At 40.4% G+C, this 288358-nt stretch overlaps 3 protein-coding genes across 4 annotated transcripts; 1 reads left to right on the forward strand and 2 right to left on the reverse strand.

Annotated features, from left to right (window-relative positions):
• Positions 1-12549: 12549 nt before the first annotated feature.
• LOC139470225 (corticotropin-releasing factor receptor 1-like) lies at positions 12550-189252 on the reverse strand. 2 transcript variants are annotated; one of them, XM_071252545.1, is made up of 13 exons: positions 189192-189252; positions 185770-186306; positions 80865-80972; positions 78119-78249; positions 62275-62372; positions 59416-59545; positions 47453-47609; positions 38462-38592; positions 36766-36851; positions 28461-28599; positions 27716-27757; positions 26667-26780; positions 12550-12915 (listed from the first exon to the last, which is right to left on the reverse strand). In XM_071252545.1, the coding sequence occupies exons 2-13, from the start codon at positions 185876-185878 to the stop codon at positions 12832-12834; spliced, it is 1329 nt and encodes a 442-aa protein (XP_071108646.1). In that variant the 5' UTR covers positions 185879-186306; positions 189192-189252; the 3' UTR covers positions 12550-12831. The 2 variants fall into 2 exon arrangements, with proteins under 2 accessions (XP_071108646.1, XP_071108645.1); XM_071252544.1 differs by having other exon boundaries at positions 26627-26780.
• Positions 189253-200249: 10997 nt separating this feature from the next.
• On the forward strand, positions 200250-201417 carry LOC139470286 (integrase/recombinase xerD homolog). Its single transcript, XM_071252646.1, has one exon. The coding sequence runs from the start codon at positions 200336-200338 to the stop codon at positions 201113-201115; it is 780 nt and encodes a 259-aa protein (XP_071108747.1). The 5' UTR covers positions 200250-200335; the 3' UTR covers positions 201116-201417.
• A 33583-nt stretch (positions 201418-235000) lies between these two features.
• Positions 235001-238366, reverse strand: LOC139470473 (centrosome-associated protein ALMS1-like). Its single transcript, XM_071252882.1, has one exon. It carries the CDS (start codon positions 238364-238366, stop codon positions 235001-235003), a length of 3366 nt encoding a protein of 1121 aa, XP_071108983.1.
• Between the last annotated feature and the right edge of the window lie 49992 nt (positions 238367-288358).

Raw genomic sequence — 288358 nt, forward strand, 5'->3', positions numbered from 1 at the left:
GCAAGTTGACATTCGTTAATAGTCAGTCTAGACTTAGAAGGTTACCATTAGTTTGTGGTATCTCATTACTGACGGTACAGTTGAATGTTTTAGAAAACCATATTGCAACACCTCTACATTTCCTTCTGTACCAAATGAAGAGGCAGTGCTTACTTCACCATTCTTCTCGAATGCCATTTCACAAGTAAAATGTACTTCAAGAGGACAGTAAATCATGGCTCGTTTTTTCTTTAAAAATGTAAAAAATTTCCCTGCGTTTTGTTTTGTCATTGACGCCCCTACAATTTTAAGATATTACTTTACTCGTATTACCCATAACTTAAGGACGTTTACGGAACTTGGTTTTGTTAGGTTGATGTAGACGCGAACGGCTAATGTTGCAACAGACCGAAAATGTTTTTGTGTTTTTTCATTAAACCAGATAAATGCAGAATAGTTTCTATGACAATGTAAGATTTATGTCACAGTTTAGGTAAGAGCTGTTTGATAGAACTCACCTCCCCATGGTTTTAACTATGACAGCGAGTGAGTGAGTATGGTTTTACACCGCGTTAAACAATATTCCAGCAATATCACGGCGGGGGACTAGAAATGGGCTTCACACAATGTACCCATGTCGGAAATCGAACCCGGGTCTTCGGCGTGACGAGCGAACGCTTTAACCACTAGGCTACCTGTCCGCCCTATACTATGACAAGTTAACCCAGACACATACATTAAATTGTACACACAAATAATCAGCTAAAGTAACTAAAATATATTCATTTTCAATAATATACAATATGAATAACTTAAACAAATTCGGCAATGGCCATAACCTGAAATCTGGTGTCTTTCTCTGACAGCTCTCGTCAAGCAAAATTTTCTCATTTTCATTATATTACAATTCCTATCACTGCTGACCGTACGATATATAAATTCCAGTAGTTTTTCCTTTTGGGGAATTTCACTGATAAATAGCTAGTTTAGTACCAAAACCGCCGATAACCTCAACATAATTGCAATCTATGTGATTTGAATTAAAAGATCGCCACCTGCAAGGTCAGTAAGGAAGAGGGCTGTCTTCTTCTGACAGTTCTTTTCTTTTGGAAAACTTGCTAATTTTGAGTCATTTATTAAGGTGACGCTGACCAACCGATAATACATTTTCTTTTGGGAAAAGCGTGACTGACAAGACCGAAATCGCCAATTACTTCTAAATAATGTGCTTCGAATTGAAAGATCGAATCCGTCTTCATGTTGTGTTTAAAAAGGGCTGAACAGGGAATCAATGTCCCTTTTCTACAATTTACTCGTTGGTGTCAACGGTGGATCAGTTTCATTTAAATGATTGTGTACACCACGGGGATTTACACAAACGGTGCACATTGGATTTCACGTTTGAACGAACTCAACATATCGAAGTCAATTCTTATAAAGGTTAAAATCCCAATGTGCCTACATTCCATTGTGCCTACATCCGAATTTGCCTACCGAAATTAATGTAGGATAATTTGGAACTCAGTTTTATCCTTATTTATGTAAAATGGATTAAAACATTATTGTTTGACTTATTTGTTTTTTTAAAATCTGTTGATCAATCAAGTCAGGCTTATACTGTTGCAGATTTCTGTATAAATTGTCAGTAACTAAAACTCCCTATCATTTATTATTTTTAAACAGCAACAACAAAATAACATAATACCAATCACATTATTATTCTTATTATTTCTACTCAAAGTTAACGTACCGTTTCAGTTTCAGTAAAATCAGTTACTATTTGTTACCAGATGCAGAAACTCGAAACGAAAATGGCAGATGGTAACTGATATGAATATACAATGGCAGTACACTCGCAAACAGGAATGAAAGATGGCCAGTATTAAACATCGCGTCCCAGACTTAACGATCCAACAAAACAGCTACTGCATACATGGAGATAACAAGGCACATTCGCGAAATTGGACAAAGATATGTCGGGCAAAGATATGTTTTTGAAAAGTTTCACTTTTTTGACACCAACTGCCCTAGCAGAGGACAGTAAATATTGGAAGAAGAACGTTGTTTGCCCGTTTTACCCTTCTCTAACACAATGTGAAAGCGAAATCGATATTTCAATTCAAATAACACAGATTGCAATGATTTAGAGGTAATCGGCGATTTTCAGACTAACCTATTCATCAATGAAATACCCCAATGGAAGATTTATTAGATGTCTTGATCAGTGGGTCATCGTTTCAGTAATAGAAGTTTAAAGAATGGCTTGGAAATAATGAAAATGAGCAACGTGTCTGTTATGAACGTGCTGTCAGATGAAGGCATTCCCGGGTCTTTTGTGTAAAAACCGCAGCCTGTTTGTAGAAAGTAAAGACCACACACTGTTCTGTTAGATTCTGTTCGATAAGATGAGGGAATGGGAAAGATGGCAAATGATTTTGTAATTGCTTTTTGGTTTACTGTTCTCAGGAGCTAAACGCAATGCATGAAAGCAATTGACTTTTCCACATGGAAATGAAGACTCGCAGACAAATATTTCACAGCCAGAATAATGGCACAGCACAGTTATCCCATTAGGCGAATTGTGACATTATCTGTGATAGAGATGTCAAGATTGGATTCGCATTAAGCTATTCCAGGCTCGCTTTCTGAGATATATGTCCTATGGATGTACGTACAATGGGTGAGATGCTTAGATGTTATTTAATAATATCAGATAAGGTTACCGAGGCAAAGCCATGTCATTCATGAGAACGCGTGACCCAAGTGAAATTTACCGTGGAAGCCATTGAGAACCTCCATCCAGGGACACTTCTTATTTACATTTTACACATGACTGATGTTTATCCTTTCAACTCCGTGACAAATTTGACAATCCTACTCGTTCACCCCCCATCAATCGTACCAGATACATGCACGATGTCAGATTAAAGTGTCTCTGTTATTACTGCAAGATGCCACGTATGACAATATATCATGAAACAACGCCACATAAATACTCTCATTCCCATTCAAGCACGCGATTATCAGCCAACACATTTTACCACTACCCCTAATGAGAGATCATTGACGACATTTGACGTGTATATTGGTAAGTGGTGATTTCCAGTCAAATGGATTCTGTTGGACAAACTAATATGCTTAACCTTCATAGGATTCCTATCTGATATTTGTTTCTTATCAAAGACAATAGAATTATACTTATTAGATCTTGCCTTTAAGGCTATGTCTGATATATTTATAGACAGACAATGGCTACAGGCAACGGTCGACGAGCGAGGGCAGTTTTATTGTCACAGTGAGGCAGAAGGGAGATTTGGTTTCTAGTACATTGTGTCTTTGATATTCCTCTGGAAGATTTGTGAAGAAGAGCAGGGATCATTCTTATGTTTTATTGCTGTAGGTGACAGGAATGATTTGGTTGGTTGGTTTATTGTTTAACGCCGCACCCAGCAATATTCCACCTATATGACGGCGGTCTGTAAATAATCGAGTCTGGACCAGACAATCCAGTGACTAATATCATGAGCATCGATCCACGAAATTTGGATCGATGACATGTATCAATCAAGTCAGAGAGCCTGACCACCCGACCCCGTTAGTCGCCTTTTACGACAAGCATGGGTTGCTGAAGACTTATTCTATCCCGGAATCTTCACGGGTCGTGACATGCTGATTGATGTTGTTAGTTAGACAGCTTCAGTTAGTTCATCAAATGTTATTCAAATTGTAAATGGCGAACCTGGCAGAAATGTAACATGATTCAGTGTAGTGTCTGTTATCACCAACATCAATGACCACAACACAAGATGCCTGGTACATTGTTGGAGGTAATCCCCGTGTGACTTTCCTGCAGTTCCTGTTTCATTTCCTCTCCTGAAGAAGGGTTAGCCTACATAGTCATCTTAAACTTGCAGCTGAAATGTGGTGTCATTATTGTCTCTTTCCATGAAGGAGTAATAGATTTCAGTTATGAAAGACAACTATCATTCTGTCTAGGAATCTTGTTCACATAAACTGTACCGTGTCTAGAGAAGGCGATCTCTCTAGAGTGTGAACCGCTTGTAAACCAGATCTGAGGATACCTGTTCATGGTGCATGTAAGAAGCCTACCATTAAAAGCGACAGGCTTGCATTTTTTTGCATCACCATGGGGCCACGGTCATCGTCATTTTTGTGATTTGTTTGGTTTTAGCCACAAAAAGATCAGGGCGATCATATTGTGCACCTGCAGAAAGAATAATGTTGAGACAACACCCGGGTAAATCTTTGATTGTTGTAATTCAATAAGTTTCACTGAGAGTTAGATTTTAATTAATATGTCAGTTCATGGATAATCAGTTAACTCAATGGGTTGGCAAAACTGTAGAAGTGTCATGCTGAAAACATACTTGGACAGAAGCGCATGACAAGAATTGAATTTTGATTGCAATTTTACTTGATGCCGCGATAGAAAAAAACATCCTAACCCGAACAATCTTTCCTTGTGGATAGGTGACACTAGATCCCCAAAAATGGCCTTTATTCTGATCGCGGAAGGTTCAGTCAGTATTTGATAGGTAATATCCATGAACTGACATATTAATTAAAATCTATCAAATACTGACTGAACCTTCCGCGATCAGAATAAAGGCCATTTTTGGGGATCTAGTGTCACCTATCCACAAGGAAAGATTGTTCGGGTTAGGATGTTTTTTTCTATCGCGGCATCAAGTAAAATTGCAATCAAAATTCAATTCTTGTCATGCGCTTCTGTCCAAGTATGTTTTCAGCATGACACTTCTACAGTTTTGCCAACCCATTGAGTTAACTGATTATCACTGTCTGAGTTCAAGTGGGGTATTTTCATGTTCTGGGAGGCTATATCAGTTCCCTTTGTTTGGACCCCGATCCAGACAGATCCTAAGATTACCTGACTTCTTGTGAACGATTGAAATTTGACAAACCGATGGAGGTTGTCACTCCCACATTCTGCCTACAATCAAACTCTGCTTTCAGGTTCGACAGACAATTAAGCATTTTGCAGGTAAACAGATTCATCGATGCTCACGAGTCCAATGTTACACTTTAACTCATTCTTTGGCGAATTGGGGCGGTCGGGTAGCCTAGTGGATAAAGCGTTCGCTCGTCACGCCGAAGACCCGGGTTCGATTCCCGACATGGGTACAATGTGTGAAGCCCATTTCTGGTGTCCCCCGCCGTGATATTACTGGAATATTGTTAAAAGCGGCGTTAAATCAAACTCACTCACTCACTTTGGCGAATAATGGAAGTCTGATCTGAGTGCTATTCCTTTCCCGACAAGATATGCAATTGAAGATGCAAAGGTATTTGCTGGATTTTACACTGAACAATGCACAATTCCAATATGGTGGAATCTGTTTTATCAAGTTTGTAGTCAACAATTCTGAAAAAAATGATCAAACTTGATGCAATTATAATGAGATCAATGATAAAATCACATTGATGCTCTCAATCCTTCGGCATTTCACTGTTTGTCTGACTTCTTGTGGACTTTTTTCCCAAAGCAGAATATTTCTTCTCTCATGTTCTGTAACTGATCTTTGTATTTTGTAACCGTCGAATGTTATTCCATGTGACCTTGGTGTCCTCATACGTCTGCGCTTACTCCGCTTGGGTGTCTTCAGCCATTCAAGGACAGTCCTTGGCTGAGCTGTAGGAGGTTTCAGCTGTATCACAAATGTCAACACGCCGTTGTGAGATAACAGCACGCTCTGTAATGTGGACTGTTGTGCAGTATAGTCTCCGAGGTACAGCACCAGTCTATCTTTATTGACAGATGAATTGCTTTTGACACAGTGATTGAATGTTCAAACCAAAAATGGAATTGATCCATAAACGCCTCAAAGGATTCTCCATCGTTCTGCGTGTGTTTGTTAAATACAATTCTGTCGTAGTTACATTAACCCCCAACAACTGCAAATGACTAATTTGTGTCCCTATTACTTCTTCATTTGTCCTTTTCCCAACTGGATTAGCTGGACTTGAAGTGGAATAGGAGGGCACATGTGAAGTGGATGACATCTGCCATGCAGTAAAGCCCAAACACAAGGACAGTCATGGATGCTGTATTATGTCAAGGAATCACTATTGTTTAAATTCATAGAACACCTGTATTCTCTATTAAGTATAAAAACGTTAAAGTTTAATCACAGCTTTGTTTATATATCGTTTCACCCTTAACTGATGTACATCTGTGTAAACACGTCGGCGTCACTACAGAGAAAGCAATAAATCATGATCACCAACTTGACCACCTTGTGTGTATGTATCGGGCACAGCCGGCCCCATTGTCTAGCGTGCTGTAAATGGCGCTGTATCATTGGGTCCCTGAGATCCAATGAGTGGCATTGAATTCACACTAATTATGATGCTTGCTTTGTCAGCACCCGAACCGTGATTCATGGGTATCATACAAATTGTAAATGCCTTGGAAATGCTTCACTTTTCTCCCACATTCACCTGACCCGCCATGACATTGTTGAACCCACCTCATTCATGTGTGGAGACTCCCACTAGATGTGTAGCTGTCTCAGTTAATGCATAAAACTTGGACTGGTACTGAGAGGCTTCCCCTCTTTGCTAGCACCTGTCGTCATCACATGTCTTCGGTGACCATTCATGCGATTTCCATCGTTATTTTGCCTATTGTGCCCAATAGGGTTTTGAGGATCGAGAGTGGCTGGTCTCCAGCGTTGGCATTTTCTATTCACAAGACCCAAGCTTACTGTACCGAAAAGGAACACTTTCAATGTGATGACTCAGCATAATCCTATGGGCATTGAGGGCTCTATGTACATGTATGGCTGTGAGAAATTCCACAGTCTATCCATATGCTCTCTGACACATGTAAGACCCACGGTAGCAACCTTTACCCAATACAATTGTCAGTGAGAGGCTTTTAATCTCAACTTAAAGAATAATGAGCCTATTTGAACATAAGAGTTTTACCACTTTTTGTGGTTCTGTACCCGTGTTGTCTGGCACTGGGGGCGGGGCACGTTCCTGAGTAGTTTGAGTAGTTCCTGGAGATTAGAAGCAGTAACAAAGCTCTGATAAGATGGTGTTATGGTGTGTCATAAAGTGTTCACCTGTTCCAGTCACGTAAGTAATACGTAAGTAATAGGCTAAACATAATTTTCATCCCAAATTTTCATCCCACAGAAGATATCGCTTGGGTGAGATCATATTGTAGATATCGCTGCAATGAAATTGCATCACAATGCTTTGTAGACCATTGTGACGTCATTGGTTACCATAATCTGAACGTTTACCTGAACGTCTGGACGACTCGGAATTCACGTATCCTTCTTTACGGGACGTAGAGTGAGTGAATCGTTGGGTAGGTAGGTATACATGTACGTAGTTAAGTGGTGGATTGAGGACACCAGGTATGTATTTCACACAGTTTACCCATTTGGGGAATCCAACCTGAGCGATCTGTGTGTGTGTGTGTGTGTGTGTGTGCGTGCGTGCGTGCGTGCGCGCGTGTGTGTGTGTGATTCTCCTGCTCCTGACTAATGCTGGTTTTACAACCGCACTTAGATATCATGTGGCAGTCGACCAGACCTTGTTTTTTACTTTTCAGCCTTATTCGTACCGTCAGCCAAGATAACACCAAATACCATCTTCAAACATCTTATGATATGCGGCGGGGATGGAACCACTGACCTTCCAATGTCAGCAGGCGCTCTATCCACTAGACACATGACGGTGCAAATGCACACAAAACACTAAATAGACTACAGGCATCTTTGACAGAAGGGAGATAACCCGTAACAAGAGGTAAGCTTTATTGAAGTAATACCACTACACCACAGCAACAATATCGCTTACAGATCAATACCAAATATACATATTCGTGAAACCAGTATGTACAATATATACAGACACATCTAGTCTGCTGCGGCGTTAAACAACAAACAAAGAAACAAACAAAACATCTAACAATATCATAATCATCATCACTTTCAGTCTCCTGTGATTTCGCCATGATAACAACACATGTATAACAAAGAAGACCAATGGGCCAGCAGTGACCATGTATATCAACAGAACAAGGTACGTTTACAAACAAAGAAGACATACCGATATTTAGCCGCACAGCTTTCAACATTAGTTTTATAAAGTATTAATACGTCTCAAAAATGCAACTCAGTTTTAGATTTTGTATTTTTCACATCTCCATCCAATTTCATTTTTTCTGAGTGGGATAAGAGATAAACTACAAAAACACACTCAAACTGTAAATGGATATGAAAGGGGGAGAATGCTCTTGGCGTATCATTTAATAAGTTACACTTCATTAGAGCAGCTTATACCTTCGGTTCTAATGACTTTTAAGAAATCACTTGCAGCGATTTTTAATTGTTATGTAATAGTTTTGTCTCTTTTGTAAAACATTTTTTTTATTATTTAATTTCGTTTTTCAAACACCGATCGTAATAAAGGGCATATTATTCACATGCACAGATCTGATGGATTATGAAGTAGCGTTCCTTTGATGGTTACGAGGGTTGATATGAAAGATCTCTTTTCCCGTGTCAACGGGCATCTTATTATCAGCTATTTGAAAGAAAGTGGTCTGTATAATAAATTTTAGATATGTATGTGAATAAATAAATGCTTGTTTTTAAATTTGGTTTGATGCTCTTAGTTACTGAGTTTATTGAAGGCTCTGTCCAGGGGATTAAAGTATCGTATAATTATTGCCCCCTGTGTGACACGTAATCCTATCATAATCGATGTAACTATCATCAGCAAATGTTTTTGTGCACAACCTACAGTGGCTAAAGTGATGACGTAATGTGTTTCACAACTTGTTTTTAAGTAAACATTTGCATTAATAACTTAATTGTAAACATATTAAGTTGGTCTTGTCGCTGTATGGCTGAAATAATGTCAATGGGACGTTAAATTTTAACACACTCACTCACTCTAAGCCTCACAGGGAATTCCGTAACAGTAAAATCATGTGTTGTACAAACATGTCCTAGGGGTATATCCACAAAATCAACCCTGGTATGTCCATCAGGCGAAGAATGACCTCAATTATCATACGTAATACTAATGCCACGGTCATCTAATTAATTCATTTATGAACCGTTATCCGACACGGGATTTAAAGTCAATATTTTGAGAAGTTTGAAATGTAATCTAGGTCTATTTAGAAATCGTGTTGGTTTGCCAGAACAATCTTACCTTGAAAAGGCCCGGAGCCATCGAAATTCGATTCATCCGAAACTGGTTATTCACATAAATATGAACTATTAGTACTATTTCAGAATTTGTTCAGATATTTCCGGACTGCATTTCGTACCTGGGACATTTTTGTTCGACACGATATTCGTTCATCTTTCTACTGTGAAGGATATCACTGAGGTTTGTGTGAGTGGAAGGACAACTGGGTAATAACATTGTTACCACACACGACATTTACTCACGATATGAAATTCAACAAGATGCTACGTTTGTTTCACACCAACATCGTAAAGGTCACTCAAATAGTTACCAATTTATATATAAGGCTGATGCACCTAAACAATGTATTCCTCGATAATATATATATATATATATATATATATATATATATATATATATATATATATATATATATATTCCTTGAAGAACTACCATTTGTTACTCTAAGACACACATATGTACTGCTTGAAAGAATACATAGGTGTATGTATTCATTAAAGGACACGTATATGCATTTTCGAAACACACGTGTGTTGCGCGAAGGTTCACATATGTATTTCTAGAAGGACACGCCTATTTTCGAAAGACACACATGTGTATTTCCCTGAACGTCACACACAATACATCTTTGAAGGATACACATATGCATTCTTGGAACACACATATTTATTCATCGAAGTTGCATATAATTAATCCTCGATTGACACACGTGTATTTCTCGTGGACTCACATACCTATTTAGCATCATACAGCATATATAGATAGGGATACTTTTATTATCTCCTGCACCTTGTCAAGCAGACAACATTTTTTTACAGAGTTATTTGAGCGGGGTGTGTGCGTTCGTGTTGCATACATGTCTCTTGTGTTCTAATAAGTGTGAAAAGTGACGATGTCATGTCGACTAAACAAGATACGTGTCTGTTGGCTCATGATCTTAAGAAGACGTGGATACGTACTAACGAAACATATTAACTTTACCAAAACATAAGGATAGTATTTAGTTTTGTGAATTAAACAAAAGTACATTTAATGTATTTGCAAACGTATATGTACATATTAACGGTTGGCACAGATCAAGTCACATTGTTCAATGTGTACCTACAAATTAAACCCTATAGAAAGATGTAGACCAACATTTAGTGTCAACCCGTTCTCTATAACAGTGAGTGAGTACGGTTCTAGGCCGGGGACATAATAAATAGGGGAATCGAACCCAGGCCTTCGAGACGAGCGAACGCTTTAACAACTAGCCCCTCCTTCCATCCCACTCTCTAAATAACGTAGATTTAAACCATAGGTTTTAGGCACGGCTTTAGTTTACGAATATAAATATTGAATAGAGATTGACGCTCGGGGATATGGACATTCAAATGCAGTTGAAACTCCATAACATTGCAAAGTGAAATTCATTAACCTTATAGTAGTGTGAATAACACTGAAAAGGGCGTTGTCGTGTGATTTACCAACACCTACCTTTCTGTTTACCTAGATGTACTCTACCCCAAATCAGAATACAACAATACACTCTATACCATAATTGGCGTTGTATGCTGTATGCACGAGTGGGCGAGTCCATTCCACAACCAGAGGACGCTTGATAATAAAAGCGACACAACCCCTTCCATAACCATACGGAAAAAGTCCAGTGTTCGATTCTGACTAGATCATAAGCATGGGTTCATGAATCACTATCAAATAGTGATGACACCTGATGTCCCCAAAGGGTGAGCATATCCTGCCCCACCGATGGCACCCTTCACAAACACATGCAAAGGTAAGTCAATTAATTGCCCTTCCAGCTGCATCTGTCACAAACACATACAAAATCAACTGTTCGCCTACAAAAACACGGGATTATATGGTACAAGACAAAATAAGGAAATCAGAAATAATGATTGTGACTGATGCGTGCAATTTGGAAATGTCCTCCTCATGTCCACCATTAAACATTTCGAAAGTTTCACAAGGGCTTTGAATGGTGTAACCCTGATACAACACCTTTAGAACAAGAGTCGTATGGCGCTCTTTGAAGTCTTGGTAGAAAGAGCAAAAGTTGTGAAATGTAAAGACCAAAGGCTGGAGCTGCTGGAATAATGTTCTTCATGAAGGGAAAGTTGACTATTGGAAAGTTGAAGTCAACCCCCTTGTATTGCAGCCTTGTGGAGAGTGTTTCGTCACTCTGAATCTTTATGTTTCGCAAGAATTGTATGACGATCTTTGAATTCTTCAAGGCTCCAAAGAGCACCTTTGGGGCTTTGCAGAATAAAACTGGCCCTGGCCCCAGCAGGGAAGGAAGGTACACTCGTGTAGTGTAGTTTTAGTATTTTACTGAGGTAACGTTTCACTAAACAGGGTCCATGGGCAACATCTGCATCCGATTCGTTTTATGGACCCTTTACGTTTTATTAACACGCCAGTGGCTCCGCGAAGTCGGTACTGTGTGTACTTCTGTCACAAGTATATACGTGCAACCTCACGAGAACAATGGCAGTCGGAAAGATATGTTTCATCATACCATCAATGATATGCATCCTGAATAGGTTAACGGTTTTGTCGCTTTTATTAGAATGTGTTAAATTATTTTTCATTTACCTAAAGCACTTCGAGTTTATAAAAATGACAAATTATGGAAACGTACATGTAAATATCAACTTGATAAAAAAGCTTTCAATCCAAAACTTTTCAGACTATGCGAAGCTTGAATAACGTTATTTCCAAGGAAACATGACGTCACTCCAAATGAAGTCACTGATAGTCGTTTAGAAGTTGGAAGAGCATGAATACATGTCACTTTTTTATGGACAACTTCTTTATTCTTTGTAAACAATGTTACTGGGCTACTTCTACTCACTTCATCAGTATTCACCTGATGAAGGAGCAAGTAGTATCTCTCAAATGTCGTTTACAAAGAATAAAGAAGTTGTTACCCATAAAAAAGGTAAAGTGTCTTCAAGTCTCTCCAAATGTTTCCGAATTCCAGAAAAGGCATTTCCAAAGTATTTGGCATCACATGGGCAGTTTGGAATGAGTTCTTCTTCAATGATTTTACCAAGCATGGAACGAGAGCTGTTTCTTTCAGTGAGTGAGTTGGGTTTAACGCCGCTGTTAACAGTATTCCAGTTATATCACGGCGTGTCAGCTTAATGTGGGAGGAAAGCCCAAAGTGATGCAGGTCTCAGACGTTAACGACTTTGGTAAAACCCACGAGCACGGGTATGGTGCTGACAAACCTAGAACCATAATCGGAGCGATCCGGGATTCGAACCCACAATATGAAGGTCAAAGGGACGCAACTCTGCACAGCGAATCGCGGCACCCACACGACTGGGACACCCCGTGCCCCCTCTTTCTTTCAGGGTTATATCATGCAATTGGCCTTCAAATCAAAGTGCTGTCACCGGTGATTGCCGCTGTATGCAGTGAAGAATCTTTAGTTCCATGAAACTGCATCTATAGCTCCTTTACCATATTCCATCGACGAATTACACATCCCATGAACATATCACAGACGGAGATCTTGCAAACGTCTGTCTTTGACACTACAGTACACACTTCCACCTTGGCGAAACAGCTTGTGATCTGAGAATTGTCGTGATGACCTTAGTCGACCGTGGTGTGAGGGAGGTAATTCTAACAGTTACTGATAGACGTCAGAGGTTTGGCTGTTCTGTATCTGTGTATCTGGAGGTGCTTGTTTGTTGGGGTGGACTGGCTCTGAAACAAACAGTAAACCGCTGAGGGACTGATAATAATAATAATCATAATCATAATATAAAGCGCAGGACCAGTCCCTTCCCACTCGAAACCGTCTATGTGTGATTTTGCATCAAAATGTAAAATATGAAATGTAGATTATGCAATGAATTTAATGAGGCTGTCCAACACATTGTCAGTGGATGCCCAGCTTTGGCACAAACACAGTACCTTAAGCAACATGATGGAATGGCTCGATCATTTTATTACCGCCTTCGCCATGCTTGTGGTTTTGACACAGAGGTCCACCCATGGTACGACCCGGAATATGTATAGGGCGTCATGGAGAATTATAAATACAAAATCCTTTGGAATTGGCTCGTTTACAGCCACAGACGTATCAAGGCCAACAAACCTGATCTTGTCCTTTTTGATAAATCCAATGAAATCATTTATATTGTTGAAGTCTCTGTCCCTTTTGACACTTATCTGATTGACAATATTCAAGAAAAACAAATATGCGGACCTCGCTTTCGAAATGTCACGCTTGCATCCCAAGTAGCAAGTAGTCCGACTCCCCATTGTTCTCGGTGCCTTAGGTTTGGTACCTCCCAATCTGTTGACTGACATTGGGAGACTACCCGGGTTTGCTGCCAGGAATACAGCCCTTCTGACAATCTGGGTAATGCAGAAGGCTGCAGTGTTGGGGAGTCTTCACATTCTCCAAAAGGTTCTGAGTGGGTTCGACTTGTCAGAGCTTGGGGGGAGAAGTCCCATTCGCCGTGTGTGCTGCGTGTAGAGGGGGGTGGGGGGTGGGGGGTGGGCTGAGCTTATGATGAGCCTTACCAGTCTGACTGCCAGGATCACCCAGACCCTCTTTGCTGCATCTTTTAAAGCTGTATAAACTACTACTACTACTACTACTACTACTACTACTACTACTACTACTACTTATCCTTCTTATATGGTAATTAGTGGTTAAAGCGCGCGCTCATCATGCCGAAGACCTGGGTTTGATTCCCCACATGGGCACAATGAGTTAAGCCCCTTTCTGATGGAATATCGCTAAAGGCGGCGTAAAACCATAATAGTACCATCTGCGAAATTGACCTATTAGAACCGATAATTGACTATGTTAGCGATATGTGGAGACTCTCAGCAGATTGTCTATTGGCATGGTGCACGTGATGCCTTTACACATGTCTATATATTTGATGTCAAACGGCACGATCTATTAACGAATATCTCCAAATCATTTTAAACGTTTACAGTAAAAATCCACTTGATTTGGGGACCATCTCCCCATATACACATGTGTGAAATCTTTATGAAATCACTTTGCTTGAAACCAACAAGTCGATTGAGATGCCTTTCTTTCGTACAGACTGTGAATGGATCAAGATTTGCATCAATTACCAAACACCACCAGTGGGAAGGAAAGTGACGTTTAGTCATAACATCACGACTGGGACCCTACCGCATGTTTTAGCGTTCCTGTGTTATAACGTCATACTTACTAAAATTTCGAAATGACGTGACAACTAGGACCCTACCGCATGTTTTAGCTTTCCTGAGTTATAACGTCACAATTACTAAACTTTCGAAATGACGTGACAACTGGGACTCTACCGCATGTTTCAGCTTTCCTATGTTCTTACGTCACAATTACTAAACTTTCGAAATGACGAGACAACTGGGACCCTACCGCATGTTTCAGCTTTCCTATGTTCTTACGTCACAATTACTAAACTTTCGAAATGACGAGACAACTGGGACCCTACTGCATGTTTTAGCGTTCCTGTGTTATAACGTCACAATTACTAAAATTTCGAAATGACGTGACAACTGGGACCCTACCGCATGTTTTAGCGTTCCTGTGTTATAACGTCACAATTACTAAACTTTCGAAATGACGTGACAACTGGGACCCTACCGCATGTTTCAGCGTTCCTGTGTTATAACGTCATACTTACTAACATTTCGAAATGACGTGACCACTGAGACCCTACTGCATGTTTCAGCGTTCCTGTGTTATAACGTCATACTTACTAACATTTCGAAATGACGTGACAACTGAGACCCTACTGCATGTTTTAGCTTTCCTGTGTTATAACGTCACAATTACTAACATTTCGAAATGACGTGACAACTGGGACCCTACTGCATGTTTTAGCTTTCCTGTGTTATAACGTCACAATTACTAAGCTTTCGAAATGACGTGACAACTGGGACCCTACTGCATGTTTTAGCTTTCCTGTGTTATAACGTCACACTTACTAACATTTCGAAATGACGAGACAACTGGGACCCTACTGCATGTTTTAGCTTTCCTGTGTTATAACGTCACAATTACTAACATTTCGAAATGACGTGACAACTGGGACCCTACTGCATGTTTTAGCTTTCCTGTGTTATAACGTCATACTTACTAACATTTCGAAATGACGAGACAACTGGGACCCTACTGCATGTTTTAGCTTTCCTGTGTTATAACGTCACAATTACTAACATTTCGAAATGACGTGACAACTGGGACCCTACTGCATGTTTTAGCTTTCCTGTGTTATAACGTCATACTTACTAACATTTCGAAATGACGAGACAACTGGGACCCTACTGCATGTTTTAGCTTTCCTGTGTTATAACGTCACAATTACTAAACTTTCGAAATGACGTGACAACTGAGACCCTACTGCATGTTTTAGCTTTCCTGTGTTATAACGTCACAATTACTAACATTTCGAAATGACGTGACAACTGGGACCCTACTGCATGTTTTAGCTTTCCTGTGTTATAACGTCACAATTACTAACATTTCGAAATGACGTGACAACTGGGACCCTACTGCATGTTTTAGCTTTCCTGTGTTATAACGTCACAATTACTAAGCTTTCGAAATGACGTGACAACTGGGACCCTACTGCATGTTTTAGCTTTCCTGTGTTATAACGTCACAATTACTAAGCTTTCGAAATGACGAGACAACTGGGACCCTACTGCATGTTTTAGCTTTCCTGTGTTATAACGTCATACTTACTAACATTTCGAAATGACGAGACAACTGGGACCCTACTGCATGTTTTAGCTTTCCTGTGTTATAACGTCACAATTACTAACATTTCGAAATGACGTGACAACTGGGACCCTACTGCATGTTTTAGCTTTCCTGTGTTATAACGTCACAATTACTAAACTTTCGAAATGACGTGACAACTAGGACCCTACTGCATGTTTTAGCTTTCCTGTGTTATAACGTCACAATTACTAACATTTCGAAATGACGAGACAACTGGGACCCTACTGCATGTTTTAGCTTTCCTGTGTTATAACGTCACAATTACTAACATTTCGAAATGACGTGACAACTGGGACCCTACTGCATGTTTTAGCTTTCCTGTGTTATAACGTCATACTTACTAACATTTCGAAATGACGTGACAACTGGGACCCTACTGCATGTTTTAGCTTTCCTGTGTTATAACGTCATACTTACTAACATTTCGAAATGACGAGACAACTGGGACCCTACTGCATGTTTTAGCTTTCCTGTGTTATAACGTCATACTTACTAACATTTCGAAATGACGAGACAACTGGGACCCTACTGCATGTTTTAGCTTTCCTGTGTTGTAACGTCATGCTTACTAAAAATTTCGAAATAACGTCACAACTTCGACCAAACGCATGTTTTAGCGTTCTTATGTTATAACGTCACACTTAATAAAATTCAACAGCCAAAGAGTTAAACATTTTGACGGTTACTTCGCAACAGTTGTATAGAAAAACATATGATAATATGTTTTTTTTAAAGTAAAAGGTAGTCCTTCAAGCTGAAGGGATACATTTGAACGTGTATAACTAATGCAAACGCTGAATGTGACAGATTCCTTGGACCCGACAATCAGATTCCCTGGACAGGACAGTCAGAGCCAATAAAATGTCTCACTGTCAGAGATGTTCTGTGCTAAGACCGTGATAGGAGAGATTGACATGGAAAAGTGACCTCCGAAACGAAGCTGTGGTATTTATCCTTAAAGAATGAAAACATACCATAGTGGATAATCAAGGATGTTCTAGAGCGGGATGAAAAAGTGGCGGGAGATTTTTGTTATATTTAAGCAGGACATAAATGACAAGCAGGCTAAAAATGTCAAAGGCTTTTTTATCTGGTATGTATTTATGAAAGTATTGGTAATGGACACTCGCGTGTCTGTTCCAACGGTTAATGATATTGCCTGGTCATCGATATATAGCAATCGTCATAGATAATTGCCATGCATAGATAAATCGATCAATTTGTTCCACCCAATTTGTTGATAATATAAGTGAGTGAGTAAGAGAGTTGTGTTATTTCGGACAGTATTCCAGCTATAGCACGGCAAACCAGCTTGATGTTGGGGGAAAGCCTGAAGTGATGCAGGTCTTAGACGTTTACCACTTCGGTGAAACCCACGAGCACGGGTATGGTGCTTAAACGGGATTCGAACCCACGATCAAAGGTTGCTGGTGTGCCTGGGTGAGAGTGGTTTTACAATTTTTTGCAATATTCCAGCAATATCACCTCCGGGGACACCAGAAATGGGCTTATCACTTCTGTCAATGTGGTGAATCGACCCCGGGTCTTCAGCGTGACGAGCGAACGCTTTAACCACTAGGCTATCCCACCGCCCCGCGGCGCCTTAGAGGACTGTGCCACGTGTACACTCAGGTAACACAAGAAAGGGCCTCTTTGGCAGGTACTCAATACTCAACAGATTGGTCAAACTAATATAGTTCGAAACAATATAAATTGCATCTACTACTCGTAAGTCCATCAGGATGAAACAGATTTGCCACGAAAGAATAGTAATAAATAACAAAAGGAAGGCTTCAGACTGATGAATGAGAATAACGTTAAAACAGAACCAGGGGGATCTTTCGTAGGACGATGCATCACCAGGAACCATTATTGCATTTATGAAGAATTTGGGGGTCTGGCAATGCAATTCGATTATCCACGCTTCTGTGGGTATAAGACAAGGAGCTGTCCTGGTCCTCCATTATAAAGTGAGTTATATATAATTATTACGATGTGGAATTATGACAGAGAATAACTACTTTAATAGCAACGTTTTTAAGTATATACATTTATCTGACATTTGGAAACAATTTTTATACTTTTTAAAAATAGTTTATCGTTTGTGGATGTTTTGCTAACTAATGTGTTTCGTTAGGTCGAAATTGAATTTTAATTCGGTTTACAAATTGATTGCCGATTTTACTAGGAAACGTGTGTTTATTCTGCCAGTGCAGGATGCTTATTATATTTACAGTGACATGAATAGAATACTCGTGTTGGAAAAGGCTCCGTTTAGTGTTTGCAGAAGCCAAAGATAACATATGATGCATTTAATCAATTATTACGTAAAAGGTTTAGGAATACATGTAAATGATTGTAAAAGTTTTAGATTTATCTGTTGTTTTAATCAATTCTCAATAAAGCGGTCGGAAAAATGAAGTTAAAACCCAACTAAATGAATATTTATTTTAATTTTTTGATTGTGTTTTTTTTCATGAACTTTCGGGAAAAAGGGGATTCCGTCCAGACGTCAATGGCTATTTTTTACATCGCCTGTCACAACCCTTATCTTTGAGTACAATAAGATAGCGATATAAGAATGTTTACGAAGCACGTTTTGTCTAAGTTCGATGCATTTTATGGACTTGTGTATTTACACTTCTTTAACTCTCAAATTAATTATTAAACCCAAACAGGCGACCGAGGTTGGTATTTGCAATCGAGATTAGATATTTATTAAGCTACAGCCACGAAATCATGGCGCTAGGGTGATCGTAAGTCCCATACCTTTGTTGAAGCGCTGGGGTTGTTTCGCGGAAAAAGGGTCCAGCAATGTATTGCTTGCCATGAGGGCGACTGAGGGACCATTTGATATTCTGGGTGGTGGGGTTCGGGGTGGGGTTGGGTGGTGGTTGGATTTCGTATCGAGATAAGACTTTTTCAGCTACAGCTACAAAACCAGATATTTTATTATTTAAAACTATGATCCTGATTTTTTCTATATGAAACACACCTTGCAGCAATGTCTTTTTTGACAGGCGATTTTGTTCAACAGTCTTTCAAGAGCATAAATATATTTTTTTAAAGAATGTTCGGGGGCAATTTCCCCCCGATTATACTGATCGGAAATGGTACGCTTCTTCATGTTGAGTCGATGCCGAATCTGTATCCATGTTTTTAGAAACGTTGGACATCAATTTCAGAGTTTGTTTTCAAACGTTTTGGCCAAAGTATCTTCTTTCGACTTCGCCAATCCAAACAGAAATTCTGATTCATATTCCTAAAGAAATAGATCAGCAAGACGGCGTGGTGCCAATGAGGATGGCTACTTCTTGCCTAAATGTCTTACTCCCAGATATTACATAAATGTTATCTATAAGGAAGTCCAGCATTTTATATATTGTTTTTTTCAGTTAACTTCAGATGGTATTTGCTTTCATTTTTGACAAATTGAACTGAACCTCTGAAGCTTTCATGGACGATGTTCCCGAGTACTGTCACCCTTGGCCATGTTTGACTAAAATGATTTTGTTTTTCCTTGTCTGTTCTAAAATATTTTTACTTATAACAATCATTATGGGTATGCGGTTCTTGAATCCCAAACTGCCTCCCAAAGGAGAAATTGCATCACTGCTTTGGAGGGCATTGTGGCGTTATTGTGACGTCATCAGTGACTATGACATTTGATTGTGACGTCATAGTCACTGATGACGTCACAATGACGTCACAATCAAATGTCATCACTCACCTCTCTGCCACTGAAGCTAGTTAGTTAGCTGTACTTTTTACACTCAAGACACAAATTATTACTTGTCTGTACGAAGAACAATTTTGGATGACATTTGGAACCATAGCCGAGTGTCGTTTGATATCAGTATATATAAGATAGGTACGCAATAAATCGCAAAGAACAATGGAGAACGAAGCGTGGTTTAATTCACGATAAAAGCATGCTTCTATCGTGACGTCATTTATGGAGTTTCGAATATACGCTTGCAACCTGATGACGTCACATATTGGACGACGGTTTTTTTGGAGAGGGAAGTGTCTTGTAAGTGGTTCTCCATAGCTTGGGTACGCAGATATACGCAGTGGCCGTACGGTCGCATCGTATTTGAATACGGGTAAATATTTTTAAAGCTGGTACATTTAATCAACATCATCATCAAGAGGCAGTACGTCATGTTGATATCTTATATAAGAAATAAACGACGAGTTGGAGTCGTTTATCGTTCAATAAAACACTGCAGGGAAAATAAAACACTCGCCCCTCATGGTTTATTCTCCCTGAATATTTTGTTTGTACGATAAACAACTCCCACTCGTCGTTTAATTCATCTGTCAATACTTGTCGATTGATGTTTAAAACTCCTCGGCAAGTCATATTTCATATAAAACTAACGGAAAAACTAACGGAACTATCCGTATATCCATCTGATGGATGATATGTGACGCACATATAATATGCCATAACTGAATATCGTTATGAACACCGCCTCTCCTATTTGTGTTTTTTGTTGTTGATTGTTTGTTTAACGCTACATTCAATATTTCAACTATATGAAGCGGCTTGTAAATAATTGAGTCCGCTCCAGACAACCCAGTGATCGATATTATTATCAACGACACGCCATCGACCTATCCACCGAGCCCGACCACCACTAAAGTCGTCTCTTAAGACCAACGGGGCACGTGTGGCCAAGTCGTCTAAGGCGCCGCTATTCTCTGTGCAGAGTTGCGTCCCTTAGGCACGCCAGAAACCTATGATTGTGGGTTCGAATCCCGGTACGCCCCGATTATGTTTCTAGGTTTGTCAGCACCATACCCGTGCTCGTGGGTTTCACCGAAGTGGTAAACGTCTGAGACCTGCATCACTTCGGGCTTTCCTCCCACGTTAAGCTGACACGCCGCGTTATAACTGGAATACTGTTAAAAGCGGCGTTAAACCCAACTCACTCACACACTCTTAAGACCAACATAGGTTGCTGATGACCATTGGTACTGTCTGTCCAATTGAAACTGCTGTAATACTTCATCTCAACATAACATCTCGCAACTACATACCAACGTCGAGACATGCTTTGTATGCAACAACAACATCATCATTAGCAAGTTCTGCCAGTGCAATAACCACGGTGGGATTACAAGGAGCACACAGTCAGTTAATGAAGGCGTATTTCACACAACGACAAACGTGTTACCGCTCGTCCAAACTTGGTTTTAATCAGATGGATGTGCCGATTGGGACCTGGGAAGGGGAAATTGGGCTTGGGCTGGGGACCAATTATGTGGTCAAGAATTCAAGAGTCCAGACAGATTGTTCGACCATGTGGTAGTGACGTTGTTTCTTATTCATGGAACTATGGAATGGAAAATTGACCTTCAGAGTTACAGTGACACACATCACAGTTGATGACAAGGACTGAAAGGTGGATTTGCTTTAGACGGATCTCAGACAGCAGTGATGTTATATTCATGTAGCCTATGCCTAAAATTTGGTACTCTTCCAGAGTGTGAAACCGTAAGTTATGCATCTTTCGCATCCGAGTCAATCAGAGTGTTATCACTGGATGAATACTATCAACCTGTAAATTCAGCGAGGAACTCTTTGGAACTCTTCAGATAACGGAACTTTAGATGAATAAAAGAATTGCAGTTATAGCACGGCGTGAGTGAGTGAGTGAGTGAGTGAGTGAGTGAGTGAGTGAGTGAGTGAGTGAGTGAGTGGGTGAGTGTTTGTGGTCCGGGGTAATGGCGATTTTATAGTGCTAGCCCACTGAAGTGAGGTTGAGGTGAAATTTGGTTTAACGTCGCGTCGAGTGTGTCCGTGTGTGAGACTGTGTGTGTGTGAGACTGTGTGTGTGTGTGTGTGTGTGCGTGTGTGCGTGTGTGGTGCTATCCCACTGAAATACCAGAGATATCTAATGAATATGAAAAGAGTTTTTATTTATTGAAAAGCACACTTTGCAAATTTTGTCATCACCTTAAGTTACATTCCTTATCGGTGGAATGGCTTAGCTCTTTTTATAAGTATTAGCACACATGCAGTTATCTTCGTTAATTAATCATCGATATTTCCTGGTTCTGTTTTAAGTGGCGAGGACCATACAAACAATTTGTTAATTTCAAATAAATGTTCTCTATCGTAATATGGTACATCATACATCCACAGTAAACGCTTCTATTTATGGTTATTTGTTTGTGGCTGTTAAATAATCGAGTCTGGGCCAGACAATCCAGTGATTGACATCATGAGCATCGATCTACGCCATTGGGATACGGTGATCCCGTTAGTTGCCTCTTACGACAAACATTGGTTGCCGGAAAGCAATTCTAGTCCGGAATCTTCGTGATGAAATCAAGTGCTGCTGGTGCGAGCGATCGTCCTTGGTTCATATAGACGTTCAAATCATTTTCACACTTGAACCATTAACAGGAGCATGCACGTATAAATCTATCTCCGGTCCCTGTGAATAAACTAATGTTTTATAGCACTTAAACGGCGGCAATAACGTCTTTAGTCTGTGAATACGCAGCTGTACTCAACGAGACATGGGCATTGGCGTAAACCCCATTAGCAGGACCTGTCATTAACGACTTATCTGTCTGTCGCCCCTATCCCCGTGTATTTAACTGGTATGTAGGGTATTTAGTTTTGGCCTTGGTCTGCGAAGAAAACAGCATGATGTATTCTATTTCTAAACGTATTCATTCACATGTCGGTGTCATGGGGTGAGGGCTAATAAAGAGTGTCTGCCAGACATTGTTAACAGTGGCGAAAACAGATCCTATCAAATGTCAATAGGTATGCTCGTACTGAGATATCGCCTGTATTGTCTACACGCAAACACAGGTTATGTGACAGATGGTGGCTGCAGGAGCAAGTGACCGTGTCCGAAGTTGGCCTCAGTTCATTCAGCAGCGAATGGGTACCCGGTAGTATGAGAAGAAACCTTAGGCTAAATAGGTATGTGTATACTCCCCAGTGAGTTGAGAACGTAGAATTGATGGGGATAATAATTGTAAGTGTTATGAGCAAGCACAGATGTTGTTTGTTGGTTTGTTTTGTTTGTTTGTTGTTTAACGCCGCACTCAGCAATATTCCAGCTATATGAAGGCGGTCTGTAAATAATCGAGTTTGGACCAGACAATCCAGGGATTGACATCATGAGCATCGATCCACGAAATTGGGATCGATGACATGCATCAACCAAGTCAGCGAGCCTGACCACCCGATCCCGTTAGTCGCCTTTAACGTCAAGCATAGTTGCCTTTTACGAGAAGCATGGGTTGCTGAAGACCTATTCTACCCTACGGTCCTGTTTGTGGATGTTGTGTCCCTGGGTGCACGGTTCTCTCACAAAGATGGTAGGTGTGCCCTTTGGAATGTTAGTGTGCTAACAAGGAACACATATATTATCCAACCCGGTGAATGTAAAAAATACGTAATAATCATTTGTTATTCAGAAGGTCACCACCACATTCCTTGTCATTCAGTTTGATGACATCCAATTCAGTTTCAGAATCCCAAGGTTAAATTCTTCATTCATACCATCCATGAGAGTCAGTGAGTGAGTATGGTTTTACGTCGCGTTTAGCACTATTCCAGGAATATCACGGCGGGGGACACCAGAAATGGGCACCCACGAGACGTGTTAGCCTGTTTCGTGTGTGGTTGCCCGGTTTATTTGATTGACAGACATTAATAACTAAATGATATAATACACAAATTATAATGTGTTCCCTTAAGGCTCCGGAACGTCCTGAGCTGTGCTATTATAATTATTACCGATCTATTGGCACTCTGATACAAGAACCCTGAACTGTAAATCACGAAGCTACTCTCAAAATAACACTCCATACCACTTTATCGGAATAACGATATTATCGATTTTATACCGGTTTGGTGTTACCTACTTTACAAGAAAACACAAAATACCGGAGACATTGGATCGTTCATTAGCCCCAAAGCTGTATCCTGTCTTGGTGATAGCTCTATGATGCTTGTTGTCACACATAACTGATAACGACCTTCCTCTTAGCTATGAAGTCAAGCTTTTCTTTACACACTGTTAAACTGACATTAACCCATTATCATGGCCTACTCCTTCCTCCCTCACCTCGTTAAGTGCCATAGAGCCTTAGTCGTGGGGAAACAGTACAAGAGACTTGTCCACACAGGCGCTTATGTTCTAATGGTTTCATCTCTGGTGTTCTTTTGAACCACTAATCTGTGTGTCCCAGCATGCCATACCTACTGGTCTTTGCCCTTTCAAAATCAAGTCTCTACTTGGCATCAGCTTTCAAAAGTAGTTCGTGATGTCAAAGTCTGTGAGAACCTGGTCACGGCTCGCACCGAGTGTGAGGAGGGTGGGGCAATATAAGTACCCTTCATGATTACTTATGTCATAATTTTATCTGAATGTTTGAGTCATCAAACACCTTCTTCTCTCTGTCACAACTTTAAATGTTGAAAGTTGAAAGTTTTGATATCACAATAATTTAGCGCCTCTTGGAACAGTATTCCAGTTATACCACGTAGTGCCAGCTTAATGTGGAGGGAAAACCCAATGCGATTCAGGTCTCAGACGTTTACAACTTTAGTGAAACCCACGAGCACGGGTTTAACCCTGACAAACCTACAAACGTAATCGTGTTGATTTAATTATATTTACAATCTGTTAGAATATGAAGATAGGAAACTTAAAAGATGATCTATTTTTGCTACATCACCTTCTAAGTCAGATGATGAAGAGACAAACAGAAGCCAGGACACGTCGATCAAACGTTAACCATAACTGAGTGAGTGAGTGAGTGAGTAAGTTAGTTTTAACATCGTTTTGAACACTATATTTCACACGCCCTCTCTCAAAGTTTATCACTTTGGTAAAACTACGAGCACAGCAATGTTGTTGACAGATAATAATGATGCAGTTATCAAGTATTCATCATGTCCTAAGCGCCAAAATATATAACGTCGAAGTGAACCCGCAAACCCTTCGCTCTGTATATCGATAAGTTGAGGTATAGCAATTGGAAAACTTATATATACATATACACTGACACCTCAGTACTAGGAGTTTTGAATTATAGTCTATATCGACATTAGAGTCTTAAACGGGATTACACGATATATTTTCGATGGACTTATTAATGGGTCTGTCTGTACATATGTTTGTAAGTATAAAAAAACGAAAATAACCGATCTCCATCATCAACTAAAATATAATCAATAAATTATTGCGAAAGAAGCAAAACAGTGGTTAAGATATATATAAATGGATAGTTGAAAATCAGTTCAACATTAATTCTATTTTTAGTTGGAAATAACATACTTTTTTAACATACCGTGCGTTTATTTACATCTGTACTTATCAACATTTATATCGCTAAATACCACCGAACGTATGATACCCACAATGTTGTGTGAGTAATATGACAACATCAAACGATACCCTTAAGTGACAAATGTTTTTTCATCATCTCACCCGTTAGGATCACTAGCATCAGAACCAAGATGAGAGAGAGCACTTGAGGGTTAGAGTATTTACGTAATCAGCAATAACACAGACTTGAAGGAAGTATGATGGAGTCATTTCTCAAACAGATCAAAGCATGAAACAAACCATAGATGTTGAGCAACAAAGGCTACATACGTCTTGTGTACTTCAAGCAACTCAGACAACCAAGACATAAGGAAATACACTTAGAACAAATCGCACAAAAGATAACATCTGTGTTTGCTTCGGAACTTCTTAAATAATAGTGCATTAAGTCGATCGTAAAAAACGTGAAGAATCAATACAAGACAAATCTGAATCCACACAATCGAAAAAGACCACATATGATGCATTTGGGTATTGAAAAAGGTTATCCACGTTGTAAAAAAAATAATACAAATTGTTGATGTCATTAATGTTGACAAAAAGCTCAGAAGCAATTCACCTCAAAACAAAGACCAGTGACGTTCATGTGCAATATTTGCACAGTGAGCCCGCTATCTCGAAATTAATGGAACCAAATTGGGAACTTCGAGATATCCACACTTAAAAAAGAGGAAAATATAAACTTCGTTGACTTCGAAAATCCAAAAATTGAAAATAAAAAATAACATAAACATGGCCATCAGTTGGTATATGTCGAGGTAGAATACGTTTCGAAATAGAAAAATGCCATTACCGGGAGAAGATACAAGTGTATTTCGAGATAAACAATGTTTCGAGATGACGGTCGCTTGTAACTTAACGCCTACAAAAGCCATGCAAAGCAGGGCCTCTACACTGCCCATGCAGCGAAAGCTAGAGACCCAAACTGGTTCTGACATTGCTGTACGCACTCACCATGGTTACCGCCTACGAAGCAGGAGAGGGTACTGCGCAGGTCCGGAACTACTTTAACAACAGATGAACAAAAGGCTCTTCTCCTTTGATATGCACTTCAAAGGCAACAAGGGCACCTGCTGCCACGATCCTGGCTTTGTGAAAATAAAAAACATAAACTCTACAAAAAAATGATTGTCCCACATGCACCAGCCTTTACTTTAATTTTGTTAATCAAAATTGGGGTTCCCTGAGCATCCCTGACAGTCCTTGTCATCGCATAAACACGTGCATTGCATGCTGTTGTCAATTTCAGGAATTGTGTAATCACAGGGACGAGGGCGTGACCGCTTACTCCAGACTTTTTTCTTCCGAAACGAAACCATGAAGACTACCTCGCTTTGGGACAAGAAGAAGGATGACGTCCTTGAACTTCGCCGCCTCGTTCTCGAATTCATAGCCCTGTTGATCCGAAACCGGTTCCACTTCTTCCTTATGACACTCTGAACCTGGAACAGGTTATAATATAAAACGTCAAGGCCAGAGCATAACCAGTCTCGATTATCCACGGAAAGAGATTCTATTTGGCGTGAAAAGCCAAATAGCGCGACAATTATATGAATGGATCACTGATAAAAGAAACATCGATCCCATAACTGTTTTAAACCGGTAAAGCATTTTAAAGATTTATTTTAACAATATATACATAAATATCTATGTTTTTTGTTGTCAACCTGGGTCAATGATTATTAATTATTATCTGATTGCGTAAACCTTTACGCCACTTTAGGCAAAATATTCAGTTTTACAACAGATATGAAATCAAAAGTTTAAATCTGTGAAATATCTGTTCTTCCATACTTCTGGTATAAACATGCAAGGTGGAGTGTTAAATGAGCCAAGAAAAAAACATCCTTACAAAAAGTGCATTGTTTTAAATATGTTAAGTTTAATATTGAGGTGATACAATATGATACTCAGACGTCTTTAATTTATTGTAATCGTTGCACATAACCAGAATTATGGAAGATCAGAAGAAGTATTGTAGAAAGCCTGTAGGCCTATGAGGGTATGTGAAATGGTGTTTAAAAGTGTGTATACACGTGTGTGTGGCTGCGTGTACTCGTCAGGACGTATTCCCTTTTTTAAGTGCTAGCCCTTTGAGATACCATGCCGCAGTTTAACATGGAAACCGCACTCAAACACAGTATACTGACTCCGAGCCGACCAGTCCCTGTTTTAGTCCCTTAATGCCGAGCACAGGCAGGGTGACAACAAGTATAATATTTTAACGTCCTTATATGGGATGCTCCCAGTGAACGAACCACGTCATTCATACACGAATTAAAAAAAAGAATGGAGCATAAAGGATATTATTTCAAATACTAGTTCAATTTCGGGGTACTTAAATATATGTTTTTTTTATGAAGTAGCATATTCTTACCTCCGTATTCATAAAGCAGTATAAAACCGTCACAAAGATTCCCTGCAAAATACAATATCTATGTGTTAAATACAAATCATGTTATCAGTTACTCATCAATAAAACGTATTATCGTTACATATTGTTCTAAGCATGAGCATAAAAAAAAACATCTGTGAATTGTCTGCTCAACTTCATTGCACTCTCAGGATATGACCAAGTACCTCGAGCGACATTATATCATATCATATCATATCACATTGTATAAATCAAATAGCTCGTCGCGATATCGCTGAAATATTGCAGATGTGGCGTTAAATTTTAACTCACTCGCTTTAATCAAATAGGTCTCGCTACTTATGCTACACAGAAAGGGAGATAATCATGTATCACAAGTCCAAAATGGCTGACGTTTGAGCAGGCATGATCAGTGGTTTACGTAAACGTCAAAAGACCTGAAACACTTAGGGTTTTCACCCCAGAGTATATTCAGACGCTGATATAACTGAAATACTGTTCAACGCGTGAAACCCAACTCACAGCAGTCACTGTGTAAATCCGATCCAATCTCAGCGTTACGACGTAAAGCGGCGTTCAAATGTAATCTTAGCGAAGGGCTATGGTCGCTTGCTTTGTGGGACAAAGGCCGTCACATAAGCGATCTTAGTGTCACGACTACATCTAAGATCGCTTCGTGGACACAGCCCAGACATTTAATATATCATTAAAACAGATATTAGTTCAAATCCAAATCTTTATCACTAACCTGACATGCTGGTAGAATGGCGTTGGTTACCCGATATACCGCCATCAGCACACTCTTGTCATCTGATGGTTTCGCGAGAAACAAACAGTTGGTTATCCCTAACAGTGGGAACAGCACAACTGTTGCTTTGATGGCTTTTCTGAAAGAAAATATACATCTTGTTAGAATTTAGTTTTTTCAAGATCAATAATAAAGTGGACAAACAGCTGCCATACATCTGGGTTTATTCTGCGGCCATCGCTTCCTGTTCAAAGGCTGGCTGATCAAGGTTACACCATTCAAGGCCCCAGTAAAGCTTTCAAAACGTTTTATGGTAGACATGTGGAGGACATTTCCACATTTGACGCATCAGTAACAAAAATGTTGTCCGATGCAATTGCCTATTTTGACTTGTACCATATATTCACGTGTTTTTTTCAGGTGAACAATTGACTTGCCTTTGCGTGTATTTGTGAAGAATGCCACAGGCAGGGCAGGATACACTCATCTTTTCATGGTATCATCACTATCTGATAATGATTCATGAAGACTTGCTCATGATAGAGTCGGAATTGTACAATGGACTCTGCTCTTGGTAGATATTTCTTATTGATATGAAAAAGGTTTGTCTTTTATATGTATTGATGTATTTGGCCTGAAATATTTATTTACTCATTAAATGAGTTTATTGTATTAGAGTGAATTATGCATTCATGCGTTAATTGATGTTATAATCGCATAAATAGACAGACATGTGGACATTTTGTGGAAATTGAAAAACGTTGTGTTGAATCTATATTTAATGGGTTTGTTTTGGGGAGGGTCGGGGGTGGGTGTTTGGAGTGTGTGTGTGTGTTAATATTATTTGCTAGATAAATGTCTCGTATCGCTGATGAGATTAAGTCCGCAAAAGTAGAAAGTGATTAAGACTAAATTAGTTCTTCACACACAGGCGTTGGTGCAATCCGTTTCGATTTGCATTTTCCCGATTCTATAAACCACCTTGATGGCTTCTTCAGCTTCCTTTCATGAATAAAGAAATTGGGTTTTATCTTAGATTACTCTCAAAGGAAGTGTGCACATTCGTAAACCCATGGGGGTTAGTATTGTTGGTCCTTAGCTTGTCTAAAAAGACGATGAAAGAAATCGGGTGGTGACGTCTCGTTGACTTGGCCGACGATGTGGATTGCTCCTCATCATATCAATCACTGGACACACGAATGCTCGCACCACACACACACACACATGCTCGCACCACACGCACACACACACTCACGCACGCACGCATTCACACACGCACTCACACCACACACACTTGGACACACAAACACACAACAGACTCTCTCACGGCTTGGTGTATACACCTGGTATATAAATGTTAAGCGTCCCCTGTTATTTTGTGCGTCGCTCTTTAAGTGCAAGATTGCGTGTGAGACTTCATAAACGTAGAAAAACAACAAGCGCCCCCTGCTAATTTGACCATGAGTATTGCGTGTGAACATGTGCTCTGGTCCCAAATCAATGGCACAAAGAACTGAACTGGTGTTATTGGTCGTCTGCTGAAGGAACCTGACAAGAATGGTGTGGTCTCGAATTTTCTTCCACGAAGACGGGTTTGGTGGAGGGTGGTAAACAAAATGTGTACAACGATCGGATCCGACGCCTGTTCCTGTCCCCGATTGGCCTGTTTGCCGTGTTTCTGTCTGCTAGACCCGCATACTCCCGTCTGTGATACACAACTAGCACCAACTTCCACCAACGTCCACCATGCCAAAACGGCCTCGACCCGTGAAGATATCGGTGTAGAATAGGTCTTCAGCAACCCATGCTTGCCGTAAAAGGCGACTATGCTTGTCGTAAGAGGCGACTAACAGGATCGGGTGGTCAGTCTCGCTGAGTTGGTTGATACATGTCATCGATCCCAAATGCGTGGATCGATGCTCATGATATTAATCACTGGATTGTCTGATCGTTACTCGATTATTTACAGACCGCCGTCATATAGCTGGAATATTGCTGAGTGCGGCGTTAAACAACCAATCAACCAAAACGGTCCCTGCGATGACGAACTCACAAGATAGGACACTTCATCACCCACCTTGATCTCCATATGATTTGGGGGCACGGGTGGCCCAGTCGTCTAAGGCGCCGCGATTCGCTGTGCAGAGTTGCGTCCCTTGGGCATGCCAGAAACCTATGATTGTGGGTTCGAATCCCGATTCGCCCTGATTATGTTTCAAGGTTTGTCAGCACCATACCCGTGCTCGTGGGTTTCACCGAAGTGGTAAACGTCTAAGACCTGCATCACTTCGGGCTTTCCTCCCACATTAAGCTGACACGCCGTGATATAACTGGAATAGTGTTAAAAGCGGCGTAAAACCTAACTCACTCACTCACTCACTCCAACTGATTTCAGTCGATTTCTCAATGTCTGTGATGACAGTTGTATGTTGCACACCCAGTTCGCCTTCAGACAGGTGTTTGTGGCAAATGGTTGTCGACTAACCAAGCGGACATGTCGCAATCTTTGCCTGCTGACGAAACCCGAGGCCATCCAGGCCTCGGACAGTCCTAGGACTATGCATGTTTCTATGACAATTTGCTTATAGCCAAATGGTTACCGAGCTGACGACCAACAGTTTTGAAGGACATTCCTGCATCAATCATGCCTGTTATTCACCACCATTAGCCGTCAGATCTCCTACGAATAATATTTAACAAGAAATATGACTACAGTTCAAAATAACTCCAATTTGTGCAAGGATTTAGCGTCGACTGATAGTGCACTTTTAACATGTCCAAGTGGCTTGCTGAACGTGCACGTGCTTTGATCAGAACCGCCAGCAAACATTCACATCTTAACTAATAGTATGCATATCGGCATTGGGTATGGACAAAGCCTATATGCATGGTTATGAAGTTCCCGGCAAGCTGAACGTGACCACACAGAAGGAATCGAATTTCATCAAAAAGGGAAAACCGAAAATCAATAAATTAAAAAATACAAGTATGAAAAACGTATTGTTTTTTCTTTGTAGATCGGGCTTTTGAAGCCAAGTGAGTTGAGTGCTTGAAAAGATTTGTTGGCAATCTTCATCTACATTTATGCCCTTCTGTGTGAAAATGGCCATGTATTCATATTGGGGCATTCATTGGCATCCATAGCTGTACAAGTATGTTAATGCAGTTCGGTTCCTTCTGTATTGGATCCGTGAAGATCCGGGGTAGAGAAGGTCTTCAGCAACCCATGCTTGCCGTAAAAGGCGACTGCTTGTCGTAAGAGGCGACAGACGGGATCGTCAGGCTCGCTGACTTTGTTGATGCATGTCATCGTATCCCAATTGCGTGGAACGATGCTCATGATATCAACCACTGGAATATCTGGTCCAGACTCTATTATTTACAGACCGTCGTCATATAGCTGGAATATTGCTGAGTGTGGTGTTAAACAACAAACAGTCAAACAGTGTTATCATACTGTTGTCTCCTCGCCAGGGATTCCTGCCATTATAACCATCACATGGGCTGTGGTAACTCATTACTTCAATGGAGACAAATGCTGGAACGCATCCTCGAATTCTCCCTTCATCTTCATCATATTTGCTCCAATACTTCTGGCTCTTGTGGTGAGTAAACTCGATTTTTGATAGCTGGAATATTGCTGAGTGCCGCGTTAAATAACAAACCAAACCAAACCCAAAACCTTCTGTATTGTTAAGTGTGGACCACTGACCTATCCAAATTTGTCCCGCACTTCCTGAAAGCATACAACGTACCTACACAATTTGGGTTCGAATTCCGGATCACCCAGATTATGTTTTTAGGTTGGTCAGCACCACACCAGTACTTGTGGGTTTCACCAAAGTGGTTAACGTCTGAGACCTGCTTTCCTCTCACATTAAGCTGACACGACACAATATAAAGGAATAATCATTACTGTTCAAAGCTCACTCACTCACAACTCACAGCTCATTAGCTCCAGTTCCAAGCACTGCCTCCCAACGTAGTCATCAAACGCTCATTTCAAGCATTGCTTCATCTCACAGCGAGACTCACATGTTCATGCTGTCGTACATAAAACTTCCAATGGGTAGTTATAACAGTTTTGTGTGCAGAAAAGTAATTCCATAGTGACGTTTTTAGGCCACGTGTTACTTCAGTTACTCAGACTATGGGTATCGTTCGATGCCTTCCTTTAAAAGGTGCATTCGTACGTTTCGTCTGTGTATCTGAAAGGTTGTATATTTGACTTAAGAACAAATAAGGTATACCATTATGTTGGGACTAGTTATTAATTCAACCCAACAACTACAATCCTTTCTGATTACCTTGAGGGGGCACGGGTGGCCCAGTCGTCTAAAGCGCCACGATTCGCTGTGCAGAGTTGCGTCCCTTGGACAAGTCAGAAACCTCTGATTGGGGTTTCGAATCCCGGTTCGCCCCGATTATGTTTCTAGGTTTGTCAGCACCATACCCGTGCTCGTGGGTTTCACCGAAGTGGTAAACGTCTGGGACCTGCATCAGTTTGGGCTTTCATCCCACATTAAGCTGACACGCCGCGATATGACTGGAATACTGTTAAAAGCAACGTTAAACCCAACTCATTCACTCACTTTGATTACATTGAATTGCACTTCTTGACGGTGCCAACGGTGGGGCAAGATACTACACATCTGGTATCAACACTATTCCCAAGATATTGTCGGAATAGTGCAATCAAGTATGTTTTTAGCAGCGATTATATCGTTTCTATTTACACACATATAATTAAGATAATTAACACGTCAGTAAACACAAAGGAAAGATCTTGACATAAGTGGTTCCCATTTCCTACACAGCTTTCTTATGGAACTTTGCGACGCGTTTCTGACACTCAGCAGCAAAACGATCTGCGCAGGCTCACTTCGAAGTGCAGAATACATTTATTTTAAATAAACCTACAACATCCATTTGTAATATAAAATCCTAAAAAATATTTCCAATCATTTCTTTTTTCGTTCATGACGCAACATAAAAATGCGAGTTTTCACCCTGTTGATGTGATCATTGACTTTTAAAGCCATCATTAACCATGCATACACCTGGCTTCCAATGAATCTCTTAATGAATTTATAAAAAGAATGAAAATAGCTATCATGCAGCAGCATGGCCCTTTCACACACTCTGATACTCTTATGACAGATTAGGAAACATCACATCGCAAGTTGCATTAAGATGGTTTTACATCTTACATTCGCAACCTCGTAGCAGGGCCCGTTCAATTAAGAAGACTTGTGAAAACATCCTTATTTGACAACAGAGTGCTTTCCTCTGTTGTAGAAGGATTTCCTCCCTCTTCTGATAAACAGACCATTGGCTGCTATCGATTTGATGCTGGTTTTGTCAATGTATTTCTGTAATCAATGATCCTACCGGATACCAGTCAATGCTCTGTTTCTAAAGATCAAACATGCTTTGAGTGACTGGCAGGCACTTATTTCACTCATTCGTGTCAATCGAATTTCACTGGGATTTAGTTCATTCACTTGAGACGGATTGTTATAAATGATGAAATATCAAGATTGTATTACTAATACGTGACCTATAGTTTGTTGTATTGATCTATTTGGCGCAATTTTGTCGTTTATATCAAGTAACAGATGACATTTATGGAGGTATTGACCGACGTCGTTTCTGAATATCAATTCAACTTTTTCAACCTCTTGCTGGGAGCAACGTAGCAAAAATAACCTTTTATATTGGTCGCCTCGTTATCTTGTTAACTTTGTATTATTGATATTAATCTTGCCCTGTGCAAGCACATCAGCCTGTCTAAATATACTGAACAACAAAAGTTCCTGTGATTATGTTTTGACGACGCAAAAACAGTAGAACAACAGGGCCGATGATCTCGTCGCGGTAACGCTGTCCATTGAGATTTCCCTCTACCACTATCAAACGGGACCTCTGTAATCCCACCGCTTACCATAACGCTGCTGCCCCCGAACCGATCTTCTTCCATGACACAATGATTGACGTAACGTTCACCTCGACGTCGGCACACACGAATCCGTCCATCGCTTTGGCTGAGGTGAAAACGAGACTCGTCAGTGAAAAGAACTTGTCCCCACTGCATGGCCGTCCAGCGTAGACGCTGTCTGCACCACTGTAGACGTGCATGACGGTGGTTTCCTGTCAAAATGGGACGTCTTGCTTGTCTTCTGGGGACAATCCCTGCACATCTGAGGCGACAACGTACATTTTATGAAGATATTCGTCGAAGGCCAGGGATGCTTCTTGCAGTCACTGTTGCTGGCTGGAATCGATTTCGTAGGTGTGTTGTTCGAATCCAATTGTTTTGTCGATTATTGGTTACGCGTGGCCCGCCACTCCGAGGATGGTCTCTAACTGCATTCGTCTGTTGCCAACGTTGCCATAAACACCAAATTGTGTTTCTCTGGACGTTAAATTGTCTAGCAACATCACGTTGACTCGATCCTGCTTCAAGCATACCAATGGCTCGCAGACGCTCATTTTCGGACAGGCGTGGCATTTCGTAATGTTGAATAATTGCGAAATTTGTTTTGTATTTCTCAGTGGTTCTTGTCAGCACGATGCTAAACAATGCATATGGAATCCCGTTAACGCACATGTTTTTTATACCCATTCCTGGGTAGTGAAATGCATGGGGCTTGCATAAAAGTCAACGTTTGCATGGAATTCATGCTTTTCTGTAGCAGTTCGTTTTTATGACTTGATTCCATACATATACTACAATATTGAAAACCAAACTTTACCTGTTTAAAAAATACACTAAAATATTGGTGTCACGGGAACTTTTGTTGTTGGGTATATTATCATCCAAAACTGGCTTCCATAGGTAATATCGCTTCGGCGATATCAAGGGATATGCTAGTTATATGTGACCAACCGTGGGATCTTATGTGTGAAATAACACATTTTGACTTTTCATTATTTTTTAAACTGCAGCATCTTCGGATGACAGAAATGCAATTCACAAGGTTCAATTCATATTATTACAAAGGTATGGATATTACTACACGAGTGTCTGTCAGATTCCAATTGTCTTTCAACGAGTAACATTAGTTACATTTGACCACTTTCTAAATGGCATTGTGTATTCATAGCTTTCGGCCATGGGAGCCATGCCAATTTACACTTATCAGGGGGGTACTCAAAGTACGTGATCTAGACTTAGTCTACCAGGTGTCGGACTTTCATTTTTTGTGGAAACCTCGGTGGCTGAGTGGGTTAGATCGCTGACTTTGTGTGCTGGCGATTAGGTGCCTCACCCTGGCAGGTGCAGGTTCGAATCCCGGACGGGATTCAACCCAAAAAAGTACTAGAATCTGTACTTTACTAAGAAAGTGTAATCCCAAATATAACAATAGTTACTCTCAACGAGTTGTTTCAAAATGTATCTAACGAGCGAAAGCGAGTTACGAAAAACGCTTTGAAACAACGAGTTGCAAGATAAATGGTATCAGACAGACACGAGTGCAATAATCTGTTTCTGACACAGCCGGTCATCACCATGGAGTAGCCAATCGCGGGCTTGGAAATCGATCTCATACATATGTTTGATACAAGTTATCTCAAATGGGTTTCTCACTCACAGATGTGTAAGAAACATCAAACATGGCGCTCTTCACTGACGTAAGTTGACGTCAAACGTCATTATGACGTAATAGCACAGTTGTATCCTGGCATCGCGCTTATGAAATCGCAGAACAATATTTTGCAAACCACTTTGACGTCATCGGTACCATGACGTCACAATCAAATGACATCACTCATCCCTGCCACGGAAACCGTAGCGGTGCAGTTCTATGTACACTTAAGACTCTGGGCCCCGTTCCACAAAACGATCTTAGCGCTGAGACGATCGTAACTCCCATACTTTGACATAGACTTACGGTAGTCTTAGCGTCAAGATCGCTTTGTGGAACAGGGACCTGGTTATTACTGTTTCCAAATGGAAGAATGATTTTGATGATAAATAGGATCTCGCCCTCGTGTTTTCCAAGCCCAAATATATCAAAACGCGAGGATAAAAGTAAATAATTTGTAATTGTGCAGATCAACTCGCGTTTGCCCTAACAACATTCGCTTGTTGTAAACGGCAATTCATGGATAGGGTGGACAAACTTTGTGACTTGGTTGATTGCGTGTGAACGTTGCCCAAAGGCGTTAGTGGCTGCTCATGATAGCAACCTCTGGTTAGTCTAGAGCAGTCTCGAGGATTTAAACTGTCACAACAAACAAACAAACAAACAAACAAACAAACAAACAAACAAACAAACAAACAAACATCATGATGACTAACCTTATCCGTCTGGATTCTATAGTGTTGTGCGCCCGTAACTTTGTTATCAATACTCGAATAATGTTGATCAAGAAAGCAAGATTGATCTGAAACGAAAAACCGACCGGCATTTTAGATTGTACAGATTCGTCAACAGATTGATTTCCTTTCAGCCTGTTACAACGATAAAAGAACAGAATAATCTGTCTCAAGTGTTTTCCTAAAACGTTTGATGAAAAAGTTAAAATTTAATTAGCCTCTCCGAGGTTTAAGACATTTTCGAAAACTTCAGAATTTATACAGATTAAGGTCATCTTGAGGCTGAAAAAACAAACAATATAATTTATAGTCATTTGTTTCTGAGACCTGAATCACATCTGTATTTTCTCCCACATTAATCTGTCACGCCGTTACATAATGGGGATACTATTCAAAGCGGCGTTAAACCACAGATACTCATTCTGAACGCTTCAGCGACACGAAGTACTATAAATAAGTGTGTTTTTTCTAAACTAGAGCAAATAGTTATGTGTACTTGTTGATGTAATTCCGTGCTGCCGTTGATAAGCTATCTGGAACCTAATCGACGCCAATTTACTTCACCGCAAAACGTAGCAAACACACGATCGGATTTGCTTGTAATATTGAAGTTTCGCTAGTTGCTAATGACGAAGCAGTAATTTCCTCCTACTGAGTATTTGTTAGAAGATTAAAAAATGTCAAATTGAAAACATAAATGGTTTTGATAATGTTTGGATAGTGTAGGAATAATTGACGGTTAAATAACGCTATATTATTTCACAATCATGGCATGTTCTGCCTCAATATTTTGTTGTTAATTCGGGAAAAAATCGAGTTCTTGGCACGATAGCAAATTACAGAACCGAGTCGATGAACACAACCATAATTGATGGTATTTGAAGTTACGGCACTCGGTCCTAAACCTTTAATATTATGATAGCTAACAGCAATATGCAGAAAAATATGATCGTGTAGCGGTGCGGGTAGTGGTCAATGAGAAGATTGATTGATAATTCGAACGAACGAACGAACGCACGCACGCACGCACGCACGCACGCACGCACGCACGCACGCACGCACGCACGCACGCAAGCAGGCACGCACGCATGCATGCACGCACGAACGAACGATTTATTTGTTGGTTGGTTGATTGATCGATCATATGATAGACTTGTTGGTTAATCTATACATTGGTTGATTTATTGGTTGAGCAGTTGAAGGCGAACTTGAGATATCGTTGAAGGGCTTTCCTTAGGATTAATGCATTCTGTCATTCGGATCCACTCGGCTTATTCCGTTACCTTCAGAATACCTCGACAAGCCCCGGAGTAGTGATACTTCATGATTTCCCTTTAAAAACACATACCGACCGATCCCTCCGCAAATAGTTCGACGACATGACGGTCAATTTTGAGGAAAACATTTGTTTTATATGGTTAATGAATGTAAGATATCAGTTATAGCATTCATATTTGGTTAACGACTGTCGCCATATTGTGTTGTGTAATGTAATGGTCACTTGAACGAGAAAAACTTGTAAATCTAATTCCAATATGGATTCTTCCTAATTCTGGCCGAGATAACAATGTATTGAGATGAATCATGTACGGAAAAGCAAATGTGACAAATAAGTTTATCACTAACAGACATCGCAAAGAAGGATAAACATAGAAAATCAATAATCGAGTTTACTCACCACAAGAGCCAGAAGTATTGGAGCAAATATGATGAAGATGAAGGGAGAATTCGAGGATGCGTTCCAGCATTTGTCTCCATTGAAGTAATGAGTTACCACAGCCCATGTGATGGTTATTATGGCAGGAATCCCTGGCGAGGAGACAACAGTATGATAACACTGTTTGACTGTTTGTTGTTTAACACCGTACTCAGGAATATTCCAGTTATATGACAGCGGTCTGTAAATAATCGAGTCTGGACCAGACGATCCCATGATTGACATCATGAGCATCGATCCACGTAATTGGGATACGATGACATGCATCAACCAAGTCAGCGAGCCTGGCCACCCAATCCCGTTAGTCGCCTCATACGACAAGCATGGGTTGCTGAAGGCATATTCTACCCCGGATCTGCACGGGTCACATGATAAAACACATCAGTAAGAAAACTATGAAAAGCATAATATGGCTTCAGATTCACGTCATCAATTTTGTTATTGTCATTTTCGCATTTTACAATTTCTGCATGGTCATTATATATCTTCCAAAACTACGAATCACTAACACCTAAAGACATGGCATATTCTACCCCGGATTTGCACGGGTCGCATGATAAAACACATCAGTAAGAAAACTATGAAAAGCATAATATGGCTTCAGATTCACGTCATCAATTTTGTTATTGTCATTTTCGCATTTTACAATTTCTGCATGGTCATTATATATCTTCCAAAACTACGAATCACTAACACCTAAAGACATGTCCATTCTTCTTATGTACTGGATTACAAAGCTCCAAATGCTCGAAGAGAGATGCATTAGGGGTACAGCTAATGTACCAGCACATGCCATGTTTTAACGATTATCCATAATTCTCAATACAACCAAGGAAGAACTTTCTTTATATTCAACTAGTTGAGACACATGGTATAAACACCATGTTGATTCTCAAAGCGCAAAGGATTTGCCTGTTGTTTTTTGCAATCTCAGAAACGAACCAACTTCAAATATGACAAAACATTTGATTTTTCATCATTTTACATCACAAGGCCACGCGACGTTAAAGGAAAACTTCATTCCTTTGATCCACGCGGTGTGAATATGATCAGGACAGTCAGAAAATGAAAGTAGAATCGTTAATCAAAGTAAAAATTATCTGAAGTTTCTTGATGAAAACAATTGGGGATAGAACGTTCAGTGAAGAAGTCGGTATCGCCATGGGCACTAGTTGTACTCCCTCCTTGCTGATCTGTTTCTTGATTCATACGAGTCAAAATTTCTGTGCGGATTGGCAAGTTCAAAACAAGGGAATATAGCCAAACAGCTTAACTTAAGCTTTTAGGTCAATCGATTATTTGATATCGTTCAATAAAGGACAAAGAGCCAATTCCCTTCCACTGATATATATAACCAGTGAAAGCGCCTCATCTCGTTTATATTTAGATCTATGTATGAGTGAGTGAGTGAGTATGGTTTTACGCCGCTTTAAGCAATATTCCAGCAATATCACGGCAGGGGACACCGGAAATGGGCTTCACACATTGTACCCATGTCGGGACATGAACCTGGGTCTTCAGCGTGACGAGCGAACGCTTTAACCACTAGGCTACCCGACCGCCCCGATCTATGTATGAAGATTCAGAGTGACAAAACAGTATGACAAGGGGGATGACTTCAACTTTCCAAGTGTCAACTTTCACTTTATGTCGATCAATATTCCAGCTTCAGCCTTTGTTGTTTACATTTCACAACTATTGAGATACAATCGAGCACCCTCTTTCTTTCTTTGGTATACGACTCTTGCTCAAAAGTTTTTGGATCAGGGTTACAACATTCAAGGCCTTAGTGAGGCTTTTTTAAAAAGTTTTATGGTAGACATGTGGAGGCCATTTCTTCATTTCTATGATTCTTCAGATGAACAATTGAATTGCCTTTGCATGTGTTTGTGACGGGTGCAACTGGTGGGGCAGGATATGCTCACCTTTTCGCGAACACCTGGTATCATCACTGTTTTACACATCCATGGAGACATGCTCTCACATGGTCGGAATCGTACAAAGACTCTGTCTACTTTCAGCGGGAATTTCTTATGATTATGGAAAAAGCTTTGTCGCTTGTATTAACCTGTGATGCTGCAACTCTCACCGCCTCCCTGGTCTGTGGAGAGTGCGCCCGCCCGGATAGCGGATGGTCGGTTCGACTGCGTCATACCAAAATACGTTAAAAGATGGAACTTGTGACTACCTGGCCTTGCTACCCTGCCTTGCGCTCGTCATTAACGGGAGTAAACGAGGACTGGTCGGATCGGAATCAATATAATGAGATGTTAAGAATGGTACTTGTTGTTACCCTGGCGCTCTGCATTAGGGGGCTAAAAGAAGGACCGGTGCGGTCTACTTTTACTGCCTGGTAAGGGTAAAACAAGGACTGGCCGGGTCGGAGTCAGTTTGCTGTGGAGTATCCATGTCAAATAGCGGGATGGTATCTCAGTGGGCTAGCACCATAAAATACCTGTGCAAGCAGAAACATACACGCACACATGCCCGCACGCCCGCACCTACACGACATGGTTTGTATAAAATATACCAAAATCGTTTATGTTTTAAGGCCTGCATACAACAGTACTATTATATTTAACTATTTAACCGCTATGTAACTATAATACTACTGTCTGCAGCGTGCACTGTGTGCCACCTTGGTGTATAAATCTGGTCAAAAAGTAAAGCGTCCCCTGCTATTTTGGCCACGAGGTTTCAAAACTTGCGCTTCACTATATAAGTCCAGTAATCTTGAAGTCAAAGCCAGAAGACCAGCAATGTAGCATAATTAATCAAACTATGCATGCACTCGTCCCTTTCATCGCATCGCTGTCTGCACCGTGTTCCGCTTGTAGTAATGCCGCTTAATGTACTAAACAAATCAACTCGAAAAGACGGGTCTGAAAATTGGATATCCGTTTCCAAAGGTCGCTGAATCTTCACTAAATAGACGAGACACAGCCAGAAAGCGTAAGTAGCCTCTTCAGCGCACGTAGCCATAACAGGTTAAACTAGCGGGGCGATAACTCCAGGTTATTGTCGCGATCAACACTCTAACAAATTATTTTCACGCATCAGTTGGAAAATCATTACACACTATCAATCAATTACTGCAATAAGTTTGAATTAGCCAGTAAGAAGAACCATTACAGAGACAAGATCGATAATCGACATATCGGAGTGTTAAAAAGAGGATAATGGCCGATACTTCGTCACCTGTTTTATTCGACGTGTGTTGGAAACATTGTCGAAAGTAGACTGGATACATTATAACCGTTTTTCTCAAGATGCTTCGACAGCCTTGTTTAGGGCTTATAGCTTATAGAATATACGTTTTTAGAATGGTACTTCAGGTTACAGGAAGACTTCGTACTGCTAACGGAACATGTATCTGTAAGATCTCTGCTCGAAATAGCCGATTCGCTATCCAGATTAAATAGCAGTTGAATCAAATGCTTACACGTTAAACTTTCTATATACAGTTTTAAGATACCCGTCACCTCTTAGACAAGCAGGGGGCACGGGTGGCCCAGTCGTCTAAGGCGCCGCGATTCGCTGTGCAGAGTTGCGTCCCTTGGGCATGCCAGAAACCTATGAATGTGGGTTCGAATCCCGGTTCGCCCCGATTATGTTTCTAGGTTTGTCAGCACCATACCCGTGCTCGTGGGTTTCACCGAAGTGGTAAACGTCTGAGACCTGCATCACTTGGGGCTTTCCTCCCACATTAAGCTGACACGCCGTTATATAACTGGAAAACTGTTAAAAGCGGCGTTAAACCAAACTCACTCACTCACTCTTAGACAAACTTGCCTTGTATAAAGTCTGATTATTTCTTCTAAAAGTTATATATTTTTCAGTATTTACTTTAGGTGTTTATGAGGTCTTAAGAATTCAAGGTGTAAATCATCTTGAGGAAGCGGCAGGGTAGGCTAGAGGATTACGTGCTGGCTATTCAATCCGGGTTTGATTCTTCACATGGGTACACTGTATGACGCATATGTAGTGTCCTCTAGCCGTCATAAAGCAGGTCTAGTGGCAGAGCGTCCGCCGGGAGAGCGGAAGGTCCGGGGTTCGATCCAGGGCCGCGCCATACCAAAAACGTTAAAAGATGGTACTTGTTGTTATCCTGTCTGGCGCTCGGCATTAAGGGGCTAAAACAAGGACTGGTCGACTCGGAGTCAGTATACTGTGTCTGAGTGGGGTATTCATGTTAAACTACGGCATGAGATCTCAGTGTGCTAGCACTATAAATCGGCATCAGTCCGGACTAGTACAAACAGCCACCCCCACACACACACGTGCATCACGTCGCTATATAAGTGCAATAATCTTGGACGCGACGTTAAACCCCATTTCACCTCACCTCACCTTACCCCATAAAGCAGAAGATTGTTAAAGCGGCGTAAAACACAATTCACTCATCCTAAAAGTTTTAAGGAAATACGATGATTACAGCAAATGCACCGTTCTGACAAAGTACTGAATCCTATTTAGTTTAACATTGCGCCTCTGTCGTCCTCAAATGAATTAATAAAGGTACTTATGTGACTAAGTCGTTAATGTCCTAAGTCTGTATTTATCGAGTTCTGAGAGACGTGGCACACAGCAGAGTGTGCAGAGTCTAGGGAAAAGGAAATCGAGGATTACAAACCGGAGTTCAATCACATTTCCCTTAATGAAAACCATATCTCATATGAAAGGTTCTTTAGCCCCGTCGCCCCGTGTGGACATCTTACAGCTACTGCCGCGCGAGATGTATAAAATGTATTACATCCAACATAGTTGAGGGAAATTACACGTAAATGCCACCAGCATGTGGAATCTATGTCATGAGACGTGCTTAGTTGAATGAGATTACACAGGGCCGAATAATTCAATGAATCTTACTTCCCATTCGACCCAATTTGATTACATGGTATGTTGCAAGTCGCATACTTAAAAGAGTATTAAGGGTAAGACGAAACTGCTTCATCTCGTCAAAAAGCTATTTCACACAAGCTTGTGGTTGCCATTTGACATACTTGTACGTCTTGGGATGACATGGTGGACACACTGAAAGCGGATGTACTGCTGGTTGGGTAGAACCACAATTTAAAATCTCTGTAAGAGGAAAGTAGATCAGGATATTAGAGTGTTGTGTAGTGAGTTACCGGTGATGTGACATGGGACGTTTCGGTAATGATAAGGGGAAGTGCATTCAGAGAGGGAACACAAAATCAATGGTAGATTCTTAGAAGTAGAGTCGGTTTCAGCTTCAAGAACAAATGATGGAACAGTGTGGTGTCTGTGACAGACATGTGTCATCCAAGACTTGGTGGTCGTGTCACTGTGTCAGTGTTGAAGTGAAGCATACAGATATGACTGCAATCTATCCAGTGGTCAAGGTCTCAAATATAGAGAAGGATGGAGTGGTTTGTACTTTAGGATAAGGGACTTGTATGTCAGACGAAAACGGCACTACTGGACCCATCAAAGCAACTACTAAAAATTAAGCCAATAAATTGGAATAAAATATTTTTTAATAATTGTAACACTGAAATAATTGTCATTTGTGAGTAAGAGTACATTCTTTTGCTTTGATACAATATATATATGTGGGGGTGCTGCTGTATATTTTTATTGTGTCTACTTTGATTTTTGTATTGTATTAACGCTTATTTTATTAATTGATAGACTTTGATATATTTTGATTTTGATTTAGTTTTTTTTTTTCGTTTTTTTGTTTTTTTGTTTGTTTGATATTTTTTTATTTTTTTTATTTATCTAATTATTTATTTATTTATTTATTTATTTATTTATTTATTTATTTATTTATTTATTTATTTATTTATTTATTTATTTATTTATTTATTTTATTTATTTATTTATTTATTTATTTTATTATTATTTTTATTTTTTTTGGGGGGGGGTTGTTGTTGTTGTTTTGGTTGTTGTCCATGTTGTTTAACAACTGTTGCCGAATCGACAATAAGAAATTATAATTACGACAAAACGTCAACGCATTATACATCACATTTTCAAGGAAGCCTCACGCTTGTCCACATGCTTACCACAATTCTTTTTGAAAGTTTTACCAAGGCCTTGATGGTTGTAGTGGTGTGATTCTCTTTAAACCTTTGTATAAAGGTTATGCTCGTTTGTACTTCAAGAGTTGTGAAATGTAGACACCAAAAGCCGAGAGCTGCTGTAATATTGCCTGTCATAATGGGAAAGTTGAAGTCATCCCTCTTGCATACAGACGTGTGGGTACTGTTTAATCACTCTGAAGCTTGATAGATCTAAGTATGCAACAGATGAGGCGGTTTGAAGACAACATAAATGTATTGAACTGCTACTTGTGAAAAGGTACCTCCCTGCAGGCAGGTTTTGGTAATTAGTTATTAAAAACTCTGAATATCATGGTAACAACTCTGAGCTTGTAGAGACGATGTTTGAGGACAAATGATCCCTGCAACCTTGTCGCAAGATCGATGTCACAGAACAATATTTCGCGTGGGTTTGCTGCATCTTTTGTTTTCAAATTACACCATAGTGTCTTGTGACATAGGTGTAGCATTGTGCCGCTTAAGAAGACCGACCGTGTGTTTAGAATCGCTAGCATGCTTTGGCACAGTAGTCTTCGGATTTAAATTGCCATCCATGACTGGAAAATGCATCTGCAACATTCAAATTGAGTTTTGATTCCTTTGAAATTCTATCAGAAAATGCTTCGTTATGTTTCTATTTAATATTCGCGAAAATAAAACGATAGTTGTTCGTCAATACGAACATGGGGGTGAGGGTGGCCCAGTCGTCTAAGGCGCCGCGATTCGCTGTGCAGAGTTGCGTCCCTTGGGCACGCCAGAAACCTATGATTGTGGGTTGGAATCCCGGTTCGCCCCAATTATGTTTCTAGGTATGTCAGCACCATACCCGTGCTCGTTGGTTTCACCGAAGTGGTAAACGTCTGAGACCTGCATCACTTCGGGCTTTCCTCCCACATTAAGCTGACACGCCGTGATATAACTGGAATACTATTAAAAGCGGCGTAAAACCCAACTCACTGACTCACTCACTCACGAACATGAACGTCCTATAACCACGTAACCAGAAACCACGGATTGTTTGTCTAATCCTCATGTCCTTCTAATTTAAATATAAGAGACAAAACCTTTCGATATTCAGAAGAAATCTGTCGATGTCAAAAGCAGTCGATTGTACGACTTTTGAGCAAAAGTCGTATGATGCTCTTTTCAATCTTCGAAGAAAGAGCATGCTCGATTGTACCTCAAAAGTTGTGAAACGAAGACACCAAACGTTGGCGCTGCTGGAATATTGATCGGCATAAACGGAAAGTTGTGTATTGGAAAGTTGAAGTCATCTCTCTTCTCATACAGTCTTGTGGAGAGTGTTGTGACACTCTGAATCTTTATGCTTAAATCTGAGGCAGTCTCACTGGTCTCCTTTATTTCTAGTTCAGGTGGGTAAATCAGTGGAAGGGAATTGGCCATTTGATGGTTATTGAACGACAACAGATCATCAATATACCTGAAGCTTAAGTCTGTACTCGTTGAACATTGGAAACTGTTTTCAAACTGTAACTTCATTGTAAGTTAGATGTTATGATCATCCACCAATTCAATTGATTTTTCACGCCCTATATTATATAACTCCCGTGACAACCACTTCGTGTTTTAAAAACAACCATATTCCATTTTAAAGAAGGATGTTATGAACACCCGGAACCATCTTAAAACAATATGGCCAATGTTTTGTATCAGATGAGGTTTGCATGAAGATTCTCCACACATGTTCGGCGGGCATTTCGAGATTTTGAACATAAAATATCTACATTGTTGGAGACAAGGGGTACTTGTAGCACATATAACGGGAATACGCTGTAGGTAAGGTCAGTGCTAAGTGCCGGACAAGGGACGAAGGCCAAAGACAACGAGAACGATGACCGTACTAGAAAGCGTTTGACCTAAACTTTCACTATTCTGCACGAGGGGCATTGGGGATAATCCAGTGTTCTAAAACGTCAGTAGTTGCTTAGCATAGTTGCGTCGATTAGCCGTTCCAGGATCCGCGGATCGTGAGTTCGAATCTCAGATTCGCCACAATTATGAGGCTTGGTCTGTCAGCACTATATCCATGCTCACCAAACTTAAGTTAATCCTGAGCCTGCATCAACATAGGCATTCCTCTCTTAGTCAGCTGTCTATAACTGTGATATAACTTGAATACTGTTCAAATCGGCGTTGAACCTAACATATTCACTGTTAAGGTACCCGTTTAATGAATGAACGTGTTGGGCCTTGAAAAATTGGAGAAATATATATATATATATATGTTATTTTCTCATTATTGTGTCGGGGGGAAGAAGGGACGAACTTACAACTTTGCTGACACCTAATACCATATTCATTTTGAACTGGGCTTGTGGAGATTCGGGGTAGAATAGGTCTTCAGCAACCCATGCTTGCCGTAAAAGGAAACTATGCCTGTCATAAGAGGCGACCCAACGGGATCGGGTGGTCAGACTCGCTGACTTTGTTGATGCATGACATCGTATCTCATTTGCGTTGATTGATTCTCATGATGTCAATCACTGGATTGTCTGGCCCAGACTCGATTGTTTAAGACCCCGTCACATAGGTGGAATATTGCTGAGTGCCGTGTAAACAACAAACGAACAAGTGAAAACATTCTGTATTGGGCGGTTCTTAGGCGAGGCTCTCATCCCTAACCACTCGCTAACTCTAGCCAAAAAAGGTGATTAGACATGGAAATGATAAATAATAAATCGGAGCAATCGGGATTATTTCGCAGAATTTACGAGAGCCATTTCTTGCACAGTCGCAATTCCCGATTACGTCGAGATACCTCCGTCATATTGCTGGAATATCGCTGCGTTAAACAACAAGCAAACAAACAAACTTCGAGATATTTACCTCAATTGTATGAGAGACGAGTTTGAAAATGGCTTACCCCATCCGATGAAGTAGAACAGTTTGAATGGAGCATCCGATCTGAAGACGTATACGACAAGTCGGTTGTGTAGAAATATGCCTTCAACCAACATCCAGGAGAACGTTGCCAGAACAGAGTACCACTGTAGTGCCATAAGCACGTTACAGAGCCAGCGCTGCAACCGAAAACAACAGACACATTCAAACACTTTTACATTTTTGTTAGATCGCGGACGCTGCGCGAGGTGTTCGCGCCCGGATCACGATGGTGGGGTGTTTTGTTATTGAATTGATTTTTGTCATTTTTTGTACTTGCTAAAGCAAATGTCCCTACAATCGCAACCCTATACATATACTCTATTGCTCGGAAGGAACCTCCCTATATCACGACCGTTCGACATATTCGGGCCGATCGTAATCGGGATCGCGGGCCGTTTGCTTTTACCTTACTCTTCAAAATAAACGTTCCTCAACTGAAGTGTCCATATATGAAAATTTAAAATTGTGTTGTGACTTAATTTGATAAGGTTGTCGGTTTGTATATTTTAGAAGTATCATTTGTGTTTCAGATGTACAGCAGTGTTCCGAAGATCAACAACAAACTATTATTCTTGGGAAATACCAACGTTTCCTTAAATTAAATAAATGAAAAATGCTTACGCTAATTTTCACACCACATTAAACACTGTTCAAATGGCGCCGTTAAGTTTTAAATTATTTTCAGTTTTTAAAACTTTGAATATTTCAATTGAGTATATGTCCACATTTTCAAAATCGTAAATTGGTATTGATTACTTCAATAACGAAAAGTTCCGTTATTATTTTCCGATGTGATAACGCATGATTAAACAGCAAGGACTATTAAAAGGAAACAAAGTTTTGGTGAATTATTACACACACACACACACACACACACACACACACACACACACACACACACACACACACACACACACACACACACACACACACACACACACAACAAACAAAAACAAATGTCTGACATTAACGAAACAATTTTTTTGGTTAGGAACATAAAAAAATATGTCTTTGATAACGTATGTACCTTACCATTTACATATTGACAAGATGGATGATACTCATTATCAATATAATATAATATGTTTTAGTATTTTCAGAATTGAACAGTGTGCTTATTTTGATCCATATTGTTACAGGACATCATGCTTTGTAAACATTCTGTTTTGATCAATATTTCAATATCAGTGTGTTTCACCCCTTATGAAGTGACTGATAAAGATTATGCAGTAAACAACGTTTATAACGAACACGCTTCTTACGAACTGACGGATATAACGAACTTACTTTTTTGTCTCGACAATTTGCTGTTTTAATGCTCTTTATATGCTTATAACGAACTGCGGTATAAAGAAATAAAATTTGTGGTCCCTTTGAGTTCGTTATAGCCGTAGTTTACTGTACTTTCAGTTTAGATTGTAAAAATGACATATCAAACTGATCAACTCCTTTAGCGTATTGTATAACTTGCTAACTTGGTTGATGTATGACATCGATCCCAATTGTGTGGATCGATGCTCATGCTGTCAATAACTGGATTGTCTGGTCCACACTCGAGTATTTACAGACCGCCGTCATATAGCTGGAATATTGCTGAGTGCGGCGTTAAACAACAAAACAAATTGTATAAAACATCACCTTGTACCCACTCCCATATAACAGCTGGCAAGTCCAGCAGTTCCTGCTTAATGTTGTCATAAGTGGTTTCACAGATATGCACTGAACTGTAACTGGCTACATTTGTATATGTGTAATATGTCATGTTCCCCACCAGGTTATTCAGCTTTAAGGGGGCAGCAAGTAGCTTTGTTACTATGTGTATATATCATAAAGAAGTTATTACCCGTAATAACAATACCAATAAAAATATAAGATATACTATCATGCAAACGAATGTCACGAGCTAGATATTTGGGAGTATATACTAGTATATATATAAATAATGCAAAAAGAACCTTAACATCTGAATTACCAACAAAAAATCATGGAGAAAACTGTCACCAATCTATTCACAACTACAACAACACATATTCACATTTCCTTCCCTCTAATCACATGGAGGGGGCACGGGTGGTCCAGTCGTCTTAGACGCCGCGATTCGCTGTGCAGAGTTGCTTCCCTTGGGCACACCAGAAATCTCTGATTGTGGGTTCGAATCCCGGTTCGCCCGATTATGTTTCTAGGTTTGTCAGCACCATACCCTTGCTCGTGGGTTTCACCAAAGTGGTAAACGTCTGAGACCTGCATCACTTCGGGTTTCCTCCAGCATTAATCTGACACGCCGCGATATAAAACTCACCCCATATTATAGTCACACCATATTATGTAATTCCGGATGTTGTGACCTGTGAAGATCCGGGTTAGAATAGGTCTTCAGCAACCCATGCTTGTCGTAAGAGGCGACTTACGGGATCGGATGGTCAGGCACGCTGATTTGGTTGAAGCATGTCATCGATCGATGCTCATGATATATCACTGGATTGTCTGGTCCAGACTCGATTATTTACAGACCCCCATCATATAGCTGGAATATCGCTGAGTGCAGCATTAAACAACAAACCAAGCAACCAACTAACCAAACAACCCGATGTTGTAACGTATGAATGAGATGCTCGTAACGTATCGCGCCCAGCCATCTCTACAGCTTCCTTGTCTCCCTGCTGTAACTTGAAGAATTTCCCTTACTTGCCCGTAGGCAGCAAACGCCCTATCTTGCAAATGATGTCAATTGTATGCACACCTTATCAGTCGTAACGTAAATGTGTCGTTAACGTATGTATTGTTAGTGGTGACGATGTCCTAAAATGGCGTTACAATAAACAAATTAAGAGATGATTGATACCAGTTCATTTACAAGCCATGAAATTTATAATTCACATTAATCACTGGGCAACATATGTGTCTGGTATGTTACAATTCTAATACACGTACAATAAACTACGTTTATAACGAACAGGCGGATATAACGAACTGTTTTTGTCCCGGCCATTTGCTCAATGAACTGATTAAAGGCATGTGTTAAAGGCTGTATATAGAGGTATATAGTGGCCCCTTCGAATTCGTTATAACCGTAGTTTACTGTACACGAATAGATTCACAAAATATTCAACAAAAGAATCGTACAGCCGAAGTCATCACAAAGTCCAAAACTTGTATCATTGACAGGGAAATTACGACACATTAAACCCGCCTGTCAAAGATAACGTTTTATCCAAACGACGATGCATGTTTACTACGGTGGTCATGAGCACAGCACAATCAGGTGAAGTTCAACAAAGTCTGTGGCGGAGAGTCCTTGGATGGGTGTACCCGTGAAGATTCGGGGTAGAATAGGTCTTCAGCAACCCATGCTTGCCGTAAAAGGCGACTCTACTTGTCGTAAGAGGCGACTAACAGGATCGGGTGTTCAGGCTCGCTGACATGGTTGATGCGTCATCGATCCCAATTGCGTGGCTCGATGCTCATGCTATCAATCACTTGATTGTCTGGTCCAGTCGTATTTACAGACCGCCGTCATATAGCTGGAATATTGCTGAGTGCGGCGTAAAACAACAAACCGATCAACCAAACAGTCTTGGATGGGTGACCGCTTTTCGACAGCTTGGCACATGAGAATTTCTTGTGCTTTGGTCCTGCCCCACATAGAAGCCCATGTAACACATGTGGCGTCTCCTAGGGCAAGTGACTTTGTTCGAAATGTGACCCTGTTCACCCAGCAATGAATGGGTACCCGGTAGGATGGTTGTTAACCTTCTACCGCCTAACAGGCAGCTTGGGTTGTATACTCCCCAGGGAGCTTAGAATGAACCCTTAGTGCACGACGATCCAGTAACAGGGGTAATAATAGGGCTTTGAGCATTCCCCTGTGTGGAAGGAAATATGCGCAATATAAATGGCACCATTATTACTATGGTAACGTATGATTCCAGACATTTGTGACAGTATTTCTTGGCGAAGTGCCATTAATACTTACATATCAGAACAGAATTCAAGACATCAGACATATATTATGAAGCAGTGAAGTATAATGTTTAAGTGAAAAATATTTCCGTATGAACCTTTTAATAACAGGCCAAGTGTATTAAAGGAGAATTTAGTTTGATGTTGGATCAGAAATAAAATTGAAATGAAACATAAACTTCAACTTACATGTACATGATATTTTCAAATTACAAATGGCATTTGTAGTGGACTTACTGTGAGATGACACCATTGGATTGGGTGATTTTTAAATATACTGAATATATAAAGGACATCAGGACCCGATCCACCCGTTCGAAGCGTTACGATAGTCTTGAAACAGTGTTGAACTATAGACCTATAACAACCGTAACATAGACTAAACGACAGTGGTAGTACTAACCCCCATAGTTTAACATAGACTAAACGACAGTGGTATTGCTAACTCCTATAGTTTAACATAGACTAAACGACAGTGGTATTGCTAACTCCCATAGTTTAACACAGACTAAACGACAGTGGTATTGCTAACTCCCATAGTTTAACACAGACTAAACGACAGTGGTAGTGCTAACTCCCATAGTTTAACATAGACTAAACGACAGTGGTAGTGCTAACTCCGATAGTTTAACATACACTAAACGACAGTGTTAGTGCTAACTCCCATAGTTTAACATAGACTAAACGACAGTGGTATCGCTAACTCCCATAGTTTAACATAGACTAAACGACAGTGGTATTGCTAACTCCCATAGTTTAACATAGACTTAACGACAGTGGTATCGCTAACTCCCATAGTTTAACAACTTAAACGACAGCGGAAGTGCTAACTCCCATAAAATAGAGTCAATCGTATGGCAATTACGCAGTCGAAAATTAACCATTAACATTAACGTCGATATGCATCATTTGATTTTAGATTCGCGGGTGTTAATATGGAACTCCGGGCATCAAATACAAACAAATACTCGAAACATGAAACGCGTATAAATGAACCTGCAAATTTGTTTTGGGTGATTATTTTAAAAAACAGTAAGAAGCAAGTATCTCAAGATAGAAACGATAGGAAAATGCAGAATTTCTTTCCTTCATTGTCACAATATTTTTATATCTCTCCCTAAAAAGTATACTTTGCATTTAAATAATTTTCAAACTCATGAAAACATTTTGATGACAAGGGCATATGAAAGGTGAACACTGAACGAACCAATTCATGTTTCTTCCTTGTTTCCATATAGTTTCATTTATCAATTTCGACTTTCATCAGAGGAAAATCATTAAAATTAACACCGCAAATAAACCTCATTTCGGAATTTTCTTCTTTAAAAAGGAATAATCATTCCGAAACCTTTGATAAAAACGTCTCTCTCTTCAAATGAATAATATTATTATGACCATTTTATTTATGAATAGTATGAGTTCAATCTGAAGTTGTCTGGCCTACTTTCAATCAGAACAGTTTGCCGTCATATTAGATATGATTAAGGACACTTCGTCCCAGAGTGAAACGGTAAGACCGCAGCCTTTATTTAATTGATCTGTCATTACGATGACATAACCACATTAGCTTTCAATTGAAGACCAAATCACATTGCAGCCAAGTAAAAAAAGATCAGAAAGAAAAAATAGTAATGTACTTTACATCAGCAGTTGAAACTTCTTAAAAGTTATGAATGATAATTATATAGCTATTACGAGAGTTCACTTCTGACGAGAAAATTGATAGACACTGCCAGTTGTGATCTCCGTTGAAACAAAGATATGTAAGATGGTAGTTATTTTGCAATCCAAAACAATAAGACCTCCATAGCCTAGTAGATAGAGATAGATAGATATCAAAAGATGTTGAAAATGCAACTTGTTGTTACCCTGGCGCTAGGCATTAAGGGCACAAAACAAGGACTGTCCAGCTCGGAGTCTGTATACTGTGTATGAGTGGGGTATTCATGTTAAACTGTGGCATGGTATCTCAGGGGGCAAGCACGAAAAAGCTGTCAATAATCCGGACCAGTACATACACGTTCAGCCACACACACACGTGAATGAACGTCGCTATAATTTTGAACGCGACCTTGAACCCCATTTCACCTCGTTTAAAAAAACAGAGTCCAGGACTAGTGACACCATGCTAGTAAAGACTTAAGACTCGATTTTCCCCCTCCATTGCGCCGAACAATTTGTTGGAACGGAAAGCAACAGCTTTGATTTGAAATAGTTAACGACAACCAACAACTAGTCTTGCATATTACTAGCATTCAGTTTTAACGAAGACATGTTTTTGCATTTTACACCCATTGGCATCTGTTTCGGAGAATAATTTCGAGAATTCGAGTCTATTCCCTGGCGTTTGAAATTAACGTTTATTTTAACGCAGTCTTGGCGTTCTGATATGAATCTAGAAACTGTTCTGCCCAATGCATCACACGTACGGTTCTTATGTTCATCCCAGCAAGAACGCATTTAGATCTAACAATCTTTAAAACGATTAATTACATAGTTTTAGGACATCATCACCATTGATGGCATATATTAAGGTCGAAAGAGATGAAGTTTTAAATAATAAAACGCAAGTCTTTTATGCGTAATTGATGACATTTTAAAACTAACCTTTCCATCGGGTACAACAATTTGAAGATATTTATGATTTTTTTTATCACTTGATTTGCAAATACGGCGCTCTTAACTCACATTTGTGGACTAAAATACTCTTTGGCTTGTGATTGAGAAAATCAACTAAATCGGACACTTTTGAGTGTTTAGAGATTAGAGATTGTTATTTCATTCTTTCGAGCAAACAACATACAGTTACAATGGCTCTACAAACTTTTAATAAATGGTCCCAATATCATATATAATATTTGTAATTTTTTTATATCCTTGCTATATCCCTGTAGACCAATTAACAAAAACGGTATTTGGATTGTTGACTTTGTCAAAACGGACGCATCACTGATCAAAATAGTCCGATGCAAATGCCTCTTTGGATTGGTACCATATGTTCCCGTGTCTTACCCTGTATTTGCAAGTGTCTGTGACGGGTGCCACCGTCGAGGGTGGATACCCTCAACTTTTGGCGAACACCTGGTGTCATCACTATTGATTCTGGTTTGGTTTCTTGTTTTACGCCGCACTCAACAATATTCCAGCTATATGACGGCGGTCTGTAAATAATCGAATCTGGACCAGACAATCCAGTGATTGACATCATTGGCATCGATCCACGCAATTGGGATCGATGACATGCTTCAACCAATTCAGCGAGCCTGACCACCCGATCCCGTTAGTCGCCTCTTACGACAAGCATAGCAACCTTTTACGGCAAGCATGGGTTGCTGAAGACCTGTTCTACCCCGGATCTTCATTATCTTCATTATCTTACTAATAGGATTCAGGCAAACTCCGTCATCACTAGATGACTCGTCCGTTTCGCTATACAAATTTATCCTGAGTATGACTATTGATAATTCATAATTCATAACACAAGCAGTTGGAATCGTGCAATTTAGCTGTAGATTTCTTATAAATATGGAAAGAGTTTTGTAGCTTATGTTGACACAGAATAAAGATACAATATAGACGCCAATCTTCCTTGTTTGTGAATAAGATGTTACATTGCTAAATAATATTGATATATAACGTTCTCGTATCCGTCAAAATTATTTCACCTTGACGATCTGGCTTTTCTCCTGACAACAACAGGGTACAGCGTAATATTAATTATTAGAATACATAATTAAGTCAAGAATAACTTCACACGCTGATTATTTAATTATTTACACTAAAAACTGTAGGCTACAGTACAAAAACAGTGACATCAATCAGCGCAATAATCTAACACTAACCCCGCCCCGTCTATTATCAGCCAATCAGGAAAAAGTATTCCGTTAGTGGCCATGATCTAACTCATTTTATGTTTATGGAACCAGCAATGAAAAACAGATTGCTTAGCTAGTATGAAGGGGCCAAGGAATCACTTGGAATTGATTTATTTATTTCTGATCGTTTCCGTTGTCGCATGTTCTGGGGCAAGGGTGACCCAGTCGTCTGCGGTACCACTGTTCGCTGAGCAGAGTTGCGGCCCTTGGGCACGCCAGAAACCTATGATCGTGGGTTCGAATCACGGTTATTCCCGATTTGTTCTAGGTTTCTCAGCACCATACCCGTGCTCGTGGGTCTCACGAAAGTGGTAAACTTCTGAGACATACATCACTTCTGGATTTTTCCCCACATTAAGCTGACACGCTGTGATACAAATGGAATGCTATTCAAAGGGGCGTTATACCAAACTCATCCACCCACTATCGCATGTTCTGTTGAGCTTTCAGCATTCGATTTGCTCGTCGTGTAAATGGAGCAGGTCGACTAGAAATAGTTCGAATAGGGTCGTGGCCTACAGTTTGCGATTCTCAGGGTTTCGAAGCAAACAGTGTTTCCTCGCTAGTCACATTCGTCACCACTCGCCCCTTTCCGTAACCTGCAAGAAGACTCGTCCCCCTATCGATGAATGTTATGTGCGAAAATACGACAAACCAATCAGAATGCGCGTATGATTTCAAGTTGTTCATCAAAGAATCCCTCAGTAATAATTTTTGATTTTACATATGTCTTACATCTAAAAATATATCCAAGACATAGTTGAATGTGTTCAATCATACTGTATAATTCCGCATGTCCAGAGGTGCTTTAAATTGCATCTGAAATATATGTAATATATGTGAACCATTATGCACGAATTGACAATTGTTTTAGGTATGCCCGTTTGCGCTAAGACGGAACCCGGTCGCAAAAATGGCCATGAGAGGGGCACGAGTCGCTATTCGGCTTGTCCCGGAATAACACGAGTTGGTCACGAATGCGCTAGCCAATCTCATTGCTGCACCTGACACAAACAGTGGTCTCTATTTATACATCAAATTGCATGATTCCGTGAACAAACACTTTGAAATGAAAGAAGAATTCAATACTACAACTTCTGATAAAAGGTACGGAAAAAGAAAAACATAACATGAACTTTAAGGACAAATAAACGCTGTTGGATGGTCTTTCGGTCTTTGCTCTGGGCCCATGTCAGTTGAGACTGAAGCTCATCACAGCGGAGATATATGCAGAGTATGCATTCTGTTTACGAAGGTGGGAACTAATTTACAAAGGTGTAAATCTACCGTGTGTCTACCCTTTTCCAAACGTCCTGTTCTCATATTGGACAATTCGATCAATACTTGTCTGGAATCTTCTCAGAATCCATTCCACCTACGACGGTTTTGTCTTATATCCATTCCGTTGTTAGGCAATAAATATAGACACTGGGACATATGTTGACAATTCATACAAGTCAGATGAAAGAGGAGACGGCGACATGGACTACAATACCCTTGCACGGCCTGACACTGAAGAGGAGATTTTCTTAATTGACATTTTGTTTGATTGATCAAGGTCACAGATCGAATATCAATTAGACCTCAAGTCTTTGATGCACGATATAGCAGGAATGAAATCGGGTGACTTGTGGAGATTTATTGACGCTTGTAGACAGTCTTTATAACATAAAATGACCTATGATATCGAAGGATTAACCATCAGAGGATCTCACTGAACTGATTGCTGAACTTGAGGGAAGCCGTATTAGCTAGTATTGTGATTTACAACAGCGTGAACACAATGAATGCCAAAGGTGAAACGAGGTGCTCACTTGAAAAGAAAGTTTATAGAGTTTGTAAAGTTAATAATTTCATAAAAACTGCCAACAAGAATTATAATCACGGATTCGAACCCTCCAACATCGATTCTGGCACGCCAACTCTGAACGGAGAACAACGGCTCCTTAAAGGACTGCTGGGCCAACCGTATCCCCTTTAACCGAGAGGCAACTAGGTTTGTTATATGTCCTCGTTTTCATATTAAAAAGGTTAGATAAATATTTTTCATTTACACTAGCTCATATGAACAATGTCGTGTATTACATCTACTTTTGATGGGTGTATTCCTAGAACTCAATGTCTCTTAAACTCTATTACTTATTACAGACCCGTGAAGATCCGGAGTAGAAAAGGTCTTCAGCAACCCATGATTGCTGTAAAAGGCGACAATGCTTGTCGTAAGAGGCGACTATCGGGTGGTCAGAGTCGCTGACTTGGTTGATGCATGTCATAGATCCCAATTGCGTGGATTGATGCTGATGCTGTCAAACACTGGATTGTCCGGTTGAGACTAATTTATTTACATACCGCCGTCATATAACTGGAATATCGCTGAGTGCGGCGTTAAACAACAAACAAACAGACATATTTATTACAATTGCTGTGACAGATCTTTTGAAATGGATTATGTAATTTGTGAACACAAGTTAATAAAAGCTTGAAATAAATAATGGAGAAATCATCAGAATCTGTTGATCCTAGAAAAAGAATCAATGAGACCCGTGGCGAGTTGTTTCTTCTTCGGGAAGTAACAGATTCGAGTGATTTCACCAACATAGAACATTTTATTGTTGATCTATAATATCACCGTAATCTTGCACATAAACCTGTCGTTGTGTCAGTTTTATTTGTCTAAAAACACATTCAAAATAGCCAGTGCATTACTGGCCCTGACTCAACCGCAAGAGTGAGTGAGTGAGTGAGTTTGGTTTTACGCCGCTTTTAGCAATATTCCAGCAATATCACGGCGGGGGACACCACAAATGGGCTTCACACATTGTACCCATGTCGGGATTCGAACCCGGGTCTTCGGCGTGACGATCGAACGCTTTAACCACTAGGCTACCCGACCGCCCCTCAACCGCAAGAACAGCACTGTTACCAAAATGGTTTAAATGCAAGCAAACTGCGCCACAATGTGCTCTGAAGAGCCGTATTAGTTTGGTCTTGGCAGCATATCAACAAATACGTTAGTGGACTGAAAGTACACGTGATCAAATAAAAACACACATAAACTCACATAAATTGTCAGAATGCTTAAAAAAGGTGTTTCTGTGTGCATGTGTGTGTGTTTTTGCGTGTGTATGTGTGTGTGTATGTGTATGTGTGTGTGTGTGTGTGTGTGTGTGTTTGCGTGTGTATGTGTGTGTGTTTTTGCGTGTGTATATGTGTGTGTGTATATATGTGTGTGTGTGTTTGTGTGTGTGTGTGTGTGTGTGAGAGAGAGAGAGAGTGTGTGTGTGTTTTTGCGTGTGTATGTGTGTGTGTTTTTGCGTGTGTGTGTGTTTTTGCGTGTGTGTGTGTTTTTGCGTGTGTGTGTGTGTGTGTGTGTGTGTGTGTGTGTGTGTGTGTGTGTGTGTGTGTCCCACCCAGCCTCCTTGGTCTACGTTCCGCGAAAGGTAGTTGAAGTACAATGGTTAAGATACCTTAGTATATTAGTATCCCTATAAATAGATGTCTACTATACGTGAAGCGACCACACGTATAGTTCATATACACGTCTGAGGATGTTGACATTATCACAGCATAAACATGCTGACAATACGATACTGCCATCTACATGTAGTAGATGACCTCTCAACAAACCCAGCATCCCCCTTCACACCCACCACACTCACGCGTTCAAGCATGAAGACATGCACGAACTCATGGACGCACACGCAAATGTATACATACCGAGAATCACCTTTGTAGAGTTCCACGTATTTTATTTGTTTGTTTGGTTGTTTTTTTGTTTAACGCCGAACTCAGCAATATTCCAGCTATGTAAAGGCGGTCTGTAAATAATCGACCAGACAATCCAGTGATTGACATCATGAGCATCGATCCACGCAATTGGGATCGATAACATGCATCAACCAAGTCAGTAAACCTGACCACCCGATCCTGTTAGTCACCTCTTACGACAAGCATAGTCGCCTTTCACGGCATCTATGGGTTGCTGGAGACCTATTCTAACCCAGATCTTCACGGGTCTGATGTAGTGACAAGAGCGGGCGTTACAAATACGGTGGTCAGATATGTACCTTGTCTGGTCCACACACATGGCAGCACAACTGTGACCTACCACGTCTCTGTAAGTCGGGTAATTCCTGTCTGACACATAGGGCACGAGCAGGATGAGAATGAGCGTGAAGCGGAAGATGAATGACACCACGAGGTTCTTATGGATGGAGATACGGCTGCACTGTAGCGACCTGAAACACATAAACAGAAAGATGAGGAGTCAAGTTGGTGCAGACGGTTGAAACAGTATTTCCCTAATGTCACGGAAGCTTAGTGTAAGGAGGGCAATGATGACCCAGTCTTCCTGTAAAAGCAGCGTGATGCGAGTGTGTGAGTATGGTTTTACGCCGCTTTTAGCAACATCCCAGCAATAATACGGCGGGGGACACCAGAAATTGGCTTCACACATTGTACCCATGTCGGGAGTGGGACCCGGGTCTTCGGTGTGACGAGCGAACGCTTCAACCACTAGGCTACCCCACCGCCCCCAGCGTGATTCGAAAGGCAGAGTTGCGTACCTTTGTCGTGTCAGGATCTGATGAGAGTTCCTTTCTCACAAGATGTTAAAAATGGTATTTGTTGTTTACCCTGGCGCTCGGCATTAGGGGGCTTAAAGAAGAACCGGTCGACTAGGAGTCAGTATACTGTGTCTGAGTGGGGTATTCATGTTAAACAGCGGCATGGTATCTCAGTGGGCTAGCACTATAAATCTGCATCAGTCCGGACTAGTACAAGCAGCCACACACACATACACGTGCATGCACGTCGCTTTACAGTGCAATAATCTTGGACGCGACGTAAAACCCCATTTCACTTCACCTCTATCAAATCAAGAACTGCAATAGTAGAGAATCTAAAATTCGACCAACGACAATAGTACCCCGACAGCGAAGAGAGACTACATAGTCTGTTTATTCTATTGATGACGAGCGCCATGAAGAACCATTATTTTACCTCTTTTGGCATGACGCTGTCAGGGGATCGAACCACCGACCTTCCTATAGCCGACAGAATCACAATCACAGAGGCAGTTACACTACAATGAACAATAACGTCAAAACAAACTTTCTGTATGGAAGTGAAAAAGACGATACTTTGAAGATGATATGCTCTTAGAACGCGAAATTTTTAATGGTTCATGACAGACATTACAAGGCACCCATATGTATTACGGGCGGCAGCTTTTACACCCCCCCCCCCCCCCCCCAAACCCACCCCACCCCACCATCCCTCCTTCCCTATATATACTATACTATATGTACATATACTTTAATCCTGAATTCCGTTTGGTAGTTACATTCAGTATGATGCGCACGACTGTATCAGTTCGTACTTTGTAAAGCCTCTCTATATTTTAGCCTCAGCCAACTCATTAGCAATTTGAAAAGCGACTGCTTGTTGTAAAAGGCGACTAACGGGATCGGGATGTCAGGCCCGCTGACTTGGTTGATGCATGTCATCGTATCCCAATTGCGTGGATCGATGCTCAATCACTGTATTGTCTGGTCCAGACTCGATTATTTACAGACCGCCGCCATATAGCTAGAATATTGCATACAACACACAAACAAACAAACATTAGCAATTAAGTACTTAGTCGTATAATAACCATAGGGAGGGTCATCTCGGCTGGAGTTCTGGTAAAAGGCATTGAGTACATTAAAAGCAGGAACTCGTACAAGAGTTACTGTATCAGGTACTTCTAATGCTTCCGGACAAGGGCGTGTGTGATATAGAATTACCCGTGTCTTGAAATGTATACGGCAACTTAACAGACAAGGAAGGTCAGATCGGATTCCAGACTGCGATTTTATTCGTTATTACTCTCATTAATTACCAAACGGATACATTCAACAAGGTTGTTGGACAGAAAAGTAGACTTAATTACACAAGGCCGTTTCTGTTACTCTGTGTTTTAATAATTCTATAATGATATCGTGCACGTATGGGACAATATACAGTTGACATAAAATGATACAACACAAGTAATGATATTTAAGGTTGACACGAAGGCTAGTTTCCTTTCGAAAAAAAACGCCTCCGTGGTCTAGTGGTAGAGCGTCCGCCCGGAGACCGGAAGGTCCGTGGCTCGATCCCCGGCCGCGTCATACCAAAAGATGGTACTTGTTGTTACCCTGTCTGGCACTCGGCATTAAGGGGCTAAAACAAGGACTGGTCGTCTCGGAGTCAGTATACTGTGTCTGAGTGGGGTATTCATTTTAAACTGCGGCATGGTATCTCAGTGAGCTAGCACTATAAATCGGCATCAGTCCGGACTAGTACGAACAGCCACACACACACGTGCATGCACGTCGCTATATAAGTGCAATAATCTTGGACGCGACGTTAAACCCTTTTTCACCTCACCTCACCTTTCGCAAATGGTTTGAGCAGTTTCTGAGAGAGTGATTTTTGGTGACAGTTTTACGACTCAGCAGATCAAACTCTTCATTGCCCTGGTAGTATTTATAGTCCTGAAGTCAACCCAAACAGGAGCGACGAACACGGAAATAACTATAAAATTTCCTTGATGACACCAGGTGTTCGCGTAAGAGAATAGGCATGTCCGTCTTATAAGTAGCATGTCGCGACCGGGTGTTAAATGTAACCATTAGTTTGTTTCCCTTTGAACAATGAACTTCAGTTTCTGTTTACTCATGGTGTAAGTAAGTGGATCATAATCAAAGCATTTCCCACGAACAGCGGATCCTGACACAATGAAGTGACGCAACTCTGTACGGTAAGTCGTGACAACGTACGTACACCACTGGGCTACCATTGCTTCAAAGTTAGTTTTGAGTGACACGTAAAACAAATGTGTCGTCCAAAACATGCAATGTCATGAGTTTTGCGAAACAAGCAAATTTCAATAATTGATTTTCAAATATATTGCATCATATTATATTTAATGGATTGTTACCTGAAGTAGCAGAAGATGAAGAGGGTGATGATAAGGAAGGTGAGGGAGATGATACTGCCGGCGTAGTAGACATCAGTCAACACATTAGCCAGTTCCACCTGAAACAAACATATCTACATCAGGCCCTCATTGTGGCGTGTTAAGTATAAGGTCAACACCGCCTGAAACATATCTAACTGTTCTGGGCAACCAAAAGACCATTTTTTATATTTTCGTTTCACGGGCCCACCTGAAAAGCAGCTGGAAAGGAAATACTTGTATATATACTTGCCAGCCACACTCTGTAAATCACTTGTTTGATAACGGTGTTAGAACCTACACCGAAACGTCGCTCTTAATTGTAATAAAGAAGTTGTTCATCCATAAATTCCTATCCTTACTTAGTACTCCAACTTCTAAATGCCTATCAAAGAAGATAAACATATTTATTCTTATTATGTCACCCGCTCGTAAAATTGACCCCTTTATCATACTCTCGACACTACCTGAAAACATGCACATCTATACCAGGCAACCATCGGGGCCTAGTTCAGTATACTCTCAACACCACCTGAAACATGCACATCTACACCAGGCAACCATCAGGTCGTGTTCAGTATACTCTCAACGCCACCTAAGACATGCACATCTACACCAGTCAACCATCAGGTCGTGTTCAGTATACCCTCAACGCCACCTAAAACATGCACATCTACACCAGGCAACCATCGGGGCTTAGTACAGTATACTCTCAACACCACCTAAAAAATGCACATCTACACCAGTCAACCATCAGGTCGTGTTCAGTATACCCTCAACGCCACCTAAAACATGCACATCTCACTGCAAACACGAAAACGTCGTGTTTTTCTGTATATGGTCATTGGACGGAAAAACGACGTTATTTGGACCTTTTCAAACCATCGTTTTTCCGTCCAAATAACGTCGTTATTTGACATCGGAATTTACTGGGAGAGAACGATAGCGTTAAGCTCCTCCCTTTCTTGATTGACAATGTCAATCAAGCAACAGCGTCTACCGGTATTTCTACTTCTCAGATTTCATTGGTCAGTCCCCGCGTGTTAGATTACAGGCCCGCGTTTGACGCTGCACTCGAAGCGCTTAGCGGAAGTACTGAAATCAATCGTTCTGCGCATGCGGATTACTTAATGCCTTGACCAAATTTTCCGTTCTGTGCATGCGCGATTTCGCGTTTCCTAGATTTAATGTCACCACTATTTGACAATGGTTCATAAACACAGACACGTGAAGGTTCGGAATCGTAACGAGTAACTCCATTTAAATTGAAGAAGATCCCCAGTGATATGGGAGATTCCAAGATGAGTTGTTGAAGAACTTTACATTGTATTCCGGCCGATTGTTCTTGCATTTACTTATAAGTCAGGAAAATGGACTTAAAAGGGGAGTTGTTGAATGTAATTATTTTAATTATTAAATGTTGCCTAAACACTAATCTGGACGAACTTCTCATTGTTCTGTTTATGTCATCCTATATACTATTAGTATGTTACCGTTCTAAAGTCAACCGCTCACATAACATTATATTGTTCATAGTATCAAAGTTTAATCAACACTATCAAGAGCAGCGATTTAAACCACTGAAACACCCAAACACAAGGCTGTTATCAAGCGCTAGTACAGACGTGATGCATTGTAAAAACTGTATCGTGATGTCTTCAGAAATACAATTATACTACGAGATAGTACGGCTAACGCTGACTCACCGGTGGAACAAAGACAATATCGCTAATACAGATATAACGTATTTGAATGTTAATACTAAAGACAAACAATCATTATTTTTGCAGTGACGATATAACACGTATACACGTTTATTGTTAACTTTCATCAGTTTTGCTCTTTATTTTAATAACTTTGTTTTCACATAAATATGTAGCAATACCCGACAAGCATGTAATACATAATTATGGGGCAGTTTTCAATCTTGTACTGACTTACTCTGGTGTTAATGAGCGAAGTTTATTGGCTTGTGTGTAAAACCCCGTTTTTCTGGTAATCCTATTATCACTTAGTTTATTTCTATCTAATGACACCCTGTACTCTGGATCATGGCTCCGTGACTATCCATAACAATTAAGGTGAACATTCAGTTCAAGTAAATGAATGAGTTTGTTTTGACGCTACAGTCAGTCAAAAAACCAATGCTGTGAGGTTTGATAACACACTTCTACCAGGTCCAACATCGTGGATCCTCATTTTCTGCCTAAAGAGAATCATAGTTCATATGCTAATCCATCTGCGAATACCCTCCATTCAAGATGACCTTACTTGTTGCTAAATCTATCATCTATCCCCCCAATCTCACCCCCACGCCCCCCCCCCCCACGCCCCCACCCCCACATGCACGCACGCACGCAAACACGCACACACGCACGCACGCACGCACGCACGCACGCACGCACGCACGCACACACACACACACACAAACAAACAAACACACAAACAACTGACCTAAATAACCTGGACAGGAAATACTGCTGATAGCCTCTGGTCAACTCAGCCGCGCCACCGCAGAATGTTCGTTCAACTCTGCAGGGGGCATTCTCAGTGGCTTCAAACGCGCTGAAATGTTTTCGCCTTGCATCCAGAGATGGTGGACAAGTGAAATCGTATGAAATTTGGCTATTTTAGGTCCTATCTCTTTTTTGATTACCCAATAAAGTCAATTCATAGTTACACGGTTGTGAAGAAGCTTACAACTTTATAAGACTTATTCATCTCATTCCAAAAAAGCTACTCGCGCTCACATAAAGTTGTAGTTATTATGTCACTGTTTTATTTCTTTAAAAATACATTACATGTTCAACAATAACAATTAAGATGAACATTCAATTTCCGATATAAGTAAATGAATAAGTGTGTTTTACGCCACAATCAGTCAAAGACCAACGTTGTCCGGTCTGATGACACACAATCTACCAGGTAGCACATTGTGTACACCCTATCCCCATTGAAGTCTCCACTGTGGGTATTCCTGGGGACGAAAAGGCCCAATGTACCTAGGAATTTCATCAATACATTCATGCGCGGCATTCTCTGCCTAAAGAAGATCACATAGTTAACATGCTAATCCAACTCGAACTACCATCCCGCTCAAGATGAATGTTTTATGTAACACCCAACAGGCCCACATTTACGCACGCACGCACGCACGCAAGCACATATTTGGATTTACCAATCCCTGAATTGAGAAGACGTGCGTTACGAAGCTCCTCCAAGTCATCATCAATATCCGTATATGTCTGTGATATCATTACCCATCCAAAGCCGAATATACATTTATTGTGTTTTCTTGACAACAAATGTTATAATTGGGATAACACTTTCTGAGTTAAGTACAGATTCTCGTACTTTATGGGTTGAGTCCCGTCCGGGATTTGAACCCACACTGTGAGAGGCACCCAATCGCCAGAACACAAAGTTGGCGATCTAACCCAGCCACCGAACCAAAAATGTTAGTCCAGATGACGTATACTTTGTGTACGTCTGACAAGAGAAAAATGGCACGGCTTCTATGACCGAAAGCTTTGAACCAACAATGCCTTTAAGAAAGTGGTCAACAGTAACACACATTATATTTGGATACCACTTTCTCAGTAAACTACATATTTTAGGGTGGAGATAATGGACGTTGATGGTTCATTATCAATGAACAAATTAAAGCCAAAACTTAACTTATGAATGATTGGTAATGGGAAATGGACAATGGGCAAACGGGAGGCGGGGTAATCAGCGCCATGCCAGTTATCTGTTGGCTTCCCTTGTTGCGTTCCCTTCTTTGCTATCTTTTTACTTTTGTTGTTCTTACAGGTACAAATATATGTTCTCTGCCTCATAGCATTTAATAATATGCACCTGATGAAGGAGAAAGTATATATTCCGAAACGCAGTGTTCCTCCGTTGACATCCATAAATATTTTTCCTTGTGTGTATCAGTTCTTAATGCCCTTCAAAGACTCAATCTAGCTTTGTTTTTAAATGTGGTGATATTTGCGTAGAATATAATATGGTCATGCCTATATACATTTTGGTCTTTGTCTACATAAGCATTTAGACATACAATTTAGAGCTAAGGGCATTGCTATTTCTGCAGGCATGAAGTACACGTCATAGCAAGCTGTGATCTTTATTCATACTTTAGATATTCGTAATGGAGATCTGTAACTGAAGTTTACCGTAATCTTCCGCAACTCTCACCTCCTGACCAGTTGAACGTCTAGTGCATTCAGATGCCATTGTAAAATTCCAGGCTGCCCCTCTTTCTGTGATGTTTTGACGGCTGAAATCTATTGCGTTATAATAATCTCTGTTTGCTGATATATAATATGTACATGTTGTAAAATATTTACGATATTTTAAACGTGTAATTCGATGCATATGCAATGCAATGTGAACATAAGTGCGGATGCACGAAGGCGGTTATAGTCATAGTTATACTGCGATGGATGTAGGGGAATGGTAGGGGTGTGTATGTATGTATGAAAGCACGAATACCGATACATGAGGGCGGATATAGTTATAGATCGATGGATGTTGGGGAATGGTGGGAGGATGGATTATGTATGAAAGCATGCGCATGGATCCATGATGGCTGACGTAGACATAATGGTGGGGAAAGAAAGATGTGATGTGTGTGTGTGTGTGTGTGTGTGTGTGTGTGTGTGTGTGTGTGTGTGTGTGTGTGTGTGTGTCTGTGTGTGTGCGTGCGTGCGTGCATGCGTGCATGCGTTGTGATACGAGGGTTGGGGAACATGTTGTCAGATGATTGTGTGAGTAAGTTAAGTGGTTGAGGATGTGGCAGGTATGAGTATTGATACATGCAGACTTGGGGTTTGGGGACTGGGTGTGCCTGTACTGAGGTCTTTTGTTTCACTCACTTGTAGTGTTTTCTTTCACTCAAATACTGTTTTACGCATTTTAATGACTGAAACTGTAGTGACTCAAAGGTCACACTGGCCGGGCATTCAACATATCTACCCCAAATACATACGTAGCCATTTTTATGATGTACAATTATTCTTCTACCTCACACACACACACACACACACACGCACGCACGCACGCACGCACGCACGCACGCACGCACGCACGCACGCACGCACACACACACATTAATTGTTTTATTAAATGTATCTTCGAGAGTCAGTAAGAAACTAGAAATAACTGCCTTTGTTCTGTAAACCTCACCAAGTTTCAGCTTTCACCTCTTCCTTTGTGGACTGAGGTTTCACATTTGTAAAATGATCTCTCTTATCTGTCTGTACCATCAACTTAACTGCCCTCACCCCCTGCAGTTTTCCCGTCCCATATTGCCAAGCAGGTGACCCACAAGGAGGAATACCGCCCTCCCTCAGTCCAGTGATACTGTGCCTAGCACAATATGTTGGGGATACGTAGCCTTGCTGTGGGCAAACATTTTGTAACAATTTGGCAAACTTTGATATGTAAACAGCAAATATTATTCAGTTTTATTTCAACAAAAACGGAAAAAATCGGATCCTACTTATTTTGTGGATACCATAACAATAAATCAAGCCAATAGATCGTTTGAGCTGGCATGAATATAAAAAATAATTAGCAAGTCGATAGTCATAATTCCCTCTGTTGGTCCCACGTGAAATGTTCTTCATGAATAGAATAGATGGCTGATAGACGTTCGACCGAATAATATCATTTGCTTACTTCAACTGTTCATCTAATTTCCATGAATGTATGTTACATAGTTCATATGTTCATGGGCTTCTTCACTGAATGTATAGTGTGGAGGACTACTTCACTTGAGGATAAGTAACATAATGATGATAATTATGATAGTATTGCCATTATTATTCCTTCAGATTATTAAAAAAAAGTTATTTGTTTCATAGAGAGAAAGAGGTATGGAGATTGTGAGATTATTTTTAGCATCGGAATTTTTAACATAATTCTTAAAGATATTATGTTTTGTTTGTTTGTTGTTAAATGCTGCACTCAGCAACGTAAGGATATTAAAACATTACATTTAGGTTCAGTTGTATTTTTATATTTGTATCATTTTGCAAATGTTACAGAGACCTGATAAGGGATATATAATAATGTATAGTCGCTATTCTTAAAGTAAGAATATGGTAGATTTATCAACCAGAAATATTGCACACAAGAGGATAATCATATTTCATGACACAATTCAACGTCGAAGTCAACGATATGTGTGTATGTTATTGCTACATGACACGGATACGTCATGATAAAGCAATTAGAAATTGGCATTTCATGATATAAGATAGCTACGCGATAAATCACAAAGAACAAAGAAGGAAGCGATATTTATTTCAAGATAAAACATTGTTCTATCATGACGTCATTTATTGAGATTCGAACATGCACTCGCAACTTGAAAAGTAATATTTGTAAATTTGACCTTATGTTTGAGAGGTATGTGTTTAGTGAGTTGTTCCCAATAAATGTTGCTGGAGAATCCGAAAGTGAGAGTGATATGACAATCGGTATTGGGGGAAAAGGTACAGATGATTGACGAGAAAATTGTGAGAATATGCGGGACCATGGATTTATCTAGCATGGCCTCTGTCGGATTCTATTAAAGGAATCATCATTATTTAAGTACGGGTAAATATTGTTAAGCGTGTATATTTTCCTAATTTAACACCCTAAAAGAGGCTCTACGTAATGTTGATATCGCATATAGAAATAAACGAGTCTCGGTCGTTGTTTATCGTACAATAAACAACTCCCACTCGTCGTTTGTTTCTTAATTACATGACCATATACACTAACATTATATCTTTTCATGTTTATCGGTCAACAAAAGCGACATAAGCATTTCCATTATCATGAGAAACCCTTGCCAAAAGTAGCGCCAACTGCACCATTGCGACAACATCAGGAGCATCTTTCATGATTCATCATAATAAATGATGACATTGGATGCTCGCAAAAACGCGAGCTCATTCCGATCCACTAGTGGCACCCGCCACAAACACAACCAAAGGCAAGCCAATTTTTCACCCGAAAAGGCAAAGAATTGCATCTGACATCATTTTTGTCATTGATACGTCAAACCTGGAAATGCCGTCTACACGTCCAACACAAAGCCCAAGCCAGGACCCAAATCCTTCAAACCCGGCCAAAGTTCTGTTTATTACATACATTTCCCCCTAACCTTAAATAATCTATACTAGTTCTGAAGTAAATCGTATTTACCCGTATGAATCGTTTTATGTTATCTATTGCCGATAAACAGAATATGCACACTTTCTGAAAGTACTGTGTGATAAGTCACGCACCAAACCTATACTCTCGATATACATGCTGCTCTTACTTAAAAAAGAATATTGGGTTAACAAGATACGTATATTAAAGTACCATGCTTTCCTGATGTTCTCTCATTCTAATTTGAAATAATGGCATAAATAGTTACCACTCATCTTTCAATATTTTTCAAGGTTGGGTTAATCACGAACATATTTGAATATGTACAACATCTATACTTACTTATCTTTATACTTAAAGGCATCAGGTTTGTCTGTCATAAGACCCCGAAACAAATATGTCCAACACATCCCAATATTTGGCTCTTGGCTCCTTGTTCTTATATTTTATAAGTATTGTTTAAACAACTGTATTTTTCTGTAAAATATGTTCATTTCAGAAATTAGATGTTATTCTAGCATCAGGTCTGTGGTACGTTTACTGCATCAGCATTACATTAAAACGATATTACATTATATAAATCCATACAGAGGAAATGCTTAACATTTATCTTTTAAGGAAGAGTGCAGGACGACTTGCTTTATACATATAAATGTGGACATATATGTATGGACATTTGGATGATACAGATATACCTCCTTAAAGCTAGTGTTCGTAGATGACTGTAGAAAATGGAATAATAATGTGAGTAATCGGGTTAATACCACGTTCAGCAAAATTTAGCCATATTGCGATATTGGTTTCCAACATACAAGACGCGGACCATGAAATTATGACTTGAATTTGGACCTGGCTTTCTGGTGTGATGTAACACCCCAGAATCTCCGGTAGAAAAAGGCTCAAAGCACGAATTAAGATCACGAGATGATACTGATGTATGCATCTGGACATATATTTGCGTAGTATTACTACCTTAATTCATCAGTAAATATGTATTTTGCATAAAAGGATATTATAGGATCGACGCTGACATGCGCATATAACCTATTCACCAGTGCTGTAATATTTCATTTCTTCTGACACATATCGACACGAGAAATTATATTTAAATTTAAAAGGAGCCCAAGTGGAATAGAAATTTGAGTCTGAACCTGTTGAACAAGGCTTGTTTCATTTTGGGCTATAGCATTGCCGCAAGGCCTGGGCGGAAGGGAACACCTGTTTGCACCCATCAGATACCAATCACAACTTCTCTCTCCAAACGAAAACAAAATACGAAAAATGTCGGAAGTGTATCCTCCTAATTTTCTATTTAGATACATGTTTTAACTTTAAAGTAATTATATGTATCTCATGTATTATTGGTATCTGTGATGCTGGTACCGTTTTGTTGCCATTGTGTAGCTTTTGTGAAGTTATTATGAATATCAAATACATGCCTTGAAATATGGACTTGTGAAAGAACTCATCATTGAATCATTTGCATTTAAATTAATGCATATACCATTTACTTGGCGTGTATGGACATATTATCCATCTACTTATACACACTTATTATGGACATATACAGAATTTCATTGTACCTTATTATTTAAAAAAATACCCGTGAAGATCCGGGTTAGAATAGGCATTCAACAACCCATGCTTGTACGAAGGCGACTTGGCTCGCTGACTTGGTTGATGCATGTCATCGTATCCCAAATGCGTAGATCGGTGCTCTTGATGATAATGACTAAATTGTTTGGTCCAGACTGGATTATTTACGAACTACCGTCATATAGCTGGTATATTGCTGAGCGCGGCGTTAAACAACAAACAATCAAACAAAATCTATATAATTATTAAACACCTTCCAACAATGAGAAATTAAACTTATATTTTCTAAATATTCTGTTATATTTATAACATAATTTGATTCATAATTTAATTATTGCGTTGCTTTCTTCCCTGTCATTCAATGTGCATGTTCAAACCCCTAAACTTTTAATATTTCATTTTTCATAAATGGCTACGTTAGTGCGTTGCCTAGATCTCTCGTTATCTATTCACAAGAATAGATTAAAATAATTTGTTTTACTATCATATTTCTGTTTATCTAATTCATAATACGAAATTGATAATTCATTTATAATAGTATAGATCATATTCGTGTATATCACTATCTGATGCTAAGGTTTTATTTCAGAAAATATAATTAATTCAAAATGTAGAAAGATACACAATTTGCCATTATTTGACTTTTAAACTGTACAAAGTATGATATAATGATCAGAATGCCTGTAACGGGTAGTATTTAAGAAAGAAATATTTGTCGAGGAGTCCCATTTTTCAGATATGCCCTTCAGTAGTATTATCTCATATCTCCAGAGAGAGGTTTACATTGTAGTTCTCATTATTTGTGGATAATTCAAAAAGCAACATAGAAAATATATATGCTACCATGACGAAAGAATACAGAGTATACATAACTCGCAATTCTATATATTCAGCACACAGCCCAAAACCGAAATTCCACAACATATCCGATTACACTGATTAAGGCTGTCCCAGTTCTCCATGCGATACTGACGCCCGTTCGTCTCCCAGACCATACAGAATAAATTTAAAAGGAATCCAGCTCAAGTCTAGAACGATTTGGCAAGCCTAGATTGCCTTAATTCTATCCATGAAAGTAAGCATTAATAAAAAAATATTGTTCTTGTCTGCTTCAGATTATTTTAACTAGGAAAATTGTACTGACACCGGCGCTGTCCCTATTGAAGCTATCCATAAGAATTTCGAATTGCCGTCCATTGTTCGATGTCAATACATCGATGACAAGTGAGGATATCATAAAGTAATCGTTGATGCCGCGCTACACTTTGATAACAATTATAATCAAGTTGACTGGTGTGTACATTACTACAGTGAACATATACATGATCATGCCCTAATAATCAAATGCCGTAATGTCAAATACTAATTTATTATTGTGTGATGAATTTAACTGGATCAGTGGTAACATGTGATATTAATATTCAATCAATTTATTTCCTGGTTGGTCCATCCATGTCTACAAAATCAAAATAATACAATTAAAATGGAGCATAGAACAATTCTTAATTTCAGGCTAGAGCTGTGGAAATCTAGACTTTCCCAATCATTATAGACTTGAGTTGGTCTCATGTTTTACATTATTCTCTTGGGTCAACGTCACAGCTCATACCATACACTAACAAGACCAGCTTGCCCTCCGCCGGAGCTCCCGGATTTTGGTTATATCATCTAACATGGCCAACTCTGCTCTTAAGTAAACAAGAACCTAATCAGCGAGGGGTCCTTTATCATCCCTATGTGGCTGCTTATAAAAATCTGATATCTATTCCCAAAGACCTGGTTAATAATATATTTTCTGCTGAATATTCGAAACAAATAGAGTGAGTTGGTACTACATGTACATATGTATACGGTTCTATTTTAAATGACTGCAGCGCTCCATTATGAAAACAATTTGTTTTAACGCCGCTCTCAGCAGTATTCCAGTGATATATGACGGCGGTCTGTTGTATATGAAATATATGCAATTGAATCTTGAATCTTGAAAGTTGTAACATTTCCGCAAATAAGTATCGCATGCAGTATACAGTATATCAACTGCAATATACTGTATACATCAGTATACAGTGTGTCGCGAGCTCTGTGCTGGGCTGGAGCACACATTTCCTACACCTCTCCCTTCGGCAAACACATCACGAGGGTTGCAACGAGGTCACAGGTCAGGCGTGCACTCGTCAGTTGTCTAATACGGTCAAGAGTAAGATCTTCCGGAGGAACACTGGAACTGGGAGTTGAACACTAAGCACTTTTAGAGAAGAGCTCACAATAAAACGTTATGGTCTCGCGGACGGACTTGTGTTTTCATTTCAAAACGTACATTTATCAGGTTGAACTTCCTAACTGTAACAATAACTGAACTTTACGCCTTTTATGCACATTTGTGATGGGGCGACAATGCGACAACGAGACATATTTTGACCTTGAAAATGTCGCGTTACGGCATCGTCGCCCTTTTGTTAAATAAAGAAAAGGATTATCAAAGAGCGACAATGCGAACACGCGACAATGCGACAAATGGCCAATTGTCGCGCTTTTGTTAATTTTGACACGTTTTGCTTGTTTTTATCAAGGCGTCAAGGCGACAATGCGACAACGAGACAATGTCCCTTCCATAGTAATCCGTGCAAATAAAACTGAGTAATGAAATAGAAGTCTGACATGCCAGTTAAAAGATATAGTGTTGCAGCTTCTGATTTAATAGATCTTCAAGAAGGGTTATCAATAATGGGATGGGTGATGAGTTCAACTGCATACGCTGTGATTAACAATAATGCTCCGAGCCAATACATTTTGTCAAATGTATGACATGTATTACGTGAATGAACATATTGTTTATACTCGTCCATGTTTTTGACGGACAAAATAATTTACATGCTCGGTAAAACTGAGGACGGGCATCATTGTGTGTTTCCGTGCTTTGTTCAGGTGAACAATTGACTTGTCCTTGCATGTGTTTGTGACGGGTGCCACTTGTGTGGCAGGATACGCTCACCTTTTCCCGAACACCCATTGGATGACCTGAACCACTTCGGATTTTTATCCCACATCAGTCTGATACACCATGATATAACTGAAATACTGAAATACTGTACAGTTGAAAATGATGTTTAATGCGATTACCGTAGTGTGTTACTGCAACTGTTCATATTTTGTGCAGTGATGTTATGTAATATGTAAAAGAAAGCATATTCAATTATACAATTGATTTGAATAGAATATACTTGCCTCAGTGTATTTTATTAACGCCCCAAATCGTAATTTAAACACATAAAATAACAGATCACGCATGGTGCCTTGACTTACTACTAGATTTAATGGGCCACCCCGGAATAAAATAGTTCCCCCCAAAGCGAGGAACATATGTTTTAGTATGTTTACAAGGAATATATTCCAAACAATATCCTCATTAGATGAGAAGATCTTTTACAGAATTACCTCAGAAAGTCAATTACAATGAGAGGGCGTCGTAATACATTTACATCAAGTACAATACGTCAAAATGGCCGACACGATAAACGTGACGGGAGATATTTTCGAAGTTGTTAATTAACCTGTGGCTATTTCAAGCCTTTGGCATCACTGATCAATTGGCCGATCATTGAAAGGTGATTGTGAAGATGTGTCAAATAGATACTAAGGTAAATTCATAGATTTCTGTAAATTGTCACTGCGACAGTTTGGATTTTTTTTCGTGGTTTTTCTCTCTGGGATGGGTTGTAGCGAGGGTATCCTTAAATGGGCTTGCAACCACGCTTCTGTATGAATTCGTACCACGGAATTCCAAGGGTTTTCCCCAGGAATGTGGAAGCAGTCAGTGTTTACGCCTTTTCAAGAATACAGTCACGTGAAGAACGTCATGTGACCGACCTCGCGTCCAAGTCGTATATCTTGTAAATTTCACATTAAAAAATTAGTTATTGTTATAACCAAATGAAACACAACCCATTATCCGATAGGGGTAACTGTACATAGCCGTTACCACAATAAACTTAGTAACATTGTTTGGTTTGACTTCTTGGCGCGTGTCTGAATTCCATTAACATGTAACATATCCTAAAACTAGCTTATCAGCAAATCTCGCTGCACTGCGCGCGACAGATACTAGAGCAAGGCATGCCAGAAATACGAAACCTAAAGCTTCCGAAAGGAAGCCTTGGACATCACGTGCGCCGGGGGACCAGCGCCATCTGATTGGCCGTTAACAGTTGTACAAGGCGGAGCAAAAAGCATCGTTTTTCCGTCCATTTTACGCTTGAAAAACTCGACCCTTTTCTGGACACTTTCTAGACGCTGACCAATTAATCAATTTTAATGAATTTTTAGTCGTTTTTCCGTCCAATGACCATATACGGAAAAAAACGACGTTTTCGTGTTTGCAGTGTCTACACCAGGCAACCATCAGGTCGTAGTCAGTATACTCTTAACGCCACCTGAAACATGCACCAGGCAACCATCAGGTCGTGTTCAGTGTACCCTCAACGCCACCTAAAACATGCACATCTACACCAGGCAACCATCAGGTCGTAGTCAGTAAAATCTCAACACAACCTTAAACATGCACATCTACACCAGGCAACCATCAGGTCGTAGTCAGTAAAATCTCAACACCACCTAAGACATGCACATCTACACCAGGCAACCATCAGGTCGTAGTCAGTATACTCTCAACACCAGCTAAGACATGCACATCTACACCAGGCAACCATCAGGTCGTAGTCAGTATACTCTCAACACCACCTAAAACATGCACATCTGCACCAGGCAACCATCAGGTCGTAGTCAGTAAAATCTCAACACCATCTAAAACATGCACATCTACACCAGGCAACCATCAGGTCGTGTTCAGTATACTCTCAACACCACCTAAAACATGCACATCTACACCAGGCAACCATCAGGTCGTAGTCAGTAATACTATACAGCCTCCTACACACTGACACGAAAATAACTGCCCTTGTCAGCAATGACTGCTCGAGGATTGTTAGTGCTATGTTACAGTCGATAAGTCGTCTCTCCGAGTTGGTTAACTTCGGACTGAGGGTAGGTAGAATCTGTCTCCGGCGGTAATTGCTTTGTATAATATATCTTATTAAGGTAAAGAAAAAAGTTAACGAAGGGTTAATAACATGAGAGTCGTTGTTACCTTTCTACATTATTAAACTCCAAACTTTATGAACAATTTTCAGGGCTGTCTAAAAAAGGTAGTAACTTAATTACCAGCTCCATTGAGTCACTCACAAGACTTGGAGTGTTAATTTGTTTTCCAAATGGCCAAACTCTTAAACATCGGAAGCCGGTTTCGATTCCCGACCTGAACATAATGTGTAAAGCCCATTTCTGGTGCCCCCCCCCCCCCCCCCCGTGATATTGCTGGAATGTTGCTGAAAGCGACGAAAAACCAAACTGACTCACTCACTCAACACTTCCTGAAACATGCATATCTACAAACCCTTCGGATGTAGCCACAATCACAAGACACGATGTCTTATAAATATTAGACCGATTGTGTGGTTGAGTGGGTAGAGCGTCTGCCCGGAGAGCGGAAGGTCAGGGGTTCGATCCCCGTACCCGCCATACCAAAAGAGGTTAAACTATGGTACTTGTTGTTTTCCTGCCTGGCTCTCGGCTTTAGGAGGATGAAACAAGGACTGGTCGGCTCGAAGTCAGTATTCTGTGTCTGAGTTGGGTATTCCTGTTAAACTGCGACATGGTATCTCAGTGGGCTAATACTAACAGCCACTAGTCCGGACAAGTACAAGCAGCTATTCACATATGTGAATGACACATGTACAGACACAGGCAGTTTATTCAGTAATTTAGGCATCAAGGCCCATAGTACAATGCAGGTTGGGTATTAACATTTGTCACGTGATGTAGATGATTAAGTTTTAAATCAAGTTACACATTCCTCATTATAAAGAGGAATGAATGATGTCGCTATAAAAGCGCCATAACCTTGAACTCGACGTTAAACCTCATTTCACCTCACCCAAAAAGGACATATTGTCAGACGCCGCGGATAACTAAAAAAGTACCTAAAAGACTCAAAAAGACTAATAAAAAACAACAATAAAAAAACAACACACATACGTGCATAAAAATGCAATAATCCTGAATGCGGCGTTACACCCCATTTTACCTCACTTCACCTCATACACATTTATGACCCACGATATAATCGCCCAAATCGTAATATGTCCGGTAATACGACACAGTGACGAGGTTTTACTGTGTGCGGCCGATGATCGCTACAGGACTTATGCACTATCGGATGACAGAATTGATAACTGACAACCGACTGGCCTGATGTTAAATCAAGCATCAATCCTTTACCTCATCATTGGAAAACAGACGCCCGCAAACTCCAAATATACATGGTGTCAACAACGTTGCTGTTGTTGATGTTGGGTCCTGGAATTCTGACAAATTTACCCCGTTATTTTCAGAACGAGGAGATGAGAAAGGTAATCACATACTTGTAACCGCTTACAGGTGTGTGTTAAATGAAAGGAGAGCATCGGCTCCTATGATCTCTAACAGTGTGAGGTGAAATGAGGTTTAACGTTAGGTACAAGACTATTGCGCTTATATAGCGACGTGCATGCACGTGTGTGTGTATGAGGCTGCTTGTACTAGTCCGGGCCGATGTCGAGTTATAGTGCTAGCTCACTGAGATACCATGTCGCAGTTTAACATGAATACCCCACTCAGATACAGTATACTGACCCCGGGCCGACCAGTCCTCGTTTTAGCCCCTAAATGCCGAGTGCTAGACAGGGTAACAACAAGTACCATCTTTTAACGTCTTTTTGTCTGACGCGCCGGGAATCGAGCCCCGGACCTTCCGGTCTCCGGGCGGACGCATTACTACTAAAACCCGGAGGCGGTTCTTTTGGAATGCCGAGCGCTCAGACAGGGAAACAACAAGTTTCATCTTTTTTTTTTACGGCTTTTGGCATGACGCGGCCGGGGATCGAACCACCGGCCTTCCGCTCTCCGGAAGACGCTCTGACCACGGTCTCTCTCGATTTCGAGTTTTTCAATTCATAGTACTACAGTAATTCCGGCCAGCACCTACCTGCACTCCATCATTACCGAAAGGTAAAAGGTCATCAGGCTTGCGCACATAATCCCCACAGGCCGTATAGTTCGTCCAGCTTCCATTCTCCCACTTCCCATTGGCTGAACATTTGCGATGAGCGAGTAAAACTGAAAAAAAAACAACCGAAGGACTGTCTTCATACTTTTCAAACATTGGGCCCTTTCAGGTGTAAGAACACCCCCTACAACAACAACAACAACAACAACAACATCAACAACAACAACAACAACAACTTCTTTCTTTCTTTCTTCTTCTTCTTCTTATTGTTGTTGTTGTTATTTTTATTTATTCATTTTTATTAATAGTTTTGTATATTATTAACAACAACAACAACGATAACAACAACAACGTTAAAAAAATAATAATATAGTTGTTAATAATATAAAAAATATCAATAAAAATGAATAAATAAAAACAAAAACAACAACAACAACAATAATAATAATAATAAAAAGAAAGAAAGAAGAAGTCATAATTAAGTTGATGAGCTCGATGTCGGATAGAAGTATTAATTCCTTAAAAAAAACCGCGTGTCTGTGTTTGTGTGTGTGTGTGTGTGTGTGTGTGTGTGTGTGTGATAGAGCGCAGATACCCTTCCTCCTAATCACATGCTACATGCCTGAGTAATGAGACAGAGATACCCTTGCCGTTAGTTTTATTGTCTGTCACGACGTAACGGCTGCTGTGTTTCAACTCCACCATCTGAAGCAATGTTTCTGACATCTTCATCTCTACTTTACGTTATCTAAGGAGAATCTGTTGTGGGAGGAAGGGGCACGGTAAGCCATTTCACTTAAAATGCCATGTTATGGAGTCACTGAAATCTTGGAAATATTACGAAAATCATCAGACATGTTAGAATCAGTCTCACAGCTATCCTTTTTCTTTACTTCAGTTACATTTTTTAAACTTATGACAAAATCATACTTTAAAAAATATTTCTATATGATTATGCTGATGTTTCGAACGTTAAAGGAACTTGAAGTAAGACACGCCCGCGATCTTATAGGATTGTTTTACCAAATGGTTGTACCCAGTTCTCTACTTCTCCTAAAAAAATCAGCTGGGTTAAATTCGTATTCAAATATTACCAAAAAACTTCCTGAAAATCCTAAATAATATTCTTTTCTTAGCATATTTTAGCTTTACATGTAAAACTGTGCTGATCATTAATAAACTATGAAGGTCATGTGAGCCAAAAGGGCCCCTCTCAAAAGTCTGGCCTTTGTCATTTGTTTGTTTTTGTTTAAAGCTACACTCAGCGATATGACGGCGGTCTGTAAATAATCAAGAGCAGACAATCTAGGGATTGCCACCATGAGTATCGATCTACGCAGTGGGGTTACGATGACATGCATCAACCAAGTCAGTAAGCCTTACCACCCGATCCCGTCAGTCGCCAGTTACGACATTGCCAAGCATATTCGCCTTTTACGGCAAGCATGGGTGGCTGAAGACCTATTCTGCCCCGGATCTTTCCCCAGTAACATGTGTTTGTCCTACGAGGTGACTTAATGGGTCGGTGGTCACGCTCGGTGATTTGGTTCTTTGTGCGCATCTTACCCGACGGTGGGCATAGGTGGCCCAGTCGTCTAAGGAGCCGCGATTCGCTGAACAGAGTTGCGTCCCTTCGGCACGCCAGGAACCTATGATCGTGGCTTCGAATCCCGGTTCGCCCTAATTATGTTTCTAGGTTTGTCAGCACCATACCCGTGCTCGTGGGTTTCACCGAAGTGGTAAACGTCTGAGACCTGCATCACTTGGGGCTTTCCTCCAACATTAAGCTGACACGCCGTGATATAACTGAAATACTATTTAAAGCGGCGTTAAACCCAACTCACTCACTCACTCTTACCCGACGACGTGGGTCTTTGATCAGAATATCAATCAATGGTGTGTCCATTTCAGTATCGATTATTTACATATGCTTATGATGTCAATCACTGGATCGTCTGGTCCATATTTGATTATTTACAGACCATCGTTGAGTGCGTAGTTTAACAGCAAACAAACAAAACCTTGACTGTCAGGCATGTAGGCGTTCTGTAGTTTCAGGACGAGTCTGGTTCCATCCGTTTCAGGAATACAAGAAATGTAATATGCTCTTTGATCGTGAGCTGACAGTGTGTGAAATGACACATACATGTACATTCAGCACGCTTCAATCAGCATTGCCGAATTGAGAAAGTAGTTTAATCCAGTAGAGCTCATGTAACATGGAAATAAGAATCATCGTTGTGTGTAACTAGTTCCATCTAAGACATTTACGAAGCACGTTTGATATTTTTTTATCTCGTTTGTGATTCGTGTATAATAACAGTTTCTAAAAAATATTTGCGTTGCATATTGCCACTTTTTTATACAAACTTTTACAAACAATCAATCAATCAATCAATCAATCAATCGCGCTTTTCTTCTATATTTCTAACACTTACCAGGATCCGCTAGTCGAGGGTTCGAATTCCAGATTCGCTCCGATTAAGAACCATCGTTTGTCAGGATCATAGATTTCACCGAACATCTTATGCACTCATCACTTCTGTTTTAATTTCCATCCATTTTATGATGGATATAACTTAAAACACTGTCCAAGAGCGGCATTGACACCCCCGCCGCCCCCTAACCAAAAAACAACAAAAAAGACACAACAAAAAAACCCAGAAAAAACGAAAACAAACAAAAAACAACAAATCAAAACAAACTCATTCTACATAATACCTACGTGAATCGTTGAAGCCGTAGATCGTCGGACAAGGTCCATACACCGTGGTGTTAGCCGGAGTGGCTGGCCAGCACTTGTAGTTGTCCCATTCCGGGGCGCAGTGGACCCCTGCAACAAACATCATCATCATAAATAGTCAGACCCGTCAAAATCTGGGGTAGTGTAAGTCTTCAGATACCTATTATTGCCGTAAAAGGCGACTATGTTTGTCGTAAGAGGCGAATAACGGGATCGGGTGGTCAGGCTTACTGACTTGGTTGATGCATGTCATCGTATCCCAATTGTGCTCATGATGTCAATCAATGGCTTGATTTGTCCAGACTCGATTATTTATAGATCGTCAATTCGCTGGAATATTGTCGTGTGCGGCGTTGAACAACGCAGAAGGAAACTAATAGACATAAATAACCTTAATAACATGTTTCGTCTCTGGTTCATTTTTACAATGTCTCCCTCTAAAATTAGTTACCCGCCTCTTTCGCGTTAACAATTCTATAAATATTGTCGATTCTTGAGATCACATTCCAGCATGTAAACCGCACCTGAAATTGCACTTTGGCCCTTTTTGCATATTATTGCACAAATAACATCTATGAGTTCTTGTCTACTTGTAGAATAATTATTGTATGTTTTCAATATATATTTCAATTTTGAAATATAGCTATTTAAAATTCTGTAAAAAGGGCCAAAGTGAAGTTCATTATGGGCCTACGTGACTTTCCTAGATTTTGGCCCTTTTAGCTCTCATTTCCGTGTGTGGTTGAAACTGGTTGTTCAAGAGATGTTGAAAGTTTGGAAACGTTATTATTATGTTTGAACTATTTCAACAAAGTAGGCACTAGTTTAAATCATTTAAGAGCTTCAACAGTATGTGTTTACACTTTCAGTAGTAGGTTATCAATCTCACATGTTAAATCCCATGCAAATGCCTGAGGGTGAAAAGGGCCAAAATACAGACATTGGCCCTTTCCGCCCTTACACAAATTGAAAATGTTTTGTTCCTTTTTTGAAAGTTTTTTATAGCAACATTTATATGTCTGCTGTCAGAATGTGTTAAAGTTTAGGTATTTATCAGTGAATAAAAAAACTTCATTACCAGGTATAAAATTATTGTTTTCATTACTTTTCTCGAAACGGACTCCACATGACATTGGCCCTTATAAATATTGGCCCAATTATAATTTCATGTTAGTTAAATAACACTTTGAGAAGTGAGCGAGAGAATACGGTTTGACGCCTGCTTTTATCAATATTCCAGCAATATCTCGGCGGTGAACAACGGAAATTTGCACCACACATTGTATTTGTGTAGGAATCAAACCCGGACCATTGGCGGGACAACCGAAATCTTTAACCACATGGCTACCCCACCGCCCCAACTTTGAGTAGGAGATATTGATTACTTCAGAAGTTTTCATGAAGACCAGAAATGACGTTTAAACTGATTGTTGTCCAATGTCCAGAATATACTAAATGTGAAAGTCAACATACAGTAGGAGACCTAAAGCAAGAAAGTAACACGATTGCAGGATAGCGGTACCTGGGAACAGATGTGACGTAAGCGATGACGCGACAAGCACAACGAGGACATCACACAGCTTTAAGGCAGGTGGCCAAGGCGATGGAGCGAGTGAGTGAGTTGGGTTTAACCTCGCTTTTAACAGAAGCCAAGTTATATCGCGGCGTGTCAGCTTAATGTGGAAGGAAAGCCCGAAGTGATGCAGGTCTTAGACGTTTACCACTTCGGCGAAACCAACGAGCACGGGTATATATGGTGCTGACAAACCTAGAAACATAATCAGGGCGAACCGGGATTCGAACCAATCAAAGGTTTCTGGCGTGCCAAAGGGACGCATCTCAGCAATATTCCAGCTATAAGACGGCTGTGAAAAACCAAGTCTGGACCAGACAATCCAGTGATCGATATCATCAGCATCAATCAAGGCAGTTGGGATACGATGACATGCATCAACCAAATCAGCGAGCGTGACCACCTGATCCGTTCGTCGCCTTTTACGACAAGCGTGGTTTGCTGAAGACCAATTCTAACCTTGATCTTCACGGGCACGACCTCCATGTACATCAGAGGGCACGTCCCTTTTCAAGAACAAAATCTTTTGTTAGACTCCCAAATTATCTCTGATTCTGTTTAAAAGTCTGTCTGCACCATCACTTATTCGTGGGATTTAACAAAATGATAAACGTCTGCACGTCAATGATATAACGGAAATACTGTGGCGGATTTAAATCAAAGTCAGACATCTTCCCAATTAAGCTGCTACGCGGTGACATAACTGTGATTCATTCCAAGACTGACACCGACTGATAATGGCCTTGCGACTGTATTGAAACAGTTTGCTCAAATATCACAAAATGTCTTGTTGTTATACCAATCTCCAAATGACATTCACGTTAAAATTCCAGCTCTGATAAGGTATTAAATTCTTAATACAAAACGTGTGTGCCATCGACTGGTGAAGTGTTCAAGATGCCGTTAGGTCTTAAGAGGTACAACACCCCGCGGTTTGTAGGCTTTGTTCCATTAATGCGTCTCTCATTGAAATAAATCACCTCGGGACATAATATAGTTGTAACATTGGTATTAAAAATAAGGAAAAAGATATGTTAAGACGGGTAATCTGTGACATAGTCTTTCTCTTGTGTTATCCTCTCACGCTATCGTTGACGTTGAAATGCAAACGGTTACTCGAGTTCTGCGTCCGAGCTGACAGAGCAGCAACACCATGGAGTGGCTCTGGACATGGCTGTCAATGAGAAAATACTCGGTTCAGAGGCATAAGTCGTTTGGTGGGGATGAGGCACATTTGCAGCCATCGAACCTGACAAGGCGCTAATAGGGTTGGGAATTATCACTTGTCTGAGACTGGTATTGATCTCGCAATGAACCCATGGAACATGATTGTTAGGCACATATGGTAGAGGGCTTTCATTAGCTTTGAGAGAGAATAAAGTATTTGGTCACATTGTTGTAGGCTGTCAGGTGATGATACTTTTAGTCACGCGGAAGATGAAGCACTTATTAATGAAGTGAAGACGTTACAAAAGTAAGCATACGTGAGCTGACAATTGTCTCCGTGGAGTTGTTAGGGTCTGTGGGTAAGTGGTTCATCGCCGTTCTGAACAGTATTTCAGTTATATCACGGCATCAGCTAATTGTTGAGTTCATCCCAAAGCCGAACATGTCGTTAATGATTAATACCTTGTTGAATTCAGACTATGGTAGATCAAACAAAGCTTTGTGTTTTTGTGTCTTAAATAACAATCCCCTAATAATAATAATAAAATGATAATAAAAAATAGAGCTAACAAACAAAGAGAAACAACAACCGTACTGGTAAACTACAATGTTGTTCACTGAGTCCCATGAAGATCCGGGGTAGAATAGGTCTTAAGCAACCCATGCTTGCCGTAAAAGGAGACTATGCTTGACGTAAAAGGCGACTAACGGGATCGGACGGTCAGGCTCGCTGACTTGGTTAATGCATGTCATCGTATCCCAATTGCGTGGATCGATGCTCATGCTGTCAATCTCTAGATTCTCTGGTCCAGACTCGATTATTTACAACCAAGCGTCATAGAGCTGGAATATTGCTAAGTGCGGCGTTAAGCAACAAACAAACAAACAATACGTAAGAATCGACAGTCAGGTGGCTGCGAGCGGTTATATTAAGCAATGATCTTGGTCAATTGCGCTTTAAATACCACATTCGCCCGTGTTTTTCTTGCGGATCTGTTTCTTTATGCGTTAAATCGGCATTTCTGTTCGGATTGGCAAAGTCAAAACAAGGTTATTTAGCCAAGATGTTTAACTTGAGCTATATATCGATGATCTGGTATATTTCAATAGCAATCAAATAGCCAATTCCGGGGATCCCGCCCACTGATTTACCCAACTGAACTTGAAATAAAGGATACCAGTGTTTCATAATTAGATCTATGCATAAAGATTTAGAGTGACCGAACACTCTCCACAAGACTGGATGACTTCAACTTTCCAATAGTCAACTGTCTCTTCATGTGGAGCAATGTTCCAGCAGCCACATTTGAGGTATTATCGAGCATGCTCTTTCTTGCGAGATCGTACGGCTCTTGCAGAGACGTTGTTTGATCAAGGTTACAACACTCAAGTCCCCAGTAAAGCTTTCAAAACATTTTATGGTATGTGGAGGACATTTCCAAATTTGACGCATCGGTGAAAAAAATGCTGCCCGATGCAATGTCCTCTTTTGACCGTATGGTTTCATGTTTTTTTTCAGGTGAACAATTGACTTGCCTTTGCATGGGTTTGTGACGGGTGCCACCGGTGGGGCAGGGCACGCATACCTTTTCACTCACTCACTCACTCACTCAACACTACCTGAAACATGCATACCTACACCAGCCTACCATCGGAACCTGCTCAATCCAAACCCTTCGGATGAAGCCACAATCACAAGACACCATGTCTTATAAATATTAGACCGATTCACTCACTCACTCACTCACTCACTCACTCACTCACTCACTCACCCAAACACCCACTCACTCACTCACTCACTCACTCACTCACTCACTCACTCACTCACTCACTCACTCACACACCCACCCACCCACCCACCCACCCACTCACTCACTCACTCACCCACTCAACACTACCTGAAACATGCATTCCTACACCAGCCTACCATCGGAACCTGCTTAATCCAAACCCTTCGGATGAAGCCACAATCACAAGACACCATGTCTTATAAATATTAGACCGATTCACTCACTCACTCACTCACTCACTCACTCACTCACTCACTCTATACCTATTCATCTGAGAAGAGTTAGAGCACTCTCAGATGTGTCAGTTTTAAACTGGTTACAGGTACAGGTGGATATTCCATACTGCTTCTTATATGGACTGAACTACTTGGAGATTAACTACATAATTATCCTACTTGATTGCAATAAATATAGGGATGTTCTTACCAATGATATTGATAAATGTGTAAAATCTACTTTTTTCATGTACATAAATGAATAAATACATAAATATGATTACACAACAAAATTATGTTGTTTTGCACAATAAGCAGCATTTATCTGTATAGAATTCACCAAATGCGGTACTCCAAACGCATATTTACCAAAATGCCTATATTCATATATGTGTTTAAGCTGCACATTGATTGCGCAGGTCTTTCCTGTCCAAACACTCAGATGTATGTGTTCTGGAACAAACGTCGTTCACTGAGTACATGTACATTGTATATCTGTCTGACTTAATACACCTGATTCCTTCCCCGAACGATAGGAAGTCTATAGAACGCATCTTTCTTTTAGTAATACGACGTATTTGAAAAGGAAGTTTTAAACTTGTAGACTGACTTCTGAAAACACATCAATTGAAACTTTAAAGGATATTGTATTGACATAATACAATTGTGCGTGGTGTGACGCCAACATTATCTTTTAACAGTGGGTATTATGTACATTAAGACAGCTAATTTGTCATGCATATACACATATAAATAGAAGTAAGGACATATAGCATTTTTGGAGCACTATTTGGCACTAACGGTAGAACATAAAAGCCATTTAACCATCACCTTAATGTTATGGTACGACACTTCATCATAGCGATGGGTTGTCTTCGGTTGCCTGTAAGTTCATCAGTCATCATGTTATGGTTCTACAGAACATCAACTGGTGGATGGAAAACCATCGTATGTAATCTTAATGTTCTGTAGTGTTGTTGCTGATCGATCGCCGCAGTTGCATTTGCAGCCTGTCGACGTCAATACTTCACGGCTTGTATATACTACGTTTCCCCACACCATGTGAATACATCGTCAATACATCCCGGCTGTTATACACTACGTTTCCCCACCGCCGTGAATACATCGTCAATACATCACGAGTTTGTACACACTAAGGTTCCGCCATCACCGTGAATACATCTTCAATACATCACGAGCTTGTATACGCTACGTGTCCCCATCACCCGTGAATACATCGTCAATACATCACGGCTGTTATAGACTACGATTTTCCATCACCGTGAATACATCGTCAATAAATCACGGATTTAATAGATTACGTTTCCCCATCACCGTGAATACATCGTCAATACATCACGGCTTATATAGACTACGTGTCCCCATCACCAGTGAATACATCGTCAATACATCACGGCTTTAATATACTACATGTCCCCATGACCTGTGAATACATCGTCAATACATCACGAGCTTGTATACACAATGTTTTCCCCATCACCGTGAATACATCGTCAATACATCACGAGCTTGTATACACAATGTTTCCCCCATCACCGTGAATACATCGTCAATACATCACGAGCTTGTACACACAATGTTTTCCCCATCACCGTGAATACATCGTCAATACATCACGAGCTTGTATACACTATGTTTCCCCATCACCGGGAATACATCGTCAATACATCACGAGCTTGTATACACAATGTTTCCCCCATCACCGTGAATACATCGTCAATACATCACGAGCTTGTATACAAAATGTTTCCCCCATCACCGTGAATACATCGTCAATACATCACGAGCTTGTATACACAATGTTTCCCCCATCACCGTGAATACATCGTCAATACATCACGAGCTTGTATACACAATGTTTCACCATCACCGTGAATACATCGTCAATACATCACGAGCTTGTATACACAATGTTTCCCCCATCACCGTGAATACATCGTCAATACATCACGAGCTTGTATACACAATGTTTCCCCCATCACCGTGAATACATCGTCAATACATCACGAGCTTGTATACACAATGTTTCCCCATCACCGTGAATACATTTTCAGTACTGAGAAACCAGTGTCCTCAGGCAAAGAAATAATGCAACACAACCTGCCCATTCCATTGCCGGACAATCAGAAAACAGTAGTCCGCAAGTACGAGTACCCTAATTTTTAGTTCATGGTTCAAAAATATGCTTGGTTAGTCAATGAAATACCGGCGTGGAATCTCTTGCAATTGTTTATTATATGATAGCATTTGTTTGTCTTTCGAGGTGAAGAAATGAATCAAGTTGTCGGGTTTGGTGACTTGGTTGACAAGGCATGGCTCGTTGCTCAGAAGATTAATCAGTAGTCTCTCTGGTCTAGTCTCGATTATTTACAGACCGCCCTGACGATGCTGGGGTAACCAACAAACAGACAGAACAAACAAACAATCATTTGAACTTCCGAATATTCCCCCCCCCCCCCGCCCCCCCCCCGCCCCCCAAAAAACAAAAAACAAAAAAAACCACAAAAAAACCACAATAACAAAAAAAAACAAAAAACCGACAACAAACAAACACCAAAAAACTTGATTAATAACAAAAGCAGGTCTAGCTACTTGCATAAAAAATATACAGAGAAATGTATCATGTGATAAAGGATTTCATGGACTGTATACATTAGTCGAAGCAAGGTCCTTAAAAGACAGCTAGTCTGGGGTATCGTGACCAAAACAAGCCCGATTCAATTCAAATTGCATGATGTATTTCACAGGCCCAATAGCTGAACACTTGGAACATTGTTTAGTCTTACAATGTGTACCAGACGATGGAAACCATCCTTAAACCAAATAAATCACCATCCGCGCGACAACCGAAAAAGGCCCAAGGAGACAGTATTTCGAATAGAGTGGTTGTTTTATTGCCCGCCAATGGGGATCAATAAACCACTGCTACAGTAACCTTGACCCCCAACACGCGGTTCCTGACACCTTTGCCATGTATTTCAGATAAACGCATCCATGCCACAAAAATATTATTGCCCGACACTGAATCAATTATTGATCCTACGTTGTATTCTGTGTAAACAAACATTGTAAATACATAGCCAGTTCAAATATAACACGGGGCGGTCGGGTAGCCTAGTGGTTAAAGCGTTCGCTCTTCACGCCGAAGACCCGGGTTCTATTCCCGACATAGGTACAATGTGTGAAGCCCATTTCTGGTGTCCCCTGCCGTCATATCGCTGGAATATTGCTAAGAGCGGCGTAAAACCATACTCACTCACTCATTACACGTAGTACAGAAGCTATTGTCGTACCAAAGAGAAACAAGTGAAGCCTATTTTCTACCTTATCGTCAGTACCAGCTGAAACCAATCCTTGGTTAAGAAGTTCTTTGTTTAGCAAGTTATGGATGGGATGAGAACGCCACAATGCGATATATTGTTATCAAAAGGTTTGCCCGAGATGTCGGTACATTTATGAAGAACAAGAAGTGAGAGAAATAGGTTCAACTTGCCATTGGGTTTATTTTACGACATATTTAATATAATCACTTTTAAGCAGGTGAGCTCTATGACGGTAGTACGCTTATGCGCTATTGAACATGTTACCTGAAAGAATCATGTAAAGAGTTGTGTCCCTTTGCTATGCCGGGATATCCGATCCTTTGTCAGAAAACTGAAATATTAGCAAACTCGAAAAGGTATTAAACCCATCTCACTCACTCATTGATTTAGGGACGTAATTAAAGAAAAGAGTTTGTTTCCATAGTTTTTTTCTTAATTTCCTATCTTAACTTAAACGCTGATTTTTCTTAATTTCCTATCTTAACTTATGGATGTCAGCTACTGATGTTGTAACTTCAGTAAACAATTGTTGGTTGTATCGAAAGTTCAACCAGTCGCTACAGCTGTGTTTTAGCACCATCTCGTGAGTCCAACATTGACAGGCAAAAGCGTAAAAAACCCGATACAATTAGCAGTTCCAGCGTAATCATCAACAGATAATTGTTTATTTTATTTTTTAAGTTCAACTAGTTCGCGCATGTATTAAACAAATCGAAACAGCAAAAATATTTAATTTAATTTAATTTAAAGGCAAAATGTCAAGGTCGAATCTGAAAATAAAAATTCATGTTTCCCTTTTCATTATAACACGGTTACCATGGGTGCTGCAGTCACTGATACCCCGAACTTCAGTCGAGCAAATATTACCATAGGACAATCTCCCAACAGTACAAACATTGCCTAGAAGCAGACACACATGCACATACGAAGATAACACTACATGAAAGAAGGGGGATCTAAATGGGATTCCTTGTTATTGACAATTATAATTAGAGACCAAGATTAAACAACGCACGATATATGCAATACGTCATGTGACGTTAACGTGACGTAAATAAGATCTTTAAATCATGAAGCAATTCAGTTTAGATATCAATGTGGGTGAGTGAGTTTTGTTTAACGCTGCTTTGAACAGTATTTTAGTTATATCACGGCGTGTCAGCTTGATGTTGGGCCTGAAGGGTTTCAGGCGTATACCGTTTTGATGAAACCCACGAGCACGGTAATGGTGCTGACAAACCTAGAATTGAGTGAGTGAGTTGGGTTTAACACCGCTTTTAACAGTATTCCAGTTATATCGCGGCGTGTCAGCTTAATGTGGGAGGAAAGCCTGAAGTGATGCAGGTTTCAGACGTTTACAACTTCGGTGAAACCCACGAGCACGGTTATGGTGCTGACAAACCTAGAAACATAATCGGGGCGAACCGGGATTCGAACCCACAATCATAGGTTTCTGGCGTGTCCAAGGGACGCAACTCTGCACAGCGAATCGCGGCGCCTTAGACGACTGGGCCACCCGTGCCCCCGACAAACCTAGAAACATAATCAGGGCGAATCTTAGAGGTTACGTGAACAGCAGGAAGATGGCTACATGCGGGTCTGCAAGCGTGTATAAGTAACATGACGTGCAATAATATTTAGATTAATTGATGCTCTTTGTGAAATGACCCCGCTTGATTCATTTTATCTTCGAATTTGTGAAGATCAAAGTCTGAATACTGTCAACATACACGAACCTGGTTTAAAAGGCTGTAAGTTACTCTCAGCTTGCCAAATCACGTACGGAATTGTTGAAAGAATACTGACAGATGTTAATCGTTGTCTGTATACATAATTAAGCACGACTGATTTTTCAAAGCTAACATTCCTGCTCTGACAGATGTCTCACAAGTGATGGTTTACTAGACAGTTTACAAGTCTGTAAACCAGAAATCCCAAAACATTCGCTTCGCAAAACAATGGGCATCGTCGTTGAAGTCTTTGACGAGATGCGAAAAACATTTGACATGGTCTTAAAACACAAGGTAAGATGAAAAAAATGTATCGCGTTGTTAACGATTCCTCGCGATCCTTCATTTTCAACAATCTGCGATGCAGCTTCTGTTGAAGAAAAATGCGCGGATTTCAATCAAGATGCTTGTTTGTTCACCCTGAAGGTCTAGTTTCACTGGGTTGGTTGTCTGGAGGCAGTGTTCTTCAAAGCCGCTGTTTGGCGTACTGGCATGCGTTAAAGCTGTGAGAGTGCGGTGTATTGGATGAAGAAATTTCAATAATAATGCAAAAGTGTTTACAGGAGAAAACCCTTGGATGGGCGATATGTGGAGGTTTGGTGAAGCAATGACATTTGTGTTCAAGACAAATTATGTCTCAGTCATGATCTGCATGGACGTGAAAGGTGTTTGTTGTCTAACGCCGCAATCAGCAATATTCCAGCTGTATGGCGGCGGTCTGTAAATAATCGAGTCCTGACCTGACAATCCAATGATTGACATCATGAGCATCGATCCACGCAATTGTTCGTTTGTTTGTTGTTTAACGCTGCACTCAGCAATATTCCAGCTATATGGCGGCAGTCTGAAAATAATCGAGTCTGGACCAGACAATCCAGTGATTGACATCATGAGCATCGATCCACGCAATTGTTCGTTTGTTTGTTGTTTAACGCTGCACTCAGCAATATTCCAGCTATATGGCGGCGGTCTGTAAATAATCGAGTCTGGACCAGACAATGCCGTGATTGACATCATGAGCATCGATCCACGCAATTGTTTGTTAATTGTTTAACGCTGCACTCAGCAATATTCCAGCTATATGGTGGCGGTCTGTAAATAATCGAGTCTGGACCAGACAATCCAGTGATTGACATCATGAGCATCGATCCACGCAATTGGGATACGATGACATGCATCAACCAAGTCAGCGAGCCTGGCCGTCCGATCCCGTTAGTCGCCTTTTACGTCAAGCATAGTCTCCTTTTACGGCAAGCATGGGTTGCCTAAGACCTATTCTACCCGGATCTTCACGGGACTCAGTGAACATCTATTCTTATTCTTATTCTTATTTTATTATTATTTTATAGGGGATTGTTATTTAAGACACAAAGCTTTGTTTGATCTACCATAGTCTGAATTCAACAAGGTATTAATCATTAACGACATGTTCGGCTTTGAAATGAACTCAACAATTAGCTGACGCCGTGATATAACTGAAATACTATTCAGAACGGCGATGAACCACTCACCCACTGACCCTAACAACTCCACGGAGACAATGGTCAGCACACGTATGCTTACTTGTATGACATGACATGCATCAACCAAGTGAGAACCTGACCATCCGATCTCGTTAGTCGCCTCGAACGACAAGCCTAGTCGCCTTTTACGGCAAGCATGGGTTGCTGAAGACCTATTCCACCCAGGATCTTCACATGTCGGATGGACGTGAAAGAGGGAATAACTTCAGATTGATGACGAAGAATAAGATGAGTCTAAAATTGTGTAGTCGGTTATTATGGAGCAAGTACGTCCAACATCTAGGTGAAATTGGGTTTAACGTCGCGTCCAAGATTATTGCACTTATAGAGACGTGCATGCAACTGAGAGTGTGTGTGGCTGCTTGTACTAGTCCGGACTGATGCCGATTTATAGTGCTAGCCCACTGAGATACCATGCCGCAGTTTAACATGAATACCCCACTCAGACACAGCACATTGACTCCAAACCGACCAGTCCTTGTTTTAGCCCCTTAATGCCGAGCGCCAGACAGGGTAACATCAGGTACCATCTTTTAACGTCTTTTGGTATGACGCGGCCGGGAATCGAGCCCAAGACCTTCTGCTCTACCACCAGACCACGGAGGGGTATCCAATACCTACAGAGATAAATCAGCAGTGGATGTTATCAAGTCAAGTCCAGTATGCAGAGGTATCCTACTCGCGGCTGGACACAATGGTGCTGTCAGAATACAAGACTGACACCACTGACATAAACATATGTATAGAAGGGCAAAAAAAAGTATACGCTTGAAATTGGCGTCTCTCCCAGGATGAGGAACATATTTCAGTGATTGCCGCAACTCTGGGCTATAATGTCACGTTAACTAATTAATTGCTATGGTGGGCAAAGAAACAGCGGATTGCAATTACACATAGATTACGGTAAGAGAATTAATCTAGATTACTTTACCGATATGCAAGTCAACACTGTAAAGAAGCAAAGTCATTCTGAAATTATAATTCGCTGGAATCAGATAATTATCAAAGATCTGATACCACGAGCTGAGATACCTAGGAAACATAACAGGGTTGCAATTAATTTTTTTAAAATCATTTGAGCAATGGGCTTGTGGCCTTGGAGTATTGAAATATATTTTTCATTATTTTCATTACAAAAGCCACCAAGCTGTGTCATTGTCAAGAATACAAACATGGTTGAAGGCCAAATCAAACATTCAGTTGCCTGAAGAAAACCCATCAGCCGTCAGGGAAAACATTCTATACATGTAATTTGTATTAATTTAATGTGTGTGTTTCTTAGCTAATCTGCAGTTGCATCCTTGAGGCCTCGTTTAAAAAAGTTGTTCTCAAACTCAAGGGACACTGATGTCAACATGGGAGAAGGATAATGAGGAACATCTCACTGGGTGGTGAAGGGGCGCAAAGGTGAACAGCATCTAGGTGACTGGTAAAAGAAGATATTTTGAGTTTTTATACGGAATTATCGAGTTATCCGCGGTATGTCACAATTAGGCCTTTGTGGGGTGAGGTAAAATTGGGGTATAATGTCGCGTTCAAGATTTTGACACTTCTGTAGCGACGTCATTCACATGACGTGTGTGTGTGTGTGTGTGTGTGTGTGTGTGTGTGTGTGTGTGTGTGTGTGTGTGTGTGTGTGTGTGTGTGTGTGTGTGTGGCTGCTTGTATTAGTCAGGACTGATGCTGATTTTATAGTGCTTGCCCACTGAGATACCATGTTGCGGCTTAATATGGATAGCCCATTTAGACATACTGTAATGGCTCCGAGCCCACATGCCTTGTTTTATTCCCTTAAATGCCCAGCACAAAATGAAGCATCTCACACGTTCTACATACCATTGATTGGTGAAATATGTCTGTGGGCACTCTATTCAGGGAGTCATCATTATTAAAATTTGGGTAATTAAATAAATATTTATAAAGCTTGTACATTTTATCAACACCCTTAAAGAGCCTGCACAGGCTGTTGACATCTCATATAAGAAATAAACAAATCGTGGTCGTTGTTTATCGTGCAATAAATCTCTGCAGGGAGAATAAAATACTCGGGTCTGCGCCGTTCATGGTTTATTCTCCCTGCAGTGTTTTATCGTACGACAAACAACGACCACGAGTCGTATATTTCTTAATTAAAAGACAGTGTTAGCTTCATTGTTTAAGAGTCATGATAGAAACATTAATTTTTTAACAGGAATGTCTGTGGTTATTTTATACCAACAGGCATCGAAGTAACGAGTTTCAACTGTAGTTCAATGGAGCATGACATCGCCAAAATTAATTATAAGTTACCTTTTGTTTAATTTTACATCATATGCCACTTCTTAAAATGTACAGCACATGTTCGCACGCAACAAATACATACTCGTATCTAAATTATAATCAATTGTAGTATAGTGACCCGTGAAGATCCGGGGTAGAATAGGTCTTCTGCAAACCATGCTTGTCATAAAAGGCTACTATGCTTGTCGTAAGAGGCGACAAACGGGATTGGGTGGTCAGGCTTGATGCATGTCATCGTATCCCAATTGCATGGATCGATGCTCATGATGTCAATCACTGGGTTGTCTGGTCCAGACTCGGTTATTTACAGACCGCCATATTGCTTAGTGCGACGTTAAACAAAAAAATCACTCAAATAGTTGGTCAGTCCGGGAATAGACTAAACCGACAGCAGAATATATGTTTCACTACTGACAGTGCCATGGCTAAAGATGATAAACTTCTTTTTTAATTGCCCATAAAAGTAGTACTGATATACATTTTAGTGAATAATACCTACTTCAAAATTATGAAAATCGTAGGCAATCACTTAGTCCGGTGATAATGTAATGAGAAGAATGGATTTTATGGGCGCAACCTACCGCAAATGCCACCATATGCGTTTAATCTTACTCCCCTAAGGGACGTAAGCAGCCATCTTGTAGTACCTCAAAGCTACAAAGGACTATCTCCAAGATATATAACGTCACTTAATGCGTCTCGTGCTTTCTAAGAGGCTCATAAAACGGATCCCAAGTTGTTCATTCACGTTACAAATTGTAGGCGAGGTTTCTTCTAAATTCTTATAGCTAATCCTTCTTCTTCATCACTGATGGGTCTTGGACCATTTAGACCACCTATAGATGGCCAGAAATTGTACTGGGGGTCAAACCTCGTACAACAACCTGTAGAACTAACAGTAATGGACGAATACTTCTTAATGCATATTTTCGTCATTTCCCATTATCACGAGTGAGGGTGATACCTTAATAGACAGTTTCATGATTATGCACTTTCCTGCATTGTCACTTCAGCGTAGTATAATGCATGACAGGGCTCACTAATGTGTAAATGTCGCAAAGTACTTTAAGACTTCGGTAGATGAAACCACTCTTGGCAAGAAACAGACAAGTGTCATCAGATGCGGTCAAACTTTGTTTGATACAAATCAAACTTTGCCAGACGTTGTCATACTCTGCTAGACAAGTCAAACTTTGCGAGTTACTGTCAAACTTTGCACGATACACGTAGAGCCAAACTTTGCAAAAAGTCAAACTTTCCAAGACACAGTCAAAATGAGCAACAACAATCAAACATATATTCTGTCAAACACAATACACAATATTCAGTCAAACGTCGCAAGAAGAGGTAAACCTTTGCTTGAGACACCCACTCCGTTAGATACAGCGACGTCACACTTCTCCAGATATGGTCACACTTCGCTGATATGAACAACTCAAGATTTATTCATATTTGATTTTGTAAAGAAGTGCGAAAACAGCTTGTAAATTTAAGGTATGTTAACGATTGATAACACTCAATCAAACATTCAAAATAACATAAATGTGAAAAAAACACGATTCTCAGTCGACCACACATACCTGGGGTATCTCCTAAATATGTAAAAGATTAATGGAACGACTTGTCTAATAGCTGCCTGAAGACCTTTGACATGGACTACAATACCCTCAACTATTTATCGCAACTTTCAGTCATTCAAGCATTTGTCTGTTCAGAGATAGGCAATCTAGACAACTACTTGCTGAAAAAGTCGAAATTGAATGCATGACATGGCGTCAGTTGAGATTCTCGGAGAAAGAGATTTGTATTAGGTCTCATTTTTTTCATACATACTTATGTAAAAGATTCTTTCACGAAGATTAATTTGCTGTAGAAAAAATCCCTGAGGCAGACGTTACAGGATCAATGTCGATGTAATGTGTTTCCAATCGTCTTTAAACCGATTTGAAAATATTTCATCTTGACACAGAACAAGATTATTGTCTCATAGATATTGAGTGATACCGCGCAATTATTCCAAGATACAACGTTTCTATTATGTACATGTAATTTGAAAGAGAATCCTTTTAATCTTCGTTATGCGGTTTGCATTACTACTGCATAATTATTGCTTAACTAAAATAGGCCCGTGAAGATCCGGTGTAGAATGGGTCTTGTTGATCTTAAACCAACCAAATAAATGCTCCCTTAGTGCCGTGAAATTTACCGCAATGCACCACACATAGGACTATCAGTTGCCCTAAGACCCGTGAAGATCCGGAGTAGAATCGGTCTTCAGCAACCCATGCTTGCCGTAAAAGGCGACTATGCTTGTCGTAAAAGGCGACTAACGGGATCGCGTGGTCAGCCTCGCTGACTTGGTTGATGCATAAAATCGATCTCAATTGCTTGGATCGATGCTCATGATGTCATTCAGTGGATTGTCTGGTCCAGACTTGATTATTTACAGACCGCCGTCATATAGCTGGAATATTGCTGAGTGCGGCGTTTAACAACAAACAAACAAAAACAAGCTTAACTGTTATAATACAGTGTCAAGACGACACATCTTCTGTTGTGTTCGTAACGGAAAGGTATAGCTGATCCGATACACCTTTCACTACATCAAGTATTAATGTGCTGTTGACAACAATGTATCTCTCGTCATAGAGTGAGTGAGTGAGTATGGTTTTACGCCGCATTTAGCAATATTCCAGCAATATCACAGCGGGGGACACCAGAAATGGGCTTCACAAATTGTACCCATGTCAGGAATCGAACCTGGGTCTTCGGCGTGACGAGCGAACGCTTTAACCACTAGGCTACCCAACCGCCCCTCGCGTCATAGAGCTTCTTCTAAATGTACATACTCAATTTATAAGGATCTCCCGTAATTCATATGCTGTACATCATGAAAGTATTGTGTAAAAGTAAATTACTGAATTATAGAGTTCAAATTCGGCACTACGGTACAATATATCGGAATTATATAGTTCAATATCAATATCACGGTACAATGTCTCGGATTTATATAGTTCAATATCGGCATTTCGGTACAATATATCGGAATTCTATAATTCAATATCGGCACTACGGTACAATATATCGGAATTCTATAATTCAATATCGGCACTACGGTACAATATATCGGAATTCTATAATTCAATATCGGCACTACAGTAGAATATATTGGAATTACAAAGTTCAATATCGACACTACGGTACAATATACCGGAATTCAATAATTCAGTATCGGCATTTCTGTATAATATATCGGAATTATATAGCTCAATATCGGCTCTATGGTTCAATATCTGCGATGTGGCCCAATATCGTCACTATGATACAACATCTACACTACGGTACAATGATCCAATATCGACACCTATTGCATTTTGGAATATCGCGATGTATCCATAGATATATAATGTCATTTCAAAGCAGCCTGTTTGATATTCAACTGTTTGTACATACCTAAGTTTTCCATTTTAGAAATAGTGACCAAATTGCTTAACTAATGTTTTTCTCAACAAACCAAAAACAATAAGCTTTTTGAAGTTGAACTTATCTTCCATTTTGTTTGAAATAATTCCGCATTATTTGGAATAACTACCTCTCCAATCCGAAGTGTGTGTGTGTGTGTGTGTGTGTGTGTGTGTGTGTGTGTGTGTGTGTGTTTGCGTGTGTGTCTGCGTGTACTAGTCCGGACTGATGGCGATTTATAGTGCTAGCACACTGAGATACCATGCCGCAGTTTAACATGAATGCCCCACTCAGACACAGTACACTGACTCCGAGCCGACCAGTCCTTGTTTTAGTCCCTTAGCTCCGAGCGCCAGACAGGGTAACAGCAAGTACCATCTTTTAACGTCTTTTGGCATGACGCGGCCGGGGACCAATCACCAGACCTTCCCCACTGCGGACAGAAGCTCTCTCCTCAAGACCACGGATGTGGTATGTTTGGTAGGACATATGGTGAGATTGATTTAAACAGTAGGACATATGGTGAGATTGATTTAAACAGTAGGACATATGGTGAGATTGATTTAAACAGTAGGACATATGGTGAGATTGATTTAAACATGATTCTCAGGAAACAGCCGAAATAGAGACACTTATATCAAATAACGTTACACAGCAAATACAGACGGAAGCAATGGAATGAAATCCAAACAGACATTGGTTGACGGGACGAGGCAGGCCACTTGATCTTGTCAAAAGAGAATAGAATCTGCCAATTTCTATCACACGGTGCCTGTTTTGATGGCCTCATCCACTTGGCCTCGCAGAGGATCTGTCTTTTACAATCCGCGATGCTGAATGTCACTCTGATCAGACGAAGAAAGCATTTTGTGGCGTCCCGAAAATCTATTGCTATGTAATTATGTGGGACGTTACACAAACATTCTGTGCATGTCCCTTCGTGTATCGATAGGTTTGATAGATCGACGCGATACGCTAGAAAATTCAGTTTCAAAGTGTAAGGAAATGAGGACAACGAGAATTTTTACTTTTTCTAACATTATTTCCCGAAATGAGTAAGATGGTTTTAAACGACTCGATATTTCATATATGCTGACGGGCGAAAGAAAGTATACACCTATGTTTGATGGTGATATACTAGTATTTGATACCGGTATCAAAGGCGATATAACGTCAGTGAGAGACTCACAAAGGACTGTTTTAAGGACATTAAGTTTGCGGTGTTTTTGGTGACTGTTTTCAGCCCAGTAACGTTGTGATAACATTTGTAATATTTAAGTCATATCAAGATTAAAAATGTTTATTTTCGTTTCCTCGGCATTTTATGGTGATGTAGCAGATGTATGTTTGGGCAGAGCCTCAGAGATGAGTTTCGTAAATGTTTACCAGTCTCGTTAGACTAAGTGTTTACCAATCTCGTTAGAGACCCGTGAAGATTCCGAGGTAGATTAGGTCTTCAGCAACCGTAAAAGTACAGTGCTTGCCGTAAAAGGCGACTATGCTTGTCGTAAAAGGCGACCTACGGGATCCGGTGGTCAGGCTCGCTGACTTGGTTGATGCACATTGATCCCAATTGCGTGGGGTGAGGGTCCTGGATTATGTATCGAGAATAGAGATTTTCCAGTCACAGCTACAAAACCAGTTATTATATTAATATTTAAAACCATCAGCCTGAATATTGTTAAGAAAACACTTTGCAACAATGATATTTGTGTGTCAGGCAATTTCTTTTCCTAACAGCCTATTTCAAGAATTTTCGGGGACGATTTATTTTTTCCGATATATATATATATATATATATGTAGAAAATTATATGTATATATTTTTATATTCACCCCATCTCAGACAGCTGGAGGTGACGTAGGGTATAACGTCGAGTTTAAGATAATTCATTCATTTGTGAAGGGACGTGCCATCCGGCAGTTTAACATGGATATCACTGAGACACATTCTGATTCCGAGCCGGACTGTCCTTGTTGTATCATCTTAATGTCGAGCGTCAGGCAGGGTCACATTCAATATACGGTGAACTACGTTTATAACGAACACGCTTATAGCGAACTGATGGATATAACGAACTAAGTTTTTTGTCCCGGACATTTGCTGTTTATATTCTTAAAACAAACTCTGATAATAATGAAAATGCTTGTAGCGAACTGACGGATATAACGAACTTAGTCTTTTTGTCCCGGACATTTGCTGTTTATATTCTTAAAATAAACTATGACAATAATGAACACGCTTGTAGCGAACTGGCGGATATAACGAACTTAGTTTTTTGTCCCGGACATTTGTTGTTTACATTCATAAAACAAACTACGATTATAACGAACACGCTTATAGCGAACTGACTGATAAAACGAACTGAGTTTTTTTGTCCCGGACTGTTTATATTCCTAAAACAAACTACGATTATAACGAACTAAAATTAGTTGTCCCTTGAAGTTCGTTATAACCGTAGTAATCTCTTAACATCTTTTGGTATTACGCGGCCAGGTTGTCGACTATCTCACACAACTTCCAGAGATTTAAGTCATATCAAATCAAAACTATCACAATGCCTATCTCTACCTGATTGAAGAACAGCTTTACTACAAGATACATATAAAGTAAACTACGGTTATAACGAACTCAAAGGGACCACTAATTTTGGTTCGTTATAACCGTAGTTCGTTGTAAGCATATATACAACAAATGGACGGGACTAAAAAAATAGTTCGTTATATCGGTCAGTTCGTTATAAGCGTGTTCGTTATAACCGTAGTTTACTGTATGTGTACATGGGAAACACACGCAAAATGATAAAGACATCAAATGGCTATTTTAAGACATCATCCAAATACACTACTGCCTAGAAGTTCATTCCCCTTACACGCATGGGCAACGCGTTACGCAACCAGTGTGCATCGGGTTGGTCACGCGTGTGATACCCGTGTGCAACGCGTTGCACACGGGTGTGCACCCCGTCCGCCACTCGTGTGCAACGCGTGACACACTCATTAGAGGGGGAACAAACTTTTGACCAAAGGAGGACCCGTCTTAAGCTGAACCTGGAGGTGGTAACAAGGAGAGAAAATTTTGTTATCCTGACGAAAAAAGATAATGCACATGTATTTCCTAATGTCTCCTTTCTTTATGTGATTTTGTGGGAATAACATGAATACTGTTGTGATCAAATAGATGTGTTTTGTTTTATACGACCATTGCTTCTAAATCCGATGGTGTTAAGAGAATACATGGTCCTGGAACATGTTATTGCAATTGAAATGCTTTTATTGTGATTTGACATTATTCGTCTGTAGTATGACTTTCAGTGATAATATGTATGGGGTTTGGCGGCGCATTGTTTTTATTGGACCCTAATTACTTTATGATGACTTGGACTCTTTATCACAGCTCCATAGCCGTGAGGCTGGAAAAGAGCAGCATGTAATTAATGAGGGTGGGTTATATCATTGAGGATACACTTGAGGGAGAGAATACTAATTACCGTACTACAGGAAGAGACCTGTAGACGTAAGCGCGGGGTTGTGTTTTAGCTGGCCGTTCGATAATGGCCGCCAGGAGAAGTGAGCTTTGACTGCGTCATCTAAAATAAATAATAAGGTACAGCAGTTTTATTTTCACGGTCTGTTGAATAAACTCCCAGTGCAACGGTCAATGTATCTTCTACTTGATCCTTGATACATCATTTTGGCATTCACAATATATAGTATTTCAACGTACAAAAGAGCACTGATCTAAAGCAATTCCGCGGGAGTAGTTGTTACCTGTGCATTACTGTATTTTCTCAGTGAGTACCCGGATGATATAGCAGAAATCTAGACTTGTTCGCGACCTGTGCTCGCCATTCGTAAGCGCATTTTTATTGAAAGTAGAAGGACATATGGTCACACTGATCAACAAAAATGAAATACAGTTTTTGCAATGTAGGTATATTTGTGGGAAGCATCGGTAATGGTGATGCAGTTTTGATAAGTCACTTGCTTGGTAATTGTGCGATCTTCGTGTACACTATTTTGACTTGCAACACATTGCTTATTTTACCGTGTGTATATGTTTACATTCAAAATGTAAACAGATTTCACTAAGGAAATGTATTAAACGCCTAAATATTCAGTTTATTTTACAAATTAACTGAAAAATATGTCCATCTTTATTATTATGATAACGAATTCCAAATATTTGTTTATGTTTAATATCATCACCAAGTACAGTTCTGTATTGTTTGGCTTCTTTTCTTAGCATAATTAATATATTGTGATGTGTTTAAGCTCTTTTGGTCGTCTTTATCATTTTTAGTCAGTCGGTTAAATAAATGAATGGATTATTCAGTCAATTTGTAAAATGACTGAAATATTTAGATATTTAATAAATTGCCTGAGTGAATCATATTTTACACATTGACTGTAACATATACACGCTTACAAAAGAAAATACTTGTGAAAACAACGTCTATCGCGCATCGAAAAACTTCCCAACCAAACGGAAAGGAACAAGAATGATTCTGTTCAAAGCTGCAGCGAATGAATGAAAACAAAATGCAAATATCATTATTACAACCTACCAAAGTTATAATGTATCCGGGAATATCAACATAAAGGAACAATATCCATTGCGTCTGCAGCTGTACAAAAATACTTATTCGATGTCAAATGCCTATGTGAGAATCAAATACTTTAATAATAATTATTTGGAAACAATATTTGGAATATATATGAAATATATTAAAATATTTAAATATATCGTTTTTAAACGTTATTTAAATGTATCGAATATTATAACCCGTGTCTGTTTCTTAACTGATCACTTAGTTTGTTTCAATTGTTTCCCATAGGTGCCAAGTTAGCTGAGAAAGCCCACGTGACAACTATTTTTATAATGTCCACGGTTCTTAAAAACATACATTGAGTTAGATAACAATGAACAACCAGTCAATGTATTATCGGTTACCCTTTGAACAAAGTATGTTGTTTTTACATCTGTACTTCACGCCATGATATGAGTGTATTCCCTAGGTTTAGTAACCTTACCTTCACATGTAAACACTTACTTTTGACATATCCACTGTGCAAGATAACAGTAATTAATCAATCAACGTATTTCCTGTTGATCCTTTGATGTCTGGGAATGATCAGTTGATTTACAAAAAAAGTAAATCAACTGATCATACATCTCTTGCGGGGCTGCCACGTGCATAATTCACATTCCACCTCACTTCAAACCTGGATTTAGATTAAATAATTACCCCAGGTACAAGAAAGACCAAATTTGAACCTTTATCCGGTAATCTGAGTGGTGCTACAACTGAGTATACATAATATAAATTCATTAACTGAGCAGCATGTGAATTACTACAAATACAGAAGTGTAGGGTTATACCAGAAAATGTGGATGACAACAAGGGAGTAGTAATTGTATCATCCACGCAATCCGAAATCCGCAAATGCTTTCACTCAGCGATACTTTTTTTATTATCAAACTGTAACAATCAGGGGTATTTCCAAATAACGACATCCGATGAGCTTTCGCCGTTATTTGTCTGTTTGTTTAGGCTGAAGAAATTAATTACCATGCGCCCTTTGTTGAAATCTTCATAGATCACGGGTAACCAATCAGTTTTCAAAATGCGTAAGTTTATTTAGCTGTCCTTGCAGACTGGTAGCCCAGTCTCTTGTCACGCTCGGTTGCGTTAACGAGCAAATTGACTCACGGCAGCTAGTAAGCCCAAGCGGAAATCCAAAGGTCGTATTACCTGAAGAATCAACCTTCATTTGCGAAATATCTACTGCTCTTAAAATCAATATTTCTCCAAATACTAAAATTCAGAACTTTCTAACCAAGGATTACCAGTTGAAACTGGTCGATGGCTGAACATTCCCAGGGAAGACAGCCAGTGTCCACTCTGTGATTTTATCGCTGTGGGAGATGAATTGCATTATTCATTCCGATGTGAAGCTTTACACCAACGGCGATATGAACTCTTAAATAAGCAATATCTTAAGTTTCCAAACATTTAAGAAAATTATGACCACTAACAGTGTAAGAAATCTAAAAGGCCTATCTAAATTCCTTAACAATGTGTACAATACAATTGGTAAATTGTATTAGTATCCACGTATCCTATTTTTATTATTTTTGTTAAATTGTACATAATAAAAATTGTAGATAATTGTATGTCATGTTATTCTAAGAATAAATGAGTTTGAGTTTGAGTTCGACACCCGAGAAGAAGCCAGAGATTAGTGCTCCTTTTTGAATAGTTTACAATCATGTGTTTTAGGGTTAGCTGTGTTGGCTTAAACGTATTTTTATTTCAAAAGAAATCTGGATCGGTAAACAAGCAAAACTTGCTTATGTAATACCTCTCCAGGTAACAACTTAACAACAGCTGGATATATATATATATATAAGAGAGTGATGAACATAAACATACAAAATGCACAAATGAAATACACGAAGCCAGTACACTGAAGCAAGTGGTGTCTGTGAAATAAGGTAATGCAGTTTTCCTTTACTACATGCATAAAATTAAGCTACTCAAACCTTTTGCTTTTGACAATGATATCATGAACTGATTTAAGAAGAGTCATGTTTCTAGAACTGCTTAACTACTGCCATGTAATATCATGTTTAGACCATACCCATGTGTGTAGAAATACACAGTGTTTCTGATATTATCGTATTTTTTAACAGTTATAGAAAAAGTGAATTGCATCTTCAAGGTGATATCCACAAGTGCAGTCTGGTATGTCTGATACATGTCGTCTAAACTTATCAGCGTTTAAGTCACTGCAGCCGAGCCTTAGGCGACAGTGGACAATTTGGCATGATCTATGAAAATATTTGAAGTCAAAATTATTAATAATTGCATCAGAACGATTAATTGAGGATTTGATTTCTTTTAATGAGCAAGCATTAGTTACTTCATCGGATAGAGGGTTCCGCAGGTTGATCATATCCAGAAGAAATGATAATAAGCATAGGTCTGTGTTCTACATTTGATTGTTTTTATGTTGAATCTTTTTCTAAGGTTATATTTGCTGTTATCAGAGAATTGAATATACACTTTTCAAATATTTTGGCTAAGCAACTTGTGAGTGCTACAGGTCTATGATTTGGGCATTCATGTTCATCGCTGACACTGACACCGCATCAGCCCGGCAGTGGACTTGACACAGTTATTTGCGCACTGATTATATAACTCCTACAGACAGGTGGGGTGGTTGTTCAAAGCGAAACGGACGACCCCGTCTGTTATCTAATAAATGCTGTGCGGCGCCTTTGATCTTGCCTCCAACCATACACCTTATAGTAGTAAACGACGATCAGGATGGCCTGGAAATAAACACAATTCTGTCTGCCCAGTGTATCCACAATTAACTAGAATGCTTCATATCTACAAATATATATATAGAAAATTGCATCAGTGTGGTTTATCATGTACAATGCTTTCTTACGCTTGGTGAGGCAGACTGAAATTGAAAATTAGGATAACGGCAGCAGGGATAAAAGAGGTCATACCAAAGAACTCAAGGATCTCAAGGTTGACCAGATCAACACCCCAAAGGAATATCTCTACGCCAAACAAGGAGTCCCTTTCGTCATGGTGCACAAGAAGGGGGGACAGGACATCGAGTAAGACATCACCAACTACACAGACTTGTACCACTTCTTCCAGAGTAGTGGCGTACCGACCTCAAACCACTTTGTCGCCAATACCGCCGGCCTCCTTGCCAAGAGTCTCTACCAGAATCCCGACCCCCAGGATGAGAAGCTGACCAAGAGACTACTACAAGGACTAAACTTAATTTTTTTTTAGGGGGGGTGGGGGGTGTTTGCACTTCTTTATTTAATCATTACGCTTTTTTACCCTAATAGTATAAGTGCTTCCCCGTGTGCGAGATAGGCTAAAGTCGGAAAGCGCACGTTAAATCTCCGAGGTACCTATCTACCAGAACTTTATTTGCTGTTCTGGTCATACATAAATATATGTAAGTTACGTACATGGGGAGGCTACATTATTTACAGCTTACAGCAATATAGTGCAAATATTATGTTCAATAAAAGAAAACGTTGATAGATCTATAACACACTTCTTGTACTTTTAAACAAACTGTGGACTTTTAAGACATTTTCGCTTATTGTAATAACATCTAGCTAACCAATCATGTCTATCTATGAAATCTACGAGCATAGTTGCTGTCAAACCTAAAAAACATATACAGGGAGGTAAGTTTTGACTTGCCAAGCACCTTAAGGTGAGTTTACTTTTAAACTGTCAAAAGCTATTGTCCCTTCAATACTAGTATAAGTCTGGAAGCTGTCTCTCGGACTGTTATGAGTTATGATGTATTTTATGATATAACTGGGGAATGTTCAAATTAGTTACTGTCATTTAATCCAACGTTCTAACTGTCAACTGTCTCAACAGGATCATAGGTTTGGTTATATATCTCCTCCCTGTCTGTATGTCTTAAGTTGGTAATCGGTAACTGCGGTCCAAATGTATCAACTTATTCATCTATTGTTGCAAACTTGACTGATTTAAACATATCTTATTGATCATGAACTACTCAGTCAGTCAAGCACCTGTATCAGAAATGTAAAACCAGCCATGTTTCATGTAGTCCCAATATCACTGAAAAATGCCGATGTAACGTGACATATAAATTTACTCACAGACAATATATTTTTCGTGAGAGTGAAGCACAATTTTATTAAAGTTTTATTAACAATTTCATAAACTATAATAATATTAATATTAAAATTCATCATCACTTACCAAGTTTATGAAAATGTCCCCATTTGGGAGATGTCACATATAAACAAGGATTCGAACTAAATTTGATCGTCTTTGACACTGAGGTTTATCCCCACTTTGCCAGCAAACTGCAGAAGATTAACAGTGAGTGAGTGAGCATCGTTTCTATGTTTATACAAGAAAAGATGTCATGCCAAAAACGCTCACAGTAGTTAGTGAGTAAACTCCCGACCTGTCATGACCTGGTTGAGTGACTTCCTCCAATCAACATGAAAGGATTACCCACAGAGAAAGAAAGGATTAAAGTCAACCATAAATCTTCTCCTAACGTAGTACTCCAACTTCTAAATGCCTCTCAAAGAAGGATTAAAATCCTAAAGATATCCTATCTACGTGGTATAGGTACTCACAACCTCTAATAATAAACTGTTACGTTTGGTATCCCCAGCAATACTCACCATGGTCATTGGGCAAATGTAAAAATCACAAACCCTAACGAGATTCTGTCAACATGGTCACACCCGGTGATTGTGAAGATCTCAAATTCTATCAACTGTCAGACAGCATGGCTGTTCATATTCATTTACAACATATTCTTATAATTAGTATAAAAGTGTCCCACACAAAACCTTCTTTTATTTATTCTTTCAAAATACAACACAGAAAGTGGGGTGTGGGGAAATGGGACATATTCCTACGTGAAATAATGAGACATTAGTAGTGGTGACGGCTATATCATAATTGTACTGTCTAAAGCATAAATTTGGCGAACGAAAAACGTTATATTTGCAATCAAATGGAATGACTCGTGTGGGCAAATGAATATGTTCGCAATCCACAAACAATCATTTTATTAATGGCGAACATTTACCAACCCGCGACAATCGTGTCAACACGGGGGTTCCCCTAGCAATAAACTCGCATCTAAATTCACTACTGTTCTACTGTCGGCTAGCCACAATGGCTAGACCGGACCCTAGTGGAATGGTTCATGCCATAAAAGTCTACACTAATTAAGATGGGCCGACCTTGTATTTACGGTCTGGTGAGCACAGCTCAATGGCCGCTCATTAACTCAAATTTCACATCTCACTGTTTTGTTTTATCTCACTATTCATTTGATAAATTTGTCAACTTCAACTGGAACCCGGTCCCGTGTTACACGCGTGGCACACGCGTGTGCAACGGGTTGCACACGCGACGCACACCCGTTGCACACCCGTGTCCAACGGGTGCTCACCCCGTGTGCAACCCGTTGAGCACCCGTGTCACATGCGTGTTACACGCGTTCTCAACGCGTGTTAGGGGAATGAACTTTTAGGCAGTAGTGTACTCCAAGCCTTAGTGTTGTTTTACTTTAATTAACTCGATACTATTTTGACAGAACAGCAATAGTATTGTGTTTAGGTTTGCAACAAGAACTCCGAGCGACGCCGCTTCATCAGAAATGATGGATTGAAACTATGCCAATTGGCCTACCAGCCGGAGCTCCTCACACCACTAGGTCAACAGTGCGATTTGTTCTAAAGATTTACGGATATAGCATAACACGCGCGACTGACATTAGCCCCTGAACTTGCACCAGCCAAGGTAGCACCTGTGGCGAGATTGGTAGCGATACCACGCCCTTTCCATACACGAAAAGCCGCTCTCAGAAACCAAAGCCTGGGTTCCGGTCTATAGATACATGTAGTTGACGTGCGGTAGCGTATGACAACACCATAGCCAATTAGGAGGTGATTTGCTTATCGCCCCTTGCTAACTACTACATTTGAAATTTTTAGATATGAGATTGTTTTATTATTGTCGTGTCAGCAAACATAATAATGTTTTCGAAAGAAGGTTGGGCTGCGGGGGAGTCAAGTGGTTAAAGCGTTCGCTCGTCACGCCGTAGACCTAGGTTCGATTCCCCACATGGGTACAATGTGTGAAGCCCATTTTCCGGTGTCCCCCGTCGTGATATTGCTTTGATATTGCTAAAAACGGCGTAAAACCTTACTCACTCACTCACTCACTCGAAACAAAGTGAGGTGAATGGGATTAACGCTCTTATATTGCGACGTACATGCATGTGTGTTTGTATGGTTGTTAGTACTAGTCCGTACACATGGCGATTTTGTAGTGCCAGCCCACTGAGATACCATGCCGCAGTTTAACATGAACACCCACTCACACACAGTATACTGACCCCTCAATGGCAACAGCAAGTACCATCTTTTAACGTTTTTTGGTAGGACGCACCAGGGGGTCGGACCCCGAACCTTTCCTTTTTCGGGCATAGGCTCTATCCAATAGTCCACGGAGGCGGTCGTCATGGAAACAAACTCTGGATGGTGATTCACGGCAGCAAACAATTTTTAAGGTTAACCTTGAGGACAAATTTAATTTTTCCATTCTTTTCTGAAAAAAAATATTTATTTTTTAATTCCCAGTTTGTCATTTCGAAGAGCCTAATCTCCACATGGGTACAGTGTGTAAAGCCTGTTTCTGATGTCCCCCGCCGTGATATTGGTGGAATAGCGGCGTAAAACAACACTCACTCACTCCATTAAATACACCGGACGCAGGCAAAAACACATAAGGTTGATCCCCCCGTCGTCCAGGGGCACATTTTGACTTAGAATTTGTAATGGTCTCAAATCATCAAAACATTCTTTCATGAAGAGCCTCCACATTAATCAAACCACGCCCTCCCAATATAATTGGAAAATATAAGCGATTGAGGGAAGAGTAAGTGAGTGAGTTTGATTATACGCCGCTTTTAGCAATATTCCAGCAATATCACGACGGGGGACATCAGAAATGGGCTTCACACATTGTACCCATGTAGGGAATCGAACCCGGGTCTTCGGTGGGACGCGTGAACGCTTTAACCACTAGGTTACTCGACCGCGACGATTGAGGGAAGAGCGAGGGTGGTGGGGTCTATTGTCCGACATGATTCTTCGTGTGAGGGTGTCAACACACTGAATTTCTTGTCTCAAAACCACAAGCATGGCGAAGACGGTAATAAAATGATCGAGCCACGCCATCATGTCGCTTAAGATACTGTGTCTGTGCCAAAGCTGGGCATCCACTCACAATGTGTTGGACAGCCTCATTAAATTCATTGAATAATCTACATTTCATATTTACATTTTGATGCAAAATCACACATTGACGGTTTCGAGTGTGAAGTGACTGGTCCTGAGCAACAAACAGAAAGCCTTCTGTTTCACTTTTCAGGCCAGACGACTTCATCCAAGCGAAGGACTCTGCGGGGTTGCTGATCTTCTCAACACACTGCTCCTTGATAAACTGAATCTGGGCAGACTTGATATGGCACTTCGCTTGGTTGATGGTTGACACTCACTTCTGTACCGCCCCGCAGTACAGAACCATGAACATAATCAACACTGCAAAATGCCTTGACAAGCTTCACTAGAGATCATCAGACAAATAAATGTCAGCAAAGGTGCACAAAACAATTCTATCATGAAGAGCCTCCACATTAATAAAACCACGCTCTCCCATCATGATTGGTAAATATAAGCGATTGAGGGATGAGCGAGGGTGGTGGGATCTATTGTCTGCCATGATTCTTCGTGTGAGGGTGTCAATATCGTGAGACCTGTGAAGATTCCGGGATAGAATAGGTCTTCAGCAACCCATGCTTGCCGTAAAAGGTGACTATGCCTGTCGCAAAAGGCGATTAAAGGGATCGGGTGGTCAGGCTCGCTGACTTAGTTGAAGCATGTCATTGATCTCAATTGCGTGGATATTAATCATTGGATTGTCTGGCCCAGACTCGATTATTTACAGACCGCCGTCATATAGCTGGAATATTGTTGAGTGCGGCGTAAAACAACCAACCAAACAACCAATCAATACCGTGAATTTCTTGTTTCGTCCAATCAACAACCCCAAGAGACTATATTATTATTATGATGATGATGATGTTTTTATTGTTATTATTAATATTTGACTTGAACAACGCTCAAAGCGCCGTTTACCCAATTTCTATCACTCATTGTGTAAAAGACATGTAGTCTTCCATGCAAGCATCGCACTTTGACAAATCAAAGGCGTTTTCCACCAACCAATTCCAAGCTCCCAGGTTCCCAATTAATCAGACATGTGAAATAAGACATGTAAAATAATCGAAGTGTGAAAGACTGGCGTGCAATTCCTTCATCGCGACGGCAGCAACACAGAAATACTTCAATCACTGGAACGTACAACCCCTTCTCATAGAAATCATGACGAAAGCCAAGAAGCTAATTTAGCCCCAGCTTGGCAAATCATTTACACGATTTTCTCTATTGAAACACCTCCGGTCCTCCCGCACTAGGAGCGGTCAGGCCTTTGAATGAAAACGAAAAGAGAGGTCTTGTCATTCAAATGAAATTCTCCGCCTGTGAACAAATCAACGTGCAGGAAAATTGGCTACAAGTCAAGTCGACAAGCACTTGTTGTTTCCACGTAGACTGAGAATTACGCTGCTTTGCTGTCCAATATTTCGTGATTCGTTTCGAAAATTAGGGATTTGGATTTTTTTTGTCTAGCTTGATTTGCGCATCAGTATTGTCATCCAAAACGCGAAATGCCAGTTCATCCGCTGTGGTGTCGGCATAAACATGGTGACTGCTGGTAGTCTCACACAGGCCGGAAATAAGCGTCTTCATTCAACACCATCGAAATAAATATCAAGGTTTGAGAAAACACCATGTTTCCTTCGCCTCTGATATTACTTGTAAATCATCGTTTGTGATTCATTGAATTTTCAACGTGTGATTTCTTGATTAAATGAATGCTTTGCAAAAATAAGATTATTGATATATCATCTTAATAATTATTTCTACAAATTTGTTATTACAGATTATTGTTTTGAGAAAAAAGTCAAATTGTCTTGATATATTGTCAACAGTTTGGTTCAAATGCTAATGTACATTTCCAAATGTCAAATTGTTGCTCAATCAATCTAGATGGACACTAGATGTACGTCATGGGAAAAACTTTTTTATTTGTTGTTTAACGCCGCACTCAGAAATATTCCAGCTATATGACGGCGGTCTGTATATAATTAAGCCTGGACCAAACGAGCCAGCGATTGACATCATTAGCATCTACGTAATTGAGATCGATTTCATGCATTAAACCAAGTCAGCGAGCCTGACCACCTGATCCCGTTAGTCGCCTCTTACGACAGGCATAGTCGCCTTTTACGGCAAGCATGGGTTGCTGAAGAAGACCTATTCTATCCCGGATCTTCACGGGTCTTAGGGCAACTGATAGTCCCATTTGTTGTGCATTGAGGTACATTTCACAGCATTTAGGAAGCATTTATTTGGTTGGTTTAAGATCAACATTTTTTATATGTTTAGGCGCTCATAATTATGTTTTCCAATATGAAAGGTGCTCAATTGTATAAAATAATTCTAAAGAAATACAAATAACGGACACTGCCATATAGTCTGTAAGAAATGGTCACCTTATATTGTTCCTACAATAAGAGGCATATGTAATTGTATTTCACTGAAACAAGCACTTGATTTTTTTCAAAAATACCCCACCCCCTCCTTAAAAAACAAAATGGTTGCTCCTAGAATTAACATTTGGGCTTTCTGTTCCAAATTCAGTTAAGTCCTGTCAAAGATACAGGTAGTAACTAGTATGCATGACACATGCAGAAGCACTAGCAACACAGAAAATGTCCATTTCAGGATGGTATCATTTTGTTACATGTGTAAAATGTAAAAACGAAAACTGACCTGATGCCATTACTCAAAGTCACAACACTCAGAAAATCAATATGAATTTGAATATGATCAAAACAATATCTACAATGCCGGCAAATTATTCTCATATTCATCTTTTTCGTGATAACGTGATTATCACCCCACTGCTTGAAACCGTTCTCCGGCCCTCCGCCTGGTGCTTGCAGTGCTGAGAGGACCGTGACAAAAGTCTATGAATACTAACTGTTCAAGAACGGCTCTTCTGGTTCCTGAACAGCTCCAGGTGATGGGGTTAAGTAGGAAGAGTGCCAATCAAACCCTCCTCGGCTTGAATTTGTTTTATGTAACACAATTATCCTGCCATATGGAAGCCACTGTGCAGGAATAACAATCACATTGGTCAGGTCATCCTTTTGGCTCAAAATTAGAGAATAAAGCTAGAAAACGAATTTTAATTGATTATGAGACAGGAGTTTTTTAAAGATGTATTCCAAGTTCTAAATCTGTTTCACTTGTGTGAACTGGAGAGACGAATTGGATATTAGATGGGAATATAGGGCAATCAGGAAGTTGGAACACGACAAAGTACGACTTTTTATTACAAAAGTATTTCCGATGAAAATAGTTGTTTTGACTTCTACAATATTTTCTGGTGTATTTATCCTTGCCGCTTCGTGTGTTTGTGACGGCTGTCACCGGTGGGGCAGGATTCGTTCATGAACATCGAACATCTAATGTCATTATTATTTTATAGTGATTCATAAAGTAAAAGCGACAAAACTCTTACCATATTCAAAAGAAAAAAATCGATTTTACAATTCCGACCACATCATACGTCCATGAATCACCATTAATAATAAGATGTCTGAGGGTTTGAATAAGTAATGTTTGATCTATGTCTTAAACTACACGCATTTACAATCCCGGAACTAGTGCCTAACATCCCAGTTCTACTCTCGTGTTCCCTAGAGAATAAATCAGTTTCTATGTTACTGATTCCATGGGGAGTAAACGGTAAAATGTGACCCACAATGAAATAAGGGATCTATAGTGAAAAATGACAGTTTGACTTCTCATAATATTTCATAAGTACAGTATTTTAGGAACATAAAAATACAATTCACAAGCAACAATTAATATGTTTTGAAGAGAGACATGGCATGAACGTTTTGACAAATGTTCGGCAAAATCCAATTTTCAGTCTTGACATATTAACTGTTGTAATAATTGAGATAAAGTGACTGATTATTCGAAAGCAGACATTTTTATTTATTACATTGCGAAATAACAAGAGAAAAATAAGATTTTTTTGTACAGGCCTCACACATAGCGATTTTTTAGGAAGTAAGTTGACGTCAAGCATCCTTCTTTGTGACATCAGAGAACAATTGCATTCTAACACCCATAAGGTCCCTATTGTCCTGCCGGGTTACAAATAATGATGAAAATGTGGAAACCAATGGTAACACCAGGTGTCCGGGTTAACAGATTTCCATATAAGCGAATCATTGTCATGACTGTTCATTTAACCATACAGACTTCCCAATAACTGCCCACAATACAGGGGTTCCGAACTCACGAGGTTTGACTGTACGTGAAATTATATATATTACAAAGTAACACTATTCTAATGAACTGAAAGTGGACTCCAGGCACTTCATGGTGCTTACAATGGGTTAATCGATATGTAACGCTGTGTTTCTTGTTCTTAGAATATGGAGATCGGATGCTGTCATTGGATACTGTCGATACCCTTAGGCAAAACCTTGTTTTTCGTTTCCTGTATGGATCCAAACACTGATGTTTTATCAACGTTAATGGGTCTTAAAATCACCATCTTTATGTCGGTAAAATGCCCTCCAACGTCCGAACTTTTGAAGACAATGCTGCTTATCTAATCGATCGGTATTCTTAATGACAATTTTCATGTTATCCTAAAACGTAAACAAAGCAAATGTAAATCAAGCCGCTGCATCGAGTGGCCTGCTTAAAGAGAGCCTAAATGTTGCTGTATGTCTAAGGTAAAAGCAAAACCTAGTTCTTTTCCAGCCATGGTATTGAAACAATAAACCTATTGCTCGGTTTTAAGAGGGGGAGACAGAGCCTTGGAACATAGATTTTATTACCGACGTGATGCTATATACCAGAGTAAACGAGCGTTCTGTTATCTGACAACACCTCTGTGATTCTAAATAATGCTTTCTTTGAAAAAGCTTCTTCTGAAAACACTAGAATTACTAAAATAGACGTGGCGTCGATGACTGTACACCCGTCTTCCAGCGAAGCATGCGTCATTGTATGTTCTTTACTGGTGTTTCGGATTGGATAGTTAATCGGAAGTCATATTTCTTTATAGTGAGTGGGTTGGGTTTAACGCCGCTTTTAACAGTATTCCAGTTATATCACGGCGAGTCAGCTTTATGTGGGAGGAAAGCCCGCAGTGATGCAGGTCTTAGACGTTTACCACTTCGGTGAAACCCACGAGCCCGGGTATGGTGCTGACAAACCTAGAAATATAATCAGGGCGAACCGAGATTCGAACCCACAATCATAGGTTTCTAGCGTGCCCAAGGGACGCAACTCTGCACATTAATTCGCGGCGCCTTAGTTCTTATTTGATGTTCGAAAAACGCAAAACCTCGATGTCTGGCGTGACTGTCAAGGTAGGGATAAGAACCATCAGTTTTATAATTTGTAAATACAGTAAACTACGGTTATAACGTTCTGAAAGGGGCCACTAATTTTAGTTCGTTATAACCATAGTTCGTTATAAGCATATGTATAACTTATATTCAGCAGTGGCCGAGACCAAAAGATAAGTTTGTCATATCTGTCAGTTCATTATAAACGTGTTCGTTAAACTGTATGGATAAAAATATATTTTTGAACTGTGAATGCATTTTGTTTGATCTTAAAGTAAAGTGATCGAAACACAAATTTATAATACAGTAAACTACGGTTATAACGAACTCAAAGGGACTATTATATTTAGTTCGTTATAACCGTAGTTCGTTATAATCATATATACAGCATAATTACAGCAAATAATCGGGACTAAAAAGTGAGTTTGTTATATCCGTCAGTTCGCTATAAGCGTGTTCGTCATAACCGTAGTTTACTGTATATAATTTCACGTACAGTCAAACCTCGTGAGTTCGGAACCCCTGTATTGTGGGCAATTATTGGTGTTACCATTGGTTTCCATATTTTCATCATTATTTGTAAACCGGGAGGACAAAGGCGACCTTATGGGTGCTTATACGTTCGTTATATCCGTCAGTTCGTTTCAAGCGTGTTCGTTACAAGCGTGTTCGTTATAACCGTAGTTTACTGTACATACAACATTGCTGTTGAACTCTCAGAAACCGTATCTTTTGAAAAAGGCATATAGTAAACGAATTGTAAATCGGCAATGTTTTTTTTAGTCTATTATATTTTTGTTGTGCTTGGATAATCAGGACACTTGCTAGCATCTTGACTTAATGGAATAATGCACATTTTCTAAAGCCAACACAAAGAAAACGCAAAGACATCAAACTCACGATATCAATTCCTTCAAACAAGAAGGTTAACAAAGTTTAAAATGTTGTTTGTTAAAAAGTCGTCCATCATGTGAACATCTCACGTACGACAGAAATCAACTGAGACATTATGACACATCGTAAAAGCCGGAAAAAAAGCGAAAATGTAACTGACAATTAAAAAAACAAGCACACTGACAGGAACACTTCAAGCACCCTTTGTCAGGTCTCATATTTCACCATCCCCCATAACCCCGCTTGACATGTTCAAAAGTAGGAACAGACATTATCTGGAGTATTACAAGCCATCAATACGGCTGAAGTCCCCCGACAAGCCGTCCCTGAGCCAGCTTAAAGTGATGTGTCTCCAACGCCGGTCCAGGAGCCAACGAACACATTGAAGTTCCCACTGAGCTCCTAATCAGCCTGAACGACCCACTAACGACTCTGACCAGGGGAATATCATTTTTCAAAACATCGTTAAAAAGGAAAGGAGATTTAAAAAGCTTTTGGTCCGGAATCGTTCGAAACTAACTACGCAGCCAGATCGAAGCTGGAGATGAGATGAGATTTGATCAACGGGACAAGTTCGGGATATGAAATAAACGGGGTTAAAAAGTCTAAAGACTATAAATAGCTTTGTAAGTATTCAGAGTTATGACCGGTTAAGTGAGTGAACTGATTTGGACGCCGTTTTGAACAGATTTTAGTATAGGTCAGTGTATGATGTCAGGGAAGCCGAAATGACGCGAGATCAAAAAGGTTTGTCACTTTGGTGAAGTTTTCACGAACGGATCCCGAGGATCAGAGTTATGCGATTCTTGAACATTATTCTGAAAACAGAATTACAGTGCTTCAGCTTAATGGACTGAAACAATTAACTACACGACAGCTTCATATTTAGGATCATATTATTTAATATCAATTTACAAGAACCATCTCATGATCATGCATCAGCTCTAACCAATTTGAAATCAGTATAAGTATCTTATGCCCTTTAATAATTACACATTATAAGTCAAACGAGAACGTTAAAATGATACAAAATAACTTCCACTGAAAGTATATTAATTTCAGATTACTGTAAGCTCAGCTGTTCTTTCAGTATAAGATAACGATTAAACTGTCTCTGAACATTGATAGCACGATGCGGAAAATTGAGCTTGGTTGTAAATATGCTCATGATTCAAAAGCGACGCACATAATGTCCTATCCTAACCACATTAAGCCATATATCTTTTAAGTAAGCGTCTGCTTGTGTTTAATGGCTCTGTTGACTCGGGGAAGACAGGGGGACTCGTATATAAACGGATCGGGATTTCCATTAAATATTCTTGCACGTATACGACTGAAACTGAGGCCATTTGGAGGCGATCCCTAACTAATTCCACCGTCAGTACTTGACCAGTCTCATTAAAATCAGATCTTTACTTTGATCAGTTATCTTTCTGCGTGAAGGTCTGGCAACACCGCCATCATAGGCGGCGTCACGTGATCTTTGTAATCAGCCAATCAGCGACTATGGTTCTGACTTCACGTTAGAGTGCACCAATCATTCAAAGCAGGATAATAGTATCTGATTTCTGTATGTCGAAAAACAAATTTAAACGACCAAACGTCTCACACCTTCGTTTCTGAGTGCCATGACATCTACATAAAAAGGAATCAATGTATTTGTTTTCTGTTAGGTTCTGAATTGTTTCAGATTCCAAACAACCTCTGACCTCTGACATAACCCTAGAGGGTATAAAATCCAAAATTAATTATCAGTTGTACAACCTAGACGATATGCCCCAAAAGAGTAATGAAAATACATTTTATTCTGTCATCAACGTGGATCCACTAACAGTAGATCAGCGGAGGAGGGGCGGTCGGGTAGTCTTGTGGTTATAGCGTTTGCTCGTCACGCCGAAGACCCGGGTTCGATTCCTGACATGGGTACAAAGTGTGAAGTCCATTTGTGGTGCCCCCCGCCTTGATATTGCTGGAATATTGCTAAAACCATACTCACTCACTCAGCGGAGGTAAAGGTTTTGAAGGTCAAGACCAAATTTCGAAATCGTAAATATACACCGAATCTAACTGCGAGTTTCACTAGTAAAAGAAGAGTGAGTGAATGGATGAGTTGAGTTTAACGCCGCTTTTAACAGTATTCCAGTTATATCGCGGCGTGTCAGCTTAATGTGGGAGGAAAGCCCGAAGTGATGCAGGTCCCAGACGTTTACCACTTCGGTGAAACCCACGAGCACGGATATGGTGCTGACAAACCTAGAAACATAATTAGGGCGAACCGGCATTCGAACCCACAATCATAGGTTTCTGTGTCCAAGGGACGCAAATCTGCACAGCGAATTGCGGCGCCTTAGACGACTGGGCCACCCGTGCCCCCAGTTTAAGAAGAGAAATGGATGATTGCAGTCACAGGTCAAGTATGTAATATACAATATTATTACATACAAGCATCTTTTCATTTATGCAGATCTAATTCCAAATTACCATCGTTTTTAGTTTCAATAAAATCAGTAAATAAGCGATATGTGATATTTTCTGGTCCATCACTTGATTGTCTGGTTTGTTTACAGGCCACCGTCGCATTGTAGGAGTACTGTGCGATGTCAGGCAACAAACATTTTCTTTTTATGAAAGTTGTGAGTGCCAGGTGCTACCGGAAGAGCGGGACATGCTTAACATTTTCTCCGCATGGCATCACATATGTTTGTTTGTTTGTTGCTTAACGTCACACACAGCAATATTCCTGCTTTATGACGGCGGTCTGGACCAGACAATCCAGTGATTAACAACATGAGCATCGATCCATGCAATTGAGTACCATGGTGGGACAGGATACAATCACCTTTTCGCGAACACCTGGTGTCATCACTATTTGATGGTGATTCAATAACACATGCTTGAGATATAGTCGGAATCGTACAATCGACTCTGCTTTTAGCAAAGGTTTCTTCTTATTATAAATCCCGGTTTGCACCGATTATGTGTCTAGGTTTGTCAGCACCATTCCCGTGCTCGTGGGTTTCACCGAAGTGGTAAACGTCTGAAAACTGCATCACTTCGGGCTTTTCTCCCACATTAAGCTGACACGCTGGAAGCTGGAATAATGTTAAAAGCGGCGTTAAACCGAACTCACTCACTCGCTCTTATTATAAAAAATGCATTGTTAGTTTTACTAAACACCAATCCCTGTCAGCTCAGTTAAAAATAATTGATATGACTCTGATCTTAAAAATATACACACTCAGTACTGAATAACACATTATTAACAAAAGATAACACATGTGGCAATTCAGAAATCTGTATTCCTCCGAATGAATAACAATAACATTTTCAATACTTCCTTGTGCTTTTTTCTTATGAATAAGACATGATTTTGACGCTTATTTGATTTGTTTATCGACCGATTCATTTGCTTTTGCAAGTTACAGTGAGACTTAAAGATGGGCATATCCAAACCGTGCATCCTGTCATCAATTCAACATCGATTAAGCTATTTTATAATCCGACAACGGAACTGACAGAACTATTGCACACGCTCAACAATTAACGACTTCATGCAACGTCAACATGTTCGCTATTTTCGTACTGTTTTGCATACAGCCACGACAGCGAACAGGAAATGTTATGGAGATAGCTCAGACACCAGTTGACGGACATTTCTTGATTATACATCTGGATAGGAACAGCACGACAATAACACAGTATGGACACCGGTGTGTAATTATTCTCTACATAATCGACACGTCTCGACTATAAGAAATTCAAAATGCCAACGCTAGAGAATAATCAGTCTCGATTATCTGTCGAAACAGATTCCATGGGGAAAATGGCAAAAGTGGTGATACAATTGTATGAATGGATCACTAACATTTAGTCAAGGCACCGCGTGTTCGCAAAATGGGTAAGCATGTCCTGCATAACAATTGGTGCGCGAACAAAATATCAAGTCAGCTTCAATTAAGTCATTTACAATTGTATGGATGGATCACTAACATTTAGTCAAGACACCGTGTGTTCGCAAAATGGGTAAGCATGTCCTGCATAACAATTGGTGCACGAACAAAATATCAAGTCAGCTTCAATTAAGTCATTTACAATTGTATGAATGGATCACTAACATTTAGTCAAGACACCGGGTGTTCGCAAAATGGGTAAGCATGCCCTGTATAATAATTGGTGCACGAACAAAATATGTCAGCTTCGACATTACAAAAATTGTCTACTAGACAAGATGTAATTCAAAATTAAAAAAACAATAGATATATCTATTTACAAAGACGGAGTTCATGATCAATTCAAACATCAAAAGATAAACTCAGACTGAATGATAAAGACAATATATATTACAAACTGACATATACATGTATACCCCTGGAGGTTTAATTTACAGGAGTAAATAATTTAACACTATGGTTCACAACCATGTTAAAAAGAAACACAACAGCCTACAAGTAACCTTCTTGTAACAACATACATGGAGATATTGTTGGTGTACATGGTACAACATTCTTGGTTTAAATTGGTATAATAGCTTCTTATCTAAAATTAAATAGCTCTACTTTTGAAAAAGGGAAAATAAGTAAACAAGAGTTTCACATTGCAGACTATGAAATGCCAAGGATTTTCAAGTTGTCAACACAACGTTTGCAAGTTTGTCTTTACATTAGGGGGGTGGGGTCTGGTGGTTAAAGCGTTTGTCGTCACGCCAAAGAACAGGGTTCGATTTCCCAGATTGGTATATTGCGTGAAGCGTTTTTCTTGTGTACCCCGACGTGACGTTTCTAGGGTATTGTTTGAACTAAGTTAACTTCTTCATTCTTCACTTTAACTAGGATCACAAAACAGAATGGATACGAAAAACGCTTAAGAGATGTATATTTCCAATCATTGTACCACAGTTTAGAATCGTCTACTTTTGTAGTGCATTGAGCTAATATCAAAGCTCTCCTGTAACACCTAATTATACATGACAGTACTCAAAGACAAACGATTAGATAAAACAATGTGTAAATTTAGAATATATCGTGTATGAAAGGAATATATTCTTTTAAATACTTTTTTTTTACCTCATTACAGAAATATTATAAAGGTAATATTAAGTTTGCAAATTAATTTAAATCATGAGATATAAATGTACAATGCTTTATAGCTTTATACTTATGTAAATTATTCAAAATGAGATCGACAGAGATCTGGACATGTGACCTAAAATATTATTTATCTTACAAATGTACTATGGGCTATGTGGCCTGAATTACAAAACAAACTTGATTGATTGATGGATGGATGGATGGATGGATGGATGGATGGATGGATGGATGGATGGATTGATTGATTGATTGATTGATTGATTGATTGATTGATGTGAAATCTGGTTTGTTTTCCTGCAATATGGACTATGTTCTGTACATGAAACTATGTCCATAAACACTCTGCGCCAGTAAAAGCAGACCAGGCAACAGTTGGTTGGTTGGTTTGTTATTTAACGCCGCACTCAGCAATATTCCAGCTATATGACGGCGGTCTGTAAATAATCGAGTCTGGACCAGACAATCCAGTGATTGAAATCATGAGCATCGATGACATGCATCAACCAAGTCAGCAAGCCTGACCAACGGTTCCTGTTAGTCGCCTTTTAGGATAAGCATAGTCACCTTTTACGGCAAGCATGGGTTGCTGAAGACCTATTCTATCCCGGAATCTTCACGGGTCCCAGGCTACAGGCTACCGAAGTGTTCTGTCTTAATGGGAATGGTGCTTACTTATGTTTTATAGTGAATGGGCGTACATGAACGGCTACGTAATTTTGCCTACCAGTTTTATTAAAATAAAAGCGAAAAAACCCTTATTTCAAAGACATAAGAAAAACACCCTTGCGATACGGGAGAAATAAAGCTACCGTATTGGACGTTATAAGCGCCCAGGGCGCTCCCAAAATTAGAAATAAGGGGATCTAATAAGAATATTATTTTGGTTAAAAAAAATAAAATTTAAGTAGGTTCGTGGTTTATGCTGACAGCCTGAAATGTTTATATAGAACAGATATATTGTTCCAGAATTTATTTGCCCATAATTAAGTGTGCATATAACACACTAGTGCATATTGTGCGCAATAAATAAGTCTTGTGTATATTGATCAATCGGAAGGGTTCTGATTGGGTTTGTTCACTAGCCAATATATTAGCAAATTTCGCCGTGGGCGCTTATTCGAGCGAGGCGCTTATTACGTCGAATACGGTATTGTTCTTTGTTCATCGAGATGTACGTACCAGTATCATCATCCATACTGTACCTGGTTAGGTCATATTGACATCATGATGTCAATTATTACAAGAGAAGACAATTTCGACGGATTACTTAATGTTTATCTTGTGTGCGGTTTTATTTGAATTTATTTCTTTGATTAATAATATAATATCGTCCTTCTGTTGAAATCAAACATATCTGTACCAGTGTTCATTGATTCTTCTATGTTTAGGAAGCGCATACAGTTGCTGGTCTTCATAATAATTTTTTGTCGTTGATGCCACTGTTTGGAACGTTTCTTGTTTTTAAATGGTACAGACTCGTGGGGCGTTCATTGGAGTTAATACCTTGGCAAATATATTGGCATGAGTAATCTCGCTTGATATTGGAGAAGGGTAGTTTTGGAAAGTCTGTATTTAATGAGATATTGATTAGAGAACATTTTTCTCTATATTTCTTGTTTTCTTTCAAAAGAAACATTATGGGTTTCGATGGTCGTGGAGAGCTCGAGGACCGTTATTGTGGTGACGTCGGTGTTTAGGCTCTCGGTGGTAGTAGCATTTGGAAGGTTCTTGGTAGAGGTTGTGAGGATATAAAATTTAGTGGCAATGGTATTGGAGTGGGTCATGGTTGTGGTGGCAGCGGTGTTTAGGATCTTGGTGGTAGGGGCATTTGGGAGGGTCGTGGTAGAGGACGTGAGCATATCAATAGCAGTGGCAATAGTAGTGGCAATAGTAGTGGCAATGGTAGTGGAGAGGGTCGTGGTTGTGGTGGGATCGGTGGCCAGGATGTCGATGCTAGTGGGAGTTGAGGCGGTGTTTGTGATGGTAGTGATGGTTGCCATAGATATTGTGGTGGTGATGATGATAGTGATGGTAATGGGATTGATGACATGCTCGTTGTTATGACCTTGCCAGTAGTTGCATTGAAGTCCTAGAAGTTTGACACAACGTAAATATAACTTAATTTTAAAAGCCTAAATAACAACACGATTTTATAAGCTGCTATTTTATCTAAATCGTTATATTTCTCAAAGCTGTGCCACTTACACGAGGCCGCATGAAATGGTTAAGATTAGATTATAGTAAGTGAGTGAGTGAGTTGGGTTTTACGCCGCTTTTAACAATATTCCAGTTATATCACGGCGTGCCAGCTTAATGTGGGAGGAAAGCCCGAAGTGATGCAGGTCTCAGACGTTTACAACTTCGGTGAAACCTACAAGCACGGGTATGGTGCTGACAAACCTAGAAACATAATCGGTGCGAACCGGGATTCGAACCAATCATAAGTTTCTGGCGTTCCCAAGGGACGCAACTCTGCACAGTAAATCGCGGCGCCTTAGACGACTGGGCCACCCGTGCCCCTAACGTTGCTTAGAGCAGTATTCAGTTATATCATGGCCTGTCAGCTTGATGTGGGAGGAACGCCAAAAAAGATGCGAATCGAGGCGCCTTAGACGACTGGGCCACCCGTGCTCCCATTAGATTATAAGACACATCAATTTCATCATTTTTACTAATCAATATACCTTGCTTATTTAAAAAAAAAACTCGTTGAGAAGGTCTGCATGGTTGAAGCTATAGAATCAAAAACTTTATGACGTCATAAAGTCATTGTGGCCGCCATATTGCATACGTCATAACGTCATTGTGGCCGCCATATTGCCAGGCAGCATTAAACTGTTGATACCTAGCCTGATGTACACAAATAAGAAAAGAAAGACAATTGATGGCGTATCTCAGAGAGAACCAGCATGAGCACTGAGGTCTCTTATGTTCTTGCAGCGCCATTAGACGTAACGTGTTGATTCAACTGTTGAGTGAGAATAGCGGAAGTCGGGTTGTTTTCAGGGCCGTTGAAACACAACTTGAATCACTCAGCTGGAGAGATAAGTGACACACTGGTCTTCCAACAAGTCATGTCTACAATCTTCAAGTCTGTAATATGTTCTCTGGTGTTATGAGCTAATATTGATCTCATGGGCTAAGTGTGTTATTGTTACGCGGACGATAATATTCGATATTAGCTTAGCAAGGGGTTTGGGAAACGTAGTGTCAAAAGTGTTTTTTCGCCATGTCTCTGCACGTGCAATATGTGTGAGTGAGTTGGGTTTAAAGCCACTTTTAACATATATATCACATCGTGTCAGCTTAATGTGGGAGGGAAACCCGAAGTGATGCAGGTCTCAGGCGTTTACCACTTCAGTGAAACCCACGAGCACGGGTATGGTGCTGACAAACTCAGAAACATAAATGGGGCGAACCGGGATTCGAACCCACAATCATAGGTTTCTGGCTTGCCCAAGGGACGCAACTCTGCACGGCGAATCGCGACGCCTCAGACGACGGGGCCACCCCAGTGCAATATGTGAAGCTCACTGTTTGTACCACCTGCGTGATATGGCTAGAATAGGCGTACAGTATCACTCACTCACTCACTTGCTCGCTCGCCTGACCACACGCCCACATAGCCCAAACACCACCTTCCAAACTCACCCGCTTACCCCAAATTATGTATACAAATAGATCCACTGGAGGTATACCATTCTGTACCGTGTTTAACGGACAGTCCAACCCAACTTCGTAACATTCCATCTCTCTGTGTCTTCTAGTTTCAGACAAGATTCTTAGGGGTTTTATTTTGTTCAAACGCCACCATACGTACATGTATACATGGTGGCGCATTAATTCCACCTAAATATAGTTTCAGCAAGCTACAAATATCCATTATGAATTAAAACTTAATTGTTAAATTTAATGCCATGATTTCAACCGTGTCATCAAAATATCACAGATATAAGCATGCTTTAACTTATTCCAGAATTGAAGACTTACAAGAATTAAAGTCACCCATAAATCTTATCCTAACGTAGTACTCCAACTTCTAAATGCCTCTCAAAGAAGGATTAAAAAACCTAAATATATCCTATCTACGTGGTATAGGTACTCACAACCTCTAATAATAAACTGTTACGTTTGGTATCTCCAGCAATACTCACTATGGTCATTGGGCAAATGTAAAAATCACAAACCCTAACGAGATTCTGTCTACATGGTCACACCCGGTGATTGTGAAGATCTCAAATTCTATCAACAGCCAGACAGCATGGCTGTTCATATTCATTTACAACATCCTCTTATAATTAGTATAAAAGTGTCCCACACAAAACCTTCTTTTATTTATTCTTTCAAAATACAAAACAGAAAGTGGGGTGTGGGGAAATGGGACATATCCCTACGTGAAATAATGAGACATTAGTAGTGGTGACGGCTATATCATAATTGTACTGTCTAAAGCATAAATTTGGCGAACGAAAAACGTTATATTTGCAATCAAATGGAATGACTCGTGTGGGCAAATGAATATGTTCGCAATCCACAAACAATCATTTTATCAATGGCGAACATTTACCAACCCGCGACAATCGTGTCAACACGGGGGTTCCCCTAGCAATAAACTCGCATCTAAATTCACTACTGTTCTACTGTCGGCTAGCCACAGTGGCTAGACGGGACCCTAGTGGAATGGTTCATGCCATAAAAGTCTAACAACCGAACACTGATTACGGTCTGGTGAATACAGCTCAATGGCCGCTCATTAACTCAAATTTCACATCTCACTGTTTTGTTTTATCTCACTATTCATTTGATAATTTTGTCAACTTCAACTGGAACCCGGTCCCGTGTTACACGCGTTCTCAACGCGTGTTAGGGGAATGAACTTTTAGGCAGTAGTGTAGCATAGTCTTGACTCAGGTAATGATATTGTTCAGTGAAACACTCCAAAATCTCTACACGTTAGGTCCTTGAATCTGCTCTCTAAATACATATTCAAAGAAGAACGTGACATTGACAAATGGCTTTCGCTTAAGGGTGTTAACTGTGTTGGTGTTATAGATTATACAATGTGCCTTGAACATGTCGAGGGAACATTAATTGCCTCCAACGCAGGAAATTTGATGACTGCATGCCAAGTAATTTTTTGAAGCTTCGGTCTTTATTTGGCAAGATCGACGTCTATCGCAGATGATCAGTTTCATTTTTATTATATTAAAAACAAACATTCTTGGCTCATCACGTGGTGACTTCCATGTAATGGGAGCGGTCATATGGTAGACATTGGACTTTTATGGATAACAAGTTCTTTGTTGTTATCAATAGGTGAGGTGAGGTGAAATGGGGTTTAACGTCGCGTCCGAGATTATTGCACTTATATAGCGACGTGCATGCACATGTATGTGTGTGTGTGTGTGTGGCTGCTTGTACTAGTCCGGACTGATGCCGATTTATAGTGCTAGCTCACTGAGATACCATGCCGCAGTTTAACATGAATACCCCACTCAGACACAGTATACTGACTCCGAGCCGACCAGTCCTTGTTTTAGCCCCTTAATGCCGAGCGCCAGACAGGGTAACAACAAGTACAATCTTTTAACGTCTTTTTGTATGACGCGGCCCGGGATCGAACCCTGGACCTTCCGCTCTCCGGGCGGACGCTCTACCACAAGACCACGGAGGCGGTCTGTTATCAATAAGGTTTCATGTCTAGGATCAGGTTGTTCCAACTTCTAAATACCTAACATCAAATACGTGATTGTTATTGTAAATATAAAACGTTGACGCATGTGAATAGCCCGATTATCCACCAAAACAGATACCATAGGGCGTAAAAGACAAAATACAATGTAGCAGTGATCATTACGTAGTCAAGTGGTCTAGTGATTGCCCGGAGAGTGGAGGGTCGGGGTTCGATTCCCGGCCGCGTCAAACAAAAATGCGATAAAAGATGGTATTTGTTGTTACCCTGCCTGGCGTTCGGCATTCAGGGGCTGAAACAAGGACTGGTCTCCTCGGAGTCTGATCATGAATGGTGTGTTCATGTTAAACTGCGGCATGGTATCACTATAAATCGGCATTAGTCCAGACAAGTACATGCAGCCAACCACACACACATGTATCTTGAGCGCGACGATAAACTCATTCACTCACTCACCTAATATCTTTCCCCAAAACTTTACTCAAAGGTATTGAAATTTTTATTGTCAATGTTATCGGTGTTATCGTTAAAACTATCAGGTTATGTAAATATTAGTTAAATATATTGAGATATATTCTCAAAACATGTAGCCTCGTTTAGAATGTTGGAATGAAACACTGACTTGATTCCATGTTGAACACTTGAAAACAGAAGCAAAATATATCAGGAATCTGGTGCCTTAAAGTGTTGCCAATTGCCCGAGAAGAATTGATAGCAGCGTTTATTTTATTTCGCTCCTATTAAATCTCAAATCCTCTACAAATCTGGTTGAAAGTTTAATGTTTATTTTTTTCCCTACCAAAACCAATTAACTGTCAAACCGCGTACAGAATCTTGTTGAACCAACCACCTTTTTTTAAACAAAGTCCGTAAACCAGAAACAAATCTTGCCTTAAAGAGATCCACAGTGTACATAGCTTACACACATCTTAAAACAGATCTCCCCAAGCACCTAGTTATATCTTGATGTATGTCGACAGACGGGGCACTAAAGATGAAATAATTTCCTCACCACAGTTAACAACAACCGATCGAGCGTTGTTCTAAGCGGTCCTGGGACTGTCAGGCCCCGTGGAACCAGAAATGTTGTCTTCCGAAGTTATGCCGATGTATCATCCCTTCAATCGGAACATCCCAAGTGTTTAACGCCGACAGGTGGGGATAGACAAGGGGATGATCTAAGACCCCGGTTTTTCTGGATTTCGACACCTGCCAGTGAGAGGGCGTGTAGGCACATCTCGGCTATACATATACACTACACAGGAAGGTGAGCACGGACGATACCGACACCTGCATTGTGTTCAGCAGCGTTTGTGCAATACTAAAACATCAGCCCAAAGTTGAGACCGCTCCTTTTATAATGATGTAAAACCAGTTCAATTATCACCAGAAGTCCATTGTACGATTCCGACTGAATCCCAAGCTTGCGTTTGTGAATCGCTATAATATATATCGAAAAGGTGAGCGTATCCTTCCCCACCGGTGGCACCTCTCACAAACACATGCACAGGCAAGTCAATTATTCACTTGGATAACACGAGAACACATGGTACAAGTCAATATAGGAATCGGACAATAATTTTTGTAACTGATGCGTCAAGTTTGGAAATGTTTAACTTCTCTGCATGTCTACCATCACATTATTGAAAGCTTTACTGAGGCCTTGAATGTTGTAACTTTGATCAAAGCAGGGTTTATACAGAGGGCTAAGGGTAGTGCCGTCTATGAACATTACAAATATATTTCCATCGAGTTTAACGTCAGTCACTGGTTATATGTTTATGCATTCTACTCGAGCATCGGTTAAACCAGTCCCATATTACCCCAGGTTACCTGTATCACGTGTAAATATTATTGCTTTATGATCCTAAGCCAGTGTAACTTGTATAATCAGTTAAAATACTGCTCCCTTTTTGAAAGCTTTACTGAGGCCTTAAAAATGCAATTCACCTTAAAGGATATAGGCAACTGGCCATTCCAACCTGAAAATACGGTCACTTCTTTTCAAAACATTGCCATATTGTCCAGCATATGTTTGACAGATAAGTTTATATGCTTGGAAGTCCAAAACAATTGTTTCTCACGTAACACCTGTGTTCTATACAGATAAAAGACATATAATTCACACAATGTGACCCAATAACCCAATAACCTAGATCATGTCACATATAATGTAGAACAAAGGATAAAAGTCTTAGATATAATTTTCGAAAGTTGTACTCTTCACAAAGTTTACACAATAAGTTAAATCTTTACTTCTGTTTTAAATCATTCATTCTTATTGAAAAGAATCTTTTGGACATAAATGTTAAAAACATTCCTCTCCCGTTTTAGATGTAGGTCTATGATCTTCAAACAGACAAAATAAGACATTTAGGGATATCAAGGGAAAACTGTTTTATGTAAATGTTGTACTTGTCATGTGATAGATGAACACCATTTTTTTGTCTGTCCATTGTATGGAAATATCAGAAAAGAATACCTGAAGAAATACATCTATTTGAATCCTCGAATAGACAAATGTGTATCCTCCTGTCATCTCAAAATCAAACAGCCACAAAGTATCATGCAATATATGTATATACCATGCAATGAGACCCCTGAAGATCCGGTGTAGAATAGGTCTTCAGCAACCCATGCTTGCCGTAAAACGCGACTATGCTTGTCGTAAGAGGCGACTAACGGGATCGGGTGGTCAGGCTCGCTGACTTGGTTGATGCATATCATCGATACCAATTGCTTGGATCGATGCTGATGATATTAATCACTGGATTGTCTGGTCCAGGCTCCATTATTTACAGACCGCCGTCATATAGCTGAGTGCAGTGTTAAACAACAAACCAATTCAATCATATTCAGGCTATTGTTTTCTGTTCTGTACTATCGATAATGTACATGAAAGTTTTCTCAGGGCTGAATTTTGTTTAATTACTTGTCACGTGTGAATTACAATAAATCGATTCAACGAGATTCATATTCACGGGGATTCATTGTAAGACAATCTCCTTTCCTATCTTCTCTTGATGATGAAAAAGGTATTTCATTTATTTTGAATTAGATTCGAATGTAATATTCTTATTATCCTGATATATTATGTCATGTTATTACCATGGCCCGTGTATATGTGTTCTATATATAGCTTAAATGTGAAATCACAATCTTTCACTTAATGATTTGCGTCCGTTTCGGAAGATATTTAACTAATATGGTGTCTGGTTTAAAATTTTAATTATTACTGAAATTGTTAAATCATCACACATGATGACTGTCGCTTTATATAGTATTTTCTTCCCCGTTATACGGTGTTTACTTCCTCCATGACAAACTGTTTACCTTACACCGTTACACGGTGTTTATGTCCCTCGTTATAAAGTGATTACTTCTGCCAAATTATATATTGCATACTTCTCCCGTGACAGTGTTTACTTCCCCGTGACACAGTGTCGACTTCCCCGTGACACAGTGTCGACTCCCCCTGTGATACAGTGTCGACTTCCCCGTGACACAGTGTCGACTTCCAAGTGACAGTGTCGACTTCCCCGTGACACAGTGTCGACTTCCAAGTGACAGTGTCGACTTCCCCGTGACACAGTGTCGACTTCCAAGTGACAGTGTCGGCTTCCCCGTACCACAGTGTCGACTTCCAAGTGACAGTGTCGACTCCCCCGTGACACAGTGTCGACTTCCCCGTGCCACAGTGTCGACTTCCAAGTGACAGTGTCGACTTCCCCGTGCCACAGTGTCGACTTCCCCGTGACACAGTGGTCGACTTCGCCGTGACACACTGGTCGACTTCAACGTGACACAGTGGTCGACTTCCCAATGACATAATGTTTACTTCCCAGTGACACAGTGTTAACTTCCCCGTAACACAGCTGTCGACTTCCTCGTGACACAGTGTCGACTTCCCCGTGATACAGTGTCAACTTCCCCGTGACGCAGTGTTTTCTTCCCCGTGACACAGTGTCGACTTCCCCGTGACACAGTGGTCGACTTCCCCGTGTCACAGTGTCGACTTCCCCGTGACACAGTGGTCGACTTCACCGTGACATGTTTACTTCCCAGTGACACAGTGTTGACTGACCCGTGACACAGTGTTGACTGACCCGTGACACAATGTTGACTGACCCGTGACACAGTGTTGACTGACCCGTGACACAGTGTTGACTGACCCGTTACACAGCGGTGACTGACCCGTGACACAGTGTTGACTGACCCTACCCGTGACACAGTGTTGACTGACCCGTGACACAGTGTTGACTGACCCTACCCGTGACACAGTGTTGACTGACCCGTGACACAGTGTTGACTGACCCGTGACACAGTGTTTTCTTCCCTGAAGAGAAAGACAATGTGTAGACAGGAAACGCAGTCATGGTGGTCGACATCAATACTCCCCTGCACTGTTTTTCTTGTTCTGACTGGGCTAAGTGATACATAACGGCTGTGGCTCACCCGGTGGTGAGGCGATCCATGCAGGTCAGCTGCCCCCGCGCACCGACTGGGTTACTAGCACACGAGAAGGTGTGGTCAATCTGTAGCGTGGTGCACGGGCACATTCCAGCGATCGTGTGCTTGTTGAATCCCTTTTTATTTAAATGTCAATCTCAGCAATTTGAATAAAGTGTCTGAATAATATCTGCATTATTATTTTAAGATTGAATGGTCAGTTTTTTAAACATTTTTTAGACATTTGAATGAGCAAATGAATCGAAGGATCTCGGGTACATCAGTGGTCGAAGGCGACGTTATTCGCCGTGCAGGTTCTACTACACCAAATCAGCCTTTAGTGCAGATCTAGAGATATCTGCAGGCTGTGATTGTAGGATATTCTGTAAGATTTTTATGTCTTTCAAATGTACATCCATCCAGTTATTAAAACTGACCATGTTTTTCTATATTTAGTACTGTCTTTTTCAACATGATGACTTATGCTGAATGTGACCACAGCTATTTTCAAGTAGGTGACATTTGGTGCGAAACTGGGGGTGGTGTGTTTAGCTTCCGGTACTCGGAAAAGGAGCTGGCTAAGCTAGTCATTTTTTATTTTTTTATTGCTGCTCTAAGGCCAAACTGTGCACACACGTACAGGTAATAGCTGTTGAATGCTTAGTTATTTGTAAAAAAAAAAATAACGTTACTATTCAAGTCTATGGGAAAACATTTGGTTGTGTGTAACCTGTAGAGTTCTCTGTCTTTCGGCCTTGCCAGGATCCGCTGTTTTGATTCTTGGTTTGTCAACACAATACCCGTGCTCGTGGGGTTCACATATGTAACTGCGGGTTCCCTTTCCACCTTTAGCTGACAAGTCATACTATGACTGAATACTCCTCAGATGGGCCTCAGATCGCTATACTGATCTTTATGATTCTAAATGCCGTCGTTGGCAGGAATATAACCGAATTATTGCTGAGTGCGGCCTTACACAACACAAACACAAACAGCATTGAGGCAGATTGAACAGTATTATTTCTCCAGAGTAAAATATGGATTATATTTTATAAATATAGTGTTTCACCACTAAATACATAATAAAACCATAATAAAAAGTTTCCACATTTTTCTTCAGAGGATCAAAGCAAAGTTCCCACATTTTTCTTTAGAGGATCAAAGCAATTCTACGAAAAGGAATCATTCTAGACTATTATTTACAAAATATTATATCACTGGATAAAATAATGGTCATGGTTTGGAGATATAAATATTATCAGAAATCTGTTTATAATCCACGTAAATACTTGGAACCGAGTTCAATAAATGAACATGAATATTTAATCTTAAGCTTTTACTTGACTTACGCGTTTACGACACGCTGTCGTCGTACAACGCGACCTCATAATACTCATCACCATATCTATTGCTTCTTATTGTCACAACATCAAAGTGCCGAATCCTCAGTATCTCTACGCCTCGAGATGGTTCAGTTCGATACCATGTCTATACTGTCTAGACGTGGATAGACCGACAGATGAAGTGTTAATCCTTTAAATATTCATAGCATTTGTCGTGAATGAACCTATCCCAGAAGATGCCTATGGGTGTAATTAATTTCTCCATGGATTGAAATATATATATAATCGGTGAAATCACCAAACGTGGCTTGTTGCAAGTTCGATTGACCAATGAATAATGATGACTGTGGTGAAATCAATGGCGATTATTCAGACAACGTATTAGGCACTACGATAACTACAATTCATTCATATCCAATTTTCAAAACATATCTCAGTTATGTATATTCATGAGAGCTTGCAACATCTTTTGGAATGCGTGGACAAATCCCATCGTGGAGTATTGCTGGAATAGTGTTTGTTTGTTTGTTTGTTGCTTTACACCGCATCAGCAATTGTCCTATCTTTATGACGGCAGTTTAAAATGCTCGAGTCTGGACCAGACAATCCGATGACACCATGCGCGATCTACACAATTGGGATACGATGACATGCATCAACCAAGTGAGCGAGACTGACCACCCGTTGGTCGCCTCTTACGACAAGCATGTCATGAGACCAATTCTAACCCGGATCTTCACGGGTGCACGAATAATGCTAGAAACGGATTAACACTCCCTCACCAGAGGACTGTTCGGCAACTATTCGGTTATATCAGTGAGTGAGTGGGTTGGGTTTAACTCCGCTTTTAACAGTATTCCAGTCATATCACGGCGTGCCAGCTTCATGTGGGAGGAAAGCCCGAAGTGATGCAGGTCTAAGACGTTAACCACTTCGATAAAACCCACGAACACGGGTACTGTGCTGACAAACCTAGAAACATAATCGGGGCGAACCGGGATTCGAACCCACAATCATAGTTTCCTGGCGTACCCAAGGCACGCACAGTAAATCGCCACCCGTGTCCCCTCGATTATATAAACTTTCCACAAACACAACAAATGTTGCATACACGACGAACTCATTAAACTGACATCAAAATCAGGTAACAGACGTATGATGCGATGTACAAAAAATTACAAGTCAATTGAACTTCTTTTACTGTTAAGTCAATAAGTTTTGGTTCCAATGAAGATGGAACACTGGCTCCAGAAGCAGGACATTAATCTTCTTCATCATCATTAAGTCATTCACGGGGAGAATTAAGTGCAATTAGTTTAATTAATTAATTGAAGTTATGTTTTCATTAGTAAGGCCAAGTTTTAGTGATACGATTTTAATGAACCCATGTTCAATGTTGATTTCTTTTGATCATTGTTGAAGACATGTACATTGCTTCACGTTTCCTCGGGATCCTGCAGGCTCCAGAGCATATCAAGGTTAAAGAAGTTAACAGAAGTACAAAAGGCAGTTGCTGCAGCATAAGCATCTTGGATAACGCCAACGTATAACGGTAAATGAGACCATGTGTTTGTGTAGAATCATAAAATGCTGAACATACGATCAAATATTTTTCTTAATTAAAACGTATTTTGAGTTGGTGGGCGATGAGGTCGTCATCACGAACTATCGATAGGTCTTGACGTTTACCATTAATTCGTTGGCCTTTGATTCTGATTGAAGATGTCCATCCTCATAATATGAGCTTTTACTCTGCGCAACTTCAGACAAAACATGTGCTTTAATTCTCTGAAAAGTATAAATAGTATTTTCCTTTGCGGAAGTAGTTTAAAAAAATATTGATAAATATTTGTTAGCTCTCAACCATCTGTAAACAAGTTGCCTATCTACTGACCTAAGGTTGCCTGTATATGATACACGTTCCCACAGCGAGGTCTCAATAAGTGCATGAGGTTATATACTAACAACTAACAGATTATATGTACATATTGAGAAGCCCCCCGGGAAACTCTTAATCTTATAGCTGCCACCTGGGTTTTGCTGAAGGTTGCGAGGTACGCTGTATTCATTCTAGCGGTATGCAACCACGCTGTTTACATATGTTGTCTACCTTTGTACCACTTCCCCTCCTTTCCGCCGACCACCTAGCGGAAGCGGTTGTGTTTACACGAAACTTTATATAGGCGATGGGGGGCATTACGGCGATCTATTTATGCGCTCTCCAGCTATGAAAACACACAAGTAGCTTTTCTTGCTACAGACCCTGCCGACAAGGAGAGAAATCGACCGTGATTTTCTCTATATGTCAATGGCACAGTGCCTTTACGGTGATAAGTCCTCATTATCAAGAGATAGGGGTTCTTTATGAGGAGGAAGGCTGCGATTGTTGCTGACAGTTGCTCTGATACGATCGTCGTATACTGGCAGCCTATCGGGCGAGTTCCTTTTATTTGTGATGTGCCTCACTGGCGTTTCTGCCACGTAGATGATTCCATTGAGAAAAATAGTTATTTCGGTGATGGCTTAGCCCTGGGAAGATCTGGATTAGAACTGGTCTTCAGCAACCTATGCTTGTCGTAAGAGGCTACTATGGGGATTGGTTGGTCAAGCTCGCTGATTTGGTTGATGCACATCATCGTTCCCTAATTGCGTAGATCGATGCTTATGGTGTCAATCACTGGATTGTCTAGTGCAGACTCGATTATTTACAGACCACCGCCATATACATGCAGGTGGAATATTGCTATGCACGGTGTTAAACAACAAACAAACAAACAATAAGGCTTGTTTAAGTATAAATCATGTTTCTCTTGACTATCCCGACCAAAATATTCAAAATAATTTTGCACTATTAGAAAACTACTTTTTGAAATCATTTAGTGTTTGAACCCCATGCCAAAGTGGCGCAGATTCACAGGGGAATACTTTATATATGTCTCGTGGTGTTAACGCAACGAAAGACCCGTGAAGATCCGGAGTAGAATAGGTCTTCAGCAACCCATGCTTGCTGTAAAAGGCGACTATGCTTGTCGTAAGAGGCGAGTAACGGGGTCGTGTGGTCAGGCTCGCTGACTTGGTTGATGCATGTCATCAATCCCAATTGCGTGGATCGATGCTCATGATGTCAATCACTGTATTGTCTGGTTCAGACTCGATTATTAACAGACCGCCGTCATACAGCTGGAATATTGCTGAGTGCGGCGTAAAACAAAAAAACAACAACAACAAAAACTTTACATATGGCTCGGGCGGTTAAAGCAACTGAAGATCCGGGGTAGAACAGGTCTTCAGCAACCCATGCTTGCCGTAAAAGGCGACTAACGATATAGGCTGGTCCAGACTCGATTATTTACATACCGTCGCCATATAGCTGGAATATTGCTGAGTGCGGCATTAAACAACAAACAAACAAATAAAAAAAACTAAACTTCAAACGCATCTCTTACGCAACGTATGGTGCGTGGTGCATCTCCACAAACAGAATAAATATCATATCTTCAACAGAGACGTGACCCGTAATGGGATGTCCTCAGATCTTTGTTGAGCGGTAGCGAGAACTAAGATATGATTTTAATGAGATTGTTATATTTTTACGTTTGAGTACAGCTGTTGCAGATACCGTCACTCACCCTCAATTAAGCGAGCTAAGTTCCATGGCCCACTTGCATAAAGCAATCTTAGCTACGACTATTGTAAGACTCTGTTAAAGCATGGGAGTTACGATCATCTTGGCGCTAAGATCGCTTTAATTTGTGCAAGTGGGCCCAGGTGTAATTGGTATTAATTGTACACCTGTTAACGTGCATATACGCTATCAGTAGGATCGATGAGACACAAGACGTGTAATTAAACTAAAACGTTTCTCCATTTAAATAACTGACAAAAAGGTCTAGTGAAATCTTAACTTAATGAGTAACAGCTGCTAGAAGGTTGGTAAACAGCGAATTTACTACCCTGCCTGGTCGATTGCGAGTAACTCCCCATTTCTTAAAAATAAAAATAAAATAATGGAGCAACCCCCCCCCCCCCCCCCCCCCCCCCACCCCCTCAAATACCCTTTAAAGTTAAAAAGAAATGTGTATATAATGTTGTTTTACAGCAGATTACTATAACAACGCCCATATTTATAATTTATTGGGGGCGGGCGGGTAGCCTAGTGTTTAAAACGTTCGCTAATAACGCCGAAGACCCGGGTTCGATTCCCGATATGGGTACAATTTGTGAAGCCCATTTCTGGTGTCCCCCGCCGTGATCCGAGTGGAATATTGCTGAAAGTGGCGTAAAACCATACTCACTCACTCAATCACTCAAAAGTTTCATGCCAGACATAAGGATATTTCCAAGTTTGACGCACGATAAACATTATGTCCGATGCAATTCCCTATTTTGATATGTACCATATGTTCCCGTGGGTTTTTTATTAGGTGGACAATTGACTTGCCTTTTATGACCAATACATTAACGTATGATGAGAAAAATATCAGGTAAACATAATTATAAATCTTTGTTCATGTCTCTATAATACCCGTCAGCATATATGTACAACGAGCCAGCGATTGTTAAAATGCTACTTTCGGATCCGAAAATATTCAGAAATGCCGTGTACCATGCATTGTAAATATCAGCTACCGACGGAGCTTGGTGCACGTGCAACAGCGGCAGAGAACGTATTCCTCGAGCATCACGCAAGGCCGACTCACACAGAATAGATAAGGCAACAAAGAGTTCTGGTTTATTTTTTCAAATATTTTCAACGACATTGTTTCGTCAATGTTTAAAAGTAGGTATTTGTTTTAGGTAGGGGAATATCCTCGTAAATCGGGGCCTTGGCTCCAATTTTTTAAGGATTGGAGGGAATGATGTCACAGATGTGTTTTTAATTCAGTTTCGGCGTCAAGACCACGTGACATTCTTCACTTCCGCCCTGCTCCGTATCAGGCTCTCCATTTTTGACAAGATGGTTATGAGTCACAGTGTTAGGTATATATTGGCCTTGGAACGTTGTCAATGATATTTGTTTATTTTATTAACATGTCAATTAGTCTTTCGTACTGTTGTTTAAGTAAACTTAGAATTCCACTGAAAATAATGTACATGTTATCTGTCACCTGTATTTTTTATGTTAGTTACTTGTTGTTTTTTTGCAAATTGTTTTCAGCAGCTGTCAACAGGGATCGCAAAATGACCAAGAAACCAGCTTTTAATAAAATGTGATAAAACTTTCTACAAACTTAGTAAATAAAATTACTGCAGTTAGTAAATTATGCGAAGAAGATTCTTTAAAATATGATAGTAATCCCTACTAAATGATTAGGAAATTGTTTTAGTCTACGATAGGCTACATATACTAGTCTAAGTAGCAAATATCTAGTATATTATAACTGGTAAGTAAAGTCTCCGAACAAGCTATTGTCTGAGTGGACAGTGAAATTCACTGAGTCAGAAAGTTAACTTCACCAACTATTTCTGAAATTAAAATCTGCGTATATACTGTAACCTGGTAAGCGGTGAGGTGAGGGGTTTTACGTCGTGTCCAAGATTATTACACTTATATATCGACGTGTATGCACGTGTGTGTGTGGCTGCTTGTACTAGTCCGGACTGATGCCGATTTATACTGCTAGTTCACTGAGATACCATGCCGCAGTTAACATGAATACCCCACTCAGACTGACTCCGAGCCGACCAGTCCTTGTTTAAGCCCCTTAATGCCGAGCGCAAGACAGAGTAACAACAAGTACCATCTTTTAACGTCTTTTGGTATGACGCGGCCGAGGATCGAACTCCGGACCTTTCGCTCTCCGGGCAGACGCTAAACTACTAGACCACGGAGGCGGTCACCTGATAAGCGACATGTGATGCCCACGGGAACATATGGTACATAACTGTTAATCGAAACATCAAAGGTTTCTGCTCTTTTATGACTTTTGGTCTGTCTTAAAAATAGATTTTTTGGTTTGATGGTTTGGTTTTCCCTTAAATAAAAGCCACAAATCCCTTTCTACATTCATAACACATAACTGCCCAAGGCTGAGTCGATTGTACGATTCCGACTTTTTCGTAAGCATGTGTTTAAGAATTACTGTCAAATAGTGAAGACACCAGGTGTTTACGAAAAAGTGAGCGTATCCTGCCCCACCGATGGCAGCCGTCACAAAAACATACAAAGGCAAGTTAATTGTCCACCTAATAAAAAACCCACGGGAACATATGGTACAAATCAAAATAGGGAATTGCATCGGACATAATGTTTATCGTGCGTCAAACTTGGAAATATCCTTATGTCTGGCATAAAACTTTTGAGTGAGTGAGTGAGTATGGTTTTACGCCACTTTCAGCAATATTCCAGCAATATCACGGCGGGGGACACCAGAAATGGGCTTCACACATTGTACCCATGTCGGGAATCGAACCCGGGTCTTCCGCGTGACGAGCGACCGCTTTAAACACTAGGCTACCCGACCGCCCCATAAAACGTTTGAAAGCTTTACCGAGGCTTTGGATGCTGTATCCTTCATCAAAGGAGGGTTGATACAGAAGGCTAGGGGAAGTTCCCATATTACCTCAGGGTACTTGTATCACGTGGTCCGTGTAATTATTATTGCCTTGTGATCTAAAGCCCGTGCAAAGTATATAATCAGTTAAATGACTGCTCCCTCTATCACGCAAAACAATGATTACACACCGCGTAGTCACCACGTGACCTTTGTAATGGCGCGACTACATGAATGAAAGTTAATCTTATCTCTCTGGATAGATCCTTGTCATGCATCTTTCCAGAACAACAAGTATCGTAAACACATCAGACAGTCAGGCAGCAATGCCGATCAAAGACAGGAACTGGGAAACCGGTGTTATTAGTGGGAAGGAATTGAGTTTCATCAATGTTTGGATTAGTGCGTACCACTTTCGCTGTTGGATGATGAGGATACGGCACACAAGCGGTGCAGCGAATGTATCCTGTGTGTATCTGTGTTACCATGGTACATTTTGAAAAAACCTAAATTGTTTACACTATTTGGGTTGACTGTCGAGCATAATCTTACTACGAAGATTAAAAGGTGAGGTGAGGTGAGGTGAAATGGGGTTTAACGTCGCGTCCAAGATTATTGTACTTATATAGCGACGTGCATGCACGTGTGTGGCTACTTGAACTAGTCCGGACTGATGCCGATTTATAGTGCTAGCTCACTGAGATACCATCCCGCAGTTTAACAGACACAGTATACTGACTCCGAGCCGACCAGTCCTTGTTTTAGCCCCTTAATGCCGAGCGCCAGACAGGGGAACAACAAGTACCATCTTTTAACGTCTTTTAGTATGACGCGGCCGGGGATCGAACCCCGGACCTTCCGTTCTCCGGGCGGACGCTCTACCACTAGACCACGGAGGCGGTCCGAAGATTGAAAGAGCGTCATACGACTCTTGCTCAAAAGTTCTCACCTTCATGTTAAAAGAATTTACAAGGGATATGAATATCCAAGGGATACAAGGGATATGTATATAATTATACAAAAGTGCTTTGATGACGGTTACCACATCCACGGCCTCTGTGAAGCTTTCACCATCTTGAAAAATTTCGTCAATAATCTTACGATAACTTTTAGCAAACCATGAGCTTGTGTAGAGTTCAGTTTCCAATAGTGACTAAAGACACATGGGTGAGTGAGTGTGAGTGAGTTGGGTTTAACGCCGCTTTTAACAGTAGTCCGGTTATATCACTGCGCGTCAACTCAATGTGGGAGGAAAGCCCGGAGTGATGCAGGTTTCAGACGTTTACCACTTCGGTGAAAGCCACGAACACGGGTATGGTGCTGACAAACCTGGAAACATAATCGGGGCGAACCGTGATTCGAAGCCACGATCATAGGTTTCTGGCGTGCCCAAGGGACGCAACTCTGCACAGCGAATCGCGCCGCCTTTGACGACTGGGCCATCCGTGCCCCCAAAAGACGTTAGATGTCAATGCATCTTCTCTTGAATAATTCCACAAATAATGTAAATCTCCAATCTTCCGTGGCAAGGGAGTTATATTTCGGCTGGACTAACGTGTCTATGCATAGTTCAATATAATCGTGTAACGAGATCGACATCCGGTTCGTAAACTGCAACCTGCAGGATTTGCATACATGTGCACCGCCAACTCGGCGTCAACAGATATGTTCAAATTAAGACTATTGAAACATCCCTGGACAGCCAGTGGACCAGAGAATACCCCCTTAAACAGAACGGTATGGGCCACTCTGAGCATTTTTAGTTGAGTTATATATCTAACGTTCTCCGTTTATTTATATTCCTTGATGGCTTGCAGAGGATTGTTATAGATCTGTTTCGGCAGATAATCTAGGCTGATTATTCTGTAGCGCTGATGTTTTATTTAAATAAGTTAAACGTATTATGCTTCGTCCCTAATGGACCCGTGCCCTATATCTTAGAATTACGACCAGGCTAAGACTAAACTGCGATATGTCACGGGTGTCACATTTAGATGTTAAAGTGATCTTATTGTTCACAGGGGAAACCTATACAGTCTGCATCTAGCGCCTCTTAAACGATGAGAGAGAGAGAGAGTGAGAGAATGAGAGAGAGAGAGAGACAGACAGAGAGAGAGAGAGAGAGAGAGAGAGAGAGAGAGAGAGAGACAGAGAGAGAGAGAGAGATTTCTCTCAGGGCGATTCTCTTACGAACATCAGCTTTTTTATATCATCAAATATAAACTAGTGTCCAAAAGAAACGATACCACCTGTTTGCAACGACATAAAAGAAAAACTAAACAATGCAGAAGTTTAGGGTTGGTGTTATGCTTTTGAGAAATCCTTTCACAACATCTGTACAAAAATTTCATTTCAATAAAATCTGTACAACCAATATGACAAGCCTTTAAAGATGGGTGGGGTCGAAAAATGAACATTGAGCAATGAGCACTGATCACAGAAACAACGGGAAATGTCACACCCCACGTCTCAAAGTCAAGTCAGTAGCAGGTATGTCCCCCGTGAGCATCAATACATGCCAGAACACGCCTACGGACTGATGACGTCAAACGTCTGATGACGTTGGGAGTGATGCGTTGCCATTCCTCTGGGAGACATCGTTCCAAGTCCTGGACGTTGACTGGAGGCACACGGCGACGTCGGATTTGCCGATCGAGGTGGTCCCATAAGTGCTCGATGGGATTCATGTCCGGTGAACATGCGGGCCATGGCAAAACCTGTACGTTGGCGTTGGCAAGGAAGTTCTGTGTCAATCTTGCTGTGTGTGGCCTTGCATTGTCATGTTGGAAAAGGAGTCCACGAGGCTGTTGCTGAATAAAGGGTACCACAACAGGCCGTAGGATGTCATCAAGATAACGCTGTGCATTCAGGTTTCCACGAATTACGACAAGCATCGTTTTGACGTCACCACATATGCCACCCCAAACCATTAACCCTCCACCTCCAAACGGCCGGACCTGTTGGATACAGTTAGGCGCCAAACGTTCACCAAATTGTCGGTATACAAGCTGCCGTCCATCGTTTCTGAAGATGAGAACATAACACGTGCACAGTCCCGCCGTTGCCAACGTCGAACTCGCCTGGCCCAGATCAGTCTGTTGTTCCGGTGTCGAGGCGTCAGGAGCGGTCCGCGGTAGGGATGACGTGGCCGGATACCATACTGCCGTAGTCTCCTGTAGACGGTCTGTCGACTGATCCTGTGTCCCAGTGCTGTAGCCGCCGTGGACGTCGCTGTTACGGTGCGGTTCCTCAGGTGTAATACCCGGATGTAACGATCTTCACGGGGCGTGGTTACTCGTGGTCTTCCACTCCTGGGCCTGTCTGACGTCTGACCTGTCTGACGTAACCGCTGCATCAACCTGGTGATAGTGATGCGTACGCAGCCCAACCTTCTGGCGACGTCGACGTGTGACGCTCGTTGTTGGACCATTCCAACGGCTCTCACTCTCTCGATGGCTGTCAAACGTGGCATATCTTGTGTTCTTTTTGTTGCTGTGATATCAACGTGTCTGATCAGCCGTTTTATACAGTTTTTATGCACGTGCAGAACATGCTAGAGAGGGAAATGTCACTTTCACGAAATTTACGTTTTTTCCCGGAAGTGATCACGTGTTCCCGGTATTTTGTATCGACTATGCTGTGTTTGGGATGTGCAATACGAATTGGCATGTTTTCATACTAGACAATTCACTTAGTAAAAAAACAATTTTGAAAATAAGTTGGTATCGTTTTGGACACTAGTTTATTTCGTCGTTTATACGGATATTTGTTAATTCTAACAAATTTAGAGTAAACGTCCAGATTCTAAGGGGGTTCACTGTATTTACACCCAACACATGAACGCCACGCGCCATAAACATGTGTTTTAGTGTAGGTTTGTTAACGTCTGGACCAGACAAGCTTGTGATTGATTTAATACATAAGCAACGATCCCGAACACCACCGTCACCAAGACCCCTTTTATGACAATCCCCGAGTAAGATTTGTCTTCCCGAACCCATACTTGTTTAAGGAAGCGACTAGCGGATGATGTCAATCACTGGATTGTCTGGTCAGATTCGATTATTTACAGACTGCCGCCATCTAGCCATTTTGCTGACTATGGCGTTGACACTCTTGAAGATCCGTGGTAGAATACGTCTTCACCAACCCACGCTTGCCGTAAATGGTTGCCGTGCTTGTTGTAAGAGGCGACTAGCGGGATCGGATGGTCAGGCTCGCTGACTTGGCTGATGCTTGTCATCGTATCCCAGTGGGATCGATGCTCAAGATGTCAATCACTGGATTGTCTGGTCCAGTCTCGATTATTTACAGACCGCCGTCATACAGATGGAATATTGCTGAGTGGAGCGTTAAATAACAAACAAAGACAATGACAAAGACTATTTGGGAATCACCACAGAACCACCACAGGGCCACTCGCCATGACCACAACTCACAGTGCAACAAATTGGCTTGTGTTATTACCAGCATGACAATCAACTACATGCTAATGACCGCTCTGCAACTTAATGGCAGTGTGTTGTGTCGCAGTAATCACTATTCGGGGAGGTTAAATACAGATGACTTATTTTGATTGCCACACCACATGCACGTGTTAATTAGTATTTATTGTTAATAATGACGAAATTACGTTCAGTTGTCAAGATATGGGCGAACTGATTGTCCGTAAGGCAAGATGCATATGTACAATAATACAAACTACATGGAACCTGACAACTCGATGGCAGATCTCACAGGGGACGTGTTGTTATTGACGAGATGTAATTATATAGGAGACACGTCCAACGCCATGTTACATGTCGTGTCAGATCTCATGATCTGACGTCTGTCTTCTTAAATTCCCCATTTCGAGGAGAGGTGAAATGGAGTTTAAAGTCGCGTGCAGGTTTATTGCTCATAAATACGTGTGTTTACCACAGCTTAACACGGGTACCCAAATCATAAAAGTTACATCTACTCCTAGCTGACCAGTCGTTAGTTGATAGGAATACGAGGTGAGGTGAGGTGAAATGGGGTTTAACGGCGCGTCCAAGATTATTGCACTTATATAGCGACGTGCATGTACGTGTTTGTGGTGTGTGGCTGCTTGTACCAGTCCGGACTGATGCCGATTTATAGTGCTAGCTCATTGAGATACCATGCCGCAGTTGAACATGAATACCCCACTCAGACACAGCATACTGACTCCAAGCGGACCAGTCCTTGTTTTAGCCCCTAAATGCCGAGCACCAGACAGGAACCATCTTTTAACGTCTTTTGGTATGGAGCGATCGGGGATCGAACCCCGTACCTTCCGCTCTCCGGGGAGACGCTCTACCACTAGACCACGGAGGCGGTCAATAGCAATACGAACATAACAGAAGTTTATTCAAGGAAAAGACTTGGGCTCATTGAACCCCTCGTCGACATTAATACACCCGTGAAGATCCGGGGTAGAAAAGGTCTTCAGCAACCCATGTAGAAATTATTAGGTCTGAGTGTCATGATGAGAGGGTCTTGAAACGCCCTGGAACCAAGGGGCACCGTCTCACATGCAGGCTACAAGAGACCCGTGAAGATCCGGGGTAGAATAGGTCTTCAGGAATCAATGCTTGCCGTACAAGGCGGCAATGCTTGTTGTAAGAGTCGACTAACGGGATGCATGTCATCGTATCCCTATTGAGTGGATCGATGCTCATGATGTCAATCACTGGATTGTCTATTCCAGACTCGATTGTTTACAGACCGCCGTCTTATAGCTGGAATATTGCTGAGTGCGGCGTTAAACAGCAAACAAACAAACATATACATATTAATTTCCAAAAGAGTTAATCGCTTTTTTCCAGCATGAAATGGTTATATCCTGACCCGGTAAGCTTATGTGAAAATCGCGCTTGTGTTATTAAAAAGTTATCGCGCTGTGTTATAAAAAACACATAGTGCCTTGGTTTTCCTGCAGCTGAAACAAAATTCGGCCCTACATACGCCTACGGACGAGTCATATACACTAATTTTGCTGTATAGACAGATACTCAATCACCTCGTACATCCATCCTATCTGCATAAAGTTATCAGTATGAACTTTAAACAATTTCTTGCCAAAAAGATACACGTTATATGTCGCTAAGGGTTGATTCTTTCCGGCATTACTTTCAAACTACAGTGGTCTTCATGTTGAATAAATGGCCTTTTACAGTGTTAGATCAGAAGCACCTGTCTGTCTGATTCTTGAAATAGTTAGCCAACATGGACTGGTTGGTATAACCTATTAAAATCTAGCCCACAATATAGGACCAACACGAGCACAGGTACCAATGAGCAGTTCGATGGGCCTGTTATGAGCTAACATAGCCCTGGTAAAGAAAAGAAAAAAATTAACGAAAGCTGCTACATCACATTTACGTGCATATGATTAGAATAGCATACTTAATAAAACCAATTTATACCTTTTATAAACACTGCTGTTCAACGAAATCATACAAAGTCAAACGCACGACACCACCGCCAGACCCAACCCCACAAACGCAAGTAAACACGGCCAAACAAAATCCAACACTGTCCAACGCAATCCACAACTGCCAAACACAATCCGACTCCGTCAAACACAACCCAACACAGTCAAACGCAAGTTAACACGGCCAAGCGAAAACCAACACTGTCCAACGCAATCCACAACTGTCAAACACAATCCGACTCCGTCAAACGCAATCCGACTCCATCAAACGCAACTTAACACGGTCAACCGAAAGCCAACAATGTCCAACTCAATCCACAATTGTCAAACACAATCAAACACTGTCCAACGCAATCCACAACTGTCAAACACAATCAAACACTGTCCAACGCAATCCACAACTGTCAAACATAATCAAACACTGTCCAACGCAATCCACAACTGTCAAACACAATCAAACACTGTCCAACACAATCCACAACTGTCAAACACAATCAAACACTGTCCAACACAATCCACAACTGTCAAACACAATCAAATACTGTCCAACGCAATCCACAACTGTCAAACACAATCAAACACTGTCCAACGCAATCCACAACTGTCAAACACAATCAAACACTGTCCAACGCAATCCACAACTGTCAAACACAATCAAACACTGTCCAACGCAATCCACAACTGTCAAACACAATCAAACACTGTCCAACGCAATCCACAACTGTCAAACACAATCAAACACTGTCCAACGCAACCAAAAACAGTCAAACGCAATGCATCAATACTCAATCCGAAAATACTTTTGGAAAGGATTCGTATGTGGAACTCCATGAAGTGAAGCTTAGTGATGCGTAACTCTGCGTTGAATGTCCAGTGTTTCTCAGAATAACCACAACACAAATAACCTGCTTGACCATCACTGGACACACCCTTCGAAATCATTCGTTTCAATACCAAAATCTTACTGAAATTAATTAAAAAATAATTAGCGAAAGGCGTTTTGATTGTGATAAAGTACACACGAATATAAATCCAGCTGGAGCGACAAATGGTTCTGTTCTTTACATATTTCAACATATTAGAATTCTCAAGTATTGGTTCAAGATTCTTAAAATGCCTATTGATAGATTACCTAAAAAATGTTACAATATGATGTTATTGTGTGAAAAACATGGAATCCGCAATTGGGTATATGATGTAAAGTCGTTATCAAATGATTGCGGCTATGGGTATGTTTGGCATAATCAATGTGTACCAAACAATCCAGATTCATTTTTAGTATCTTTACGACAAGGATATATACTTACAAAAATGGGCATCGCATGTTTTAAGTTCAGAAAAATGCAATTATTACAAGCTTTTCAAGACAACAATTTCCCCAGAATACTATTTGTTTGACACCAACTTTAAAAGGTTTAGAATAAGTTTAGCACAATTTAGATGCAGCTCTCATAGACTTAGGATCGTAATAGGCAGGCATAGAAACATAGCCAGAGAATTGAGAATATGTGAGCAATGTGGTTTAAATGTGATTGAATATGAGTTTCATTTTCTGTTAGTTTGTCCAAAATACGATCACCTTAGAAGAAAATATATTGATCTACCTTGTTATGTACATCCCACTCTACAAAAAAATATAACGATCATGTCATCAACTGATAAAGATACTCTAAAAGATCTATCAATTTTCATATGTCATGCTATGTTAATTAGAATATGACCTGTTAAACGGATATGTAACCATTCCCGAAAACAGAATTGTACTATGGGCCTGAGGCCTTTCAGTATGGAATAAAACTTATCCTACTGTCTCAATGTAAAACCGATCACGAGCTCCTTCCTCAGTTACGGTTTCAGCTGCCAGGGACCGTATAAACTGTACAAGACCCAAGGTGCAGATTTCTACAGACACTTCCAAAAGAACTGATACCCCTAGCATCCTAGCCATTAATATCTTCAATATAACCAACGCTGTAGAAGACCTCGGCTACGCACCCGTTAGACACTGATTTTCGGTATTATAAACAATGTAAAACCGATCACTTGCTTGTTGCTTGAGGGTATCTGGAAGATGATGAACTTTTAATACCATATTTTGTAGCAAATTACATAGTTTTCTTGAGGGCTTTCAAATGAGTCTCGTGAAAGAAACGTGTGTGGACGTAGTGTTACATTACTTGACAAACCGCTTGAGTTGAGTGAGTGGGGTTTAACGTTGCTTAGTGAGTGAGTGAGTTGGGATTAACGCCACTTTTAACAGTATTCCAGTTATATCACGGCGTGTCAGCTTAATGTGGGAGGAAAGCCCGAAGTGATGCAGGTCTCAGACGTTTACCACTTCGGTGACACCCACGAGCACGGGTATGGTGCTGACGAACCTAGAAACATAATCGGGCCGACTGGGATTCGAACCCGGGATTCGAATCATAAGTTCCTGGCGTCCCCAAGGGACGCAACTCTGCACAGCGAATCACGTCGCCTTAGACGACTGGGCCACCCGTGCCCCTAACGTTGCTTAGAACAGTATTCAGCAATATCATGGCGTGTCAGCTTGATGTGGGAGGAACGCCCAAAAAGATGCATGTCTTAGACGTTTACCACTTTGGTGAAACCAACAAGGCCCCAAACCGGTTTATAAGTACGTATACAATCGTACGCCTTTGATCTGAAGAAACCTTGAAATAATAAAAAAATAATAAAAAAAATATCAAAAGTTTTTTGATATTCAAAAAAGTGTTTGGAGATTATAATAATGGTTATATTCAATCACATATTTTGAAAATAATCTAGATGTTTCACATAACTTTGTATAGGTATCCTACTTTGGGGAAAAAATATACATGTATGAAAAGACTTGATTTGAATAACGATAATGATTTAGCACTTGAAAGTCAATAACTTACTGAAAAATATCCGGCCGTCACGATTGACCACGTGATCAGGTTACCGATCAGGACCGTTACTTAAGTGAAATTGACATTGATTTCAAGCAAGACTAATTCCGCATTTATATATTGACGTTTTAACAGATTACCCATGGAAAATCAAATTACTCTTCAACGGTAAGACATAGCATCCATTCCCGGATAGAATCTTGTCGAATTGAACGCCGCCAGTTGACAGAGATCGATTCAATTAGATCATTTTGAACGAGATGCCGTTGATAAATCTCTTGGTAATGCCCCACTCGAAAATAAATATCCAAATCCTTCGTTAATTAGGCTGATAAGTTCGGCTACATACACACATGTCTTATACTACATCTTTTCATCACTTTATAAGGAGCGGTAAAAAATGTGAGGCACAATGCCACTAATATCTTATCTATTGTCTAAGATGAGGTGAGGTGAAATGGGGTTTAACGTCGCGTCAAAGATTATTCCAATTATAGATTACAACGACGTGCATGCACGTGTGTGTGGCTGCTTGTACTCTTCCGGATTGATGCCGATTTATAGTACTAGCACACTGAGATACCCCACTCAGACACAGTATTCTGACTCCGAGCCGACCAGTCCTTGTTTTAGCCCATTAATGCCGAGCGCCAGACAGGGTAACAACAAGTACCATCTTTTAACGTCGTTTGGTATGACGCGGCCGGGGATCAAACACTAGACCTTCCCCACTGCGGAAAGAAGCTCTCTCCTCAAGACCACGGATGTGGTATGTTTGGAAGGACATATGGTGAGATTGATTTAAACAGTAGGACACATGATGAGATTGATTTAAACAGTAGGACATATGGTGAGATTGATTTAAACAAGGGTAACAACAAATACCATCTTTTAACGTATTTTGGTATGACCCGGAAACCCCGGACCTTCCGCTCTCCGAGCGGACGCTCAACCACAAAACCACGGAGGCGGTCCGTCTATTATCTAAGCAGTGAAAGTGAAATTGAAAGTGAAACTGATAGAAGAGTATGCATGGTTCTACGGACGTCGGTGAGAACGTTACGCCGGAAACGGCGTACAGGAATTGGATAGTTTAGTGGGGGTGGCGTATGATGTGGAAGGCTATCTCTCATCGTGGCAGGACAGGTTTGGTCAATATCCAGGGCAATCGTACGGCTCAACGATACATCAACGAAAATCTCCAACCACACGTCCTCCCAGTTGCAGCCAACGGCAACGGTGTAGTCCAGCAGGACAACGCTCGACCGCATACAGCACGGATCGCAAAAGCTTGTCTACACAACAGCAACGTTGATGTTCTCGCCTAGCCCTCCAGATCCCCGGATTTGAACACGATGAATTGGGATGAATTGGATAGACGGCTAAGCCGACGTCAACCACAACCCCAGACGTTTCAGCAGTTGGCTTTTGCGTTGCAGGCCGAGTGGGCTACCATTCCCCTGGATGTGATTCGCATACTCGTCTCTTCCATGGGCAGGAGGTGTCAGGCCGCTTTCGATTCCAACGGGGGGACAGTCGCGTTATTGATGGAAGCCGACCTTCACCTTGGACTTTTCCTATGTACCGATAACTGAGATGACTACAATCACCAAGTTTTCTCTCCACAACATTTTGCCACTAAACCTAGTACGGTTCCTGGTATAAAAGTATTTTCCTACCTCACATAAATCTGGCTTTGCAATTCTTTTCCTTTTTTGAAGAGTATATGATGTGTGTATATATATACCTTATATAGATACATACACGAAATTTAAGATTTGACAATAAATACGAATGTGAGATAGAAATTTTAGATAATTAAATACTTGCATAAAGTAATAGGGGCTTCTGTTTAGTTACGAAAAACCTTGAGAAAAAAAAAAATGAAATTAGAGCCGATCAATTTTATATCCAACGGTCTCATATGGCTTTCGCCAAGGCAGCTCATTGAGTGTCGCAACATAGATCATAGTCAGAGAATCCTTTTGGCACACAGTTCTATTTTTAATCCAGCTCATTTCCTTTCATCGGTCTAATATCCTCCGCCCTTATTCAACCGGAATTTCAAGGCGCACAAATTGCCTGCCACCATTGGGCACATGGGTGACTGGCAGATGGTATTTCTACCAAGACGCTGAGAACTATAATATTGTTACACAGATCGAGAACCACGCTCAACAGAAATAGTTTAACCAAGATAAGGTTCCCCTTGGTTCGCAAGTAAGTTTATGATTTGGTGAGATACGTTTGAGGTGAAACGGTACACCCAGGTTTTCTAATTATACTTTCTGGCCAGTCTTGTTATGCAGCTTGCGGTTATAACATAATGGACTCCTAGACGTCGGGCTCGAGACCAGTGAACAGATAACGGTGAACCATTTCTCCCTGAGGTATTGCTGAAACATGTAGGAGAACAGTTCGTGTCGTGTGATTATTTTGTGAAGTTCTTTATATATGTCCTGCTGTACACTAGTGATTACCTTTATACAGTAAACTACGGTTATAACGAACACGCTTTTAACGAACTGACGGATATAACGAACTTACTTTTTGGTCCCGACTATTTGCTGTAGTTATGCTGTATATATGTTTATAACGAACTACGGTTAAAACGAACTAAAATTAGTAGTCCCTTTAAGTTCGTTATAACCGTAGTTTACTGTATAGAGATCCATTCGTGGATATCCCCTTTACTATGGGAAGTATTTCTTTGAATTTAGTCAATAATGACAGACTGTACCGCTTCACATTGGTGATAGATAGATAGATAGATAGATAGATAGATAGATAGATAGATAGATAGATAGATAGATAGATAGATAGATAGACAGATAGATAGATAGATAGTTAGAGTCAAACATAGTTGTGACCTACGTGAAGACTTCGAATTATCCGAGGTTCGACACAACTAAAAATGACGAATAAAGAAGGAATGTGCAGGGACCATACTTCTACTTCGAGACAACCGTAAGTTCGACACAACGGTGTTTGGCTGTATATATCTATCTATATTATACAATTTATCCTTAATATGAAGCGGTCCAGTTTGGAATCATAGACTCAATTCAAAAGTATACTACCCAAAAGGAAGGGGTATCCACGAATGGATCTGACAAGTATGTAGATGGGTTTAATGGTTGGTAATTAGTGGGTTATAACTATGAAGGATTTTAGTGAGTTTGTGAATTAAGTTTAAATCACTCATTCACTATTATTAATATGAATGGAACACAAAGAAACTATTGTTTGTAATCTTCATTGCATGTTCCTGGTATTAGTACATCCAATGTAAGACCCGTGAAGATTCCGGGGGTAGAATAGGTCTTCAGCAACCCATGCTTGCCGTAAAAAGCGATTATACTTGTCGTAAAAGGCGACTAACGGGATCGGGTGGTCAGGCTCGCTGACTTGGTTGATGCATGTCATCGACCCCAATTACGTGGATCGATGCTCATGATGTCAATCACTAGATTGTCTGGTCCAGACTCGATTATTTACAGACCGCCGTCATATAGCTGTAATATTGCTGAGTGCGCCGTTAAACAACAAACCAACCAACCAACATCAAATGTAAATATTAAAAAAGTACCAGAAAGCAAATAATAAAAGACAGGTCTGTTCCACAGACAGGATCCTCCATGCTACCGGCATCGTTAATCGTGTTATACCACAGGGCTATACTCACACACAGTACCTAACGGAACGAACACGTTCTGGGATTCTTAAATGGTCCATTCAGTGAAAAATGTCTACTTTAGCTCTCTTTAGGAAAAGGTTCAATCTATCCAGCTCTCTAATAATTAAAACCCCACTGCCCCCATCCACGTTATTGTCTTGTCAATATTGGTCTGTTAACGCCTTGGAAGTTAAACATCTTAATGGCAGACTTGTCACGGCTCCTTTCCCAAGGATCTAGATGCTTCCTCAGCTGGTGACATAGACTTGTTTGCCGTGAAATTAGTTACGCTCGACGAAGTGGAATGATTTAGCACTGTTTCATACATGTAACTGACAAGCGTTATAAAGATGAGCAAGAAATTAGCTTCACAATGTTTTGTTCTGACAATATATATCGATATGTGGTTATTAAGTCAAATCAAAATAGTATTGTCGTTCAAGCGCCGCCATCGTGTGTATTTGTCAACATATAAAACAAATTAAGGAACTCAGTCGAATATTATTGATGGTGATCACTTCTAATTCGTTCCCCGGGTTACCAAATTCGATATGCAGGGTTGCTGCCAGTGGTGGTTTTTCTGCACCGTATCCTTTCCAGTCTTTTGCACCCACTGCCAAACTCGACACCTGGCGGTATTATTTAAGAATTAAGTGCGTGAGTGAGTTGAGTTTAACGCCACTTTTAACAGTATTTCAGTCATATCACGTGTCAGCTTAATGTGGGAGGAAAGCCAAAAGTGATGCAGGTCTTAAACGTTTACCATTTCGGTGAAACCCAAGTATGGTGCTAAAAAACCTAGAAACATAATCGGGCCGAACCGGGATTCGAACCTACAATCATAGGTTTCTGGCATGCCCAAGGGACACAACTCTGCACAGCGAATTGCGGCGCCTTAGACGACTGGATGGGACGAGTGGGAAAAAAAGCAGCCCCGAGTGGTTTATTCTCCCTGCAGCGTTTCATCTTTCCGAGGCAGGTGAGTTAACTGACTTAAAAAGTCCAGTTTCCACCCTTGCATAAATAGGTTGGAACTTCTGGGCTCGATTGTAGCGCCATCAGTCGCTATTATGAGTTATGTCCCTTCTCTGTCCCTCCTACTGACCAATCAGATTCCACCTCTCATATCACATACATTTGGTTTAAACAAAATGGTGGCGCCCAGTCAAGACGATCTGAACGATAATCAAAACCTATGTTGTAATAAAACGGGAGTTATTATTGAGGTATGGTTTGGCTGGACTAACGAGTCTATGCATAGTCCAATCAAAATCGCGTAACGAAATCGAAATCCGGTTCGTAAACTGTCGTGCAGATTTCGGTCGATTGCAGGATTTGCAAAGCATGTGCCCCGCCAACTTGTTGTCAGCAGATATTTTTCAAATCATTTCATGTTTTTCATTAAGGTGCTCGCCTGATTTGATGTATTTCGCGACGTAAGACCCGTTTAATCATAATATAGACTTTGATTATCGATCAGATCGTCTTGACTGGGTGCCGCCATTTCGTCTGAAACAAACGCAAGTGATACGTGTGGTGGAATATGATTGGTCCATAGGAAAGGTTTAGAAGGGACATAATTTGTAATAACCACTGGTGGCGCTACGATCGAGCCAAGGAATTCCAGCCTTGTTCGGCTAGGTTGGAAACTGGACTTTTAAAGTCAGTTAACTCTCTTGCCTCGGGGAGATGTCTTATATATAACTATAAATAAACAAATAACGTGTCTAGCCTGTAATAGAGAACAGAGTTTGCTTCACAAATATTTTGTACTGCCTTGAACAATCTGAAGTCTGATTAAAACTGAACTGCTGTCGATTGTGCTGTGAGATCCTTTGGCTGCAAACATGACAGAAATGCTTGGTGAGTATTCCATTTCGATAACTTGTCTTTCACAAACTATCTGCGATTGTCATATGAGTCCAGTGTGCAACAATGGGAATCCCTCTCTCTTTAAGCTGGCGCATCGTGATTTTGGTCTCTGTCTACCGCTTTGGTGACACCCATTAAAAATAATAGGTGCTGACAGACCAAAAATCACGAACATGTATAATGTGGAATTCGAACGCTCGATCATCGAATCCTGGATGACTAAGGGACGCTACTCTGCTGTCATGAGGCAGTGGCAGCCTGTATATATTTCCAGTATGAGTGAGTAAGTACGGTTTTACGCCGCTTTAATCAATATTTCCACAGAAAGGATATACCAAACAACTACAGTTCACTTTAAACCTTATTCCAAGACCAAGAACATTACTTGAGCATTTATGTGGAATTATTTTCAGAAAAAGGGCCTATTCATAGGTTTGAAAATACTGAAAATAATCCCGGTTCGCCCCGATATTAAATGAAAATATTAATATATTCATTTGAATATTCAACGGAACTATCAATACGCATTGTGAATAACATGTAAGTAAATACCCACTGACAAAAGCATCACCTGGAGTGATAGTTAGCTCTCTGTTCGTGGAGGAACAAGTTCTGTGGATACAATCTACTTGTACGCCGGACAGAGATAGACATATCAGTTGACTGTCAACAGGTCATGGCAAACATAGACGGCTATTGACCACAACTTGTCTATACTCCATCAACGAGGAAAAACCATTAACGCTCCTTTCTATTGACGTATTCACTCGTATCATTTCGTCTGGAGGACTAGCTGTTCTTCTGTTGACTGCAAATGCAGTGAGACGTTAAGTCGAACCCTTTTAACTCGATATAGTGTTTAAGACGATATCCTATTAACCCCACAGACTTATTTTGTCTGCCAGTTTTATGAGACCGCTTGTGTCGAACTACAGATAACTCGAAGACGTGTAAACGTGTTTCAGTGTATGGAAATTTGTTCTATTAATGTAGGCTTAATTTAAGAATTGTTTATTGCTTGTTCTGATGTTGTCTGTTAAATACATTCCATGTGCATGTGGAAATAATCTCCCACTGGACACAGGAAATAGGTTAAATAAATAAAGCGACAAAACCACCCTTTCCATATCCAAATGAAATCTTTGCATAAAGCAGAGTCGATTGTACAATTCCGACTATATCATGAGCATGTGTTTATGAATCACTATCAAATAAAAATGATACCAGAGTTTGCGAAAAAGAAAGCGTATCCTGCTCCACCAGTTGCACCCATCACAAACACATGCAAAGGTAAGTCAGTTGTTAACCTGAAAAAAAACATGGGAACACATGGTACAAGTCAAAATAGGGAATGGCATTGGACATCATTCTTGTCACTGAGCGGCAAATGTGGAAATGTCTTCAACATGTCTACCATTCACCTTTTGAAATCTTTACGCAGGCCTTGAATGGTGTAACCTTGATCAAACGACTTCTGAGCAAGAGTCGTATGGCGTTCTTTGAAATCTTGGAAGAAAGAGCATGCTCGATTGTATCTCTAAAGTTGCGAAATATAAACATCAAAGGCTGGGGGTGCTGTAAAATTTCTCGACATGAAGTGTAAATGTTTTGATGTTGATGTTGATGGGAAATTTGGATAATTGCGATGTCATGAGTGAGTGAGTGAATGAGTGAGTTGGGTTAAACGCCGCTTTTAACATTATTCCAGTTATATCACGGCGTGTCAGCTTAATGTGCGAGGAAAACCCGAAGTGATGCAGATCTCCGACGTTTACCACTGCGGTGAAACCCACGAGCACGAGTATGGTGCTGACAAACCTAGAAACAGAATTGGGGCGAACCGGGATTTGAACCCATAATCATAGGTCTTTGGCGTGCCCCGGGGACGCAACTCTGCACAGCGAATCGCGGCGCCTTAGACGACTGTGTCTAAGATTACTTCAGACCCGAATCTCTCAGATCCCGGAGAAGTATTTGTTGACACAGAACAGACGTCATCAGTCAAACATACTCGCCGCGAATAGCTGGAAAATTACTGATGCGTGTAAAACAATATTCATTCATTCACTCATTCATTCAAACACACTAATGAACGAAATTAGATCAATTCAAATCTTTGACAAACATACGAGGAGCATTAACAATGAGCTGTATGAAAGGTTGAAGTATCTTAAAGAACTGCTGTAAACCTATATATCGGACCCGTTTATCCTCAAACACGGGCGATAACTTCCGGGAGCGTCAATACATAGTAGAATTAACAAGGCAACATGTATGTACCAAGTGTTTCATTCTGCAGAGATATTTTATGGTTATGGTGGGGGTCTTGTCGCTTATTAATGCGGAAATTTGTTAAAATAGACGATTTCGTAAGGAAAGGTACCGTCCCGATTAACTGGGTTTTGCTGTAAACAAACCAGTGTTATCTAACTAGATCGTGTTAAAAAAACATGAAAGTGAAGCACCGACTCTCAAACAGTCGTAATTACAGAAGGGTAGCTCTTCCACGAGTTGACATTCCCATTATCACACAATTTCTTTGGTAAAAAATGGTCTTCTTTCAGGAAGTACACCCAAAGAACATATGAAGTCTCATATTACGGAATCTGGGGGAACGACTGATCAACCAGAAAATTGGGTGTTTCATAATACTGTTGTAAAAAGGTTTAAACTACACCATAGCCTGGAGTGCGTTTGCCCTTGGCTTCGTTTTACCGTTAGGATTAGACCATCAATCCGCAAGTAAGACTATCTGTGTTGTTTTGCATGTTTCTCTTCTCCCGAAGATCTTAAATTACCGCCCCTTAAAATACCAAATTAAACGAGACCCGGTGTTATATACTCCAATTCGCCCGCTTGGACAGACAAGTATTTTATCCGCTCTAGAACCAAAGAACGGATTTTCCGTTTCGTAAACAAATCTCTGGTCTATTCTGTCGGAAACGTTTTTTGAAGAAGAAAAGTTACATTTTTTCTTGCTTACTTTTTTATCCGTCTTTAAACCTCTCAATCCCAAGAGCAATTGCACTACAAATATTACACAATAATAACACCCTGGGTTATGAGAGTATGCGCTTTGGAAAAATGGTAAAAAATATTCATTAGGTTTCAACTCGTGAAGTCAAGGCTTGTGAATCATTTGTGCACTTATCCCATGCAAACATGATCAGTAATATTTACCAATGAGCTTCAGTTTTCATATTTCATATTTTCTTACACCCGTTAGCTTCTAGACTGTCTCCAAGACCCGAGAGAATGAACTATGATCATGAGCCCAACTCATGATCAAGTCTGGAATGATTTGGTAGGTCGAGATTGCTGAGCTCTTTTGGAATATATATTGTCAAATAATTATAAGATAGGTTTATTGTTGTGACTCAGTGTTAGTCCAACCAGGCACCTCTGATGATGGAATCGCCTCCGTTGTCTAGAGGTAGAGCGTCCGCCCGGAGAGCGGAAGGTCCGGAGTTCGATCCCCGGCCGCGTCATACCAAAAGACGTTTAAAGATGGTACTTGTTGTTACCCTGTCTGACGCTCGGCATTAAGGGGCTAAAACAAAGACTGGTCGGCTCGGAGTCAGTATACTGTGTCTGAGTGGGTTATTCATGTTTAACTGCGGCATGGTATCTCAGTGTGCTAGCACTATAAATCGGCATCAGTCCGGACTAGTACAAGCGGCCACACACACACGTGCATGCACGTCGCTATATAAGTGCATTAATCTTGGACGCGACGTTAAACCCAATTTCCCCTCACCTCACCTTCTGATGATGGACGTTGTGAGGGGTAGCAGACATGGAGGGTGTAGCGGGGAGAAGATGAGTGTGAGAGGTGGTTTGATTGCCGCTTTCAAAAGTATTCCAGTCATATCACACAATGTCAACTTAATATTGGAGGGAAATGATCTTTGGCGCTTTAAAGATCGCCATCTACAACGTCCTATCCCTGCAAAACTATACATTCGTTTCAAGCCAATACATTGGGCTACACAATGAGACATAGATGAAGAACACGGAAGCCGTCTTTTTGGAGCTAGCATCTGCTCAAAATATCGTGATTTTTCTATTCTGAGCCGACGTGGATGCTCAGAATTTGTACCGCAAACTTATCGATTTTTTTGTTTATTGGATCGTGTAGACAAATACCACGCATATTTCCATTCCACGCAGGGGAGCATACAACCCAAGCTGGCGCAAGAAGGTTAACAACCACATTGCCATATCATCCTACCGGGTACCCAGTCACTGCTGGGTGAACTGAGGCATATTTCGAACAAAGTTACTTGTTACATGGGCTTCAGTGTGGGACAGGACCGATATCCAAGTTATTCTCAGGAGCCAAGCTGCCAAAACGCGGTCACCCATCCAAGGACTCTCCGCGACCGACGTTGCTTGTGACATGTACGCTGTGCACAGGACCACGTGGCATCACTTGTGGATCAATATACATGTACACACTTTCCGTACTTATGCTGCTTTTCCACCGATCACAAATCCCACGAATCGGCACAGTTTGTAAATATTAGGATTCGTGGAATTTAGCAAATATTCTGGTTCAATTCGTGACGCTCTACGATCTAGTTACGATACAGGTACGATAGAGTTACGAATATTCGTGGGATTTCGCTGGATTCGCATGAATATTGTCAAGAATTCACTACAATTTACAAGAAGTTATGACGAATGCTACACGAAAGTTAAGAATCAGTTACGAATTAGTTAAGAATACGCCGAATGCATGTACGAATCAGGTCCGAATAAAAATGAATTCGTTACTATTCTTGACAATTTTGGGGTTTTTCCCTCAAGATAGCTTCGGCGTGAATTCGTGGGATTCGTGACAGATTCGTAGCCGATTCGTCGTAAAGCCACGAATTCATGAATCCCCGAATGAGTTAAGAATACCTACGAATCGATTACGATTCAGTTACGATTCAGTTACGATGCCTAAGAATGCATTACGAATTTGTTACGAATTAACTACGAAATTTTTTAATCGGCAGTTCTGGGCCAAAAGTTTGAACAGCTCAAAACTTTTGCCACAAATTCCCGATAGCTCAAGAATTGTAAGAACTAACTACGAATATATGCGAATCAGTTAAGAATTTCACGAACTGTTTATGATTCAACTACGAATCCTAAAATTTATCAATTCGTGGGATTCGTGGTCTGTGTGGAATAGCAGTTTTACACAAACTATTCAGGACAATACGATACCACTACTTTATCCTCCTTCACATGATGGCCTCCTGAGCACAGGTATGGCATACACGAGAATTACCCACAGCGACAAGAATGTTCACACCTAACTAATCCTATCGTCTTTCCGGGCAGCCTTCGGTTGAGCATTAAGGTACGCACTCGTAATACAAACGAATGTGCCCACTTGACAAACAGCTGACCTAACCCAGAACATAATACTCTGGCATTGCAACATGATCCCTTCATTCAACCTTTGGTCTTTCTGGAGCTTCTAGTAGGAGTTACCGAAACGTTCCAGGAATGTCTGAGAATGAACTGGCACCATCTTGTCCAAGCCGCCCGGAAAGAGGAACACTTCCCTGTTGGAGGATGCCATCCTGATATTTGCTTTGGGTCTGGGCATGGTTCCTAACAGTCCGGACATGTCGGACAAAAGAGAATCTTAAATTTCTTCGTAAGCATTCTCTGTATCTGGAGTTAGATTTTGAACAATAAGGTTCTTTACTCTGGAAGTGTATTCATCAACAACGGGGCACGTGTGGTCTAGTCGTCAAGGGCGCCGAAGTATGGAGAAACTTTAGATCGTTAATTCCAAATACCGATTCGCTCTTATTTCGTTTCTGTGTAATTGACCTTACTCATTGGTGTCGTAAAAGCGGTAATCGTCTACAGCATACATCATTTCCGGATTTTCACTCACATCTCAATCGAGACTGAATATTCTCTGGCGTCGACGTTTTGAATTAAACAATCTCATTCACTCACTCACTCACTCACTCACTCACTCACTCACTCACTCACTCACTCACTCACTCACTCACTCACTCACTCACTCACTTTTATTCGACTCAATAAGGTGCCATCCACTCAACGTGTTTTGGCGCGTGGTATTTGTGAACACGACCCAATAAACAAAACTGTCGGTAAGTTAGCGGTTCAAATTCTGAGCAGGGATTTTGGCTCGAAATGGAAAACACCCATGACATCTTAAGCTTTTGAAGACGCCAGATCCAAAGTGCGGCTTCGATTTTCTTCATCTGCGTCTGACTGCGTAGCTAAATGTATTGGCTTGAAATGATAATAGTTTTATATGCGTATTTACAGCGGATATTGTTGAGCTCGATTCATACGAACTTGGTGAGTCGACCTCGTCATACCCCTTCCCTTTCCAACTTGGATAGGTACAATGTGTGAAGCCAATTTCAGGTGTCCCCCGTCGTGATATTGCTGGAATATTGCTAAAAGCGGCGTAAAACCATACTCGCTCACTCACTCACTCCAACTTGGACTTGCGCTCAGCAGCAGAGAACAAAAGAAACAATGTAAAAGCTCTTAGATACAGCTCTTAGAAATAGATTGTTAATCTCATAACGAATGATGCCACATCAAGATATGACACTAATTTCACGCTGCTAGACATACCTGTATTCCTCAGACAGTTCTTAATGCTTATATACAAAGGTTACATGAGAGACAATCATCTTATAACATGTCATTGATGTGAGTGAGTGAGCATTCCAGCCATATCACGGCGGGGACACCAGAAATGAGCTTCAGACATTGTACCCATGTGGGAAATCGAATCCGGGTCTTCGGCGTGACGAGCGAACGCTTAAACCACTAGGATACTCTACCCCGCCCCTGTCATCGATGTATTCCCACGGCAAAGATAGGGGGTTATTTATGGGGAAAACATGACATAAGTTTTTTACATGACATTCTTTCCGTAAGGAATATGTAATAAAAGGTCCCTCAATATATAGTGTTTGGCATAAGAGGAACCGGTACTGGTTCTCGTGGTCAGGTTCGGTAACTTGCGTGTCATCGAACCCAAACAAAGTGGTGCGTGCTCATGATATCAATCACTAGTTTATTTGACCTAGACGTGATTATCTAGACCTGCTGTCATGATATCGCTTGGATATTTCTGACATTGACATCATTGTTAGTGACACAATGTATCAGGTCACTTGCCCATGCCATACCATTTCTTTCACGGATGAGGGAACACTTTTTGAAACATTTGTTTCAGAAAAACCTTGGGTAAAATATTTTTCAGTATCATGTTTGTCTAAAAAAGGAATATCGTATTCCAAGGTAATTTATACATACCTATCACTGTTAATCAAAGGGGCGGTCGGGTAGCCAAGTGGTAAAGCGTTCGCTCGTCACGCTGAAGACCCGGGTTCGATTCCCGACATGGGTACAATGTGTGAAGCCCATTTCCGGTGTCCCCCGCCGTGGTATTGCTGGAATATTGCTAAAAGCGTCGTAAAACCATACTCACTCACTGTTAATCCAAAATCAGTATATCCCGTTTTTTTGTTGTCAGTGCGTACAAACATTTACCTTTGATAGTTAACTAAATGTTGAACACAATATTCCCCTTTGGAATAGGATTCATGACAAATGGAATGACTCTATATTTTTCGCAATGCAGCATCCGGTACGGTTACAAGTTCCTATATCAAGTATTGATCAATAACCAGACAGGGCATCACATTGTAGGATTAACAGACACAGATTTAAAGCGATAACCATTTCCATGTTCATCGGTCTCTGCTGAAAGCTAATAGTGTCTCCATATGATACTTGCAGCCTTGATGAGTGAGTTAGTTGGGTTTAACGCCGCTTTTAACAGATTTAAACAATGTAAAACCGATCACTTGCTTCTTGCGTGAGGGTATCTGGAGGATGAGGAACTTTTAATACCATATTTTGTAGCATATTACATAGTTTTCTTGAGGGCTTTCAAACGAGTCTCGTGAAAGAAACGTGTGTGGACTTGACAAACCGCGTGAGTTGAGTGAGTGAGGGTTAACGTTGCTTAGTGAGTGAGTGAGTTGGGGTTAACGCCACTTTTAACTGTATTCCGGTTATATCACGGCGTGTCAGCTTAATGTGGGAGGAAAGCTTGAAGTGATGCAGGTCTCAGACGTTTACAACTTCAGTGAAACCCACGAGCATGGTATGGTGCTGACAAACCTAGAAACATAATCGGGGTGAATCGGGATTCAAACCCACAATCATATGTTTCTGGCCTGCCCAAGGGACGCAAATATGCACTCTGCCACCCGTGCCACCCAGCTGCGATGAAACACTTAAAGACATCACACCGACAATCAAAAGCAAAACTCTTTAACGATGCAGATCCATAACGATACACTAATATCGATAAACTATCCGTGATTCCTTCTCAATAAACTGAGATACATGAAACTGCGAACACGTGTTCATATTTATATAAACGTGTTGCAAATATGACAACAACCGAAACTGCACTTTAACGGATCACGGGCATAATCAATAATTCATATGCAAATAGATAGCCAAAGCAGTTTTAATATCGACTGTACATCGAACTATCTATGTTTCACCTAGCCATCCTCCAAATAACATATCTTAGAGTCTTAATAAAAAGAAACAATATAAAATAAATAGACAAATAACAAATACATTGGCAAAAACTACCAATTTTAAGTTGAAATTTCAACTTAGTATCTTGAAATTTCAACTTCTGTATCTTGAAATTTCAACTTCTTGAAATAGAAGTATAGTATCTTGAAATTTCAACTTAGTATCTTGAAATTTCAACTGAATATCTTGAAATTTCAACTTAGTTTCTTGAAATTTCAACTTCTGTATCCTGAAATTTCAACTGAGAATCTTGAAATTTCAACTTGGTATCTTGAAATTTCAACTTAGTTTCTTGAAATTTCAACTTCTGTATCCTGAAATTTTAACTGAGAATCTTGAAATTTCAACTTAGGATCTTGAAATTTCAACTTAGTATCTTGAAATTTCAACTTAGTATCTTGAAATTTCAATATACTATCGAAAAAAATTAAAAAAACAAATGGCCCTAAGAGGATTCCGTACTAAAAGGCTTCCGTACCAATTTGAAGACATTGATAAAAAACGTATCAAAGGACAATGCACCGCGTGGGTGAATGAGGGGTGTTTTTTGCAAATTGAATATTGAATATTGCTTGATGGAATCTAACAATGAATTTGGCTTAAAGAAAAATCGAATATTATATTGGCTCGCTTCGAAAGGGAGTACGTTCACCATCTGCCGCAGGATATGAAGCGGACAGACAGAAATATGCACCAGGTTCACGTGCCGGTGCATAGACAAAAAACAATAGTCTCACAGAACGGTGTGGTTCTATTGACCTGTTCGACGGTCTTGTGTGACCACTGATTGAAAAATAACAAAGTTTCGCTGCAAAAATGGAAGTGACATTCAATCGTAATCACAAATTGTGGTCCTTGAATCTTTAAGTTAGGAAAATATACGTTCAGTAATTTGATCACGACAACATTGTATTTCTCAGCAAGATCCTGCAAAATTGAGTTACCAGCTTCAAAGTTAAACAGTAGTTAAGTTTAGTGTTCAAGGGGTGATTGCTGGCGTCCTCGGGGCTTCCCAAAGTGACTTGAGCCCTAACGGACATACTATGTCAGCAACAGTGTTTTCAGATAGTAACAAATATCATTTGTCGACTTTGACGTCGCTGTGATATGTACTGATGAGAAAAATTAATGAAACGAGTTTGTTGAGATGACTATATTATCGAGTACATTGCCTTTTATGTTAATATTCGGACATTTGATCTCAAAGGACTTTAGAGTTAGTGAGTTAGTGCTTTTACTTTGTGTTGAACAGTATTTCAATTTTTAACGGGATGTCAGTTTGGTGTTGAAGGAAAATCCGAAGTGATGTATGTTTTAGACGTTAATCGCTTTGGCGAACCAAGCAGGGGTATGCTGCTGACAAACTGAAAATCAGGTGCAAGGAGATTCTGGAGCTCGTACCCGTAGCCATAGGATCCTAGCTCGCACAGGGGAAGCAACACCACATAGCACAGAGGGTGCCCCCTCCCCATCACCTTAATCCCCAATACCATCTATTTTTTCACTGAGTCTCATTGCTCACCTCTGAATCCCGAGGGGCGGTCGGTGGTTAAAGCGTTCGCTCTTCACGACGAAGACCCAGGGTCTATTCCCGATATGGGTACAATGTGTGAAGCCCATTTCTGGTGTCCCCGGCCGTGATTTTGCTGGAATATTGCTAAAAGCGGCGTAAAACTATACTCACTCACTGAATCCCGAAGACTACTTAACACAAATCTCAAAAGCTTTGGGACAATGATGCGATTTGAAGTTGTGAAATTACTGAAAACATAGTGAAAAATTAATATGTATAAATGATTGTTTTACGTACAACATTAATTTAAATTTGCGTCCCGCGTACCAGACTGCTGTGTATCGTATACCCTCTAAATAGACCCTGATTACCGCGTACCAAAAGGGTTTTGGCCGCCTCAGTTCATAACGGCGCTTTTGTCCTCCCGTTCACCCCAAATAGCTCTCAAACTCTGTAACTTTGCCTTTGTCACTCTCGGTGCAGTATCTTATCAATTGCAAAACATACATATAGGAAATGCTATTCTGGATTATCCCAAACAAACAGTTTACATCCCTGTAGATTATTTACAGATTACATGGAAAGATCCACCATATGAATTATCAGCTGATGGCAGCAATGTGTGTTGATTCTGCAAGAACATGATTACACTGTGTGAGGGGAGTAGTGAAGACCTGGTTCTCGTGATTAAATTATGATTAAATCATGAATATATATATACACCTGCCACAAACCTATGTTGATCCGCATGTGCAATATCAAAATTTATAAGTATAATCATGCGACGAAACAAAAAGATTATAACATTTGTAGAGTGGGTAGAACAGCCCACTGTAGAGGGCGTGTAAACATTGTAGGAAAGATAAACTATAATAATTTGAAATTTCACAAACATCCAGTGGGCCGCACATTATCATTGCAATGAATCTCACACAAATACCTTGTTCTTGTCTTTGCAAAACTCGTCTATATGCACAAAACCTTTCCCCGAAAATCATCCACCACCCATCATTCTTTATTTGGTGACGTATGCATCGCCGAGTTTACACTCATTACAAGAGACGTAAACAGAGCTGAAGTACAGTCACAAAGTATATTGATTGCAGTAAACGTTCATGTTGTCGACGGTATTTAACAGGTATATTTTCAATGACATGAATCCTTTTTACAAACCGCATGTTACTTTCAAACTTCGCAAGAACGTTCAACTTCTCAGTACATTTGTACTGCACATGATACGTGTATAAACTTAGGTGACATATCTGTTCTTCATATGAGCTACTCACTGTAACGTCAGATGCATCAAAGCAGGGAGTCAGAAATATCTTAAATATCTCACTCTGGCTGTCTACTGAGTGGGCAGCGAGCGCTTTAATATCAAAATCTCAAAAAAGGCAGCAAAAAATACCATGCCCACACATCCCTAGGAGTTGAAATACTGTAAGTTTAATCTTTCATTGCTGATTATACAATTTCTAGAAGAACCAACCTTTCTGCACCCCACAATGTCGAACCACCCTTCCTGCACCCCACAATGTCGAACCAACCTACCTGCACACCACAATGTCGAACCAACCTTCCTGCACCCCACAATGTCGAACCAACCTTCCTGCACCCCACAATGTCGAACCAACCTTCCTGCACCCCACAATGTCGAGAACCAACCTTCCTGCACCCCACAATGTCAAGTACCAGCCTTCCTGCACCCTACAATGTCGAACCAACCTTCCTGCACCCCACAATGTCGAACCAACCTTCCTGCACCCCACAATGTCGAACCAACCTTCCTGCACCCCACAATGTCGAACCAACCTTCCTGCACCCTACAATGTCAAACCAACCTACCTGCACCCCACAATGTCGAACCAACCTTTCTGCACCCTACAATGTCGAACCAACCTTCCTGCACACCACAATGTCGAACCAACCTTCCTGCACCCTACAATGTCGAACCAACCTTCCTGCACACCACAATGTCGAACCAACCTCCCTGCACCCCACAATGTCGAACCAACCTTCCTGCACCCCACAATGTCGAACCAACCTTCCTGCACCCCACAATGTCGAACCAACCTTCCTGCACCCCACAATGTCGAACCAACCTTCCTGCACCCCACAATGTCGAACCAACCTTCCTGCACCCCACAATGTCGAACCAACCTTCCTGCACCCCACAATGTCGAGAACCAACCTTCCTGCACACCTCAATGTCGAACCAACCTTCCTGCACCCTACAATGTCGAAACAACCTTCATGCACCCTACAATGTCGAAAACCAACCTTCCTGCACCCTACAATGTCGAACCAACCTTCCTGCACACCACAATGTCGAACCAACCTCCCTGCACCCCACAATGTCGAACCAACCTTCCTGCACCCCACAATGTCGAACCAACCTTCCTGCACCCCACAAGGTCGAACCAACCTTCCTGCACCCCACAATGTCGAACCAACCTTCCTGCACCCCACAATTTCGAACCAACCTTCCTGCCCACCACAATGTCGAACCAACCTTCCTGCACCCCACAATGTCGAGAACCAACCTTCCTGCACACCTCAATGTCGAACCAACCTTCCTGCACCCTACAATGTCGAAACAACCTTCATGCACCCTACAATGTCGAAAACCAACCTTCCTGCACCCCAAAATGTCGAACCAACCTTCCTGCACACCATAACGTCGAGATCCAACCTTCCTGCCCACCACAATGTCGAACCAACCTTCCTGCACCCCACAATGTCGAGAACCAACCTTCCTGCACCCCACAATGTCGAACCAACCTTCCTGCACCCTACAATGTCGAACCAACCTTCATGCACCCCACAATGTCGAACCAACTTGCAATCCATAGGCAGAAAAAGAGTACTAGAGAACTCGTCGATGGATATTTAACAAAGAAAACTACTTGTTTAACCATTTAAATATCTAGTGGGTCGTTTGGGGCCACTTAGTTAAAACATATGCATATTTCAAAAGAAATCTGAATCGGTAAACAAGAAAAAAATTGCGTATGTAAATACCTCTCCAGGTAATAACTTAACAACAGCTGGTTATATTATATACTAGTATAAGATAGAGTTAAAAAATTAACATGCAAAATGCACAAATGAACTACATGAAGTCAATACATTGAAGCAAGTGGTGTCTGTGAAATAGGATATAATGCAGTTTTCCATAATTACTACATGCATAAAATTTAGCTTCCCAAATCTTTTGCTTTTTACAATGAAATCTTGAACAGATTGAAAAATAGACATGTTTTTAGATCTGCTGACTGAACTACTGCCATGTAAATTGTTTTTAATTCATACCAATGTGTGTAGAAATTCATAGTGTTTCTGATACTTAGTTGGTGATTAGCAGGAATGCTTGTCGACAGATTCCTTCAGTAATGCTTTATGATTTGTCAGCACCATGCGCTAGAATTCAATCAAAGACTTCAACGGCTTGCATCACTTAAGATGCCCAATACAGTTGATGACGTTACTACTATACATGAAGTAAACATACAAAAAATAAGTTTGTGAACACAAACAATTATTTGGAATAAGTTATAATTATGTCGTGATGGCCTTACTGGCTTAAATTAGAAATTAGTACTAGTTTCACGACTCAGGTTAGGATGCAGGGATTTAAATGCATATAAATATTATAGACATAATCATGAGTCGACCACCTGCTCCTGGGGATATCATTATGAGGATCCTACACATTACTTCTTTTCATGTCGCAACTTCTGCAATCTTCGGAACAATATGTACTACTATATAAAGGCACATGACTTGGATTATATGGAAATGCTACATCTACTGATACTAACCTTGCTATTATACAATCTGTTCATGAAAGATTAAAATTTAAACATGTGTATTCTTTAGAATTACATTAATCAAATAGTTGTGTGTATGTGTGACATGTTTGTATGTAGAGGTATATGTAGCGGTATAAGTGTACAATCATACATGTATATGTGTATACGTACATGTGCATGGATGCACTGGTTCGGTTATGTACAGATATATGTATGTGTGTATTTGTGTATGACTTGTATATTCGCATCATAATATTTGCAAAAGTAGGTACAATTAATCTAAGTTTCATTTTATGTACAGTTTACTCTTTTTAATATTTAAATGACCTTTGTAGGGAGAGGTGTTTAAATAGGCTTTGTCTGTTCACCAATCCCTTTTTTTTTTTGGAGGGGGGGGAAATAAATATTGTTTAAATCCAATTAGTATTTCTTAAAGCATCATCACTTCTGTTTTTGCGAACTTCTGAGAGGAATCACGAATGATGATGACATTAACACAGAACAAGACAGTATGACCCGTTAGGACAAATGTCGAACATGATGATAGACAAGCACAATGCTGTTTGGAGTCGGTCTGTGGGCCTTGGGTCTAATCTCTACTCTGCCAGTAACAACTTCTGAGGGGGTTCAGACAACCATATTGATGCTGAGCCAGATGTTGATATTTGTTTGGGTTTGTAATGCTAATATTTACCCTATACGAACACACCACCGGGTGTCTGATAAATTGTGTTTGGTTTATCGCCGCTTTGAGTGGCGTTTCTGCTATATCACTGCTGACAGCTGAATGTGGAGGAAAACCTTACGGTGTGCAGGTGTGAGACGTTTACCACGATTTGAAACCCACGAACGCGGGTTGGTGCTGACTGACCCTGAACCATGATCAGGATTCAAACCACGATCATACTTTTAGGCTCCTGGCACGCCTAAGGAACGCAACTCTGCGCAACGAAATCCGGCGCTTTAATGTGATTTGCGCCAAGTAAAGGCAGGGCCAATTATGATCTCAACACCACCAAGTAGCTTGGGTCTAAATTAAGCCATATTGCGATTAGGATGCTGAAAACGGCTTCGGCAAGGCGTACTAGAACTGAGCTAGGGCCTTGTCAATTTGCACTGGTGTAGGTAAGAACGGGGCGATCAATCCTTATTAAGTTATCTTAGAGTGGGGGACGGTCAAACAGTAGAGCGTATAACACTGGGAGAGCGGGCGCCGTGACATTTCTATAGCCATAGACGAATGAACTTCATCAACAAGAGGTGAGGTGAATCGAGTCGAGTCGAGTCGAGGTGAGGTGAGGTGGTGAGGTGAGTCGAGGTGAGGTGAGGTGAGGTGAGTCGAGTCGAGGTGAGGTGATGTGAGTCGATGTGAGGTGAGGTGAGTCGAGTCGAGGTGAGGTGAGGTGCGTCGAGGTGAGGTGAGGTGAGGTGAGGTCGAATGGGGGTTAACGTCATATATTATTGCACTTATATAGCGACATGCATTCACGTGTGTGTACGCAGCTGCTTGTACTAATTCGTACTTATGCCTGGTATATATCCCTTGTCAAACCTTACATCCTTTTGAATCCCCTTAATGCCGAGCGCCAGGCATGGTAACACCAAGTACCATTTTTATGACGCGGCCAGGGGACCGAACCACATACCTTCACCTCTCCAGGCAGCCCCTCTATCCACTGGACCACGGAGGCGGTCCCTCAACAAGAGAGCAAAGGCCATGTAGCTCACTTAAAACATAAAACGAGGCGAGTTCGTGACATTATCAAACCGTTTGGTCCAAAACCGATGCCCTACTGGTTAAAGGATTAAAAATGATGATTAAGAAAAGGCGTCATAAAGAATTTGATAGCTTTGAAAGGAAATTTAAAAGAAGTTGAAATTAATGAGGAACTAAAGAACTCAACAAGTTCAGCTTCGATGAACAAAAACTGTTCCGTGGTGGTCGCGTAGCTAACAATCAAGGTCTTGAGAACTTTCAATGATGATCTGACTCCATCTTCTCCTTTTTCATCCAAACATACAACGTTATAAGATTACAAAAGCCGAAATCACGTATCTTACGTTGAGTTCAAGAAGTTATACACAAAAACTTTACTGCGGAAATTGACATGTAAATTGAGGAAATGCATTAATCTTTTTTATCAAAAAAGGTCAATAAAACCCGTTCGCGTTTGAAATTGACATCAGTGAGAATTTAACATTAGACTCGTTTGTGGTAAACACGCACATTTAAAAAAACATGTATGTATGATAAAATTTAATAAATCAATATTAATGTTTCTGTCAATTTTGGACTGCCTCGTGATTAGGTAGTAGAGCGTCCGAAAGGAGAGCGGAAGGTCGGAGGTTCATACCGACCGCGTTACCTTGTCTGGCGTTCGACAATAAGGGGTCACACAAGGACTGGTCGGTTCGGAGTCGGTATACTATGTCTGCGGCATGGTACGTATCTCAGTGGGCTTGCAAAATCAGCTTTTAAATCAGCATCAGTCCGTACTAGAACAAGCAGCCACACACACACACACACACACGCGCACGCACGTCGTTATAATACATCTGGAACGCGACGTTAAACCCAATTTCACCTCACCTGTCAATTTAAAATAAACCATTCTTTCCGTTGAATCAATGATCTTCGTGATTCATAAGAGATCCAGCAATGGTCTCCTCACAAATGCTTTAGTGCCATCTTGTTTACATCAACTGATAGTTTAAATATAGGGGGGACCGCCTCCGTGGTTCTAGTGGTAGAGCGTCGGCCCGGGGAGCGAAAGGTCCGGGGTTCGATCCCCGGCCGCGTCATACCAAAAGACGTTAAAAGATGGTACTTGTTGTTACCCTGTCTGGCGCTCGGATTAAGGGGCTAAAACAAGGACAGGTCGGCTCGGAGTCAGTATACTGTGTCTGAGTGGGGTATTCATGTTAAACTGCGGCATGGTATCTCAGTGGTCTAGCACTATAAATCGGCATCAGTCCGGACTAGTACGCACACCAACGTGCATGCACGTCGCTATATAAGTGCAATAATCTTGGACGCGACGTTAAACCCAATTTCACCTCACCTCACCTTTAATATATGGGGTAAAGCGAGTTACGCTCAGCGCCGCTTTGTAAGAAGTTCACTTATCACATGGTATACTGGAATACGATGTTGTCAATTCCTGCCATGGACCCTAACGGTCCCCTGGCATAATAAAATAAACAATAATCGTAATCAACGTCTTTGTACCATTTCTTTGTTTGTTTGTTTGTTGTTAAACGCCGCACTCAGCACTATTCCAGCTATATGACGGCCGTCTGAACATAATCGAGTCTGGCCAAGACAATCCGGCGATTGACAGCACGATCATCGATCTACGCAATTTGGATACGATGACATGCATCAACCAAGTCAGCAAGCCTGACCACCCGATCCCGTTAGTCGACTCTTACAACAAGCATAGTCGCCTTTTACGGCAAGCATGGGTTGCTCAAGACCTATTCTACCCCGGATCTTCGCGGGTCTCTTGTAGCCTGCATTTGAGACTCAGTGCTCCGTGGCTCCAGGGCGTTTCAACATCCCCCCATCATGACACTCAGACCTAATAATTTCTGTAAAATTTAAAAAACACAAATGTGAACATTTGATCGAAGTTGGATCATGAAGTTTCTTTGTCAATACCGCATAATAAGGATGACAAATATCTGACTGAATGTCTCACGAATAATTGGCAGTTTGAGATCTGCATACAAAAACAATTTAATACCAGCATTATCTGCAGAGCGTTGCCTGTGGGTCATTGGTGGTTTGATGACGTAACTATATGGATTGCCTGGCATGGCAATGGCATAACATGTGAAGAAATAGGCACATACTATTTTACACTTCTTAATGTGTTTCTGCGAACACGTTGAATGACACAAATAGTATTTCCCTCACGAATTTGGAGATGCCATAAGGTTATGACACAACAATTGTTCTTGTTCCCGTTTATCGAAATCACTGAGTTGCCGGTGAGGTGAGGTGAGGTGAGGTGAGGTGAAATTGGGTTTAACGTCGCGTCCAAGGTTATTGCACTTATATAGCGAATGTGTGTGTGGCTGCTTGTACTAGTCCGGACTGATGCTGATTTATAGTGCTAGCACACTGAGATACCATGCCGCAGTTTAACATGAATACCCCACTCAGACACAGTATACTGACTCCGAGCCGACCAGTCCTTGTTTTAGCCCCTTCATGTCGAACGCCAGACAGGGTAACAACAAGTACCATCTTTTAACTGCATATTGTGTCTGAGTGGGGTATTCATGTTAAACTGCGGCATGGTATCTCAGTGAGCTAGCACTATAAATCGGCATCAGTCCGGACTAGTACAAGCAGCCACACAAACACACACACGTACATGCACGTCGCTATAAAAGTGCAATAATCTTGGACGCGACGTTAAACCCCATTTCACCTCACCTCACCTCATCTCACCTCACCTCACCTCACCTCACCTCTTGTTGCACAGCTTGGTACAGAGGCTGCAATCGTTTTATATTTCAATGCACAGATCCAGAGAAGACACTGGATATGGTTTATCAGTTGTTGCATTGAGTTCCAACTCTGGTGAATATATTAAATTAGTTTTGAATTGTTGAAAGAAACGATGCCATCTATAAATCTGACACCGATATCTGTATTCATATCGCGGGTTTCCCACAAGTCATAATCGTAAGATAACTTCTTTCTTCGAGATTCCAGCCTCAGTTTAACTGACAAAACCTCATGTTTATTCATTGCAAGGTCTGCATTTTGAACTGCTTGTGTCTTTATTGCCGGAATTCAAAGATTTCCGATTTTGATGGAACGTGCTCAAACTGAAAACAAGGACCTTTCAAATTTGGAAAACAATTGAATTATTGGATTAGACAATATTTCTGGTTTATTGTCTGTCGTCGTGTTCATGTTTTACGTTTTCCCGAATAATCTTTAAATAGACTAATCACATATCTTGTATCCCATTGATGCGGGTCTGTGAAACGAATATTTTGAGTAAACGCTTGTAATATGTTTCATAATAACAGAGGTCGAGGGTGGTCCAGTCATCTGAACCGCTGCAATTCGATGAGCAGGATCCGATGAACTTGGGTTCGAATCCCGGGTCTAGTTGTGATCCTAGGTTAATGAGCACCATACCCTGCTTGTAGTGCCACCAACATGATTCAACCTTAATACCTGAATTTCTTTGGTACTTTCTTTCCAATTTAATCGCAAAAGACACGACATCAATAATTTTCTTCAAAAGTTCATGTATTCAACATATCCAATCGTTTCAATATCTTTCCAAAGTGTTACGAAATGGTAGCGCTTTGTCTGTTAATATATATATATTCAGCCCCCTCGGAGAAGAGCGCTTTCCATATAAATTTCAATTAACACCAAACACCTGTCTCCGGATCTTAAGTATGGATGTGTAGGATGGTCAATGACCTTTCGCCGCGTAATGTAATAATATTACATCCACCCACACAAGCTGACCTACGGCTCGCATCAGTGTTTGTTGTTTAACGCCGCACTCAGCAATATTCCATCTTTATGGCAGCGGTCTGTAAATAATCGAGTCTAGACCAGACAATCCAGTAATTTATATTATGAGCATTGACCTGAACAATTGGGTTGGTTAGTTTGTTGTTTTACGCCGCACACAGCAATATTCAAGCTTTATGGCGGCGGTCTGTAAAATTTATAATCAAGTCTGGACCAGACATTCCAGTGATTGATATCATGAGCATCGATCCAGGCAATTGGGACCGCTGTTATAAACTGTATCCCTGAGTTGTGTCTCCAATCACAGACTGAGCGACTAATCGAAAGCAACCCCTGCTCTTTGACATGTTCAAAGCAGCGTAAAACCAAACTCCATCGATCGATCGATGCTCATGATGCTCATGATGTCAATCACTGGATAATCTGGTCTAGACTCGATTATTTACAGACCGCTGTCATATCGCTGTAATATTGCTGAGAGCGGAGTTAAAGATTAAATAAACTTGTCACGACACAAATCGTATTGCGTTCAGCATATCGGTTTTATTGTGAAAGTGAGTGACTTGTGTTAGCAATATGTCAGCAATATCACGGCGGGCGATCCTGCAAATTGGCCTCACAAGTCGTAGCCATGTGGAAAATCGAACCCGGGCCTTCGACGTGACACAGAAGAAGTGGCAAGGCAGTGGAAGGCCTTTAAATCGTAAGAAATGTAAAGATGGCTGTACATCCAGACGAAGCCCTTCTAGTGTATACTGTTGAGCCCCAAATCTGAATGTCTATAACTACAAAGTCCACTTTTGTCTTTCTCACCTGTTACGTGAGTAAGTGTGGTTTTACGCCGCTTTTCGTAATATTCCCGCAATGGGAAAAATCCCTCTGCCTGTCTTTCACTGGTTCCCCTCCCTCTCTCGTTCAACCCTTGGCTAGAGGATCCTTACAAGACCAAGGGACGCAACTCCACACAGTATTTTGTCATAAGTGCTTTTATCCTCATTCCAATTCCACCGAGACAATCCTATACCTAAATTCCTCCACCCAAACAAGACGGTATTTAAGTTGTGAACATTTTATAGTAATTCATAAACACATATGTTCATGATATGGTCGGAATCGCACGACGAGTCGGTTTCAGGAACGATTCATTTTGATTACGGAAATAGTTTCGTCGCTGTTGATGTTGATGTTTTAGTGATCTAACCTTACACATGAATGTCTGATTCTGAATGGCTGAAACTCATTCTAATACTTTTACTGTACTCCGCTAACATGAAAATACATTTCGTATGTTCCACGATTGGATTGCCGAACTGTTGACATTACAATTGCAACAAACCAACCTCACTTTTGTATCTCGAATTAATGATGTAAGACGCAATTCTCCGGATATTAACGATATATTTCGAATGACATAAATCTAAGGGGAATAACTCTAAAGCTTTTTGCTATATATCGATGAATGTGAAACTGATTTGGATAAATTCCTAACTGTGTCATTCTTAACATTAACATATAGGGTACATCAACCCCTGTCCCCATTCAAGACCGGTGGACAACTTATAAAACAAAACCTCGATACCTCCCTGGGCGGGATCTACCAAGACGTCACTTCCTGTGATACTTCTTGCAGTACTTTAATCATGCTCGTGACTCACGAGACAGCTGCCTACACCAGTTAACTTGACAAACTCATTTACACAAGATCTCTGCGGGTAAGAAGTGATAGGAAAAGGCCATGTTTATTTTGAAACCGCTTCAGCTACTAGAAACACCACGTGTTCCTCCAATGCATGTCTTCGATTGTTAAACAGCCGGTATCATTTCGGCGTGACGCGTGAGTAGCATTGTTCAATAGGAACATATTGTTACCGTTTCACGAATGTGTATGTATAATTACACTGATCGATTCACAACGTACTTTCCAAGGAGAGTAACGACCCCAGGATGAGATAATGATGACGTATCTGTTTGTATAGTATGCGTTAACGATTGTTTGCACATGCATCTGAGAAAGACGCCTGGAAATAATAATAGATTTACAACAAAAATAACAATCCTTGTAAAGTTGTTAAAGAAGGGTTGACTGCGTGCAGGACATTATTGTGGCGTAATCGACACCCGCGTAGGTATGTGGCCTATCGGAAAATATTATTGAGCGCAAAATACTCGTCAAACGTCAAATTTATAGTTCATACAAATACTCAAATTTCAAAATCAAGTGCATATTGAAGAGGCACGTGCGGGTGACGGCATGGCGTGAAGGTAATGATCACATAATGTGTAATCGAACTGAAATCTATACGCAAGTCTGTTGTCTTCCCAAGGCTATTAAAACATGCACTTAAGTCAAAATAGCTGACCCTCGATGGCCGATAAACGCTTCAGATAGTGGAATGGAGAAAAGTGGAGTTTTGTTGATAAGCAGTAATGCGTATTTCATAATTGGCATTCATTATTGAGAATGAGGTTTGGGGAGAGAGGTTCATCAGAACCCGTCTGAACCCTGTTGGGCCGGTCTGAACCTCACTGAGCCTGAACTTAATCATGAACTTGTCTGAATCCACCCAATCCTGTCTGAACAAATTGTCACCTGTCGGATTGAACCTGAACCTGCTGAACGTTACTGAACCGATCTGAACCTATGAGATTCCCCTTGAACCATGTTCATCTATCCTGAACCAAACGCAACCTGTGAGACCTCTCCAGAACCTGATTATCTGAACTGAATCTGTTTCAGCCCACCTGGTCCTATCTGAACCACATAGACCTGTTTAAAATCGACTTGAACCAGTTTGAATTACTATGAACTGTCTGAACCAACCTGAACATATTTTAACGGCCCTGATCCATCATGAACGTTTGCAGGTCAAACATAACTATGTGTGAGCCCGTATGAACCTGTATGAACTAAAGTGAAACTGAACCAGCCTGTTCCAACAGGAGATCCTGCCTGAACCACATGAGCATATTTGAATCCACACAAACCTATTTATATATTTGAGATATTGTTTTGAATGGAAAAAGTAAACAAATATCCATTGAGAGACGACTATGAGCGCCAATATAGATTATGTTTTTGATATATAATATTACTCACTTAAAATATTATCAATTAAAAATGAAAAATAAGAAAAATCAGCTGAGAGGTATAGTTTCATTACTCACAAGTCGAGAAGCAAGCTAGCTGAAGGTGTGTTCCACAGATATGTATAGGTAACTGGGGGCGAAGTCATTAGAAACCAAATGCGTGAGCGGAAGCGAATATAGCAGGAAACAGCACAATATTCTGGGCTAATTTGTTACTGATGCCTTTCTGAAAAACAGTTGGTGATTATTTCAAGGTGAACTGGCCTTAACTATAATCACGTGTGTTAAAAGGCAACTGTAACACGTGCAATCACTCGGTAAAATGTGCCCATGTTTCAACACTAAAACACATATGAAACACCTGAGAACGACTTCAAATACATTTTGGACGATTGTGATTATGGAACAGTGTGTTGAAATCGCATTACATCTTCAATTCGTCTTTTACAATATTTCAACCTCAGTACAGCTAAATTTGATATAAATCGTCAACGTTAGAGAATAACTAGTCTCCCTTATCCAACGAAACAGATACTATTTTGTGTTAAAGGCAAAATAGCGGTGAAAAGTATAAGAATGGATCACTAAAAATCAGTGATGAAACCAGGTGTTCCGGAATTGGGTAAACAGTCCCGCCACCTACCGGTTTGAGGTGTGTGATAAATGGGACGTGTAACTAATAAGAGGATACCAGTATGATACATCATCGTCCTAACACGTACCCCGTCACTCGTAACCTTCATCCAGAAACTCACCCTGTGTTTTCTCACCATTTATTATTGACGAATTGATCGCTCCACACAGCCTCGAACCAACTTCGACCGTCCGAAAAAGCTTAACCCAATACGACCTCGAAAACCAACTAACTGGGTTTTGTGGTAAGCAATCGCTTCTTAAGATCTGCTTTAAGTCCTTAACGTCGAACCCAATTCGACTCTCCGAAAATCCCACAAACTGGTTTTTGTGGTAACCAATCGTTCTAAGATCTGCTTTAAGTCCTTAACGTCAACTCACTTCAGACCGAACAAGACCTTGAATCCCCCCTGACCAGTCTTTGTAGTAACCAGCCCCTTCTTAAGATGTGCTTGACCCCCCCCCCCCCCCCCCCCCCCCCCCCCCCCGACCTATCTTTGTAGTAACCAACCCCTTCTTGATATGTTCTAGAACCACACACCCCTCCCCCGACCAGTCTTTGTAGTAACAAGCCCCTTCTTAAGATGTGCTTGAACGTCAACTCGTGACAGACAGACAATAATCTTGGCGAACTCTTAGAGCAAATCCCTTCAACCGTATTCTTCTCGAACCAACATATCTCAAACTCGCTTTCGCATTCAAACGTCTTTGTTTCAATACCCTTGAGCCGTTCTTATCTACAATAACTCTATGTAATTGTACAGATGATCTATCTTATCGGAGAGCGCGGGCTATAGAAGTCCCATGGCATTTGACTATGCAAAACCTGATAGGGGAAGAATATGTTCTCATATTAGGCCACAATGAACTGATCTTTTCCTCCGTAGTTTAGAATAAAGAGTATGTAGGTTAAAAAAATATTTCCCAAAACACCCAAACCCAATTTCACATTTGTGGATGTTTTTAAAAGAAGTTTTAATGATATTTCTTGGAAGCTATCCATGCACAGCAGTCATGGTCGTCGGATTATGTGACTTAAAGATTTGAAAGGACAATAATTCAGCCAAAGTACTGTAGCTCACCTCGATACGAGTGAACATTTAAAAAGTCCACAAGAACAGCCAAATAACAAAATGTTGCAGTAAGGATTGCTATTCAAATATTTACTATAATCAATAACTGCAGACAATACTGAGAACCAATTGACACGTCTATTGCAACAACTAACTAAATTTCAAAATATTTCCTCCTGTGCAACAATATCATAGTTTTCAACAAGCTACGTATATTCTTGATTTTATAGGAAGTCTGTTTCACAGTGCCAGAACCATATTGTTTTCCCTTTCGCTCAGCCCTTACTGTAATGCAAAAGCCCTACAAAAAGCAAGTATAGTTCAAGGTTCAGGTTCTGAATATCACATCTCGCTGAGGGTCCTTTTGAATTTAAATGGAGTTATTTGTTTCTATCAAAATTATTTATTTTCAGAGACTAAGCGTTAGTATAATTTTATAGGTTGGAAATTAACATTTCCTGTGTAAAACATGTTATTGAAACATCATACTTCCATTTGAATCACGGTGCCTTTAATTGTCTGACTACTATTATCATGTAGTCATCGCGGGTAGTCTCTGTGTAATCCTTACTTGTGAAGCGATTCATGACTTCAACTTTGAACATCACCAGCTTAGGTCGGGTGCCTTGTCATAGCAGTTATTCCTTCTTGAAACGTAACATGGTAAATATCAAATGTTGAATTCATAGTCAAGAGTTCAAAAGTCAGTTACCGGACATATCCGTAGCTTAGGGATATATGAATGACACTTTCAAACTCGATCAGGTCATGAATGTTTACACCAGGAAGCATATAGGAAGTTTATATCAGCTGAATCAGATGAATGCGTACTTTTGTGACGAGATGATAACCGTTGGTTCGTCAGCGACGTACATTTGTGTACCTGTGTGAGAGGTAGTAGGGCAGGAAAACCTGATCACTGATTTTCAGCGATCCATGCATATAATATTCACGGTTATGTTGCGTTTTACGCCAAATAGAATCAGTTTCGTTGGAAAAATCAAGGGTTGACGTTATATATGTTATCAAAATAGTAATGTTAAACGTCTACGAATTTAATCACTTCGGACTTATATCCCATATCAAGCTAACACACCGTGATATGACTGAAAGATATTATTCAAAGCGGCTCAATATCCAACTCACTCCTTCAGTTTAATACAAGATAGACCTGGTCCGAGAATAATTAAATTAATCGCGATAATCAATATGGGATCTGCATATAAACTTCATATCAACTATTTAGTTGTAACGGTTTAGGTGAGGGACTGTATGCGTACTTTCATGTTGGTATATGCGATTAAGGTAAGTCTGAAGTTCTGCAAGGCTCTATTCATGCATTATCACAACGTCAGACACACAAGAAATGGTTTCACGCCTTTTACAAATGTAGGGAATCGAACCCAAGCCTCAGGCATGACGATCGAACGTTCTCAGCATTAGGCTGCCCCTTCATCGACAAGTGAGAGATTAGAATTTGCTTCCTTCGATTGCAGATCTGCAAACTTTGTTTTGTATATCACGTCGCCTAAGAACGAGAAGGTCTAATTAATTATTTACATTTGACTTTCTTTACATGCTGCTTCAATATTTGCAGAGTGTGGCTTATATATTCTGCAAGAAAATATATTAAACATAAATATTGTATGGAGCGTTACATAGACATGATATCGGAAGTCTGTTGTGTTTCTTTTCTATCACAAATATACATATGGTAAACATCAGCTATATCAAGCATTTCATATACAACGGCAGTCTGTAAAAAAGTGTACGAAGAAGACCAGATGATGGTAGTCTAGCAACGCTCTATACAATCGGGGTACGATGAAACACAGTCAACCAGGTAACAGATATACGTCCAATTTTCATTCGCCATTTTAATGGTCGTTAACGTTTATTACATTCATGAGATCCGAGGGCTTATTTTACGACGGAATACAATGGGAAAAGTGACCAATTACAGAAAAACCAATATTTGCATGTAATTATACTAATAAAACGACAAAAACCTTTCCATAATGATGACTTAAAGCGACAAAATCTTTCTATAATGATGAATAAATGCGACAAAATATTTCTATAATGATGAATAAAAGCGACAAAACACTTTTTATAATGATGAATAAAAGCGACAAAACAGTTTCTATAGTGATAAATAAAAGCCACAAAACCTTTCTATAATGATGAATAAAAGCGACAAAACCTTTCTATAATGATGAATAAAAGCGACAAAACCTTTCTATAATGATGAATAAAAGCGACAAAACAGTTTCTATAATGATGAATAAAAGCGACAAAACCTTTCTATAATGATGAATAAAAGCGACAAAACAGTTTCCATATTCAAAAGCAGAGTCTACTGTACGATTCCGAACATATAAACAGCTTTAGTTGGGAAATGTTCTCCAGCTTTGTCGAATTACTGAATATTGTAGCCTTTATCAAACAAGTTGAGAGCAAGAGTCGTATGTCAGGGAATTGTGTCCATTTCTGGTCGTTGAATGATTTTCGCTTAAAACTGACTAGAGGAATAAAACAAATACTGATCCCTGGTGTCATCGTAGGAATATTACAATTATTGGAATGTTAGTTTTAATGCAGTGACACGTGACGGTTTATGTGTCACATATTTATCAAATTTAAGTGATTTTAGCAATTGCAAGAAACATTCATTGTCCAAGCCCCTGACCATTGCACTGACCACCAGTTCGAGCCATGCAGCTGTATTAACTATATTTTCGATAATCATTGCTTTTTCTCAGTTATTCTCAGTATTCTCTCATAATAATTCGACAGTCTGTCACTGAAATACAATCAAGCGAGACTTCATTTTAATGAATATTTAACGAGAAACCGTTAGGTCTGTGTTCACCCATAGAAAACGTGATCTGCAAACACCTGGTATCATCACTATTTGATTGACTTTTAAGAACACAATGCTCATGATATAATTGGAATCGTACAGTGGAATCTCATTTTAGTAGACAACTCTTAATATGGAAATCTCGATTATGGAAATGGTCTTGTCGCCTTTATTTCTGGATTAACGGGTCGTGACAACGTTTAAACGAGAGTTTTACTGTGGGAAATATCCAGTTTTGAAGAGACGCGTCATCAATAGTTGATATTGGTTTTTGTTTGGTACCTAGGTTGAGATACGAATCATGAACGGTGACCTGAACGGTGACTAGATCTGCTTCTTTAATTAAGTAGGTACAAAATACATATTGGACAATAACTGAAATAAGACAAGTTCTATGGATGAACAACTTCTTTATTACAATTAGTGCGACGTTTCGGTGTAGATCCTAACACCTTTATCAAGCAAGTGTTAGGATCTACACCGAAACGTCGCACTGATTGTAATAAAGAAGTTGTTCACACTTGCTTGATAAAGGTGTTAGGATCTACACCGAAACGTCGCACTAATTGTAATAAAGAAGTTGTTCATCCATAGAACTTGTCTTACTTCATCACAACAACTTCTAAAAGCCACTCAAAGAAGTTGGACAATAACTGTTGGAAATGTTGTGATCTAGACAACATAGGGGATCACCCACGAGATAAATAGAGGATATTATATGAGTGTTCATTTCAAACTATGTTTACGTCAAGAGTGTCGTAAAAATAGTACGACATGAACACTCATGTAATATTCTGATTAATGTCTGTTTTATTGGGGGGTACGGATGGCCCAGTCGTCTAAGGCGCCGCGATTCGCTGTGCAGAGTTGCGTCCCTTGGGCACGCCAGAAACCTATGATTGTGGTTTCGAATCCCGGTTCGCCCTAATTATGTTTCTAGGTTTGTCAGCACCATACCCGTGCTCGTGGGTTTCACTGAAGTGGTAAACGTCTGAGATCTACATCACTTCGGGCTTTCCTCCCACAATAAGCTGACACGCCGTTATATAACTGGAATACTGTCAAAAGCGACGTTAAACACAACTCACTCACTCACTCACTCACTCACTCTGTTTTATTACATTATGAACAAACGAGAAATAAATAAGATTTTTTTTACAGTTCGAACACATGGCGAGTTATACGGAAGTAAGTTGACTCCAAACGTCTTTTTTATGGCGTCACAACACAATTGTATCCAAAAAAGGTCCCTTCTCTCCTGGTGGGTAACCTAATGTTACTTTGGTCACAAACAGTAATACTATTACGAGTTTACATCACATTATTAAAAGTCGAATTTGATATTATTTCGATTTAACAACCGTTGGAACCCGAATTCACTATTATACTAAACTAAAACAGTGATAAAAAACAAATTAGAATATGCTTATGTGGTCTGTCACGAACGACATTGCTGGGCAACGAAAGGGGTTGCATGAAAAAGTAGAACTTCCGAATGGAAAACAAAATTCGAAAAAAAGCGGAACCGAAACCAGATTCAGATTGCAAAAGAATCAACCTAAAATGTCATGATCGATTTTGGGGGTTGTTCGTTGTTACATTTGTGAGTATCAGTTGTCATGTCTACAACAGTACAGTGGTTTTCTAGTTGTGACTGGTAGAGCGGTATGCAAACTAATGATAATTAAAATAATATATGCCCCCATGATATAAAGTATACAGGTCCGGGATACTCAAAATTATATAAAATAATATAAATTCTCGATTATCCCCCGAAACAGATTCCATGGGGGGTAAAGTGCAAAATAACAACGAAAATTATATAAATGGATCACTGAAAGTCAGTAATAACACCAGGTGTTCGCGTAAAGAGTAAAATTAAAAAATGTCGTCGTAGGAGTCGATTACAATGATCAGTGATTACAACGTGTGACGCGACTAACTGCTTGTCATCACACCCGGGCATCTTTTTTCGGTGCTCACGCTATCAACCACTCGTTGCTAGGCCATGTCTCAAATATTTCCATGCCGCCGTGATATAGCTGACGTATTTCTGTATATAGTGTAATACAACTCCATTCATTTACGGCTCATTGAACATCCACCCTGTCATAGTTGCGTAACTTTATATGTCGAGTATATACCAGACGGCACGCTGTTGATAACATCCACGAGTCTGTTGTGAGATCACAAGGCTTCGCAAGTGAAATATAAGGAGTTGTGATAGGATCTGAAGAATCCTTTTCATGGCTGATTACTGGAGAATGGGTTTAACTTCCAGAGCGGGAGTCAGGTCTGTAATGTTCCATGCTCTGCCAAATAATTCGGCTAGACAATCGACAATTACATGTAATCACACAACCGAACGCGGGACAACGCTGCAGCTGTTTCAACATACACGTCAGAGTCGGTTCCCTAAAATATGCTTAAAAAACCCTTGGCAGGCGTATTTGAATTGTTTTCAGTCATTTGTATAAAAGCACTTAGCTATGTTCTTGATGGAGCGTCTCGGATAGTTCCTACGATGACCACACGCATATGATAAATAAATGCTTTCGACCACCCTCTGTTGGTTTATGTACACACATAATATATTGATCCACTTAAAGGCCATGTACCCTTGTTTAAAAATGACTGGGATTGACGGGGAATGGAAAAGCCTCTTTCTGGATGTCATACCGATTCGCCCCGATTATGTTTCTAGGTTTGTCAGCACCATACCCGTGCTCGTGGGTTTCACCGAAGTGGTAAACGTGTAAGACTTGCATCACTTCGGGCTTTCCTCGCACATTAAGCTGACACGCCGTGATATAACTGGAATACTGTTAAAAGTGGCGTTAAACCCAACTAACTCACTCACTCTAGATGTCGGATAAGGTACGTGTATGTCTTATCAATGTCATCCCAAAACCTGCTGTTATATCGCCATGCAAGAAACTTTAAGTTTGTCTGTGGGTTTTTAAATCACGAATTACAGGGGGTTGGACATATTTATTCCCTCCACTGTGACTGTCGAACCAACGTTTACCTCCTTATGTAATAGTTGAACTTAAATTTACCTCCTTATTTTTTTTTTATTTGACGTTTGAACGATATACGGCTTTTCCATTGGACAAGAGGTCGGTCACATGACCGCGGAATTGACGTTCACAATCTGACGTTCATACGTTTTTCACGAGACCGTGTTCTTGAAATGACGTAAACACTGACTACTTCCACATTCCTGGGGATACCCCTGGGAATTCCCTAGCACGAAGACATACATAAGCATCATTTCTGATCATTTAGAACCTTTAATCTTGGACTCTTGGCATTTCACCTTTGCCTTCATAGAGTGAGGGCCAAACATTGTATGAACGTCGTCGCAAGCTTCGACGTTCATACAGTTTGGCCCTCACTCTATGAAGGTTCATACTCCAATGAACTCACACAAAGTGAAGGTCAATTCTTAAATTAAATAGTTAAACTAAAGTGGGTGGGTGCGGACATGTTTGTAATCGTCGATCGAACGTTTACCATCCTTATGTGACTGTCGAACTAAAATTTACCATCTTATCGTGATTATCGAACAAAATTACCACCCTAAAGTGGGTGCGGACATGTTTGTAATCGTCGATCGAACGTTACCATCATACACACGTTTACCCTCTTAATGTGACTGTCGAACAAACGTTTACCCTCCTAATGTAACTATGGAACAAACGTTTACCCTCCTAATGTGACTGTCTAACAAACGTTTACCCTCCTAATGTGACTGTCGAACAAACGTTTACCCTCCTAACGTGGCTGTCGAACAAACGTTCACCCTCCTAATGTGACTGTCGAACTAACATTTACCTCCATCACGGTTGAATAAGCATATCTAATCCATCAATGTGAATGTCGAACTTACATATATCCTTATCGCTGTGAAATAAGCATACAGTGTCCCTCCCAGTGTGACTGTCGAACTAATACTTACACCTAATGTGACTAAAGTTTATCCTTCATCACACTGGATGGGTATATGAAATCAGAATGTTATTACCGAATATAAAACATCAACGCCAAAGAAAAATCACTCTCGATTATCTCGCGATCGATTATCTGCCGAAATCATTTGACCAAAACAAAACCCCATAACTACACCGTGGCTTAATGATTTGGCTAACCAGCAAGAACACACGGGTAAGCCTTGACCTGTGGCATCTATAGTGGTCCGGCAGTTATTATGGACAATGGTCATCGCGTTACGTACACTTAAGATGGCCTTGCGGGGCCTGCCGGGGGTTGATGGTTCCACCCACCGTCGTCGTATCACTACCCTGGAGATGTGAGGCTAGCTAATGAGGAAGACTGTAAGATGAACAACAATCCGCAAATATAGACTGTTCTTATGTCATTTATCGCTAATTAATTAATGGACTTTACTAATATGAACCTGAACGAGTGATGCCTTGTAGACATGACATGGCAGGTCGATTTGCATTAGCTGAAAAAACAACTTAATTAAATAACATTAGTATATGCTGAAGTTTGTAAAATGATAATGATGCTGATATCAATAACACCGGTCTGAAAATGATGCTGCTGGGAAAATATTGGTGAGGTAATGGTTCTCATACATATCAGAGAAATAATGATGACGATAATGACACTGATGTTGAACACTACTACTACTACTACTTCTACTACTACTACGACGACGACGACGACGACGATGATGATGATGATGATGATGATGATGCCTACCTGGTGGCCTAGGGTCCGGCCATACACACGGCGGTATTTCTTCATAGTAGGTAAAGGTATAGTTCCCCCCGTGTGTGTCTTCCGTTATTCCTGCCAGGTTCTCAATCATGTCACTTGTACCGACTCGGAGCAGTCTCAACAAGCAGATAGAATAAGCCCCTCGATGAAGAAGTGATTCCTAAATAGAAATCCCAGGTGTAGATCTTTGCACCAGTACAAGGTATCCTCGACTCCGCGCTCCTAGAACAATGCCGTCTGACAGCTCCAAATCACCCGTGGACGCAATATCGCCTTCTGATGAACCAATCTGTCTTATAGTGACGACCAACGCACCGAACTGCTCTTGTTTTCCATGCCAGTTCAAACTCGACTGAATAAGGCGAGAACGAGTACCACAGTGATCGTGTTGGGTCAATTTCTCTCTTTTTAACAGCTGTGAAGGACACGTGTTTGTCATGCCATTCTGTTTGAACAATTGTCCAATGCCTTATGAGAAGTCATAACCGCTTTAGGCTCTAGTCTGGTCAACTGCTACCTCTGAAACAGAATGGTCATCGGATGATTTCTGGATTAACGTCTCAATCTGATTTGGGACAATTGCTGGTGCTCAAAGTCCTGTATCAGCCTTAAACGGTAATTGAGGCATAACCCGGAGGCTGGGTGGTGCGGGGGGTAATTATGAGCTTTCTTCCACATCCCTAATGTCCACTAAAGTGTTACTCCACAACGATAGGAAATACAGTTTCTTCGTCTACCGCCGCCGTGATAGCAAAGATAACGCGTAATGGCGAATTAAAACAAGCTGCAACACGTTTCGGGATTAGGTGAATTTTGAATGCACTAAGAATTGTTGTTGGTTGCCTTGGTGATACATGTCAATAACTAAATCCTAACGTAATGTTCACATTAACGAAAAAGCGTTTTCACTGACGAAAATGGTAAAACGACGACTTTTCGGAATTCTTGGAATGCCATAAAATACCTTTACAACAAATTACTCGTTTAACAAGTATTTTCTTATCCGTAACATATAAGTAAGTAACATCAAGTAAGTAACATATTTTCAAGTAGGTAACAGATTTTGAACTGCGGTAATATGAAGCGTTAAAATGTGATGACATCAAGACGTTTTTCACACAAAAAATCATTACCATCTTTTGCACTTCACGCTACGAAACCGTCATGACGGAGATGATCAGTAACAAAAAAGTTCAACAGTAAGGACTAATGGACTGAAAGAGAACATGTTCTCGTTAAGCCCGACATTGATGCTCCAAAATGTATATAACATTATAGCATTCACATTCGGAGTTCTACATAACAGAATCAAATATACATTGTACCAGATCTTTAAGCACACCGGTAACTCAAAGTACAAATAGGTTTCTAAATAGTATCTACCACATACAAACATGTACATGATACACGAAATGTTAAATCGTTTTAATGAGAAGCAAAACATGGTGTCTCTAAAAATGATACGAAAGCAAGAATAAATGGACTGAAAGATGACATGTTCTCGTTAAATCCGACATTGATGCTACAAAATGTATATAGCATCAATAGCATTAACATAGCATTGTAACATTAACATTCGGAGTTCTACAATATCCATTGTACCAGATCTTTAAGCGCACCGATAATTCAAAGTACAAATAGCTTTCTAAATAGTATCTACCACATACAAACATGTACCTGACACACGAAATGTTAAATCGTTTTAATGAGAACCAACACAGTATGTCCCTAACAATGATAGAGAAGCAAAATAAAATGATAAATACCTTATACAGCGTGCTGTCGTACTAACAGGAGCTATCACGGGCACATAAAGAATTGAGCATCTGAGTGGCAAATCACTGATGGTCTGTGTTGATATCTGATTGCCAAGCATTATATGCCTTGCTCCACGTGACTGCCATGAGGGGTCATATGCCTTCTGGGGTCATATAACCCACGTGTTGTCATATGGGGACAAACAGTGACCCGAGAGCTTGTGCCTTGAGCACACTGGACTGACCTCAGACGTACAATATACACAGGGTACATGGTATGGTTGTTGCCAGCGTTTCAATGTGTGGTCAAGGACGGTACATAGTTTTGCTAAAGGAGCCAATACCCTGTTGATATGTATCACGTGGAGAGTATTCTTTGGTTTCGTTTTGGAGTGTGGAAGTGAATCTATCGTCTCGGTAGTATTTTTTAACTTACTTAGCGACGAGAACATATTTAAGTGAACATAGCGTCTGGTACTGAAGTGCAGTAACGGTCTTTGCGGCATATACTCAGTGGTGAAATTTAACCAGATCAAATACCATGTACGACTGTTACGACTCAAATAAAGGGTGGACCGTGACATAGCTGTCTATAGTTATCTATCCTTCCCCTGACTTTATATCACCTCCGTGGTGTAGTGGTAAGCGTCTGCCCGGAGAACGGAAGGTCGGGTTCGATGCCCGGCCGCGTTATACCAAAAGACGTTAAAAGATGGCACTTGTTGTTACGCTGCCTTGCGATCAGCCTTTAGGAGATAAAACAAGGACAGGCGGCTCTAGAGGAATACCCATGGTAAACTACTCGGTGATCTAATACAATAAAACCGCCATTAGTCCGGACAAGTACCAGCAGCCAAGCTATATAAGTGCAGTAATTTTGACATTAAACCAATTTCACCGCAGCTCACCATCACTCCTTCCTTGTCTAGCTTTAGCATCCAGCTCTTCTGAGTAGTTTCAATGACTAGCTTCAGTGGCTTTCGTCACTATCCAGCTATATTATGAAGGTAGTCATGAAGAGTTAGCGTAGGCATGACCAGTACCAGCAGTGATCATGCTGCTTAAGTTGACAATGTAAATGTCAGAAGGATGCACAATGCTAATTGTATATATGTAAGTTAACTATGCGTTCATAAGTTGTAGAATAACGTGGGCTTAACTATCTAGCATCACAGGTGATATTCAAGCACCTCTCGTTCCGACATGTATCTCCCATTTATCACAATGATAAACAACAAACAGCTCCAGGCTGATAATCTGATGCTTCCATTGCCTTCGTCACCTTCGTAAGCAGATATATAAGTGACTTCATCATGCATCTTTCTTATGACCAGGCATGACTAATACTACATCTATTGATATTGATAATCCATGCGTTAGAAGATGAAGAGTTAATAAGGGTAATTTTAAACAATTTAAGAAATAATATTCTCGCATCTTGAATGATTCAGAAGGCAGCACTGGCGATCACAATCATGTTATTTCGTTGCAATAAAGTCGGTTTATATCTATAATGTAAAATAGCGATGCAATTCACGTCCTGTTGAATATAGTCAAAATCGCAAGATGTGAAAAAAATGCATTATGTTCCAACCTGGATTTCGTTGATTGAATATAAGGGCAAAACAAAAATCAGAATGAGCTTACCTGAATCTCCCCCGTGTCGATTTGTGAAGCTTTAATTCAAAGTAGTAGTGCTCACCGTTTCAGTTGAAATCCAATAATGAAGAATGATTTTATGCGTTGATCCATCATTGAGAAAAGACGCGCTGTTTGAAATTCCTCATACACGCATTGCCATAGGCTTCATCGCTCCCAACACCACGTCTGTGAAGGCGAATCCTATTCCATGCGCCTACAGCCAACAGAAATCTATTGTGCTACTGTGGTGCGATCGGCCGGCCACTGAAGTCGCCCTGTTCTATAAGGTAAGAGGCAGCGCACCGTGGCAACCCAGATACACTACGATCCACGCGTTACTACCTCCACCAGCGAGAACATAGGATGCTCTTGTATTAAAAGTCTGCTGGGATATTAATAGCCCAAAACGTCCATAACACGTAATTATATCAGGTGCAAATCCGTCGCTATTACTGTTTTATATTTTTCTTTGATTAATTTCTGTTTTCATCCGTTAGAAAAGGTTACCCATGAGCCTTAGGGTAATAGATCATTCGGGAGATCGTGTCTGCATAATTAAATTACTTGTGATTGTCCATAATAAGATTCCATCACATCACCACGTGCTGTATTTTTGGGTTCGGGTTATTTAATAATTCTGCAGGAGAGAAAACTAGATATTTCATGAAACATTTCAAATTTGTTTTCAATAGAGTGTGCTGTGATTCAGTGACGCTATGTGTTTCGTTAATCAAAACCCATTCGTTATGCAATCTGTAATAACAGATTTATCGGGAATTATTACACTCAACGCAATTCTGTCCACGGGGATTCCAGGATGGTTCAGGGCCGAGCTTCCCTTGATTGTCGTAGGGGCGACTTAATGGATCGCGTGGCGGGCTCGATGACCTGCTTGGTTGGGTGTTACCTTAACCCGACGCACGGACCGTTGCTCATAATATCAATCATTGGATACTCTGGTGCAGACTCGATTTTACATAGAACGCCGTCATTTAGCTGGGATATTGCTGGGTGTGGCGTTAAACAACACACACACACACACACACAAACACGTACGCGCGCACGCACGCACGCACACACGCACGCACGCACGCACGCACGCACACATTTGAAACAGAGGATAAAACATTGGGATTTTTTCATACGAATATAACAAACCTTGTTCTTTGAAAGGGGCGGTCGGGTAGCCTTGTGGTTAAAGCGTTCGCTCGTCACGCCGAAGACCCGGGTTCGATTCCCGACATGGGTACAATGTGTGAAGCGACAAATCTACGCCAAGTACGGAATGTGCACTGCCCTGGGGTGTAACGACAATGGTTGGAATGTAGCAGCACTGTAACGGCTGTGTACCAGTAATGTTAAAACAATATATCGGACTTAACCAAGAAATAACACCTATGCAACGTCCAGAAATACGGGGTACGGGTGGCCCAGTCGTCTGTGGCGCCGCGATTCGCTGTGCAGAGTTGCTGCCCTTGGACACGCCAGAAACCTCTATGATTGTGGGTTCGAATCCCGGTTCGCCCCGATTATGTTTCTAGGTTTGTCAGCACCATACCGTGCTCGTGGGTTTCACGCGAAGTGGTAAACATCTTAGACCTGCATCACTTCGGGCTTTCCTCGCACATTAAGCTGACACGCCGTGATATAACTGGAATACTGTTAAAAGCGGCGTTAAACCCAACTAACTCACTCACTCTAGATGTCGGATACGGTACGTGTATGTCTTATCAATGTCATCCCAAAACCTGCTGTTATATCGCCATGCAAGAAACTTTAAGTTTGTCTGTGGGCTTCTAAATCACGAATTACAGGGGGTTGGACATATTTATTCCCTCCACTGTGACTGCGAACCAACATTTACCTCCTTATGTAATAGTTGAACTAAAATTTACCTCCTTATTTTTTTTTTATTTGACGTTTGAACGATATACGGCTTTTCCATTGGACAAGAGGTCGGTCACATGACCGCGAAATTGACGTTCATAAGCGTATGAACAACACAATCTGACGTTCATACGTTTTTCACGAGACCGTGTTCTTGAAATGACGTAAACACTGACTACGTTTCTAGGTTTGTCAGCACCATACCCGTGCTCGTGGGTTTCACCGAAGTGGTAAACGTCTGAGACCTGCATCACTTCGGGCTTTCCTCTCACATTAAGCTGCCACGCGGTGATATAACTGGAATACTGTTAAAAGCGACGTTAAACCCAACTCACCCACTCAATGAAATATAATATAACGACGATGTAACCATACAACACTATACATGTAACGACAACGTGCTACATGTGGGCGTATTGTAACGATTGCGTATTCTCAGCCAGGGCGATTTAAGAACAATTTACGGCAATGTCACGACAACGAAAGAAAATAACATAGGGAAATAACAAGAAACGAATATGGAACGGCGATGAAACAACACAACGACAAAGAAACGACAATGTATTAGCAATAGTTTAGTCTTTGCCACGTAAATTAAACGTCTCATGTACGTGACGACATAACCTCGTGACAGTTTTCGGCAACGTAAATGGGTATGTAACTACACTGTAACGACAGTGTAAAGGCTAAATAACGACAATAACAATATTGTAATTTCAGTGGCGGCGAGGCTGTCTATAAACATATATAATATACCAGATCAAAAGAATTAGAAATTAATAAAATTGTGCGGACAAGACTGTGCATTGTATGTGTCAATATTAGATCTTCCTCTGATCTATAATAACCCTGTGTGCTGTAAGTCAAATATTAATTAATGAAGCCGATTGTGTAAGCCTTGTAAATCAATACTATATTAGGTGATAATAAATATAACACGTGAATTCGCCTTTCATAATGATCAAGTACATGTGTGGGCGTGTGCTTTCGTGTGTTCGACGATTTTGTCGCGATACGACATGCTTCACCCACGTCAGCAAGCCTGACCACCCGATCCGGTCAGTCGCCACTTACGACAAGCAGGGGTTTGCTGAAGACCAATTCTAACGCGGATCTTACGGGATCGTTAGTTAGCTAACGTTTGAGTTGAGCAGCCAATAATGTTTTACATTTTCCAAGACCATCGACGGGTGGTCCCATGGTTAATATGTTTATATGTCGCGCAGACATACTGGGTTCGATTCCATATTGTGTTGAAAACGTTAATATTGGTCCTTTTATGATTGTGATCGCACAAACTACCAACGTGAACCAACTATCACAATAACCTTCAACGCCTCCCACATTATGTTTGCAATGTCTAGCAAAACACTCAACCCACACAATTGAACACGTTATTGACATTAATACACTAACCCACCTCTTAACGAGTGTAAGCGGTGTTTTATTTCACACAGAGAACCAACTTCAATATAGCACTAATGCTTCGACGTGTTCCAATACAATGTCCCTGCCTAACTAGGCGACACATTCAGCCTACAGTCAGTGTGCGGCTACGTCACAACGACTGACGGCACCAGTGGTATCATGTCAGATATGTGTTTCAACCAAGGCGTAGTGCGGGGCTATATATGATAAACAATCACATAACAGGCCAAAAGATTGGTCATAGGACTGTGTCATATTTTACTCACCCCAACCCCCCCCCCCCCTCACCCCACCCCTTCCATTTAGTGTAAAATTGTTTCATCTCCCAAATACATGAAATAATGTAACATTTGTCAATGACCCCCTGACTAAAATAAAAGACCAGTCCTTTTATTTATTTAAATTATTTATTTGAAGAGTGTACTGTGTCATTTCCCCCTGCAGCACCCACCCCTAGGCCTGTGCCCACTCCCACCCCCTAAGGTTGTAATATATGTTGGCGAGATCCTCTTTCTCTGTGTCTTTTTTTCATGACATCGTCCCTCACTCCCCCCCCCCCCCCCCCCCTCCCCCTTACACACTCATGTTTAATCTCACCCTCCCCTGTAATATATTACCAGTTCCAAATTACATAGTCGTTCTAGTTTGGTAATATCCCTAGATCGAAATGATAGGATATAGAAGTTAGTTTTAATCCAACCATCTTCAGATGCCGACCTTAGTGCGATAGATAGCGCCTTGCACCTCGTTCTATTCGATCACGCTAACCAGTTTCGGGATCGATATGTAAAGGCCTGTTTACACTGTTCGACAGATCGCGTCGGATATATGAGTCGTTTTATTGTCATATTGAAGCTGAAACCCGCTGCAGCTGGATTTCATGAGTGAGGATGGTCTACGTTATTCCAGAAACCATGGAAACCAGCAGTTGATACCACATTATTGCAACGCTGGGAATCGATCCCGGGTTTTCGAGCGACAGCGTTAACGTCGAATTCGAAACACGCATGTACATATACAGCTGAGGTGAAATTGGAGTTAACGTCGCCTCCAAGATTATTGCATTTATATATAATGACGTGCATGCACGTGTGTATGGCTGCTTGTACTAATCCAGACTGATGCCGATTTAAAGTGCTAGCCCACTAAGATACCATTTCGCAGTTTAACATGAATACCCCACTCAGACACAGTAAACTGATTCCGAGCCGACCAGTCCTTGTTTTAGCCCCTTAATGCCGAGCTCCAGACAGGGTAACAACAAGTACCATCTTTTAACGTCTTTTGGTATGACGCGGCCGGGATCGAACCCCGGACCTTCCGCTCTCCGGGCGGACGCTCTACCACTAGACCACGGAGGCGGTCTATATATACACTCAGTTTTACTCTCATTACCATTGAAAACTGTTCATTGTCATGTCACTGAAGGCCACAGGGTTGCGCTGAACTCAGTATCTCGTGTGACGGCTCCGCGCAGCAATCACAGCTCTGAATCTCCTCGGCACTGACTGGATAAGTGTACGAATTCTGTATACCTTATATACCGGATGTTTTGTGTAGTCAGGTTCAATGAACTACATACTACCTGTGCCTTTCTTTTTTTGAAGAGTGTACATGTTGTATGGGGCATCTCAATTACATCACATGGCGTCCTACGACATATACTGAACACATTTATACAGTGCATACACCTTTTAACACTATATAGTAAAACCTCGTTTGTCCGGAAACAGTGCTATGAAGACGATTACTGTTGGGAACGACTGCTGAAGACAAAAGTATGATATATGAAAGGATGAGAGGGAAATCAGTGCTGACACCGGGTGTTCGCCGAAAGGGCACGCATGTTCTGCTCTACCGTTAACATCCCCGAACACGTGTTGAATATGTTTTTGTTGTCTGAGGTGAGGTGAAATTGGGTTTAACGTCGCGTCCAAGATTATTGCACTTATATAGCGACGTGCATGCATGTGTGTTTGTGTGTATGGCTGCTTGTACTAGTCCGGACTGATGCCGATTTATAGTGCTAGCACACTGAGATACCATGCCGCAGTTTAACATGAATACCCCACTCAGACACAGTATACTGACTCCGAGCCGACCAGTCCTTGTTTTAGCCCCTTAATGCCGAGCGCCAGACAGGGTAACAACAAGTACCATCTTTTAACGTCTTTTGTTATGACTCGCCCGGGGATCGAACCCCGGACCTTCCGATCTCCGGGCGGATGCTCTACCACTAGACCACGGAGGCGGTCTTTCGTTGTCTGAAGTATCTACGTTAAGGGCTTAGAGGAGAGATATCTGTGGTTCACAATATGTCCTAATGTCTGTGAACCTCGTGATGGAACCTCTCGGATTACGCCTTGTAATTGTTATTTTGGTATTAAAGTCCCTCGAGAATTGTTATTGTAATATCATAATGTAATAATTCCCACCGTTATCTTGTAATTGCAGTCACATATACTATTCATGGAATAGTGAGTTTCAATCTGCCGTTTCGCAACAGAATGCCCATTGCTGTCTGAATGGCTTCGTTCGTTGCTTCGTTCTTTCGTTCGTTCGTGGATTCCTCATTAAGCTCAGTTTTAAAATAAATTACAAAGAAATCTCAAATATTTTCATAGTTGCCCTCTTTGCTATATATGTTTTTTTTGACATTATCATGTAGTGATTGTGACGTGGAAATCATTCAACAATGCAGATTTCTCTGCAAATTCGTTTCGAGAGTCAGGGACATTAAAACTATCCATGCCTCTAACATCTTCCCGAGGCAAGGGAGTTTACTGACTGTAAAAGTCCGGTTACCATCCTTTCCAAACATGTCTGGAATTATGGAGTTATATTTTGACTGGTCGATTGCAGGATTTGCAAAGCATGTGTACCACCATCTCGGCATCAACAGACATTTTCCAAATCGTTTAATGTTTTAATCAGGTACTCATGTGATTTGATGTCCTTTGCGTAAGTAAGACCCGCTTTTTCACACTACAGATTTTGTTTAACGATCACATCGTCTTGACTGGGCGCCGCCATTTGATCTGAAGCAATTGCATGTGATGTGAAAGGTTGAATCTGATTGTTTTGTGTTGTGTTTCGTCATAATAAGGATGTTGACATCCATAAATTCTCTCCCTTGTGTGTATCACTTCTAAATGCCATTCAAAAACTCCATAATTCATTGTTTGAAAAGTATTAATCTTTTCCTTTGGAACTGCCAGACTGAGGACGGTTCGGCACCCATATACAGGTGTCCCAAATACTAGGATTGTCTTGTGGCACATATTGTAGGATATAGTGTACAGTTAATTATTTGCAAATTCACATTTCAGAAAGAGATACAAGATTGTATTCTCAAGAAACCCAGGGCTTAAAGACTTCACACGGTGGCTGCATGGTACCCGGCTCAAGACGACGAACGAGGACAAGTGATTCAGCTGAAATAAATGCGATAAAATAAATTCATATATATGAAAAAAATATTTACTGAAAGTAAAGTCCATTGTACGATTCCGACTATATCAAAAGATGTGTTTATTGATCGCTATTTTTTTATCGTTTATTGATCTGTATTTCTTACAGGGAATGTCAGTTATGTGTAAGATACAGGTTTTAATTTTGATAAATTGAATGATTCAAATAACAATACTATTTTGGTCCCACAGTACTCGCAATTTATTATTCGTTTGAATTTAAATTGTTTTTCTTCGTTTCAACAAAGCTGATCTCGTAAGCTGATCTCATCTGTTGGTGGGAATAGGCTTCACACATTGTACGCATGTGTGGAATCGAACCTAGGTCGAATATTTCTAAAAGCGGCGTAAAACCATGCTCACTCACTCACTCACTCAATTAATACAATATGGTACAGTGAGGAAAGCATCGTTCTTGGTTGACGGAAATCGTTCGCTGAAATTTGTATTATTTGTTTGTTGTTTACCGTCGCACACAACAATATTCCAATCGGTCTGCAGTATGTGAGGTGATGCTAAAGGGGAGACGCTAAGTGCTGTGGGATTAGTGGCGATTACCGCGAGATTATCTTGACGTCCTTTTATAACGAACACAGGAGATATAGATAACGTTGCACATATGTTTTGTGTGTGTTTTAGGCGATGTCTTTTTACACGTGGCAGCAATACATAACAAGGCGTCCATACACACAGAAACAAACATACGCACACGGACACAGGCAGATAGACAGACGGATGAACGAACGAACGGACGGACGGACAGACAGACAGACAGACTCTTTGTTTGACACGGTTATCTCCCCAAACACCGAAATGTCAAAACACCTACAGCCCAGTACCCCAACACTTGGTTGAAACTAACAAAGGGATTTCACCTACTTATAATGGAACAGTCCCAAAGACGTATTAATCCATGAGAGTAAAGGATGAACCAAGTAAAGATAAGCTGGATTAACATTTGGAAAAACTGACTGAAACTGAGTATAAGATTATATTAATTTACTTAAGATTGGTTTGTTTAAACATATTATGTTTCTAAAGAAACCTGAATTGGTGAACAAGCAGGTTTGCTTATTTTAACACAGTTTTGTGATTATCATCTGACTGATAGTAAAATAGAATGTATATAAATATTCTTGGGGTTATTCCATTAACATGACAAAGGTCACAGGCAGGGGATTAGGTAATTATGCATTTAAATATTATTTCTTTCGTTTGAGGTACGAATAAGAAAGAAATTACTTTCTCCTACCGTAGGAAAATACAACATGGTGTTGTGTAATAGTAGAGGGCGCTTATAAGGGGCTATATAAGGTTAAGCATGTATAGAGTGGTCATTCTCGCTTGCAGTGCGCCACTGAAAACTTTACTTTTGTTATGGAAGCCCAAACACCTATCAACGACAAGTTAGACGCCATTTTGAAACAGTTGAATTCATCTAAAGAAGAGATAGCGAAAAGTATAGATGAACGATTAGAACTGAGAGTTGCTGGTTTAAGAGAAGAATTCTCAAAGACAAACAAGGAGTTACAGAAACTGAAAGCAGAGAAAGATTACGTATGGTCACGCGAGGGAAATCGCATTCAATATTCTTTTAATGAAGAGACTTTAGAGACATTTAAACAAATTGAATTTGGAATTCAGTACGGTAAGAGTGATTATGTAACTGAGTTAGTCAAGAATGAGATAGCCAGGGTCGAGAACAGAAACAAACACATCAAGATTGCAGATTCGTCCGAGGGAGGCTGGGAGACCGTGAGAAACTACGTGTCCCGTGAATTGGCTGATGACTCCGATGATGACCGTCGCATCACGAGGGCCGAGAACAAGGCCATCAAGAAAATCAAGGCCAAAAACGCTCGTAATGCACGTGCGCGTCCATATAGGTATGGACCACGACCCATTCCAGCGTCAACAGCGGTCAGCGACAGCATGCACGGTCAGTCTGCTGTTGGTGGTTTTCAGCTTTTTCGTGCCCGTGGAGGTCAGAGGTCAACAGGGGCCTGCTTTCACTGCGGTGACTTCTCGCATTGGAGACGAAATTGTCCACTCGCCAACGGCCAGACCCAGCCCAAGCTCAACTCAGACAAACAATCAACGAGGTGAAGTCCATCACGAAGAAGCCGGGACAAAAGTTAAGTGTAGTTTTGAATCTTCTTCACTCAATAATGATACATTTAGATTTACAACCGATTATTATGAGTATGAGCAGGGTCAGGCTGAGATCTGCGTGAAGAATAGACTTAAAGAGAATGTTTCTTTTTGGAAGTATATCGGAGCAACAGATTTTGTGTTAGACATTATTGAAAACGGGTACAAGATTCCGTTTTACTCGACTCCTCCAATGATGGATAAGAGAAATAACAGATCTGCTATTAAAAACAGTGAATTTGTTGATTCGGCCATTCAAGATTTAGTACATAAAGGTCTCGTAGATGTTTGTGCCGTAAAACCTCATATCGTGAGCCCTCTATCAGTCGCTACACAATCGTCAGGGAGGAAAAGACTTATTCTAGACTTATCTATTATAAATAAACATATTTGGAAAACTTCAGTGAAGTATGAGGACTGGAGATCAGCTTTGATGTATATTGAAAAAGGAGATTGGTTATCAAAATTTGACATTCATTCTGCCTATCATCATATAGACATGTATCCTGCACATACTGACTTTTTAGGATTTGCGTGGGGAGAAGGTGAGAATCGCATATTCTACAAATTTCTAGTTTTGCCTTTTGGCTTAACAACCGCCCCGTATGTTTTCACGAAAGTTACAAGGCAGTTGGTTAAATACTGGCGGTTTCAAGGTCATAAGGTTGTAACATTTTTGGATGATGGAATTGTGTCTGCTAAAACGAAAGATTGTGCAATGTCTACAAGTGGTTCTATAAAGAATGACTTAATCAAATCTGGATTTGTTCCGAAAGTAGAAAAATCTTTGTGGGAGCCTCAACAATGCATTGAGTGGTTGGGCCTTATCATTGAAACTAAAAGTATGTCTTTGACAGTTCCAGCCAGAAGATTGGAAAAAGTTCTGAAAATGATAGATCGTTTGTTAGACATAGGCGTTCGAAGCAAGGTTTCTGTGAGAGATATTGCATCAGTGATTGGTCAAATTATTTCTATGAAAATGGTTACAGGCTCAGTGTGTCAATTGATGACTCGGTCTATGAGTTTGCAAACATTAGATGTATCATCATGGAACGCAAGTATCAGATTGAATGAAGTTAGTTTGCGCCAGTTAGAGTTTTGGAAAAGTAACATTCATAAGCATTCACAATGTTTTTTATCAGAAACACAAGGTGTGACTCGTGTTGTATATAGCGATGCAAGTGCTTCGGGATATGGTGGTTACTGTGTTCAATATGGAAACCAGAGGGCTCAAGGTCAATGGTCACGTGACGAGGCAGAACAAAGTTCTACTTGGAGAGAATTAACAGCGGTTAAGTGTGTATTACATGCTTTATCCAGATTTCTAACATCCCAGAGGGTAAAATGGTTTACCGATAACAGCAATGTGGAATCCATAGTGTCTAAAGGAAGTATGAAAGCAGATTTGCAGGAAATTGCTTTAGAGATATTTGATTTATGTGTGTCACATGCTATTCATCTGGAGATTCAATGGATACCCAGATTAGAGAATCAGAAGGCAGATTATATCAGTAGGATTGTAGATTATGATGATTGGGGTATAGCTACCCACATTTTCAATGAGCTCGAACGAAAATGGGGTAAATGTGACATCGATAGATTTGCTACGCATTACAACTGTAAAGTTGTCAGATTCTGTTCAAGGTTTTGGAATCCTGGGTGTGAATACATCGATGCGTTCACACAGAGTTGGGATAGTGTAAATAACTGGGTAGTTCCCCCTGTGTACCTTGTGAGTAGAGTGTTGAAACACATGAAATGGTCAAAAGCGAAAGGTACTTTGATAGTTCCGGCGTGGTATTCTGCAAATTACTGGCCATTATTGTGTCCTAACGGTATCTTCATACCACAAGTGTTGGATTTCTGTTATCTACCTAGAGAAAGAGAGGCTTACGTGCCAGGTAGATGTCAAGGGGGAATATTTGGTATTGAGCATTTGCATTTTAACATGTTGGCGTTGAAAATGCAATTTTGATGTTTATGTTTACAGATGTGTTTACTCGTGTTTATGTTTCTGAGTCGGAGATGTTGCCTGGAACTGCCAGGGATCTAGCTGACCAGATTCCGGACTTGTTGAATTGTGCTCGAGCTGATTCTACTAGCAGGAAGTACCATTACGGATTTAAAGCGTGGCAAAGGTGGGCTAATTCAAACAGCATATGTGTAGACGTGCCTGTTCAGCCTTTGCATTGTGCTATTTATCTTGTTGCTGTAATGCAGCGTAATGATTCGTTTTCATCAGTTCAGACTGCGTTTTATAGCATACGCCATATGCATAATTTGTTGGGACTGCCAAGTCCGACAGATAATTCTCTTGTTCGAAATGTTCTTGAGGCTGCTAAGAGAAAGCTTTCGAAACCCAAATGTAAAAAAGAACCAATTACTGTAGGTATTTTAGAGAAATTGGTTGATGTTAAGCAACACAGCGATTGCTTGAAGGATATTCGCATTGTTGCTATGAGTTTAGTTGCTTATGCCGGCTTTTTGAGATCTGCTGAGCTTCTCAATTTGAAGAGATGTGATATTATTTTTTACGAATCTTATATGACAGTGTTTATTGAGAAATCGAAAACTGATATGTATCGAGATGGTGCCTGGTTATTAATAAGCAGAACAAGAGGGAAGCTATGCCCGGTTTCTTGGTTAGAAACATATGTTGAAGCGGCTTGTATTGATAATGAGTCACAAGAGTATCTTTTCAGAAACTTATCAAAGTGTAAGACATCTTACGTCTTAAGAAAACAAAATTCAAGTATGTCATATACTCGTTTGAGGGAAGAGTTTATTGAAGCTTTTGCCCCCTTTGTCAGAGATATATCAAAGTATGGTTTGCATAGTTTGCGTGCAGGCGGTGCAACAGCTGCAGCTAACAATGGTGTCCCGGACAGGATGTTTAAGAGGCATGGTAGATGGAAAAGTGAGAACGCAAAAGATGGATATGTAAAGGATTCAGTGGAACATCGTTTGTCAGTATCAATGTCGTTAGGACTATAGTATTTTATATTATCAGCCCGTTCTTTGAATCTCGAGTTGTGGTGCACTGCATAGCAATCCAGAAAGTGTTCTGTTATTTGTTGTATTGGAAGGTGATATATAGGAGAAATATTATTTCTTTCGTTTGAGGTACGAATAAGAAAGAAATTACTTTCTCCTACCGTAGGAAAATACAACATGGTGTTGTGTAATAGTAGAGGGCGCTTATAAGGGGCTATATAAGGTTAAGCATGTATAGAGTGGTCATTCTCGCTTGCAGTGCGCCACTGAAAACTTTACTTTTATTAATGATTGTTTCTAAGTTGCAGTATGTGCGGTAAACGGTGTTAACCATGATGGCCTGTCGCCCACGAGGTATGTCGCAAAAGATGGAGGCTTGTCGCCCTGAGAATGTCACAAACATGGAGGCTTGTCGCACCGAGAAACTGATGCCTGTCGCATGTAAACAGCAGCTCGTTGCTCATAATATTTTATTATCACTGATTATGGCTTGTTGCCTTTTGTAGGGCTCGTTGCCACGTATATTTGAAGCTCGTCGCGTTAATCGAGACTCGTCGTCAGTATTTGTATATTATCAATTTGTTCAATGTCATATGTTAGATATTGGGTATATCATGGATGTCCAATAACTGAGATATATGTAAATGTGATATTAATGTTGAATTAAACGGTGAGTTGTGGTGCACTGCATAGCAATCCAGAAAGTGTTCTGTTATTTGTTGTATTGGAAGGTGATATATAGGAGAACTGTGAACTTTCCTGTTATGAGCTGTAGGTATTTTGGCATGTAGGCGTTTTGAGAGAACCCCTGCTCTACAGCATATTTACAATTCTTTCGTGCGTATGTGTATTATGATAATAATAATAATAATAATAATAATATAGTTTATTACAGTGTCATGTGTTACAAAGTAATACAACATTTAGCACATACTTAAAATACAAACACCAGGCCTCAGAGGGCCGAAATGACACCTTAAGATATTACAAATATTAAAATACAATTAGAGATAAAAAGTAATCATGCACATTCTTAATATCTACAGATACACATATTCACTAACACAATCACATAATGCATGCATGCACACACACACACACACACACACACACACACACACCCAAACACATTCAGATATCCCCCACCCCTCACTCGAGACACACACACACACACACACTCAACCTCACTCACAAATACACCCATACCCCAATTCCTGCATCTACACACACTCCATATCCTTTCTTCTCACCGTACCAACATTCATATCTCCTATGTATCACGGCAACACTGAGAAAGGTAAAAAAAATATTCAATGTGGATGAACGAGGAGTCAGACACTGATTTTTTGATTGAGATAAATCACTTTTTTGCAAGTGAAGATTTTTGCGTCCAATTCACCAAAACAATCATAGCATTGCAATACCAGTTAGGATACTGAGTGAACTCAAATATTAAGGAGAAATATTAATAAATCAGTGGTTATATATCTAAGTGAACACATCTCAGTGAAAAGAGTTAAATATAACCAGATTTGCGTCACGTAACAACAATCCGCATATCAAATGAACACCGCATGTCGAGCCGCTGTTCTCGTAGAAACTGTTGGTGTCGGCTTTGCGTGAAGAAACCCGAGACACTGTTGTGTTTCATTATCTAAACACCCAGCTAATGAATGCAGCTTAATTTGCATTTACCTCGTTGTAAGATATTTGTATAGCATTTTCGATAAGCATTAAGTACACGTAAATGTACGGGGCTAATAAAACAAATTATCCGATGACCATATTTACGTTCATGGGGTCAAATAGGCAGAGGTGGTTGCCTTCGTGTGGAAGAGGATACAACCGACATGCTTCTCGGAAAGATGAAAGGACAGTTCTGCCAAAATGAATAAACCATAAGAACACGCCTTCAAACTAAATCCGACGTTTATTACATTTGTATTTTTTTCCATTTGGTAAAAAAACATACTACTCAAAGTTTGAAAGGATCAGTGTTGATGATATAAAAAATCGTCCAACAATGATCGGCAGTGTGTGGCGCATTACTTAAGTTTTTAAACATGTCTTCGCGCAGTATTGGCAATACTGACATAAATTGACGTATTACCTTTTAAAGGGGTGTCCTTAGCAAAGGTTGAGTTGTATACGTGTGCAAACAAAGCACCTTTAGCCCTATTGTCTTTGGATTTGTTTAGAGGGTCAGGGAAAGCGTGTTCTGGTATCCATGTGGGTGTGATAATATATGGCATAATAACCACAGCAGTCAACGACCTGCTTCAAACTATCCTCAAATGAAACGATAAGCTGTTGGCTTCACTATGTGGCCCAAGGGTAGTTCCAGGGTGAATCTCTTTGATACTTATGATGGATCTATGAGTTGGATAAGAAAAGTCGCCGTACTAGTATGTGTGTGACCCTGTTTAGCTTCGGGCATCGAGGGTGACACAGCCAGCACTGAACAAAGCCAGGTTATATGTGGTCACATATCGTCTCGAAACAAAACAATATTTCTAAAAAAAGAAAAGGAATTGATTTTGTGTGTGTGTGTGTGTGTGTGTGTGTGTGTGTGTGTGTGTGTGTGTGTGTGTGTGTGTGTGTGCACAATATTCCAGCTATATGCTTGCAATAGGCAGCGGAATGGATCGCGAATATTGTTCTCATATGGGAATGGAGCCAGGTCTTGGAAGCGACAACCTAACGCTTTAATCAGTAGGCTACCCCATTGTAACTATATTATGAACATCGTTATTATGTGGTTAATAAATGACGTTGCGCATTTTCAATGGCGTTTATAATTTACTTCACTGCACTGGTGCCATGCTTGTTTCATTTTGTTGTTATGAGTGAGTGAGTGAGTTTGATTTTACCCCGCGTTTAGCAATATTCCAGCAATATCACGGCGGGGGACAGCAGAAATGAGCCTTACACATTGTACCCATGTCGGGAATCGGCGTGACGAGCGAACGCTTTAACCACTAGGCTACCCGACCGCCCTTGTTGTTATCACGTTTGTAACAAACAATGTCATAATGACGGCTTAGCCGTGGCGGGACATTAACAACACTGTGCCGCTATGATGAGGTAATTACTGTGGCGCCATGATGAGGTAATTACTGTTGCTATGACGTTGAACATCACTGTGTTGCTATGACGTTGTACATCACTGTGTTGCTATGACGTTGAACATCACTGTGTCGCTATGACGTTGTACATCACTACGTTGGTATAACGTTGTACATCACTGTGTTGCTATGATGTTGAACATCACTGTGTTGCTATGACGTTGTACATCACTGTGTTGCTATGATAATGTACATCACTGTGTTGCTATGACGTTGTACATCACTGTGTTACTATGACGCTGTACATCACTGTGTTGCTATGACGTTGTACATCACTGTGTTGCTATGACGTTGTACATCACTGTGTTGCTATGACGCTGTACATCACTGTGTTGCTATGACGTTGTACATCACTGTGTTGCTATGACGTTGTACATCTCTGTGTTGCTATGACGTTGTACATCACTGCGTTGCTATGACGTTGTACATCACTGTGATGCTATGACGTTGTACATCACTGTGTTGCTATGACGTTGTACATCACTGTGTTGCTATGACGTTGTACATCACTGTGTTGCTATGATGTTGTACATCACTGTGTTGCTATGATTTTGTACATCACTGTGTTGCTATGACGTTGTACATCACTGTTGCTATGACGTTGTACATCACTGTGTTGCTATGACGTTGTACATCATTGTGTTGCTATGACGCTGTGCATCACAGTGCTGCTATGACGTTGTACGTCACAGTGCTGCTATGACGTTTTACGTCACAGTGCTGCTATGACGTTGTACGTCACAGTGCTGCTATGACGTTGTACGTCACTGTGCTGATATGACGTTGTATATCACCATGCAGCTATGACGTTGTACAGTATTTCTTAATCCTGAAGTCCCCTTCAGACCAAAATCACTGAAAAACACAAGTGTCGAATGACGTCTACATCTAAGACGTCATTACAGTATTTCTTAATCCTTACGTCACAAATAAGATGCGAAAAATGTTAGCAATGACACCCTGCTGACGTAATCAATACACTTGTGCGTGAACTACAATTTGTGCAAATGCATAGATGATTTTTCTGAACTAAGTTATTTCAGTGGGAGGTTGGGAGACTTATGATGCTCTAATGAATGTACTGAAAATAATAACGCTCCCCTAATGCTTGCCATATTTTTGAAAGACTAATCCCATGTTGTTTTTTTCATGACCCTCTCTGAAAAGACAAAATGCAAAAGCACTCTATATTCATCATGAAATGTCCATATGCTCACCTTTGTGGATTATTTTTTAGAGTGAGTTGGCTTTCACGCCGCTTTTAATAGTATTCAAGTTATATCATAGCATGTCAGCTTAATGTGGGAGGAAAGCCCGAAGTGACCCAGATTCACAAACACTCGTGGCGCAATGCATTGTGGTCCCTTTGAAACTTGGGTACCTTCTAGCAGTGGACACGTGACGATTCCGGGGTAGAATAGATCTTCAGCAACCCATGCTTGTCGTAAAAGGCGACTAACGGGATCGGGTGGTCAGGCTCGCTGACTTGATGCATATCATCGATCCCAATTGCGTGGATCGATGCTCATGATGTCAAATTACGTCGAATACGGTATATCATATAATAACCACGACATCCACTGAAGCGAAAACCTAATTCAACGTACAACGCACAAGGCTTTCGATGTTCAGACCCTACAGCTGAGACTGCCTTAAAATAACTTTCATTTTTACTCAGGTTGAAGGATAACTACACTGCCAGAACCGTCGGTTCCGTTGGTCGGTTTGTTGTTTAAAGCCGCATTCAGCAATAGTCCAGCTATATATGACGGCGGTCTGTAAATAATCGAGTCTGGACCAGACAATCCAGTGATTGATATAACCGTCTGTGCGAAGAAATAAGTTTCGTGTACATTGAGCAATCGGAAGGGGAGCATATTGGGATTGTTCACTTGTCAAAATATAAGCAAATATCGCCGTGAGCGCTATTAAAGCGGGGCGCTTATTACGTTGAATATGGTAGTCTAGTTGGTCATATCACGGCGTGACCGCTCAATGTGATCACAACCCGTGACGTCATCTGAATGACGCAGGTCTTAGACGTTTCCATCTTTGACGAATCACACGAGCGAATAATGATGCTGACAGACAAAGGATCATAATCGGCAGGATTTTGGATTCGAACCAACGATCAGAGGATCCTGTAGGCTAAAGGACAGGGAATCCGGTGTCTTAGACACTTGTCCACACACCTACACGTGTATCAAAAAAGTAACCGAAGATTCTACGCTGAGCGATGGAGTGTATTTGACTAATATTTCAATAATATCACGTCGTCTCAGATGTGGATGTGGTAAATCTGAAATGATGTAGGCCTTACACGTTTGATGACACCAACTAACATGGGTATAGTGCTGACGAAACCAAGATCATAACCAGGGCTAAATGTGGATTCGAACCACCGATATAGATTTATGGGTCATGTACATATTGTTCCACAGTTCGCCAAAGCGCTTCTTGGTTTTCATTCTCAGCTCCATGGGGAGGATCTGGAGACTTGTGCATATATGACCCCGAAGACGAGTGATGTAATTCCTAATTGCCATTTATGATTAGTTTTGTAATTCTGTTAAAGTTTCATTTGTTGTTTAACTCGCACTCAGCAACATTCCAGTGATATGACGGCGGTCGGTAAATAATCGAGTCTGGACCAGACAATGCAGTGATTGACATCATGAGCATCGATCTACGCAGTTAGGATACGATGACATGCATCAACCAAGTCAGTGAACCTGACCACCGATCCCGTTAGTCGCCTTTTACGACAAGCATAGTCGCCTTTTACGGCAAGCATGGGTTGCTGAATTCTGCTGAAGGAAAACCTCGTCACATTGAAAATAGTACCTTATAACCAAACCAATTTGAATGACAACAGATTGAAGTTGACTTAAGAAGCACACATAAAATGCCAGTTTAATGGACACCGGTACGTTGCATACGGGCGGACCAGGTGGTGCTTTAAGTAATTAATCGTAACATGAAAAGCAATCAAATGCCTGCCATGCACAGAAGGCTATTTTCATCCTCAAACATTTAATAACGTGGTTACAAAGCACACCACCAATGGCTTGCGTAGCTAAGTTGAGTGGAGAAAACGCTGCATTTTGTTTGGTTTGTTGCTTAACGCCGCACTCAACAATATTCCGGCGGTCTGTACATAATCGAGTATGGACCAGACAATCCAGTGATTTACATCATGAACATCGATCCACGCAATTGGGATCGATGACATGCATCAACCAAGTCAGCAAGCCTGACCACCCGATCCCGTTAGTCGCCTTTAACGACAAGCATAGTCGCCTTTTACGGCAAGCATGGGTTGCTGAAGACCTATTCTACCCCGTATCTTCACGGGTCTCCCTGCAATTGAGATACGCTGAATGCATCAACCAAGTCAGCGAGCTTGACCACCCGATCCCGTTAGTCGCCATTACGACAAGCCTAGCCGCCCTTTACGACAGTGTGGTAGGCGTGGGGTTCAGTTGTAGCATCGTGACACGGTTAGTCAGGGTTTGATTTTCGTCAATGGTAAGTGGTGTGTGTTTTCCCATTACTTTGGATAAGGATAAGATACCATATTCGACGTAATAAGCACCCCGCTCTAATAAGCGCCCAAGGCGATATTTGCTAATATATTTGCTTGTGAATACCAATTAGCACCCCTTCCGATTGATCAATGTACACAACACTTATGTACTCGCATATAATACGCACTCGTGTGTTATATGCACCCATAATTACGGGCAATTAAATTCTGGAAAAATATATCTCTCGTATATAAACATTTCAGGCTTTCAGCATAAACCACGAAATTTATCTTTCAACTCTGTTTTTTCCACCAAAATGATATTCTAATGAGAGCCCCCTATTTCTAATTTTGAGAGCTTAACGCCGCACTCAACAATATTCCAGGTATATGACGGCGGTCTGTAAATAATCGAGTCTGGACCAGACAATCCAGTGATTTACATCATGAACATTGATCCATGCAATTGGGATCGATGACATGCATCAACCAAGTCAGCAAGCCTGACCACCCGATCCCGTTAGTCGCCTTTTACGACAAGCATAGTCGCCTTTTACAGCAAGCATGGGTTGCTGAAGACCTATTCTACCCCGGATCTTCACGGGTCTCCCTGCAATTGAGATACGCTGAATGAATCAACCAAGTCAGCGAGCTGGACCACCCGATCCCGTTAGTCGCCTTTACGACAAGCATAGTCGCCCTTTACGACAGTGTGGTAGGCGTGGGGTTCAGTTGTAGCCTCGTGACACGGTTAGTCAGGGTTCGATTTTCGTCAAAGGTAAGTGGTGTGTGTTTTCCCATTACTTGGGATAAGGATAAGGTACCATATTCGACGTAATAAGCACCCCGCTCTAATGAGCGCCCAAGGCGATATTTGATAATATATTTGCTTGTGAATACCAATTAGCACCCCTTCCGATTGATCAATGTACACAACACTTATGTACTCGCATATAATACGCACTCGTGTGATATATGCACCCTTAATTACGGGTAATTAAATTCTGGAAAAATATATCTCTCGTATATAAACATTTCAGGCTGTCAGCATAAACCACGAAATTTATCTTTCAACTCTGTTTTTTCCACCAAAATGATATTCTAATGAGAGCCCCCTATTTCTAATTTTGAGAGCACCCTGGGCGCGTATTATGTCGAATACGATAATTATGATGATTAGACAACATAAGGAAATATTATATTACTGTGTCACACGACACATCCTAAACTGAAAGTGATATAATTTTACCTCAGAAATATTACACAGCATCCGGTCAATAAGGCCTATGATCATGGGGCACAATCGTATCAATATTAATAATATAAAACCACTCAACGTTCTAAAATATCAATACATGTTAAAACTAATGGTTAAAATATTTGCAAATATAGACAAATTACAAAAAACTAATATCTCAGTTCAACTAAGATATGAATGCGTGTGTATTTATAGAACTAAGAGAAGGATTATATCAAAATTATGAATATAAGTAATGAGAATATATCACGTCTCCGAGCTATGTAATCACCATTATTATGAAATTAGGCGTATAAATCTTACAAAAAACAAATTTCAGTCAGCTCGTCTGAACCTGGTCTCGTTGATGTAAAAAACCAATAAAATTCGGTTTTGAAAATAATTTATATCATTTTGTTCTGACAAGCACCGAGCAGTCTGTGGAAAGAATCAATAAATTTGTAGGCAATGCTGTTAAAACTAATCGGTCTCCCTACACTTGATCACCAATGACCACCTGAGATACTCATCACACGTCGCAAGTGATGCCGCTTGTTGATGAAGAGCAGATACATTATATTTGCCTTTGTGCGTCTCGCTGTCGCCATCAATTGACCATGCGGGACCACTCGAGTAGAGGTGAGTCGCCCGCAGCAAGGACTTCCTTATGTTGAAGATCTGGGTTAGAATAGGTCTTCAGCAACCCATGCTTGCCGTAAAAGGCGACTATGCTTGTCGGGTGGTCAGGCTCGCTGACTTGGTTGATGCATGTCATCGATCCCAATTGCGTGGATCGATGTTCATGATATTAATCACTGGATTGTTTGGTCCAGACTCGAATATTTACAGACCGTCGTCATATAGCTGGAATATTGCTGAGTCCGGCGTAAAACAACAAACCAACCAAAACAAACCATCGCCAAACACACAAGCGTGATAACCTCTTTTTAATTTTTCTTTGGTATGAATATGAATATGTTATTAATTTGTAAATGATGGAGGATATCCTTTGACAAAGCATATATCAGAGCCCCAAATCAATGAACAGCAGCAATATCAATGCTGAACCCTATGTAGTAAACCATACATGTACATATAATGTATGCTCAAGAGAAAAAGAAGAATTTGGCCACGTTAGAAAAATATGCCCAAATATACTTTGTTGACGACATAACGGAACAGATAAACAGAAAGGTATGTGTTTCGTATGATGTTTCCTATATACACAGTGCCAAAATAAAAAAAAGTATGTAATCATTTCTATTTGCTTTGAAAAGTAAACATTGAGAACAAAGGGCAGTTAAGCAATAATATTGACTGATCACACAAAAGCGGCTGTGTGATATGCAAAAATACAGTTAACACTTACTGTGAAATATATACGAAAGCTCTGTTACAGATATCTACTACAGATGATTAGTAAATGCGAGACGTTAACGCCGCTTTGAACAGTATTTAAGTCATAACACTGCGAATTGGCTTGATGTAGAGAGAAAGCCTGAACGATTGCAGGCCGTATGAGCAAAGGTATGGTGCTCATAGACCTAAGGTCGTCTTTGTGGAGCATATGGGATTACAACTAATGACACTTGGCTACACGTGCCTCCATTAAACAATATTCTTTGTCATAATATTGCTACGTGTCGATTCCCAAATTGAAACAATATGTTAACACAGAAATGTGTACGTAAAAGAATTTAGCGTGAAAACAAACAAACAAACAACAAATGGTATACAATCAACAATTCTAATACAAAATTCAATGGATTTACAATCAATACAAATTACTGCACATCAGCTCTTATGGCAGTAAACAACAGTGGTAGTACATTATTCAATGGCAATATATAATATGATTGCAGTGATCAGTATCAAATATACCAACAGTGTTGATAGCAAAAGTCTGTGATAACAATATTTATTCACCCAGCTGCGACAGTGGTCAAGCTTCCGAGAAAGGCCTAGGCAGGGAATCTGGGTTGATGATTGATCTTCACACGAAAGCTGGTCTTGATATAATGAGAGATACGCGAGGCACAGTCTGTTCCCTCAAGCAGCACTGGGACATTACAGAATAGTCCATGTAAGTCCACGGTATTCCGGAAGTTTACATATCACACTTACATGTAGCATCTAAATGTAGAAACTTCCCCAAAACTGCTTACATTAAATAGTACTACCTCCTGACAACTAATCACTGTCCAAACACAATGCAATAAGCGTCTACCGAATCTCAACAGGAACATTGTTACAATCATTGTTCAACAAAAAGATGCGCTGCCATTTAACAATGTACAAAAGTCTTACACAAGACAGACAATAAACACTATGGTGAATTAGAGGTGGAATATAGGCCCTGAGTATCCCCTACTTGTCGCAAAAGCAGACATAAACGAGAATCGGGTGGCCACAATGCCACGAGGTTCATTTTGTGTTGTTTTCGTGATGTTAAATATATTTGTGGCAATTGTTAGCAAGAGAAAAAGATTGAACTACTCGAAAATATCAAGTGCTGTCGTGGCAAGATTTGAACAGCAGTCAACAGCAGCGAGTGAAACTTTCCAGAATGAGAACTACAGTTATCTGCCCTTGTTGTAGGGAAGAACCGCAGTTATCTGCCCTTGTTGTATGACAGACTTGTTGTTTCAGAAGAATTTGGATGGGACTAGAAGGCATTGTATATTTGAGCGTCAGGAGGGCGATTCGAGGCCTTTTCGACCTGTCGTGTTTCGAATTTCCTTGTCAAGTCCTGTTTTCATACTTATTTGGAGACTCGCGACGATCCGGGTTAGAATAGATCTTCAGCAACCCATGCTTGTCGTCAGAGGCGACTAACGGGATCGGGTGGTCAGGCTAGCAGACTTAGTTCATCCATGGCGTCGTATCCCAATTGCATGGGTCGATACTAATGATATCTATCACTTGATTGTCTGGTCCAGACTCGATCTTTTTACAGACCCCCGTCATATAGCTGGAACATTACGGTGTTAATAACAAACAAACAAAGCTAATTCCTGAAAGCTTTAAACACTTTTCTGGATTCAAGAGCTGAAAAAGGCCTCTTTCACGACATTCAACAGTGACAATAGTCTGAACATTTGTTATTTGCTGTTTAACGCCGCAATATTCCAGCTGTATGACGGCGGTCTGTTAAAAAACGAATCTGGACCAGACAATCCAGTGATTGAGATTCTAGGGTCTGTTGTTGGTTGCTGATGCCACTGCGTTCAATACAATTTATTGATTATTCATCGACTTTGTGTGATCATTTACTGATTTCACTATTTAGTTCCATGCGTACCGATTGCTTGATCAACCTATACGTTTCAAATGGTCACTAGAAATGGTCTTCACACATTGTACCCATGTCGGGAATCGAACCCGGGTCTTCGGCGTGACTAGCGAACGCTTTAACAACTAGGCTACCCGACCGCCCCCAGTAACATGACGTTATTTAACGGAGCTGTGAGCAAAATCCTGAAATATTGTACTGTGTTCCTTTGTCTTAATTCTTCGCTGTGCAGAGTTGCGCCCCTTAGGGTTGTGGGTTCGAATCCCGATTCGCCCCGATTATGTTTCTAGGTTTGTCAGCACCTTACCGTGATCGTGGGTTTCACCGAAGTGGTAAACGTCTGAGACCTGCATCACTTGGGGCTTTCCTCCCACATTAATCTGACACGCCGCGATATGACTGTAATAATGTTAAAAGAGGCGTTAAACCCAACTCACTCACTCACTCACACTTCGGTATGTTGTGAAATAAATGCATTTGACAAACAAAACCCATTCGTATCATTAACGCAGTTCATCTAAAATTGACGATATGTTTTTCCATATGCGTCGCATTTTGAGAAAGATAAAACTTAACCTTTTCATCTCACACAATTGACTTATATTCCAGTGACCACGTTAATAATCGTTCGGCAACCTCACCTACAGGCAAAGCTTGCCGTGACCTACATGACGTCGCTCTCCATATTGGTACATAATATAAACAGCCCGATGGAAATAGCCCAGTTTTGGAATCAAACCTGAAGGTTTAACTGTTCAAGCCCTGTGTATTTATAGCACATCTCCAGGCTATTAGACAAAGCAGCTGCTGAACGTAAGGTCGGATTGTGCTGGGGGTGTTATGGCAACGTGGTCATTTTGGGGGATATTTGACAAGTAAGCACTGGACTAGTCTGGAGGCAATGACTGTATCAGACAGTAAGCAGTGCTAGGAAAACAACCGTAGTTGGTCAAGGCTGCAACACCGAGGCGGTGATTTGCTTTGAAAACACAGTTTGTTGTACTTTTAAAATCATTTGCCAGAATGGTCAATTGTTGATTCTCGTTCATGGTTCCACTGACCCTGAACTGTGACGCATATTTCATCACGCCTGCTGTTGTTTTTTTCATGTTGGTAGAGGATTGAGGTGGGGTTTTTTTCATAAAAGAGAGTTGAGATTTTTCCGGTCAAATTTCAAATTATAAATGTGGAGGGAATGTTTGAATTGTCTCATTAGCTACTTAAACATAATTTGATTGTACAGACGTAGGTGTTTTTAAAACAATCCACGGATTTCTGCGTAAAATGTAATTGTGATTTATGGCTCTATTTAGGAGTCGATATGAATCGATATGTACTTGAACTTGGTCTTTGTTTCAGCTGGTGGACCTTGGTCTTTGTTTCAGCTGGTGGACTGAAGTCCCCCGTGTTTCATCGTTAGCTCAGTTGCTAAATAGTAAACTATAATTATAACGAACACGCTTATAACGAACTACGGTTATAACGAACTAACATTTGTGGTCCCTCTGAGTTCGTTATAACCGTAGTTTACTGTACTAATGAAATGTTTGCGCCGAGACAAACTACTGCTCCTAGCTGTGTTGCAAAACGGACATATATCTTAAAAGAGTTTTTCTTTACTTACATGTCACAAAATATCTGATGCAGGATTACTGGTCCATCAACGTCAAATACTAAAGTGTGTACAGTTGACAAATATTTGTGAAGAGGTAACTACACTGAATTTTTTTTCAGGTGAACAATTGACTTGCCTTTGCATGTGTTTGTGACGGGTGCCACCGGTGGGGCAGGATACACTCACCTTTTAGAGAACACTTGGTATCAATACTATTTGATAGTGATTCATAAACACATGCTCATGATATTGTCGGAATCGTACAATTGACTCTGCTTTGTGCAGAGATTTCTAATGGATATTGTCTTTTCGCGGTTGGCTGTTAAAATCAGATTGTTTCGATTAAAAACATTTATGCTAGCAATGGGCTATATTGTATCATCTTGCCCTAGCCACGGGTGGTTTAATTGTCTGAGGCGCCGCAATTCGTTGTGTCGAGCTGCCTCCCTTGGTAGTGTCCGGATCTGCTAATCCCAGCCTTAAGGCTTATCTCCAAAAGCAAGCTAACTACGCTGGAATTCCTGGGCTCGATCGTAGCGCCAACAGTGGCTATTACGAGTTATGTCCCTTCTATGCCTCTCTTATGGACCAATCAGATTCCACCTATCGTACCACTTGCTTTTGCTTGAAATAAAATGACAGCCCAGACGATGTGATCGATAATCAAGATCTATGTTGTGTTAAATGGGTCTTACATCGCAAAGTGCATCAAATCACGGGAGCACCCTGATTTATAACATTAAAGGATTTGAAAAATATGTGTTCTCAACGAGTTGGCGGTGCACATTCTTTGCGCATCCTTTAATCGACCAAAATCTGCATGACAGTTTTCGAACAGGATTTCGATTTCGTTGCGCGATTCTGATTGGACTATGCATAGACTCGTTAGTCCAGCCAAAATGTGACCCGTTAAAGGCGACTATGCTTGTCATAAGAGGCGACTAACGGGATCGGGTGGTCAGGTTCGCTGACTTGGTTTGATACATGTCATCGATCCCAATTGCGTGGATCGATGCTCATGATATATATCACTGGATTGTCTGGTCCAGACTCGATTATTTACACCATGATACCAGCCTGGATCGTCAAGGGTGGAAACTGGACTTTTATAGTCAGTTAACTCTCTTGCCTCGGGAAGATGAGGATGACGGGAGGATGCCACCCCACAGAGTATAATCTGTAGTATCAGTGTATGAGATTGTTCTCATCACGATAGTACCGGGTTATGTCCAATTAAATTAGAACATACCTATCGTTACGATGTATTTGTTGAAGATCTAGTTTACATGTGAGTATGTGTACCATTTATCCCACAAAAAAATCTTCAAAAAACATAACCAAATACGTTTGCTGGGAAGGGAACCGACCATTTGACATTTTCACACAATCATATTTTATGGACATACTGCATAACTAGCGGAAATACTTGTTTGTGTCCAAAGAAAAAGAAACTGTATAGATATGTAGGTTTCACGATCACCGGTCGAGAAACGAGCTCAACCAATGCATCATTTGATGAGATCATTTACCGGAAGTCATGAACAATTGATCACGCTATCTTTTTGACGACGATGCATTAATATGACGTCCGACCTTTGTGACAGCAAATAAAGAAAACCAGTGTCTGCTACAGGCAAGAGATACGTCACGATTCATCACAGTCCATTCAACAAATTACATATATTTTTCATCGATTTCATTTTTGGAAAGTCTAAACATGCGAATAAACACATGTCGTGAAATGTGGAACTTTGGAAAACATCCTAAAACGTGAAAAACGTTTTCCTTTTGAGTATTTGACCTTTGATTACATTGGTTTTAGGATGAGGCAGAAATTACGATGCTGAATAAGCAGTACTGGGCATAATTCCTCCGCTATCCGTGTCTCTATGGTAATACAATGGAATTAGCAACAGAACATGATACCTCGCGAGCTGAAACTGTAAATTAATTGTGATAATGTTCAAATGGAAAATCTGCTTTAGGGAAATACGCTTAAACAGAACTAGTTGGCTCATACGCCATCGGGATTCAACCAAAGACTGTAATTGCGATAGTGTAACACGAAAACGATATAGTTGAAAATGGCCCCTGGGAAAATGACCTAGAGCGACAGTGATATTTACCACAACCCCACCAAAATAATGCATCATAATCCAGCGATATATTGGTCAAAACAAGGCAACTTAAAGAAAAGTAGGGGTATTTGCATGTAATTAGCATTAAGAAGCATGTCGTACGCGGCCATGTATTAATTTACTCTATTTCTTTCCAGACAAGCACTTGAAGCGTCATGGTAAGTCTCAATGCTCGTTTCAGATTGTTCAAATGAGAGGCATTTATCGTAATAAGTATGGTGGTAGGGAGACTATTAGCGTTTTGTTTTTGTCTGTATACGGGTTATGTTGTAGCCGTGTACATAGACCGGAAGCAAATCCACCGAAGCCTGGAGGTTAAGATAAACCGATGAGTAGACAAAATGCAATAGCTGAAGGAAAGCTGCAAAGGTTACTCTAAGCCTTAAGTAATTTGTATTGGCGACAAACAACAAACCTAATATCACCTTTGCTTAGCTGTTACATACTACATTTTCACTGATACAGGAAACGAGAAAGCCTTTAATAGTGACCCGGGGTCCTGAGGTGTTGCATGTATGTCAAGCACATGTCTGTGCCCTGAAAGCTGTTTAAAACAAACATGTTCATTAGTGTTGCCATGTCGATAGGAAATTGTCGAAATGAACTTTTCCTCAGGCGTCAAAACTCAAAACACAAAACATGTTTTGCAGGGTCACGTACGTTTGGCTTATTGAATTGATCCATTTGATTGACCAAATCATTTTGACCAGTAAAGTCACTTCTGATGTTTATTTAATGTTTACACTGTTCTGCTTCAATGTGTCCCTGCGATATGTCTGTTTCCGGTTTTCACAAGTTCTTGTATGCTATAACTGTTTAATGTTAGCACTATGGGATATGGCTTTAACACAAAAAAATGGAAATGAAAAACGAAACGGGGTATGTAATATTAAACAAACCTAAATAATTATTTCAGTACGTTTCCCATCAGTGAATTACACAATTATTACAGGAAATAAGTTAGAAACAAAAACAAATTGGAATTTGTCACTTTTCAATATTCCAAAGTGAGGGCCATAGCTATAGTGGGCGGTATGACGTCATACTAGTAGCTTTTTGATGTAGCACTAAAACCTTTCAAAACCACAGTGAAAATATAGCTATCAAGATAATGTAAGCCCCGTTACATATTTAAGAACACACGGAATATGGTTAATAAACTAACATTTCCATAGTTTTGACTAGCAACAACTGCATGTGTTATAGTGGCCGAGAGCAACAATGTTGTCGGGCTCTGAAAATCGGGATCTGAGCGGAAGACATTTTGTGAATATTTAAACAAATTTATGTGAATATAAGTATCCCTGACGTCAACACTGCAACCACACCAAGAAACATCTGTGAGTGTAAGGTATTCGATTATTGGTTAGCTTGTTGACACACTCCAAACATGCACCGCAATAGGAGAGTCCCTTGACACAGTGTAATTTTGTGATCGATAGTTATCAGACTTAAGTAAATGTGAGAAGTTGTGGCTGAAGTTGGATGATGAAATGAATCAGTGAGTGACTATTGTTTGACATAGGTTTGAAATTCTTTACACATATTTTCAGGACATCATGCATAGCTAGCGCCAATATTTGGGTGTGATAAGTGAGACCCCAAAGGCAAGAAACTGTAAAAAAATGTAGGTTTCCCGATGACGGTGGGGAAATCAGCTCAACATGTGTATGGTGGGCGACCGTCACATACATGTTACACTGTACCTTAAGTTTCGTCATGAACAATCTTGGATGACGTCATTATATGTACGACAATGCGTTATTATAAAATCCGACTGTTGTGGCTGCAAACAATGAAAACAATTGTCAACCTAGTACCTTTGCCACAGTCAAGGGAGATGTCAACGATTCATCCAATCTTACACAGTCCATTTAACAAATTACATATATTTTGTACAGATTTCATTTTTGGAAAGTCTACAAATGTAAATAAACACAATTGAAATGTTGAGCTTTCACTGTGAAAATATCCTAAAACGTAAAAATCCAACCTTTTTACCATTTGCGTATTTGTTCATTGTTTATATTGGTTGTAATGCACGTGCAGTCAGAATGAAGCAGAAATTACGATGCTAGCTAAGATAATTCCACTGATATCAATGTCCCCATGGTAACACAATGGAAATAGGATCCGAACACGCTCGTAAGCTAACAGAAAGTGTGTATTCAGTATTCTAAACAAACATGCTCCGGGTTTCTTTACGTTACACCGAATAGATTTGAGATGAAAGTAGGTCATAATTAATTGTGATACTTTTCAAATGGAAAATCTGCCGTTAATGATTATATCAGAAACTTAACAGAATTAGTCGGCTCATTAACACCATTCAGATTTGTCCCATCAACCACATGCTGCGATTGCTGCAATTGTGATAGTTTAATATTGAAACGATTAAGTGAACATGGCACATGGGAAAATGACCTAGAGCGACAGTGATATCTACCACAACCCCGCCAAAGTAGTCAGGAAAACCATTCGTGGACGCATCATAATCTAGCGATATACTGGTCAAAACAAGGACTTTTATCGAAAAGTAGGGGTATTTGCATGTAATGAACATTAAGAAGCATGATGTACGCGACCATTTATCAATTTACTCCATTTCTTTCCAGACAAGCACTTGAAGCGTCATGGTAAGTGTCAATGCTCGTTTCAGATTGTTTAAATGAGAGGCATTTATCATAATATGGAAGGTGGCAGGGAGACAATTAGAGTGAAGGATACAGGGAGACAGCGTTTTGTTGTTTTGTCTGTATACGGATTATATTGTAGCCGTGTTCATAGACCGGAAGCAAATCCACCGAAGCCTGTAGGTTTAGATAAACCGATGAGTAGACAAAATGCAATAGCTGAAGGGAAGCTGCAAAGGTTCGCTAAGCCTTAAGCAATTTGTATTGGCGACAAACAACAAACCTAATATCACCTTAGCTCAGCTGTTACATACTACATTTTCACTGATACAGGAAACGAGAAAGCCTTTAATAGTGACCCGGGGTCCTGAGGTGTTGCATGTATGTCATGCAAATACAGCCCGGAACGCTGTTTAAAACAAACATGTTCATTAGTGTTGTTTTGTCATAATTTTTGACAATAGGATCTGAAATTGTCGAAATGAACTTTTCTTCATGCTTCAAAACCGAAAACACAAAACACGTATTGCAGGGCTCCATCCATTAACTTGACCAAACCTTTTTATCAATAAAGTTTATAAAATGTTTACAATGTTCTGCTTCAGTGTGTCTATTTGTTGTCTGCTTTCGGATTTCACAAGTTCTTGTATGTTATAACTGTTTAATGTTAGCACCATGTGATATGAAACAAAACGGTGTAGGTAATTTAAAACAAACCTAAATAATTAGTTCAGTACGTTTCCCTTAAGCGAATTACAAAAGTATTACAGTAAATAATTAAAAAAACGAAAGCGAATTGGAATTTGGTGCCTTTAAATAATTACTGAACCTTTCAAAACGAATGTGACGATACAAGTTTTACGGTAATGTAAGCCTCGTTTAATAATTAAGAACACTTTGAATACACGTTCGATGACTGCCTTTAATAAACTAACATTTCCGTAGATTTGGTTAGCAACAACTGAATGTGTTATATAGCCTAGAGGAACAGCGTTGTCGTGGACTGAAGATGGGGATTTAATGGCAGAAATTTTGTCAATTTTTAAACTAATTTTATATGTATTAGTAACTCTGGTCCTTTAATGCTTATATTCATATCGATTCCGAGACATTATGTGAGTGATATCACAAGCCGTTTTCAGTCAATAGAACAATCAATCCATATGGCCAATATCCGGTTCAGTTGTGGGAAGACATCCTCAATCATCACTAAAGGAAATCTACGTCAACACTGCAACCACACCAGGAAACATACAACTGAAACTTGGAGAGGGCCATCTGTGAGAGTAATACCTTCGATTATTGGTTAGCCTGTTGACAAACTCCCAACATGTACCGCGAGATGAGAGTCCCGTTACACAGTGTGATTTTATGGTCGATAGGTATCAGACTTTAAGTAATTGTGAGAAGTTGTGGCTAAAGTTTGATGATGAAATGAATCAGTGATTGGCTATTGTTAGACATACATGTATAGATACCCGTTTATCCCCCATTCAGTGCACAGTGGCAATATTTCACATGACTGGGCATGTGGACATCCTGGTCATCGAGTTTTAACTGGAATTAATAGGTGTATGAGTGAGTGAGTGAGTGAGGATGAAACACGGGATGACACCAGGTGTTTGTTTAGTCCCTAACGCCAAACTCAGCAATACTACTGTTGTATGACGGCGGCCCTTGAACAATCGAATCTGGACCAGACAATCCAAACGTTATAGTATGGGATCCCAACGTGCATCATGTTGACACGCGACAGGTATCAGCTCATGGAACTGAAAGTACAGGTGAAATATGTTCTTTACATCAGCATTTCTCTATTCGAACTGACAGCAGGTTTTGTCAGGGTACGTTTTAAACGATTTCGCATTCAACAGATGCTGGATTTCAATTGCTGGTAAGCAAGTTCAATTTAACGCTAAGTTTAACAATATATGTGTCATATCACGGCGTCTCTGCTTAATATGTGTGTGTGGTGCCGGGACCAAAGTATCGCAGGCCGTTCACCACATGGTGCTGACATACCAAGGATCATAAACACAATGCTAAACTAAAGACCCATCTGCACATACCAGGTCAGCTATACATATGCCATACTTAAAAATGCCAGGTAAGCTACTCACCCCTTTATGCAGTAGGACGTGAGGATTATCAAAACATGCCCCATCTTCTTGTATCGGTGCAATTCTTGTCAGTATTTTTGTCTTCAGTAGCAGTTACACTCCACTCGCTGAGACCCATGTTGGATCCCTGATAATTACTTTAATATTCTGTCCAGCTCTGCCTCATTAATGGCAAAAATCCATATATTGACGATCATAATATTCACCGGAAATTCTAACTATTGACTAGAGGGGTGTTTGTTTTTATCCAGATTCCCCGAAATATCCTGTAAATATTGAGTTTGTGGTATCAGCTATTTGCTTGAAAGCGATGCTTGGACTCAGTGTAGTGTGTTATTTGTGTGACGAATGAAGCCTCTTTTGCCTTGACCGTCACGGAAACTTGTCAATAGTGTATGATGAAATAGTGTCTTGCAATGGTATCTTACGAAATTATCGGCACATGAAAAATATATATCAACATTAAATATTTTGATCGTTAACAATCGTAAATTGTCATGAAACATATCAATTATTATGTTTTAAGTAATAACTGAAATAAGATTATATCTCTCGATTATCCCTCGAGAATAATACTAGTTTATGCCAGAACTACTTCTGGTTTAAGACAAAACTATCATGGTGTTCAGACTAAGATCAATCCTGAAATACACGCCAAATTAAACATTTGGTGATTCTAAAACCTGAAGTGATTGGTGATAATGCTCAATACAATCAAGGACGAACCTTTTTTTCGTATTCACAGAAAGTATTTGAGACAAGTGGTATTGATAACGCGTAGATGCTAAAACAAATAAAAGAGTTTGCTTGCATTTTTCAAATCTCAGATGAGAACAAAGTTTAGTCCTTGCCAAAACATTTGTGGTTTTTTCCAACTTTATGCACCACTAATCCACACGACAAACTTATGGAACATCTTGATCCATGGTGCATTCCCATGAAAAGATGTGGCCATAGATACAGTTCGAAATGTCACTTGAAGAGTACTGAGAAAACGATATGTGAAATGCTGGAATTACTCATAGATAACATCTATGTCAAATTTGGGATTAGACTTTTAGGCAAGTGGGGATCCCCCATGTGCACCCACTCTTTGCTGATCTGTTTCTTTATTCACGAGAGTCAGAATTTCTGTTCGGATTGGCAAAGTCAAAACAAGGTAATTTGATCAAGAAGTTTAACTGATGATTCAGGTGTATGGATGATCTGATATCGTTCAATAAACATCAAATAGCCAATTCTCTTCTACTGATTTACCCACTTGAGCTAGACTTAAAGGAGACCAGTGATACTGCCTGATTTGTTTCTAATTTAAACCGATGCATAAAGATTCAGATTGTCAAAACACTCTTAATTGTAGACGTGTAAACATAGACATTGTTTCTGTGTTCTTTGGTGATTATTAATGTAGACACGTGCAGATCCATGTGTGTCGTAAGAGGCGACCAACGTCATCGGGTGATGAAGCGCGCTGACATCGTTGATGCATGTGTTCATATAACAATTGCGTAGATTGAAGCTCATGATGTCAGTCACTGGATTGTCTGGTCCTGACTCTATTATTAACTGACCGCCGTCATATAGCTGGATTGTATACCAATTGAGTAGATTGAAGCTCATGATGTCAATCACTGGATTGTCTGGTCCTGACTCTATTATTAAAAGACCGCCGTCATATAGCTGGAATGTGTGACGTTAAATAAAAGAATAAATGTAGACTGATATACGTCATCAAATATAATTTTCAAAGCTGGATTAAAGATTTGAATCAAACTTGCTGGGACGGCAAGTTTACCAGAACCCACACACCTTTAATTGCCTTCAAAGATGAAAGTCCGATAACAATGATACATTGGAAAGAGTAAATAAACTGCCACCCATTCCAGACGATACAGGAATGAGCGTGGCCTAAGTGTCGATTTCTCAAATAGAAGTCCAATATATAAACGGTCGGAGAGTTACTTGTCCATCTATTGTCCATTATACGCCCCCACAGAGATGCTTATCTGTGTCTGGTAACGAAGTGGTTGGAATAACCTCATGAATCGCTATTACAGTATTATATGTGAAGGGTACTATCATCTTGCCAGACTTGCCAGTAAACGTCTATACTGGATACCAACCCATGTGATCTTTGGAGCTGTATACAGAAGATAGCCACAGTGTATTTATATACAGCAGTGCTAATAAGCTTACATTGTTACCTTTCGGTTCTATCGGATAACTGTAAACTGTAGTTGTTAATTTTCCGAGTTTATTTTATAAGATAGTGGTTATCAGTCATCTCATTATGTTATAATACATTTATTTATTGTATAGTGGGTATTGTCTCAGTGGGGTAAAGCCACGGATGAAAACGGTATCCTTTGGAGTCTTTTTCGGATAAATATGTAAACATAATATGTCAGGTGGTACTTCTTTCAGTGTTGACAAACAAACATGGCGTCGACCCTGTCTAGGCGATCGAGTGAGAAATGTCAATCGGGGACCAAGGTTGGCTAAATTTTATGTTTATTCCTAATACATGACATAGCAAAACACTTGTTTACATAGTGTGTATGTAATTTCGATGTCTTCATAGATCCAACATAATGGAAGGTTTTGAATTGATGATAACGAGACTTAAGAGTCAGTTAATGTCCTACGATAGAAGGGTGCTTGCTGAATCAGGGTTTGATTCATGAGGATGTGAAGACATGGGGTGTAAGGCAAAATAGTGGTTAACATTATATGAATATATCAATGAAAATCAGTGGTGAGCCCCAGGTATCAAGAAGTTGAGTTTTCAACCGACGACAAAAACACCTCACTAATTTGGGAGCATTATATTCATCGACATTTGTAAAGGTAATTTTTGTGTAGGACTTATTCTACGTGTAGTCAAACATATGCTTACACACATGGCGTTAAATTGGAATGTAGTGACGTCATAGTAGTATTGGTGACGTCATTTGCTGCCATGGCAACAAAGTAACGAGCAAGCAAATTTTAAGGAAGAGCTAACTCGTGAAAAGCGAGATATTAGTCAAACCTAATACAAAATACTCAGAATTGCAAATGACAGCTATTAAGACAGTATAAACAGTCACACTTTCACATACGCAACCCTTCGTTTTACAATTCTAACTAAATAACGTGGAACACTGTTGAGATCATAGATAGCTCTTGCGGGTCGAATCAGTATCACTTGTCTCCGAGTGATGTGGTCGATGCATGATACTGAGGTCTACTGAAAAATATCCTAAAACGTGAAAACAAACATATCCATTTGCGTATTTCTTGTTTGTTTACATTGGTTGTAATCCACGTGCTGACAGAATGAAGCAGGAATTACGATGCTAAACATGATTTCATTGATTTCCGTGTTCCTGCGGTAATACAGTGGCATTAGGATCCGGACAAAGTACCTCGTAAGCTAACAAAAAGTAGACATTCATGATGGAAACGATTACGTGAACATGGCACATGGGAAAATGGCTAAGACCGAGAGTGATATTTACCACAACCCCGCCAAAGTAGTCAGGTAAACGATTCGTGGACGCATCATAATCTAGCGATATACCGGTCAGAACAAGGACATTTATCGAAAAGTATATTGAACATAAAGAAGCATGATGGACGCGACCATTTATTAATTACTCCATTTCTTTCAAGTCAAGCACTTGAAGCGCCATGGTAAGTGTCAATGCTCGTTTCAGATTCTTTCAATGAGATGCATTTATCAATATATATGGAAGGTGGCAGGTAGACTATTAGAGTGAAGGATACAGGGAGACAGCGTTTTGTTGTTTTATCTGTATACGGATTAAATTGTAGCCGTGTTCATAGACCGGAAGCAAATCCAACGAAGCCTGGAGGTTAAGATAAACTGATGAGTAGACAAATGCAATAGGTGAAGGCAAGCTGCAAAGGTTACTCTAAGCCTTAAGCAATTTGTATTGGCGACAAACAACAAACCTAACATCACCTTAGCTCAGCTGTTACATACTACATTTTCACTGATACAGGAAACGAGAAAGCCTTTTATAGCGACCCGGGGTCCTGAGGTGTTGCATGTATGTCAAGCACATGTCTGTGCCCTGAAAGCTGTTTAAAACAAACATGTTCATGAGTGTTGCCGTGTCACAATTATTGTCTACGGGATCAGAAATTGTCGAAATGAACTTTTCTTCATGCTTCAAAACCGAAAAACACAAAACACGTGCACATATTGCAGGACTCCAACCATTAAATTGACCAAATCATTTTATCAATAAAGTTTATAAAATGTTCACAATATTATGCTTGCGTGTGTCCCTGCGTGATGTCTGCTTTCGGATTTCATAAGTTCATGTATGATATAACTGTTTAATGTTAGCACCATGTGATATGAAACAAAACGGGATAGGTAATTTAAAACAAACCTAAATATTTAGTTCAGTACGTTTCCCTTAAGCGAATTACAAAATCATTAAAGTAAATAATTCACAAAACGAAAGCGAATTGGAATTTGGTGCCTTTAAATAATTACTGAACCTTTCAAAACGAATGTGACGATACAACTTTTACGATAATGTAAATCTCGTTTCATAATTAAGAATACTTGGAATACACGTTCGATGACTGCCTTTAACAAACTAACATTTCCGTAGATATGATTAGCAACAAATGAATGCTGTCAATGCTCGTTTCAGATGATTTCAATGAGATGCATTTATCATTATATGGAAGGTGGGACAATTAGACTGAAGGATACAGGGAGACAGCGTTTTGTTGTTTTGTCTGTATACGGATTATATTGCAGCCGTGTTCATAGACCACGTAAATCCACCGAAGCCTAGAGGTTAACATAAACCGATGAGTAGACAAAATGTAAGTGCTGAAGGCAAGCTGCAAAGGTTACTCTAAGCCTTAAGCAATGTGTATTGGCGACAAACAACAAACCTAATATCACCTTAGCTCAGCTGTTACATACTACATTTTCACTGATACAGGAAACGAGAAAGCCTTTAATAGCGATCCGGGATCATGAGGTGTTGCATGTATGTCAAGCACATGTCTATGCCCTGGAAGCTGTTTAAAACAAACATGTTCATTAGTGGTGCCGTGTCACATTATTGTGAAATGTTGAAATGAGCTTTACCTCAGGCGTCAAAACTCAAAACACAAAACATGTTTTGCAGGGCTCACGTACGTTTCGCCTACTGAATTGATCCATTTGATTGACCAAATCATTCTGATCAGTAAAGTCACTTCTCATATTTATAAAATGTTCACAATGTTCTGCTTCAGTGTATACCTGTGTTATGTCTGCTTTCGGTTTTCACAAGTTCATGTATGTTATAATTGTTTAATGTTAGCACTATGTGACATGACTTTAACAAATTTTATTTCAAAATAAAAAAAAAAAATGGACTAGGTAATGAAAAAACAACAACCCCTAAATAATTATTCCAGTACGTTTCCCTTCAGTTATTTACACAATGATTACAATAAATAAGTTACGAATCGACAACAAATTTGGCGCTTTTAAATATCCCAAAGTGATATCATATCGTTTGCTCCACAGTGAGCAGAATGACGTCATAGTGACGTGTTATGTTGAACATAAACCTTTCAAAACGACAGTGACGATACAACTTTCACGGTAATGTAAGCATCGTTTAATACTTAAGAACACTTTGAATACACAGTCGATGGCTACCTTTAATAAACTAAGTGTTCAATAGTTTTGATTAGCAACAACTGTACCTGTAATAGAAACTGAGAGCAACAACGTAAATCGGGTTCTGAACAGCAGACATTTTGTGAATAATAATGTAAACGAATTTATATGAATTTAAGTATCCCTGACTCCGAGGTCCTTTAATGTTAGTATATATATATCGACTCTGAGACATTATGTGATCATGAGTGATATTACAAGCTATCTTCAGTCAACAGAGCAGTCAATCTACATGGCTGATAGTCGGTTCAGTTGTGGGAAGACATCCTTAATTACCATTGAAGGAAATCTACGTCAATACTGCACCCAGAACAGGAAACATACAGCTGAAACTTGGAGCCGACGCCATCTGTGAGTGTAAGGTCTTCGATTATTGGTTAGCCTGTTGACACACTCCCAACATGTACCGCGAGATGAGAGTCCCGTTACACAGTGTGATTTTGTGGTCGATAGGTATCAGACTTTAAGTAATTGTGAGAAGTTGTGGCTAAAGTTTGATGATGAAATGAATCAGTGAGTAACTATTTTTACACATACATGTAGTTACCGGTTTAACCCACATTCAGTGCACACTGGCATACTTAACATGCTTTAAGTGTACCGGGCATGTGGACATCCTGGTTAACGAGTTTTAACTGGAATTAATAGGTGAGTGAATGAGTAGGGATGGAACACGGGACACGGAACTCGATTATCCGCCGAAACAGATTCCTTTGAGAGTAAGAGACAAAATAGTGTTATATATTATATGAATGTATCATTGTAAGTCAGTGATGATACCAGGTGTTTGCGAAAAGGGTGAGCATAAACACAGCTATGGTGATGACTGACCGAAGAGCATGGGGTAGTCGGGTCTGTGCGAATTATATTGATTAAAGAATAAGTATTTGTTTGTTGAGTACCTAACGCCAAACTCTGCAATACTTCTGCCGTCTGTCGGCGGCCTTATACAGTCGAATCTGGACAAGATAATCCAAACGTTATGGTATTGGTTCTCAATGTGAATCATGTAGACACGCGAAAGGTATCACTGGATGGACAGGTGAAAATGTTCTTTACATCAGCATTTCCCCTTTTCGAACTTACGGCAGGTTTTGATAGGGTGAAGGATTCGAAAAGAAACTTAGCCTTTCTAGGTTTTCGCATTCAAAAGATGCAGGAGTTTAGTTGCTAGTGAGCAAATTTGATTTGACACTGATTTGAACAATATATGTGTCATATCACTACGTGTCAGCTAAGTATGTGTGTGTGACGCGGGGTCCAAAGTAATACAGGCCGTTCACCACATCGTGGTGACATACCGATGATCATTATTGGGTGAAACTCGGATTTGAACTCACGATCGTCGGATCATTGCATCACCAACAGTCACCTGTGCCTATTTTAGAGTTCCAAATATTTTCCATTGTGAATGTTCAGAGGTTAAAGGGATAATTCGCCTGGACGGACTATATGTTCACTAGTGACACATGTATACTAGTAACTAACACACAATGCTAAATTAAACACCCTTCTGTGCATACCGGGTGAGCCATACAGTTACAGGTACGCTACTCACCTCTTTAAAAGTACTAGTATGTAATTGGACTGCAAGGATTTTAAAAAAAATGCCCCATCTTCTGGTATCGGTGCAATTCTTCATCATGTTTGTCTTCAGTAGCAGTTACACTCCACTCGCTGAGACCGATGTTGGATCCCTGATAATTACTTTAATATTCTGTCCAGCTCTGCCTCATTAATGGCAAAAATCCATATATTGACGATCATAATATTCACCGGAAATTCAAACTATTGACTAGAGGGGTGTTTGTTTTATCCAGATTTCCCGAAAGATCCTGTAAATATTGAGTTTGTGGTATCAGCTATTAGCCTTGAAAGCGACGCTTGCACTCAATGTGGTGAGTTATTTGTGAGAGGAATGAAGCCTCTATTGCCTTGACCGTCACGGAAACTGGTCATCAGTGTATGATGAAATCGTGTCTTGCTATTTTTTTAATTAACTTACGAAATTATTGGCACACGAAAAATATACATCAATATCAAATATTTTGATCATCCTTAACATAGCATTTAGATTGAGTAAATTGTCTTTGATAAAAATCAATTATTATGTATCAAGTGAAAATAAACTCATATCACTCGATCATCATTCGAGTATAAGACCATTTTATGCCGGTGTCACGAAATATATTCGCCCCCAGAATAAAATCTCCACCCGGCGAATTTATACCGGTACAGTTCCGCCCCTCTCGAAATAAACTCTCCCCCACCCTACGAAATAAAATCTCCCCCCAGAATATTTCCTCCCCCGGTCATTTTATTAATACTTGCCATGCAGTTCAATAGTTGCCGAACACTTCTGATAGAGACGATGTTGAGAATGTGGAGTGAAAAAGGCTTTGTTACGACTTACATTGTAATATAAAGGTAAATTGTAATACTTGCAGCAAATTGTAATAATTTTGACGTAAATTGTAATAACAACGTAAATTGTAATAACAACGTAAATTGTAATAACAACGTAAATTGTAATAAAATTTGATGTAAATTGTAATACGCAAATTGTAATAAAATTGAGTCGTTAATTGTAATAATCTCAACTTGCGGTAAAATGTAATAACTTTTTACCTAAATTGTAATAACCTTATAAGTTTAGTGTCAAAGACGTTAAATGACTAGAACCTATCCTTGTCAGGGTTGGTACAGGGTTTATCGTACAATCGTCATTAAAGTATGGGTGTGGGGGAGGATTGAGGTCGTTGTCGTACATTGTTGTATAATTACATGTATATATAAACGCATTGGAATTCTATGGTTGTCCAGAAGAGGATTAATGACTAGAATGAACTTATTTTTTATTTATTTGAGAAATACTCTGTGTGTTTTATACTTAATTGTAATATATCCTATTGACGATTTTCATCATAATTGTTCATATTTAACCTAATGGAATCATATTTCAATTGGTGAAGTAGGTAGTAATATATACAATGGAATAATTATAACGTAACAAACTTACACAAATATATTGATGTGTAAATGTGGAATGTCTTTATTACAATTTGCGTATTACAATTTATGTCAAATATTCTTACAATTTACGTTGTCATTACAATTTAAATCAAAATTATTACAACTTGCTGCAAATATTACAATTTACCTTTTTATTACTATTTACATCGTAACAGGCTTCACTTTGAGCAGTGTGTTTTCTTTAACTACCGCAATATGAGACAATAAAATGGTATATAGGTAGATATAATACTAGTCGTTAGATATAAAGAATGTTTAGTAACTTTAGAAGTTCTAGGACACGTGTCGTGTCAGCCCTATGGCATTCGTGATTGTCCACTTCCAGAAAACATCCTGTGTTGGTTTAACATGAATTAGGAAAGGTTAATTAGGGATACCCAACACGTTAATTAATGAAAGACGAGAAGTCAAAACGCTGTCATTTCCTGCCCAGGATATCACACCCCTACACACTAAGGTCGGTGAGAAACATTCTCAAAAAAAAAAACACAGTCAAGACTGTAGATTCCCGTCGTCTAGCTACAACTCCTGTGATGTATTAAAGGTTGAAGAATTTTGAACTGAACTGTCCGAAAGTTTATATCTAAAATTCTGGAATTGATACAGTGATAAAGTCTCATATCAATATGTAGACTCATAAATATTGGTTTTATGTTTCAACGGAGATATGATATTTTCTTATGAAATATCGCGTATTAGTGTAATTTGCATGCTTTACCATTCATTGTACCATTCTAAACCATGTGAATGTTGTAATATCAGTCAATCGGGTTGGAAAACAGCCCAATCCTCGCTCTATAAAGGACTATGTCAATCATTTTGCAAGTTGAAATTTCCCCTCATACTTTATGACAGTTTTGGAGTCAAAATCAATGCTGATTATTCATAAACTTAATGCGTCGTACTATAGGCCTGTGGCCTCTTCAGTGCTGAATAAAGATTGAAAAAACATCAGTCAATCAAAGATGAAGGTAACTTTATACATCAGAGTTCGTGAGAATTAGTTCATGTTTTGTTCTTAGACTAACATTTCAACCATTGATTGTGTTCACATGTAGACTCAAACTGGTATATTAAAAAATGTATACATACAACCACAACTGTATTAGAAACAACAAACTCTGTAGAGACTCTTGTCTCCCATCCTTTGTTTGGTATGATTATGTCTTATAATTATTTTAGGATGGAAAGCACAGTTACCAAATGAAATATGCTGAAATATCAATTCATTATGACCATATTTCATAACCTATTTTTTAAAGTAACCCTCCTTACATTAAAGATAACTATTTAAAGAATATAGTACTTAAAGACAAACTGAATAATCAGGGGGGAGACTTTATACTGAGGGGGGTGCGAAATATATCCGCCCGGGGGAGAGTTTGTACGGGGGAGAGTTTATACCGGGACACCGGAACTACTTTCAGTTTAAGGTAAAACTGCCATGGTGTTAAGACTAAGATCAATCATGAAATACACGATAAATAAAACATTTGGTGAGGCTAAAACCTGGAGACATGTCCATTCCGCTCTTGTACTTTATTCATTGGATTCAAAGCTCCATAAACATCCGAGTATATCACTGTGTCCAACATATGGACCACCAAATCCCTGTCTCATAGATTGATGATAATGTTCAATACAATCAAGGATGAACCTCTCTCATATTCACAGAAAGTATTGGAGACAAATGGTATTAACAAGAAAGAAGTGAGCAAAGCTCACATACCCCCGTTATCCCCGCAGGTCAACAACAAAAAGTAAATAGTTTGTTAATTAATGAAATATTACATATTTCTCACTGATTTTAACTTCAATGTTTTAAAAACTAAGATTGAGTTCCAGTGACAATTGCCCCCGACCAAATCTCCCATGTTACCAGTGTTCACTACGAGGAAGTAGATCACCATGAACACCTTTGAATAAATATTTGATTGAGGAGTTACATAAGAAGAATTATCAAAAGGACCAAAAATAAATGATATAAAAATACATAAAAAATGGAACAATATCATATAAAAATCAATTAATTAATAATCTAGCCTTATAACAGACATAGTAAATAATTCATAAATTCAAACTAACACAAAGCACAGATACTTATGATGATCTACATGTGTGGAAACAATTTTGGAAAGTATATTAGCTATACAAATTCAGTCATCACAAGTTTTAAATTCCATCATGTTTCCATGAAAAGAGCAAAAGAGAAAACTTTCAGAATTATATAGAAGATATAAAAAAACAATCATAGTGATAAATGTAGCAAGTTTGGTGAAGCTAGGATACATAATATTGTAAACATGGATCGTACAAAAACTCTACCCAAAATTTATGTTTCACCATGATTCCATGGAAACGGCAACATAAAAAAAATCAGAATCTTCAAACTAGCAAAAGGCACAAGTACTCATTGTGGTTAATGTGTGTAGAAAGTTTGGTTAAGCTAGGGTGCATAGTTAAAAAGTTATGGGCCGTACAAAAGCTCCGACGGAAGGGCGGAAGGACGGACAAACGGAAGGCTATATACCCCCGATTTACTTCGTAAACGGGGGTATAATAACACGTTGATACTAAAACAAATAAAAGAGTTTGCTTGCATTTTTCAAAAGTCAGATGAGAACCAAGTTTAGTTCTGTCAAGAACAACTTTATGCACCACTATCACACAAGACAAACTTATGGAAAATCTTGATCCATGGTGCATTTCTCACTAGGAGTTGTGGGCATAGATACAGTTACACCTCTATCTTCAAGGGTTCAGGAGAATGTGTCAAAAATGAAAGCAAAAGTCACCTAAAGTGTACTGAGAAAACAATATGTGAAATGCTGGAAATCCTCACAGATAACATCTATGTCAAATTTGGAATTAGACCTTTAGGCAAATGGGGATCCCCATGTGCATCAATTGTGCTCCACTCTTTGCTGTCCTTTTTCTTTATTCACGAGAGTCAGAATTTCTGTTCGGATTGGCAAAGTCAAAACAAGGTAATTTGGCCAAGAAGTTTAACTTATGCTTCAGGTGTATCGATGATCTGATATCGTTCAAATAACCATCACGTCACCAATTCTCTTCTATTGATTCACCCACTTGAAATAGACATAAAGGAGACCAGTGAGACGGCCTGATTTGTTTCGTATTTATATCGATGCATAAAGATTCAGATTGTCAAAACAATCTCAAGTTTGGAAGACTTAGTGTTAAATATACATATTGTTTCTGTGTACTGTGGGTAATCATTAACAGTAGACACGTGCAGACCCATGTGTGTCGTAAGAGGCGTCTAACTGCATTGAGTGGTCAAGTTCGCTGACTTGGTTGATGCATGTCTTCGAATCCCAATTGCGTAGGTCGAAGCTCATCTCAGTTACTGGGTTGTCTGGTCCAGACTCCATTATTAACAGACCGGCGTCATAGAGATAGAATCGCTCTTACTAAGTGTGACGTTATAACAAAAAAACAACAACCGTAGATTCATATACGTCATCGAATTTAATTTAGCAGACAAAGTGACATTATAGACTTGAATAAAACTTGCTAGGACGGCAAGTTTACCAGAACCCACACCCTTTAATTGCCATCATGGTTTCAAAGTTGAAAGTCCGATAACAATGATACATTGGAAAACAGTAAATACACTTCACCCATTCTAGACGATACGGGAATGAGTGTGGCCGAAGTGTCGATGTTCTCAAATAGAAGACCAATATATAAACGATCAGACAGTTACTTGTCCATCTACTGTCCATTATACGCCCAAACAGAGATGCTTATCTGTGTCTGGTAACGAAGTGGTTGGAATAACCTCATGAATCGCTATTACAGTATTATATGTGAAGGGTAATCATCCTGCCAGACTGCAGTTAACGTCTATATTGGATACCAATCCATGTGACCTTTGGTGCTGTATACAGAAGATGACCACAGTGTATTTATATACTGCAGTGCTAATAAGCTTACATTGTTAGCTTTCGGTTCTATCGAATAACTGTAAGCTGTATTTGTCAATTTTCTATGTTTATTTCATAAGGAAGTAGTTATCAGTCATCTCATTATGTTATAATACGTTTATCTATCATAGAATGGGTAGTTTCACGGTGGGATGAAGCCACGGATGAAAACGGTATCCGTTGGGGTCTTCTACGGATAAGTATATAAATATAAAACGTAGGTGGTACTTCTTTCAGTGTTGACAAACAAACATGGCGTCGCCCTTGTCTATCGGTGATCGCGTGAGAATTGTCGATAGGAACCAAGGCAGGCTAAATTTTATGTTTATTCCCAGTACAGGATATGTACCATAGCAAAACACGCTCGCGTGATAACCCCTATTACTTGTTTAAATAGTGTGTATGTTATTACGATGTTTTCTTAGATTCTGGGGGGGGGGGGGGGGGGGGGCGGTCGGGTAGCCTAGTGGTTAAAGCGTTAGCTCGTCACGCCGAAGACCCGGGTTCGATTCCCGACATGGGTAAAATGTGTGAAGCCCATTTCTGGTGTCCCCCGCCGTGATATTGCTGGAATATTGCTAAAAGCGGCGTAAAACCATACTCACTCACTCACTTAAATAGTGTGTATGTACTTACGATGTTTTCTTAGATTCTGGATAATGGAGAGTTGTGAATTGATGATAACGAGACTAAGAGTCTTTGATTATCAGTCAATGTCCCTAGTTCGGTGAGTCGTACGATAGAAGGATGTTCACTGATTCAAGGTTAAATAGCGGTGAAAATGATATGAATGAATCACTGAAAGTCACTGTTGACCCAACGTGTTGAGAAATTGAGTTTCCATTCTACCACAATAACACATCATTTAATTGGGAACATCATATTTATCGACATTTTTAAAAGTAATTTTCGTGTAAGACTCTTTTTTCTACGTGTTGTAAAACATATGCGTACAGACATGGCGTCAAATTGGGATACAGTGACGTCATAGGACCATTGGTGGCGTCCTTGCTGCCATGGCAACCGAAATGCTGGTGGGCAAACTTAAAGGAAGAGCGAACTCGCGCAGAGCGAAATCGTATTCAAAGTTAATTGAAAATACTCAGAATTGCAAATGACAGCTATCAAGATAGTATAAGCAGTCACACTTCCACATACCCCATACCCCATCCTTCATTTTGACCCGTGAAGATGCGGGGTAGAATAGGTCCTCAGCAACCCATGCTTGCCGTAAAAGGCTACTATGCTTGTCGTAAACGGCGACTAACGGGATCGGGTGGTCAGGCTCGCTGACTTGGTTGATACATGTCATCGATCCCAATTGCGTGGATGGATGTTCATGATATCAATCACTGGATTGTCTGGTCCAGACTCGATTATTTACAGACCGCCGTCAGGTGGAATATTGCTGAGTGCGGCGTTAAACAACCAACCAACCAACCAACCATCCTTCATTTTACAATTCTAAAAGTGTAACTCCGTTAAGATCGTAGATAGCTCTTGCGGGTCCAATCAGTTGTCTCTGTATCTACTGTCTCGGGGTGTAATGATATTAGCGTCTGTTGATGTCTTCGGATGTGATTGATGATACATTAAACTGACGCCTATTGGTGTCTCTGGGTGTAACGGATGATGCATGATACTTACGTCTATTGGTATCTCCGGGTGTGATTGATAATGCATGATACTGATGTCTATTGGTGTCTCCGGGTGTAACGGACGATGCATGATACTGGCGTCTTTTGGTGTCTCCGGGTGTGATTGATAAAGCATGATACTGACGTCTATTGGTGTCTCCGGGTGTGACGGATGGTGCATGATACTAGCGTCTATTGGTGTCTCCGGGAGTGACGGACGATGCATGATACTGACGTCTATTGGTGTCTCCGAGTGTGACGGACGATGCATGATACTGACGTCTATTGGTGTCTCCGAGTGTGACGGACAATGCATGATACTGACGTCTATTGGTGTCTCCGGGAGTGACGGACGATGCATGATACTGACGTCTATTGGTGTCTCCGGGTGTGATGGACGATGCATGATACTGACGTCTATTGGTGTCTCCGAGTGTGACGGACGATGCATGATACTGACGTCTATTGGTGTCTCCGAGTGTGACGGATGATGCATGATACTAGCGTCTATTGGTGTCTCCGGGTGTGACGGATGGTGCATGATACTGGCGTCTATTGGTGTCTCCGGGAGTGACGGACGATGCATGATACTGACGTCTATTGGTGTCTCCGGGTGTGACGGACGATGCATGATACTGACGGCTATTGGTGTCTCCGAGTGTGACGGACGATGCATGATACTGGCGTCTATTGGTGTCTCCGAGTGTGACGGATGATGCATGATACTAGCGTCTATTGGTGTCTCCGGGTGTGACGGATGGTGCATGATACTAGCGTCTATTGGTGTCTCCGGGAGTGACGGATGATGCAAGATACTGACGTCTATTGGTGTCTCCGGGTGTGACGGACGATGCATGATACTGGCGTCTATTGGTGTCTCCGGGAGTGACGGATGATGCATGATACTGGCGTCTATTGGTGTCTCCGAGTGTAACGGACGATGCATGATACTGGCGTCTATTGGTGTCTCCGAGTGTGACGGACGATGCATGATACTAGCGTCTATTGGTGTCTCCGAGTGTGACGGACGATGCATGATACTAGCGTCTATTGGTGTCTCCGAGTGTAACGGACGATGCATGATACTGACGTCTATTGGTGTCTCCGGGAGTGACGGATGATGCATGATACTGACGTCTATTGGTGTCTCCGGGAGTGACGGACGATGCATGATACTGGCGTCTATTGGTGTCTCCGGGTGTGACGGACGATGCATGATACTGGCGTCTATTGGTGTCTCCGAGTGTGACGGATGGTGCATGATACTGGCGTCTATTGGTGTCTCCGAGTGTGACGGACGATGCATGATACTGGCGTCTATTGGTGTCTCCGGGAGTGACGGACGATGCATGATACTGGCGTCTATTGGTGTCTCCGAGTGTGACGGACGATGCATGATACTGGCGTCTATTGGTGTCTCCGGGTGTGACGGATGGTGCATGATACTAGCGTCTATTGGTGTCTCCGAGTGTGACGGATGGTGCATGATACTAGCGTCTATTGGTGTCTCCGGGAGTGACGGACGATGCATGATACTGACGTCTATTGGTGTCTCCGAGTGTGACGGACGATGCATGATACTGACGTCTATTGGTGTCTCCGAGTGTGACGGACGATGCATGATACTGGCGTCTATTGGTGTCTCCGGGAGTGACGGACGATGCATGATACTGACGTCTATTGGTGTCTCCGGGTGTGACGGACGATGCATGATACTGACGTCTATTGGTGTCTCCGAGTGTGACGGACGATGCATGATACTGACGTCTATTGGTGTCTCCGAGTGTGACGGATGATGCATGATACTAGCGTCTATTGGTGTCTCCGGGTGTGACGGATGGTGCATGATACTGGCGTCTATTGGTGTCTCCGGAAGTGACGGATGATGCAAGATACTGACGTCTATTGGTGTCTCCGGGTGTGACGGACGATGCATGATACTGGCGTCTATTGTTGTCTCCGAGTGTAACGGACGATGCATGATACTAGCATCTATTGGTGTCTCCGAGTGTGACGGACGATGCATGATACTAGCGTCTATTGGTGTCTCCGAGTGTAACGGACGATGCATGATACTGACGTCTATTGGTGTCTCCGGGAGTGACGGACGATGCATGATACTGACGTCTATTGGTGTCTCCGGGAGTGACGGACGATGCATGATACTGGCATCTATTGGTGTCTCCGAGTGTGACGGATGATGCATGATACTGGCGTCTATTGGTGTCTCCGAGTGTGACGGATGGTGCATGATACTAGCGTCTATTGGTGTCTCCGAGTGTGACGGACGATGCATGATACTGGCGTCTATTGGTGTCTCCGGGAGTGACGGATGATGCATGATACTAGCGTCTATTGGTGTCTCCGAGTGTGACGGACGATGCATGATACTGGCGTCTATTGGTGTCTCCGGGTGTGACGGATGGTGCATGATACTAGCGTCTATTGGTGTCTCCGAGTGTGACGGATGGTGCATGATACTGGCGTCTATTGGTGTCTCCGAGTGTGACGGATGGTGCATGATACTGGCGTCTATTGGTGTCTCCGGGTGTGACGGATGGTGCATGATACTGGCGTCTATTGGTGTCTCCGGGTGTGACGGATGGTGCATGATACTGGCGTCTATTGGTGTCTCCGGGTGTGACGGATGGTGCATGATACTGGCGTCTATTGGTGTCTCCGAGTGTGACGGATGGTGCATGATACTAGCGTCTATTGGTGTATCCGAGTGTGACGGACGATGCATGATACTGGCGTCTATTGGTGTCTCCGGGAGTGACGGACGATGCATGATACTGGCGTCTATTGGTGTCTCCGAGTGTGACGGACGATGCATGATACTGGCGTCTATTGGTGTCTCCGGGTGTGACGGATGGTGCATGATACTAGCGTCTATTGGTGTCTCCGAGTGTGACGGATGGTGCATGATACTGGCGTCTATTGGTGTCTCCGAGTGTGACGGATGGTGCATGATACTGGCGTCTATTGGTGTCTCCGGGTGTGACGGATGGTGCATGATACTGGCGTCTATTGGTGTCTCCGGGTGTGACGGATGGTGCATGATACTGGCGTCTATTGGTGTCTCCGGGTATGACGGATGGTGCATGATACTGGCGTCTATTGGTGTCTCCGGGTGTGACGGATGATGCATGATACTGGCGTCTATTGGTGTCTCAGGGTGTGACGGATGGTGCATGATACTGGCGTCTATTGGTGTCTCCGGGAATGACGGACGATGCATGCTATTAGAGTCTACTGGTTTGTCTGTCACATTCGGTTAATTACTGGCCGCCGTGATACATGTACATGTGTATACGTTGTTACGTGTCGATTCCCAAATTGAAATAATAATATTATGTTAACCCAGAAATCTATACGTAAAAGAACTTAGAGTGAAACCAACAAAGAACCAACAAATGGTAAACAATCAACAAATGTATTTTAAAAAATCACTAGAGTTACGAATCAGTAGAAATTACTGCACAGCAATTACAATATTCAATGACAATACATAATATCATGGCAGTGGTCAGTATCAAATACACACAAAATACAGTGGCGATAGCAAAAGTCAGTTATAATAATATTCACCACCGGCGATGGTGGTTAAGTTTCTGAGATGAGCCTAGGCAGGGAATCCGGGTTGATGAGTGATCTCCACACGAAAGCTGGTCTTGATAAATTAAATTAAACGTATCAGATATACGAGAGGCACGCTCTCGTCCCCAAATATACAGTCTAACTATCTACTAGAAATTTCCACACAGTGTCAGCAATTCATGACAAATATCATTAGTTATGGCGTCTTTAGTTGCTGTATACGGTGTCAAAGTTAGCAGACAAATATGTTTCTGCTACCCTAATATGACACCTTAGCGGCAACTAATGACACCGTAACGAATATATTATGCCGAAGAGTGTACACTATTTGGTATCTTTAGCGCATATGTCATGTCAAAATGAAAACTTGACACTTACAACCGATATAAATGTCAGGACCAGTATATATATTTCCGATACAACGCTTTAATGTAATCACAAACGTTAACAATGGAATATAGGATGCACTAAATGTGAACGTTTAAACAAGTATTATAGCTGCAGTATAATGGAGAGAATTATAAAAAATGCTCGCGTGTTATAAAAAAACTGCGTGTTATAAAAAAACTGCGGGCCACTGAAGCTTGATAGCAGTCCGCTTTCCCCTAACGACGGGCTGCTATCTTGTCTCTTGCTATGTGACGTCATTGACGTCACGTTTCTCGTTTGTGCGTCATTCTATATTATGTTCTATAACGTTGCTATTTTGTGACTTTCGTTTTGAGCTTTTTTTCTCGGTAATATAAATTAAAAGGTCACGAACGTGGTTTCTTAAAAAAATCACACCTCAATTAATGATACTAAAACACAAAACACTGTCGAATAGCGAATTTCTGAACCAAAATTTTCATGTGTAATATTTGAGGTGGGTGTTGGAAAATCCAAAATGGCTGTTACTGACGGCACACGGCCTCTTATAAGGTCAGTAACAACCATCTTGGATTTTTCCTGGCGGTATATGGGCTCATATAAGGTTAGTAGTTCTGCTCTCTAATTGGTCAGTCTCACTTTGAGGCATAATAAGAACGAAAATAACTTCTTTAGGGTAGTAAATAAATACACAGTAAGGCCAAGTTCCCATCAACCTGTGTGGGGGAGGATGCATGACAACAACGGCGACACCCAACGCTGATTCAATCGGCATGTCATCTGTGAACTTAAAGGTTAATTTGATTTTAGTCAGATAACCTAATTGGTAAATCAATTGTATCAGTCTATGGTGTGGCATGGCCATGTTAACAGAGATATGAATTGCGAAACTCTGCAAATAGTCGGCTTTACTTTGACAGATTGTAGGCAGTTGTAGCTTTCAGATGGTGTATTCCTCTATGCTCTGCAACCATGTCGCTTACCTCCCGTGAATATCCGGGTTAGAATTGGTTTTCAGCAACCCATGCTTATCGTAAAAGGCAAATAACGGTGCTTGCCTTTGAGGAATCACAAGTTATAAGGTTTTATCAAGTTATAAGCTTGAGAGCTAGGAAATGTAAACATAGGTCATTCTTGAGTTCAGTAACAAAATATTCTTGATTGCAGTGAAAAAAACACACACAAAAACCGTGAGGATCCAGGGTAAAATAGGTTTTCAGCAACCCATGCTAACCGTAAAAGGCGATTATGCTTGTCGTAAAAGGCGACGAACGAGATCGAGTGGTCAGGCTCGCTGACTTGGTTGATACATGTCATCGTATCCCAATTGCGTGGATCGATGCTCATGATATCAATCACTGGATTGCCCGGTTCCTTCTCGTTTATTTACCGACCGCCGTCATATATAGCTCGAATATTTCTGAGTACGATTTTTAACAACAAATACACAAACAGAACACACATTTCGCCATCGAAAAGGTTATGGTTATACAGATTGCATCGTTCACACCCCAAGCAGACAGAATGGTCACAATCATGTCCTTAAACTCATATTCAAATGATGCATTCTACTGTAAATAAATGTGAAAAAAGTACAAAATAAAACAATAATTGTTTTAAAACATACAATAAAATATAAATCACCAAATCCACCTAATCACCTAAATTACAAAATACATTTAAGGTGCAATAAAACACTAGTAAAATTAACATCTCGGGACTCGCTGACGTGGTTGATGCATGTCATCGTATCCCAATTGCGTGGATCGATACTCATGATGTCATTCACTAGATTGTCTGGTCCAGACTCGATTATTTACAGACCGCCGTCATATAGCTGGAATATTGCTGAGTGCGGGGTGAAACAACAAACAATCTAGCAATCAAACCCTTAACATCTGTACGTAAAATACGACTAAATTAATATTCCCAACATCAAAATATATCACGGCCTCATATGAAATTCAGTCTAGCTTTATCATATATGGCACTGCTCTTGTTAGTCGGCGATCGTGTCAGAATTGATCATCGAGGATCGGGAAGAATTATTGGGATAATTGTTATCATTATCAAAATAATAGTCTAAAAAAACGAATTCAATATCCAGCAGCATCAATATACTGCAAGGGATGACTGTAGGTGTTGTTACATTGAGTTCTAATTTACATCTGAATAATGATTAAATTTCTAGGTTTGTCAGCACAATACCCGTGCTCTTGGGTTTCACCAAAGTGGTCAACGTCTGAGACCTGCATCACTTCGGGCTTCCCTCCCACATTAAGCTGATATGACTGGAACACTGGTAGAAGCGGCGTTAAACAACTCGCTCACTCACTGACTCTGAAAATTGAAACTTTTTGAATATATTGGTCGCTAACATGAAGGATATATTGTCAAATAAAAGAGACAAAACCCTTTCCATAATCGTAAGAAAGATGCTAAAAGTAGAGTCCATTTTCCGATTCCGACTATTTCATAATCACGTGTTTATGAATCACTATCTAATTGCGATAAAACCATGAGGAAACGTTGCTGATCTTATGACCTTGATTTATAAATGATATCCCGTTCTGTGCTTGTTAAATATTCCCTCAGTTAGGAAGTGTTTGTGACAGCAAAGGCAAACACTGGCACTTCGAGCGTGGGGACACAGTCCCCTCCTTCCTGCCAGGAACATCTCCTACGGTGAACATTACTCATCATCAGATATGACCCATGAAGATCCGGGGAAGAATAGATCTTCAGCAACCCATACTTGTCGTAAGAGGCGACTAACGGGATCAGGTGGTCAGGCTCGCTGACTTGGTTGACGCATGTCATCGATCCCAATTGCGTGGATCGATGCTCATGATATCAATCACTGGATTGTCTGGTCCAGTCTCGATTATTAACAGACCGCCGTAATATAGCTGGAATATTGCTGATTGTGGCGTCAAACAACAAACAAACCAAAACCCTCTTTAGAACTTCTCAAATCAATGCAGTGATCAACTTGTGATGTCATCCCTCAACCGCGTGTTCTGCATAGGTTAAGCATCTTTGTATTGTCGCGAACATGTGTGTGCATGATGATGTTCAGGGATGGTGCGGCTGGACGACGGATGAAGCAGATCCATTGATGCATATAATGCACGTTGACATAACAGTTGATCTCAGATATTCGCATGGGAGTTTATATTGACATAATATGAATTGGCCAATTGTTGCCATGCTATATTTGTAACGTTAAAATCGATGTCTGACAATGGAACTGAATTATATTGAATTATATTGAATGTCTGTTTGATGGAACTATCACTGCAGGGAGTGGTGTCCGTCATACCGACTCAACATGACCAACCTCACACTCCTTATTAATGTAGAGTAGCTGGCTGTTGTGAGAAAATAAGCAGAGTTGACAACAATATGTGTGTATCTATTTATATCCACATATCACTGTGGAATATGTAGAGCTTTCATTTCTGTTAAGACCTTGGGGTTTATTTTGGTGACTGAAGATATGTTGCCATGATACTGAAAGTACTCTCAACAATAGAATAACGCATATAAGTGCACATATTGCCGTTACTGAAGCGTGGATGCACAACTAATCATATTACTGATATATTGTCATGGATGTAGAATATCCAGTGCCACTTAAATTAATAATTGTTTTTTAAATTGATAATTGTTATCGATACAATCTTTGCTAAAAGATCATGCTGAACAATATCTACCTCATCCACTCCAAAACGTTGAATATTTGCCCTCTTTTGACAGGAATATTCCTTTTTTGGATACTCCAAACTTATTACTAGTGATACATGTATGTGTAATTTTATTCTGTTAGATGTCAGTATCCGTATGATAATGGTGTGGTATGTTGTTTGTTGTTTTACGCCGCACTCTGCAGTATGCCAGCTATATGACTACGGTCCGTAAGTAATCGAGTCTGAACCAGACAATCCAATGATTGACATCATGAGCATCGATCTACGCAATTGAGATACGATGACATTCATCAACCAAGTCGGCGAGCCTGACCACCCGATCCCGTTAGTCGCTTCTTACGACAAGTATAGTCGCCTTTTAGGGCAAGCATGGGTTGCTGAAGACCTATTCTACCCCGGATCTTGTATGTGTATTCCTAATTATAATCCACATGATGTTGTGGAATTTATATTCCCTTGACTGTTTAGTAAACTGTCTATCATTGCCTTTTTTTTGACAACGTAGAATTCAACCACATCAACTTTTAACATCTACATCTTCAACTACTTCATCACAGCAACGATCGGTTGCTTACTTAACACCGCCCCATGTGGTAATACTCGTAGCGTTGGGATGGAAGATTGAAGATGGGAGATCGGGGGATGCGTTGTGGAGTGTAAAGTCTGATATATGTCAAACAAAACATGCTGATGAATCCGGGATGGGTTATTTCCTCGTTGATGTAATTAAAACGGGAAACTGACAGGGCTTGTATGTGTTGAAGGTGATGATACAAGTGTTGACGCCGGTGTTGCTACAGACGCTGATGTTTAGACGTGTTTGTACAGGAGTGATGGATTATCATCACCTGGGGTTGTATGTCTGGTGCAGCATGTTGGATGGATTAAAAGTGTACCTTCCCATAGAGTGTTTGTTTGTTGTTTAACGCAGCACTCAGTTATATTCAAACTATATACGGCGGTCTGTAAATAATCGTATCGGGATCAGACAATCCAGTGATTGACATCTTGGGCAACTGGGATACGATGACATGCATGTTACCGAACCTGACCACCCGATCCCGTTCGTCGCCTCTTTCGGCAAGCATGGGTTGCTGAAGACCAATTCTAAACTCGATCTTCACGTGTTCATGGTAACAAGTATCATCTTCACGGATCATAGAGTGGGTGACTTTGGGTATAGTGTTTGAGTTGAACACCGCTTTGAACAGTATTTCAGGTATGTCATGGGTGATTTAGCTTCATGCTTGGAGTAAAGCCCGAAGCTTTATAATGTATGTCTCAGCCAAATACCTCTTTGATGAGACCCACGAGCACGGGTATGGCGCTGCAAAGCATGATGAAGTTGAGTCAGGGATTCGAACCGTCAATCACAGGTTCCTGGAATATATAAGGGGCTCAACTTTGCACAGTGTCAAGCATATCACGGCGAAAGGCGGAAGAAGGTTGCAGACCACAGTCCTTCGCCACTTCTGTGAAACAGCATCTTCCTGAGGCAAGGGAGTTAACTGACTTTAAAAGTCCAGGTTCCACCCTTGCCGCAATCAAGAATACGTTGTGATTGAACTCAAGAATGACCCATGTTTACATTTCCGAGCTTTCAAGCTTGAGATAAAACCTTATAACTTGTGATTCCTCACAGGCAAGCACCATCTTTAATTAAACGTGTAACTGGGAAGCACAAAAACCTTAAACGAGAGACGTGATGGCGGCTTTAGCGTGTCTACGTTTGAAATATTAGGCTTTGATGTCGCATTTAATTAAGGCTGAAGAGCAAAACCTTAAAACGCATCACGATTAATCAGGCTTGATTCGTGAAACACTGGAGTCAAAGTTGAACATTTATATATCCTGTATTAAATACTCCCCGCTATGAACATCGTTAACATACGTTGATGCCGATATTACTTAATAATTATGTTAATCAAGAATCCAAGGTTGTATTGCTGAAACGCAACACATGTTGTTCTGTGAAAGACCCTTTGTCAGAAAAAACAAACTAAACTGGTTGCATTGATGTTTTGCCCACCCTATCGCTTTTTAGGCCAATCAGAGTGGTCTAAATGTGATTGCATGGTGCGCATGCGCAGCGTCCGTAATTACAAACGCAAACACACATGGAGACGATAGAATATACTCTACTGCAATTAATTTAGTCAGAGCCAGAGCATATTTCCTTCACAAACCAAAATCACACAGTCCTCTATTAAATGAAGAGCTTAGAGCCAAAATGTACTTTGGTCCTTTTTGCATATTATTGCTTAAAGGGGAAGTGTACACGCAAAAATCACTTTCTTTCTTTTTCTAAACAAAACGCAATTTTAGAATTAGTTAGTATCTGTGTTTGAAAATATACACTCATTTTTTTTTCACAGTGAAAGTAGGAAGCTCACAATAGTGTGAAAGTGATATGCCGTTATGAGGCCTTCGTTTTACGAGCGAAATAGGCCTGAGTTATCCCCCTTAGATTATGACGTAATTGGTGCCAATTCAACTGGGTCCCTGTCTATTCTCAACGCAAAAGATATCAAGGACCAGTTTGCGGTAAAACAACATGGTCTACGACAAACTCCGGCGCAGTGGTGACTCAGCATAACACAATTTTGGCTGGCATCTGAGATGCTAGAATCACAAATCTGTACCTACACCACGTGAAGCGGCTCTAACAAAGCATGATGACGTCATAATGTTTATCAATTGGCACCAATGACGTCATATTGCAAGGGGCATAAGCCATGGTGTTTTTGTTATGGAAATAGAACACTTGGTAAATGTGAAAAATATAAATCGTTTTAGTGCAATAAATATGTTAATTAAATATGATGTTTTTATATTTTTGTCTATGATACTTCTATGTTAACACTTTTAATGTGGAAAAAGTACAAGAAAAAATGGTTCATTTCCGTGTGAACTTGCCCTTTAAATTACATCTGTGAGTTCTTGTCTACTTGTAGAACAATCATTGCATGTTTTCATTGATAAGTTTCTTTAATATGGCTACTTGACATTCTGCAAAACGACCAAAGTCAAGCCCCAAAAGGGCCAAGGTCACTTTGCTAGATTTTGGCCCTTTATGCTCTCATTTCCGTGTATGGTTGAGACTGGTTGTTAAAGAGATTTTGAAAGTTAGAACACATTATTATTTTGTTCCAACTATTTCAACAAAGTAGGCATTAGTTTAAATCATTTAAAAGAGCTTCAATAGTATGTGTTTGTACTTTCAGTAGTAGGTTATCAATCTCACATGTTAAATCCCATGCAAATGCCTGAGGGTGAAAAGGGCCAAAATACAGACATTGGCCTTTCCACCCTTACACATATCAAAAACAAATGTCATATTTTTATTCTTTTACCACGTACATCTTCTTATTTTCGTGTGGTAACAGACTAAATGTATGACACATATAACCCATCACCATCAAATAATTGTTGCTTATTGAGAGTCATTTACATGAAGCGTTGCTGCGTTAAGAGGGAGATTAATTCTCCTTAAGTCCTAGAGTGACATAGCGTTTGTTTCTTTCTTTCTTTGTTCTTTTCAACTTCGAAATCTACTTATTTTCATACCCGTGAAGATCCGGGGTAGGACATGTCTTCAGCAACCCATACTTGACGTAAAAGGCAACTATGCTTGTCGTAAGAGGCGACTAAAGGGATCTTGTGGTCAGGCTCGCTAACTTGGTTGAAGAATGTCATCGATCCCAATTGCGTGGATCGATGCTCATGATATCAATCACTGGATTGTCTGGTCCAGACTCGATTTTTTTACAGACCGCCGTCATATGGCTGGAATATTGCTTAGTGCGGCGTAAAACAACCAACCCAGCAACAACTTTCACAAATGTATAATGGACGTCGACAATAATTGTAGGACGTTTTCGCTATGGATTTAACTAGATTCTAGAAATGAAAGACGACAGTACCTCAAGGGTGAATATATAGAAGATTCATCATTCGTGTTTTTTAATATGGGAAATATCAACCGAGTCTTAGTTAATCGGTATTTGCCAAGCCTTTGGCGAGGCAAATACCGATTAACGGGCCGAGGTTGATATTTCCCATATTAAAAAACACGAGTGATGAATTCTATTTATCATTTTACACATTTTTGCTCCCCAATTAAGGAATAATTGCATTAAACATTAACATCAGCAACTTGTCGAAATCTTACGTATAGATCGTGCGTAGTGATACATGTTTTCCATAGCCGTGTAAACAAAAATTAACAACCTCTTAACTTCTTTATGGTATATTCCTTCCCTGAGAAAAAAGTTCCTCGGATTATTTATAACAAAATACTTGAACAGACTTTTGCAGAATAATTGAAATAATGTCTCCAACATAAAAGCTATCCATGTTGTTTGTAAACACCTACTCACGTCCACCAGCGAAAAGAGTCCCACTTCCGGTTATCTAATTTGCATATCTAATTTGCATACTTATGTCATTGGGGTATGACATACATGTTTTTATGTCATAAGCTTATGTCATGGATAAATGCTTTAGTTAAATGATAAATTCTTGTCTCTCACATCAAGAGGCATAGGGCTCAAACGACCGTAGGCGGAATGCGGAAATTATAAGCAAATAAAATATAATTGCAATATTTCACCTAGCGTTTGCGTACCCTTCGCAGAAACGTGATATTGGTCATATTTGCTGAAAGGCGTTATGAATGTTGAGCGTAGTGTCCGCCCTTTGCGGAGGAGCCAATGTAGGAAGCGAAGGTGAGACATCCTGAAGGATTGTGCTGCCATATGGTTTCGCCGTTGAATATGCGCCGTGAAATGGACACAAAGTTACATAAATGGAAGACCCGTAAAGATTCCGGGATAGAACAGGTCTTCAGCAACCCATGCTTGCCGTAAAAGGAGACTATGCTTGTCGTAAAAGGCGACTAACGGGATCGGGTGGTCAGGCTCGCTGACTTGGCTGATGCATGTCATCGAAACCAATTGCGTGGATCGATGCTCATGATATCAATCAATGGATTGTCTGGTTCAGACTCGATTATTTACAGACCGCCGTCATATAGCTGGAATATTTGCTGAGTGCGGCGTTAAACAACACACCAACCACCTATCTAGATTTCACCTCGGAAAGACTTGCTTTTTAATCTTTCAAACAAACATGATTAATTTCTTCAAGTTAGCTTTGAAACAATCCATGTATACTGAATGGTAACAGTTGAACCCTAAGAAAGGCTACAACTATATAAGATCATCTTATCAAAGTAATCAGACAAACCTGCACATGTAAAATGAATTTGATTTCACCGATCTCGGGTAGAGAGCGAGCGAGTATGGTGTTATGCCGCTTTTAGCAATATTCCAGCAATATCACGGCGGGGGACACCAGAAATGTGCTTCACACATTGTACCCATTCGGGAATCGAACCCGGGTCTTCGGCGTGACGAGCGAACGGTTAAAACAATAGGCTACCCGACCGCCCCCTGACCTCGGTAACCTTGACAGCATACAAGAACGTGTATACACCTGCATAAATAAATTAATCCAACTTCTATCGCATATTTATTTACCCATTGCTTCATGTTTATGCCAAACAACTAGACTTGTTCCGTTTCTGTTTTATAAACATAATATCATGTATTATATTTAGATTTATGAAACAAGAAAACAAACACAAATAAATTCTTTCAGATCTTTCTCTGCTGCATGATATAAAAAGCCGAGGTGTAAATATAACAATGAAAGAGTAGATTCCTTAATTATCTTCCCCTTGATACAAAGATCACGTAATTTGCCAAGAAGGCAAATCAGAGAAGGTCAAGGTCAGTAGACAATTCGCCCGAGAAATGAGAGTGAGTGAGTTGGGTTTAGCGCCCCTTTCAACGGTATTCCAGTTTATATCGCGGCGTGTCATGATCAGCTTAATGTGGGAGGAAAGCCCGAAGTGTTGTAGGTCTCAGACGTTTACCACTTCGGTGAAACCTACGAGCATGGGTATGGTGCTGACAAACCTAGAAACATAATCGGGGCGAACGTGGATTCGAACCCACAATCATAGGTTTCTGACGCAACTCTGCACAGCGAATCGCGGCGCCTAAGACGACGACTGAACCCCCCACCGTACTTAGGTTAGATTGGAACTGAGAGAGTGGCTCTAAAGGTAGCATTAAACTATTTCAAAATCGACCTTAATGTAGGCTTTGTTCAGTAACGGTCAAATAGATAATTCCATTCCACTGAATTACGCACATCAACTAAAACTAACAGTGGCTCTAAAGGTAGTTTCACAATCGACCTTAATCTAGTTTTTTGTCAGCAACGGTCAAATCGCCAAATCCATTCCACTGATTTACCCACATCAACTGGCAATAAAAAAACAATCGAAATCGCCTCATCTGTTTCATACTTACATAGTACATTAAGATCCAGAGTGACAAACATTTCTACAACACTGTATGACAAGAGGGCTTTTGCTGTCCACATTTTGCAAAATTTATAAGGTACTTTAGAGGTATCATTAGATTGTCATTGATTTTAAGTAGACGTTAGTTAATACTATTACCAATAACACGTCAAGAAGATTTTAATTTTGATTCATGAACTCAATTCAAATAACTGAAAGCGTTAAGAGAATTGCTCTAATAATGCTAAATAAGGTTCCTTGGCGTACATAATCAGGAATCTCCGAACACACTTATGTGATTTAATGGAAGTGTTTTTTAATGTGTATATGTGTCTAAGGGTTACTTTTGAGACAAACAAAATGCATATTGAAATTTCGTCAACTCAATCATATCACTGTTCTTATAAATCGATATAATCATCCACTTCATGTATTTTCAGGACAGAATTAATCATCAATGCAATACACTCATTCAAAAACACTGAACTTGAACAAGTTTCGACACTCCCGTTTCCGAATAGCCTCCCACATACAAAAAGTACTATTACCTGATAAAACGCTCATGCTCCAGACCATTTATAGGTCCACAAAAACAAAGTGCTTAATAAATCCTCCTCCACCTTTCAAAAGGTCACTGATGATGTTTTATCGCCTGAAAGTATAAAACATAGTACCACAGTGTCCTTCCAAAACGGAGAAAGGTCACGGTGTGGGAGACACTTTTGTATGAACACCAACTCACGGTCCAGTCCAGGTCATCTATCTGCAAACTGCATACTGTGACAGCTAACGGCAAGAAACGCATGACCATCAGCGTTGCTGTAATGAAATGCGTCCCCGCACCCCCGAAAAAAAAGGGGAAAAAAAAGAAATATAAAGTGGTGAATAAATTCTTCAGGAAGCTTCCTAGCGTGTCCCACCATGGCTCTTATAAATCTGCAGGAAGAGTAAAATGCCATTGGTTAGATATGAAGTTCTTCACGTGTACAGAACATGCTATTGCGAAATCTTGCTGGAAGCAGCCGCTTCATGGAATGTTCCCGTGCGCTCTGTGGGTGTCGGTCGTGACTTTGCACGTCGCTGGAATGACTTTGCCGGCTAACTTGAGGCAGTGTCCAAATAAAACCACATGAAGGTCACGCCCAACGTCCTTCCGCCAATAGCTGAGGGCACACGTAACGCCATATATGGTTGTTCTAGGTCAGCAATATATACTGGAAGGGTTTACGGGCATGTTGAATCAGCATTCTACAAAGTACATGTTTCTACCACTCACATGTGTCTAACGTACAGTACATGCTACTGGTAAATACTATCAACAATTTATAATCCTTTTCATTTAATTCACGTCCTCGTAAATTGCTCATTCTATTTTGTACATGGCCCCTTAAGGTAGGAGATCCTTGTTGCTTGTTTGAGTATTTATTTGTTGTTTAACGCCACACTCAGGAATATACCAGCTATATGACGGCGGTCTGTAAATAATCGAGTCTGGACCAGACAATCCAGTGATTAATATTATGAGCATCGATCCACGCAATTGGGATCGATGACATGTATCAACCAAGTCAGCGAGCCTGACCACCCGATCCCGTTAGTCGCCTTTTACGACAAGCATAGTCACCTTTTACGGCAAGCATGGGTTGATGAAGACCTATTCTACCCCGGAATCTTCACGGGTCCATAAAAATCCAGAGTGATAAACATTTTCCACAACACTGTATGAAAAGAGGGCATTTGTTTTCCACATTTTGTACAATTTATAAGCTACATTCGAGGTCTCATTAGATTGTTAAGTTATTGATTTTCAGTAGACGTTAGTTAATACTATTACCAATAACACGTCAAGAATGTTTTAATTATGAGGAATAAGAAAAATAATTGATTCATGAACGCAATTCAAATAACTGAATCCGTTAAGAGAATTGCTCTAATAATCCTAAATAAGGTTCCTTGGCGTACATAATCGGGAATCTCCCAACACACTTTTGTGATTTAATGGAAGTGTTTTTAATGTTATATGTGTCTAAAAGTTACTATTGAGACAAACAAAACGCACATTGAAATTTCGTCAACTCAATCATATCACTGTTCTTATAAATCGATATAATCATCCACTTCATGTATTTTCAGGACAGAATTAATCATCAATGCAATACACTCATTCAAAAACACTGAACTTGAACAAGTTTCGACACTCCCGTTTCCGAATAGCCTCCCACATACAAAAAGTACTATTACCTGATAAAACGCTCATGCTCCAGACCATTTATAGGTCCACAAAAACAAAGTGCTAAATCCTCCTCCACCTTTCAAAAGGTCACTGATGATGTTTTATCGCCTGAAAGTATAAAACATAGTACCACAGTGTCCTTCCAAAACGGAGAAAGGTCACGGTGTGGGAAACACCTTTGTATGAACACCAACTCACGGTCCAGTCCAGGTCATCTATCTGCAAACTGCATACTGTGACAGCTGACGGCAAGAAACGCATGACCATCAGCGTTGCTGTAATGAAATGCGTTCCCGCACCCCGAAAAAAAAAGGGAAAAAAAAGAAATATAAAGTGGTGAATAAATTCTTCAGGAAGCTTCCTAGCGTGTCCCACCATGGCTCTTATAAATCTGCAGGAAGCGTAAAATGCCATTGGTTAGATATGAAGTTCTTCACGTGTACAGAACATACTATTGCGAAATCTTGCTGGAAGCAGCCGCTTCATGGAATGTTCCCGTGCGTTCTGTGGGTGTCGGTCGTGACTTTGCACTCGCTGGAATGACTTTGCCGGCTAACTTGAGGCAGTGTCCAAATAAAACCACATGAAGGTCACGCCCAACGTCCTTCCGCCAATAGCTGAGGGCACACGTAACGCCATATATGGTTGTTCTAGGTCAGCAATATATACTGGAAGGGTTTACGGGCATGTTGAATCAGCATTCTACAAAGTACATGTTTCTACCACTCACATGTGTCTAACGTACAGTACATGCTACTGGTAAATACTATCAACAATTTATAATCCTTTTCATTTAATTCACGTCCTCGTAAATTGCTCATTCTATTTTGTACATGGCCCCTTAAGGTAGGAGATCCTTGTTGCTTGTTTGAGTATTTATTTGTTGTTTAACGCCACACTCAGGAATTTACCAGCTATATGACGGCGGTCTGTAAATAATCGAGTCTGGACCAGACAATCCAGTGATTAATATTATGAGCATCGATCCACGCAATTGGGATCGATGACATGTATCAACCAAGTCAGCGAGCCTGACCACCCGATCCCGTTAGTCGCCTTTTACGACAAGCATAGTCACCTTTTACGGCAAGCATGGGTTGATGAAGACCTATTCTACCCCGGAATCTTCACGGGTCCATAAAAATCCAGAGTGATAAACATTTTCCACAACACTGTATGAAAAGAGGGCATTTGTTTTCCACATTTTGTACAATTTATAAGCTACATTCGAGGTCTCATTAGATTGTTAAGTTATTGATTTTCAGTAGACGTTAGTTAATACTATTACCAATAACACGTCAAGAATGTTTTAATTATGAGGAATAAGAAAAATAATTGATTCATGAAAGCAATTCAAATAACTGAATCCGTTAAGAGAATTGCTCTAATAATCCTAAATAAGGTTCCTTGGCGTACATAATCGGGAATCTCCCAACACACTTTTGTGATTTAATGGAAGTGTTTTTAATGTTATATGTGTCTAAAAGTTACTATTGAGACAAACAAAACGCACATTGAAATTTCGTCAACTCAATCATATCACTGTTCTTATAAATCGATATAATCATCCACTTCATGTATTTTCAGGACAGAATTAATCATCAATGCAATACACTCATTCAAAAACACTGAACTTGAACAAGTTTCGACACTCCCGTTTCCGAATAGCCTCCCACATACAAAAAGTACTATTACCTGATAAAACGCTCATGCTCCAGACCATTTATAGGTCCACAAAAACAAAGTGCTAAATCCTCCTCCACCTTTCGAAAGGTCACTGATGATGTTTTATCGCCTGAAAGTATAAAACATAGTACCACAGTGTCCTTCCAAAACGGAGAAAGGTCACGGTGTGGGAAACACCTTTGTATGAACACCAACTCACGGTCCAGTCCAGGTCATCTATCTGCAAACTGCATACTGTGACAGCTGACGGCAAGAAACGCATGACCATCAGCGTTGCTGTAATGAAATGCGTTCCCGCACCCCGAAAAAAAAAGGGAAAAAAAAGAAATATAAAGTGGTGAATAAATTCTTCAGGAAGCTTCCTAGCGTGTCCCACCATGGCTCTTATAAATCTGCAGGAAGCGTAAAATGCCATTGGTTAGATATGAAGTTCTTCACGTGTACAGAACATACTATTGCGAAATCTTGCTGGAAGCAGCCGCTTCATGGAATGTTCCCGTGCGTTCTGTGGGTGTCGGTCGTGACTTTGCACTCGCTGGAATGACTTTGCCGGCTAACTTGAGGCAGTGTCCAAATAAAACCACATGAAGGTCACGCCCAACGTCCTTCCGCCAATAGCTGAGGGCACACGTAACGCCATATATGGTGGTTCTAGGTCAGCAATATATACTGGAAGGGTTTACGGGCATGTTGAATCAGCATTCTACAAAGTACATGTTTCTACCACTCACATGTGTCTAACGTACAGTACATGCTACTGGTAAATACTATCAACAATTTATTATCCTTTTCATTTAATTCACGTCCTCCTAAATTGCTCATTCTATTTTTTACATGGCCCCTTAAGGTAGGAGATCCTTGTTGTTTGTTTGTTTATTTATTTGTTGTTTAACGCCGCACTCAGCAATATACCAGCTATATGACGGCGGTCTGTAAATAATCGAGTCTGGACCACACAATCTAGTGATTGACATCATGAGCATAGATCCATGCAATTGGGATACGATGACATGCATCAACCAAGTCAACGAGACCGACCACCCGATCCTATTAGTCGCCTCTTATGACAAGCAGAGTCGCCTTTAACGGCAAGCATGGGTTGCTGAAGACCTATTTTACCCCGGATCTTCAAGGGCAGCAAACTGCTGGTATTTTTCTTCAAACAGTTGGTCCGATTTTCAACTCATGGAAAGTTTCTGATTTTTTCAGTTACCTTATAATAATTTCATGTTGGTTCATTTGTAATTACTGCCTTCTGATTAGCTGAATTGGTCATGTGTTATTGCATTCATTTCCATTGAATGCATAGATTTAAGCCACGCCTACCGACGCGGACTACTTTCAACACTACGGAATGTCGGGGAATTCCAAAGAAAGCCCCTTTCTGCTTACCTTTATCATGAAGTTATCAGGCCTAGTAACATTTGTGTGCTGTTTCGGTGTCAAAGATGCCAACAGCAAAACAACACACCTGCCTTCCACACTCGCTTCACAAACAGCAACAGTTCCACAAATTTCAAGTTGCTTTTTTAGCAACCGTGTCTGCCTGTTTCCGGCGGTAGCTGACCATGTCATTTGAAACAGCCGCCTTTTCTCTGACATCTGTGTTCTGAATGGTTACAGTTGCAGCTGCCCTCTTCTTTTGCCTTGATTGACAGATTCTGTGAACTTTGCTAGATGGTACTGACTTTGCGGGCGTGTCAGGTTGTGTGCATAATAAAACAATACCTGATATATAGAGATTAATTTACTAAATGAGTCGACCCGTGATGATTCGGGGTAGAATAGGACTTCAGCAACCCATGCTTGCCGTAAAAGGCGATTAACGCGATCGGGTGGACAGGCTCGCTTACATGGTTGATGTATGTCATCGTATCCCAAATGCGTGGAGACCCGTGAAGATCCGGGGTAGGATAGGACTTCAGCAACCCATGCTTACCGTAAAAGGTGACTATGCTTGTCGTAAGAGGCGACTAACGGGGTGGTGTGGTCAGGCTCGCTGACATGGTTAATGCATGTCATCGTATCCCAAATACGTGGATCGATGCTCATGATGTCAATCACTAGATTGTCTGGTCCAGACTTGATTATTTACAGACTGCCGTCATATAGCTGGAATATTGCTGAGTGCGGCGTTAAAGAACAAACCAACCAACCATGCAATGAACATCAGATCCTCTGCATTATACAAGCGTTATTATTTACGACATATGTAATTCCTATTGACCCATTGCTACTGTATGTACAGTATATATGTGCTAAAGGCCTATGGCCTTTTCAGCAATGTAAATAAAGATTGTAAACAAATCAGGACACTGATACTTGTATAAGCTGCACACTCGACAACAAAGAAACAAAACAAACAAACAAAGAAAGTTGTACTCTAATAGCTATAGTTAGTTATATTGTGGATGCCAAATATATTGTATGGCAATCTTAGTAACAAAAGTATGATTTTTATTTACAAGCGAACTGGATCAATGCATTGCAGTTTTCTCAGTGTTAATAATACATTCAAGGCTATGAAATTGGGTAGTTGTATGCATATATAGAATAAACTCGTTATCTTATGATAAATACCTCGTCAGTTAATCTGTTAACTTCTAAATGCATTGATATTCTTCTGGAAATGCATGTATGAATATAAATATACATTCAGCAAAAACGATAAAATAACTGATGGAAAAATATCCCACTCTAACTGATTGAACATGGAAATTCGTCATCACGTTTTGGCTATATCTCCATTCGTAAAAAGGTTTCTGTCATGAATACATGCTAAATGTTACAAGCTAAGGTTTATTGACTTGTATCCCATTGCTGCTTGTAAATTAGAAGTGGACATGAAAGTAATTGTAGCTCACTATGCTTTCTTGTGTTTGCTAAGGGGCAAATTGCCTATATAATTAGTTTTCGTCTAGAAATGTGAGAGGTGTTATATCTTTCCGGTTATATGTCTTAGCTAGGAATTTTCCAAAACGTCGGGTGTCCCAGTCGTCTAAGGCCCCGCGATTCGCTGGGCAGAGTTGCGTCCCTTAGGCTTTAGGCACACCAGAAACCTATGATGGTGGGTTCGAATTCCGGTTCGCCCGATTATGTTTCTAGGTTTGTCAGCACCATACCCGTGGGTTTCATAAAAGTGGTTAACTAAACGTCTGAGACCTGCATCACTTCGGGCTTTCCTCCCACATTAAGCTGACGCGCCGCGATATAACTGAAATGTTGTTATACAACTCACTCACTCACTCCAAAACGGTAGTAATTCTGAGTTTCGAGTACCTTATTCTTTGCGTATTTATAGCTCTGCGAAAATGTAGAAAATGAGAATTTACACATCTCCTGTTGAGATTTAAGCTCTGGTATTCTTTAGTTGAAAGTGCGTCATATAATCCCTTTGTGACTTCCTAAACAAGTGATGACGCCATGTTCAATTATTTGCAATAATTCGTTCCGAATATTTCTTCGTACCCAATGGCAACAACGGAACAAAAGCTGATAAACATATTCGGCATTAAGCTTGGAGATAAAAGTTACAACAATAAGTTTGTTTGTTGTTTAAAGCAGCACACAGTAATTATATAATATTCCAGCTATATGACGGCGGTCTGTAAGTAATCGAGTCTGAACCAGACAATCCAGTGACTGACATGAACATTGATCCACGCAATTGGGATACGATTACATCCATCAACTAAGTCAGAGAGACTGACCACCCGATCCCGTTAGTCACCTCTTACCACAAGCATAGTCGCCTTTTACGCCAAGAATGGGTTGCTGAAGACCTGGTCTACCCCGGATCTTCACGGGTCTGTTTTGCCTGGACCCGCACAGCAGAACGCGTGCCACACGAAAGCGGCCTATAAGTGATTGACCAGACAATCCAGTGACACGATTACTCATTCAGATGAAGTTAAAAATGATATTTTAATTTTGAATTATATCTGCAATGTAAAAGTGAAGATATTCTGCTGCTTATAAGGAGTGATAGAGTGAGTATGGTTTTACGCCGCTTTACGAGTATGGTTGTTAGCAATATTCCAACAATATCACGGCGAGGGACGCAGAAATGGGCATTGTACCCAGCTTATAAGGAAAGAGAAACGTTGAAGGAATATGTTCATTTTGCAACACATGAACAGTGAGTTCAGGTTTAATGTCTCGGCACAAACATTTCTTTTGTAGTTAACTCAGCATGATTTATAAATGCTACTGAGCTTATGATGAAACACGGGGACTTCAGTCCACCAGCAGAAACATCGACCCAGTACAAGTTAATATGAAACGTCTACGCCACAGAATAACCAGTCTGGATTATCTGCCAAAAGACGAAGATTCATGGTGTCCCCAGGAGGAGGAAACCAAAATCACTTATAGATCGATGAAATACGTGGATGACAACGTGCTGCTGAAACGCTGTTTTAATCTGAGTTGCTATTGAAAAAAAGGTTACTGACGCGAATTTAACGTTCGGTCTGTGGAAATAGTGCGTATCACTGATAACAACATAAACTGTACATATATTATTTGGCCCGTGAAGATCCGGGGTAGAATAAGTCTTCAGTAGCCATGCTTGCCGTAAAAGGCGACTAAGTTTGTCGTAAGAGGCGACTAACGGGATCGGGTGGTCAGGATCGCTGACTTGGTTAATGCATGTCATCGCATCCCAATTGCATTGATCGTTGTTCATGGATTGTCTGGTTCAGGCTCGATTATTTACAGACCGCCGTCATATTGCTGGAATATTGCTGATTGTTGTGGATTTAGAAAAGGCAGTGAAGAGCATTGCTGCTTCACTATGTATCGGCTGTTATGTTTTAATTAAATGACATAATTAGTCAAATGACAATTCTTTGTTGTTAAACGCCTCACACCATATTCCAGCAATATGACGGCGGTCTGAAACATTATCGAGTCTGGCCCAGTCAAGTCGGTGATGACGATGACATGCATGAAGAATATCCTGACCCGGATCTTCACGGGTTTGGTCAAATAATATATCTAGGGGGGAATAACTTCACGATAAAGCCCGTTGTGCAGCACAACGTTACACTACAGCCGTACTGTATGACGTAGTAACCCCTTCAGGATTTCGTGTGAGATTTGGTCCCTAGCTGGCAATGCTTGTTATGAGAAGCGACCAAATTTGGTCGAAGAGTCAGGCTCGGCGACTTGCGTGTCATTGTACCCCACGGCGTGGATCACTGGATCATCTGGTCCAGCCTCGTTTGTGAGTGAGTGAGTATGGTTTTACGCCGTGTTTAGCAATATTCCAGCAATATCACGGCGGGGGACACCAGAAATGGGCTTCACAAATTGTACCCATGTCGGGAATCGAACCCGGGGGTCTTCGGCGTGACGAGCGAACGCTTTAACCACTAGGCTACCCGACCGCCCCACCTCGATTGTGTACAGGCCCGGTCATATAGCTGGTAACGCGGGTCACAGACGTTTACTGTAATGAAATTCACGAGCACGGGAATGGTGTCTCCAGACTCAGGTCTATCATCAGGTCTAATTTGGTATTCGAACAAAGCATCATGGAAACCTGTTACGTCTATGAAAAGAACCCAGCCATCGAGTTTAGACCACTTGGCCACATGTGCCCCGGGACAAACTGACTTCTAAAACCTTGGCAGAACAAAACTTAAACCTAATTGTATCAGGTCTCCAAACTACTGACATGACTTATTCATAAATAACCACATTATCTCAAACACAAAATATGCATGTATTCCAAAAACAGCAAGATGTTCGACTTTAACAAAGTAACCTGCTGATAAGGCTTATACACCACGTCAAAATTAAACCAATTCCTTTTATCACAACAGAAGGCAGACAGCAAAACATCGACGACTAAATTACGGAACCTTTGTGACAATAACACGTCGAAGTCGTCACATTTCATATAGTTCGATATTTCAATTTTGTCCAAGTTATTAATACAGCAAATATCAGACAAGCCTTGCGATCAATAACACTACAATGCACCGACCCGAGCGTGTGGATGTATGTTATTAAGGTGAGGTTAATATCGGCCACAGCTGGAGCTTCCACCTATATCATTACTTTAACAATGACATTTTGCCTAACCAACATTTTTTTATGTTCCACACTGACCAAGGTCCCTCTTTACAATACAAATTCGTCCATATTTAGTAGGAGTAATGTTATACTCTATCTTTATTGAAGTCTAATATACACCATCAACGATGTAAGGACACGAGCGAATTTAACCCAAAGACAAGTAACTTGAGAATGAGGTCATCCTTTTTTCTGGACTTAAAACGTCGCTATATAAGTGCAATAATCTTGGACGCGACGTTAAACCCAATTTCACCTCACCTCTGGACTTAAATGTCTTAAGCCACCGGTTTGGCAGGATACGCTCACCTTTCCGGAAACACTGTTATCATCACTATTCGATAATGATTCATAAACATCGGTTTATTATATAGTCAGAATTTACAATGAACTCTGCTTGAAGCAGATATTTCTTATCATGGAAAATGGTTTTGTCGATTTTTTGTAAAGGGCTAATCACCTGTGTCGTTACTTAACCTTCCCCGTGAATGGTGGCATGGCTGGCCTAGTAAGGCACCGTAAGTCGCTGTGTATTTTCGTCCAGTAGGCGTATAGGACTACTCTTATAACCTTGGGTTCGAATTATGATCATGTTTTTTGCTTTTTTCTGTTTCCATATCCGTTCTCGTGGGTCTCGCCAAACAGTGGTAACCATCCTACACCTAATGTGGCTGTCCGTCCACAACAGGTTCACACCGGCCGCGTCTATATAAGGGGACGGGGAAGGGTAAAAAACAATCTATTCTCGGAAGTGCTGGAAGATAAAAGTTTGTCTTCATGTTTTAACAAGAAACATAAAACGTACATTGGCCACCTGGATGTTCTGAAAAAATAAAGTATGGTGGGACTCTAAACTGTTAGGTTTCCACCTTTCAGAGAAATATAGCGTTTATAGCGCTGGCTTAAATCAACATTAAGTGTCAAACAAAAGTCCAACGCCCAACCCACGCACGCACCAACACCTCGAAAACATTAAGCGGTTTGTCCCTAACTAAACTAGTGTTCGATGGAGTGTTGGCGGGTAGCTGGCAGTGCGACGAAATGTGTATAATATTCTAACAATTCACAGTTACATTATATCATGACAAGAGCTGCAACACTGATTTGGAAGACTAGCCTGTGCATGTGTTTGTGACGGGTTCCCCCGGTGGGGCAATATAGGCTCACCTCATACGCTGGTTAGGCTCATCATCAACTCAGGGCCCTTGATCCCTCTACACGCAGCCCAGACAGCGAATGGGACTTCTCCCAGGAAGTGCGGCCTAGTCAAAACCCTCCCAGATCTTTTCGGAGAATGTGAAGACTCCCCAACACTGCAGCCTTCTGCATTACCCAGATTGTCAGAAGGGCTGTATTCCTGGTAGCAAACCCGGGTACTCTCCCAATGTCAGTCAACAGACTGGGATGAGCCAAACCTAAGGCACTGAGAACAATGGGGAGTCGGACAACTTGGTACTTTGGATGCAAGCTTGACATTTCGAAAGCGAGGTCCACATATTTGCCATGTTTTTCCTCAATCTTGTCAATCACATTAGTCTCAAAGGGGACAGAAAATTCAATGATATAAATGATTTCATTGGATTTATCTAAAAGGACAAGATCAGGTTTGTTGGCCTGGATACGTCTGAGGCTGTAAATGGGCCTATTCCAAAGAATTTTGTATTGATCATTTTCCATGACGCCCTTTACATATTCCGGGTCGTACCATGGGTGGACATCTGTGTTAAAACCACAAGCATGGCGAAGACGGCTTGACTTTTTGCACTCTCAGAAAAGTACAAAATTCAATTCTGTCAAAACATTTGAATTTTCAACTTTGTACACTACTATCCTACATTGACAAACTTTAGCAAAAACCTAAATTCAAATAGCCAATTCCCTTCCACTAATTTACCCACCTGAACTAGAAATAAAGGAGACCAGTGAGACCGCCTCATCTGTTTCATATTTAGATCTAAGCATAAAACTTCAGAGTGACAAAACACTCCTCAAGACTGTATGAAAAGAGGGATGACTTCAACTTTTCTTCCGATAGTCAACTTTCCCCTTCATGTCAAGCGCAATATTCCACCAGCTCCAGCCTTTGGTGTTTACATTTAACAACTTTAGAGATACAATCGAGCATGCTCTTTCCACAACGATTTCAAAGAGTGACATACGACTCTTGCTCAGAAGTTGTTTGATCAAGGTTACAGCCTTCAAGGCCTCAGTAAAGCTTTCAAAATGTTTTATGGTAGACATGTGGAGGACATTTTCAAATTTGACGCATCAGTAACAAAAATGTTGTACGATGCAATTGCCTATTTTGACTTGTACCATATGTTCACGTGTTTTTTCAGGCGAACAATTGACATGCCTGTGCGTGTGTGTGTAGGGGGCAGGATATGCTCACCTTTTCGCGAACAACTGGTATCATACTATTTGACAGTGATTCATATACGGATGCTCATGATAAAGTCGGACTAGTACTTTTTGCAGAGATTTCTGTTGGATATGAAAAAGGTTTTGTCGCTTTTACACTACATTTTTTCAAGACATTCACTACGGACTACGGTCGGTAGGTTCGCCACGTGACAAAAACTGTGTTCGACTCCCCAAACGGGTACAGAGTGTGACTCTAATTCTATGTGTCTCTCCTGACATGAATAATAATCAAAAGCAGCGTAGATACCCACTCACTTATCCCCTCTCCTTCCTATACATGTATATTCGTGACACAATGTCTAAAAGCACATATATGTGTAGGTTCAAAAACCTATTCTAGACGTGACTGAAAATACCACAGTTTCTCTTCGTTATAGTTCTTTGAAGCCTCCTGAAGAATTTCTCCCAGGGTAAATACATGTATGACAAGATTATGTATTGATTTGTGCGCATAAATAGGTTTTTTTCTGAGAAGTAGCCTGTTACATGTTATCAATGATTATTTGAAGATAGATGTTTGGGAAGACGTATCGGAAGTCTGTTTGTTAGATGAGCGAGCCTTTTTGTTTGACGAGCGGAGTTGTCATTTTAATATTCGTCCTTGACAGAAGGTTGTTTTTATAGCACGCACACAAAAAACATAGGGTTCGCACAAATATGGTAGGCCTCATGGTGTGTGTTCGTTTTCATGTGAAGTGGTCATGTTTGCATTTTGTTGAAAACATTTTCGTTCAGATATCAGCAAAATTGGTGGGTGGTTTATGCTTGTCTCCTCCTATCGCTTTTCGTTCGAATATTGTATATCGTTTGTGTATTATTAAAAATAACTCATCTGAATATAGATCATTTGAGTGTCATAACCTCTGAAGTCTGGGGCATCTTTGGGATAAAAAGTGAAAGTTGATCCAAATGTAAATTTTAAGTTTTAATAATTTCTCAAATATTAAATACGGGTTGGTAAATAGCCTGTATTAGGAATACACATTGTAATTAGCGAGCCTTGATAGAGTGTTTATTCCTAATACTGGATATTTAACATCCCAAAACACACATGCGCGATGACCTCTTTATAATGTCTTTCTTAAATTCTGTCGTCGAAAGACATGATCTCATCTCTCACAAACATTAACCAAACATTGCAAGTTTTCCTGAAATGTGCGCATTGATACAGATTACGTCAGAAAGTCAGTGATCTGTCCGTGTCAGAATTATTGACAGTTTCATGTTTTGTGTATTTGCGATTGCATTAATAGGAGGACTACTTGCTCATTCGTGCTTCGGAGATGACTATTTACACGCGAATGAATACTTTTGGATAGGCGTAATGGCTAATGGGTTGTCTTTCTTACAGGTGACGAAACAGACACGATTTGTACGAGATGTCCAAATAGTGGATGATGAATTTTGGTAATGCTATAAATAACCCACTCGCCGCTCGGATAATTACGGATAATGTGTCCCTTGTGTAATTAACCAAGTCTCAGAACTGTGAATGTTAATTTCACTCGTCACTTAAAATTCGTAATTCTTCGTCGTTCCTCTGAAGGATCAATTAATAATTGCACAAATATTTGTACAAGCTGATGCAGGTCTTCGACGTTTACCACTTTCTTCCAAACCATGAGATCAAGTATGGTATTGACACAACTAGAAACATAATGTGGGCGACTCGGCATACAGAAAAAAACCATACCTTTTATTTCAATCCTTCCTTATTTATGAATGCCCTATAATGAATATCACATGATGTGTTGTCGGCCATAGAAAGGTTTCACGTATATGGGATCAGTATGTAAAGTGTGTCAAGTCTCTACTCGCCGCTCCCTTTCGCAGATCAATGACAATGTAGTGGACTAGATGCACAGATATTGCAGAGTGTTCGAACATTGTGCGGCTTACACCTGTTCCCTTCTTGATGTTCGTGACTGGCCATACAGGCCTATAGACAATAACTTGAATATTTGAGGAATATTAACCTTTTCTGAGATACGTATTTTGAATATGTAACTGCCGAAAGAAAACAATGAGAGACGATGTGCATTCAAGGGAGTTTTGTTCGAGCTAGGAGTGAGTATGGATTTACGCCGCTTTTAGCAATATTCAAGATATATCACGACGGGGGACACCAGAAAGGGGTTTACACATTGTACATGTGGGGAATCAAATTCTGGTCTTCGGCCTAACGAGCGGACGCTTAAACCACAAGGCCCGGTTCGAGATATGATATTATTTCAGTTTGATAACATACAACTCTTTTTTCTGAAAAGAAAAGCTGAACAATAATTATTGACACAAAATGTTTGTTTATCGACATACAGCAACAGTTCATTGTTTTTTTTTCCATTTTGTTCTGGACTAAAACGTGAGTTTTAACTGACAATATGTCGTTAAATGACTCCAAAGACTCAAATAGAGTTAAGCACACAGCATAAAAGCATATCCTGATGTGTGCCGTTCCTGCCTGTGGTTCCAATACTGACCCGAATTATCCAGGCGATGAGACTGCCAGAGGAAAACAAACGCATGACTGCGTAATAGCGTGTTGACGTCAAATAACGTTGGTGAGTTAATGCTACTACACGTAGCTGTCAGGGTCATTCCAGCAACCTCGCGACAGCTTGTACGTATTCGAACTTGGACAGGGAAACAAGTGGTCAATACCATGAACAACGACCCACACTAACACCCATATCACACACGGTGACAACCCAATCTTCACTTTAACAAGATCTTGCAATACGCATTTTATTCTAACGTAGGTAATTGAGGCAAATGTAGCTCGTCACGATCCTTACTTAATATTATTTTCCTTTTCCTTATCACCAAAGGTTATGTTGTACCTACGGTTGGTTGGTTGGTTCCTTTTTTAACGACGCACTCAGCAATATTACAGCTATATGACGCCGGTCTGTAAATGATCGAATCTGAATCAGACAATTCAGAAATCATAAGCACCTATCTACGCAATTTAGATACGAGGCAATGCATCAACCAAGTCAGCAAGCCTTGTGGGGTTGCTGAAGACGTATTCTAACCCGGAAATTCACAGCTCGTATCGATGAATACATTAATTACTCGTACTTCCGCCTTTGCCATTTTGTAGGTCTGAGAGGCCTAATCACTAAAATTAACTAACCCTTTGTCGCAGTTCTGTTTACGGACCGAACTAGATTAACCATCAGTTGTGTTGTTATTTCAGTACAATGCAAAGGTTCTTTGCGGTATTGCGTTAAAAGGTACCTGTTATCATTTACTTTAATTGTTGTGAGTACGAGGTCAAATAAAAACACAAACTAATTCACGGCGCATTTATGATCAGTTAAGGAAACAAAGTGATTTCATTTAAGTGATTGGTTTGACGCTGTCCAGGCACTAGTGAGCCAAAGATGTTTTGACATTTCGCCGGCATTTTTAAAATAAAAAATGCTGCTTTCCCGGGACGATACCGATATTCTAGCAATAAGATTATGCCTGGTGTACCATGGGCGCCTGAACTGTATGAACGGAATATAATCTCACGTTGCATGTATCACTGTGTACTGGAGCCAAAAGCATTGTGATGCAACACTCCGCAAATCTATAGACTTCAAAACCGATTACTTTCAGCTGGAATCTATCACCATGTTCATATGGTGTATCCATGACCTTATAAAAATATGTGTGAAGCCCATTTCTGCCGTGATATTGCTGGAATATTGCTAAAAGCGGCGTCAAACCACACACACATACTATACAAAATCAATTCAAAATATCAGTACATATCGTGTCAGCTTAATTGAGGAGGAAAGCCCCAAAATTCCAAAGTCGAAATAAGTTGCTACAGGGACATAATCGGAGTGAATCTTGGATTCGAACTTACAAATAGCAGATCCTGTCAGCTTGTGCACACGCAGGCAAGCAAGCACATCTAGAGGTTCCTGTCAGATATGCACACATGCGCACTGATTAAGCCCACCCACTTTCGGATATGTGTTACATTATAAATAACCGATATGATTCATTGTTGGAAACACGGCACCAATGTAGTTACCTGACAAACAGAGCGTCTGGCACTACCATTACAAAACAACGAAGCTGACCCTAGCAGTAGGTACCAATTTATTGGCGTCATGCGAAAAGAACTACAAACGTTTATCTCAACAACGCTGAAAAGTATTAGTCTCCAGCCCACACCACGAGACGGACTGTCACAGTATGCAGCGAAAAACTATTATTGTCAACCTAGGAATCACCACAAACTCTGCAATCATATCTGGAGCATCCCATATCACGGATGATATTCGCAAGACTTATCATTATGCTGCTGATTAGGCGTTTGAATTTTAACTTTGAGTTCCTCTGCCATTCCTGGGGATGTGCCTGGTTCTTTTGGGGTTTGAACTGCAGTGTCTATGGCTCTCACTTGGCGGCAGCACATTTATACAACATGCTGACAAGTTAGGGCTCCTTTGTCATTATTTTTCGGAAATGAATTTAGAATCACATGTTTATTTAACTGGAGTTTATATTTGTCATAAGAAATTCAAGATTTACAACGTTTTGCAATCAACAATTTCACATACGTATGCTCACATGAACCTTTGCAAACTTACGAAAATAGCAGGTGTTCGCAAAGCAGTTCAGGGTCAGTACAGTATTCGTAGTTATTCAAATTGTCCCATAATCAATAGACACACACACACACACACACACACACACACACACACACACACACACACACACATCATTCAAGTAATGAGACGTCTTAGTGTACGATAAACATATACAAGATTAACACGACTACCACCGTAGGTCGCCAATTAGAATATAGGACTAATTAATATTTAGCCAAGGGTAAGGGGGTAATCTAACGGTATACATCAACCCACATATGCCCCTCGACCTTCATGACTGCATCTTTTTAATCAGAATACAAACCTCAATATGATGGTTCTGACGTCAATGAAATGAAGATGATGTTATAAAGGCGTAAAATGCTAATGATGGCCGATATATTATCTTTAGGATGAGGGTTTAGCATGATCATCCTTTAATGGGTTGTTTGTGTTCGTTCCTATTTCAGACATACCCCGTCTTGTACGTGGGAGACCATGCGAACAGACTGTCAATTGGCCTGTCAAATGGTTTTTTTCATTTCCAGAGGGTTAAAAAACTGTGCCTATCATCTGAGCTACATTCTATTTCTGGTAGGTATGATTGCTTGCGTGTCCTTTCATCCACTTTCGGTACCAGCATGTAGGTGTTTGAGATCGGATTGAAAGCAAAATAGTTCATAACAATATGCTTGTTTTTCTTTTTGTCGACAATGAGTGTCAAAGAGAATAACTCCTTCTTCTTCGAGGCCTGCCACTAAATGACTTCACATTGAAGCATGAAGTGTTTCAAGGTTTCGGGTGACTTTTTACCTCGTAAACAATGCAAGGAATCCTCACAGGAATCGCTGAAAGCGTTGTCCCTTACTGCTGTCTGCGTATTGATCTGAATGTGTTGGGTCAAATACCATGTCTATCCTTGTAATGCCAGCTCAGTAGTAGATCAATGTGCCATCTTCACCTACAATCATGTGATAGTGTCATGTTCGTCTGTATCTTGTACCAAAAGGATTGACGAGGTGGCACTTTACTTTGACTAGATTTAAAGACGTAAGGCTACGTATACGTGTGTCATCTTTCTGGTCCATTATAAAACACATTTATGTGCCGTGTCTGGATTTTGAATTTTGGTTAGACGTGGGGTAACTCAAGTGAAAGAAAATTGGATAGATTCGCTGTTCCAAAGATAAAAAACAACCAATAAATAGAAACATACACTTAGTGAAATATTCGCTTTGTGACAGGGTTATATACCCTCTAGGAAGAGAATTTGTTGATGGCAACTTTTTTGTTAGGAGGAACACAAGATTTCGGAGTATATACTCCTTCATCGGGTAAATAAATGCTATGAGGCAGAGAACATATATATGTACCTGTATGTACCTGTATGTACCTGTATGTACATGAAAAACAAAAGTAATTAGATAACAAAGGTGGAAACTTATCGTTGACAAAACGAAACGTATCACCTAATTTCAGACTGAGATACATTAATTGGAAGACGTCTAATCCACAACGCATGCGCCAAGAACTGATGGGGTGGGGTTTGTTAGGTCTTCTGTACATCATAATTCTACCATTTACACTTCGTAGAATATAACGTGACTCGTTAGTGAACAGGACTCCCCCGAAGCAATTGCATAACACGGTGCCGATTACACCTGTGTAGACGTATAGCGGGATGACGTGGTCGTAGCTGTTACGTCTTACAGGTATACGTGTCAATCGTTACCAACTCGTGTTATTCCGGGCCAATCCGAATAGCGACTCGTGCCCCTCTCGTGGCCATTTTTGCAACTGGGTTCCGTCTAAGCGCAAACTGGCATAGCTATAAGAATTGTCAACTCGTTGCGTAAGGATTAACGTATATTTCCCCATATATCATATATATTCCAGATGCTATTGAAAACACATCGAGACCAACAGTATTATGCACTATGTTTGAACACACTTAACTGTATCTTGGGTGTATTTTTAAATGCAAGACATATGTAAAATAAAAAATATCTCGGAGGGATTCTTTGACGAAGAACTTGAAATCATACGCGCATTCTGATTGGTTTGTCGTATTTTCACACATAACATTCATGGATAGAGGGACGAGTCTTCTTGCATGTTACGGAAAGGGACGAGTGGTGACAAATGGTATACGTGCATTGCCTTGAGACCCTCCTTGTCGTTCGGCAATAAAAAGTGGTATTGCCCTGCGTGATTAAGCCATTTTACTGAAAGGAGAGAAATATTTTCAGCCAATCACTGAGAGTGTAACAAAGTTTGTTGGGAAGTAGCATCTCCAAGGTGAACAATATGGCTGCACGTTTCGCGGTCTTTTAGGAAGGAGAAAAAGAGCTGACGCAATTCCCAAATCAAACTGAAAATTTGTTTTTTATGATATGAAAGAAAACTATTATTGACCCGTAATATCATGTTTTATGGACACATGAACCTGATGCTGATCTTAGCCGCTGGTCCTTTTGCATATTAGTTTTATTGGGTCCATGAAACTTGAGTTTGCCCTCACAAATGGTGAATAAGTGTTAATAATAGTCATGTTGTAAAACACCTTGGTCAATCTCCTGCAGGTAGTGAAAACTGCTCAAAGTCGCTAAGGAAAGACCATCTCTGACATGTGGTTCAGTGGTATGCCTGTCTGAGTCTTCTGCTGATTCTTAGAGGAAGATAGTTCTTCGCACATGACCTGAAAGATTGTTCAACAAGACAGTTCCAGCTTTGGCAAAGGCTCGATCCCCAATTGGTGTTTGATACCTAATCGTAAAGATCTGGATGGAATGTGCTCTTTTATGAGCTAACTGATATATTTGGTTGCTAACCCACAGAGTGAGGTTATTGGACTGGATGCTGTGCTTAGTGATAGCCATCTTGAGCGATCACGATGAGGGGCGAGTCTACGGTAGCGGGTCTGTGTACGGGCGGTGATTCTTGGTCTACCTGCCCAAGTCCCTTCAGAGACACTTCCTTTGGTCGCCAGATACGTTCATGACCCTAGCGACATCCTCCTGGGTTAGCCCTGCCTCCAGACGTCCGAGTGGGCAGGATACACTCATCTTTTACAAAAACCTTGTATCATCACTGTTTGATAGTGATTCATTATCTTGGAACATAATCTGAGAAGGGATCTCTCACTGTTGAAGAAAGAATGACAAAATATTCTGACCTAATTAATTTTTCAACATCGATATTAAATAACATTATTTTAGTTATTTTGAAGTTGAACCTATACACCAGTCGTTTTCAAACAGCTCCATCACAGAAATAAATATTCAGCATGACTATCCCTCTCCGAGCTCGGCTGAACATGACTTATTTCCGTTAGTGAGCCGTGAAGATCCGAGGTAGAATAGGTCCTCAGCAACCCATGCATGCCGGAAGAGACGCCTAACGGGATCGGGTGGTCAGTCTCGCTGACTGGGTTGATGCATGTCATCGTATCCCAATTGCGTGGATCGGTGCTCATGATGTCACTCACTGGATTGCCTGGTCCAGACTCGAATATTTACAGAGCGCCGTCATACAGCAGTAATATTGCCGAGTGCGTCGTTAAACAACCAACAAAACAAACTGCCGTTAATTTTCATGTTAGTCCATGTCTGTCAAAAGAGTTGTACCATGGCAGTGGTTGTGCCAGTTATTCCATTTCCATTAATAAATCACCACTTTAATGTTCAACATACATGTAACTATGTCAACTGGGTTCAAGCAATTTGTATATTGCTCTGTCACCATGAACATCTGTCTTGGCCGGTTTTAGACATGCTCGGTATACAAATTGACCCAAAGCAAAGTTAACATATTTTTGGTTAACATTAGTTTCATGAAGTCACGTGACTACTTTATCGTTAGGTATTTTCGATATGATCTAATTTCAGGCATACCTTTGGATATGCATCCAAGATGGAACTTTGAAACTTCTTCATTTGTTAGATTTTTTAACCGAAATGTGTATATAGTACAAAGGCCAAGCTTCCTGTCCGTTCATATTGTTTTGGCGTTGTTAATTGGACGAAACAAGAAATTCATGGTATTGACACCCTCATGCGAAGAATCATGTCAGACAATAGATCCAACCGCCCTCGCTCTTCCCTCAATCGCTTATATTTACCAATCAATGTGCGAGGACGTTGCTTGATTAACGTTGGGGCATGGTAGAAGAGTTTTGTGCACTTTTGCATACATTTATTTGTCTCATGATCCTCTCATGAAGCATGTCAAGACTCATGATGAAAACAAGGCATTACACAGTTTTCAAAAACGAGCCAAGGAGGTGGGACATAATCTCGATGTCAGTGTTGATTTTGTTGATGGTTCTGTACTGCTGGACGGTACAGAAATGAGTGTCAACCAAGCGAAGTGCCATATCAAATTGGCCCAGACTCAGTTTTTTAATGAGAGGCTTTCTGAACGACCACGGCATCAAATTTATGTGCAGTGTGTTGAGAAGGTCAGCAACCCTGCAGATTCCCTCGCTTAGATGAAGTCGTCTGGCCTGAAACGTGAAACAGAAGGTTTTCTGTTTGCTGCTCAGGACCAGTCACTTCCCATTCGAAACCGTCAATGTGTGATTTCTACATCAAAATGTGAATATGAAATGTAGACTATGCAATGAATTTACTGAGACTGTCCAACACATTGTCAGTGGATGCCCGGCTTGGCACAAACACAGTATCTTAAGCACCATGATGGAGTGACTCGATCATTTTATTACCGTCTTCGCCATGCTTGTGGTTTTGACACAGAGGCCCATCCATGGTACAACCAAAAATATGTAGATGGCGTCATGGGAAATGATCAATACAAATTTTTTTGGAATAGGTCCGTTTACAGCCTCAGACGTATCCAGGCCAACGAACCTGATCTTGTCCAATTTCATTAATCCAATGAAATTGTGTATATCAAGGAATTTTCTATCCTTTTTGACACTAAGATTGAGGAAAAACATGTCAAATATGCGGACCTCGCTTTGTCTCGAAATTTCACGTTTGCATTCCAAGTTCCAAGTTGTCTGACTCCGAATTGTTCTCGGTGCCTTAGGTTTGGCTCATCCCAATCTGTTGACTGGCATTGGGAGAGTACCCGGGTTTGCTACCAGGAATACAGCCCTTTTGACAATCTGTGTAATGCAGAAGGCTGCAGTGTTGTGGAGTCTTCACATTCGCCGAAGAGTTCTGTGTGGGTTTGACTAAACATTGCTTCCTGGGAGAAGTCCCATTCGCTGTCTTGGCTGCATGTAGAGGGGTCAAGGGCCCTGAGCTGATGATGAGCCTAACCAGCCTGACTGCGCCAGGATCACCCAATCCCTCTTTGCTGCATTTATTATTTTAATCTGTACATAATGATAATAATTATAATATATATATATATTTATAATGTTTGGGCCAGTACTTTAAACCATCCACCCCCCACCCCCACCCCCACCCCCACCCAACACCCAACCCCTAACCCCGCCCCTGTGTTGAAAAACGAATATTTTCTTGAAAGTTTTTCTTTACATGGAAGCAGCAGAATCTCTGCACTTGTACACATCAGACGTACCCGTGCCGCCGATCACTTGAAAACTGAACCGTAGTGCTAGAGGCGATGATACATTTTTCTATAATAACTATCTCTTTCAATTTCATGAACGCAATGACTACTTGACCCTAGCGTCTATCGTCAAAAATGGCATCAAACGTGCAATGAAAACGACGCTTTGAAACACACAAACTTGAAGACCATTTTACAAGGAAGGAACCACATTCGTTTGATAACAGATGTTGCTACAAACTATTGCGATAACAAATAAGTTCTGAACATTTCGTCAAACCATGTCCCAACTGCTGATGGAACTAATAGTTTAGTGATGACTCCACCACGGGAAGAGGAAGCTGGGGATGCGCAGGGGGGATATCGAGGGTACAGGATGTATATAGTTGTACAATATAGATCGCTCCATCGGCTGTGCGACTGGGTTTTAATTGGACAAAATAGTTTCGTTCGGCAGATATTTCTGCCTCGTCCCAGCTGTCGTGTCAAAAGTAAACACTTTATGCGAAGTGAGGGGTGTTCATAATCACATTTATAGGAACTGCACAGCCATGCTGACCTTTCTGCAAAGCGGTTGTTACCGGTTGGACCGGACATGGTTCCTCATTTTGTGGGCACCTGGATTTTGCATCAAAATGATGATTCTTCAGATTTATGATTCACTTTGAAATAATTATGATTGCGGAAAGGTGAGCGCATCCTGTCCCACCGGTGGACTCGTCACAAACATATTCAAGTCAATTGTGCACAGGGAACATATGGTTTAAGTCATTGCATCAGACATTAGTGTTGTAACTGATGGATCAAAGTGGACATGACATCCATATGTCTGCCATAAAACCTTTTTTGAAGTTTTACTGAGACCTTGAATTTTGTTATCCCTTATCAAAGAACTTTTGAACAAACAGTCGTGTGGCTCCTTTAAAGGTTTCGTAGAAAGAGCAGGTACGATTGTACCTCAAAGTTGTGAAATGTAGACATGGGATGTAGGCATGGGATGCTTGCTTCTAACCTTCATCCTCTATTTACATGGATGCTATTTCTGACAAAGTCCAACAATTCACATATTGTGTTTGCAGGATATGTGTGTGTGTGTGTGTGTGTGTGTGTGTGTGTGTGTGTGTGTGTGTGTGTGTGTGTCTTCTTCTACTAGTCCGAACTAATGCCAGTTTTATAGTGCTTACTCACAAAACCATGTCGACGTGACCAGTCCCCCCGTTTGATCACCTTCATGCTGAGCGCCTGTCAGAGGGTCAAACCACCGACCTTCCTATCTCGGGCCAGACCCTCTATCCACATGACTTAGGTTGGCTGGTTGGTTGGTTGTTTAACGCCGCACTCAGCAATATTCCAGCTCTATGACGGCGGTCTGTAAATAAACGAGTCTGGACCAGACAATCCAGTGATTAATATCATGAGCATCGACCCACGCATTTGGGATCGATGACACGCATCAACCAAGTCAGCGAGCCTGACCACCCAATCCCGTAAGTCGCCTCTTACAAGCATAGTCACCTTTTAGGGCAAGCATGGGTTGCTGAAGACCTATTCTACCCCGGAGGTGGTATTCATGGAGTAAGTCAACATGTTCGTCTTGTGGCATAGTGGTATACAAAGTGGAAAAATCAAATGTATTGACATAACTGATCTTGATTCTTTTCTGAAATTTCAAAAATGAAAGCAAAACCTTTGAATATTTGAAAATTCACATATTATTTATTCAACTTCTCTCAAATATTTCAGTGAATATACAGAAAGCCCTTCCTTGATTCTAGTGAAGATAATAATAAGTGGCAGGGATTTGGCGCTACATTTCTGGAATCAGCAATAGATCACTGTAATCAAAACAATTAATGTAGCGATATTATATTATATAATAATACCGGTGTTGTTTAAGGCCTTGTCCGTGGGAACAACTATAAACTCGGTTTAGTTGAGCTTTTAATTATATCCGACAGCATCGAACAGTTTCCTTTGCCAGTAGTGTAAATAAAAGCGACAAAACCATTTCAATAATCAAACGAAATTTCTTCTAAAAACTGTCAACTGTCAACGTGTGCTTATGAATCGCTATCAATTTGTGAAGGAACCAGGTAAGCGTATCCTGCCGCGCTGGTGGCACCGATCACTAACACATGCGACGGAAAATCAATCGTTCATCTCAGAGGTGAGGTGAAATTGGGTTTAACGTCGCGTCCAAGATTATTGCACTTATATAGCGACGTGCATGCACGTGTATGTGTGTGTGTGGCTGCTTGTACTAGTCCGGACTGATGCCGATTTATAGTGCTAGCCCACTGAGATACCATGCCGCAGTTTAACATGAATACCTCACTCAGACACAGTATACTGACTCCGAGCCGACCAGTTTTAGCCCCTTAATGCCGAGCGCCAGACAGGGTAACAACAAGTACAATCTTTTAACGTCTTTTTGTATGACGCGGCCCGGGATCGAACCCTGGACCTTCCGCTCTCCGGGCGGACGCTCTACCACTAGACCACGGAGGCGGTCCGTTCATCTCAGAAGACATGGCAACACATGATACAGGTAAAACAAAATACCATCTGACATCATTCTTGTCACTGAAGCGTCGATTTTGGAAATGTCCTCAACATGTCTAATCCTTTTTGAAGGCGTCACTGAAGCCTTGACTGTTGTAACCCTGATCAAAGAAGCAAAGAATGATTGGGACAAGTACAACTGGATGCAGGATATGATATTACTCGGTTTTGTTTGAATGCACGAAAGGTGTGCTTTTGAGATATTATCAGGACTTCGCCGGTCATGAAATCAATATCGTCGTTACGATTACTTTAACCGAACAAATAATACAAATATTAGATAGGTCAGTTTGACCACGTACAGGAAATCATGGCCACTGAACGTGTTGTGAGGAAGCGAAAGCATGGTTGAAAGAAAATGAATTATACTGAGATCAACTTGCACTAAACTCATATTTACTTGGTATTGATAACTACGAGTCTTTACTTGATATTGATAACTACGAGTCATATCAGGTATCACGCAGTATTAAGTGTCTGTGACAGGCGTTTTTGCAAGAAATCAAATATTTCTTTGTCTGCAAGGTAATAGCTTCTGAAATGCATTGAATTAGATCCAGACTGGGGGAGATTATGTGTTTAAGTGGAAGGCGGCATGGTTTAACAATGTTCAATATTTAATCAAATACACTTGTGAGACTTTCGATATTTGCTTTGCGCAACAGTCAGACTTAAGCAAATATGCGTAAGGCGATGATAACCAGGAATTGCATAAGTCGCGATGACCTTGTTACATGTTTAATGACCAGTGGCCATTATTCGCTTTCAGTCAGGATGACCTTCTACATGCATTAACGACCATGATTCGTGTAAAGCGTCCGCGTGTCCTGTGTGCACCGACACCACACCAGGGGCGATGGGATAGCCTAGTGGTTAAAGCGTTCGCTCGTCACGCCGAAGACCCGAGTTCAATTCCCCATTGGTAGAATTTGTGAAGCCCATTTCTGGTGTACCCCGCCGTGATATTGCTGGAATACTGGTAAAAGCGGTGTCAATCCATATTCACTCACCACACCACACCACACCACACCACACCACACCACACCACACCACACCACATCACACCACACCACACCACACCACACCACACCACACCACACCACCACACAACACCACACCACACCACACCACACCATATACCTTCCGAGGCTGGTTGATAACCAATATAATTGACCCTGAACAACAGATTAGACGAATCCTATCGACGTTTGATGCCATCTCTGTAATTGGACACAACATCTGGACAGTTGTATTGCTTTTAAAAACATGCGCATTCCTCGTTTAAAAGTACATCATTTTATATCATTGACGGATTGACATCATCTATGTCTTGGAACGAAGATGATGTTTCTTCAGAACAGAGGAGGATCTGTGTAGTAAACAACCACAGACCTGCAACAACTGCAGATATTTTGTCTTGGCTACCAATGAAATGGTCCAGATTCTTCTGACATGTAAACAGTACGGAAAACAGTTCCCCGGGATATGTATGTTTCACATCATGAATACAATATCACAAGAGAGGCCATTATGTCAATTGTGTTAAGAGGGACAATTGGCCAAGTTGGCAGTCATTTGGTTAAATGAATACTTTCAAATCAAAACAGCGGATGGTTTGTCTGGATTTGTTGGTGTATCCAACAGAATTATGTTCCCGTGATCTCGCATCAGTGTACCAACTTAGAACATTTAAAATAGTGTCTGAAAATAGTATCAGGAAATCCCATGTCTCGGACAGCCAAACTTTTACGATGGCATCTATCAGGAACTGCCAATACACCGATTAAACAAACTCTATAAAGGAAAGTATTTTATTTATGTAAGGGTAAGAGGTCATAGCACCATACAGTACATGCTTCTTTGCAGTCGTCTGTTTCATTGCATGTTTTAGATTCGATCACGTCGACCGTTCGTTCCTGTAAATCTAGAAAGCAACGTTTGAGCGCGGTCTAGTATATATATTTACAGGAAATCCCATGAATCGGACTGCCAAAATGTTACGATGGCACTTGGTAGGAACTGTCAATACATCAATTGAACAGTCTCTTTAGAGGAGAGACTTTTATTTATGTAAGGGTAAGAGCTCATAGCACCATACAGTACACGATTCTTTGCAGTCGTCTCTTTTATGCTTGATTTAGATTCGATCATGTCGATCGCTCGTTCGTGTAATTCACGAAAACAACGTAAGGGGGCTTATTACATATATTTACAGGAAAAGACATGATTCTTTGACATTGCAGCAGAAATGGAGGCTTGGGGTATAGCCAAACAAATGTTCGTGCTGAACACAGAATGATATCCGCCATGTACGTCTGCCTTTGATTTGGACTATCTTTACAGTAACATTACAGAAATACAATTCTCCAAATACATGCACCTTTGATGTTAAACTTAGCACCAGATAAACAGGAATTGGGCCTCGCTGGTGTTACATGGCGTTGCAGATATGTTCACTTGTTAATATCCATTTTATTCAATTGTCAGTTTAAGCTGGTTCCATTTACCATTTCAAGATTGTGAGTCACACATTGTGAACGTAGAAACTCCGCGATGCATGGATTGTTCATAGTCAGCACAGCAAGCTCCCATCAAAGATATCTGTACCTGTCATTACGTCCAGCAAAGGCAGTACGCGCTGCAAGTGAGCTTGACAGCAAAGTGGACAAGGTCAAGGTTCCTCAGATGGCTAAACGGTCCACATTTTCAAAGTGTTTCTTAATTGATAAAATCTCTTTAAATTTTGTTTGAAGATTTGATTCAGGTCCCTAACATCTCAAGGTACACGTTTCTGTGTATGAGACGCAAAGTAACGCGAACATGTATGTGTGATAGGATGTCGACTGACAGTGAACTGCACAAATCCTTGTGCTGCTCATGAACCTGACCCCAACACTTTCGTTCATTAAATGAAAAAAAGGACGATTACCTTTGCAATTATAAGTATTTTTCATCGTTTTGTATAAATTTTATCAAAGCATAACAGTCACAAATTGAGTATAAAATCGCTCTAATCGGTATTTTTGACACAATTTGTGATGGTTATTCTTTCATAAATGACCAAAATTGAAACAATCCTTGAATAGCATCTAACTGACCTCGAGATCGGTCGAGTAGTCGTACTGGAGAATCAATATGTCACCAAACATATCTATGTTTTCCTAGAGTAACTGATTTAGATCGTGATTATTCAGCTACACGTATTGCCCCCAGCTACCAACCTTCGACTGACGGCTCAAAAGCCTAACCCCTTGTGTATAATTGAGTTAGTCTGGGAAAAGCCATACACTACTTACAATTACCTTACATCCATGCATGTGTCTTGTCAGTTCTTATAAGCCTACAGTATTACATCAGATCCAGAGTCTCCCCTCCCCAACATGGATGTTCACCAACAGCTCATATCGCTCGAAGCAGGAAGACTATCGGTGCACAAAACGTCAAGTGTGGAAACTGAGGCAACACATCCAACGGGACTGATACTCAAACAAAATCATTTAACCAGTAGCTTGAGGCATTCGATGTGATATCTTGTAAGATGGTTCTTGTGGCCATGGGCAGATTCGTAAAAATGTCGGTGCGGATGCACTTGACTGGTGATAGTTTCTGAACGTCAACAGCATGTGTCAGAGTGAGTGGGTTGGGTTTAACACATGCCTTGTGAGGTTGCTGTTTGTCCAAGTAGGGAGGTAGGCGATGACAGGTGGTATTAATCATCATCTTGTTGACAGGCTATTTACTGGTCAACAGTACAGTACAGTACAGTACAGATTTGCCACATGACCACTCATTTAAGAAAGACATGATAAACCCATCATGTGTAGCTGTCCCGGAGCCATGTGGTGTAATCGTCAGGCACTACACATGGTCAGAGGATCATAAGAGAGAGAACCACACAAAAAAAACAAACTTGGGTAGACCAACGGCCAAACATCACCAGCAGCACACAGAGAAACGGCCAGTGAAGATCGGGGTAAAATAGGTCTTCAGCAACCCATGCTTGCCGTAAAGGCGACTATGCTTGTCGTAAGAGGCGACTAACGGGATCGGGTGGTTAGACTCGCTGACTTGGTTGATGCATGTCATCGATAACTCTTCCGTGGATCGATGCTCATAATGTTATTTACTGGATTATCTGGTCCAGATTATTTACAGACCGCCGTCATATAGCTGGTAAATATTGCCGAGAGCGGCAAAACCTTTAACTTTGTCTTCAAGATATCAATAATTTGATTTAGAATTTTCTCTTTTGTTGTCGTATTCTTTGTTTTCAGTTTTTTTTTCAAATAAATTTTTGACGTTTTGACATTGATTACCCCGAGGAACCGGGTTTTCTAGATTATGGGGATTTTGTTTATTACTGTTTGTTACAATGTCTTTGGTAACTGCATGGAATTCATTCAGTGTTCGAGTAACAGCATACACGCAACAGTTCATGTCATGCAAAGAACAGTTCGCATTGAGTGTGACAGAAATAATGTCATTTACTTTATCAAGTTGGTATCTGTGGAAATGATTGGTCAAACTGTTTAACTGACCTCAGTTTGTCAATCGGTAAATCACAGATTTGATTTTTAAGAGACGTAAACAAAATATACAAGGGATCATCAGAAAGAGGCGTCTGAATCGGGAGAGAACTCATAATCTTTGACATCAGGTATTTCATTTTGTGAGCGCATGTGTGAGACTTCAGAGACATCTGCATCGGGTAATTTAGGGAGAATAATGCGAACGTTCATATGCAATTTCGGGTCTGCTACTGTTGGAACTGAGGGTTCATGCAAAGGCGCCTGACGTTTGTTGACAGTTAGCTCACCAGACGTACTTTATCAGGCCCTCATTATTATCATTTTTGTTATTATCATTATCATTATTATTATTATTTTTATATTATTATTATTATATTAGTATTATTATTATTATTATTATTAGCAGAAGCAGTTGTAGTAGTAGTAGTAGTAGTAGTAGTAGTAGTAGTAGTAGTAGTAGTAGTGGAAGAGTAAAGATCTGTTTAAAGAGGATCCTGAAACCTCAAAGTGACGTAATAGCTGTGCCTCATTTGAAGATCAGAAGCAACCGTAGGTAATTATACAAATCACGTCCAATCATGCCCATGAATATCAAATGTTTATTCCAAAAACTCTCAGCAGTGTAAACATCGAACCCTGATTATAACCTTCGTGAATGATATACAAATGTCTTCCATCGCTACATGGCAGTAATACATATTGCCAAAAGCTATTCTTGAACTCTGTTCTTGAAAGAGGCCATGACATCAATGCTCTTGTCTGCTTACGTAGTTCTTTCCTGTGGCGGAACCGCTCGTAGAAAGGCGTAGAGTTGATGATAGGCCTGATTGTTCAAACGATGATATATACACATAAACTTGCATGACTTGCTTGTCTTTGGGTACCTCAAATTTACGATAACAACCCAAACCGTAGACTGCGGCCAATTTTCCTTTCAATTTCTTTTTATAAAAAATACTCAAAAAAGTTAAAGAACATCCGCTTCTTTCCTGTTACTAAAGTCATGCCTTTTGAAAAGTTCATTGTAAACATGCTTGTATAACATACAGTAGTTTACATAAATCTACTGCGAGTGTATTTACGTTTTTACATTCACGAGCTAATTAAATTTACAGTTGTTTAAATGGACACGACTGCAGATTATTTACTCATTTAAACTTTGCACAGAATCTAAAGTCCACGTTAAGGGTGATACATTTGTAGCTGATGATTCGATCACCGACTGTTTGCTCAAAGTGCAACCTGGCATTAAAATTGCAGCTTTCTTCGAAATCAATTGTAATAAAATAAAATATGCACATTCATAACAGCATTAACACAAACAACGTTTTCGGCCTACAAACAAGAGAGCTATACGAACTACAGGTGTTTACATGTCGACTTTGATGACTTGCTATACAAATTGTTTGATCTAAATAACAACAGGTAATCTTTTACTACACCGGATTTCGATTATCATTCAAATATACGCCTTTAATCAAAGTCTCTAGACAACACTTCCTATGCTATGAAAGAGAGTGCATTTGATGGATCTCTGCTCTTACATTGGCCACGCTTTGATATACAGCTGCTTACAAAGTCTGTGACCTTTCCGTTAAGGAAGAGACGGGTTTTGTTATATGTGACTGATACTTTAAATCGGACATCCAAAGGAATAACAGACAGCTTCATGGTAATAACTGGTAATATATTTGCCCTTTAGCTTCTGAGGCACGAGTGACCTGGTCGTCGAATGGGCTGCAATTCGATGTACAATGCTGCTTTCCTTAGTCTTGCCATACATGTATGATCGTAGGTTCGAATCTTAGATAGGTCCCGATGAAATCGTTGATTTGACCAGAGTAGTAAGCGTATAATATAACACTTGCATCTCGTCATGACACAACATTTGGGCGTTGAATCAAACTCACTCAGAATAACGCACATTGATCAACGCAATGCACCAATTGCAAGTTGTGATGGGCATGTGCGTAAAAGAGGCAAATATGCACACAGACTCAACTTCCCGAGGCAAGAGAGTTCACTGACTTTAAAAGTCCAGTTTTCACCCTTGCCGAACTAGTCTGGAATTCCTGGGCTCTATCGTAGCGCCACCAGTGGCTATTACTAGTTATGTCCTTTCTATGCCTCTCCTTTTGACCAATCAGATTCAACCTCTCGTATCACTTGAATTTGCTTCAAACAAAACGGTGGCGCCCAGTAAAGACGATCTGATCGATAATCAAGATCTATATTGTGAGAAAACGAGTCTTACATCGCGAAGTGCATCAAATCACGTGAGCACCTTGATTAAAAACATGAAAAGAATTAGAAAATATCTGTTGACAACGAGTTAGTCGTGCACATGCTTTGCAAATCCTGCAGTCGACCGAAATCTGCATGACAGTTTACGAACCGGATTTCGATTTCAGTGCGCGATTTTGATTGGACTATGCATAGACTCGTTAGCCAAGCCAAAATGTAACTCCATAATACCAGCCTAGTTCGGCAAGGTAGGAAACTGGACTTTTATAGTCAGTTAACTCACTTGCCTCGGGAAGATGACACAGACTATGAACACAAACCACAGTTTAACCATATTAAATTCACTCCACAATACTTTTTGGTGTAAGAGAGAGTGAGTTATCTGGAGAAATAATAACATTAATAATAATAATAATAATAATATAAGTCAATTTACTTGGAGGAGGAGTTTTTGGCCATCTCGTAGAAGGTCAGGCCTATACGTACTTAGGGATGCAGTTTAGGGACAAACTCCAGAATGCCCATAACTTCGGAGACTTAAGAAAATCTGGAGTTCTGAGCTGAACGCTCACAATTAAGTGAAAGTTACAAATATTTATGCTGTACCCGTCCTTTCATATTCTTTTGGCGTTGGACGAAACAAGACATTCACAGTATGGACACCCTCACACGAATTTTTTTGTCAGACAATAGATCCCAGCACCCTCGCTCTTCCCTCAGTCGCTTATATTAATCAATCATTATGAGAGGGCGTGGTTTGATGAACGTTGGGGTTTCTCTTTATGATAGAAATGTTTGTGCACTTTTACAAACAATTATTTGTCTGATGATCCTCTTGTGAAGCATGTCAAGACTCATGATGCAAAACAAGGCATTCCACAGTTTTCGTAAACAAGCCAAGGATGTGGGACACATTCTCAATGTCAGTGTTGATTTTGTTGATCTCCTCATCGGTTGCACCCGTCACAAACACTTGTAAAAGAAAGGCAATTGTTCACCTGATAAAAACACGGTAACAAATAGAACAAGTCAAAATAGGGAATTGCATCGGACATCATTCTTGTCCTCCACATGTCCACCATAACACGACCCGTGAAGATTCCGGGGTAGAATAGGTCTTCAGCAACCCATACATGCCGTAAAAGGCGACTATGCTTGTCGAAAAAGGCGACTAACGGGATCGCGTGGTCAGCCTCGCTGACTTGGTTGAGGCATGTCATTGATCCCAAATGAGTGGATCGATGCTCATGATATTAATCATTGGATTGTCTGGTCCAGACTCGATTATTTACAGACTGCTGTCATATTAGAGCTGGAATATTGCTGAGTGCGGCGTATAAACAAGAAACCAACCAACCATAACACGTTTTAAAAGCTTTACTGAAGCGTTGTGTGTTGTAATCGCGATCATATTATGTTGATCAAGCGTCGTATGACACACTCTTTGAAATCTTCGTAGGAGGAGCGTGCGCGAGTATACCTCAAAAGATGTGAAATGTTGTCACCAAAGGCGGGAACTGCTGGCATATTGCTCAACAAAAGGAAAAGTTGATTGTTGGAAATTTGAAATCAACCCTCTTTTTATACAGTGGTGTGGCTATTTTTTTGTAAGCCGAATCTTTATGCATTAACCTAAATATGAAACAGACGTGGACAATGTTTATAGATGTCAACTTATTTTATTCTGTATTGGCACAAGGCGTTTCTGTTCATATGATACTAATTTGACATGAAGCATTGTGCACGAATACGCCAGAATATGTCAGTGATGTGAGTGTGGCTGTACATTCCACGGCGTCACCTGTCTTTAGCTCAAATGATCGGAAAATCGGTCGTCCACAATCCAATCTTCATATTTTAACATTGGTTTCGGCTAGAGTATATATATTGGTTGATTTTAACAGATGTGATTTGTGGACAATATATAATGAAGGTCAAATTCGATGGCGTGACATACATGTATCAGTGTTGACAGTCACATGAATATGTCTGAGACTCCTGTCCCAACGGTGACTCCGCCAAATACTGATGGGTCTTATGCAGATTACATTTTCCACGGGTAAGGAATGAATGCAGTGAAATGGAAAATGATCGTATTAGTGTATTTGAATGTCGCTTGCAGCCATATTGTCAGAGTTGATCTCACAATAAACGAGTTAGTAGGCTGTGAGTTAGTGTGAGTGGATCAGTGAGAAAGTGGTAGTGACGTTTTCCGAAAGTTTCTTTGATTGACATGCTAATTTACGCCAAACATACATCGGGAAATGTATCTGGCCGTTAGTAACAAACAAACAATTAAAAATATATTCAATCAGACACGAAAGATATTTTCGTTTTCAATTCCGAGATGTCCTTGTGCACCAGCATCCTTTTTTGAACAAGAGTGAGTGAGTGTGGTTTGACGCCGCTTTTAGCAATATTCCAGCAATATCACGGCCGGGGACACCAGAAATGGGCTTCACACATTGTAGCCATGTCGGGAATCGAACCCGGGTCTTCGGCGTGAAGAGCGAACGCTTTAACCACTAGGCTACCGGACCGCCCTTTTTTTAACAAGAATACGTAGCATGCCAGGATTCAATTTCAGTTAAGATTTTTCAAAATAAACATGGATGAGAAAAAATTCCGTTTGTTGACCATTAAACACCAGTCGGAAAAGGGACGCGGGTGACCCAGTCGTCTAAAGCGATACATGTTGCTGTAAAGTGTGTGTGGAACCTATGATACAATCCCCGGATATGGCCCGTGCACATGGTGTCACTAAACTGTTAAACGTCTGAGACCTGCATCACTTCGAATTATCCCCGAAATAAACCCGAAACGCCGTGATATAACGAAAAACCCGTTGAGTACTATGCAACACCACACTCAGTCACTCTTTAGACGTAGAATAGGTCTTCAGCAACCCATGCTTGCCGTAAAAGGCGACTATACTTGTCGTAAGAGGCGACTAACGAGATCGAGTGGTCAGGCTCGCTGACTTGGTTGATGCATGTCGTCGATCCCAATTGCGTGGATCGATGCTCATGATATTAGTCACTGGATTGTCTGGTCCTGGCTCGATTATTTACAGACCGCCATCAGACCGCGGTCAACAAACAGACACTATGCCCAGTGAGCGGTCGGGTACCCTAGTGGTTAAAGCGTTCGCCCGTCACGCCGAAGACCCGGGTTCGATTCCCGACATGGCTACAATGTGTGAAGCCCATTTCTGGTGTCCCCGGCCGTGATATTGCTGGAATATTGCTAAAAGCGGCGTAAAACCATACTCACTCACTCACTCAACAGTGTTTCAGTAACATCGCGACTATTAGCTTAAAGTGAAAAGATTCCATGTACACAAAAAAAGCCATTACATGGAGTCATTGAATTATTGGCAGGATTGTCTGGCACATCACTAGTTCAGTCGTTCCAACTTTGAAAGGCCCAGTATCATGCTCCCGCGCCCCAACTCCATGTCATACCCCCTGGACAAGGAATCATTGTAAGATACGAATGTGTATTGATTTGTGCATATGAATAGTAATTTAAAGTTATACATGTACATTAGACCAAGTGACCTGTTGTATGTTATCAACGAGTTGTTCACGCAAGAAAATGGTGAAGCCACTTGAAAGGATATCCTTTTCGATGAGAGCTAGTTGTCCTTAGTTTGGCCCATACAGTGATTTCTAAGACACCGCCCGATGGTAATAAATCATTGCGGTAGGTTTAACAGCTTTTATGTCGCTCTAAACACAATAAATGATACGTAATTCCACTTTACTAGTTCAGGTAATGGGACGTTTTCATCCCAAACTACAGTTACTGTCGGGGTAAAGCAATCAGTTTCATCTAGATATTGTTGTGTTTATGAAACTCCACCGTAACTTCATACGTTGGTGTGTTGTTTTACGCCACACTCAGCAATATTCCAGCTGTATAACGGCGGTCTGTAAATAATCGAGTCAGGACCAGACAATCCAGTTATTAACATCATGAGCATCCATCCATCAACGAAGTCAGCGAGCCTGACCACCCTTTCCCGTTAGTCGCCTCTTACGACAAGCATGGCCGCCTTTTACAGCAAGCATGGGTTGCTGAAGACCTATTCTACCCCGGATCTTCACGGGTCCCGTAACTTCATAAATTTCTTAGATCTCATATGTATTATGTATTATTTTCTAAAGAAAGTCCAAAATGTTTTACCGAAGTTTGTAATATATACAATATTTTCCTTACAACTGAAGTCTTCCTATGAAACATCTCGAAATAACGAGTTCAACCATATACAGATAATAAAGAGAATGCTAAATCAGTTAACCCTGTCCTCTGGACGTCATTCTGTGTCATGTGCAACTGCTGGCCACTTGCAAATTGACCATATGTCCTGGCATGACACACTTAAACAAATTGCCACAGAATTGATATTGATAAAAAAGTTAGATATCACTGGTATCATCCAACTTGACCAAAGGTAAGAGATTCAAGTGAAATAACCTGATTTAGGATAAAACAACTGACCTCTGTCGATGTCCCTAAGGACATGTGGCCGCGTGTATACCTGGAATAATATATAAAGGATATTTCTTGAGTCCAGTGAAATATCAGGTTTCTCTCATCGAGTTACAGGGCAAAGGGGATATCTCCCGTCACGAGATGAGAGAAACCTGATATTTCACGATACACATGGGATATCCTATTTATTCTATACTCTTTGCGACTACAAATGTAGTTTCGTGATTGCAAAAATCCTACAAAATATAAACAAATGAAACAAATAAATACTTAGGTCACGAAAATTCTGCATCATATATATATATATATATATATATATATATATATATATATATATATATATTATTTTATACAAACTTAACTACAACAAAAAATATTCTTGAAAACTACGAGATCGCTGTTGGAAGCGAAAGAATACACGCTGGTCAAGTAACAAAAATGGCGCTTTGCTAAAGCGAACAGTCTCAAATGACGAATTAAATGAGATATTTACAGTTTATCAGGAAACATTTCCAACAGCATAGGAAATTGTTGAATGGGCTTACCGTCGACGGATCGCTACTCTTGCTGCAGGCAGAGAGGTGTGTGTCGTTGTGACTCACTTGAAGATACATAAAATAAGCATAGTAGGAATTGTATTAAAATGATCACGATTTCCATAGCGAAGCACAACGCGGAGGAATACCTGATCTTATTGATACAAGTCCATACATTGAAGGCCAATAATTCGACTGTATTGTAAATACACTTAAAAGTTTCACCGCTATACTTTTACCACATAATCATCATAACATATGTCCCAGACTCAAGTCAATAGTCATATATATAGTTCGATTGTAAAGTCACCGTCACCATACGTTGCACTGAACCTGCCACATGACTAGCTTATACAAGTGTATGAAAAAATAACATGTTGACAATGATATTGGCATACCCAATAAGTTTCATAACGTGATGTTCCTGTTGCCCTTGTGAGACCTTGTACCTTTCATTAATTGCATACAGGAGATGATCCAATTTGTCTTAACAATATGCCACTTATTATAACAACCACCTATTCTTTGAAATGAAACCACTTTTACCACAGTGTCCTTCTTTGACAAATGGCCACAGGGTATTTGTCTGTCTGCTCCGTTAACATGCAGGGACCTCCAAGGGTCTGTCCTACACATGGAACATGTATTTTACCGGTGGCAATGTTTAATATGTTAGCGGTGACGTTATTGCTGGCTCTCTAATGTCCTTGTGTGTGTGATTGGACGGGTCTCAATCACTTCTGGCAACAGCGGAACAATAATTCATGTCATGTAAAGTAGACGCACGCGTTGACGTACATCTTGATCTTTATGCAGTTGCCAGACTCGTCTAATTGAGTCGGCATTCAACTGATAGTGCTACACCTACACGGCCATTCACCAGACTACTACACGCCAGCAATACTGCCCGCCGGTATTCATTGTTAATGTAGTAACGTCACAATGGCAGGGCTTGGCGAAGGTCGCTGGCACGTCCGCTCAGCAAACTCGTAGATCTCTTGATTGATAATCACTACCTGTTTCTTCGCGTGGCTTATTCTGTCTTCGTCTGTGTTATCCAAAATAGATGTAGAAACAAAAAATGCTACTTTAGACAGGAGAACTAAAGGGAGTATTGAGTTTTGTAATCACACTGATGAAAACACTGATGTATAAGTAACGTTCAAGGACAAATATCAGAGACAATAACAAGTGTGCGGAAGCAAACTGCTTTCTTTTTTTATAATTTGTAGTCAGCTTCGTATTTCTTACTCAGTTATAAAGAAAAATATACCTTTTATGCAACATCAATTTTCCTCTATTACTGGAATGAATAAAATATATCGTCGATGAATAGAAAGTCAATCTGATGTACTTTCCAATAATGCTTAACGCACAACAGAAGTTGTTTTTCTGTACAAGCTGTACAATCTGTACAATCAGTGTAACTAAATGGATTCATATTGACCTTTAGTTAAGGGTTCTTACAAAAGTTTGCAAAACGGTTTTTCGATTCATACCTCAATGAACCGTAAAAATACACAGTCAATGCTTATAATTAAATCCACAACGAAAACATGTTTGGTCTACAATAGTTTAACCCCAAACAGTTGTATATATATCAGAAGTAACAAAATGACGAGATTGATAAACATTCCAGGTGTAGGAATACATACTGTGGCGTGACATGAATCGGGTGATTGTTTAATTTATGCACATAACTTGACACGCCTACAAAGACAGTAGCTAATCAATGGAGAGTAAGATAAAAAACAATGTCAATCAAGGCAAGAGACGAGAAGAACTTCAGCAGTCAGACTGTAACGAGCCGGAACAAAAATGTCGGGGAGAAGGCGGCTGTTTCAAATGACATGGTCAGTTGCCGCCAGATGCAAACATTACTTCCCTGAGAACGGGAAGACACAGGTGGAATAATGCTAGTAAGAAATGAAACCTGATGACATGAAAGTTGTATAGAACCGAGGCGAGCGGGAAAAAAAACAGGCGAGCGAGCATGCACGTTTGCTGTTTCATTCCATCTCGGCCTTTGGTCTCAAAGGTTGTTTGAACAATGGATATGCATGAATTTCGCTTTCGTCCTGTGCATGACGATACACGTGAGCAGAAAGGGAATTCCCTCGACTGTATCATTGGGATTCCTCGACATTCCGTAGTAATAAAAGTAGTCTGCTTCGGTGGGCGTGGCTTAACTGTTTACATTCATTACGCAATGAATGCAATATCAAGTGACCAATTCAGCTAATCAGAATGCAGTAC

This window comes from Haliotis cracherodii, unplaced genomic scaffold (assembly GCF_022045235.1).
Source record: "Haliotis cracherodii isolate W230 unplaced genomic scaffold, xgHalCrac1.p SCAF_20, whole genome shotgun sequence".
In the NCBI taxonomy this organism is placed as follows: domain Eukaryota; kingdom Metazoa; phylum Mollusca; class Gastropoda; order Lepetellida; family Haliotidae; genus Haliotis; species Haliotis cracherodii.

Bases quoted from the DNA above. Each gene is read 5' to 3' on its own strand.
- LOC139470473 (XM_071252882.1), bottom strand. From the start codon at position 238,366: ATGCATCGTCCGTCATTCCCGGAGACACCAATAGACGCCAGTATCATG.
- LOC139470225 (XM_071252544.1), bottom strand. From the start codon at position 185,878: ATGATTGAGAACCTGGCAGGAATAACGGAAGACACACACGGGGGGAAC. The intron at 47,610-59,415 runs GTAGGTCACAGT...TTTCGGTTGCAG, and splicing joins ACCCGACTTACAGAGACGTG to CGCTGGCTCTGTAACGTGCT. The intron at 36,852-38,461 runs GTGAGTAAACTC...TTTTCGTTTCAG, and splicing joins CAATACTTCTGGCTCTTGTG to ATCAATCTTGCTTTCTTGAT.
- LOC139470286 (XM_071252646.1), top strand. From the start codon at position 200,336: ATGCAGCGTAATGATTCGTTTTCATCAGTTCAGACTGCGTTTTATAGC.